This window comes from Erpetoichthys calabaricus, chromosome 16 (assembly GCF_900747795.2).
Source record: "Erpetoichthys calabaricus chromosome 16, fErpCal1.3, whole genome shotgun sequence".
NCBI classification, from domain to species: Eukaryota; Metazoa; Chordata; class Cladistia; order Polypteriformes; family Polypteridae; genus Erpetoichthys; species Erpetoichthys calabaricus.
The window spans coordinates 69,941,828-70,173,279 of record NC_041409.2 but is presented as its reverse complement, the minus strand read 5'-3'; the positions used below and the strand labels follow the sequence as shown (position 1 = coordinate 70,173,279).

The following is a 231,452-nucleotide window of genomic DNA, read 5'->3' as shown; positions in this document are numbered from 1 at the left end:
CGAAGAAGTCTCCGCAAAGTCACAGCAAGATCAAGACCATGTTAACTGTGTTTTTTGATTGGGTAGGTGTTGTCCTTCATGAGTACGTTCCTCTAGGACAAACAAACAATAAGGAGTACTACCTCAATGTTCTTCGTTGGTTGAAGGACGCAATACGACAAAAACGGCCGCAGCAATGGCCAACTGGTGATTGGCAGCTTCACCATGACGACGAGCCTACCTATGCATCATGTTTCGTGCAGTTTTTTGGCGAAACCTCAAATCACCCAGGTGACTGAGCCCCCTTCAGCCCAGATTTGGTGCCCTGCGATGTGACTTTTTGCTTTTCCCAAAACTAAAATCACCTTTGAAAGTGAAAAGATTTCAGAGTGTCAATGAGATTCATGAAAATATGATGAGGCAGCTGATGGTGATTCCAACAAAGGATTATGCAGAGTGGTTTGAACAGTGGAACAGACACTAGGAGAACTGTGTGAGGTCCCAAGGTGCCTACTTTGAAGGGGAATGAGGTGTCATTGTCCTGTGTGTGTATATACAGTATGTATACAGTATATGGGTATGTATGAATGTACGAACTTATGAATGAATGATCTGCTTCTCGCAACTGAGAGGATATGGTGGATGTTTGTTGACTGGCCAACCAAGGACAAGCATTACCTGGTAGGTAACCACCCACATAATATAATATATACATAATACATTATAATATTTATAATGTGTGTGTGCATGTTTATATAGTCGTCACACACGTTGGCAGGTGAGACAGTTTACAGGCTTGAATAAATGTGCTGCAGACAGGGGGTTGGCACTGTATTCTTGACACTTTCTCCTCTTTACCTCTGCAGACCATCAGCAGAACCCGCCTCATAAAGACATCACTTCCTCCTCCAGTTCCTCATAACCTGCCTCCCTATGACATTATTTCCACTTCCAATCCCATCTCTTTCTGCCAGTCAACTCTTTACCAGCCATCTTTTGTCATTGTACTGTAGCTCAGTTCTGTCTTGGACTTGAGTTTGTAAAGACTTCTTATTGCCTTTTTTTGCCTTTTCCTCTACCAACTACCATTGATTTAAATGTTTTGTACATTGTGCTTGTTTCTCAAAGGCCGTTTTGTAACATAGAAGCAGCTGAGACAAATCCAAAGCAATTTGGACCTGTAATGACCCATTTTTAACAAACTACTGTACAGGCCGTTGTGAGTGGCATTTGTATCCACTCTGTAGCTGCAAGTCCTCCCATCTCGAAGTAGCTGCAGTCTTGTGCATATGTCGGGCAAAAGTCATCTTCAGCTTTTAGATGGGAGCCACCACTCACCAGTTAACCTACTTTCATTTCAGTATTAAGCCCAGCCGTTGAAATATCCTTTCTTGTGATTTTGTTGTAGCAAGTTATGTCTTAAATGTCCATATTTGAAACAATCAAACTTTATGATCCCAGCAGTGCATTTTGGCTACACACCACATTGTCTCTGAAACTCAAGATATTTATTTATAATACACAGCAAGTGAAGATTTTTGCAAAGTGAAAATTAAAAAAAAAAACAACAAACTGGATGAGCTTTCACTCTGTGGTGCAAGGAAAAGGAATAAAACCTGGCTGTTCTGGTAACCCCTCTTCTCACACTGCCATCAGAACCCTCCAGAGGTCTGTTTAGCTGATTCAGGTGGGCACTGGCCTGCCTCCGGTGGACTTTCACTGTGCTCACTTGTGCCTACATCAGTACAGTTAGCACTATCTAGACTGTCACCTGTGTACACTCATAGAATATTCATTGTACGGGATTTGTAACTCCATTACAAAGGTGACTAACCTTGTGTCCAAGCCGAGTGGCTCTTAGCACACTAAGTGGTATTTAAAAATCTTTGTGACTACGCTCACTGAAATTTCCACTTAATGTGCTCCACACATTGATTATGAAAGAAGTTCTTATCTTTCGTATAATATCAGTAAAGTTAAAGAATCGGCCACATCAAAGCCAAGGATTTGCACAGAGGAAGTCTATGAAACGTCGGTGGTTCAGGCTGTGAAGGCCGTTTCAGGTTAAGACTGAGACGTTGCGCTGACTGAGAGCTGGCTTTGAACTGACAAGTGAAAGTTAAGAACAGATACAGAGATGTCTCTTAACTTGGGCACTGCAACGTTGTTTTTAGTTGCTGTTCGCAATTACAAGCAGACTTTAAAGTGTGCATGTTAGATAAAATAAAATACCAAAGCTGTCATCTTTGCAAAATTAATTAGACGTCCTTATTTAGGTGAGTAAGCAACTCCCAGTGGATATCGAATGTAGTTCATCCAATATAGGACACAATTCTTTCCATTCTGTAATAATCTCTATTCTGATGATTTCCAGTCCCCTGACAAATCATAACATAGTAAATTTCAAACACAATGCACACGTAACATTATCTGTGACTTGGCTTTTAGAGCCGCTGTCTCACAGGTTCAAAGTCCGGACCACTTGCTGCCTTTATGAAGTTTGCGTCTTCTTCCAGCTCCTCTGGGTGTTTCTCCAGGTCACTGTCTAACGCTGTGTGTGTGTGTGTTGATTTGGCCGCTCAAAGCTGCACCAGTATGACTGCACCCCATTGGCATGCCATTCAGGGTTGGTTCCTACCTTTGGCCTGATGCACTCATGGTGGGCTCCAGTATCTTCAGCATTGAACAGCATAGGTGGGTTACAGAGTGTCTGTGTGCGTGTGTGACATTTTCAGGACTCCTTAAAGACTTCTTTACTTTGCACACTAAGGTTAATCGTTTGTTAAAATGCCAAGTTTTCATATTACAGTTTAAGCTATATGAACTTGTAAAGATCAAACTGTTGCTGTTGTATCTTTGATGGCATTTTCAAGAGTGTCATTTTAAACATATTTTTCAGGTTGCCGTCTCATTTGGACCAGGATTTAGGCCACAGAGCCCTGCATGGAGTTCAGCAGATGACTCCCTGATGGTACTGCATGATGGAGAAGACTCGGCCTGTACTCCGCAGTGGCGGTTCAATCACTTTTGATCAGTCATCCTTGTAGTGTTCGTCAGCCCTTCAGTGGATGGCCTGCCTTCTGTTATCACATTTTGACTCCGTGGTCCTGTCACTTCTCTGCACCCCAGTCCTTGTGTAGGGCACTAGTTTGGCCTTATTTCCACCTCAGAGGAATGGCTTTTTGGTTCTGGGTCTTCCATGAAGATATCACTTCTGATGAGACTCCTCCGCACTGCAAATGCATTTCGGTGGTTTCTGCCCATTCTGAGCTGACTGCAACGCTGGGCATCTTTTTCAGATTTCAAAGGAAAGTAAGTTTGATGGATTTGTCATCTGCTGCGCTCAGTTTCTGTAGCTGACCAGTGCGTTTTGGGCCCACAGATTGCCCGGTTTTTTGTGCTTCTTCAGAAGAGCACATCTAGAAACCCCTATCTGCTGTGAAATGTCTGCTTGGAGAGCCCCTGTTGATGCAGAATGAGCACCTTGGGTTTCGTTGCTAAGCTCTCTCTTGCTATGGTGTATCACAACTTCACCTTTTCAGTATGGTTGTCCCTTGCCCAGTTTTATTTTCTCTTCACCACTGTTTCTGCTCCAGTTCATCCTATTAGTTCAAACTGCTCATGATGTCATTGCTCATTGGCACCTTAATCAAGCACTGGCCTCTGTGCCTACAAAGATCCCCCATATTTTTTAAATGGAGAGGGGTCCATTGCTATTTTAGGTCCTTTCTTGAAGGACACTTGAATATCTTCTTGTATTTCTTCAATTTTTTCTGTTAGTTCACTAATCCAGCAGTCCTTAAACAACCTTTGAACACAAACCATTAAGGACTGTCTCCAGTGTCAAAGACATTTACACACTACTCTACATTTTAAAACTTTAATGTTTCAGGTACTGCTAATCTTTTAGACCTGCTATTATAATATCAAGGCCTGATATGTTTATTAATGGACGTTGCACTATGAAGGTTTGGTGGTCCTTCCAGGCTTCAGCTCCCCACAATCATTCAGAAGGACGATTAGTTCATATGGAACCATATAAAAGAGTGGAATGGCCATCATAACTGGGCCACATCAAGATAGCCTTTGACCTTATAATGGAAAAGGCAGCTCCAGAAAATGAACGCCTGGACCCTTTTGTGTGCTGGATTGATTGCCCGTTCACTTTTGGGGCTTGTCTTGGACCTGTTGTTCTAGGATGATCTCCATTTTTCACTTATCTCCGTGTATGGGAATAAACAGAAGCAAAAAGTGGATGGGTGGATGGATGGGTGTTATGTTGCAGGGCTGGTGTTCATATCCAACCCTGGTAGACCTGTCCTGAAATTTGCAGACAACTCTGTCATTGTGGGTCTTGTAGAAGATCAGGAGGACAGCCATGGACCTGTTGTTAAGTTTGTACAATGGTGTGACCGCTCCTATTTATTATTGAATATTTCTAAGACAAAAGATACGGTGGTAGATTTCAGGAGCCCCCCCACCATCCACTGTCTCAACTTTAATTAAAATGGAGACAGTGAAGATGGTGGAGCAATACAAATATCTGGGGACAATTACTAATAACCAACTAAACTTTGATCTTAACGCAGAGCAAATCTGTGAAAAAGGGGCAGTCATGATTTTTCTTTCTTGGGCATCTCAGCTGTTTTAAAGTGGACAAAACCATAACGACACTTTTTTACAAGTCCTTCATTGAATCCGTTGTTACTGATGGTTTGGCCACCTCAGCAGTAAGAATATAAACTGGGGTGGTCAGCTCCGACCCTGGAGGACCGCAGTGGCTGCAGGTTTTTGTTCCAACCCATCTTTTAATTAGAAGCCAGTCCTCACTAATATCAGATCTTATTTAATTCCGTGGCTTGTTAGTGTTTTAACTCTACCATGTTAATTCATTCTTAAATTGTAGATTTTTTGTCCTTTCTAATGATACAAGTGATTTAAAGTGGATGAGTAATTTTCAGTTCTTCACTTTCTCTTCAGTTCCCTTCTGAGTACTGAATGAAACCAAATAGTGAATGATGAGTACACACGGGTGGAAATGGAGACAAGCTAGACGTAGAACGGCTGGTTCCTGTGTCATTGGCATCTTATTGCTAAAAAGGATCAGTTAAAACAATGAATACGGCTGTTTACGACTAGCATAAACAATTAAGGATTCAAAATCTTAACAAGTGAGACAACTAAAAAAGGTCACTTGAGCGATAAGCGCTTCATCAACAATGAATGATTTCTCATGAAACAAATAGGTTGGAACAAACACCTGAAGCCACTACAGCCATCCAGGATTGACGCTGCTCAGTCCTGATTCAAAGGGTATGAGCCTTAAATAGCAAATAAATTAAATGAAGTTAATTAGTAGCCAAAACTAATCACTAATTAAGAAGATGGTTAGAATGAAAACCTGTAATCACTGTGGCTCTACAGGATCGGAGTTGGGGACCTCTAAATAACCCAACAACGTTATAAAAACTAGCAGTCAAACGATTGGCTCATTGCGGACCTCCATCACTCATATTCCGCTCTGTACTTGTAATATTTCTGTTGCACTATTATATTGTATTGAGGATTACTTGTGTTTTATTTTGTTCTGTTTTGTGTATTTTGTTGTATTTACCCCTTTTTTTGACACCCACCTCACTCCCAACCTACCGGGAAAGGGGTCTCTATTTGAAGTGCCTTTCCCAAGGTTTCTTCCATTTTTTTTTTCCCTGCATGTTTTTTTTTGGGAAATTTTCCTTGTCTTCTTAGAGAGTCAAGGCTGTGTGGCTGTCAAAGCCCATTGCAGCACTTCTTGTGTGATTTTTGGGCTACTATGCACAAATAAATTGTATTATATTGCAAACACCTTAGAAAGAAGGCAAGCCCACTCAGCCATGCCAGACAGCCCCCTTCCTCTTTGCTGTGAATTCCAGCTGGTGCCTTCAGAGTGCACCTTCAGGTTTCCAAAGGTAAAGAGCCACAGCGTTAAGAAGTCTTTAATTTCCAGAGCTATAAACATTTTGAATTCTGTTACTAGTAGGGATGCTGCTAAATGTTCAATTGTGATTTATGGTTTTGTGTACTCCTGATTCTTCTTCTTTGTACTCATCTTCAGTGTGTGTTAATGCGGTAACAATGGTTGCCAACTGTTGTATCTTTTCATTTTGTACTTTCCCGCTGAAAACAAACGTTCCCTCCAGGATAATAAAGTCTACCTAACCCAACCTAACTGTCTGATGAGACTCTACTAGACCCTCCCAGGTTACGAGACTAATGGATAAAGTGAGAAACGGTCATTGGAAGTGTGACGATGACCTCGGGCGGCACAGACTCTGCTTGCATTTTGCATGTCACAGAAGTGGGATCCTGGGGGTCCAGTGCTGGAGCTTTCACAGTTCCTTGGGTGAACCAGTGGTAGGAGGCTTTTTTTTTATGTTGCTTGGGTCAAACCAGGCACCTTGTTTGCTTCTTTGTCTTCCTCTTGCGTTTTCATTGATTTGACGAGTGTTTCCATCTTAAAAGGCGGAATATAAACCAGACTGATGTTTATGAACGACTGTTGCTGTCGAGTCGGCTGCCCTGCTGCTGCAGTCTCTGCTTCAACCTTTAGTCGGGGGCGTTAGGTGTGGGTGGGGCCGCTTAAAGGCCGCTCCACTTGAACTCTGAACGCGTCTTGAAAGGAAAGTCGCACAGCGAGAAGGAGAAGCTCTGAGTGTGTCAAGCGCGCCTGCTCCTGTTGGCACAAGGTAGGCTTGCACTTTTTATGGAGACTTTTTTTGGTTGTGATTACATGTGCTGGGGGCTTCACTTCTTCTGACAAAGTGTGAGGGGGTGGGGGGGGGGGGGGGGGGTGGTTTGTTTTTGCCCCTCATTTAGGTAGGCTTTTGTTTTGATTTGTGTGTCTTTCATGGCAGCTCATCAGGATTGTCTTCAAGTGGGAATGTGCAGTGAACTTCATACCGGTGATGGGGGGCTCACCGTTCTGAATGGGTGGACAGGCTGGGATATGCACTAAAGGTGTTTGGTGGGCTGACATCGAAACCTTCAATCGGGAAAGAAAAACAGTAGAGCTTTTAAAGGAATAAACAAACTCTAATTGTTTAAAATTGTGACACAAGCTGTGAGAGAAGGGTGGTCTTAGCCCCACTGTGCTATTAAACTGTTTATTCGTATGACGTGGTCCGGCATCTTTTAGCTGCAATGGTGGGTGTACGGTAGGAGCGCACTTTAGATGGGATGCCAGCCCATGTCAGGGTCTCTTTACAAATAGTTGGGTGTTTGTAAAGAGCTTGGGACATGGCACACTCAATCCAATCGAGGGTCACGGTGGGCTATAGCCTATCCTGACAGCACTGGGTGCAAAGCAGGAACCAGGCCTGAATGCAGTGCCAGCCCAGAATGGCTAATTTACCTCAACCTACATGTTTTTGTGGGGGGGATGTGGGAGGAGAACCTAAGCAGACACGAGGAGCACATTGAAGCCTCACACAGAATCTGAAAGATAGCTGAGCTAACCACTGCACCACCAGGCTGCCTCTTGTGTTTCTGTGCAATGTTCTTCTCAGTCCACTTCTTATCACCCCGCCATCTAATTCCAGTATGCTTTTTAAAATGCTCAGACATCAGATTTACTCAGACAGCCCACCAAGCCCAAACTTTAAAAGGGGATATTTAAGAAAAGAGCACCGCACTTGTGATTTCTGTAGAATTTTTTCATTTTATGCACAAATGGCCTCTAACACAGCAGCCATGCCCAACAATGCTTCAGCTGATGGCTGCTTATGAGGGTAACGGCAGAACTGAACGAGACTTGGGCCTCTTAACAAAAATCTGCTCCCCTGCTCGAGTGGTCCGGGCCACCACACGTCTCTCACTCGTGACACCAAAGTCTGCAAGTCAGAGGGCCGTTGGCAGTCGGCTGCTTGCCATCGGCTCACGCAGTTCAAACTCTGCTTGTAAATTCTTGGGTGTAATCGGCCAGCGAAGAGCATGAAACTGAAGGAATGCTCTTTATCTGAACTCGCTGATGTCATCCCTGCCACATAGAGCTGGTCCTTAAAACACGACACACCTGGAGCCGTGCCCACCATTCAGTCCTACTAATACGCCTATGCGGTGGGCCTAACCTGCCACATTGGTGCACGCGACTCACCTTCTGTATCATCGTAGGACGAGCGGAGCGTGCCAAGTCTGTTATTGGGCTGGTCTGCTCTCACGCCCAGAACTTCACACATGTGGACTCTGTCCACACAAGCGTGGATTGTGAGTGATGCTGCCCACCCTGTGAATGACCCAGACACACATGGCCTAAACAGCACGGCAAAAACTAGAAACAAAAAAGAAAGGGGTGCTGCTCTGCTTTTATTTGCACCTGCACGTTAGAACAGGTCACCTACCTGAAGCTTGGCCAGTACTTGGATGGGAGACCATCTGGGAAAAGCTTGGGTGGCTGCTGGAAGAAGGGACACTTACCCTGTGGTCTGTGTGTGGATTCCAATGCCCCAGTGCAGCGATGGGGACACTGTGCTGTAAATATGGTGACGTCCTTCGGAAGAGACATAAAATCGAGGTCCTGACATTATGTGGTCTTTAAAGTTCCCTGGGCAGCCTTCATAAAGAGTCGGGTGTATCCTGATGCCCTGACTAAATCATCCACCACAGTTTGGTCATTCAAACCCCCTGTCCTTTATCTGTCTCATCACCACCTACCAGCTCATCTGTGGTGAGCGTTCTGGTGGATGAATGGCTGCCGTCGCATCATCCGGGTGGAGGCTGAAGTGGCTCCCCCACTCACTGTGTTAAAAAAAGCACTTTGAGTAACAAGAAAAATGTAATATAATAGTAAAGAGTTATTATTTAGCAAAACAAATTGAAAACCGTGTAAACAAAACATACTTGACAAGATTTCCTAAAATAAACTAAACAATGTTAAATAAAAATGTCTACTTAGAAGTCAATAAATCTTGCAATTGGGCACACAAGGTTGATATCAAAACTTTTCCTTTGGTAGATTTCATTGTTTACAGTGCACTTACAAATCAATTACTGTGAGGGGCAGACTGTTGGGGCGTCTCTCTCAGCCTGCTAGGCCCAGCGAGAACGACAGTGGCGATTACATCACTCTCTCTGTATCAGTCCTTCTTAAGTCTGTCTGTCTGTCTGTCTGTTAAATAGATAATAGTGCATTTCCTATCTAGTGTTAAGAGTGGTGTTCCACAGGGGTCAGTGTTAGGGCCGCTGCTATTGTTAATATATATAAACGATTTAGATAGGAATATAAGTAACAAGCTGGTTAAGTTTGCAGATGATACCAAGATAGGTGGATTAGCAGATAATTTGAAATCCGTTATATCATTACAGAAGGACTTGGATAGCATACAGGCTTGGGCAGATTTGTGGCAGATGAAATAAAATGTCAGTAAATGTAAAGTATTACACATAGGAAGTAAAAATGTTAGGTTTGAATACACAATGGGCGGTCACAAAATCGAGAGGACACCTTATGAGAAGGATTTAGGAGTCATAGTGGACTCTAAGCTATCGACTTCCCGACAGTGTTCAGAAGCCATTAAGAAGGCTAACAGAATGTCATGTTATACAGCGCCCTGATGTGTAGATCACAAGCCCAAGGAGGGCCTGCTCAGTCTTTATAACGCACTGGTGAGGCCTCATCTGGAGTACTGTGTGCAGTTTTGGTCTCCAGGCTACAAGAAGGACAAGGTCCAGAGAAGAGCGACTAGGCTGATTCCAGGGCTACAGGGAATGAATTATAAAGAAAGATTAAAAGAGCTGAGCCCCTTCAGTTGATGTAAAAGAAAATTAAGAGGAGACATGATTGAAATGTTTGAAATCATGAAGGGAATCCGTACAGTGGATCACGACTGTTATTCTAAAATGAGTTCATCAAGAACATGGGGACGCAGTTGGAAACTTGTTCAGGGTAAATTTCGCACAAACGTTAGCGAGTTTTTCTTTACACAGAGAGCCACAGACACTTGGAATAAGCGACCAAGTAGTGTGGTAGACAGTAGGACTTTAGGGATTTCAAAACTTGACTTGATATCTTTGTAGAAGAATTAAATGATTAAGACTGGTGAGCTTTGTTGGGCTGAATGGCCTGCTCTAATGTTCTAATGTACTTTATTAGATAGCTTGATAATGCTGTCTGTCTGTCTATCCTCATTGTAGTGTCCCATAATGTACAGTAAACATCATCGGACACCTACTGAGTTAATTTTTTATTCATTTTCTCTTCCTTTACTTAATGGTTTTTGAAGCTGTTTGTGTTTTTTGTCATCATGGAATCCAAATTGAATGTTAGTTTCTATTTTTCTTCTATAATTATGATTATTTAAATTTATGTGTAACATTTCAGACACCATTTTGTTTTTAACGGGCACTTCCATTTGATGGGTTTGATTCGGTTACATCCTGGCTGTCTGCCATGTGTCACATCGCTGGTGCCACCGGACTAAAGCTCTCTCCTTCCCCTGGTGTCTCCTCTCGATGTGAGAACTTTGTGTTTCGTTCATCTCAGAGTGTGTCTTTTTGACTTTGATTTGTCTTCCACGTATTGAGGTTTGCTGTTATTTTTGCTTCAATTTTTGTTTTTAGTTTTGTCTCATCTCTGGATCTTCTCCATCTCGGCTGTACGGGTGTGACTGAGATGTAGTGTACTGTGTGACACTCTATAGTGAGTAAGAGAGCTCAGCTCTGACTAATGCACAGCTTACAGGATGACAGCCATGATGTGGTGTACACAATCGCTAGCCAAGCTTTGTTGTAATGTATAGAAAGCAGCCATTGTTGTGAAATGGACACTACCAGTCAAATGTTTGGATACACCCGGACATTTCATGGTTTTGATAGAAGCTGACGCTACGATATCATTAAGTTGATTTAAAAATACAGCCAAGACTCTTCTAGTGTTGCCAAAGGCCATTACTGCTTGAAATGATTTTGACTTTAATATTCACATATGACTGCAAAGCCCCATTTTCAGCAACTATTCATTCAGTGTGCTGGTGGTCAGCTCCCTTAGCTTAGCCTTACTTTGGTTTTAAATTTTAATCGGTTATTAGAGAAACCTTTGTAATGGCATTAGCACCACTGTCACCTGTTATTCTGTCCATGTAGGTTGCATGGCACTGGCATTCCTAAAGTTCACCTTTGGGTTAAAAATGGCCAAAATAAAAAAGCTTTCTCAAGAAACACGTCAATCTATTGTTTGGTTTTGTGTTTCTTTGTTTTTTGCAGAATGAAGGCACTTCCATATGAGAAACTGCCAAGAAGTTGAAGATTTCATACAAAGGTGTCTGTTACTGTCCTGAGAGTAGAGAGTGAACTGAGCTAACCAGGACAGAAAAACCAGGGCAAGGCCCAGATGGACAGCTGCACAAGAACATCAGAGTGTGTCGTTTGTGAAATAAACACCTTACTGGGCCTCAGTTGGCTTCTTCCTTAAAAACACGGCAAAGGACGCTGGCCTTAGAGTCAGAGTTTTAGAAATAAAAGCTGTATCTGAACCTGGCAAATATAAAGAGAAGGTTAAAACAGGGAAAAGAACCCTGGCATTGGGCAGAAGACGACTGGAAAAGTGCATTATGGTCAGCATCCCAGAGTCGTCATTTCTTTGTTGCAGATGACACTGGTATTTGGTGTATCTTTATATCCAACTGAGGACCCGGAAGGCTTTTGTTTCTCAAGCTACACACTCTGATGTCTTTATCCTCTTACTAAGTTCTGATTCTCGGCCTTCCCTTTCTTTTTTTTTATCTTGGTTAGACCAGTTTGCTCTGTTCTCTTAAGAAACCTTTGTATGAAATGTTCAGTTTCTTGGTAATCTGTCACATTGAATAGCCTTCATTCTGCACACATACAACAGACTGACGTGTTTCTTGAGAAAGCTGTTTTCATTTTGGCTGAACTTTAGGAATGCCAGTACCTTAAGACTCTGGATTTCTGTCCCTGAGGCTGTGGGTTCAAATCCTGCTACTGACACTGTGTGACCCTGAGCCAGTCACTTGAGCTGCCTGTGCTCGAGCTGGAAAACCAAAAAGATGTGTAAGCGATTGTATCATAAATGTTGAAAGTCGCCTTGGAAAAAGGCGTCCGCCAAATAAGGAAATGGAAGTTTAAGATGGAAGTTTGAAATCAAGTGAACAGAATAACAAGTTTGAGAGGTGTGAATGCATTTATAAAGGTTACTCTAACAACCAATCAGCACTTAAAAATGACGAATTAAGGATAAGCTCTGGAAGTTGGCCATTAGGACACTGAAGGAATGGCACCTAAAAATGAGGCTTGGCGGTCATACGTGAATAATACATTAAAAATCAGTTATTTCAAGCAGTAATAGCCATTAGAAACAACAGTAATGTCACGGCTGAATTTTTAATTTGATTTAATCATATCTTGATAAAATCAAAAGTATCAGTTTCTATCAAAAACATGAAAGTTTCTGGGTGTGTCCAAACATTTGACTGGTAGTGCAGAACTGGAAGAGGACCGGCGTAGCTGGGCAGTGGCTGTGTGCCAACAAGGAACTTTGATCAGCTGGGATCAAATAACTGCCTGAAAGATCACGTGGGCAGAACTTTGGAAATCCGAGCCAGCGAGAGTGAAGTTTCTCATTCAGTCGGTGTATGATGTCCTTCCCAGACCCCCACTGATACCCCAGCATGCCGCCTGTGCCAGGCAAGTGGTTCTTTGGAGCACGTCTTGAGCTGCTGCCTGAAAGTCTTGGGAGAGAGGAGGTATAGGTGGTGCCATGACCATGACACCATCTGCACTGGAATTCAACAGAGCAAACACCCGCTTCCAGTAAGGCACACCACTGCCTTTGTTAAGACAGGCAAAACCCCTAAGTGGAGCTCAGGGACCCAATCAGGCTGCTGGCTGACCTAGGAAAGCAGTTGAAGTTTGGTGAGGACGACACTCATGCCGGGTTTGGTCTTAATATCTGACCAGTCTAACCGAGTGACTGTGGTGGAACTCACTGTTCCCTGGGGAGACTGAATAGAGAAGCCCCATGAGTGCGAGAAGGCAAAACACCTCGAACTGGTAGAGGAATGTGGAAAGCCTGATTAAGGTGGGCTGCAGGGGCTTTGCAGGATGGTCTCTACATCTGGCACTCAGTCTTCTTGGCATTAGGGGGTTGCAGGAAAGAAGAGCCACCAAGAACATCATCAGCGCTGCAGAAAAAGCATCAAGGTGGTTGTGAGTCAAGAGGGGTGATCCATGGTGTACTTGGACACAAGCTGGGGACCACCTGGGTGAGGGTGTCTGATGAGCTAATGCCTACAGCACCTTTATGAGCCTGAGTTCATTACTGATGATGTGTCCAAGTTGCACCACTTGGTGTATGAAGAAACTACATCATAATATCCTCGTACTAATTACTATCCACAGTTGCCTTCAAAATGAAAGTCACTTAAATATTGAATTTCATGTTGCTTTAATTTTTTTTAATTTGATATTTTATGTTTCTTCTTTTATGCCAGTATACCCAGACCCTCAATCAGACCATCATTTCCTCGGCCGGACTGTCTTGTTATGTCGGTGCTCGCCTCAGTCGCTCATGTTTTCTGTCTGTCTATCTCTCTCTCGTTGTCAGAATGGATGCAGAATATGAGAAGGGGAGAATCAAGGAGCTGCAGGAGCAGCGGATGGCCGTACAAAAGAAGACCTTCACAAACTGGATTAACAACGTCTTCTCAAAAAACAAGGTGACCACACGCAGACGAGGGGGACACTCAGAGCAACACACTGCACCTCTCTTCTCCTCTCTGCACATCTCCAGGGTTTTTCAAGCTTAGGGATATTTATTTATGATTCAGTGGAAAAATACAAAAGATGTTTGTTTCTGGAATTATATAAATGGTGTAAGGTGATGGAGACTGGATAAGGCCGTATAAGCACAATGCTGGAATGTTCTCTCACGTTGCAATAATTCATCAGGTGAAGGGTACTTGACCTCAGATATTTTCCCATCTTTGACAGTCCATAATGAACAGACCACAGCCGTTTCTTCACTTTCTTGGGCCAGTCCATATGTAATATTTAATCTTCTGAGGAGTCGGCCAACTTGCAATACTTGCTCATGCACTGCCATCCCCCCTGAAAGTCACACAATGTGATAGTCATTTCACTTGTAATACATCATCTTAGGTTTGCTTTATCATCTTGTTATGCACACCCAGAAAGGATCAACATGCTTCTAATAGTATGTTTAATGTAGTGGTCAGTCCTAATTCCATATTTCAGTTTTTGATTGCCAACATTCCTGTAATATTACATAATGGAGTGCACTTATTTAATCTTATGGAGATCAGCTCACTGTGTTTGGCCATTCAGCTAATTATATATGCTCATAAGGGGCCAATACACTTGTACTGCATGAAAGAGCAATTAATGAGTGCTCTATTAGTGTTTCATTTTGTGATGGGTCTGTAAATTTGCAATATTTTATCTTCCGACTGGTCCATCAACTTGTTATAAATGCTCATAAAGGGTCAAGACCCTCCATAACAGGGTGGTCAGTCCACTTTTAATAATTAATCTTGTGAGGAATCCAACCATTTCCATCTTCTGATTTGTCAGTTGGCTTCTTTCATGTGCTCCACTGCAGCCAGTCCACTTGGTATATTATGTAACACAGTGGTCGGACCACTTTGCATTTTTCCTCATGAGCTGGTCAGTCTTCTCATAATATTACATCACATGAGAAGAGCCCCTCTCCATCTCATTTGGACCCTAATTAATGTCTGTTTCTGCAGGTGGACATTGAGATAAAAGATGTCTACACAGAGCTAAAGACTGGTGTCTATCTTATCCGACTGCTGGAGCTCATTTCTGGGGAAAAGCTTCAGACCCCCAGCAGGAAGACCCTCCGTGTGCACTGCCTTGAAAACAACAGCATTGCTATCCAGTTCCTTAAAACAAAGGTAAGGCCCTGCAGCCATAGAAGCCGATATCTCTTGGCGAAGCACAACACCCAGTAGAGCATGTTCAGCCCTCAACTGTACACACCAGCCATTCCTACCAAAACTTTGGTATCCTCCTTTAGCCACTCTTGGCAAATATGGAGATCCAGGAGTCAAAGTGACTGCAGGTCTTAATGGTTTCATCCCCCAGCAAAAAAAAAAAGGTCCAGGATTCTTGAACCTCTGTAACTTTATTTTGCCTTTCCAGGGGGGCTCTGTGTGTGTGTGTGTGTGTTAATACAGTCATTTCACGGGCCTCTCTCCTTCATGTCATGACAATCACCTTCCTGATTACACTGCCATTGCCATTTTAACCCTCTGCAGATTAAAGTGGATTTGATTGGCCCAGAGAATATTGTTGATGAAGATCGGACCATGATTTTGGGCCTAATCTGGATCATCATCCTCCGTTTCCAAATTGCTGCCATTACTTTGGATGAGGTGAGTACCTAGTGAATTGTGGGCTATGGTCTCAGTTCTTATTGGAAGTAAGTGGTCTTGGAGGTCAGGAAGACAAGGCCTCTGGTGGTGGGAGGGTACCTACTCTATGGAGGGAAATGAAATGGGGAGTAGGGGTTTGGAGTTTCATCCCTTATATTATGAATCAGAAATCAAACAATCCCACTGTCAATTGTTACAGGATGAGTTTGTTGCCAGTGCAGCCCGTCGCTCTGCCAAAGAAGCTCTCCTGATTTGGTGCCAACGTAGAACAGCCAAGTACTCAAATGTCAATGTGCAGGACTTCTCCAGCAGCTGGCGGGATGGCTTGGCTTTCAACGCCCTCATTCATTTTCACAGGTAGGCTTGTCTTCTGCTGCTCTGAAGCTCGAGTGGGCAGCAGCTGCTCCACTGAATCTGGCTTTCTTAGGAGTAGAAGGGGGTACCTTAGGACTTAAGTCAGGGTTGGTTGGGTTTAGTAATGAGTTCCAAACCATGAAGTGTGAGGTTGGGAGCATGCGCTGATAGCTCATTGCCACACTCACCACACAATGAACCAAATCTTGACCCATTATAATATGTAAGCTCCAAATGAAGGTTTTGTTTTATTATCTAACAAGCATTTGCTTGTTTCCAAGGCCAGATCTACTTGACTATGAACGTTTAACACCAAAGCAGCCTCTGCAGAACCTCAACAACGCCTTCAACATCGCCGAAACAGAACTGGGTATCTCCCGACTGCTTGATGCTGAGGATGTAGCAGTGCCTCAGCCAGATGAGAAGTCCATCATGACCTACATCTCTCTTTACTACCATTACTTCTCCAAGATGAAGCAGGGCCAGACAGGACAGAAGCGGATAGCCAAGGTCAGTTGCAATTGCTTTGGTTTCTCATCAAAGGTTCTCGAAATCAGCATCTGTGGGTGCAGTGCTGAGAGTTTGAAAGAGCCTGTCCTGTTAATCTCACTGTTGTACTGCATTCCGTACATGTCCATGTTTCACGTCTGATCTATGGAAGGTATGTATAGTATTGTATATAATGTAAAAGCTGTAAATTAGAAGTGCAAAAGTACGAAAGTCCCAAAAGAACTTCCACTAGAGGGAGAAATCCTATCAAAACCCCCAACTAGACAGAAATGGCCTTGTAGAATCTTTTTACAATAAAAGATTTATTCTTCACAATCAAAATGAAGCTCCATGGAGGTAATTCAAAGTAAACAAGTCCCAATAGCAAGATCAAAACACAAAACAGAAAGTTGAAAAATCTAGAAATTCAACAAATCACAGAAGAACAATAAACACAAGCAGATTCACCGACCCCCTTGTGCATTCACAATGAACCGCCAGGAACTGTGGGAGACCCTCCAGATTTATAGGCTGCAGGACAGTGATTGGCAGTTGGCTCTGCTTCTTGGAGCACAAGATACGTGGAACAAAACACAGCAGATAATTAACAAAAGTAACAATAGCATAAATAAATGGCACAGCAAAGGACATTAAAGAAGACGTTGATGTGGCAGAGCATTAACAGTATGTGGTAAAACACAAATATTTTGCAGCTCTCACATATAGCATATTCAAACATCTATAGCACATTTCCCAACAGATAGCAATTAAGTGTTACGGTTTTCACATCTGGACATCGCCAAATGCCAGTAACTTCTACTAAAGTCTAAAGCTGCACAATATTGGGAATAATTGTGATGAACAATAAACTTGAAGATAATGCGATAAATTGGAGATTAAGGTTATGCACTGTGCAGTATTGCCAATTGTACAAGCTGTCAATACAGATGATAAATTGAGATTGTTAGCTGTACATGTGTTAAAACATAATCGTTACAGTCAATAATTAATACTGCAAAAAAGTAGACATGTTTCATGGAAAAAGCAATTTATGCTGGAAAATATTTACAAAAATAATTCTGTAAATTATTATGTGCCTATAACACTACATTTTAGATGACTAAACCTATCAAATCAGATTGCAGTAAAACTTGCAGTGCGCTTCAGGAAAAGGGGATAAAGGAAAAATAAATAAATAAACTCGCCTGACTGTCTGGTCAGGAATCTACTTTGTTAGCAACTCTGGTCTGTGATTGCCAGTACACTTGAAATATTTCCCTAGATGACTGCACAGCACTCACCCAACTTTGCCTAAGAGCGTCAGCCAAACGTGGTAAATATAAGTAGTGCAAGACATAACAGAACGACAAACATTTTAAACTCCACATTATTTTCTCTTACTAGCCAGTTAACAATAATTTAAATTGTTTTATTCATTGCACAAACATCCATCCATCCTCTTCCGCTTATCCGAGGTCGGGTCGCGGGGGCAGCAGCTTGAGCAGAGATGCCCAGACTTCCCTCTCCCCAGTCACTTCTTCTAGCTCTTCTGGGAGAATCCCAAGGCGTTCCCAGGCCAGCCGAGAGACATAGTCCCTCCAGTGTGTCCTGGGTCTTCCCCGGGGCCTCCTCTCGGTTGGATGTGCCTGGAACACCTCACCAGGGAGGCGTCCAAGAGGCATCCTGATCAGATGCCCGAGCCACCTCATCTGACTCCTCTCGATGCGGAGGAGCAGCGGCTCTACTCTGAGCCTCTCCTGGATGACTGAGCTTCTCATCCTATCTTTAAGGGAAAGCCCAGACACCCTGTGGAGGAAATTCATTTCAGCTGCTTGTATTCGCGATCTCATTCTTTCGGTCACTACCCATAACTCATGACCATAGGTGAGGGTAGGAGCGTAGATCAACTGGTAAATTGAGAGCTTTGCCTTACGGCTCAGCTCCTTTTTCACCACGACAGACCGATGCAGAGCCCTCATCACTGTGGACGCTGCACTGATCCGCCTGTCGATCTCACGCTCCATTCTTCCCTCACTCGTGAACAAGATCCTGAGATACTTCAACTCCTCCACTTGGGGCAGGATCTCGCTACCAACCCTGAGAGGGCACTCCACCCTTTTCCGGCTGAGGACCATGGTTTCGGATTTGGAGGTGCTGATTCCCATCCCAGCCACTTCACACTCAGCTGCGAACCGATCCAGAGAGAGCTGAAGATCACGGCCTGATGAAGCAAACAGGACAACATCATCTGCAAAAAGCAGTGACCCAATCTTGAGCCCACCATACTGGACCCCCTCAACACCCTGTCTGTGCCTAGAAATTCTGTCCATAACAGTTATGAACAGAATCGGTGACAAAGGGCAGCCTTGGCAGAGTCCAACTCTCACTGGAAACGGGTTCGACTTACTGCCGGCAATGCAGCCCAAGCTCTGACACCAGTTGTACAGGGACTGAACAGCCCTTATCAGGGGGTCCGGTACCCCCCCACAGGATTCCCCGAGGGACACGGTCGAATGCCTTTTCCAAGTCCAAAAAACACATGTAGACTGGTTGGGCAAACTCCCATGCACCCTCCAGGACCCTGCTAAGGGTGTAGAGTTGGTCCACTGTTCCACAATCAGGACGAAAACCACACTATTCCTCCTGAATCTGAGGTTCGACTATCTGATGGACCCTCCTCTCCAGGACCCCCGAATAGACTTTTCCAGGGAGGCTGAGGAGTGTGATCCCTCTGTAGTTGGAGCACACCCTCCGGTCCCCCTTCTTAAAGAGGGGGACCACCACCCCGGTCTGCCAATCCAGAGGCACTGTCCCTGATGTCCATGCGATATTGCAGAGGCGTGTCAACCAGGACAGTCCTACAACATCCAGAGCCTTGAGGAACTCCGGGCGTATCTCATCCATCCCCGGGCCCTGCTATCAAGGAGTTTTTTGACTACCTTGGTGACCTCAGTCCCAGAGATGCGAGTCTCCAGGCTCTTCTTACTCATTGGAAGGCATGTTAGTGGGATTTAGGAGGTCTTCAAAGTACTCCCCCCACCAACCCACAATGTCCCAAGTCGAGGTCAACAGTGCACCATCCCCACCATATACAGTGTTGACATTGCACTGCTTCCCCCTCCTGAGACGTCGGATGGTAGACCAGAATCTCCTTGAAGCTGTCCGAAAGTCGTTCTCCATGGCCTCCCCAAACTCCTCCCACGCCCGAGTTTTTGCCTCAGCAACCACTGAAGCCACATCCCGCTTGGCCTGCAGGTACCTATTAGCTGCCTCCAGAGTCCCACAGGACAAAAGGGTCCTGTAGGACTCCTTCTTCAGCTTGACGGCATCCCTCACCGCTGGTGTCCACCAATGGGTTCGGGGATTGCCGCCATGACAGGCACCAACCACCTTACGGCCACAGCTCCGGTCAGCCGCCTCAACAATAGAGGCACGGAACATGGCCCATTTGGACTCAATGTCCCCTACCTCCCTCGGGACGTGGTCGAAGTTCTGCCAGAGGTGGGAGTTGAAGCTACTTCTGACAGGGGGCTGTGCCAGACGTTCCCAGCAGACCCTCACAACACGTTTGGGCCTACCAGGCCTGACTGGCATCCTCCCCCACCATCGAAGCCAACTCACCACCAGGTGGTGATCAGTTGACAGCTCCACCCCTCTCTTCACCCGAGTGTCCAAGACATGTGGCCGCAAGTCCGACGACACGACCACAAAGTCGATCATCGAACTGAGGCCTAGGGTGTCCTGGTGCCAAGTGCACATATGAACACCCCTATGCTTGAACATGGTGTTCATTATGGACAATCCGTGACGAGCACAAAGTCCAAAAACAAAACACCGCTCGGGTTCAGATCGGGGGGGGGGGCATTCCTCCCAATCACGCCCTTCCAGGTCTCGCTGTTATTGCCCACGTGAGCATTGAAGTCCCCCAGCAGAACGAGGGAGTCCCCAGAAGGTATGCCCTCTAGCACCCCCTCCAGGGACTCCAAAAAGGGTGGGTACTCCAGACTGCTGTTCGGCGCATATGCACAAACAACAGTTAGGACCCGTCCCCCCACCCGAAGGCGGAGGGAGGCTACCCTCTCGTCCACCGGGGTAAACCCCAATGAACAGGCTCCAAGTCGGGGGGGCAATAAGTATTCCCACACCCGTTCGGCGCCTCTCACCGGGGGCAACTCCAGAGTGGTAGAGAGTCCAGCGCCTCTCAAGGAGATTGATTCCAGAGTCCACGCTGTGCGTCGAGGTGAGCCCGACTATATCTAGCCGGAACCTCTCAACCTCGCGCACAAGCTCAGGCTCCTTCCCCTTCAGAGAGGTGACATTCCACATCCCAAGAGCCAGCTTCTGTAGCCGAGGATCGGACCGCCAAGGTCCCCGCCTTCAGCCACCACCCAACTCACACTGCACCCAACCTCCTTGACCCCTCCCACAGGTGGTGAGCCCATGGGAAGGGGGACCCACGTTGCCTCTTCAGGCTGTGCCCGGCCGAGCCCCATGGGTGCAAGCCCAGCCACCAGGCGCTCGCCATCGAGCCCCACCTCCAGGTTGCACAAACAATTACACATAGATTACATCATCAAAATCGAATTTGTCTTGCCTTCTGCTTCGCAAACGTTTTCACCAAATCCTTCAAATCCTGTATGGAAGCTAAATCATATATATCACGTCTTCAAGTCTGGTTTACGAAATACTCAGACGTACAGTTGTTTGCATGTCAGAAAACTGCGCTTCCTCTGCCAAAAATGAAACGACTCATGGCAGACAGACGAGACATCTGCACAGTCTGTGTGTGTGGGAAAGGTAGAAGACGGAGACACAAAGCTCTTAAAATGTTTTGTGTGCATGGCATGCGTTTGCTGTGAAGTATGAAGTAATAATGTATACCTTTCTCACTCTATTTTATTTTATTTTATCATTTTGTAATTATTGGCTTATGAATAAGTGCAAATACAGACCACTTCAGAAAGCAAACAACAGTTGTCTATTGGAAAATGGCACTGTTCAGTAGGTAACCCATGCAGCTGCGTTTTCCCCCTTTTATGATCTGCCCAATCCGCCTTCGTGGTGGTGGCGGCGGCGGCCCTGTCAGCACAATGCCTTTACGCAGTTAATGAATGGCCTGCGTTAAGGTGACTAGAATTTTTTGGGACAATCTGGGGACATGGGGGGGGGGGGGGGGGGCTAGAGGAGCATAGACTACAAAACGAAAGCTTATCACGTGATTTCTCGCCAAAGTTGCAGGATGCGGTAAAGCATAACCTCCATCAAAACACCGCACATGCGCGTCAAGTTCAAATTATCATGGTGATGAGATACATTCAAAAAAGTGAACCAGCTGAAATCGGGGACGAAATCTTAAACCGGGGACAAAACGGGGACATGTTTCTGAGTGGGGACAGTTGTCCAGAAAAGGGGACTGTCCCCAGAAAACGGGGACGGATGGTCACCTTGCCTGCATTATTTCTTTTTGATATCGGGACCTGGGCTCGTATGGTGATGGAATTCAATGGCTGCTTTAGACATGGTTCAGATTTTGTCTTCAATCTGGCCATGCTGCTTGAACATCTTTGCACTCTTTGTACTGCTCTTTATGACTGTGTTTCAAACGGTGGAACTGGCTTGTTGTGTTTCCTGTGAAAGAAGCCACCTTCGCTCAACATGATTTACAAAATACCTGAGTTTGGAAATGGTCTTCCTGTTTAAAGGCATGCGACGGATTTGCCAGCTCGTTTGGGGACCAAATCTTCGGCTTTTGAGCCAGAACTTACAGTCTCGGGTATATCCAAGCATTCGCTGCCTTTGCCGATAAATGAGTTGATGGACACTGAGATCCTGTTGCTTCTCTTACTCATACAACGTAATTATCTGCAATGAGTGTGGGCAGCGTGAAAGAGTCTCTGCTCTCAGCCTTTCACCGTAGTTTGTAATTCAGTTACAGTACTTGCCTTATTTAATCGCAGCTATATATTTGATACAGCGATGTGTTTACCACAGAAACGACTTATCGGAATAATAATAAGAATGCAATTAATCGTTCAGCATTACTATGGTCCTTTAGTACTAGGGTGTTGTACCGTGTTCACCATTACGAATGTCGTGAGAAGTCACACAAAATGACACCTTTTATTGGCTAACTAAAATGATTATACATCTTGCCTGAAGAAGGGACCTGAGTTGCTTCAAGAGCTCGCATATTGTAATCTTTTTAGTTAGCCAATTAAAGGTGTAATTTTGCTTGACTTCTCACTAAGGTCCTTTAGCAACTGAGATGAGCAAAGCAAATCGCCAGTTGATAACAGAACACGGATAAAACACATAATTTCGGTCAAGGCCAGATCTCATTGACCAAGGCCACTTGTCTGGCCGGCCCTTCCACAGGAACTCTGCACTCTGTTAGCGTGAAGACCCGTGTCTAATAATGGGGACGGATCACAGGTGAAGAGACATCTCGGAGATGATCGATAGAATGGCAGCCACGTTTCAAGTGTCATGGCAAAGGGTCCGAATACTTTGATATGTTTTTTGGTATTTGGTACACTGTATTAATCCGCGAGGGGAAACTGTCTTTTCGCATGACCTTTGGAGGTCCGAGCACAGGGTCAGCCATTGTCCAGCACCCCCAGTATAAATTTCAGTTTAAAGGCATTGCTGAAGTGCCCATCAGCATAGGGCAGTAATGGGATTTGAACCGGTAGCCTCCCAGATACCAGAGCAGATTCTTCAGCTTCTCTATTTATTCAATTTGCAAAAAATTCTAAAATCCTGTTTTCACTTTGGCATTCTGGGGTATTGAGTGTTGCCTGATAAGGTGAAAAAAACAATTTAAATCATTTTAGCACAAAGCTGCTACAGAATAAAATGTGAAAAAGAAATTGAAGGAGTCCGAACAGTCTCTGGATGCATTAATCAGTTCCTGAATGACGGCCAGTTCTGCTAAGCCCTGTCTTGAGGTGTTCGGTCCAGGAGGTCTGAAACTGAAGCGTGAACATTAAGAACCCTAATGTCACCTCTGCTTAGGAACGATAAGCTAATAACCTGGGAGACCCCCTAGGCCCAGCTTTAGACACTATTTAATGGAATGGCACAGTCAACTGGGAGCAAAGTTGGCACTTAAGTGTGAAAGCATAGTGGCTGTAGAATGGCCTGTGCTGGACGCTGACAGAATTTTATCTAAAGCTTACATTATTTACTTGCAGTTCACTGAAAGGTTTCAAATAAGGAGCAGTTTGTCAGAAGATCCCCTAAGTGAAGCTGTCAGGCTCTGCTGCTTTCAGGAGGCCACGTCTCGTGTCATATTCTCTCACCCTCCTGTGCAGTTAAAGATTGATGGCCGTCAACCATTGTTTTCAATAAACTCTTTATACATGCTATTAAAATACTTTGGTGTTTAATAAGTCACCATATATGTTGGACTGCAGTTCACTTTCTTTTTCTGGTGGCTAAAGTCCAAATGCTTCAACCAGTTCAGCTTGTTCAAGAAAAGAGTGTTAACAAGTGTAGCTGTATGAAGGAGCTTTCCATGGCTGCATTCAATGAGAACTGCCACAAGTTAAGTGACTTGCTCAGGGCCAGTCGAGCAGTGAGCCACGGGGTCAGTCTGTCTCCACCAACACAGGGTGTAACTCCATTATGCTGCTTACTTCTTTCATCCTGGGCTACCAGCGTCTAATAAAGAGGGCGAGTTATTCGTTAGTCACTGGTGGGCTGCCAGCATCTGGTCACTCCATTGCCCCATTTGCTTTGCTGTGATTTTCTGTAGCTCTAGATTCATTCATTTGTTCATTCTCTGAACTAGTTTATTACACTAACACAGCATTTATGGGGGTCTGAAGCCTATCTCGACAGCTGTCAGGGTACAAAGGTAGGAGTCAACCCTGTTACACAAGAGCTGGTACGGATTAGGCTGGCAGCAAGGGCGATGAAAAAGGATCACGAAATGAACTCGCAAACCAAAAACAAAGCAGGGGTCCGAACCAGACAGACTACCAAACATGCAGCTAACTCCAATAGCTGAAGCAAGAATCAAAGTCAGGAGAACTTAACTGAAAGTCACCATTCCAAGGGTCTAACTCAAAGTAGCACTCATGAAAGGTTTTATATTACCATCCACAAACCTGGGTGATAACGATGGTGATGTGGTGTTTGTAAATACCAGCACCCCATTCATGCCATATGTCATGTGGCAGCAACGAGTGTCATTAATAACAAAATGCTACAGCAAACCCCAAACCGCAGACACAGCACAGAGAGCGTCTCTGATGCCAGTAAAGAGGTTTATTGCCACAAATACCTTAACGTTCTCCACAGCTTCGGCAATATGACTCTCTACTTCTCCAGTCCACCCAGATAAGCTTTGTCTGACTGCTCTCCTGACTCTGACTCGCCGACTGAAGCGGAGCAGCTTCCTTTATATCGGGCCCCATGCCATCACAGTGCATTCTGGGTCAGGCAGAAACCCATTTGATAGGAGAGACTGCCTCCAGCAGCTCCTCCAGGTGGCACCTGAGGACCCCAACATGGCCTTCCACCAAAACTCCAACTGCCATGCAACTCTGCGGCTGTCCAAATAGGATGCTCGCCAGAGGGATGTCACCAGCGAGTGTACCAGGGAAGTACATGGCCCTGGCAAGCAGTCTCCTTGTGTCCATACATTATAACGGCCCCCCGACCAGGTAAGACACCACTAACCGACATGGTTGGGATGCTCGTCCACCCACGTCCTTCTATTAAAAAGGCTTTTTCTGGGCAGGTAAGTAAACATCCATCTTGGCCGGGATGCCAGACAACTCCTGTTGCCTATTTAAAGGCAGCACCCATTATTAAAATAAGAGAAAGAAAAATAAAAAAGTAATCAAAAATAAAACCAAAATAATAACAGAATCCTGTTCATCATATTCCAACACCATACAGTTTGTCTTGAGGCACACTAAGGCTCTCCTCTCAGGCTGACCTACCAATCTGACATGCACAGTTTAAGAATGTGGGGGAATACTGAGTGCACTAGAGAGGCCATGCAGCCCTGATGGGAGTCTAGAGACCCAACACGCCGTGCTTAAGCCACGATTTGAGCCACGTCTGTGGCCAACAGAGTTATGTTGATTTACATTTTGGTGTGCGTAAACAAAACAAACTGTACACTTCATCTGCCTAATTGTAACACTTGGAGTCAGTCGTAGCCCCCTTGGCTTCCCGTGTGTAGTCTGACATACCCAGCGACTCAGTCCCACCCTTCTACAACTTGCCCCCATAATATCAAGCCGGTTTGAAATTGTCTAAAGTTGTAAGGGCAACTCTGTGTGTGAAAACCCACGACCAATGAGTGGTAGGCACCAAAGCTTTGGACTTCAGACACTGAGGTTGTGGGTTCAGATCCCACTGATTACACTCTGTGACCCTGAGCAAGTCACTTCACCTGCCTGGGCTCCAAGACATGTAACCAATTGTGTCTCAAATTGTGTAAGTCGCCTTGGGTCATCCTAATGAGTACATGTAATGTAATTGGGTTTACATCCAGCATACATACAATGCAGTGTAAGTCCTGTGCTGGACCCTCTCCTGGCTGGAACGTCATAATGGAAGATCAATATGGAAGCAGGCATAACCTGGCCCGGGATGGGACTGTTACCACATCCCATTCAAAGGGATAGATTAATGGACAGTAGGGGGAGCTGGGATATCAAGAGATGCTCCTCCCCCAGTATAATAGATGGCAGTGCTCAGCAGGCATAGACCCAGGATGCCCGCAGGGATATGTGGGAGTTGTAGTCCTGAGGGACAATCCTGTTGGGGTCCTTAGGTGATGCTGAGGGGTGCTGCAGGGAGAGGACTCCCTGTTTCAGGAGGCTTCAGTCTGAACAGAAAGTGCTTATCCCTGCAGCACCCCAAGCAGAAGGACCCTGACAGGATTGTCCCTCAGGACTATGACTCCCATATATCCCTGTAGGCGTCTTTACCTGGTCCACGCCTGCTGAGCACTGCCATCTATTATACTGACGGAAGAGCGGCTCTTGATATCCCAGCTCCCCCCCCAAACATACCCCCCACCCCTGTTAATTTATTTATTAATTTATCCCTTATTATGGGATGTTTAAACAGCCTCATCCCAGCTGAGTTTGGCCTCCTTCCATATTGTCCTTCTATTATGGTGTCCTGGCTGGGAAAGGGTCCATGATGTTTGGACCTTGAAAATGGAATAGGGACTTGCCTGTCACATGTCTCATGTTTTACATACTGTGGCATAATGAAAAAGAAGGGGGCCTGAGATTACAGCTGGACTCACCATACCTGGACCGCATTCACACAGCACCAATGAGGTTAGTCAGCACATTCTTGTTTGTCAGATAAAGTGGTGAGCTCACAACACTTTGGAAGTGTAAAACTGGGCTGGAAAGTCATCATGGAGTTGTTTCATTTCTCACACCCTGACATTTCTAGGCATGTTGCTGGATAATGTCAGATTGCAAGATCTGCAGCCCGCATCATCAAGTATGACATCCCCTCCCAGCAGAAGTTGTGTAATGGGACATCAGCTTAATTCTAGCTCTCCAATCCATTGGGCGAATTTTCAAGATGGGACAAAGCAAAAAGTCATAGTGGAGAAAATGCTGTAATCAGGAGCCTCAAATTCTGAATCAAATTTAATTCTATTATCAGAGTGAGAAAGCAGGCCTTTCCCCTCTTGTTAGGTAAAGTTCTGATGAGAGGTTATTGCACCTGTCACTCTTGAGTGACATATCTTCACAAAAATGACGCACAATAATCCTGGGAGGTGGCCACAGCAATCTGCTCGATGCCAGTCTTGAATGCTGCCTTCAAAAAGACGACGAGATTGTAAATCATAAATGCAAATACATTTTAAAAAACAGAAGGTTAAAAATATTCCAATATAAATAACCCTAACCGTAACCTTCATCTCATCTCCTGGTCCCATCTGCTTTTCCTGGTGAGGGTTGCGGTGTGTCCCAAACACTCCAAAAATAATGGCATTCATGACACTATAAAACATTATGTATCTCTGAACCATCACACCAACCACCACTGGATTTAAGACTTAAGAAGTTGGTCTTTGTTTTATACATTTTTTACAGAAAGCTCATTTACAAAAAATAACAGCAACACATAAACCAAACCAAAATGACAATCAGGACTACAACACAGTTTGTGGCACTGAGGTGTCTGCCATGCTTGATCTTCAAAGGAAAGGCAGCAGACTTTGGCATATCCGCGGTTCCATAACTGACCACTTTCTGTGTTTGGGGTGGTCTGGCTGGTCACACCACTTCATCTTACAGCCACTTCAATAGTGAAAATAATGCAAAGAAGCAACCCACGTAAATGTAAATATGCAGGCGCCAACTTAATAAACCAGTCCAGTACTAAAGCCACATCACGCACAGGCTCAACTAGGCTATAACGGCTGATTTGTCACTGTGACTTCATAGCCATTCCCATGAGCTGAGAAAACGTTAAACATCTGATAGCCTCTCAGTGACCATCTTTAGACCTCCCCCTGCTGTTCTGGAGATGACATGGCAGCCAGCACACCACTCACTAAAGCTTCTTCTCTAAAGGATTACAAGCTTATCAGCTTGAAGTGCTCACCAGCTGTCTCCCCTTATACACACACACACACACACACACGCACACACAAGCGGCCTGTGACCCTCGGGTGAGCACTGCAGAAGTGTGTGGCGCTGATGGATACCTTGGGTGTTATGTATGCATGTGGCCTCAGACTGGGAGCCAAATATAAAGGAGATGTTACAGGGAGGTCTTCAGGTGCCCACGAGCTGACAGAAAGGTTAACCAAGTGCTGATGGCTGCTGACCTGTGTGAAGAATGGACCTCTCGACAGACGTACACCAACAGATGCTGTTTCATCGAGATGTTTTAGATTGTCAGTCCAGCTTGTAGAAGCTTTGTTTATCGACACTGCAAACCTAAACTCCAGAAGAAGGGCCATGACATTTGTTGGAAACTTCAGCCACCTGTGGATCAGATGGCAACAAATGAAAGAGACCACCCTAAAACCACAATTGGGTGTCGTGTCTGCTGGCCAGGTGGGTGGCTCACTGGGGTCTCCTTGTCTTTACCTTTTATCCTATGTAGTCCTTTAGCAGATCTGTAGCTCATTATACCGCCCCCTTTAATTCCTTATTTGCAGTAGACTCCTCCTCAGTCTTTTTCATGTACTTCTTTGTGGACGACATCACTATTATTTATTTATTTAATTAATTTATTTTCTATATGTGCCCCCTTGAAGCAGATCCCATTTTCCTCCACTGCAGCACACTCTGAACATTAGTTATTTTTTTGGATTCTCTTCTCCCCAGTCTGTCCCTTTTGCCATTTCTTGTGATAAGGTCCAGTTGGATGGTCAGTCTGTTTCTGTATCCCTTGTTAGTGGTCACTCTCCACCCCACTCTTGCAGTATCTTCAAAAGCCTTTCACCAGAAACTCTTCCCGTGCTTAATAATGCCTGTAGTAACCCACATGTTGTCTTTTACTCATAGATTGTTGGCCTCTTGAAAGACATTGATGACCTCAAGCAGCAGTATGAAAAGATGATTTCAGATCTTCTCCGGTGGATTAAAACAAAAGTGGTGGAGCTCAGTGACCGCTGCTTTCCCAACTCACTGCAGGGCATGCAACGAATGATGGCGGTCTTCAAGACCTATCGTACGGTGGAAAAACCACCAAAGTACCAGGAGCGAGGAGCAATTGAAGCCCACCTATTTAACCTCAAAACCAAACTGCGTGCAAATAATCAACGGGCCTACATCCCACCAGAAGGCAAAACACTTGGGGACCTGGAAAAACATTGGGGGATTCTAGAACGGGCTGAACATGAGCGAGAACGTGCCCTCCAGATGGAGTTACTTCGACTTGAGCGGCTGGAACAACTGGCACAGAAATTTGAGCGCAAGGCGAAACTTCGGGAAGCCTACCTGAATGAGACCTGTAAGTTACTTCAGCAACAAGACTTCAAGGACTTTGACAACTTGCAGGAAGCCGAAGCGGCCTCCCGTAAACTTGAGGGCTTCATTACTGATGTCCATGCCCGAGACCAACGATTCAAAGCATTGAAGAACATGGGAGCTGTCATTGAGAAAGAAAACTACCACAGCAAGTTCAAGATCAGCCAGAGGTGAGAGCAGCGCTTGATGTTGTCTATTTGTGCAGATCGATTAGTTCATTGGGTGTGTGGAGAAACCTTTTAATACAATTTGGCCTGACATGCATGCAGCCAGTGATAGCATAATGTGAAGGTTTAAGGTGTGAGCTGGCTAATAGGCCCAATCAGACTCCACACTGTAAACAGTGCCCTTTCTGTCCGTAGCTGCTTTTGTTAGTTCTTTGGTACTGTCTATATTCGTGTATGCAGGCCACAGTACCTGTGATAGATGCGGGACATTTTTGAACTCTTGGGTTTAAAGTCCTCAGATCATGTGCCAGACCATGAAGTTCTTTATGTTTCACAACAAAGATTTTAGAATCTTCTCTCCATTCATGTCTGCCTATAGAATAGATTGTGTGCCTCGTACCGTGGTTTATACTGCCATTTTGCTAAAGCAATTCCTGAATTCTGCTTTTTTTGGTCTCAGACAGGAAGAGATTGAGTTACGCTGGAAAGAACTTTTACAGGTGCTGCAAAGGCACCGAGAGACTCTTCATAAGATTGTCAAGACCCTGGTCCTGCTGAGAGACATTGATGTTGTGAAGGCTGACCTTATTGAGCTGCAGGTAAGCAAGGAGTTAAGGTTAAAGTCGACATTCACCGCCCGCCTTTATCTCTTCTGATTTTTCTTTACATTTCCTCCAATTCTAGAACCATGCCATCTCAAATGATTATGGTAAGCAACTGGTTGACACAGTTGACTTACTGCAGAAGCAAAACCTTTTGGACTCTCAGATCTCTTCTCATGGAGAAACTCTGCAAAGCATTAGCCGAAGAGCAGCATCCACTAAAGACCATCGGGTCTTGGGGAAGGTCCGCGAGCTCAACCAACTATACGATGGCCTACTGTCCCAGAGCAAAATTCGGTGAGCCATTCTGTTATCCTGATACTTCTCTACAAATGAGCAGCCCTTGAGTTAATTCACCTTGAAAGTTTAGATGTAGATGTATAAAGATGTAATGCTATACATTAATTTTTGTTCTGTAGTAGGTCTACTAAGGGTGCAGGGTTAAAACGCACTTCAATTGGCCATTAGAGAGTGGAGTCGGGGAATGAAAGTGAATGTATTTGAAGTAAATAAGAAAATATCAGAAACTGGTGTCTCAAATAAACACTGTGTAGACCAAGGTTCTACTTAGAGCAGTGTCCATGCTCCAAACTGGTCCACTCCATTCAACTCTTAGTTGAGGCCTTCCCTGTTATTTGTAAATACATAAAAGTCAAGTCTTATGTCCACTTATTGCACAAGCATGGAGTATTTTTCGTAATCCCTCCAGATTTCTTGGTTCCTTCTCATATTTTTGTCTCATCCTTTGCTAATGTTTTGACTTAACATAGTTTTTATTGAAGACTTTGCCTGTTCCTTTAGCTTCTGTTTTTGAATTTAACACTTTGAGTAGTTTGTACACTTCAATACGTGATGTTGTCCTGTCTTAGATAACCCATACTGTAACATTACTAGCAACATTCCTTCCTGTGTGCTCGATGCAGTCCTCTCTGGTCACTTAAATACAATGGCCAGCTCAATAAGAAGGATGAGGTGTTCATGGAGGGCTGACGTTAGGACTGGCAGTTGGCTCCATCTCTGAACCCTGCAGTTTCTTACTCCTTGGTGATATTTATGACTTTTCTCTGCTCCAATAAGTAGTAGAAGTAGCATGTGACTCAGCATTGTGACTCTTTACCCCTATGAAAGCCCTCCTGTTTTCTGACAGGTTTGACATTATATTACATTTACTTATCTGGCTGATACCTTTATTTAATGTGGCTTACAACATTTTTGATACAATTAGTTACATTTCTTTTTATTTTTGCAATTGGAGCACAGACAGGTCAAGTGACTTGCTCAGGGTCACATGGTATCAGTAGTGGGATCTGAATCCACAGCCTCAGAAAATGAAGTCAAAAGCCTTAGATAGATAGATACTTTATTAATCCCAGGGGGAAATTCACCCACAAATTTAACCACTATATCACACTGCGTCTGTTTTAAATGTTTAGTTTTGCCTCTATTTTAAAAGTTTGCTTCTCTGTTTTTTAATTTTACAAAAGTATTTTATGGGTTTTGGCTTATTTTGGAGGCCATTTACTATTTAAGATGGTGGTCTACTATTAATATTGTACAGGTCTCTGGATTGAAAACAAATCTTGACCATGCATTTAGTTATTGTAATTTTTTTTGTGGTGTCAGGATCTTGTATGTCATTTTGATAAGGACCTTTGGTTAATATTTTGGATTTGGTATGTTGGTATGTTTTTGGTTTTCTGGCTTTGACCCCTGCCTATTTTGATCATAATTTTCTCTTTCATCTCTTGGTCAACCATTCTATTAATCCTGCCATTATGGTTTGACATTTTTCAGTACTGTCAGCACAAAATCTGTACTTAACAAAACCTAATGTCACACAGAATTCAAAAACCAGCAGTTCAAGAAGGCCACAGTATTTAGATGTAGCTTTTATCTGCCGTAATGGCTAAGTTACCTCACATTTGCTTTGGAATTGGTACCTTCTGTACTCAGTGGTTGAAATGGTTGTGATGACACCACTTCTGGGCTATGTGCATGCGTCTTGTGCCACTTTGAGATGGGAGCACATGATGCAACGCGTGACACCAACTTAGGGTGCCGGAATGACGTCACTGAAATGCACCCATCATAACGTGATAGATAGCTTTAGTATTCAGTAACTGAGGCAAAATATTGTTGAGATTCTATAATGGCAGAAGTCACAGGCCGACTTCTTTTCTAATCCTTTGCACACAGTACTCCAGATAAGGCCTCACCAGTGCGCTATTGTACTGACTAATGAGAGATGGTAAAATGAAAAATGACCAAGAGAATTGTAGTCAGAGAATGGGCTAGAGGTCAAAACCAGGAGATAACACATGATCGAGTGTCAAAACCAAAATGTGAACCGGAAATCAAAGTCAAAAAGCAGGAGCAGGGATTCAATAACCAAAAAGGCAAAAATAAACTCTTTAGAACAGCAAAATAGCATTTATCCATCAAACTCCGATACCTCGAAACGACTTGGGATGATCTTTAAGTCATCAATCCAAAAGCAATACCAACTAGTGGGCCCCGGAGCATTCTGGGTATTGTTTCCAGAGCAGCAGCAAATACAAGAGCTCTAAAACAGCAGCACTCTTGTGGAAGACAAAATGGTGGCACACTAAAGCATAAACAAAATCTGAACTTGAGTGTCAAAACCGCTGATTCCATGCACTCGGAGGGAACATACTGCAGATCATTTATGGAAATCAGAGATTATGACAGTTATAAAGCTGGAGCATAATCTCCTTGGACTTGGATTTGTGGATTCAAATTTAACATTTTTAATTCTTTCTTGAAATACTTTTACATGTTAAGGGTGAACGTTTTTCATCACATGGAGAACCATAGACACATGGAGTAAATCACCAAATATACCACAGGAAGTGGTGTTTTGGGTTGTTTGAATAAAGTGATGGCAACTGGTTGGAATTTTGAAGACTTTAGATGAAGGACGGTGAGCTCCACCTATTGTTCCACAAGAGCGTCAAGTATGCCGTAGACAGTAGGACATTAGGAACTTTGAAAACTTGAACCTGATGGTATTGTGGGAAAATTAGATTAATGAATTTTGCTGGGCAATAATGGGCTGTTCTCCTCAAAATATGTTCTAATGCTATCACTTGTTTGATAAACCATAGGAAGTTGACTTCTGGAAGTTTTTTTTAATAATAAAGTGGTGGCAACTGGGTGGACTTTTGAAGACTTTGGGAGCGGTGAATTCCACTTATTGCCCTACAAGAGTGCCGAACTGAACATTTAAAATGGGGTGGAGAGTGTTTGATCTTTACATGTGAATAAATGTGAATGCTTGATTGTCTTGGGTTTGATTTCCTGGAGTGGTGGAGTTCCGGGGACACTGTTGTTACACCATGTCGGACTCCTGTAAATGGATTATCAGAAGACAATCTGCTACATTGTCCCTGTCCTTCATTTCTACAGGAAGCAGGCATTGCAGGAGCAGCAGAACCTCTTTGAATTCTTTCATGACTGTGAGGAAGTCGAATCGTGGATTTATGAGAAGTGGCAGCTGGTCCGCACTGCTGATCTTGGCCGAGATCTTATCCAGATTTTTGTTACTATCAACAAGCAAAAGGTGAGTATATAATAGAATAGAATAGAATAGAAAGCCTTTATTGTCATTGTAAAATAATTTGCAACAAAATTACGAGCGCCACTCCAAATGGATACAAAAGCAAAATGACACTACTGTTGTGAAAAACAAACCAATGCTACAACACATAATATAAACAAGATAAACAAAAAAAACAGTAATGGTATTGCTCTGCGTGGGCACGATTGCACGACCGCGGGAAGTTAATGAGGTAGTTGGAGCGATCGTGCAGGTGCGATCGTTCTCAATTGCTTCATTGGCTTCCTGTGGCGTGTGGCACTGCGCCCACAGAGACGTGAGGGTATATATACAGGTCTGGACAAGGAAAGAGGGGAAGAAATGAAAGAAGGTAGAGATCAAAGATGGAAGAAATGAAAGAAAAGTAAAAGATCGAAAGAGGTTAAAAGACATGAAAGGCAGTCTTAGCAGGAGGATCTGGCCACCTGGAAGGAGGAGACAGCACGAGCTGTGGCCCCGTGAAGGAGCGTTAGCTGTGGCACTCTAGGGGCTAGTTCGCCCCTCTGAACATTCGGGTGGAGTGTGGCAAGCAAGGCAGGTGCCCTCCCTAGGCTTCCGAGGTGCGACCACGTGAGCGCGAAGGAAGAAGGGAGGAGAGCCGACCTCGGACAGTCTGGCCGTGATGCCTGGAGGCAGCCAATACAGAGGTTGGCCAAAAGGAGCTCGTGGCTGCTGAGTCTCCGCCAGCTATGCGAGCAATGGGTGAGCCGGGGAGAAAGAGAAGGAGGTGGGCTGAGATCAGAAGGAGTTAGACTGCATTTTAACCTCGGATTTTAATGGATTTACTTATTGATTATTTTTATTCCCACTTTTCATTGGATTTTTATGGATTTACAGTATATATGTACTTTTTTTTTGAACACTGCACTATTGACACTTGTTGGTTTTACTTTTGTGTTGACTGTTTTTTTTAATATTAGCCCTTGGGCACTTTTTCCACCATCCTCTGGCATCATTAGAGAATTGTCATCATTTGTCAGCTCATCTCGGTCATAACTATCGACGGTGTTGGTTCAGCAGACACCCATGTGGGAAGAAGGAGTTTTCAGGGGACCAGCATCGTCACAGTTATATGTAAAAAGTATGCTTAAACAAAAATAATATAAAATAACAATGAAACCAGTAGTAATAAAATAATTAATACCATTTCACTGGGGAGTAGCTGCACGAGAGCAGCAGCAGTATATATGAGTCTATTACCCAGCACTGACCAAAAATTATTAACCTGCCTTATTTGCTTATTTTTGTTCAATGTATTTATGGCCATTGGATAAAAAAATGGATCCTGAGTTTATCGGTCTGTACTTTCAAAGATCTATAATGCCGACCAAAGGGTAACCGTTCAAACAGGTGGTGACCAGACTGTGAAGGATCCTTAAAGATGTTTGTGGCTCTGGTGAGATAGCGGGAGCGGGCAATGCCTTCCAGGGAGGGCAGACAGTAGGCTGTCATTTGTTGTGCTGTGTTTACGACTCTCTGGGGAGCCTTCTTGTCGGTGTACCATGCTGAGATACAGCATGCCAGGATGCTTTCAATGGTTAAACAATAAAAAGCCACCAATAGTTTTTGCTCCAAGATGTTTTTCCTGAGCACTCTCAGAAAGTGCAGTCTCTGTTGCACTTTTTTGACCATTGCTGTGGTGTTCTCAGACCAGGAAATATTCTCTGAGATGTGGGTTGCCAGGAATTTGAAGGTATGCACCCTTTCTACATGGTCTCTGTTGATGTAGAGGGGAGCAGGTTCTGTGCTGTACTTTCTCAAGTCCAGAATGAGTTCCTTGGTTTTTATTTAAAGTTATTCACTGCACACCATTCTATCAGTCTCTGGACCTCGTCTCTGTAGACCAAGTCATCTCCTTCTGAAATGAGCTCCATTACACTGGTGTCGTCTGCACACTTAATGATAGCATTTGTGGGGTGCAGTCAAATGTGTAAGTTGAGGGTTCAGCACACAGGCTTGAGGAGATCATGTGCTGAGTGATTTGATAGCGCCCCCTTGGGTGAACTATACCATACTATATATTGAAAAACCAAGGACAGACTTTTAAAAATTATTTTATTAGAATATATTAACAATATTGGTGTATTGCTCAAAGTATGATTAAAAAATATATATATTATTAAAAAAAATGAATATAATATTATAAGTGAGACGGCTGAGCTTGGTGTGACGACACTAATTTTTTGATGTTTGGTGCCATTTTTGTCATCAGCAATCTTAAATCGCCACATTCCACTATTGACAATCTGTTTCTTTTCTTTTTTAATAGATTGTTGACCATGCTAAATCCTCTTTCAGCTAAATATGATTATGGGAATGCAATGAAATACTTCTTTGCTGCAGCCTATAAGGCTGGATAAAATATTGGAATTTTCCTTTGAAGCCAAAATTCTTGATATCCATTTTTTAATTTCAATTTCAACTTTTCATTTGTTGACAATTCTATCAACTCCTCCTGCAGTGATAATTCTGCTATTTGTAGGTTTGAGGAAGGTTCTAGGACCCAATCTGGAATGATCATGTTGAGTAAATCCATCCATCCATTCATTTTTCAACCCGCTGAATCCGAACACAGGGACAAAACCTATTTGTAAAATCTTCTTTAAGTGCTTCCAAATGCTGGCTACAAACCAGAATGTCGTCATCATTTGTTTCCACTGACGAAAGATTTGGAAACTGATAAAATTGTCTTCGACCCAAATTTTGTTTGTACAAGGCAAGTTTTGACATGAACGCAGAAATAGCCTTTGCTTTGATCAAATTCTAATCATCTCTTTGCAGCTGTAGATTTGTTTAATTAAATTTGTTGTTTAAATCTGTCAAATAAGCTATATCATTCATAAATTTCAATAAATTCTCTCTTATTGAATCATCTTTGTTTTAAAAAAATTACTAATTCAAAGAGTTCATAAAATCATTTTAGACAGGTACCCTTTGACAGCCAACGAACTTCTGCGTGCAATAATAAATGATTGAAGTCCTCGTCGTTTTCATCACAAAGCTTTCCAAATAATCTATCATTGAAAGCATTGTTTCTGATCTTGTTAACTGCTGTAATTACATACTGTAGCGAGCGATGAAGGCAATCACTAAGGTTTTTTGCAACCAAATGTTGTCGGTAAATTGCACAATGTACAGCGGCTACATTTGGTACCGCCTTTTTCAAATATGAAATCAACCTGCGGTAGAGAATTAAAAGATTTGTTGTTTGGTGAAAGTGAAATCCACATATGCAAATGGCAGAGACACGAAGTGGCTGGCATGTAGCACAGGCCGGGGTGGGGGGGTTGGCAAGCAAAACGAGCAGGGGGCAAAGCCCCATAATTTTTAAGAAGTAGGTCCACGTAAGTTATCCTTTGAATGTGATTTTTAGGTACTTCACTGTAATTTCAGGTTTACACTTGCTCGGAAGGACTTCTGAAACAATCTTGTATTGATAAAAAAGTTCTCACGTATTCATAGTAATGTTCAACGAACCTGTCAAAACGTGCATAGATACGGTCCTCTGCACGCGCGTTAATCTTGTAAGGACTTGCATGATCAGAGAATGCATGTAAATATAATGTACCAATACCTACTATTTAATACGGACGGGTCTTTCTTAATGGACATTTAGAATAATTGGTTGAAACATGCATTCGATGATTTTTAGTATTAATCAAACTTTTCAGTGCATTCTTGCGAGTATTGCCCAAGGGGGCGGTGGCTGGTCCTCAACACCCCCTTAATATGTCTTGGACCAGAAATGCCTCAGTGCAAGAATTCCTTGCCATCTCTTGTAGGCGAATGATTGAAAGCAAACAGGTGTGACTAGGCAAGTTCCTGACCAGCCAGGTCAAAGTGTTCCTCCTTCTCACTCTGGACTGTCTTTCAGGGCTTAGAGGCAGAGATGCACTCCTATCAAACATTCTGCAATGCGGTGGTGCAGAGAGGTCGCAATCTCTGCCGCAGAGGCCACCCCAATGAGGCGGACATCAGGAAGTGGACAGACACCCTGCAGAAACAGTGGCAGCAGTTAAGAGATGAGATGGCCAATCGTATGGCGCGACTGCAGGCAGCAAGCCTCATCAAACAGGTAAGGCAGGAACGGGAGACGGAGGCTTGGGGAATGTGACTCAGATGGTGTTCTTCTTCATTTTGGCCATTTCTATCTATCTATTTCATCTTTCTAATCCCACTATTCTTTGATTTTCTCAGCCCTCACACTCTCTTTCACCACTGTCATACCATTCTTTCTTTTTCTTGTTCAATGGTTCCCACTTTTTGCTAACCTCTCATCCTTGTCTTGGTTTGACCAGAGCTCCGTTCCTGGCTATACTTTTTTATTTTTATTTGTTTTTTTTTATAAATGGTTTTGTATTCCATCTTTTGTTCACTTTATGTTTATATAGCAATTTTCACTGAGTGCAGACTCCAAGTGTCATAACAAGTCCACAGGTAAAATGCCATTACCCACTTTACAAATTGGTAACTGCATAATGTATTCGCATGAAGAAACTGACTTTTTTAATCAGACAGGAAGACAAAGCAATTCCAAACCGATCAACATAAATGAACCTAACAATCCTGAGGGTGTTTAGGACTACGAGTACTTGGGGGTGTCTATGAACGGTAAGTTAGAGTGGTCTAAGAACTCACTGGCCAGATATAAGAAGGGTCAAAGCGTAGGAAATGCAGCCTACTGACTTACATCCTTACACTATGCTGCAGATGTTCTGAGTGTGTGTGGCTGTCAGTGCCATTTTTTTGGGGTGGTAGCAATGAGGGTAGCAGACATTAAGAGGTGTGGAAAGCCAGCCCCCGGACACAGACAGTCAGACACCAGAATGTCCAAAAACTCACTCCTTTATTTTCTTCACAGCACCACAATGCCTTATCCCAACACTCTTCTTCTTTATTTTTCTCTCTCTTTCTATCTCTCTTTATCTTTCTCTTTCTTGGACCTCCACTCCCCTCCTCACAAGCTCCATCTCCTTCCTCCCAACTCTGGCTCGTCTACTGGAGGGAGGCGGCCCTTTTTATAATGACCCAGATAAATTCCAGGTGCTCCGTCTGACGACACTTCCTGGTGTGGCAGAAGTGTCAGGAGAGCACCCAGAAGCACTCCGGGTGCCCCCTGGGATTTCTTCCGGCAGCACTTCCTGGTGTGGCGGAAGTGCTACCATCCAGGGTTCCATAACCATCCGGGCGCCCCTTTGCAGTGGCCACGTCCTCCCATAGGGATGAGCTTCCCAGCTCCGTTCCAGTGGCCCCCAAGCAGACCTGGGCGGCTGCCCTCTTGTGGCCCAGGGGAGGTATCGTCCCTCTCGTGGACCATCCAGGCGTCCCGGCTGGGTAGGGTCCCCAGCCGTCTGGCACAGAGGCTTAACAAACCGATTCAGAAGGCTGGCTCTGTGGTAGGAGAGGAACTGGACAGCTTAGAAACTGGCAGATTGGAGAACGTTGTCTGCACTTCGGCCTATTATTGAAAATGCTAATCACCCCATTCGCAGTGTTGTGGTTGGACAGCGGGACATTTTAGCAGTAGACTGACTAGCATAAAGGGCTCCATTGAACGTCACAGGAAATCCTTCCTCCCCACAGCCATCACACTGTGTAACTCCTCTTCTGGTCACTCATCCGCACAATATGCTCTTCCCTCTTTCCTTAAGGATCTCCCTGAACATTTTTTTAGCTCCTTAGATGTGCAATAACTCGTCTGTTGTTTTTCATGTGAATAACTTTGAACTTTATTTCTTCCTCAAAATGTGCAATATTATTATTTGAAATATTTCCTGCTCAGTGTGCTATTCTGTTTAGTAAACTAGGGATTTAGTAAGAGACTCAAATGTATGGTATCTATTACATTTAATTCACCGCATTCCTGTAGAGCATAGTAAATGAAGATTTATTATACTGTAGTTTAATTTGATATTTATATTCTATTTTACTTTATACACTTATTTTTTAGATTTGCTCTTCGTGTTACTCGTGCCTTTGTCTATCCGTACAGTTGTAACATAAGTAATTTCCTTTTGGTTTAATAAAATATTCAGATTCTCTTACCATCATGGCTGTGCTCTGGGCAGATGGCAATGGGGGAGAGGAAAACAAAAACTCCAGTCAGCAGCTGTATCCAGCAGGTGGTGTTTGCTTCCTTTTTGGAATGAGTTATTTTGTAATTATGGTGTGTTACATAACCTGAATCGATAGATATAATATAAAAAGGCGATACCCCTCCCTTAGTGATATGGCGGTAAGAAATCACATAGAAGAAATAACTTAGCTTTCATAAATGATGGCTTACTCAGCGTAAAAGACGAAGGAAGCCAATGGCAAGAACCCAGTTTGGGAGTGGGGGCCTGATGTGTAGAGTCTGCCATTTTCTCCATGCAGTGGAGATATTTTCAGGATCAGATGACGTTATCTTCCATTCGTCTGTCGGCTTCAAAGGTGTGCTGGGCAATGTTCCAAGGCTTTATACTCTTTCTTCATGTGCAGGCCCCCACTTAGGTGAATCATGCCATTCCAAACAAGGCAAAAGAGGATACAGTTTCCTGCTGACATCAACACACAAAAATAGTATACAATGGTCATCAGTCTGACTGCCCTTTTCACAGTTGTCCCTCACTGTCTTGTCTTCTAATGCTTACCTAGCCGTTCTTATATGGTGAACCCCTGTGCTAAATCTGACTCTGTGTCAGCTGTGCATGTGAGTAGATAAATGGCAGATTTATCAAATTTATTTGCACAGAGCAAAGTGACATATTAAACTTATACACTTATTACAGCTGCTCTGTGGGGTCCATGGTCAGTTATAACGGACAAAAGTGAAAGACAAAGTCAGACACCGTCACAGTCCTGTAGACCTCGTCCACCCTCCCAAGGGCAGTGTAGCTCTTTACTTGGCCATTAATATGACAACAGAGTCAGGTTTTGTTTTCTTTTCTTTTCTACTATACTGTATTGTAACACGTAACTTCTTGTTTAATAACTTATTTATTCATGTCTTCTAAATTTCGTTAATTATCTTCCTTGTCTTCTCATTGAGCAAAATAGGCCGATGTCAAAGCTATGGAACCACCAGTGGTTTTAGTTAATCGCGTTGACTGGATATCTGGAAAGTTGGTGGCTTGGAGCAGCGATGCTTTTCAGAATTGCTTTCCCTCTGCAGAAAAGACCACCCTTTGTTGTCTGAAAAATTAGATTATCTGGATGTGTCTAATGAACAAGAGGCTCACAGTTTGTCTTCTCTAAGGCATATGATTATGCCATTGATCTTCACCAGGGGTTCTTCTCCCTAGATGGAAAACGTATGTTTTATCACGACCAGAAGCTTGATGATTACATCAAGGAAAATTTGGAAAAGGATTTCCATTTGCCCTTCTTGTAGTCTGTTTGGCACTGGATTTTTTTTTTATTGTCAAAAAGAAAGATAAACCTGTCTGGCCATTCATTGAATATCAGAAACTTGAGAAGATTACTATAAAGAGTGATTATCTCCTGCTTATCTCTTACACTATTGAATCTGGTTGCCATCACACGACACATGACTTCATTACAGTGTGACTATTTAAGTCGGCACCAGAGTAACTTCATTTCCTAAGTATCAAGACAAAAAACTTTGCAAACACAAGATTCTTGTTATTTAGGAAAACGATTGCATCCGGCGCCGCCGTGAGTGGCAGCCTTTTCAGCAGCTCCGTGTATGACTGTATATGTATGTGTACTTTTCTACTTTTATTTTTCTATTTTTATTTATTGATCACTCCTACCACTTTATTTTATGTGGATTCCTTCCCTGGACACACTTACTTTTACAACGTGGGCATGGATTTTAACACGCCGAGACTCGCCTATTCAAGTACTCAACTTCGGGCGCTGAGAACAAATGCCAGTGCCGGTGTGGTTCCATATTTACCCGACGAGGTAAGAAGGCGGTATCGTGGCAGCAGAGCCGGCACTAAGCTAAAAAAGAAGCGGCTTGCGAGAAAGTGGCGTTTCAAGCCTTCGGTGCCTTCTGTGATTCTGGGGAATGTGAACTCAATCTCAAATAAGATCGACGAACTGGCTGCGCTGGTGAAAAATGTAAGGACCTACAGAGAATGCAGTTTGTTGTGTTTCTGCGAAACGTGGCTAAATAACACCATTCCAGATGCCAACGTGGAGCTATCCGGGTTTAGCACAGTTAGAGCGGACAGAGATGCAAGTGCCTGTGGTAAGCACAAAGGAGGAGGACTCGCTCTCTATGTTAATACAAGGTGGTGTCACTCTGGACATGTTAACGTCAAAATCTCCACTTGCTGCAGGGATATCGAACTGTTGGCCGTAAGTTTACGTCCCTACTATTTGCCCAGAGAGTTTGGACATGTCATTGTTGTCATCGTGTATATTCCTCCTCGGGCAGACGTGGAGTCAGCGAGTGACATCATCCATTCCGCTGTTGCTAAGTTACAAACGCAGCACCCTGAGGCGCTTGTGCTAATCGCTGGAGACTTTAACCATGTGACGCTGGACAAAACATTGCCTGCATTTTCCCAGTATGTGGACTGTAACACCCGGGGAAATAAGACTATTGATTTACTGTATGCAAACGTTAAAGATGCATACAGTGCCACCCCGCTGCCTGCGCTTGGGAAAGGAGATCATAACCTGGTTCAGCTTCAGCCTCACTATAAACCAAAAGTTAGAGTCCTACCTGTAACCACACGATCATTCAGGAAGTGGACCCCGGAGGCTGAGAATACTCTGAGAGAACTTTTTGGAACTACAGACTGGGATATCCTGCAGGGATCTCATAATGAGAACATTGAGGAAGTTGTTGACTGCACTACTGACTACATCAACTTCTGTATGGACATTGTAGTTCCAGTAAGAACAGTACGCTGCTATGCTAACAACAAGCCATGGATTACAAGTGACATCAAGGGCCTTTTGAATCAGAAGAAAAGGGCTTTTAAAGACGGTGATCAGCATGAGCTCAAGCGCGTGCAGAAGGAACTCCGAGTCCAACTCAGGGCGGCGAAGGAGCAGTACAGGAGAAAGCTGGAGCAGAAGTTGCAGAATAACAGCATGAAGGAAGTGTGGGATGGGATGAAGATCATCACTGGCTGCAGCTCGAAGCGGGGTACCACCATTGAGAGAGACGTGAAGAGAGCAAACCAAATGAACAACTTTTTTAACAGGTTTGACCACCCTAACCCACTCTCACTCTCACCTCGGAGTACTGCACCCTCCACACATCCTTCTGCTGATACCAGCATAGGAAAAACATCCCCACCCATAATAACAACAGCGCAAGTGAGCAGAGAGCTGAGGAGACTTCGTGCCAGCAAAGCAGCGGGTCCAGATGGAGTATCGCCACGACTGCTGAAGGTCTGTGCATCGGAGCTGGGGGGTCCTCTACAGCGCATCTTCAACCTGAGCCTGGAACAGGGGAGAGTCCCGAGGCTTTGGAAAACATCTTGTATCACCCCAGTCCCAAAGGTATCACGTCCTAGTGAGCTGAATGACTTTCGGCCTGTTGCTCTGACATCACATGTGATGAAGACCATGGAGAGGCTGCTGCTTCACCACCTGAGGCCACAGGTTCAACACGCCCTTGACCCTCTGCAGTTTGCATATCAGGAGAAGGTGGGAGCGGAAGATGCCATCATCTATATGCTACACCGATCCCTCTCCCATTTGGACAGAGGCAGTGGTGCTGTAAGAATTATGTTTCTAGACTTCTCTAGCGCCTTCAACACAATCCAACCTCTGCTCCTTAGGGACAAGCTGACAGAGATGGGATTAGATTCATACCTAGTGGCATGGATCGTGGACTATCTTAAAGACAGACCTCAGTATGTGCGTCTTGGGAACTGCACGTCTGACATTGTGGTCAGCAACACAGGAGCGCCACAAGGGACTGTACTTTCTCCGGTCCTGTTCAGCCTATATACATCGGACTTCCAATACAACTCGGAGTCCTGCCATGTGCAAAAGTTCGCTGATGACACTGCTATCGTGGGCTGTATCAGGAACGGGCTGGAGGAGGAGTATAAGGACCTAATCAATGACTTTGTTAAATGGTCCGACTCAAACCACCTACACCTGAACACCAGCAAAACCAAGGAGCTGGTGGTGGATTTTAGGAGGCCCAGACCCCTCATAGACCCAGTGATCATCAAAGGTGACTGTGTGCAGATGGTGCAGACCTATAAATATCTGGGAGTGCAGCTGGATGATAAATTAGACTGGACTGCCAATACTGATGCGCTGTGCAAGAAAGGACAGAGCCGACTATACTTCCTTAGAAGGCTGGCGTCCTTCAACATCTGCAATAAGATGCTGCAGATGTTCTATCAAACAGTTGTGGCGAGCGCCCTCTTCTACGCAGTGGTGTGCTGGGGAGGCAGCATTAAGAGGAAAGACGCCTCACGCCTGGACAAACTGGTGAGGAAGGCAGGCTCTATTGTTGGCATGGAGCTGGACAGTTTAACATCTGTGGCAGAGCGAAGGGCGCTCAGCAGGCTCCTATCAATTATGGAGAATCCACTGCATCCACTAAATAATGTCATCTCCAGACAGAAGAGCAGCTTCAGCGACAGACTGCTGTCACTGTCCTGCTCCACTGACAGACTGAGGAGATCGTTCCTCCCCCAAACTATGCGACTCTTTAATTCCACCAGGGGGGGTAAACGTTAACATTTAACATTATACAAAGTTATTGTCTGTTTTTTTTTTCACCTGTATTATTATCAATCTTTAATTTAATATTATTTATTGTATCAGTATGCTGCTGCTGAAGAATGTGAATTTCCCATTGGGATTAATAAAGTATCTATCTATCTATCTATCTATCTTTAGGTAGTTAGGGTCCTATACTTTGCTTCAGTCTCTCATAGACTTCTTGCTTTTGATTTATTTGCTTGTCTCTTGCTAAGGTTTTGTGTATTTTGTACCTCCACTTCACAGTCGCTCTCTGTTAGTTTCTTAAGATCTTAAGCACTCTGCTCATCACAGTCATATTCAGCTTTCCTCTCTTAGATTCCCTTTCAATTCTTGTTCACCGTAAGTTCTTGGTTTAGATTTTTTTTTTTTAATTCTCTGCTCTTGATTTTGGACATTGGATTTGTTCATGTCTGTGTTGCCTTAGGAAAGCGACATTTTGTATTCTCTTCTCATTTTTTATTCTCTTATTAAGATTTTTGAAACTCTTTGTATAAACTTAATTATGATTAGTAACATTATAAGGACTCTTTTAGTTAACTGGGACACAGGGTCTTTTCAAAGCTCCCCACTCCCTTTTGAGAATTTTTACACTTTGGTTTCATTTTGTGTATGTTGTAGGCCACAAAGCCTGCTTCTTGAGTTTGAAGACCATGCCAGACTTGTGGCCTAGGAGCACAGGCCTGATTTCGAGCTTTGTGAGCCCTGCATTGATGATTCCCATTCATTTACCTCTCCACTCTTTTTTTATTAATTTCTTTTCATCCTTCTTATTTTTTTTGTCTATTGTTCCCACTTTTTTCTGCCCTTCTTCACTTTTCCCATCCACCTTTCTTTTTTAATTGTTCCTCATACCTTTTCCATCCATTCACTCTTTATATTCTTCTCCTACCTGCCTTCTCTCCTTGCCTATAAGGATTCAGGATACCAAATGTTGTTTCTTGATCTGTTGTCATTTTTGTTCTTTTTAAAGTTCGTTTGGCAATGTCACAATCAGCACCCTTTTTTTTTTTTGAAGATGCTTATACATTGTGGAGCATGACGTTATGGCTTCCATCTTATTTAATCTTTAGTGAATGAAGCCCTCGCCTGAGGGCTGACTACTCTGTTCGTCCACCCTTGCATCTCTCTTTATTGATTTTCAGATCATCTCCATCCTGTTTCTCTTAGACTAAAACAAACACAGCACTGCCGGGCTCCTCTTTCCTGTTCATTCATCTTGCTTTTCACTCATCATTCACTTCTCTCCTCAATCTTCATTCCTCACTTTTGCCCATTTTCTCTTCTCTTTCATTTCTTTACTTTCTTCTCTTCCTCACTTGTCTCTGGTTCCCCTTCCTTGTTTTGTTTCAGCTGAGGTGTATTTCCTGGCTTAGGTTTATTTTCCTTTGTTGTGCCTTCTTTGTTTATTTCAAAGTATGATTTCTTATGTTTCATGTTGTGTATTGTTTGCTAATATTTTTCTGTATTTTTATTATAACCATGTGTGCTATGTTGTTCTCCGGTGTTGCTTGTACTCTGTGGGTGATACCCTAAGAGGCGCAGCCCCCGTCACATTCACCACTCTTGAGACCTTCCTCTGGCTATGCAGAGTAAGTCCTAAAGGAAGGGATCTCAGGAGTGGTGCCTTGAAGTGAGAGTACTGTTGCTCTGACGCAAAAAAGAGACTTTAAAGAGATTTTTAAATAAAGAGATTGGGAGATGAGACATAGTGCAGAATCCAAGCCGAGGTAACTGATAAGACATCGAGAGAGAGAGGAGATTGAGAGTGTGTGCTGATTACAGCGCACACCCACCACAAAACAAACCACATGGATTGGGACCCAAGTGCAGCCGTGTAGTGGGTGACACCTCAGCACTACACTGGAACAGTGGGAGAAATTTTTTATGGTGACTGGAGTGCCAGTCCTGCCACCAACCCCCAGGTTTTCCCTGCAAGTAAAGAGGACCTGCTTTGCAGGGCTGGAGGCAGACTAACATCATACTCCGTATAGAACAACATGCAGGTTAGGGGCCTTGCTGAAGGGCCCAATGGAGAGTCACCTCTGGCATTTAGGGGATTCGAACTGGCGCAGATCCCTAGTCTCAGAGCCACCACTCCACCTTCTATAAGACTATATAAGTGAAGTTCTATAAGTTAAAAAATAATTAAATCAAAGGTCATGAAACCAAAAACAAAGATGTATAACAGAAAAGAATTAGACAACAAAAGAATCACACACAAGCACTGTTAACATCCCAATCTTGGATACTAAAGGGATCTGTGTGTGTGCGCCAAGCTTTAAGCAGTCACGCCAGTAATGTCAAACATGGCGCCATCCCAATGTCTTCTGGGAATGATCATCATGGAAACCTTGAAACTACAGTATGTGCAGTGCACAACAATGGCTACGTTGGAGAACGATTAAAAACTTTATCTTTTCCTACTGTGATTGCATTCACTACACTTTTGACACGCAGACTTATTCTGTTAAATTGGAAGAATCCTAACTCTCCTCTGATAAGTCAGTGGGAAACCGATGTTTTATATTATTTGAAATTGGAAAAAATCAAATTTTCAGTTAGAGGATCTGTACAAAATTTTTTCAAAACCTGTCAGGATCTAATCAATATTATTTTAGAATAAAAGAAATAACTATTACCGCATTTAATTCCCTTCTCCATTTCTTATTTACATATATATATTTCTCCCTTTCTTTTGTTTATTATTGCCTTATTAAAAAGCCCTAAGCAATTCTCCTTTGGCTAAGCTCTCCTTCTCAGGGGTGGGGTTTGATTTGTCTTCAATTTTGTTTGGTTATAAATTGATCTATCTGTATGGAATGATTACAATAAAAATAAATTAAAAAAAAAACTTTATCTTTTCCCAGCAGACTTCTATGGACAAATTAATATCAAAAGTGAATTCACTGAGTAGAAATAAAACTAAAATGGGTGCATTAAGGTCACAAAGGACTCAACACCTTCTACAAAAACCTTTACAACTTCTTATCACTCTTTTGATCCCAGGCATTTCTGATTTTTTGGGACTTTGCAGTACTTTTTGAACTTTAATACTTAGTTTCCTGTTTTGGGGGGGTCTTCTTGGGTTGACGCCTGCAGCCAATAGAAATCCTGGCCTGCTCTGGTGGCTTATTGGAATGCTTCACTTCCATCTCACCGTGGTCCTGATTCCTGCATGCTCCCCTCACACTCTCCAACCGCCCCTAGTATTTTGCAGATGTGAATGATGCTGAGTCCTGGGTTCGAGAACGCCTGCCCTTGCTAATGAGTGATGACTGCGGGAAAGATGAATCAAGCGCAGATGCTCTGCTCCAGCGCCACCTGCGCCTTGAAAAAGAGATAGCAGCCTACTTGTCAGAGATGAAAAGACTCCGGGAACAGGCCGAGTGTGCGGCCACACAGATCCCGTTGACTGTAAGTAACTGTCACTGAGAAAGGAGACATTAGGAGGGATGGCGTGGGACATCTTTGAGTGGCCTTTACAGTGCAGGTGCACCATGGTAGAGGTGACCAATGCACACTCATTGAAGGCCAGCGCTCTGTGCAAGATATCATATCCATGTAATGCCTGCTCACTTCACTTATACTTTAATATGAATTTTCATGTTGCTCGGTCACTCTGGATATTTTAGAGAACCCGCCATTTCCATTTCAAGCTTCACATAGCGCGAGTGGCCCACAAACTGCCTACTTAAGGCACATTTTAATTGATAATGTAAGCCTGGGCCGGCGCGTGGAGTGACAATACCTGAGGCAAAGTGCATTTGCCATCCTTTAACTGCAAGCCTGCATATCCGAGATTTATCTTTACTAGGCATGGGATGTTACTCTTAATTGATCTATATTACACACACAGGCTTTAAGATACTGTACATTCTCGGAACAACACACAAAAAATACTTTTGGAAAATTTATAAAACAATGAAAAGTAAAGCTTTAAAACAATAAAATGCAAAATATGTATTTAAACAATGCAAATGTTTAATGTGAAACTCATCCCGCATGCTTGTCTTTTTTTCGTTTCAAACTCCGTCCTGCAAGCTAAAAGGCAATTTACGAGATTCTTAACAAAACAGTGGTTGTGACGTACACCTTACACAGATTCCAGAAATTAACAAAATTTTACAAAATGGTAAAATCTAAATATATGCAAAGTTATAAGCTGTGGAGACTGGCTCGGACACAGACAGGCAGACACGCTCATGTCACCCAACACACGTTTATTTACAATATGTACAAAGTTCTTCCATCCATCCATCCATTTACCAACCCGCTGAATCCGAACACAGGGTCACGGGGGTCTGCTGGAGCCAATCCCAGCCAACAAGGCAGGAAACAATCCTGGGCAGGGTGCCAACCCACCGCAGGACACACACAAACACACCCACACACCAAGCACACACTAGGGCCAATTTAGAATCGCCAATCCACCTAACCTGCATGTCTTTGGACTGTGGGAGGAAACCGGAGCGCCCGGAGGAAACCCACACAGACACGGGTACAAAGTTCTTGTGCTCACAAACCCCAAAGTCCTGGCCACACAACAATGCCTTCTTCAGGCTGCCTCCTTGCCTTCCTCCTGACTCTTGTCTCCGTCTGAAGGGAGGCGGCCCCTTTTATACACACCCGGATGTGCTCCAGGTGCTCCCCGGCAATCTTCCACCGGCACTCCCCAGTGTGGCGGAAATGCCGGCTGTGTACCCGGAAGCACTCCAGGTGTCCCCTCTTTTCTTCCCCCCCAGCACTTCCGGGTGTGGCGGAAGCGCTGGGGTCCAGGGTCCCCAAGGCATTGGGGGGCCCCCTGGCGGGGGCCCCCAAAGCAACCAGGGCGGTCGCCCCCTCGTGGTCTGGAGGAGGCACAAGCCCTCCTCCGGTCCTCCTGGGCATCCTGGCTGGGTACCACCCCCATCTGGGCACCACAACGCATGTGCACGAACTTATAGACACTGGGGGAAACAATGATAGACTACAATATGCAGATAATAATCCAGCAATAATAATCAAAATAACAATCCTTAAACTAGCATTGATTAGGAGACACAGACATGGCAAAGTTAAATTGAAGGGGACCGCAACTGTAAATGTACTGCTAAAGACAAATTTAACTCGAAGTATAAGCATCTCTGACATAGGAATGCATTAAAACTCCGTAAATTCCGTCCTCTGTTTTTTAAGCACCATGAATGACTTGATGATTGTGCTCGTTACATTCGCTCCTGCCGCACTAAAAAAGTTCTCCATAGTTAGAAAACTGACGTCATACATTCCTTGGATAATAACATTCGCGTTATTTGCATGCATTAGGAGTCATGAGTAAATGTAAGAAATAATCCTTTTGCTTTATTTCGTTGAACTTTTGATGATATTAGTAGAGTTAGTTTAGTTTAGTGGCCTAAATATATTACAGTTTATGGCTCTTAATGTAAAAAAAGGTAAAATTCTGCTTTTGTCATCATTATAAAATACCTTGCATTTTAGGAATTTAAATACTGAGCTACCCAAATAAAATATACCTGTTTGTTTTCAAATTGGCCAAATATAACTTTACTAATACCTGTAACGCAACTTTGTGCGAAATAAAAAAAAAAACAGTTACATTATGTCAAACATAGAACTTTCTAACACATTTGGCAGTGACAATTCAATTGAAAGCGTATTTGAGCACTTGCAGTTCGCAGATGCCCTGGTCTATAAAGGATTTGAAGTCAGTATGTAACTGCTATTCATGGTGATAAGGTTGCATCTGTCTGAAAATTACTTTTATTAATTTAGCAGTTTCTGGATAGATATGAGGAAAATGAACTGCTATAACACGGACTGGTAAGTCGCTTCGAAATGCACATGTGCAGTTTTCGTCAGCCGCTCGTAATGTGCCGAGCGGCTGTTCACTACATTATGTCAAACTTATGACTTTTAAAATTAAAATATTTTTCATCCTTATTAAAAAGTTTTTGAACGTGTGTGTAATTCTTAAGGTTTCTAATTAATTTTTTTGTATAGCTATTTTGTAATGTTAAACAAACAGTTCCGTGAAAGTATCGCCTCGTCATGTCACTCCATGTGTCGGCTCAGATATAACCTTTTGTATGTCTATGACTATAAGAAGAGTCTTTTCGAAGAAGCCCTCCAAATTTCAGATCCTGGCCATATTTTAATAGAAGCTGTGTGTTTGACCAGATACCTTCTCCACCTGCAGGAGGAACCTCAGGAGAACAAGAAAGCCCAGGACAGCCCGTCCTCAGAAGAGGAGTGTGACCGGGGGAGACCTGTGACGCGGAGGTCAGAAAGGGCTCATCAAACGAAGACCACTCGTCCGCTGCAGGCCAGGATGAGATTTGGCTACAGAGGTACGACATGTACTTTAGTAGCATTGAAGGTTTTTTCATTCATTGAGGTATTATTGTAGCTGGCTCAATGGATTACGAAATTAAATTGCAGGGTCACACAGAGCTTGTTGAATTCCCCGCACAGTTCTGGGTATATGCTGAGAACTAAAAGGCACACATTCACACCAGGCCAACTTAGGACAGACGGCCAAGGCCATATCACATTAGACGACTATACCAGCGATTTTCATTTGTCACCTTCATGCACATAAATGAGTCAGCAGCTTGTCGTATGAAGCCATTGACTCCAACCAGTCTGCAACTCGCTCTGACAGAATCAAACTGGTTGAAATTCCAGCTCTACTCAGAAGACGCTGTTTAACTGCCCTCCTTGTGCTACTGGTGCTTAATCAATGGCACTCGCTCCCCAGCACAGGCCTGTACCCCTGAAACTTTCTCGTAGTCATGATGGACTCACTTTTGTGGACGGAGACAAAAGTTGCAAGACTCCCAAGTTCTTTTATGTCATTTCTGAGGCCCACTCCTACTAGACCTTAGCTGACCCCCTCCTGGGGTTTCCTTGCCTGGTTTACATGGCCACGGTCACCTGATCCACTTGCTGACCGCTACACGCAGGAACAACCACCAGGCACTGTAATGTGAATATACAAAGGGAGACATTTAATTTGAGCCTCGATTTTCAATTTTTATTTTGTGCTCTTGGTGCCATGTTGCTCACTGGGGCTTACGCAATACATACTGAATTATGACAAGAAAATCTCAATAGTGCACCAACTAATCAGTGACTGTTTTTTAACACAGTATGTTAAAGCACCAACACAGGGTGAAGCTTGTCTGGACTTAGTATTTTGTAGTAATCTGTATAAAATTGAGGGTGTGGAGGTGATTGAACCACTAGGGTCAAGTGACCATAATATAATACAGTTCTCAGTGTTTTGTAAGAGTGCAGATGCAAAGACTAAAATTGTTAAGTTAAACTTTGGCAGGGCAAATTTTGAGCCAATGCAGCAATGTCTAAGGAGGATAGACTGGGATAAGCTTTGAAGTGTGGAGACAGTCGAGGAGCAGTGGGACAGGTTTAAAATTGTTTTACATGTAATGCAGGACAGGTACATACCTAAATTTGGAATTAGTGGGAAATAAACATAAAATAATCCACAGTGGATTAATAAAGATTTAAAAAAGACGATGCATCTATATATATAAAATCCCTGTGTGCGTCCAGGTGTCCGTATGTGGGTGTCTTCTGGTGAAGTGCGCATGCGCAGGCCACGGTGCGATGCACGATATTACTGTCAGAGAAAGTTAGAGGCATTTTATGGAAATACAAACCAGTATTACTGCGAGAGGAAATTAAAGGTACACAATACAGTGACACATATTACAGCCACATACAAGCCAGTATTACTGTCAGAGGAGATTAAAGGCATATTACCGACGGACACGCCTGTATTACCGCCAGAGAAAATTAAAGGTATATTACGGACGTACGGACATATATTACGGACGTACAAGCCGGTGGACGTACAAGACGGTATCCTTCAATAAGGGCGCGCACGGGCATCCTTCAATAAGGGCACGCACAAAAAGGTGAGCCTCAAAAGGGCGACCTCAATTGGGCACAGCGAATAAAGGCGCACATAAATTAAGATCTGCACCTTTGTTGCTCTTCACATATTCCAGAGCCATTTGAACTAAATTATCTACGAACGCCTTTATTCACCGCGCTCAATTGAGGTCACCATTTTGAAGTTCGCCTTTTTGTGCGCGCCCTTATTGAATAGAGCCGTACAAGACAGTATTACTGTCACAGAAAATTAAAGACACACAATACACGGCGGCAGCCCACGACGAACGGTCAGCTCAGCAAGTAAACATCAACAAAAAAAAAGGCTGAAAGAAAGAAAAATACGACCAACAAAAAGAATGAGGTCAAAGTCCCTTGCCATTTAATATAGACTGTTCCTACTAATGTTTATGCACTACTGTTCTAGCACCCGTTATTGTAATGGGCTAAATGACTAGTAGGAAAGAATTGTCTGTTAAGGCGTATAAGACTGCAAAGTGAATCATAGGGTTTATGTTGGAATTATTTATGTTGGGTTTACATGTTGGAATTCTATGAGTGAGCAACAAAAGGATACGATCAAAGTGGAGCAGATTACTTATCTTCTTTCAGAAAGCATTTGATAAGGTGCCAACTTCAAACTGAAAGAAGTGGGAGTTCATGGTGATTATTTTAGATGGGTGCAGAATTGGCTCGGACACAGGAGGCAGAGGGTGATGGTGCGAGGAATCTCTTCAGAATTGGCCGATGTTAAGAGTGGTGTTCCACAGGGGTCAGTGCTAGGGTCGCTGCTATTTTAAATATATATAAATGATTTAGATAGGAATATAAGTAACAAACTAGTTAAGTTTGCAGATGATACCAAGATAGGTGGATTAGCAGATAATTTGGAATCCGTTATATCATCACAGAAGGACTTGGACAGCATACAGCCTTGGGCAGATTTATGGCAGATGAAATTTAATGTCAGTAAATGTAAAGTATTACATATAGGAAGTAAAAATGTTAAGTTTGAATACACAATGGGCGGTCAGAAAATCAAGAGTACACCTTATGAGAAGAAGTTAGGAGTCATAGTGGACTCTATGCTATCAACTGCCAGACAGTGTTTAGAAGCCATTAAGAAGACAAACAGAATGACACGTTATATAACACGATGTGTGGAGTACAAGTCCAAGAAGGTTCTGCTCAGTCTTTATAACACACTGGTGAAGCCTCATCTTGACTACTGTGTGCAGTTTTGGTCTTCAGGCTACAAAAAGGACATGGCAGCAAGATAAAGAGGAATGTGACAGTAGGGGGTGCTGTCGCACCTCCAAACCCCCAGACAACACGTCCAAACACCAGGTAAAATTCCCAATAATGAATTTATTATAACAAAAATGTGCACAAAGCACCTCCACCTCCACATTACCCAATAAACAACAATAAATCAACAATTAACAATAATCAATCCTCCTCTCCATCCAGCAGCTCTGTCACACTCCCTCCCAACTCCGGCTCAGTCTGCTGATAGTCCTTTATATAGTCCTTGACCCGGAAGTGCTCCTGTCCTTCAGTCCACGTGATCTCATGGCACTTCCAGGTCAGATGAAAATTCTTCTTTTTCTTCAGCCCAGAAGCACTTCATTTCTTCTGTCCCCTTGACGAGGTAGTACTTCCGGGCTATAATAGAAACACTCGTGCCTCCCTGCAGCGTCCCCTGGCGGCCCCCACGGTAACCAGCAGGGCTGTGCAGCTGAACTCCATTGTCCATAATGCCCTGCGGGAATTCGGGGCACTTCCATGTTGCAGGAAGGACTCCCTCTAGCGGCCTGGGGGTGCTGGCCGGGATAAACTGCCAGCCATCCCTCACAGGAGATATGATTGAAGTGTTTAAAATTAGGTAGGGAATTATTCCAGTGGATTGAAACTGTGACTTTAAGATGAGTTCATCAAGAACATGCAGACACAGCTTGGAAACTTGCTAAGGGTAAACTTTGCACAAACATTAGGAAGTTTTTCTTTACACAAAGAACGACAGACACTTGGAATAAGCTACCAAGTAGTGTGATAGACTTTAGGGACTTTCAAAACTCGACTTGATGATTTTTTGGAAGAAATAAGTGGATATGACTGGCGAACTTTGATGGGCTGAAGGGCCAAATGGCCTGCTCTCATCTAGATAGTTCTAATGTTCTTTCATGTTGTAATATTGTGGCTTTCTGTGAGACTTGCCAAGTCCATTTCTAGGTTGGTCTATTCGTGCACATTAAGATGAACACACACACATACGTAGGGATCCTATAGGCAAAGTCTCGGGTGAAAGCATAATTGACAGTCACCCCACAACATTCTGTTTAAGACCCCCTTCTCATTCATAATTAAGAGAATGGTAATACCTGACTGCATCACTCAATATTGTATAGGAGTCTCTGCTTTCACCAGCACTGACAAACCTGCAGGTGTCATCACGACACAGTTAAGAGTTCATCTCTTTAGGTTACATGCCACTTACCAACCAAATGATACGCTCCGCTTTTACCGCAGCTGTCTTTCTTTTGAGGAGCGACCTCTAGCCTTGATAACCCTGTGAACAAGAAAAGCAGAGAACTTCTCACACAGGTGTCTTAGGTTTCAATTCATGACTTTAGTTACTCAAGGTAAAAGGTAAAGATATAGAAAATGTAAAAGCAAAATGGTATTTATTAACGTATAATAAAAATACCAAATAAAACAAGATATAAGAGAAAATAAAATTGATAGTAGCAATCTGGATATAATCATTAGAAGAAGAGAGGTTGGGAGCGCGTGCTGATTACAGCGCATTGCCGCACCCACCACACCACGAACCACATGGACTGGGACCCGAGTGCAGTGGGTGACACCTCAGCACCACACTGGAACAATGTGAGGTTTTGTATGGTGGCCATCAACCCTCAGGTTTTCACTGCAAGTTGGAGGGCATGCTTATAGGGCTGGATGCAGATTAACGTCATACCAGGATGGTGCAACGGCAGGTTAAGGGCCTTGCAAAAGGGTCCAATGGAATAGTCACTTCTGGTGTTTACAGGACTCAACCTGGCAACTTTCCGATTGCCTGATGCAGATCCCTAACCTCAGAGACATCACACCACCCTGGAGAAAAAAAAAGACATTTAAAATTGGAAAAAGCGTACAGAAAATTTCAAGGATTGGATGTTATCCTAGGCGGCTTTTGATTTAGCCATCGGTGTTATTCATAAGATACTTTCGCTGACGTTCAGATGAAACAGTCACACTTGTCTCGGTCTCTGACGTCACTTTCGCCCTCTCCTTTTTGGTCCATCAAACAAGCCATATTTATGTTAAAATTCCACATAGGGCTTCAGGATGTGTGATATTACACACATTTGATTGCCTACCTGTCTGTATGATGGATGACTTTACTCAAAGTTTTTCATCTTTTTTGGCAACTCCAATCCTAAATTATAAAATAATCAAAAGGGCCTGAGGCACCATAGTTGTTTCCTGGTCTTAAGTTAAAATTAAATTTAAAAAAAAAAAAACAACCTTCTGCTTCGTTTCCACTTCACTTATGTTGTAAACCGCTGAAACAGATGTTTTAAGGTGACAGATTGCTGGTATAAATCAGGAAGAGAAGAAGCTTTGATGTTAGTTGCCCCTATAAGTGTCCTGTAAATTCAGTTCATCTTGTTTGTCTGAGCAAAATATGATAAAAATATAAGCATCTGTTATTTAAAAAAAAAAACTGAAGACCTGGCACTCCAGGACACACAGCCACCCACTTACACGACTCGATGTAAGCGTTGTGAGCCAAACACAATGGGATCCTTTTGAGGTCTCATGGATGGTTTAATTTAATGTATAGGGTGGGCCACAGAAAAGTAGCCCACCTCCGGCGATAGTATGACAAGATGAACAAGCAAGTGGATTGTTTTTATTCACTTACCCCCAAATTGCAACAGATGCTGAAAGTGGTCCCCGTTCACATCTATGCACCTTCGGGCATATCAGAGCATGTTGGCGGATGCTGCTTGCAGCTCTTCAACAGTGATGCTGCTGCGGATGGTGTTCGTGATGTTTTCCTTGAGTTCATCCAGGGTATGTGGATTGTTGGCGTACACTTTCTGCTTTAAATTTTCCCACAGATAAAAACTGCATGTGAACAAATCGAGGGGAACTTGGTGGTCATAACCCCTCTGTAAACAGTTCACGAACCCGTGCCAGTGAGTTGCGTGAGGTGTGGCATGTTGCCCCATCTTGTTGGAAAAAGCAGTACATTTTTTGTTCTGTTGTTAGTTGGTCATAAAATTTTTCAAAGATGTCCAGGTAAAGCCGGAACACTGCACACAAGGCGACACCACGTCGCCAGACAGATGGACAGTTGGCAGACAGAGCAAGGGACTACGGCCTCCTCCAAAGAACGTGGCACCGGTATTGGAGGCGGGCTACTATTCCATGGCCCACCCTGTATTTAAACTTCTTTGTTTTCGTCTTTTGGCTGCTCCCCTCAGGGGTTGTCACAGCGGATCATCTTCTTCCATATCTTCCTGTCCTCTGCATCTTGTTCTGTTACACCCATCACCTGCATGTCCTCTTTCACCTCATCCATAAACCTTCTCTTAGGCCTTTCTCTTTTCCTCTTCCCTGGCAGCTCTATCTTTAACGTCCTTCTCCCAATATACTCAGCATCTCTTCTCTGCACATGTCCAAACCCATGCAATCTCGCCTCTCTGACTTTGTCTCCCAACCGTCCAACTTGAGCTGATCCTCTAATGTACTCGTTCCTAATCCTATCCATCCTCCTCACACTCAATGCAAATCGTAACATCTTTATCTCTGCCACCTCCAGCACTGTCTCCTGTTTTTTGGTCAGTGCCACCATCTCTAACCCATATAATATAGCTGGTCTTACTACCATCTTGTAGACCTTCCCTTATCCATTTCAGATTTGTGAATTTAATTATTTCAACACAACCCGCTTTTCAGACCCACTTAACCAGTTCACATTTGTGAGAGTCAGTGCATATCCTGGCACATTTCAAGGGGATGCCAGTCCATTGCAGAGCACACTCGTGTATACCTTTTCCCACACTCACTTCAAGTTGCTTGATGACCCAAATACATACATATACCGGGGATGAGGAAGGAAAACCAGATGAACAGGTACAAAAGCCCACACCAGGCCCCAAATTCAAGTCTTCCACTCCAGAGCCGTGAGACTGCAGCACCACGCCACCCTAACACCAGCTGTCTAAAGTAACTTGTTTTACTGTTCATGGATGCATCCTCGGGTCAGGGAACAGAAGCAATGAAACAGAAGCTCATGACATGGAACGAGTGGCGTCCAATCAGTACTTAAGTGTCGCTTACAGAAAAAAATATTTAGAAAATGCAAATTTAACTTTAAAAACTGAAATCAGCCACCGAAAGCTCAACCCTCACTCTCCTCTATAGGATAGTTTTCTTTTGCCATTTTTTGCAATTTAATCCTCTTTTGAATTCCCACTTCTTAAATCTTCATAGGTCTGTGAGTCAGGTTTTTGTGTTTCAGCTCCTATTCATCAACATGACTCTTTTATGTTTAGCCGATGATGTGGTCCTGAAGCGGGGTGACATCCTTGAAGTGGAAAGCAAAGGTAACGGTGACAAATGGCAGCTGAAGAACAGCCTGGGACAGATGGTGCTCGTGCCAGCTACTTACCTCACCGAAATGCCAACCCAGGTGAGCACTATGATGATGGAAATGGGCACATACACCAGTAAAGACTGCTTAGAGGGGCCGCAGGTGCACTTTTATGCCATGGGAAGGTAACAGAAATGAAACCTTCAGGAGGACAATACAAAAAGATGAACGCCTGCCTTTCCTCACAGCAGGGGTCCTGGCCAATCACCCAAATGAACCCCTCTTGTGTGATTTATCCTCTCCTGTCCTCTCTACAGTTACTGAGCATGTCCTGAAGTAAAAGAGACTCTGAGGTCCCATCTTTCATAAATTGTAATGTTTTCTAATTTAAAACTGTACTTTTGTTTTGCTTTTGTTGATTTTTTTTCTCATTTTAATGGCATTAGATGATGATGATGATGATGTAATTGCAACATCTTGAATTTTGGTTGCTATGGTATCAAGTTTTGCTGAGGGGTGTGGCTACTTGTCCATGTGGCAGTCACCTTACTAAAGACCAAAGCGTCTGCTCTTTCATTGCCCAAGCTTGGCTTTCAAAAGAAAGCCTGATGAAAACACCACTTCTGTCGGTTTCTTTTGGACTTGACTTTTTCCCTCATTGCATTAAGGAAGGTTCAATCTATGAAGGAATCTTAGTTCTCAACTTTCACAAAGATGGTAAAATAGAAAACCGACTGCTACATAATGAAAAAGAAAAAATGCAGAAGATGTCTTTAAATTTAAAGGGGTTTACAGCATGCCTTTCTGCCAAGATGCTCTGAAATGTAGAGGTAAAGGCTTTCAAAAGACCAAAAGTGGTTTTCGGTGAGAGGTCGCCTTCCTCCATATGCATTCCAAAGCAGCATGCCGGCCTTCAGGCTGAATTATAACCGACATGTGAGGGCGGAGTGGTGGTTCTGTGGCTAAAGGATTAGGGCTGGTAGCTTGAAGGTTGCCAGTTCAAATCCCGGCAGTGTCAGAAGGAATGCTACTCTGTTGGGCCCTTAACCTGCAATTGCTCCAAGGGCGCTGTACAAATAGCTGACCCTGCACTTTGCCCCCAAAAAACTCTCTGGAGACTAAGTTGGGTTATGCGAAAACTGAGAAATTCCTAATACAAGAAATTGTATATGGCAAATAAAGGATTAAAAATCGCTAAAAATAAGGTGTGGGATTTCTTATATCAGCTAGCTGAACATTTTGTGAATGCTGATGGCGTTCATATTCATGTTCCATTTACAAAGGCTGGACCTCCCTGTCTTGCCTATTTAAAGATGGTGTTGTTGTTTTTTGTTTCTAATGCTGAATAACAGACAACCACTGAGGCTGCAGTTGAGAATGGCGTGCAGAAGAATTCTCCAACAAAGATAAGCCGGCCTCGGCGGCGCAGGTCAATGCGACGTGGCACTGCAGAGATTCAGTTTTCCATCTCAGGGGGCCGCGACCCAGACTTTGATGCCAACACCATCCTCAATACACAGAAGGCACTGGACAGCGACTTTGACAAAATGGTGGAAGTGGCCCAGGTACGTTCTGCATATTGTGCAGTATAAAGGGAAGAAGATGATCTCTCTGGACATTGCAGGGCTTTTCACTTTTATTTCTGGGGTATTGTTCCATTTTCCACATATATTATGTGTCCATCTAATGAACATTTGATAAAGCTCAGTGTAAATTAATAGTAGGAAATAATTAAAACATGTGTATGTGAAGATATTGAGATAATGAGTGTCATCTTTATTTTATGGTTAAAAAGTAGCGCTGCTCCCCAGCCCTTCTCATGATGGGGTCCCAGGACACACTCGGATATTTGCATGCAAAGCTTGCTTGCATAAATTCCTTTCCCAGCATGCACTTTCTGCAATAACTGCAGCACTGCTCCCTTTTCTCACATAAATGATTGTTATGACCTGCCATTTTGACCAGCTTGATTGAGAATGTTTTCTTCTTTTCTGTGCTGCCCCAAAAGGAACCCTTTAAAAAATGAAATTGCAAAACCTAAAAGGTCAACAATTTGTAAGTGTATCCAGCAGGGGGCGCAAGCCCATTTGGAATGTGCTCTTTCACTCAGACAAAGCCATTGATTTGCTCTTACTACATATCCCTAAGAGACTAATTGATGCATTGTGGGTAGTCTCCATTTTTAAAATGTTTGACGTTGCTCAAATGTGCTACCACTGTGACTTTGGTCACATGTCTGCCAGTTAGACCTGACTGATGTCCAGACTAACATTTAGGCAGACTGCCGTCTCACCACCAGAAGTATCTGTATTAAAAGAAACCCTTGGCCTGATTGTTTTTCCTCTGTGTCAGAATCTCTCGAGACTCTCTTGTGCCTTCATCATCTCTCCACTACAGCATATCCAGTGTCCTTAGAAAGGCAACACTGCAAGGTTTGCAAAGTAATCATTATATTTTCATTTATAACAAAAAAAAAACAACATTTAGCATTGTCATTTAAAACATTCCATTTACTCTGGTGGCATATCTTGGCACTGCAGCATTCAGAAAAAAATCCCCAATGAGCCCCAAGACCCCACCACACCCAACCTGATCCCCCCCCACCCCCCACCACAAACACACACACTTTCAGCATGGACTCCAGTCTTTGTTTGTTGTGGGAGATCTCTGTCTAAGGTAATGACCACCCAATGTGAGTCTCGTCCAAAATGTCATTCAGGGGAGTCCCATCTGATAACCCTGACCAATGCCATCCAAACCTCTTTTTAGAACATTAGTAACATTTTGGCCATTCAGCTTGCCAATCCAATCCACTTGTTTCTTCAACATAACATCAAGTTTGTAATGGCAGACCCAGTCGTCCGGACTGGCAACTACACCACCAAGACCTGTGGCCTGCCAACCTGAGGGACCTCAGGGAACCTGTTAGACTAGACAAGCCATACTTCTTCCAAAATATTTGCCCAATCGACGATCAAAATAAGCAAAAAGGCAAACAGTATGTAAAATAATAAAGTGGATATATATTAATAAAAAGAAATGAAACAAACTCCAAATGATGTGTATATATCACACCTCAACCAGCCCCAACATAACACTCACAACCCCAAATGTGACCGGCAGAATAAAATAATAAAAGGTGCAGCAATAAATATATAATACAAATCCTCCCTTGTCCCTACTGTGAACACGAAGCAGTTACGACACACAGAGAACATGAAAGACCAAAAGAGTAAACAGAAGATGAGTAATGAACGTGAACCTTGTCCAGCTGATAAGTGTCCCCAGTAAATAACATACGGATGAAAACGTCTGTTCGTTCCTTCCCCAAATGACAAAAAACAGTCTCACCGTGCTCTCCTCGGCATGTCGGTATAAAACCTGAACCCCAGGGTTTGCAAAGTGATGGTGAAGCATTTGAATGTTTGGCAATCGAAAACAGCGAGCATGAAAAGGGTGTAAATTCCGTATCTGCGTCTTTCTTTGGTTTCCAGTACAGTGTCCGGGTTGTAACTGATCCTCCATTTCTTTTCGTCCACTTGTTTATATGTCAGTGGCCCAAATGGAATTGATGTGATTAACAGGGACAATTACCTAGAGGGGTCACGGCTCTACAGCTTTCTCCTTCCCCCTTTGTTTCCAGGGGGAAAACATTTACACAGACACACAATAGACTATATAAAGAGACAATGCTATAAAAGACATGACTCAACACAGAATATATTTAAGATGTCTCCATTCATGTAGCATCTCTATAAGTTGAGCTCTGAAGGTTCCTAAAATCCTGTTCTCTGCCACATTACTCGGTGACCTATTCCACGCATCTATGGTCCTCTGTGTAAAGAATTGGTTGTCTTCCATTTGACAGATGAGAAGAACGGCACTGGAGGAGAAGGTCCGGCTGTATCGCTTCTACAATGTCTGCCGTGACTTTGAATCTTGGCTGGAGGACAAAGAGAAGGTCCTAAATGCTTTCCTGCCCAAGTCAGAAAATGTGGAAGTGATGCAGATGAAGTATGAGGTAAGGTTAGCTCCAGCCTGAATCACCCAATACTTTATCAAACACAAAATATTCTGGACTAGCTGTGCTACCTGTCTAAGGTGGGTTGAAAACTAAGTAATCAACGTAGACCTCAGCATTAACGTTTGCAGTGCACCACTTCTCTGTTATGTGCCATTTGATTTGGGATTCGTAAAAGCAGTGTTAATGCTTGTGATGTGCCATCTGTTGGAGTGAGAAATGCAATGTATTTTATTAGTAAAAATGTTTACAATGCACCATCTTGTAGATGTGTTGCATTCTGACAAAGTTCTCTTGACTGCATTTCAGAATTTCCTGACAGAACTGGCTGGAGGGAAGAGGCGCCTACAGGAGATACGGCAAACAGCCCAAGCACTGTTGAAGAGCGATCATAGCCAGGCCCATGAGATCCAGGCGAGGCAGGCCGAAGTCCAGCAGAGGTGAGAGCCCACAACACACACACACACACTTTTTACTTATAACTTCCTGAATGGCCTTCAGGGAGAAGTTCAGATGAATTCTGACCCCTAGTAAACCTCACTGTTTTGTCTTTGAAATTTACCAAATCAAGCAGTAAAGAATAAAAAGGACAAGATAAACAAGATAAAAAGCATTTAGCTCTGAGACTACAGCAGGGACACATCTTCATAGCATGAACAGATGTGGGTCCTGCGTGAATTAAGGTGCCTAATGTTCTCTTCAATGTGTGTACCTATGTGGCGAGCAGGTGGGATCACATTCAGCGGCTGAAGGACGAGAAGGCCAAAGAGCTGCTGGGCACTGCCGATGTCAAGTCCTTCCTGCAAAGCTGCCAGGATGCACAAGCGTTGCTGGAGGACAAACTGGCACAGCTGGAGGGCACCCAACCCTTGGCACTGGAGACAGAGCTGCGCAGGCAAAACCAGAATGAGAGAGAAATCCAAGTGCTGGAGAGCAAGATTGCATACCTCAAAAACATGGCCAAAATGTGAGTGCTTCATGCTTGTCAGTTTTTTTTTAACTTAATATCATTTGTCACACCTTAAAGTTCTATTACCCAAAGAGCAGAGACTGGTTTAATGATAACAAAATGTGTCAAACCAAAGGGAGACAAAACACAGCAGTTCGAAAAAGAAAATCTGTGACTATGTGGGAATAAAAATGGAAATGAAGGCCAAAGAACAAAACTTAGTTATAAAACGGCTGGAAGAAATAAAAGTTTACAAACAGGAAAAAGTAAATAAATGGAAGAATAAAAAGGAAAGAGATGGAGGGAAAAAAGGGGTGGATAAAATATAAACAACCAGAGAAAAGCAGAGAGGACGTTGGCTGGCAGCTAGGACGTTGAAGGTTGTCTTCCGCATTAACTTTATTTTACAAAGACCAGGACTCCATTTCCCAACACCCATCATGTTGGGTTTGCCTTGATCTTCTCCTTTAAGAAAAAGGAAAGAGAGTATAATCACACTCTGGGTTACAGTATGTGACCTTTCAGTGAATAATGGTGTAAAATAAAGAAAACAAGATGGACGAAGGGTGGGGAGTCCAAGTGAGGGAGAGCCTCATTTAATGCAGGATGTGAAAAATGTAGAGAAAAATAAAAAGACACCAGCAACGCTGCTATGAACTTCTCTCCACTTGCGGTCATCAGAGAGATGGACCTTGGAGTGGCAGAGGGCAGGCAGGTGGACACAGTTGACTGGAGGTCACTGATCTTCTGGACCAGTGACTTTGAAGCTATGAACACAACTGCCCAGGTGTCTTCTGCAATCTTGTCCTTTGACTGGTCAGCCCTGCTAGGTATGTGTGAATGATCACAACTTTCCAAAGGATATCTATTAATAAAACAGCAGCCACTGCACTTACACGGTGTGATATGTAACAGAGGCGCTATATAGGCGCCTGATCCGACACAGAGGCACGTATGAAACACAAAGACTTTATTGTTTTTCACCCAAGGGCGCACGTCTTCCCCGTGACCCACAGGCAATACACAGTCCCAAAGCACTATTCCACAACACAACACAACAATCCTTTCTCCTCTCCCACCACTCCTCCTCAAGCTTAGTCCCCCTCCTCCTGACTCTGGCCCCTGAGTGGTGGCTGGCCCTTTTATAGCCCACCCAGAAGCGTTCAAGGTGCTTGACCACCTGGTCCTAATTGCACTTCCGGGTGGGGCTGAAGATTTGTTTTGCCGGGCTGGTGACTCCATGCAGCTCCCCCTAGTGGCCATCCGAGCCCCCAACCAGGCTGTGGAGGACTCCATCTCCCATGGAGCCATGCAACAGGTTGGGGAATCACCGTCCGCCAGGGAGGCTGCCATCTAGTGTCCCAGGGGGAGGTATTAAGCTGCCCATGGTTGCTCCCCTGGAACAGATGCAGCAGGGGCATCCCTGCCGGGCATGGGACCTGGCTGTCTGCCACATATAGTAAGGACTCCATTTCTTAGCACATGCCATGTCAAACATCACCTTGAATCTTCTTCTGATGACGATGAAAAGTAATAGAGAATGTGAGTGAAAGAAATTGTTTGATTTTAATCAATCAATCTACAGTATGTTCAGGTTTGACTTAAAAATTTCAATTATTAATTTAAAAAAATCTAGAAAAAAACATTTCCTTTAATTACTAGGCTGAAAAGCTAGCAGTTCAGCTGGGTCATGAGGTATTTAAACCCAGACTTCCCTGCTACAAAGATACGCTGGCATAAAGGGATTCTTAAATAAGAGAATGTCAAATCCAGGAATCTGAAAGTGCAACCCTGTCTGGGTCCGGCTTGAAAAGGAACGAAACTGAAGTGGAGGCAGAAGAAGGAAGAAATGCCCTTGTCTGGTGTGTTTTGGCTGCCATTTGTATTTGATAATGTTGGTGAAAATAAAAAAATATTTGATTTGAAAGCAGAAGTTTGTGAGGTAGCATTGTGCCTGAGGTTTGCACCCCCTTGTGGTCACAATCAGCATATGAGAAAGGACTCGAGATAGAGTCAGACTAATACATACCACAGAAGCTGTTCTGAATTAATAGGTTTTCTAGATTCTCTTAGATTTACGAACTATTTGATTTAGTTTTTCACTATTGATAATTCAGTCAGCTTGCCTTTACTTGAATGCACAGAGAGGGTTAAGCTGATATATTGTGACTCAATACTTTTGTTGTCCATTTAGTTAAAAGTAAAAAGACAAAGTTCAGCTGCTCCACTCCTGAGTAGGGCACACGGTAACCCTCAGACATGAGAAAGCAGGGCTTCAGACGGCTGTTTAGTTGCGACTTTGAGTTCAAATGTATCGTGGCACAGATAGTACCAGATCTTAAGGACAATGTCCACTGCTGTGTGGTGCTTTTTCTGCTCACTCTGGCTTCAGGTGGAGAACTTTGCTTATGGTGAGGTGTACCCTTTGTCTTTGCCTCTGTCACAAAGTGTGTTTGTTATTAATTTTTACAAATTAATGGCCATGTTCTTTTTTTCATAGAACTTTTGTTCAAATAGAGGAATTTTTTAGTGCACGAAATTGGATTTTGGCATTAGCTTTTGAATTCAGTAAGCGTTTAAAGTGTGGAAAAGTATTCTACGCCATTATTGATGCCATTTTCTTTTCTCTGGGCTGTGCCCATTTTATAAGTCCTGTTGTTAGGATGAGACTCCCTCTTGCCAGGGGTGTGGTCTTAGAGGTCATGACCTCTGACATCATTTATGTAACGGGTTACAAGGTCAGCTCTGGCATCCATTTTGTAGCTGAGCATTATGGACAGAAACTACCCTTTGGTAGTGACTCTGTTTCAAAGTTTCCCCGGTTACTAATCTTTTTGCTCTGAAGCGTTGATTGTGATTTTCATTTCATGTTTTAGTTTCTTTATTTTCATGGTCATGACTTTCTTTTGTTTTTTGACTACATTTAATCTCCTGGTCTAATGTCTTTCTAAAATTGCTAGCACTCCACCTCTAGCAGAACAGCCACAAGGCCCTTTGTGTCCATAGTGTGGTGTTGCCAGGGATGGCATGGGGCGCCCCACCAAAAATATCGGAATGGTGATAACAGCCTGAGACGGTCAATACATTAAGAGTGCCGTTTATGAAAGTTAAGGGGTACACGCTCAAGACACAAAGAGCCATGTGCCCCGTAAAGTCTCTTGCGTTTAAGACCCAATTATGTAACTGAAGAGGCGTACGCTCCAAACACTGAGGGGGTGGTCTATCAATACTCTTTACTCGCCATTTATGAAGGCTAAGGAGCACGCTCTCTAAGTTTTGCGGTATGTACACAGAAGGTCGCCATTTGTGTAACTGAAGGGGAGCATGGTATTAAAGTCTGATACTGACTACCTGCTGTGGACACCGAGGGGCCTGTCAGCAGTCCCGGCATGCTCTGCGGGAATCGGTGGTGCCACTGCCACCCAGGAGGGCTGCCCTCTAGTGTCCCAGGGGAAGGCAGTGCCTTATAGATGCTCACTCCCCCAGTCCTTCCATCCTACTGGCGTCCCAGCCAGATTCAGTGCATCCAGAAAGTATTCACAGCGCATCACTTTTTCCACATTTTGTTATGTTACAGCCTTATTCCAAAATGGATTAAATTCATTTTTTTTCCTCAGAATTCTGCACACAACACCCCATAATGACAACAAGAAAAAAGTTTACTTGCGGTTTTTGCAAATTTATTAAAAATAAAAAAACTGAGAAATCCCATGTACATAAATATTCACAGCCTTTGCTCAATACTTTGTCGATGCACCTTTGGCAGCAATTACAGCCTCAAGTCCTGTTGAATATGATGCCACAAGCTTGGCACACCTATCCTTGGCCAGTTTTGCCCATTCCTCTTTGCAGCACCTCTCAAGCTCCATCAGGTTGGATGGGAAGTGTCGGTGCACAGCCATTTTAAGATCTCTCCAGAGATGTTCAATTGGATTCAAGTCTGGGCTCTGGCTGGGCCACTCAAGGACATTCACAGAGTTGTCCTGAAGCCACTCCTTTGATATCTTGGCTATGTGCTTAGGGTCGTTGTCCTGCTGAAAGATGAACCATCGCCCCAATCTGAGGTCAAGAGCGCTCTGGAGCAGGTTTTCATCCAGGACGTCTCTGTACATTGCTGCAGTCATCTTTCCCTTTATCCTGACTAGTCTCCCAGTCACTGTTGCTGAAAAATATCCCCACAGCATGATGCTGCCACCACCATGCTTCACTGTAGGGATGGTGGCAAGTTTCCTCCAAATGTGACGCCTGGCATTCACACCAAAGAGTTCAATCTTTGTCTCATCAGACCAGAGAATTTTCTTTCTCATGGTCTGAGAGTCCTTCAGGTGCCTTTTGGCAAACTCCAGGCGGGCTGCCATGTGCCTTTTACTAAGGAGTGGCTTCCGTCTGGCCACTCTACCATACAGGCCTGATTGGTGGATTGCTGCAGAGATGGTTGTCCTTCTGGAAGGTTCTCCTCCCTCCACAGAGGACCTCTGGAGCTCTGACAGAGTGACCATCGGGTTCTTGGACACCTCCCTGACTAAGGCCCTTCTCCCCCGATCGCTCAGTTTAGATGGCCGGCCAGCTCTAGGAAGAGTCCTGGTGGTTTCGAACTTCTTCCACTTACGGATGATGGAGGCCACTGTGCTCATTGGGACCTTCAAAGCAGAATAAATTTTTCTGAAACCTTCCCCAGATATGTGCCTCGAGACAATCCTGTCTCGGAGGTCTACAGACAATTCCTTTGACTTCATGCTTGGTTTGTGCTCTGACGTGAACTGTCAACTGTGGGACCTTATATAGACAGGTGTGTGCCTTTCCAAATCATGTCCAGTCAACTGAATTTACCACAGGTGGACTCCAATGAAGCTGCAGAAACATCTCAAGGATGATTAGGGGAAACAGGATGAACCTGAGCTCAATTTCGAGCTTCACGGCAAAGGCTGTGAATACTTATGTACATGTGCTTTCTCAGTTTGTTTATTTTTAATAAATTTGCAAAAACCTCAAGTAAACTTTTTTCACGTTGTCATTATGGGGTGTTGTGTGTAGAATTCTGAGGAAAAAATGAATTTAATCCATTTTGGAATAAGGCTGAAACATAACAAAATGTGGAAAAAGTGATGCGCTTTGAATACTTTCCGGATGCACTGTAATGGCCAAGGTTGCCCGTCACACTGTGTGTCCATTTTTCTAGGCACAGGCAGTGGGCCGTCTCTTCTGTCTGTCCTCTTTGACAGGACTAGCTTCATTAAGACTATCAGCCCTTGGTTCCATGAGTAGCCATTTTGACCAATGCTATGGATGGATTAGGGTTTCTTCTTACCAGATTAGCACATTTATTGACGATCTGCTTGACCACACTACCCCCTTGAACCTTCTGTCCATTACTAAATACAGTATGGTAGCTCATTTACCTTCTTGAGCTTCTTCTGTTACACTGCTCAGATTGGCACAGGTTCTAGGAAGTCCTTGTTCTGCTTGGAGTCCCAGTTAGCAAGTCTTATTTATCTGCTGTAGTCCAATATATTTCTAAAATGTCCTATATAAGGTCAGCATGAGTGTATTCAAAGCAATCCGGCCGACAGATCACTGTGTCATACTGACTACTAGCTGTGCTTTTCTTCTCTGGCTACAGCACTGTTTTTTATCTTGGTAGAGTAATATTTTACTCTACTTTCCCCTTTTGTGTTATTAATCTGTAGCCTTTGTCAGAATGCCTCAAATCTCACAGACTTACCACTGTTTATAAGGTATTGTACCATATAACTTCTCCCTACCTTCCCTTCTAGATTTATAACCTCAGGCAATTAGGTGTAGTAAAAGACAAGCAGGAGTTAAGTTACACTTTAAATAATGTATTATTGATAATATTCATAAAAAATAACAATATGCAAAGTACAAGTGAATATTGGCAACCATACAACCTGGTAATTGGTGATGTGTAGTTTCAGGCGGCACACAGACTTGTAGTTACTTAAAATGTCTCTAGTTAAGGCATCATTTGTGGTCAGCTTTCTTCAGAACAGGCCACATGCCTGTCTCAATATGGCTGTCGAGCTGTGCTCTTCATTGTGTTGTCCTTTTCAGTTCATGATTTGTAAGATGAGAGAGAGAGAGAGAGAGAGGGGTAAAGCAAGCAAATTTATAGGTTTTCTGTCCAATCCCTAGAACCAATAGGGCGTCATGATACTTAAAGGCTTTTGATCAAGCCAATTCCAAACAGCCATACAGCTGACCAATAGGGCAGACAACACCTTCACACCTGCTCCCAAAACCGTTCATTGAACGGTTTGCCAGCTAGGCAATCTGGATTTCCTGTGGAGGTTAACTGAGAGACTCCAGCAGAGAAACATTTGCCAGACTTGTTTGAGGCACTTCTCCCAACCCTGTCGTAAAATTACAAAGGACTTGTTCTTATGAGGGGGGAAGGGGTTCTTAACCATCTAACCATTGCTGTTCTTATCAATGATAGACATTAGTGTTTGTTACAAGTTACCAATAAAGACATACAAAATATTTATCAACTTATATGCAAAATTTCACACCACACCAAGCACTATGGGTCAGTTGTCCACAGTTCTGCAGAATTTTGTGAATTAACGGGAGCCATTGCTACTCCAGAAGTACTGATTTTTATCTTTGGTTCTCTGTTTCTTCATCAGGAAGCAAGACACCAGCCCTGCCGAGAGTGCTGCCATTCTGAATGAAGTCCGCAGGCTGCAGCAATTACTTGAGCGTGTCCAGAAGGAAGCCGCTCACAAAAAGAAAACCGTGGAAGATGGTTTACACCTTCAGAAGTTTTTGCAAAACAGTAAAAATTTAAGTCTCTGGATAAAGGGCATGCAGGAGCGGTTGGCAAGGGAGGAGAGTGGGTCTGATGTGGCATCAGCAGAGACATTGCTTAAAGAGAATCGAGACCTCTGGGAGGAAATTGCAAGAAAGGGGGAGAGGTAAGCTAAAGTGCACAGATGTCTCACCAAGGGATTATCAAGGAGGGGAGGGTGGCATCAGAAAGGAGAATGTCAGGGTCAGATTTTATGTGATGGCTCCCACATGCTGTAGCAATACAGACGCTTTTCTCCAATTTCCATTCCTAGTTATGTAGATGATAAGCACAACATATGATATGAAACGGGTCAGAAGGAGAGGCATCTGCTGCTTAGTTATGGACACCCCACTGTTCATTAAGAGGGTCACACAGTATAATCCTATATTTGGAGAAGGATAAACTTCAAATCAAACATAAAACACTGAGAGGTAAAGCCGTTCTATCTGTTGAGAGTCAAGCGGTTCTCCTGATATCAACAAGGATGACTTCAACTAGGACAAGATCTTCTTATTTCACAGTGTCCTGCCATATATCCTGCTACTTTTTGACACTCCCAGTTAATATGAATACACTAAACAATTATTATTATGGTTGATGTCAACATAAAAGTTTATATTAAAATGTTCATTTGTTCTTTCATATTGTTAACACATAATATAATGTGTTAAAATGTCCAATTCCACATTAGAACATTAAAACACTCTAGACGAGAACAGGCCATTCAGTAGCCAGTGTCTTATTTTTGAAAGAGGCTGCCATGTGACCTTTAAGTCACATAACCTGCTGGTGCTCCACAAGTAGAAATTATGCCATTTATTTTCACACATTCTTTGTATCATGGTGCTGGGGAGTGCCGATGTGTGGTTTGTTGCCTGAATATGTAAGTAAAAATTTCACTATATTCTAAGTCTACTACTACTACTAAGTCTACTAAAAAAAAAAAAAAAAGAAAAAAAAAAGCTTTACGTTAAAGTGAAGCCCATTCTTCATTTTGAACATTTGATCCAACCTTATTCTTGATTTGCTACCATGCAGGATGAAGGAGCTGAAAGAAATGGGGAACTTTCTGGTGCGAGCCATCCCAAGCAAAGCCTTCGAGTTGCATCAGACCCTAACAGAGCTAGGCAGGGAATGGACGGAGTTTAATGAGCAATGGGCCAGTCGTGACAAGAAGCTACAGGGAGGGGTGGAGCTACAGAAGTTCAACCGAGAGGCAGACCGCATTGAGGCGACAGTGTCGAGCCACGAGGCAAGGCTGAAGGTCGAGGACCTTGGGGTAAGAGATGAACAACGTCCTACATGCTGTCTCTTTTACGTGTTGTAATATTTTTTTTTCCCCCTTGGAAAATTGCCAGCACTGCATAAATGAGAGAGAAAATATTCGATAAGGGATTTTTCAGGTCTGCTTATTCTTTATAAAGTGTTGCATCCACAAAGTCTACAGCATTGTGAAGGATCGCTCCCACCACTCCCTTGGTCACTCTGTCCCATTTCCATCTGGCAGAAGTTACCGTAGTATCTGAATGAAATCTGTCAGGCTCTGCAACAGCTTCTACTCCTTGGCTGTCTAGATGCTGAATTTGGTACTGCTCCCTGCCCTCAGATCTGCTCCAAGTAGCTTGTTTATATGCAGTACATTTGTCAGATTTGTTACTACTGTTTTTTCTTATTATTAGTTGTTATTATTTATTTATTTCTATCTACTTCAAATTACTAATCTCAATCTAATCTACTAATCTTCAGTTACCTATTATTTACTTATTTATCTACGGTATAGTTCTTTGCCTGTGTTCATTTTGCACTGCGGTCCTGGAGAACTTTATTTCATGCCATTGTATGCTGCAATACGGTATATGGATGGTATGACAATAAGACCACTCAACTTGGCTTGACTCAACTTGACTCTTTGGTGTCACAGGGCCAGAGGGTCTTCTAGAAACATCAGATGCAAGGCAGGAAGCTGCCCTGGGTGGGGTGTCAGTCCATTGCTGGGCAGACTCACATACACACCCACACTGAGGTGCCAGTTAGCCCAACTAGTAAATCTTTCAGATATGGAAGAAACGTAGGAGAACCCAAGTAAATATGGGGAGCACATGCATCTTCTACAAGTGTAATTTGTAGGCTAGGAATACAACCTATGACTTTGGAGGTGTGAGGGAACAGTGCTTACCATTACACCATCGTGCATCCCAGTGTTAAGACTGGAGAAAGACATTGAAGCCAATGAAGAAAATGAAGAAAATGTGGAGTGGGATGATACTGACGTTAGTGGTAATGGACCCAAGCAGCAATATGAAAAGTGTGGTTTTAAATGGCAAAATCAACAAACAGCACAATTTGAGTGTGTGAATAGCTCAACCACTGGACTTTGTTTAAATTCTCCTAGTTTCTAATTCTGAGTTGAAGTCTTCACCATATCCAGTACTGTTCTCTTTCCCCAGCATGCCCTGTATGACAACAATCCATCACCAACAATAAAAAATGATAATAAAACAAAGTGTAACACAGCAGCACCTGCTACAAGGTAGGGGCACTCAACGAATGTTTTACTGCAATTTTCTATTGAGTGAGGTGGCACAACAAACTTCTCACCAAAGCTTGTCCAGCTTTTTTAACTCTACAAATAAAGCTTTTGGCTTCTTCCATATACTTACACCTGCCCCTCTATTTTCCCTTCTCTTGTCCCCTTTATAATATGAAGGTGTTCTCTGTTGGGCGTACACCCGTGATCGACACGTCTGTTGCAGACTCAATATTACTATCAACTGTACCTAAAACTCTGTCATCTTGATGTGCCCAGGGTACAAAAGTGTCAACAGGTCACTGCATTGCAATTCCGTGGCACTTTTCCTCTAAACAAAGCCCACTGTAACTCACTTTGGAGACCTCAGCTGTGCACCATTAGATTTTTCTTTTCCCTATGAACCTGCCTATGAAGTAACATCTCATTACGGTATTCGCTTTGGTGCTCTGGATTGCTGACCAGAATGAGTGAGTTGAAAAGTTGGTCGATGGATATACTAGATTATAATATACACAGCTAGGCACTTGCAGAGCAACAATGACGCAGGGTGTATATATAGCTTCACTGTAGCAAGCTGTAATAGATAGATGAACATTGGAACAATATGTCTTATTATACTGCATGTATAATTCTCATTTCTCACAGATTGTTCAGTGTTACTATTAACTATATTTCTGCTGGAGCAAGTGAACTTTCCTTTAGGACACCAATAAATCTATCTGTTGTGACCACAAGGGGGTGCCAGTAACCCAAGACACAGCAATACACCACAGGTTATTAGATTAGAATAAAGGATTTTGAACAATCAGCCACAATAAGTACAATAAATTAAGCAATAACCAAACAATTCTTCCTCCTTATGTCCAACGCTGAGTGTTGCCCACTGCCTCCTGACTCTGAATCAAATGAAGTGAGGCAGCAGACTGCTTTTAAGTCGGACCCGGGTGTGCTTCCAGTGCTATGCTGTATCCTTGTTGAAACACTTCAGGGCCATAGAGAAATAGGGAGGTCCTCCCCCAACAGTGCCCTCTAATGAAAGCCAGGGCCCCCCATAGGGCTGTACTTCCTGACTCCAATTTCCAAGCATCCCTTTTGGTCTTTTGACTGGGTTACCATATGAGAACCACTGCTACCTATTATATGAGGGATGGAATGAGTCCTGATCCTTGGCTTTTCTCAGTCTGTCTGCTAAATGATACCAGCACAAAGTTATTTTTCATCCCACCAGCCAATCCATGTGCGTTGTTGCACTGGCCTTCTGTTTGGGTAATGAAACATCTTCCAATCTGGATGAAATGGCAATTCCCTTCTCTCTCTCTCTCTCTCTCTCTCTCTGTCTGTCTGTCTGTCAGCCAGCTGAAGAACAGATTGGCCACTGATCCCATTTGTTACTTGTGTCCCTTCATGTCTCTGGCCCATTTCTTGATGTGTTTTGAGATTGTCCTCCCAATGTTTCTTTTTGGTCTGCAGTCTCTAACTGCTCATCTTCTATTCCCTCTCTCTGTTAATAATCCTTTTTCCTTCATCTTTATCTTATTCTGGACCTCTTTACTGTTGATCTTGCCTTTCTGTAGCACCGCAACTGAACTAATCTTAGCCTCTTGCTGAGTCTCTCTCTTCAAATTTCTTGAAATCCTCTTTCTTTAATCTTATTTGAGCTTTCACCAGGTCATTTGACCCCATATATTGTAAAGTGGTAGTCTGTTGACTGGGGGTCCGGGTCATGCTCCCATCTTCATTTCTTATGTGTCTCTTCTTCTGTTTCCCCTCTGGCTTTGGGCTCACCATGTCTGTCACCCCACCTTGTTCCTTTAGGTACTTCGTTTAGAAAGCAGAAGCAAGTGGGAAGGGTGGGGACTTGATGGGCACTTGCCTTGGTTGTTCATACTTGACCCAAATTGATTTTCTTGACTCTTACTTTAATATTTGACCATCAATAAACATTTGGTCACAACAAATCACAGATTGCTGATGGTTAAAAACATCAGGAAAGCTGGTTCCATGGCAGTCACATTTAAAATTTTATAAATAAGCGTTTTTTCCACTATCAGTGCAATAGCTTACTTACTAAAACAAACCATCCATTGCTTATTAATTTTTTAGACTTGCTTACACCAGTATGAGGACAAAGAGCCTTTCATGGAACTGCTGGACTCAATGCAGATGCCAAACCTGGACAGTGCACCAGACCATCACAGTGCAGCCCAGTTTAGAGTCCCCAGTCAATCTTTGGGAGGAAACTGGGGAGAAAATCCACTCAAACACTGGCAGAGCAGGCGAACTTCACACTGCACATGAATGAGCTGGCATTAGATTGATTTGCCTTTATTTTGTGTAGTGCTGTTAATAACCTGCACCACCAACAGGCGCTGCACAGAGCACACAAGAGTACAATTCAGTCGCCAGGGACCATCAGAAAGTGCTCTTCAGAATGAAGTCTAATGTACTTTTCCCTTGTTTAGGACTCTGTGGACAGTGTGCAGAGCCTTTTGCGGAGACAAGATGAGCTGGAGGACCTGATGAAGGCACTCGACCAGAAGATTGCGGCTCTAGAAGAACGAGCAGAGAAGCTCCGGCAACAAGGTCACTATGCTGAGAAAACGTAAGTATTGTAGTCAGACTGTCACTTGGCCATCACTGGGACAGGGTGGAGAAATTTGGAAACCACTGACCTTCTCTTGATTTATTTACTAATAAATGTTAACTGCTTTTCATGTCATTTTCACACTAATCCACTTAAAGTGGATACACATAAAGGAGTAAGAACAAGTAAAATTCACTCACGAAAGCAAACATTCTGTAATTCTAACCTTAAAGGCGACTTCCAATTCACAACTTAGTCTTAAATTCCAAGATTTCCAGAAAAAGGAAAAATAACTCATGCGGTCTGGTCAGCACCTACTGCTGGGAATTTCCAACAATCCATCAAATGGCAGGGTGGCAGTAAATGCAAACATGAAGGCTGCCAGCCAGTTTGATGGAGGGCCATGCAGCTTGAACAATCAATCATAATTAATTTTCTTTATAGGAGAACATACAGTGGAACCTCGGTTTGCAAGCATAATTTGTTCCGGAAATGTGCTCGCAGTCCAAAGCACTCGTATATCAAAGTGAATTTCCCCATAAGAAATAATGGAAACTCAGATGATTCGTTCCACAACACAAAACTATTCATATAAAAATGATTAATACAAAATATAAAGTAAAAATACATAAAACAAATTAACCTGCACTTTACCTTTGAAAAGAATCATGGCTGGTGTGAGTGAGTTTCTAAACTCTTGTGGAATTCCACCCAATGGGACGACACGTGGAAGAGCGTCCCAAAGCAATCGCAGTCTCCCAGCGCTGTAGCAGTTTACCGTAAAAGCGAATCCGAAAAGATTGCGGACATGCTATAAGCGCCTGCCGTCGATGGGTGATACAAGGAACAAGGAACATTATAAATGCGCAGGGCACAGTATTACTTGGCCACGACCATGCCTGACTGCTGTGTCTGTGTATAGGAGAGCGGCAGATCCTGCTACAATAAATAACCGCGCTGTTGCTGTTCAAGCTGAATAAAGCTGGTGTTGCTAAAGTACTGAGACTCAGCTTCGTGTTTTGGGGTGCAAGACGGGAACTCAAACGTCACAGCACACACATGTGCATGCACACACACACACACACAGTCACAATGTTGTCTATATGAGTGAGGCACGCTGACTCAGACGGAGAATAGGAGACGATTGCCCACAATCCCGCAGCGAGAGAGAGAAGAACCATCAGCTCAATTGTGATCAATTGACGCTCAGCAGACAAAGCGTGTACATACTACTCGTACTGCAAGACCTCGCTCATTTATCAAGTCAAAATTTATTAAAAATTTTAGCTCGTCTTGCAAAACACTCGTAAACCAAGTTACTCGCAAACCGAGGTTCCACTGTATAAGGTTATTATCCATCCATCCATCCATCCATTGTCTCCCGCTTATCCGAGGTCGGGTCGCGGGGGCAGCAGCTTGAGCAGAGATACCCAGACTTCCCTCTCCCCGGCCACTTCTTCTAGCTCTTCCAGGAGAATCCCAAGGTGTTCCCAGGCCAGTCGAGAGACATAGTCCCTCCAACGTGTCCTGGGTCTTCCCCGGGGCCTCCTCCCGGTTAGACGTGCCCGGAACACCTCACCAGGGAGGCGTCCAGGAAGCATCCTGATCAGATGCCCGAGCCACCTCATCTGACTCCTCTCGATGCGGAGGAGCAGCGGCTCTACTCTGAGCCCCTCTCGGATGACTGAGCGTCTCACTCTATCTTTAAGGGAAAGCCCAGACACCCTGCAGAGGAAACTCATTTCAGCTGCTTGTATTCGGTTATAAGGTTATTAGATACACAATATAAAAGAATAAATGAAGGGCTATTATTTGAACCATTGTAACAGCCCCCTCAGGTCAGTGACTAAAAAAAGTATTCATCCCCTTGGACATTTTTACAAGTTCTTGTTATGCAACATTGAATCGTAGTGGACTTCATTTGGCATTTTTGACCCTGAACAACAGAAAAAGAGTCTTTAAAGTCAAAGTGAAGACAGATCTCTGCAAAGTGGTCTGAATTAATTAAAAATATAAAAGACAAAATAATCAGTCACATAGGTACTCGCCCCTTTTATTATAACATCCCTATATTATCACCTGTGGAGCCCATTGGTTTTGGAAGTCACAGAATTAGTGAAATGGAGGTCACCAGTCTGGGGTCTCTTTTGGTTAAAGTATAAATGCCCCTTATCTGAAAGGGCCAACTTGTGGTGAGCCAGTGTGATGGCCTAAACTACACACTGATGACAAAAGAACATCTCCAAGCAACTCTGTGAATAGGTGACTGAAAAGCACAACTAATTTAGACCATTTTGTAGCGACCTGTTTTAAATTTGACATTCGAGAGATTTTTTTTTTCTGCTGATCACTGTCAAAAAAAATCAAATCCACAGTGATTCAAAGTTGTGTAATAAATATGAACACTTCCAAAAAGGTGAGTACTTATTGTAGGCGCTGTATTGTACGTATAATGTGCGCCATTTCCTTCTGATCAGTTATGCAGGCCTCATAAGATGCTCCATCCATCTATCTTATGATTCTGCACATTCCACTAGAGGGGGCTGCAGGTGGTCAGAGTTTCTCCCATCAGCATCAGCTGCCAGGCAAGAATTAACCCTTGATAGGACACACACTCATTCATAGTAAACAACAAATACAGCAAATCAGCAGACATGCCTGAGGATGTTGCATGAAACTAGAGGGAAAAGGAATAACATGCAAAACCCTCACAGTTAAAGTGTGAACAGGTATGAAAATGCAACCTTTCAACAATATACTTGGGGGCAACATTTGGAATGTATCCGTACTTTTATCAAAGTGGTCCCAATGATTAAGAACTTTGCATTTGCACCATTAGAGGCACATTCACTGTGACGCCATGAAAACACAAATACATTCATATAGCATGGCAATCGGCCACAATTCCTGATTCACACACACAAGCTGCCAGCTCTCTCACTGTAACCATCCTTCAATTGAAATTTCATCATTGGGGACATGTTTATTCTTCTGTTTGGAGTGAGTATGATGCTATTAGTCTGTTAGGATAAACACATCCTAAGTGATAGCGCTTGATCGGTGCCTGTGTTGTAAATTTCACAGCTCCAGAATAAGATTTCAGTGTTCATCCAACAATGGACCACCAGAAAGATCCCCCCACAGGGCTTTCTTGCACAACACATATAACGATATTTGAACTGGACAAAAGCCATTGTGTTAAGCAAGTGGCAGGACTTGATAACCTCAGAATGTGCAATTTCAGTAGCTGCGGATTGACTAAATCGCTACCGGGTGTGCTCACTGCCTTGTAACCACACTTTCACAGGATAAAGCAGAGGGTGCAAGCTGTTCAGAAAAGGAGGATGCATTTGGGAAAAGCAAGTGAAAGGAGAAGGAAGATGCTACAGGCATCTCAGAAATTTCAGGTGAGCTGGTACCAATCCAGTTGTAGCAGTTTGTTTCTATTTTGACTAACTCGAGTTTTCGCTCATTATTTTTGGGATCTTCTTGAAGGCAAATACTGTTATTCAAAAAACTGAGGTGCACTTAAAGCTCAAGGGTTTTTCTTCAACACGACCCAACACAGCAAATGTGTATGCTGTAAAATATCTTGAGTCATCTGTCGACTTTCAATGGCAGGAATTTAACCGTGATGCTGGGGAACTTCACTTGTGGATGGAGGAAAAATTTAAAATCGCAGAAGACGAGTCCTACAGGGACCCAACCAACGTGCTGCGCAAACTGAAAAGGCACGAGGCTGCCGAGCGGGAGATGAGCGCCAATGAAGTACGTTTGGAGGAACTGAAGCAGGTGAGCAGGTCTTATCAGAGATAAATTAAATGAAATGATGGCTAAGGAATCTGGCCCTCAAGATTCTAGGTACTCCATATCTAGAGGTAGATGATGGAGAGAGGTATGAAAACTGTGAGCGACTTTGGTAGGACGAAGCACCTAGAAAATGGGTTAAGTAAATTGAGCTCTGAATGGAAGAGTTAGAAATAGGAGTGTAGATATAGAGGAGCAAAACGGCATACTGAGCTAAGTGAATGAAGTGAGGATAATTTAGGAGAATATCGCATTGGGAAAATCCGCAAGAGATAACAGTGAATGAAGTCGGTAAGCTAAAATGTCTAGGAGAGAGGGAGATACAATAAGCTGTAGCAGGTGTCATTAAAGAATGGAGGGCTTTGGTAGATGATCTCAGAAAGCAGACATTCAAAATGGAAGACACGGACATGAGGAACAGGAATGTGGAATGGCTCAGATTTGGTAGACATTTTAGGGTAAAGCACACATGAGAGGCTTAACTGGAAGAATAAACGTAATGAAAATCAAGTGAATAAATTAAGAAGAGGAAATCACTACATTTGTAAGATGGAGATGATTTAGACAAGATGACGTAACAGAGGTATCTGTGGTCGAATCTTTGAAGAACGATTTAGCCAAACCAATGGTATGGTTGGGGAATAAGATGATTCTCAATGACACCGGTGTTCTCTCAAGGACAAGCTGACAGGCTAATGTGTTTGTTATTGACTATAAGGGAAAAGTAAGACTTATAAGTCCTGGAGATAGGAGATACTAAAGAATAAACAGACTGTCAAGAGGGATAACTGACTGGGAAGAGGAGATGAGTCTGAAAAGATGCTGGAGATTTATGGAAGTTGTTTACATTCGGAGAGGAAAAGGAGAGCTGCTTTAAAGAGGCTATCCGTTAGATTAAATTAAAATCACAGAATTCAGAAAAGCTCAGTAGATAGGAGGTCTCAGAGGGAGACTTATGAATTTAAAATAAATGAAAATTGTAAAAAAAAAACATTGAATTCCTCAAGGTGACAGGAAGTAAAGAGTGGCAACTTTATGGATTGCTGGGCAAAGTCAGGAAAGCTATGCACTTTAGATGGCTGGTGTCAATAGCAGAATAAATTTTAAGGGAGCCTCAAGGTAGATGGCTAGTATGAGGATGTTTAGTGCTACAACAGCTCAGTCATTGTCTGTGTGGCCTTTAATGCTGCCCTACTCAGACTCTGGAGTTTCCATGTTCCTCCATTGTCTATGAGAGTCTTTCTGACAATCAAACGATATACGGGCCAAGTGTTTTGACAGTCCTAAAAATTGGCCCAGGATGTATATATGGATGGATGTTTGTGTGAGGCCTGCACTGAACAGGCAGGTTTAGGAAATTGCTGGATTGTGGAGGAATTAACTCTTTTAGATTGTTCCTTTTCTATCTGGCAAACTGAAAAATTGGTGGATTTGGGAGATAAATTCAGTAGGATGGCCAGACATGGTTTGTTTGAGAGTAGTTGCAGTGTTCCTGATTGCTATTGTTTCATCATACAGCTGAGATTTGGACTTGTTTGCAATCTTTATTAAAGTTTGTAGTTTTACTATAGTTCAGTATTATGAATTTGAACATTTATTCTTCATATGGTGAATTTCTATCACCATACACAAATGTAAGAATATAATATATATACAGTATGTAAGGCCGATTTCTCTATCCAATGTTTATTTGTGCTTGTTTGGATTTTCTTACAGCTGTAGCACAGGCATGTTAAGCCGTTTGCTTTGGTCACCCACTTAGTCACAGGAGAGAAGTGAACAAGCAATGATGTGTTTAATTGTTCTAATTAATTCTATAACCCTGTAATTATGTTTGTTCTAAAATTCCCATTCTGATCATAACATTCTTAGTCTAGAAATTCACCATGATGCGTTTTCTCCCTTACAGCCTAATTTCTTGTATTTTTCATGCATTGCTTCTTCCAGATAAGCGCATACATTTTTACTTTGTTGCTTTTGGTACAGGCAGTTTATAGGAAAGCACTTGTTGTCATCATTAAAATGCGTTATCCACTGTCTGACACTACTTGTGCCAATTCAAGCATCTTCCTATGTGCAATGTCAGTGAATTTCAGCCATGGCATTTTACTCCTTCACCAGAAATGTAATAACTACATGCAAGTGAATCAGAATGTCCATTTTCTCACATTTAACTATGAATTGAGGCATTTTGTTTAGGTGCAAGCTGATAGAACTGCTGATTACAATTCTACTTGTCAACATAGTTGGGCATTCATTATTAACTCCAATATCCTCATTACTTTTCATCTGACCCTCATGTATATTTATTGCCTAATTTGAAATGCATTTCAAAGTTTAACTTTAAATATATTTCATTTTATTCTGATTTATTAGAGTTTAAAAGAAGGTAGAAGCCTATTTATGAGTTGTCTGCCGGTGAGCTACTATGCATGTGTGTACAACATGAATGTGTGCCTTGGCTTTCATTTGTTCTCTTAATCATATCCATTGTAATGCCTTGGGATTTAGGCAAGTGAAAACCTGTTGGCTGATGGACATTATGCCAGTGACATCATCAAAGAGAAGACAAAGGAAGTGTGTAACAGGTGGCTGGCACTCCAGCGGAAGATGATGGACAAAGGAGACAAACTGCGGCAGGCGGGTCAACAAGAGCAACTAACTGAGCTCCTGCAGGTGAGGATTCTGATGAATTGGTGCACTTCCTGCTGAAAAAGGAAACAGACCTTAGTGTAAATTGTACACACCACACTACGCTTACTCCAGACCTACCGTACCACAAATGGTGCTCTGTAAAAAACTGGTGAACCTGGAAAACATGTGCATGCATCCATGTGCAAAGCACTATAACCAGTGATGCCATTCCTCCTTGTATTGCCGCCCAAGGTCTGTTGAGAATGCTCTGTTGGGGTTTCATTCAAATAATGTCTAAAAACTCACTCTGTACCTTCTTACTCTTTACCTTCTTGCTCTGTAATCAGTGATATCTGTAGTTGAATTTTCTGTCCCAGTCCAGGCTGATGATGATTCCATGTTTGTCATCTCATTCTGTAATTTTGCTCCCACTTCTTGTGTAGAATCTTCAAAGTTAATTAGACTGTAATTTATCACATACTGAAAGATCTTTAGTTTTATCTTATTACATTTACCCATGCTTTCGTTTTTAAAGGATAAGTTTGGTATTTTTTCACAAATGTGGTATGCATGCTTTTGCCACACAAAATTGTGTTCTAAAGTTAAGCATTTTCTACACATTTTAAAAAATACATTGCCAGTCCTACCATTTTATTATGAAACCTTACTGTGCATGAAAGACTCTGAAAACAAAATCCTAAAAACTCACTGAATACGTCCATTTTTCAAACCAAGACAGTTGTCGGGTATTGATCTGCATCTTGCGATTAAACACACTTTGTAAAATATCTTATATGTGTCACTTTTGAACATAAAAACACCAATATTATGAGATTCAACCATTTTAAAAGAAGGACAGCTCTGCATGCTAGTTCATCACTTGTCTTCTTCCACAATAATCTTCCACCCCTATGGTGTGGTTTCCTCTCAAAAGACCAAATCACAGTAAAGTTTTTGTGGTACCTGGTTGGTATCGGTTTGAGTTAGTGACGTATTTACGTGAGAACTCACACGAGTGAATAGAAAACGTATGCCTTGCAGTGAGGATTGCAGTGAAGCGGACAGGTAGACTTCTTGTAACAATGGCATAATATCTCAAAATCAATTATATCTTTGTAAAAATGTATGGAGATGAAGTATTCTAATATGTGTGAAAGCTCAGGAAAAATAGTACCAAGAATATGTGATAATATGATTATTTCCAGATCTCTTTTGTTGTCACAAACATGCATCAGAAACACGGCAGGTGTGTTTTCTTAAAGCAAAACCTTTGCCACTTCATCTGTAAGTTTTTAGGTTTTTATTTTCCAGGGGCTCCTCATGCCCCCTAAGGTTGCATTGTAAAACACAAGGACTGTGTTTTGTAAAATTTATAGAAAATACTTACAGTAACTTTAAAACACAGTTTTGTGTGGCAAATGCATTTATAGGATGTCTGTGAAGCTATAACTTTGGCTTGAAAAATGCAGAACTTACCCTTTAACCACTCTGTGAAAATTCTATAACTCAATGATTAATACTCCGTGTTTCCTCCAAGATCTTAAAGACATGTGTGATGCTGTAACTTATGACCCTAAATTGGCCTTGCATGACTGAGTGTCAGTCTGTGCCCTGCAAAGAACTTGCACCCTGCCAAGAGTTGGGCCTTGCCTTGTGTCAAACTCTGAACCCCATGACTCTCAGCTGAATTAAGCCGGTTAGGAAATGAATGGACTTACAATTCATAGACTGATCCTCAACCCCTATACTAGGAAGCAAAGGAGAACATTGAAGCTATTGAAAAGATGTTGCAAAATGCAACTGAAGGGCATGACCTTCGATCCAGCCGGCAGCTGCTGAAGGAGCACCAACAGCTCGAGAATGAGAAATGTGAACTGTCAGAAAAAATGAACACCATTGTGTCTCATGCTAAGAAGATGGCTACCAACCATTTCAACTCCAGGGAAATCCAAAAGGAGACGCACGCATATCTCCAGCGGTAAGTGTGAGGCAAAATGTGCCTCTAATGCAGCCATTGATTTAGCAAAGTAGATTTAAAGTTTAGACTTCCCACTTGCTTCAGCTCTCACTGTGCTATACCAGATTTTAAAGAGGATGTAGTTTTGTGGTCCTCTCTGAGGCGGTTTCTGTGGTTCTTTGGCTGTATTAGGCAGTGGCCACTTTAGCCCAAGATATCCCATGGAGCTCCTCTAATTGAGCACAACTGTTAGGCTTTTACCTGTCAGCTCTGACAGACTTTCATAGGATAGTTCAATATTGTTTAGACCAAACTTATTTTTCTACCTGATAGTAACCACAACCCTGTGGGTGAACGGTTGGCACGTTTGAAGAGAGGATTGCAATGAAGTGGACAGGCAGACTTCTTAACACAATGGCAGAATATCTCAAAATCAATTATATCTTTGTGAAAACAGTATGGAGATGAAGTTTTCTAATATGTGTGAAATCCCAAATCATGAATTAACACTCTGTGCTTCAAGTTTCCAGGCTTACATTTCACATGTTTTCTAGTGCCCTATTGATTACAACTGTAAGCTTTCAATTTCACTTAGGACGGGCAAATTAATATAGTCCACAATTGTGGAAAAACAACATCAACTTCAAAAGTTCCAAACTCTTCCTTTAAACATTATACCTAAACTGCTACCAAGCTGTTTTACGATGACTTGACCAAGTAATTCTGAAACAGAACAGTCACCATTTAGAATATTCTGTAGTGAATGGTTTGGTGGCCATTTTATCAAAGTGCTTCTAAGATAACATTGATGTTTCCAGACAGAAAGATTCAATGAGTGTGAAAGCAAATGGGGAGGTGGGGGGAAACAATCCCTTTAATGTCGTTGTGTTTGACAGCTTCGAGTCCCTACAACAACCCCTGGATAAGAGACGGGCACAGCTGTTGACCTCAGTTGCTTTTTATGAGTTCTGTCATGATCTGGACCTGGAGCTCAGTTGGATATCAGAGCGCCAACCTGCAGCCAGCTCATCCAACTATGGCAGATCGCTGGACTCAGCTCAGAGTCTGCTGCAGAAGCACAAGGTAAGGAGAGCGGTGCACTTAAGATGCTGTTACGCCCATTTACTGGAGAATAGGTAACAAAGGAAAAATGATAAAACGTAGAGTGGCTCTTGGGCACATTTGGTAACAGTGATTGTGAAGTGGCACCAGAAACTAGATGATCGTGTCTACGGTGGGCCATTGTTTTCTCTTTCTTTCTCTCTGCTCTTTGTCGGCCATCTAAGAATTTGTCCATTCTGTCAGGCTGAGGATAGTTTTTATTGTCAAACCACTGAGCAGAGTAGAGACAGACGTCTGGGTCTAATGGTGACTTTTTTCATTTTCAGTAGAAAACGAACTGCCATGTTAGTCTTCTGATCAAAGACTCCAAATTTGGCACATCTCTCAAAAGGGTCTCTGTAAGAGCCAATCAATGGCCAGATCTGTGATACATCTTGGTACCACCCTTGTATAATTTCAGTGGTCTCTCTCGGTTTATCTCTTCAGGAACTGCAAGCAGAGGTCAATGCTCACAAACAGCACATTATACGCATCCTGGAGCAGGGGTCTAACATGAGCCAATCACAGCAGTTTGCAGAAGCAGATATCCAACAGAGGTGTGAAGAACTGCAGAAAGCATGGGATCTGCTGGAGGAAATGTGCAAAGAAAGGGCAAGAAGGCTGAAGCAATCTGTGGCCTTGCAGCAGGTAAGGCACAAGTGTGTAGGTGTACTCACTGGGGAGCAAAACATCTGTATCCAGCAGGGGGTGCTCTTTCTCCCCTGGGATGTGTTTCTTGATGCCCAACAGACTAGAGCCAATACCATCCCTTTTGTACCCATGGCGGAAAATAATTACAAGAGAGAAATATAATACAAAAACAAGTTAGGAGACCCAGGTTCGCTTCCTGGGTCCTCCCTGCGTGGAGTTTGCATGTTCTCTCCGTGTCTGCGTGGGTTTCCTCCGAGTACTTCCACAGTCCAAAGACATGCAGGTTAGGTGCATTGGCGAGTCTAAATTGTCCCTAGTGTGTGGGTGTGCGTGCGTGCGCACTGTGGTGGGCTGGAACCCTGCCCAGGGTTTGTTTCCTACCTTGCACCCTGTGTTGGCTGGGATTGGCTCCAACAGACCACCGTGACCCTGTAGTTAGGATATAGTGGGTTGGATAATGGATGGAAGGATGGATGTATTTAACTTTCTTTAAAAGATAACATTCATTCCCAGAATGCAATGTATAATCATGTATACATACATATTCAAGCCAGAGAGAAGTCAAGGGAAAACACAGCCAAGTGGGAGAATGCTGACAATCACATGCCCCATCCAGCAAGGAATGTCGACGGAATAGTGAGATGCTTCTGACATTGTTCTGGATCCTTATTATTATAAACACTCACATAATTACATATTCATAAAATTATTGTCAGATATGGGCAACTGCTAGATGGGCTGTGTGCCAAAATAACATCTTCACCTGTTCTCATCGTTTATGACTTCTACAGTCTTGGTCTCTGTTTTGGTCTATCAGCACTATTTAAAATAACCTGCCTGTGTGTCCTTCACCTGTTTTCTACCCATCTATGGCAGTCTCTCTCTCTCTGTCTCTCTCAGCTCAATTGTAAATCTTTGAAATACATTTCACAGTTTATTTTGGCACAAAATAACCTTCTTGTTACAACATCTTAAGACACATATAAGCTAGGACTAAAGACATCAGGCTAACTGCGAGTTGTGTAGCCCTTTGATGGGTTGCTGGGAAAGGATCCCACAACCATATAGTGTGTAAATGAGGTCATAAAAGAATGAACAGATGATATCTCTGTTTTATACTGTGTTGAGTTACCAATTATTCATCACGCCTCAGTCACTACCACACTGCTCCCCACACCAAGTAGCTTGCCGTTTATCTTTAGCCTGCCTGTCAGTACCAGTTGCTTGACAATTGCAATTACAGAGCAGTCCCCAAAGGCCCTACAGCTCTTTACCTCGGTCATTGAATGGTTTTAGTTTCTTGTTTTTCTTGGTTTTGCTTAGTCATTAATGACTCGGTTTTTGGCCAGGTCTTTCCTTCACAATGCTGCTAATATTTGGTCACTTCTTAATTAAACATGATTTGCTAGTTCTTATTCTTCACCTTGTCTCCTCATGCTTGGGTTGACAGATTCACAGCTCCCTCACTCTTCATTTTGTATGACTCTTTGCTTTTCATGTTTGTCCTTGTGCTGCTTGCACAGCTCCATCTGGAAGCAGCAGAGCTGGAGTCCAGAGCCGCTGAGATCCATTCACTAGTCAGCAGTGATGACTATGGCAAAAACAGCTCGGCCACCCTTAACCTCCTGAAGCAGCAGAAGGTAAAATTTGCATCTTCACATATTGGATGTTATTGGAATAAGCAGGGTCTGAAAATGTAGCAAATGAATTTACAAGAATAATCAATGATGTGAAACATAGTGCACATAATGGTGATATAAAACCAGAAAAGAATCTATTGAAAAATCAGTGTTTTTGTAACATGTTTTAAAGTATGATGCTTAATTAATCCATAACAGATAAGAGCTTAAATGGCTTAGATGCATATAAGCAAAAATGTTTTTATTGTTAATTGTGGGTTCATTTAGTCAAGGTGTCCCAGAAGATCTTGAATAGCGGCATTGGCTATACTGTAAGAGTGCCCGGCATCCCCACCTGTTATTATGTATAGAGACATCCCACCTTAGCAGATAACATCAATTCAAGGTGACTGAATGACACAAAAACCTGTTTAGCTCAGTTGTGTGTTTCACTTGTGCATCCACAGGGTTTCAACGCTACTATAGGAGAACCTAATCTCAGTCCAAAGATGACAGATTTAACCAGAGAGTGCAACAGAAAAGTTCTTTTGTATCTGAGCTGGTTAGTTTGCTTGTGTATCTGCTCCTCTACTGGAGTGACCCACAGGTTTTCTATCTCCAATGGAAGTCAAATGAGAGTGAACCCAGTCTCAGCTGTAACTATACTATCCATGACATTTGATGTGCAGTCCTGCTAATGTACTGCTGATAGGTTTCCATACCATATTTGCTTCACGTTACAGTAAGTGAATGCTTTGTTTCGATCACAGGAAATCAACAGTGGACTTTGAAAGCTACAAATCAGTGCTAGACCATTAATAGTCTTAAAACTAAAAATACAATAAATCAATCTGAATGAAAAAAGGAAGTCGAAGGAAAGTGTCCAGAGAGCGGTATTATGTTCTTGTTTTCTTGTTCTAGTCAGCACTCCCTTGTAGTCAGTTAGGATGCTTTTAGGCTGAATTTCAGTAGTCCAGGCAGCTAAAACAAAAGAGTGTTTCAAATTCTTTCCAAACAGAAAAGCAAGTGGGTAACAGGGAACAAAAGAATGAGCCAGTTATGAAGAATCCCAATGAACTGATGGAATTCTCCTTTGGCTCAACTGGCCAAAACAAGTGCCTTTCTGGCTCTATTCAGGGACGTTTTATTATATATAGCTTTATTATAGCTTTATTGACAAGTTTGCTCTTTGGGCCTGGATAGAGGACTTAGTCCTTGTTTCATTTCATTTAAGGATCAAGTTTTCTAAAAATAAATGTTTTTATTTCTGGAAACAGGAAGGACACTTAAAAGTAGCCCACACCAGTCCTTCATACTATGAGTTCATTTTTATAACTGGTGTGTAATAAAGGATCTGCCTTGATGACAAAGGCCTTCTTTATTCCAATGTGTCACAACTGTCAACGTTAACAGGGTCACCAGCTTGTTTATGGAAATTACCTAGTCTGTCAAGTAAACGTGCTGCCCACATGTTAATGAGAAGATGTAGATAAATGGGCGCTGAGGCTGATAGTGATAAGTGAAACCACTTATGTGAAATTTAATTTGCAGTTGTAATTGAGTCCTTGTCTATGAGTCTCAGATCAGGGCAATACCGACGGGTGGAGTTTCTTAAATAACTTAACAAAAGAAATTCACAGAGTAAATGGCATTTCGTATTCATTGTTCTATTGACACAAGCAGAAAGGTTTTTATGTACTGTTAGGAAGAATTTTCATACATTAATTCCACATGTCTACCTGTCATTTAGTCTTAATTTAAAGATCTATAGTAGAAAAACAAAATCACTGGACTCGTGTCAGGTGTGTAGGCAGTTTATTGTGTGTTGTGATGGTTGTTGTAGCTTGTATTGTGATGCCCACTTTACCAATTATGACAACAGTCTTAGTGATTACAATCCTGAAGATGCATCAGAGCCTGAAATGAAACTCAAAGCTCCACTGGGAATTGGGAAATAGGAAAGAGTGGCTGCTAGGTAACAGGGTAGCTTTTGGTATTGTGAGATTTCCTGTGCAGAAAACACAGAATTGTGTACGATGGTGTGTTTTGGAGCTTCTCTGGCTGTAAAATATGCAGCATTTGACATTTTAAAAAAACTACTGCACCTCTGAGGTGATGTGATTGAGCGGCATGAATAGAATTGATTTTTGGCTGGTAGACAAGTCTTCAGGGAGCAGTATCAGTTGTTTTCTTCCCCCAAAAGCATTTAAGCCCACCCCCAAAATCCTCTTTTTAAAGAGTTTCTCATTTTACAATTGTGAAATTGCCTGTGAGACTAATGTTAGTGTCAGAGTCACAAAACTGCATAAAAAAAATCAAAATGTTCCTGTTATGCTCATCACTAGTGGTGGACAATCCAAAACCTGTTCAGATTTCACAGAAATTACAACTATTTTAGAAAATGAACTCTGGACTATGCAAACAAAGTGGCCTAAAATCAGTTTAGGGATGCAGAACAGGGATAATTTCAGAATCTCATCTGGCTACTCAATACAACATAGCTGTCCAGTAGGTCACATTACCTCTGCTATTTGTACATCAGGATGCTGGGTCAGTAGAGTAACGCACAGTATTTATGTTATCTAGAGGTGTAAAGCCCCTGGTAAAAGCTGCTAGTTCTTCATTGGAGTCATTTTGTAATGTTTGAACTACTACTCCCTAACTTGTAATCTTGCCAGTTGCGGGATATTGTAATCTTGGATGTTGAATTATATAAACCTAATAATATCAGTTAATAATTCTGCAGGTCCTGAAAAGTCAGATTGAAGCTCTCAATAACCAAGCCCTGGAGCTACAGAACGCCATGGACAAGGCTGCACATGGTGTCTTTGAACTTGGCTTTGATGAGGTGGACTGGCCACAGGATCGCATTCAGAGCCAGCTGAGCAAACTGCAGCACTTGGCTTCCTCACGGTAAGAGTCGTGGCCCAAAGAGCTTCTTGTTGCTATGGCCTTTTAAATTCATTTGTTGAAGATTGAAGAGGAAAGGGAAGATATTGTGAATTTGACGAGAATCCTCAGCATTTCTGAGTGGGACGCTGAGTTATATTCAGCCTGTATTGTTATATCTCACAGATCCAGGAGTGCATTTGAATCTTCAGCCCTGGCATGCTCTCTGAGGGTTTTGCTCATTTCCTTTAAGTCTGGATACTGCAGTCTCATTCCCCCATCCCAAGAAAGTGCAGGTTAGGGTGACTAGTAGCACTAAATAAGCCCAGGCTGTACCCTGGGCTGGACTGCCCAGACACCCCCCATGTTGGGATGGCACATTGTGTACTGCCCAGTGCTGCTGAGGTAGACTCTTGACTCTCTGGGTCCTACAATTGGATTCGGTGGTTCAGGCCGGTGGAAGGGTGGACAGATATTTGTTATTGCATCCCGCATCGAGTATTGTAATTCCCTACTGTCAGGTGCCCCTTCTAATCATATATCACAGCTCCAACTTATTCAAAACTCAGCTGCAAGAGTCCTTACTCGAACAAGCAGCAGCGAGCACATCACACCCATCCTGCTCCGTCTTCACTGGCTCCCTGTGTCTTACAGAATCGAATATAAAATCCTACTAATAACCTACAAAGCCTTAAATAACCTTGCGCCAAACTACATCAGTGACCTTCTCCATCACTATGTGCCTGCCCGCCCACTAAGGTCCTCTGATTCTGGTAATCTTGTTGTGCCCCTCACTAATCTACACTCCATGGGTGACAAGGCCTTCAGCTCTATAGCGCCCAGACTCTGGAATGACCTACCGAAATTAATTAGATCAGCTGACTCCATGAATTCTTTTAAAAAACAACTCAAAACTCATCTGTTCAGGAAGGCTTTTAGCTCTACTTGACTTTATTACCCTTCTCTCAGTTTACTTCTCTGTCAAGATGCTCATGTAACCTGTGTGTGTGTGTGTGTGTGTGTGAGACCATCAATTATGTTGTCTGTTAGGCTTTTTTTCTCTGAATTCACTGTCGTAATCTTCTTTATTTATTTATCTGGTTTGTACAATGCTATATACTGTATACCCTGCCGTTCTTTCTTATATTCTGTAAGTGCCTTGAGCATGGGAAAGGCGCTATGTAAATAAAATGTATTATTATTATTATTATCTACGCGTATCTGTCTCCATTACACTCTGTGATTCAGTGAGTATGTCTTTTCATAACAAAACAAAAGTAGTAAAGATTTGAAAACTTTCATTAAAGGGCAAAGGGAGATTCACAGATGTGAAAGCAAAACCCAAAAACCTGGAGTTTTTAAAATGTTGTACTTTTAACAAAAAGCCTTTTGTTTATTTTAATTCAAAATTCAGATAAGGGACCACTTAAATAAGATGGTGTCCAGCAAGTATTATCATGACTTCTTCATGCAGGCAGAGACCCCATAAGAAAGCGTCTGTGACAAACAGGAAGTCATAAAATATGGTAAATAAACAAAATCAAATGTTAGTTTAAAAGAACTAAACAATACACAAAACACTCCAGATGTGCTTGAGTACTGCAGACCCTGACCCTCTGAACACATCGTACTGTAATCCAGCAGCTAAGCCCTAATGTGAGTGGGACCCTCGCCCCCTTAAAGGTTAACAGATTTCCTTGCAGTCCCCAGAAGCTCATATTGTCCCTGTCGTGGTTTTCCAAACCAGTTCTCCCAATCTCCGTGCTCTTAAACACTTTGCAATAATGGCTCACTATTATCACCTGACGTTAAGACAATGTCGATGCAAAAGGCAGATGTATGTGATTTTACATTTTCCTTTTTTTAACTCTTTCATGAAAAAATTTTGCTTTGCTTGAAAAGGTTTCACTTATGCATCAGAAATCCATTTTTCCCATTGGCTGAACTGTTACATGGCTGCTAAATCACTGTAAGTATCCTTTGAGAAAGTCTGAAGTTAAACGTACCGCCAGACCAGACATACTGCTGTGTGGCAGAACATGACACTGTTGGGACTGTCAGTGATGCTTGTGGCTGCTTGAGCCGCGGTTTGGCTTCAGGGGCTGCTCTTCACACTTCTGTCCAGTTCATGCAGCCTGTCTTCTCTCTGTCTCTCTGTCTGTCTGTGGTCAGGACGCAGCAATTGGAGGAAGCTCTCCATTTCCATGAGTACACTCGAGAGTCATCGGAACTGGAAGAATGGATAGCTCAGCAGTGCCAGATAGCTGCCTCTGAGGATTATGGGAATAACTACGAACATGTTCAGGTAAGAAGTCTCTACATTTTAAGAACCCGCACTTTCACTAGAGGGCGGCACAGTGGTGCAGTGGTAGCACTGCTGCCTTGCAGTAAGGAGACCTGGGTTCACTTCCCAGGTCCTCCCTGCGTGGAGTTTGCATGTTCTCCCCGTGTCTGCGTGGGCTTCCTCCTGGTGCTCCGGTTTCCTCCCATAGTCCAAAGACATGCAGGTTAGGTGTATTGGTGATCCTATATTGTCCCAAGTTTGTACTTGGTGTGTGTGTGCTGGCGCCCTGCCCGGGGTTTGTTCCTGCCTTCCGCCCTGTGTTGGCTGGGATTGGCTCCAGCAGACCCCCGTGACCTTGTGTTAGGATATAGCAGATTGGAGAATGACTAACTGACTTTCACCAGAGTAGACTTGTGATGAGACATAGAGAAATCAGCCTTGGATGGGATGCCCTTTTAACTTAGCCTAACCCACAATTTCCCACAGGAAGCCCACATAAATAAGTGGAGAACGTGCAGTCACCACATGCAGATGGGATCATAACCTGCGTGCAGCCTGGTGAAGCAGCAGCACTGATTGCTGTATCTTTCAACCGTTTACATACTTGGGCCTTTCACTTTAATAGGAAAAAAAAGGAAAAGCACTGCTTACTGCCAGAAAGCCTTTGTTTGTTCTGCTTACATTTCTTACACACTAAATGAATACATTTTGACAAGATGTCTTTTCTTAACATTTCACAGCAACTAAGAGCAAAGTTTGAAGGGTTCCAGCGGCAGGTGGAGTTGGGAGAGGAGAGGGTCAAAGCCTGTCAAGGTCTTGCCGATTCTCTTATTGTCCACGGGCACACGCAGTCCAGGGCCATCCAGCAGACACAAGATCATCTGAGGTAAAATTAATGAAATTAATAAAAGATAAGCGGTCACTATTTGAGTGATATTATATAGTCATATGAAAAAGTTTGGGAACCCGTCTCAGCCTGCATAATAATTTACTCTACTTTCAACAAAAAAGATAACAGTGGTAGGCCTATGTCTTTCATTTCCTAGGAACATCTGAGCACTGGGGTGTTTTCCGAACAAAGATTTTTAGTGAAGCAGTATTTAGTTGTATGAAATTAAATCAAATGTGAAAAACTGGCTGTGCAAAAATTTGGGTACCCTTGTAATTTTGCTGACTTGAATACATGTAACTGCTCAATGCTGATTACTTGCAACACCAAATTGGTTGGATTAGCTCATTAAGCCTTGAACTTCATAGACAGGTGTGTCCAATCATGAGATATAAAGGTATTTAAGGTGGTCAATTGCAAGTTGTGCTTCCCTTTGACTCTCCTCTGAAGAGTGACAGCATGGGATCGTCAAAGCAACTCTCAAAAGATCTGAAAACAAAGATTGTTCAGTCTCATGGTTTAGGGGAAGGCTACAAAAAGCTATCTCAGAGGTTTAAACTGTCAATTTCAACTGTAAGGAATGTAATCAGGAAATGGAAGGCCACAGGCACAGTTACTGTTAAACCCAGCAGGTCTGTCAGGACAAGAAAAATACAGGAGCGGCATATGCTTAGGATTGTGAGAATGGTTACAGACAACCCACAGATCACCTTCAAAGACCTGCAGGAACATCTTGCTGCAGATGGTGTATCTGTACATCATTCTACAATTCAGCACAATTTGCACAAAGAACATCTATATGGCAGGGTGATGAGAAAGAAGCCCTTTCTGCACTCACACCACAAACAGAGTCGCTTGTTGTGTGCAAATGCTCATTTAGACAAGTCAGATCCATTTTGGAACAAAGTGCTTTGGACTGATGAGACAAAAATTGAGTTATTTGCTCATAACAAAAAGTGATTTGCATGGCGGAAGAAGAACGCCACATTCCAAGAAAAACACCTGCTACCTACTGTCAAATTTGGTGGAGGTTCCATCATGCTGTGGGGATGTGTGGCTAGTTCAGGGACTGGGGCCTTTGTTAAAGTCGAGGGTCGAATGAATTCAACTCAATATCAACAAATTCCTCAGGATAATGTTCAAGCATCAGTCACAAAGTTGAAGTTACACAGGAGTTGAATATTCCAACAAGACAATGACCCAAAACACAGTTCGAAATCTACAAAGGCATTCATGCAGAGGGAGAAGTACAATGTTCTGGAATGGCCGTCACAGTCCCCTGACTTGAATATCATCGAAAATCTATGGGATGATTTGAAGCAGGCTGTCCATGCTCGGCAGCCATCAAATTTAACTGAACTGGAGAGATTTTGTATGGAAGAATGGTCAAAAATACCTCCATCCAGAATCCAGACACTCATCAAAGGCTATAGGAGGCGTCCAGAGGCTGTTATATGTGCAAAAGGAGGCTCGACTAAGTATTGATGTAATATCTCTATTTATGGATCTGTCTAATTTTGTTATGATGCATATTGCATATTTTCTGTTAATCCAATAAACTTAATGTCACTGCTGAAATACTATTGTTTCCATAAGGTAGATCATATATTAAAAGGAAGTTGCTACTTTGAAAGCTCAGCCAATGATAAACAAAAATCCAAAGAATTAAGAGGGGTTCCCAAATTTTTTCATATGACTATAGGCCTTATTATCGAGCGAATACAATATAAGATGACTTGGCCCACGAACTTCAGCTGGGCAAACTATGGTGTACTCAATATGGTGCCTTTCACAGAGCACAGAATCACAATACACAAAGTAAAATGATGAAGAATTAACTCTTAAGGGGGGCTACACCTACCTAAATGACCTTAAAGCTTTACCTTAGAAGAAATGGAGACACACTTTTAAATTGGTAATAAATACAAATAAAAAAACATGGAAAGAAAATCAAACACAAATGGGCTCTGTCCTTATGTTGTTGACGTGCTATTCCAGCTTGTATCCAACAGGTGGCGCATGATCCCTGGGAATGTGTTCTTTTAGACTCGCAGCTCATACTTGAACCTGAACGTATTCTATCATGGTAACCATGGAGGAGATTTTAGGACAAGTGAAATATGAAAAGAAAGGATATGTTGTATAAACAGGGGTGGGCAACAGCAGGTTTACAGTTATCTGTATGAAAAAAAGACTTGTAGGTTATGATTATTACAATAGCTTTATTAACTCAATAGCTTTCTTAACTTTATTAACTCAAATGAATGTCATAATGGAACAGTGCACTGAGATTCAGTCTTGTAAGTACTGAAATTGCTGGCCTCACGTACTCACAAATGTAAACCTACTTTTGCCTACTGCTGTACTGTATATTTAACTAACATTACAGTTTATAATATAATATATGTATAGAGTGCATACAACTGAAGAAAAGCCTTTGAACAGCACAGTCACATTGCAGTCGTTTAGTGTGGTCTTTGATGATTTATGTTCATCTTCACAATAGTCGGATGGAGGGTGGATGCTAGACCAAAGTGTGAATGCTCCCCAGCATTGCAATAATAAAAATACAAATAACTGAAATTTAAAAGGGCTTTTTTCTTAAATTCTTCTTGGCAAACTGTGAAATGATTTCTTCTTTCTTTGAGCTGGTTCACTCTCCAAAGATAAGGCTGCTGAGAATTATAGTTTTTCTTTAATTTCTCAGATTATTCACATTAATGTCAGTTTAGAATGATAATTGGAATTATAGTAATGTAAAACAGACAGGCGGCACGCTGGCGCAGTGGCAGAGGGGGATTAAGGAAGAGAACACTGATATACCCAAAGAAAATAATAAAGAAACAAAGATGTTCAGCATAAAGAAAGCTTCTGGGAAGTGGAGTACGGGGCATGCTGGCATTTCAAAGACCACCTGTAAAGGGCTCATGTAGTTCATCAGCCATTAAGACCAAACACTGATAACATCTAAAAGTCCTATACAGTACAAGTTTAATGGGAGTTGGACAACTGAGTGTTCATAGGTCAGGGTCTGCATTCTTTCATAAGAAGTGGTGCCCTTCCAAATTCTGCTGCCCTAGTTGACTGCCAAGTTGTCTAAAGTGGTAATGTTGGCCCGGGTCAGCATCATTTCTTTTAGGCACAGGTCTGTTGGGATGTCTCTCATTAGTGCATTTCAAAAAGGCTTCTACTTTCAGCAATATCTAACAGTCCTTTTATACTTTTTACATTATTTATTTTCAAAAATAAGAACATCCATTCTTCTGTGCATGCTGTCTTTCCTGCTAATGCAGTGGAATCTCTATGAGCCATTGACCATCTGTTGACCATTAGAAACAAGGAGTGAATCAGCGCCTGTGAAGCAGAATCATTTAATGGCCTTCTTGAGCTCTTCCAATTCTTTCCGTCTTTATTCATCTTTCTGTCTCTTTCTGCCATTATACTTTCACGGCTGCTTCTAGCCCGTCTGATTATCAGCTTGAGCAGCTACATGTTTAATCTTCATCTGCCCCTTTTTACAGTCTGCATGTCATCACAACTCCTACAAAAGTCTTTGAGCCTTTAACAAGTCTGATGTATGCTTTGGAATGCCATATATTTTAGAAATGGGTGTGTGTATATACACTAAACAGAATTATATTTCTACAAACTCAGGGTGACAGGTCACAGGGTCACATTGGCCACTAGTGCACTTTCAACTCTGGAGTCCATCTCAGTGATGAGAAAGACTTACAGCAATGCTAAGACAAAGACCGAACAGGGGAAACCATCATAGTGAGGAAGTGTTGAGCCAGCAGATAAAAGATAAATTAAAATTAAAAAGTAAGCCTTCCTTAGGCTATTGAAGCGTTACACAATTTCTGAGGAAAAAAGTCCAACTAGAGCAAAATGGCACCGACCATCTCACTGACAACACGCTGAGAAAAAAAAATGAATTGAAGTGAGATGACCTCCACACTGAGGAAGTGTTACGACAACACTGAGAAAAAAGGTAAATCAAGGTCCACCATCATACTCAATAAAGAGTTCCTCAAATCCAGAGAAAAGGCTAAATTAGAACAGAGATAGACTCAACTCCCATGCTGATAGAGAATCACTTCAACATTGAGAAACAGGGAGAGATGAGAACAAAAATGGACTTTAACACCATATTGATGAAGCATTGCAACATCACAAAGAAAAATACATTGAAGCAAAAATGGTGTCCACCCCATGCTGATAAAATGATGAGATACAGTTTGGGGGCTAAAGTGGAGTAGAAAGTGGCAGACCTTCAGGCACCATGTTGGAACCAAACAAGACTCATTGACAGGTGTTTGTGGAAATAAATGTGAACCTACTGCCATCAAGAGGACCTTGAAGGATGACAATAAACTTTGTTTCTTATGTTTGAGTGGTGATTCTGCTCTGTTAGTCAGAGTCAGAGATACTGAGAGGGCTGAAGAAATGGAGTGCAATGTGATAGTGAGGGTGGCCTTTGTCGGCCTTCTGGGTTCATGTGTTGACTTCTTTGTCCTTTTACATACACATACTCTATACGCATGTATACAACACACACACACATATAACACATACAACACACACACACCCAACACATGCAAACACACCAGAGTATTTCCAGAAGAGCAGTGGAGCCAACAATGCAATCAGGCTGGCAGCATTCAACCATATTTGAGCGCTTTGAGTAGTGAGAAAAGCGCTATATAAATGCAAAGAATTATTGTTATTTATTATATTACTGAGTCTCAAGATGGCGTGTCTGACTTTGTTGTTTTCTGTTATAGATCAGCCTGGAAAGAGCTTCTGGAACTGACCCATGCCCGTGGAGAGACCCTGCAGGCTGCAGAGACGATTCACAAATGTTACAGGGACCTTACAGATGCCCTGTCTCTTATTGAGGTCAGTTAATGGAGGTTCTTTGTCAGCCTCACTCTCTTTTATGCACTTGTAGGATTGTAATTGGATGGCCACAAACCTTTAGCACATCAACGGACTCCAAATAACGGAATCTAAATCTTCTTTTACCTCTGAGACACTGACATTTGTCTTTTTGCCAAAGTAAAATTAATGTCACTTTTTACATGCAAGGGGACAACATTTTGCTAGCTGTAGGCCTCTTGACTTGTGTAGACTTTGAGAGAAAAGGCAGCCATTGTGTTTACTTGTGGACTTTACTTGGTTGTTTCTGTGTTATGATGTTAGCTGAAGGATGGATTGAGTTTCTGTCAACAGAACCCTGCAAATATTGCTGAAGATGGAAAAAGTAGTTTGCAATACAGGCTTGTAATTCACGCCTAATCTCATCTTCTGTTCCACTTAGGAGAAACATAAGAGCATTCCTGATGATATCGCCAAAGACTTGCATGGGGTACAAAAACAGCTACGCAAACATGAAGAGCTGGAGCACGAGCTGTCTGGCAATGAGCAACAGGTCAGTGCTTTTTCAAGTGAGGCCATTGAGCCATTTAAAGTCTCAACAAGGCTGAGGTTTGAAAGGCCTCTGTTGTGGTCTGGCCAGCCAAATAATGATTGTGTGCTGCTGCCATTATTATGTTGGTATTCTTGACTGCCAAGAGTTAAGTTTATTAGTTGCTAAACAAAGTCAAAAAAAATTCTTCAGGGTGTCTTTTCAGATGCTATTAATTCTTTAATTTTTCCTTTTGTTCCTCATTATTCTGTACCTCTTCCATATCCTGGGTTTGCTTTTCCCACACTAAGTTGTTTTTAGCTTTCTTCTTACTAAATCTGATTATTATGGGATTCTCTTTGATTTATAAACACAACTCTTTTTAGTGCTAAACACTGAATTTATTACACAGTCAATTTTTCCTACTGATTTCGCTACAGTTTATTTTTATTTTTAAAAAAACAGTAAATTCTTCTCTTATCATGTCAATATTGAGATGAGGAAGCTGAGATCACCAAATATTTCTATGCTGTATAAAACGACACCTCTGACATCATGGCCACATGTCTGGTACTCCTACTGGGCAACTGTGCAGCATTTGTGAATGTTACTGGCAGGCATGGTACAGCAAATTCCAAACCAATAACTATGCAAAAGACAGAAAAAATAAACTTTTGAAACAAGAAAAAACTTAGACCTGAGCGTCAGTAGGGTTTGCTCCTTAGGAACCAAGTTACCCAAACTATTCTATAACATTTCAGTAATTATTTACCACTCTGATGCTGATCTTTCAGATCATAAAATAAGTCATTACGATAACAACTGTTCACGAGTGAGGGAAGAATGGAGCGTGAGATCGACAGGCGGATCGGTGCGGCGTCCTCAGTAATGCGGGCACTGCATCGGTCTGTTGTGGTGAAAAAGGAGCTGAGCCGTAAGGCAAAGCTCTCAATTTACCGGTCGATCTATGTTCCTACCCTCACCTATGGTCATGAGCTTTGGGTAGTGACCGAAAGAACGAGATCGCGAATACAAGTGGCTGAAATGAGTTTCCTCCGCAGGGTGTCTGGGCTCTCCCTTAAAGATAGTGTGAGAAGCTCAGTCATCCGGGAGGGGCTCAGAGTAGAGCCGCTGCTCCTCCGCATCGAGAGGAGTCAGATGAGGTGGCTCGGGCATCTGATCAGGATGCCTCCTGGACGCCTCCCTGGTGAGGTGTTCTGGGCACGTCCAACCGGGAGGAGGCCCCAGGGAAGACCCAGGACACGCTGGAGGGACTATGTCTCCCGGCTGGCCTGGGAACGCCTCGGGATTCTCCCGGAAGAGCTAGAAGAAGTGGCCGGGGAGAGGGAAGTCTGGGCATCTCTGCTCAAGTTGCTGCCCCTGCGACCCGACCTCGGATAAGCGGAAGAGAATGGATGGATGGATAACAACTGATGAGACGAGTTTATAATTAATTGCAGAATTGCGGTATTTGCCATAACTCTCTAGATATTATTTAAAAATTAATTTCACAGTTCATCTAAAGTGCCTCTTTCTCTTGCATGATTTGGTTGCTATCAGGGGACCCTAAACACAGACATCCGTCAGAAACAGGAGAACAAAATTTTTGCTGAAGCTTTCGCTCCTCTCCATAGACAACAGGTTATGGTGGGGGAGGGCGCAAAGCAAAAATCAACATACAGTAAATGCAAAAACAGGCGTAAGTACCCCAAGACCCTGATAGCCCCTAACTATGGAAGCAGCATTCTCCACAGAAAACAAACTTTTATTCCAATCTGACATTTAAAAACTTTCCCTTCAACCATCAAGCTAATATCGATGCGTTGACCTTTATAGTTCTGAAGATCAGTAAAACTGTGAGGTCTACACATGATGCGTTTTCCCTTTTGGTAGAGAACCAAAACCTTACGATCAAACTAATAAGATTAACATAATTAATACAACAGTAGACTTTAAAATAAAAATAAAGCTGATATTGAGCCCCCACCCAAAAAGAAGAAAAGGCAGCCCTGTATAAAATATTGTTTATATCTCTCTATTATAAAAAAAAAATCCTCAGAAGGAGACTAGGGAGACAAGACGTGATCTTCTCGGAAGACAATTTGACGTCCCGCGAGAGACACTTTAATGTCACGCGAGGCAGGACAGTGAGACAACATTTAAAACAAGTTCACAGACATCTAACCTAGCATTTGTTTGGAATTCTTTTGGCAGACACACTTCATGTGCTCCCAGCTCTTAAAACAATGAGAAACAACAAACATAACACACAGCTTGCCAGCAGCAGCAGCAGGAAGCCAGCAGATGATGTGACTGCTTCTTCTTAGCGTGCATTCAGTCCCCCCCCCAAATCTCACAATGTGAGCAGCAGAGACACAAAGTGGCAAAAGGACAGCTGCTGTACAGGCTTTTAAATGATCGATGTTCAGCGCGACAAAAAGATCACGCAGCTCGACAACAGCAGAAAGACAACAGATGATCCGTTGGCATCTCCTTAGCATGCGTTCAGCTGCCCCCCCTTCACAACACGAGCAGCATTATATGTCCTGTGAGAAAGCTTTAACCACGCCCGGGGCCGGAAATAAAGGACAAGTATTGTTTTTACAAAAGTTATAAAGTAAAAGTGAAAATAATGCATATGTAACAATTCCCATGAAAATAACAATCTCTTTAAATTGTATATCCAGTAAACCAAACCCGAGGGTGGGCGAGCGAAGCGAGAAGGGGACAGAGCCCCCTAGTATTACAAAGTATCAAGTAGAATAAAAAAGTTTAGCATGGCCTTGGAATGCTTACTTTAGACTTATATTAATGAGTTCTTGTCACATTTTGAATACGTTATGAACAGATCATCTTAAGGAGAGTCTGATTTTTTTCCTGTTCTAGTTAATGTAGAACATCACTTTCCCACTAAATTATTATAGAAGGTGATTTGGGAGTCTTCCAGTTCACGTGCTAATAGCATGATATAGGACATTACGAGTGATATCTCGTAGCACTCACGTTAGTCCCATCTGGTAGAACACAAAATCTTGCTGTTAATGCGTTCAAAAGTTTGAATTTAGTTCAAATGTTGCCTGAAGATATCCAAACATTTTCTCCCAAAATATTTTAAGTGTATATTCCCAAAATATGTGGCCTAGTGATGCAGGGGCTTGATAACATCACACACAAGCTGGGTACATTTTAGACAATTTTTGAAACAGATATTTGTGATCGACAAAACATTTGGGAAGATATTATAAATGAAAGTTTATAAAAAAAATATTCTCTTATTTAAAAACAGCATTGTTGCTAGTGTACCATATCCATAGCCACACTTTTAATGTTTTTCTAGCTTCAAGAGCTCCTGGACTCAACAGATCCAATTATAGGCCTCTGTACCCCTGATCAGGCCACTGACCTTCAGGAAATACAGCAGAGGGTGGTGGAAACCTGGGAGGACCTGCGAGTGCAAGTAGAGAACAGACGAGAGGAATTAGAGCGGGCCAAATCGCGCTTTCGTTTCTTTAACAAGGTGAGAAAAACGCTTATGATTAATCTTTAGCTCTGATTATATAATGGAGAATACCACAGGAGAATGACATGATCACGGGGAGGTGCAGACATCTTCCAGAGACAACGACAAGTGCAAGCAGTAACTCAGTCCGAAACTGTGATCAAAAAGAGGTGGTGATTGGCAGCTAAAGAGCAGATGTGCATTAAAGGAGAATGGCCAAAGGGATGTGTGTCTCCACGTTGGAGGTGATAACCAGGAGAAGGAGAGACTCAGTAAGAAATTAGGATCACAAAAAGTTGTGATTGATTTTCAGTTGAGGTATTAATGTGGTTCAGTGCTTTTGAGGATTCAGATAATTACTTAGGGAAGGTGGCAGTATGTGTAGATGAAGATTCTTCAAGATTAGAAGAATGGCTGGAGACTAAAACTAAAAAGGGATGACTTAATGTTATATCATGGATGGATTTTGGTTTAACTCTATTCTAACTTTATTGTGTAGACCCACAGATATGCCCAGTGGCCAGCTCTTGTTCTCCTATCCGGCCTGGAAGGAGACACAGCCTGTAGCTGCAATGTACTTGCAACTGGGGCTAATAGATCTATTTTACACCCAGAACTGACTGCTACTGTGCTTCATATTCCCTATTAGGGAACATCTTCTCTTAATTTGTTTATAACACAGACAGCAGGTTAGAGCAAATATTACATGGAAGCAAGGAGAGCAGGCAATGAACTTTTATCTAGTCATTATAGTCTTTAACATTCTTAAATAGTCTTGATGTGCCAAAAAGTGAAAGCAAGTAAAAGGGTCTGTCAAATCACCAATAATCCAGCCTGGTTATTTCAGTAGCTGTCATAAACGATGCTGGCCAAGGTCTAAAAGTTACATTGCTGCATCATCTTGGTTCTTCCTTCTTCTCATTCACCTTCCTGGTTCTTCAATGTCTCTTTCTGCTTATATCTGACTTTTTAAAGCTTGTCAAGGCCAGGGTGAACACCCCCTTAGCCCCTCTATGTCCAATGTCATTTTGACAGACTACAAAGGCACATGTTCACAAGGTGTGCATGCCCAAAGATAACCAATGGTTGGAGTCCAAAAAATGACCATTTTACCATTTGAAGGTCTGACCTTTTCATCTTGCTAGATGGCCCTTTTACAGAGGCAATATCATTTTTTGCTACTTTAGTCTTATGTCTGCTGTCTCGACTACCACTTCTTCTTTCATGTGTTATGACTGGTGTATTTTATTAACTCTTTCTGCCTAATAAAGAGTGTTTTTTGACCTCTTTGAATCGAACCTGGTGTTTTTGACCTCAAGAAATTAAATTTTGGCATATATTTCTTACTGTTTTCATTCCTGAAAGACATTTTTTTTACCATCTTCTGTTATGTCACAGTGGATTATTGTGAGTGCCACCGTTAGGCAAATCTTATGTCAGCCGTTGCCTAGGGGAGTTCCCAAGATTCCCTTGGAGTGCGTGTTGTGTGACATCATCAGTGCAACCAATTAAAAGGGTCACCAAAGGCATTTCTTTCTCATCCAAGTTTGGATCAATTTAATATTTCATGGACAATTTTCTGTTTCTTTCCCTTAACACTGTTTTGCTGCAACTTTTGACTAACAACTTTTGATTTTTGTTTAGTGTTTTCTGATTTGTGTGAAAGATTTTTTTTTATTTCCCTTTCTACTATCAACCCTTGCACATATTTTTACTTTGCTTCATCTTATGACCCCTTTGATTAAAAATTTTCTCTGACTTCTACCGAGTCAGAACATCATGTGGTTGCTAAACTGTTACAGAGATCAGAAGTTCAAGTCAGTCAGTAAGTCAGTCATTATCCAACCTGCTATATCCTAATACAGGGTCATGGGGGTCTGCTGGAGCCAATCCCAGCCAACACAGGGCGCAAGGCAGGAACAAATCCCCAGGCAGGGCGCCAGCCCACCGCAGGAAGTTCAAGTGCAAAACAAAATAAAACAACTAACAGTTAAAAGGATACAATTATAATAACATAACAATTGTCCGCCTTAACATTTTAAAGCACAAGAATAGAATCACATTACTCTAGACCTCACCATGGAAGTAAGTCATTAGGTTGTAGAGAAGGCCTAAGAGGAGGAGGATTGACAAAATTGGCTAAAAGATTGAAAAATAATAAGAGGAATGTACTGAATGGTTTAAGAGCAAATCTGAGAAGAGGAGGAACTCATTATATATATAAATGAAAAGAATTATTATTATGTTTTAGAGAAAGCTGAGAGGGACTATTAAGTCTGAGCTGGGAATGAAGACTTACTGAAAGAGTTAGAGATGAGATCTAAGAAGAGGAATGAGTCATTGCATATCTCAGTGTTGGTATGATTAACAGAATGTTGTGAGACTGTTTCAAAAATGTAGAGAGGAATACGTTGTAACCACAAGGGGGCACCAGATAGCCCCAAACCACAGACGCAGAAATACAGCACATAATATGTGAATCAAATAAAGGACTTTTGTTACCTCCAAAGCACCTTTCCACAGACATCTTTCCAACCATTGGCCACAATTACAATCAAAGTAAATCACTAATTCTTCCTCCTTCTCTTCTCTGCTGAGTGTTGCCTGTTGCTTCCCGACTCTGAGTCGTCAATGAGAGGCAGACAGCTCCTTTTATCTAGCATCTGGGAGTGCTTCTGGTGACATGAAGCGGCAGTCCCAAGGTACGTTCAGATCCCACAGCTCCCCCTGGCAGCCCCCAAAGGACCCAACAGGGCTGTCCCACAATACACAACATGCCTTGTGGGCACCCATCCGAGGATCCCAGGATGGTTTTGCAGTCATCTAGTGTTCTGGGGTAGGTAGTGCCCTAAAGAAGCTGTCTCCCCCTGTCCTTCCATTGCAAGAGCATTCTGTCTGTGTAATGACGGTGGTCACCCCTCACAACATTAAACAATGTTAGTGTTGTGATATGGAATCTCTGATATGGCAAAAAGGGTGTGAGGCCTCCAAAAATGATTTACTGAGCAGAGAGGACCTTTCCCAGCCAAACCAGAATTCGAGCAAAGTCAGCCAGTCCCCAGCTACTATCAGTAGGCTTCGACCTTCACAGGCCCAAAAATGGGTATCTGGGTTTTAAAGGTTAAACTATGGCAAAATATTTCAAAATGTCTCACAAGGGAAAGCAAAACCATGAAACTCTGTCTTGTAGAGATATGCATCACAAAGAATATTTATAAATTAAGATATTTAATATAATAAAATAACAAAAGGGCAAAAATAAAGCACTAAAAAGGAAACCCAAGGTGAACTAGTCCCAATTCACATTCTGACAGCAATATCCAAAGACAGAAGCAAACTAAATCCAATAAACCAGAAAGTCAATAAAAATGATACTTACACAAAGTCATTGATCCACTGCTCAGAACCCCTCTCTTTCTGACTCAAATATGGAGGACTCAGCAGCAGTTATTTCAGAGTTGTCCTGCGTACTGATACTCCACACACATAATACAACAATAAAAACACAAAATTAACGAAATTAAATTTTTCTTGACCATAAATGCAAACAACATGGGGGTAAGTAACAGATACATTATATTTTTTGGGTGGACTATTCTTTTAATGGTATTTGCTTTCTCCTTTTCTTTAATTGATCTTTCCTAGGCCAATGACCTTACATTATGGTCGATGGAGGTACTTCATGGAATGAAAGCAGACGAATCCATCCGTGACATGTCCACTAGCAGTTTGAGACTGAAGCAACACCAGGAGCTCAAATCTGAGATGGATAGCCGTGAACTGACTTACAAGCAAATCATTGCTATTGGAGAAGAGCTTGCGCGACAGGATGTTTCTGGAGCCACAGAGGTGTGATTTGATACTAAACACTGGCGAATGTTCCGAAAGATAATTTTGTTAGTAGTTTAGTTGAGAGGGGATATTGAGGAGCAGTATAAAGTAAATGAGATAGAAAAATAAGACTAAAGTGTGTAATAAGGCAGTGCTTACAGTAGCTGATGCAATACTTTTGGACTGGCTAATGCATTGCATGGAGATCTGCTGTCCCAGCTTAATGTGGATATCTATCAGGTGACCTCAATTAGGTGCTTGATTTTGTAGCAACTTTGGATCTTTAATGGATATTAAAATATAACCGCCTAGGTAAGAGGCCTAATCTAAAATGCTTCTCAGAGGGAAGACTTCCACCAATTTAGAAAGACAAGTTTCTTTTGGACACCACTCATGGTTTATAAAGAATATCACTTACCTGTATAGTACAAAAAAGCAGCCCTCCAAAGTATGCACCCTGTAAGCTGAAACATGAAATGTTCATCACTGCCTTGGAAGACCATGCCAAGTACTAAATAGAAGAACTTTCATTTCAGATGGTTCCATTTCATGTATTCTCTGGTTTTAGGTCAGAGAGAAACTGGTAGCACTCCAGGATGTGTGGAGTAATCTTCATAAGCACTGGGAGATGAAGCAGCAGTGGCTGGAGGGAGTCTTTCTGGAGCACACCTTCTACAGAGACATTGGCAACATGGAAAAAGTGCTGAACTCACAGGAGGTAAAGTGTTCTGATTGTGCAAGGAAACTGAAAAGAATAGTTAAGGAAAGATATCTTGATATACCAGTGTTATCAAATATTTTGTTTTTCTGTCCTCCTTGCCATCTCATGATATTATTGTACTCATCTTAAGAGGCTTAAAATACAATATTACACTCCCCGGTCACTTTATTAAGTATGGGGTTGGACCCTCTTTTCCTGTAATATTTCGTGACATTGATTCGACAAGGTGCTGGAAACATTTCTCAGAGATTTTGGTCCACATTGACATGATTAGCGTCATGCAGATTTGTCAGCTGCACATCCATGGTGTGAATCTCCAGTACCACCACCTCCCAAACATCCTCTATTAGATTGAGATCTGGTGACTGTGGATGCCATTTGAGTACAGTGAACTCATTGTCATGTTCAGGAAACCAGTTGGAGTTGATTTGAGCTTTGTGATATGGCACGTTACCCTGCTGGAAGCAGCCATCAGAAGATGGGTACACTGCAGTCATAAAGGGAATGGACATGGTCAGCAACAATACTTGGGTAGGCTGTGACATTTAAACAATGCTCAATTGGCTGTAAGGGGCCCCCGAGTGTGCTAAGAAAATATCCCCCAAACCATTACACCACCAGCATCAGCCTTTACTGTTGATACAAGACAGGATGGATCCATGCTTTCATGTTGACATCAAATTCTGACCCTACCACCCAAACGTTGCAGCTGAAATCGAGACTCATTAGACCAGGCAATGTTTTTCCAATCTTGTGTTGTTCAATTTTGGTTAGCCTCTGAATTGTGAATTGTAGACTCTGTTGCCTGTTCTTAGCTGACAGGAGTGACACCCGGTGTGGTCTCCTTCTGCTGTAGGTTCAACATGTTGTGTTCAGAGATGCTCTTCTGCATATCTTGGTTGTAACAAGTGGTTATTTGAGTTACTGTTGCCTTTCTATCAACTCAATCCAGTCTGGCCATTTTACTCTGACCTCTTCCATCAACAAGGCTTTTTCACCCAGAGAATACTCACTGAATATTTTCCCTTTTTTTGACTGTTCTCTATAAACCCTGGAGATGGTTGTGCATGTAAATCTCAGTAGATCAGCAGTTTCTGAAGTACTCAGATCAGTCTATCCAGCACCAGCAACCATGCCACGTTCAAAGTCCCTTAAATCACCTTTCTTCCCCATTCTGATGCTCAGTTTGAACTTCAGCAGGTCATCTTGACAATGTCTACAGGCCTAACTTCATTGAGTTTCTACCGTGTTATTGACTGATTGGATATTTGTGTTAACAAGCAGTTGAACAGGTGTACCTAATAAAGTGGCCGGTGAGTGTATATACAAGGACTCTACTTTTCTACTAATTATTTATCTATGTTATGTAAGCTCGCATTGACTTATTTTGCATTACTTATTCAATATTATTTATTTTTGCCTTATTTAACTTGTTTGTCTTTTCTTGACATCTTGTAAAGCACTTTGAGCTTCATTCTGTGTATGAAAATGTGCTACAGAGAGAAGTGTTGTTGTTACCATGGGAGTCGTCACTACTGAATGGCAGTAGGTATTGATTGAGAAGAGTTTATTACATCAGATAGTAATGAAGTTTAAAACTGACCCTAGAGGGGAAGAAAAGCTTGAGCCCCTGTAATTGCCATGGAAAAAAATGAAGTCCAGAAGTGTCTCAGAGTAAGTTAATTGCTTAAGAATCTATTGACTTTAGGAAAAACTAAATGGCCCTCAAGACCTTGGGGAGAGTTAATGAGGTAGCAGCACAAGGCTGATTATGGATAAACCAGAAGTGCATAAAGGCAAGTGAACATGATGAACTACTGAGATTTGTCTGTAATTGGGGGTGGCCAACCGTGAACTAGGGAAGACCACTTACGTACCTCAGAATGACGAACTAACTTCAGGAGAATGATGTAGTCTGATGCTGCGTTTTATAGCCCAGATCTTCATGACACACTGCAGTCAGTTTAGTAGAATTCACCCTTTAATACATCCATCCATCCAGTTTCCAACCCGCTGAATCCGAACACAGGGTCACGGGGGTCTGCTGGAGCCAATCCCCGCCAACACAGGGCACAAGGCAGGAACCAATCCCGGGCAGGGTGCCAACCCACCGCAGGACACACACAAACACACCCACACACCAAGCACACACTAGGGACAATTTAGAATCGCCAATCCACCTAACCAGCATGTCTTTGGACTGTGGGAGGAAACCGGAGCGCCCGGAGGAAACCCACGCAGACACGGGGAGAACATGCAAACTCCACGCAGGGAGGACCCGAGAAGCGAACCCGGGTCCCCAGGTCTCCCAACTGCGAGGCAGCAGCGCTACCCACTGCGCCACCGTGCCGCTCCCCCCCTTAATACAATAATGTGGAAAATGTAAATATGAAATTATCATTGATAATATGCTAAAGTAAACTGTACCTCTTGAAATGTTCACCTGTGTGGCTGGATGTGCCCAGTAAATAATGGGATTTGTTGTACAGGAGGATAATTAATATAATAACAGTAGTAGCAAACAGGAGGAGACTATTCATAAAAAAGATAATAGAAAAACAAAGGCTGTGTAACAGTAGGGGGCGCTATTGCTCCCTTGAACCCTCAGGTACCACGCCAAACACCAGGTAAAAGTCCAAGACTTTTTATTTTTATAATAACAACATGCACAAAGCACCCTCCACTCCACACTACTCATGCAATAAATCAGTAATCAATCACCAATCCTCCTCTCCCAGACGCGTTGCCACCCTTCCACCCAGCTCAGCTCACTCGTCTGGGGTTTCCCCCAGTCCTTTATAGTCCCTGACCCGGAAGTGGTTCCAACCCTGCAGTCCATGGCTTGTTATCACTTCCGGGGCAGATTAAAAGTCCTTTTCTTCTTCCCGGAAGCACGTTGTTCCTTCTGGTCATGTGATCAGACCTACTTCCGGGTTATAGGGCACGTATAAGTCCTTGAGCCTCCCTGCAGCGTCCTCTGGTGGGCCCCACGGTGTCCAGCAGGGTTGGGAATAAAAACTCCATTGTCCATGATTCCCTGCTGGTCTTTGGGGTACTCCCATGCTACAGGGAGGTCTCCATCTAGCGGCCTGGGGGTATTGGCCGGGATGAACAGCCGGCCATCTCCCACAGCTGATAATACTGAAAACCAGTCATTAGAGGTATGGACTGTTGAAGCAGGCAGGCACGGGCACCCTCAGCCCCAAAGACGGCACTCAGAGTCTCGGGACAGGCAGCAGAATCAAGCTTTATTACGTGATGCACACATGGTCCCAATTCAAATATACTGAGCCCCGAGCATTCCATGAGCTTCAAATTTATTACAATTCTTATCACAAAATATCCCTGCTTCACACAATTTTGCATCATCTGCTTTATAGGGTTTCTAATAATAATGAACTCGCTCAGCACCTTTTCTCATAACAATTACCAGGTGTTGCAGACTTTCTCATAACAATATCCTGCCATCATAGAGTTTCTCATAACAATTTACCCTTTGCTGTCTGTTTCTTCATTAAAGTCCCTTTGGCTCAAAGGACATATTTGCCACCTAGAGGGATGAGCACCACCTAATCACTCCTCCCTAATCCTACGCTGTTAAAGATTGAGGGCCTTTGGTTAATTGGTCCTCACCACTACTATGGACTCAGTAGAACCCACCTGTGAAAACTGGACTGCTTAATTAATAATTCAATTAATGTTTACTCGCTGCACTAGCATCTCTTAAGGCTAACATAATAGACAGCTGCGCCAGTTAGGCGGCAGTGTGCAGCATCACTGATAAGGGCTAAGCTTGCAGACAGCCTGGTGTGGTGCCTCTTGACTACTTGAAATAAAGGTACAGGCCATTAACAATGAATTCTTACATAGTTCAAAATTGGTTTAATATAATCTTCTGTAATTTGATTATTATTATTATTATTATTCATAAGGAGGCACAGACATATAAACTTAAATGCTCCTTTATATCTATATGCTTGACGATGGTGTTCCAATAATTAAGCCCTAAATACTTAGAGAAACTTGTTTAATGTATATCAGGTAGAAGCCCCAGCACCTGTGTTCTCTAGCTGTTTGTTAGCGCACCTCCTTCAAAGAGCACAACGTCTTTGAGTCACAGAAACTCAAAAAACAAAATAAGTAAAAGAGCAGGCAGGCCACCCTTTTATACTAGAATCAGTTTCTTAATGAACTCCTTTATGGTCTAAGACTAACTGTAACCCTTACTAACGTGCACCAGGATATAATGACTATTTTCATATATGCTCATGATTCTCTTTGAATATATGCAAATCATCAACTTTGAGAATATACTTTTCTATAAGAGCAATGCACACTGAGGTACATATATCCTGAATCTTCGTGTCTGTTATAGCATTGCTTTTCTACTGTAAGTACCATATAAATGTTCTTCATATAAAGACCATCACAAAACATAATCACAAACAGAACTTTGCACGATACCTTGGCGAGCTCTGTAAGCCATGCTGTTTTGTTGTGTGTGGCACATTGACCGGCAGGATGACGCCCAACCTGTTGCTGCATCCATCTTTCTCCTTTATGCCTGGTGCAGCTGCGTTGTTCTTATATGTGAGTGGACCTTTCTTGCGGGGAGGGCTTCTGCTCTCTTTCTTCGATGTAGAACCCATGTCATCATCAGAGTTCACCTCTGATATAGCACATGATATAGCACATCTTTATTTGAAAATAGCTGTGTCAGATCGGGGGAGCGTGTACACGACTGAGAGAATAAAACTGAATAAAAAAAAATGCTAACCTTTACAAGTACCATACATTTACATCAGCTGTTACAGACTCAAATCAAATGTATGTTTTTATTCTATAATAGTAACAATAAAAGCAGCTCACTATTCAAAACGGTAAATGTAGTAAGGGCCCAGAATCGAACCCATGACCTCTTCATTATGAGTCAGCGGTTTTTACTGCTGCACCACGCAAGTGGTCGTGTCAGCATTGCACCCTAACCCAATTTCTTTTTCTTTGGTTATATTCTTGAATAAAAGTGCACTTGTTTTGTTATATGTGCAGCTTTCGTGAAAGTGTTTATTTGATATTTGGACTTCAGTCTTCTTATACACTTCATGTCAAAATTTTGACATTAGTACTATATAACATAAAAAAAGTTTCTGTTTTAGGTATGTGTTCAACATTTTTTGCCTCGCATTTCATGTCATCCTACATTTACCCAGATCGTTGTAGATACGGAACACACATGAAATGCATGTGTTCCAAATAACGATATAATGTATTATTTACCCTATACAACACCAGGCAGCTCACACTCAGATAAACAGACTTGAGCTGGGAGAACTTTTTGCCCGAGATAAGCTCCAGCAGTGGGGGGAGAGAGGATAGCAGGCTGCTTTTGCTGATCGACACATTTACAAAACAAAAGACGATAACAGAGAGGTGCAAAGGAATTTAAGGTGGGCTGGGATAACGCATTTTATCGTAGGATTCAGGGATTCTAGTGTTAAGGCACATGGCTTCAGCCATCCTGTAGCAATTCATGGTTATGCTTTCGTACTGAGCGTGTTTGTTATTTACATTTATTATACAATTTAAAAAATTTTTGTCAGGGTCTCTGTTTTTTGCTTTGTGCCCTCCCCCACCATAACCTATCTTCCATGGTGGAAAAGCGAAAGCTTTAGATTCGTCAAAAATTTTGATCTCCGGTTATTGACAGGTCTTGACGTTTTAGGGTTCCCTGATGCCGAAAGCATCAATATCTTGATGATCTGTGTGTGTGTGTCTGTGTCTGTCTGTCTGCTATAGTTTCTTGAGAACAGTCTAGAGCTAAAAGGACTGGATGGAAAAATACCAAATTTGAAACTTAAGCCTGTTACGAGATGACAATGTGCTGATTAGTTTTTGAGCCAAATTATGCAAGAGAAAGAGGCACCCTAGAGGATCTCTCAAATACTATACTTCTGCAATTATGAAGTCTTCTCGTCAATTGCTATCATAATTTTATGATCAGGAAAATCAGCATCTGAGTGGTGAATAATTACTTAAGTGTTATAGAATAGTTCGGGTAACTTGGTTCCTAGCGCACAAAGCCTACTGATTCTCACGTCTGAATTTTTTTTGTCTAACGTTTAAAGTTTGAAGCATTGATGTGTAATATTATATGATAATAATGTTTCTCTTCAATAGGTATGTATTTAGTTTTGAATTTTTTCCAGCAAAACCATCCTGTTTTTTTAGTGATTGCCACCATTTCAGACAGTGGTTACTCTGACACAGCAGCCTGTCCTGAAAAGGCATGGCCTCAGACACCGTGTTTGATGATGCTGTAGGTGCAACGAAATAAATGCTGGTGACGCACTTTGCACACCATCCAATATTGTTGACATTTCTTCAAAGATTTCTAGTGTGTGCTTTTAAATTTCTTTTGGTGTTTGACTTCTGGATGGGCTGTTTTTGACTTTAAGTTTGATTTCCATATTGGACTAATTTGAAAGATCACTTGCTCCCTAGTCTTGACCCTGTAATTTGTTTTGACTGCGATTCACCTTTTGGTCCTGTCTCTTGCTTACTCTCTACCCTTTTTCCATCCCAAGGCAGAACATCTCCAGTTACTCTTTACAACCTGAGGCACACTCAAGTTTTCTGTGCTGACGTGAAACCCCACCATCACATTTGGGTCTATTGTACTCTCTGTGAGCAGAGGAGATGAAGAAGGTTTTCAGCAGGAATGATTGTACTAGCAGTGCTAGCAGACTGCAGCAGCAGTCTGATTTAAGGAAGAACCGAAATATGTAATCTGAAATGATGGACAAATGTTTTTGGGTGCCGCAATCAATGTCAATGGGATGACCGTACTGCCTTCACAAATAAGAGCAACACTGTCCTCCTTGATAACAGAATATCCTCCTCATTCAGTCACTTAGATCTTTTGCATCTCTTGTGCATTGCATGACAGCCTGAGTTCAGTCCTCCATGAGGAACAACTGGCTTTATAGTAGGTATTATGAGTCAGTCTTATCTTGGCCTTGAGCCTGTGGCAGTACAATGAAAACATCCCTCCTTAGTCACCACATATCTTCTGTATACTGTCCACTCAATTACGTCACTTGTGTGGGATTAGGTGACATCACTTAATGCAGTTCCAGGTAAGAGAATTGTGGCAGCAGGTAGTGTGGTCCAGCGTGATCTCCGTATGTAGGACTGTTATCCTCACAGATGACCGTGATTCCCTCATGTATGATTATAAAAGATCTTCTATGCAAAATGTGTTAGGTCACTTGCTTGACTGGGCTGAAGCTTTGACATCCTGGGTATAATCCCTTGTGGGAGGTGGGCTTTTTACTTGTAGAAATTAGGAAATAACCTAGTAAATGTTTTCATGTCTGCTCTTTTTGATTTATGGAAGATGTTTTTTGTCTTTACATGCTGCTGCCAAACCACGAAAAGAACAGATTTTCTAGAAATGCTTATAAGAAGTACAATTTACTTTCAGATCCAGCTAAAGAGCAGTGATCTGGGGTCTTCAGTAGATGAGACTGAAAGGCTGATAAAGAGACATGAGGCTTTTGAGAAGCTGCTGAACTCTCAGGAAGAGAAGGTGGGTCAGAGTCTCCAAATCTGCTCTGGTTTTCATTGATTTCTTGTATGCACCTCACCACAGCAACACGTCACAATATTAAACATCTCAGCAATTGTTTCTAATTGTATGATTCATTTAGGTGGCTGCTTTTGAAGACCAAGCTAATCGATTGAAGAGAGAGGGTGTGAAGATAGACAGTGCTAAAACTATTCAACACAAGCTGAAGACTATTCTGGACCGCAGAAGGAGGATTGAGGAGCTGTCAGCCTGGAGAAGAGAAGAGCTCAACAAGGCCCTCCTGCTGGCCGTGTTCAATCGGGATTTGGCTGAAGTACATATACTTCCCTCAAATGGGGGGAAAATACTTGGGCAATTTACCAATTAATGTCAGCAAGTGTAGTATTTATGCAGTCTGCTAAATAATAGAAACTATCAGATCAGTAAACAACATGTAAAATTAGTTGATGAATTAGTAATGAAATAAATATGGAGTATCTGTGTTCCGGAATTTTCAGAATACTGTAAGGAATAGACAATTTGTGAGAAAAATGTGAGGTGGACTACTTCAAGGGAGATCAAGATTAAAAAATACTGTTGATCTGATTTATCAATTAAGCATAAAAAGAGCAAAATAGATGTTATAGTGTTCACAAAGTAGAACTGCTTGCCAAGAAAGTTAATACGGTCTTACATTGGCTCAATGATGTGTGTGCAGGCAGAAGACTGGATCTCTGAGAGACTGCAGAAGCTCCAGGAAGACTCAAAGAAGGATATGAATGACCTTCAGGTGAAAATGAAGCTGCTTCAGAAACACCAGGCCTTTGAGGCAGAGATTCTTGCTCACAATGAGATCATCACTGCTGTGCAGAAGGTACGTGAAGCACCTCTTCACTTCCTTTAAATTTAAAAAGAATTTTTCAAGATGAACTCCTTCTGTATTTTTGTCTTAGAGGCATGTTTTATTGTATAAAAAGTAAGAATGAAGACCATCTTCTGGTGCTTTACTTAAGGTGTTACTGGTTGGTGATTGGACCAGCAGGTACTTCAAATAACATGCCATTGCAGGGCAGGTGATGATATGTTATGGTGTGTCCAGATTCAGGAGTTGGACTCAGTTTCAGACCCTTTACATGACTTATGGTCTTGGGACTTCCTACCATCTCAGCTTTTCACTCTAGACCAGCTGTGCGCAACCTGCGGCCGTACGCCCGTGGGCAAGGACTTTGGCGGCCGTGGACGTGTATATTAAAGTGTACGTAATGGCGGCCGTGCAGGTGTAGGGTCTCTGGACTCCAGCGAGTAAGGGGTCTCAACGCCGCGGAATCTTTGTCGGCCGGGTCGGTATGGTGACGCCGAAAGCCGATTTGGACTCTGGGGTCTCTAGACTCCTGCAAGTGTAGAATCTCAAACACCACAGAACCTTCCTTAGCCGGGTCGGTATGTTGACCAAAATGTTGCCCTTTATATATTCATCGTGGAAATCAGCAGTAGAATACCCACAACTACGAGAACTGGCCAGGAACATTCTCGTTCTTTTCGGAAGCACTTATTTGTGCGAAGCAGCGTTTTCCAGAATGAAATATCTGAAAAACAAGTACCGAACCCGATTGGTAGACAGCAATCTAGAGTCTGGAATACGGCTAATGGTCTCCAGCGAGTCCCCTGACTTTGCAAGTCTGTCTGCAAACATGCAAGAGCAAGGAAGCCATTAATGGCGATGTTTTCCAAACTTCCTGAAACAATTGCTGTAAAGGTTTTTTGTCCTATATGACGTTTCGTAGACATTTTTTTACATATGTAGACCAGTAAATTGAATATTGTCAGATATATCATACTCTGTTTTAATGTGTAATCTGTAAATTTTTACATAAATCATAAAACATTATTAAGTTTACTTGGACTTACTGGCGGCCGTTATTAAAGTAAAAAGTCTGTAGTGCGGCCGTCAATAGCGGAAAGGTTGCGCATGCCTGCTCTAGACCTTAAGCTATGTCAGACTTGTTTTTGTCCTTGCATCTTTAGATTATACTGGTTCTGATCTGGTATTCTTTAAGTAGAACACACACAGGTTTTTTTCTTAACACTTTGAAGCGAGGCACAAGTTAACTCATATCTCATTTAGCCTGTCAAGGTGCGACATAAGCTATAACTCTTATTTCAGGATACAGAAACAGCCAGCATGCTGGTGATCTCTGCTGCCTACTATAGTGCTGCCATCTAGTGGATAGTTAGAGGATTTTTTTGGACTCAACAGCTTGTGGAAAATAGTGTTATAAATAGATAGTATGTAGTTATGTCGTGAAAAACCCATCAGCAGCTTTAAACCTTTACTTTTCAGACTGGTGAGAAGATAATTACTTTACGACACCCCAAGTCCTTTGAGGTTCGTCAGAATGTAAGTGCTCTTCTGGACCACTGGGGGTCCCTGAAAAGGGCTGTGGCTGAGCGAGGAAAGGTGCTAGAGGACAATCGGGACTTCCTGGAATTTCTGCAGAAGGTAGATGAAGTGGAGGCCTGGATCCGCCAGAAGGTAATGTTTACACAGTAGTTGACTCAGGCGGGGGTTCAGATAGTGCCATGATTCTTATTTAGATGTAACCTACTAGTAACATCATGCTTTGTAGCAGAGGTATCACAATGGACTATTAATGTGCTGCAGTAGTAATACTAGTCATATATGGAAGATTACTGACAAAGTTAAATGCCACCCAATGTGTTCACTACATTGGAATGCAGTGCGTATGTACTGCATGTGGTGCATTTACTTTCGGCACGGTTTTATTGTGACATTCATAAAAACACATCAGCTGGTTGATTGCTTTTTACTACAGCACACAGACTATGTGAACACAGTCATGATTGGAATGCCTCCTACCCCAACTGTTGATAGCCATTGACCCACTTTTTGATGCATGATTAACGTGTGGTCTTGAATAGAAACGCAAAGCACTCAGGGCAGCCGAGCTCAAAAAATGCTTCTAATCTCTTTATATAATACGCTACCGTGGCTGTTTGTTTGTCTGTCCAGGATTTTATATCACCTGTAGCTCGCAATCCATTTGAAAAATTGACCTGAAATTTGGAACACATATACTACATGACGACTACTATCCGCTTTCGGGGTGATGATTGACCTCCAAGGTTATTCTGCTTTTTATTTTTATTTTATTTTATTGTAGAATCAACTCTCGGTAGCAGCCAGCAGGGCGGCCGTGAGGTGCATGCGTATGGGCGACGTTCTCTTCCCTTCGCCGTCACTTCCCTACCTCTTTTTTATCTTAAATCATTCTTGAGGCAGGTTGAAGACTTAAGTGCCAGCTTAAGTGAAAAATTAAAGAAAACGTACTAATTGCAACACAAACATTGACTTAATCAGTTTTAATGCGAAGAGATGCCGACGAAATAAGAGAAGACGCGGGCCACTAGGGTGGAGAAAAGAAGAACTGCTCAGAAAGCAGCAAGCACATCAACCTCTGAGCAAACAAATGATAAACATACAGAGAAAGAGTTTGAAAACGAGGAATGCTCAAGTCAAGTGTATTCACTGCACATTATCGTGTAGTGCGCCATTACTGGTATATCATAAATGTGTTAGTGTTGGAGAGAAGGACGCTTTTCATCAATGGAATGATTTTCTATTCCAGGTTGACTCATTCAATTTAATTTGCCTCCTTGGCTTATGAACAAGCCTTGGAATAATCGGCTATCCATCTTTTCTCTGTCTTTTTGAATATCATGAGAGCGTTTGTAGAAGATACCTTAGTTTCTTGTTGCAGGCAGCAACAAGTCAAATTCATGGACTAAAACTGAAAACTCGATCCAAGGTCATAGAGCTAGAAAGGGCTTAAAAACATAATGTGTAGATAGCGCAAGAAGAGAATTCTGAGGATGCTGATGTCCGAGTATTATTGTTGTACAGTACTTAAATGAGATGTACAGTATATCTCTCATCCTCTGCAGTATAGAAATTAAAAATGGCTGGATCAGACCTAATTTTTGAGTTATCAGGTTAGTCACTACAGACTGGAAGTAGCTACTTAACAACAGTTTGCTGTGTATTTGGACTAGCTATCGGTGAGGAGCAAACATAAGGTTATGGTCTACAAACAGCTGGAGAGGGCCAGACAAGGCTGGCTTACCTTAGCTGAATCTTCAATGGGTGGGATGTTGTGCCAGCACTTCACTGTTCTCTAGATTCCTTATGGTGTGGGCCATATGCTTGCTAAAGTTACACACTGTAGCTGGCAGTGACATAAATTGTCTGAGGTTACATGATTGTACATCCACACCATTGAGGCAAACTTGAGGCAATGGTCTGTCATTCTAAATTTGTTATATACTTTGTCATGTACTTATTACCAGGAGGTGATGATTAATGTAGGAGACATTGGCACGGATTATGAGCATGGGCTTCAGCTGCTCAAAAAACTCAATGAATTCCGGAGCACTGGATCTCGGGTGAGTTCAAGCAGTAGTTTGTCTGAACAATTTGATGTAAAATTTAAGAGAAAGTGATCACTGGAGGGTACCATATTGGTTTGCAAGTCTTTATTTCAGACTTCACGTCGGTATCATACATCCAAGGGCTGGAGACAAAAGGTTTGTTCTCCAGTTTGTGAAGAAATTAGTTGTTTCATCTCAATTGTCTTTTGAATGTTTCTGGGACCATGGAATGAGTTGTGTAAGTGGTGGGTGTAAATGGCCATTAACGTGAAGTTCACCATAAGAAGTGAGTAAAAAATGGAAAGGTCATACGTATCAACTTTTCCAACAGGATACAACTGTGGATGATGCACACATCAAAGCTATCAACTCACTGGCTGCCAAGCTTGAGAAGCAGAACCGTAAGGAAGTGAGCACCGTGAGACAACGTCGACAAAGACTCAATGACAGGTGACTCTAGTACTAGCTGTTAGCCTTCTCATCACACACCTTTAAGCATTGCAGATGCATTTCTCATGCTCCTGATTTATTTCATAAAAATATAAATCAATATGTCAAGTAAGTCATCTCCTTGTTCTAACCCTCACACTTGCAGATGGAGCAACTTCCATGGTAGCCTTAACAGGTACAGAATGACACTTGAAGGAGCATTGAAGATTCATGCGCTTATCAGGGAACTGGAAGATATTCTGGAGAGGATTGGGGAGAAGGTAAGACCCACAGGTGATGACTCGACAGCTTCCTGTTTTGGTTGATACCAAACACTATCCACCCATCTGGGACGGATTTTAGTTAATCTTCCGGATGACGTTTCAGAAAGAATGTAATGCTTCTTTGTGTGTGTGGCTATGGGGTTCAAAAACGTTTTTGTTAATATCATACATTTCTGTGACACTGCAATTACTTTGTAAACACTTTACATACAAACGTAAGCGATCAGTTTATTATTGTGTCTCATCTTGAGCATGCATGTCGCCACACCGTTGGCCATAACTGTTTGTTGCCGACCATGCCTGCTTCTTTTAATTTCTCAGCTCATCAGACAGTCCTGTGACCATCAGTCAGTGCTCAGCTATTACGTTTAACCTACCAACAGCCCTAAAGATCTTTCTTTTTTTCGTTTTGTGATGTCATTGGCCTGTCATTTCATTTGTAAATATGGTTTTCCTTAGTGATCTGGCTTGCATTTGCTTGATTAGATTTTCTGTTATTTTTTTTTTTTTACCTTTCCCTTCACCTGTCTTATTTATTTTTTTACTGATATGCCACAGATCATTTTCCCTCTGGTCAGGTCTTTTCATTCTCCTGCTATTGGTTTGATCAATAGGAACCAATCTTTTATGAATGTACAAACCATTGTCCTACTGTAATTTTGAACCATAACTTAGCATTTAGCAATATGATAAATAGTGGAATTAAAATCAGATTCTTGGATGCTGCTTCTTTTTTTTTTGGAAAGAGTTCATTAATGCATGGAAAGGACTACGGGCAAGACGTTGAAAGTGTGGAAATCCTTATCCGTCAGCATGAAGAGACAGAGCGTGAAATCAAAGTGATCCAACATAAAGCAAAGGTATCTTCCAAATTCCTACTTCCAGATTTATATGTTTTCACCAAAGTGGGATTCTGCTCTCCTGTTCCTTCAAGTCACTCCTTCCATGTTCAACAGCTCATTTCAGACAGACTTGTACCACTCCTATACTGTATCAACACCTCCTACAATGTTGTATATCTTCCAGTTTTAATTACTGCACCTCTTTCTCACCTTCATCAGATTCACACAACATCCTGATCTTCATTTGTAATCTATAGCCATGACATCCCCTTCATCTTTATTTCTAATAGGCACACTCATCTCTCACTTGCTCATAACTGTTTCTGATGATCATCACCTTGGCGTCTGTTCTTAACTATTAACCTTGTCCTACTGATCGGTTTCCACGCGTATCCTCCTTGTCAAACCTGCTTCTTCATGACGGAGTGGTGACTCTCCAGCCACTGTAATAAAAACTCACACCATTCCACTCCATTTGATCTAGTGTGGTCCTGAGGTGTCACCCATTGCATGATTGAGCTTGGGCCCTAACTTGGGTTCCTGAGGTGGTTCGTCATGTGGCAATGTGCTCTATCAATGCCTCCTTCCAACCTCTCTCTCTCTCTCTCTTACCTCATACTTGTCCTCTTCCTTAACTCAGTCTTATTTCCGCCAGGTTCTCGTCTTTAACAGAGTTTCATTTGTCATTAACTGCCATCATCTAGACCATGTGGCCAATAGAGGGTGTTCCAACTGCCCCAACCTGACACAGACACACACAGAGGCACAACTTCAAAGCACGCAGGACTTTTATTTTCTTCTTTCTTTCATGGGAAACACCTTCCCCATTCCCCACAAGTAAGACACAGTCCCCAAGCACAGCACAACACACAATTCTTTTCTTCTTTTCTCTCTTTCTCTTTCTTCCTCCTCTACTCCTCCAGGCAAGCTTTGTCTCCCTCCTCCCAACTCTGGCTCCCCGAGTAGTGTCTGCTGGCTCCTTTTATAAGGCTCCTGGAAGTGCTCCGGGTACTTGTTGACCCACTTAAGGCAGCACTTCTGGGTGTGGAGGAAGAGCTGCTCTCCACCCTGCAGCACCCCTGGCGCCACCCATGGATCCCAACAGGGCTGTATCCAACTCCAACTCCCATGAAGCCCTGCGGGAGTCCGAGGCACTACTGCAATCCAGGGGGGCTTCCACCTAGTGCTCTGGGGGAGGTAATGCTCTGGATACTCTCCCTCCCCTGGTCCTTCTAGTGTGGTGGCGTCCCAGCCATCCGTCACAACCATCAAGTGCTCTTGTGTCCCTCTCTTAGTCTTTGTCCTCACTTCTGTCAGAGTCAGTCCTATGTGTCATCTTTACACAAATTAATAAATGCTCTCTTAATGTGTTGAATGGCAGGAGCTGGAGAAAGAAGCGAGAACCTTGTCAAAAAAACAAGCTGATCTGGAACAGAAACTGAGTAAAAAGCAGCAGGAAGTAAGGGATGCTCTGGCTCAGCTGGAAAAAGAGGCCAAATTTCGGTATGCATTATCTGTGGGGTCTTTACCCACTCAACAGACATGGGTGCCTGACTGGTTATACAAACCAACTGTTTATCATTATCTGCTTATCATCTTGTATCTTAGCCCTCTCGTAATGGCTGACTGTGTTGTGTGCAGGTCCTTTCTGCTCCTAATATGATCAATTCTACTATTTGTAACTAATGATGAGACGTAACAGCCACAGATTTTATTATTGGATTTTTCCTTTTGTCAGTCAGGAGAAGCTGCAGGCTTCACTTCAGCTGCAGCACTTCAAGGCTGACCAGCATGAACTTCTGGACTGGGTGTTGGCAGTCACCGCTTTAATGGCCGACAGTGTTTTGCCTAAAACCAAAAGGGAAGCCGAGGGCCTCATTACGGAGCACCAGGAGAGAAAGGTGGGAAGTGTCACTCGTTCTATCAAGACAGCTTTATGTTTTCAGATGTTAAATTTTAATTCCCAGAAAAATACAAAGCGAATTAAAATAATGCTAGCAGAGTAGAGATGTAGTTGGTTCAAAAGCAGACTAAGACCCCATCCACACTATTCTGTTTTCATTTAAAATGCATTAATTTGTCTAAATTTTTATCTTTCATCCACACTACCCCGTTCGTTGTTTTCGACCCTTGAAAATTCAGACTTTTAAAAATGCTCCCCAGAGCGGCAGTGAAAGATCAGCTATGTTATATGGACTGGAGTCGGTGGCACTGACCAAAAAACAGGAGACAGAGCTGGAGGTGGCAGAGTTAAAGATGCTAAGATTTGCATTAGGTGTGACGAGGATGGACAGGATTAGAAGTGAGGACATTAGAGGGTCAGCTCAAGTTGGACGGTTGGGAGACAAACTCAGAGAGGAGAGGTTGCGTTGGTTTGGATATGTGCAGAGGAGAGATGCTGAGTATATTGGGAGAAGGATGCTAAGGATAGAGCTGCCAGGTAAGAGGAAAAGAGGAAGGCCAAAGAGAAGGTTTATGGATGTGGTGAGAGAGGACATGCAGGTGATGGGTGTAACAGAACAAGAGGACAGGAAGATAGAAACAGATGATCTGCTGTGCAACCCCTAATGGGAGCAGCTGAAAGTAGAAGAACACAAACGCTTTCCAGAGGTGGATACTTCATAAAATAGCATCAGCACTTTGGTGTGGATGGATGCAAACAAATTTTTCAGAAAACGATACCCTAATCCTGCTCATATTGGTTCATGCTTATTTGATATTTTCTTTTGCAACCTGCCAATGTCCTGCTAAAGAGTGAATGAAGTGTATGTCAAAGGGACATCCTTACTGGGATGGAGAAGGGACCTCTTACATGGCTGGGCAGCCATAATAGACGGACAGCGTAGATGGAGATGCAGCCCGGCTGGAATGGTCCCCTTTCTTTTTCCCAGTCGAAGAGAAGAAATAATGGATAGACAGGGGGAAGCTGTTTATCAGGAATAGTTCATCCCCCAATGTGATAAGTGACAGTGCTCCTCTTGTATGGTTTCAGTTTGGGCTGCATGGGACTAGCAGTTTGGGTGGGCAACCCTGTTGGTGTCATTGGGTGCTGCCAGACGGCACTTGCCAGGAGAAGACCTCCGTTTTATGCAACTTCCACATGACCTGAAAGTGCGTCCTTGTGTGATGCTGTGGCACCAGAATTACTCCAGAGTCCAAAATTAAAGAATTTGGGGGGAGGTGGACAAGGCTTCCATAGAAGGAGTGGAAGGAGTGCAGAAGAAGAACTATATTTGTTTGTAGGAATCAAAATCACTTTCTTTTGAACCCAGGGTTGTGTTGGTACCACTGTGTCTGTGGGAGACCCCATAAATGTCAGAAAATGCAGTATGTTATTGTGAATACTTGTTGTAACAAAAATAGAGCAGAGGCAGAAAAAGGTTTGGGGATGGCCACCCTGTATACCGAAAAAATTATAGCAGAAAAATAAACACCTCTTTACAGAGAGGAGTCCACAACTGAACTGAGTAACATTGAGAATGCTGTTCTATTAATATGGAGTAGACAGGAAGAGGTGGGATTTCATGGACCGGAACTGGAAGTGAGATCATCAGGAGGAAGGTTCAATGAGGCGGAAGTAATGTCATCAGTAGCCCGGAAGTGACCTTACTGGTCAGTTCTGTGGCTGGTTTACAGAGGGAAAAAGGGAGAAAGCATTCGATGACTATAAACCATCTCCCATGCACATTTGTGTGACACTGTATATTGCCCCAGAGTGACATTTCCCTTTCTTTACATTTTTAGCTTTGGTTAAATTTCCTTAAGCAGCATATTTTGGGTTGTCATTTCAGGCAGAGATCGATGCTAGAAAGGAACGCTTTGACAAAGTGAAGAGCTCCGGTCACAGACTCATCACAAAGGGCCACTACGCTTCCTCTGAAATACGACAGGATCTAAGCCAGCTGGAGGATGTGCATATGAAACTTTACAGCAGTTGGAAAGACATGAAGAAGCGACTGGATGAAGCGCTGGAGCTCCAGGTAAATCCAGGAGCAGGGAGGTCTCCATGTATAGTCTCACCTGTGTACCTCCTCATAAAGATGACCAGATGACCCCTATCACTTGTTATCCTTCCTCTCTTACTGGCTTTAATCAACTATGGCAAAATTACTTGCAACTTGGGTGTTTACCAGTTCAAAAAAACGTTTTCAAGTAAACCTAACATAAATATCTTTTTGACAGCTTGCTCACTGTGTAAGTAACTGGCTTTATTCAGTGAACGTGCTAAAATGGACAGAGTTCTGTTTTATCCACTTTCTAACACATTTATGTGGCATGCAGGAGCTGCTCACCCCCTAAAAACGTGGATTGGTTATTCTTCAAAGAAAGAATGAGGTGCTCTTGCCAACAGCAGTGTAGTCAGAAATTTCTTGGTGGGTGGGCATATATGAAACTATGTGGGCGATTAAAATTTCTACTAACATAAATATCAAAACTGTTTTACATAAAATATATATGTATTTCAGTTTGAAAATTGAATGGGTGGGCATGGGCTTTGAGTGGGCGGGCATTTGCCCTCTCATGGCTACGCTACTGCTTGGTAAGTAAATGCTTGTTTAAAACTGCAATGCATGAATACAACACTGGATAACGAAAACTTTGCTTCCTGAACTCTTGAGTTTATCACATTTTCTGGTCTGCTAATCACAAAAATCACAGTTTTATTGCAGTCCCCTAATTTTGTGATTTCCTCTCATAGTTTAATTCACCCCCAAAATAAACTTTGCTTACTTCAGACCTGACTTTGGCCTGTCAGTGCGACTCCCAGCAATGGCGTCTTTATACTGATACGTCACTGTTCAGTCTAAAATCTGACTTGAAACATGATGGCAATGTCCACCCCTCGATACCGATTGGCTAAACAGTACAATTTAAAGAAAACTACTGTGAATGAACTTCTGGGTGGACAGGTGACCAGGTGGGATGCCAGTATAATGGATGGGCAGTGGATGACGGCTTGTCGCAGTGATATGCTCCACCAGTAGGCTGGCTGGCAGAGTTCCGCTGGTGCTGCTTGAGTCTGCATTTCCACAAGGCTGCATGGGAATTGTAGTTTGAGTGGGCAGCCCTGTTTGGGACCTCTGGGGCAGCCGGAGCAAGCTCCTGAAGGGTAGCATCCCTGCTTTATTCTGTTTGACCCATAAGGGCTTCCAAGGTATACCAGTGATGTACTGGAATTACTTCTGGGTCCCACTTTAAAAGTAGCCCATTCTTCCTCAGCCAGGTGAGTCAGAGTTAGGAGTGGAGTGAGACGAAGCTCACCTGGTGTGGAGCTGAAGTAAGAAAAGAAAAGAAAAAGGTGGTGGATGCTCTTGTATTTTGCAATACTGTAGCAAAGAAGCCCGATAGAAGAAAGGAAACAAAGAATAAGAGGCTTATTTGAACCTGGGATGGTGTACAGCGTAGTTGTGTTCTGTATGTGGTTTGGGGCTATGTGACGTCTCCTAGTGGCTACACTACGAAAACACAGAACTATTGTTAAAGCATGCACAGTTTAGCAACTACAGCTGGAACATCTGTGGTGATCTAAAGGTAGTGTCTCTGCTACTAGGAGCTCAGCAAATGGGACAGACGTACTAAAGAGTCTCGTTACATTACAAAGAACAGGCCGCTCCGTAAAGGCAGAAGAGTGTGGCACATAAAGCACTTGCCGACCCAACAAAGATCCACTTCACATAAAACAGTTGAAAAAAATTTGTAAAAATGATAAACAAGGAAGGTGAAGGAGTTTGATGTATGAGACGGATATTTCCATGAATAACTGATGTCAAGATTAAGGAAGACATTTTTTAGTCCACAAATCAGATACATTATCACTGACAAGTGGTTCAAAGATCTGCTAGTTTGGCTGGTGGAAATCACATGGAAAACATTCAATGGTGTTGAATACATCCAGCTGGCTGACAAAATGGCTATAAAGGTTCATTTTCTGCATTCACACTCGGACTTCTTCATTGCTAATCTTGGTGCATTTTGAGATGAAAATGGTGAAAGATTGGAAAACCAAGTGGAATCCAACAATACCTCCCAACTTTTCTTGGACACTGAAACGAGAAGCATCAGATGCTGAGTACTAAAGAAAATGAGCAGCAAAACATTTGAGTTCAAGGGAACTAACACAACATGTCAGCGTCATTAAGCGATTAACACTAAACTAAAAACAGTCAATCTAAAGTTATATTTGTTTACCTTGAAGCTGTCTACCATACTCACCGTTTTTCAAAAAGCAAAACTTTTCAAAAATTTGTTGTCCAGTGTTGCAAGTTCAACACTGAATGAGCCAAAGCTTTGTTTGTCAGTTGATTCAAATTGATGGTAAAAGAAAAAGCAAAAATGGGCTGATTGTTGAAAACGTTTATTTAACCTTTGATGCATTTTATTTATTGCATATATTGTACATTCCCTTTGTTTTTAACAGTTTTGTATGGATGAAATGTAAAATTCAGGAAATAAGGAGACACTTAAGGACACTCTTCTATAGTAGTGTAATACCAAAAAGTTTTTCTTAAAAATGGTGGCATTTGTTAATGGGGTACAAGCAAAAAGAAATCACAAAGTATCAGCTGAAAATACATGAGACAAAATACTGCTGTCCCTCTTGGCCTACCTTAGCAGTCTCCTGTGTTCTCCCATTTGCCCACCTCCCTACTACCTCCAAACTTCCATCCTTTACTGTTTCTCACCACCTTGTTCCAGTTCTTCCTCCAATTCCAGCCTCATGGAACCTTCTGCCAGGACCACTTCCAGTCAATTTCCAGACTTCGATCCAGCTGAAGGCCACAGTAAAAGTCCAGGTTGCAGTCTGAGGTGCACCACAGAGCTTTATGTCACCCTTAAAAGACCAGGGGCCTCATGGATCCTATAGAGAGCTTTTGTTCTTCCAAGCTGGAACTGACATGACATGAAGGAAATGGAGAATTTAGTATCAGGAGATGAAATCTTAGTCAGGAAGGGGTCAGAACTGGAAGGGTAAGAGATAGTTTGTCAAACTAAATACATATAACAAGAGAAAAAATTAGCTCAACAGTCATAAACCAGAGTCCCTAGAGAGAACATCCACAAACTCAGATAGTTGAAAGATATGTGATGGTGGTTTAGGTAATGATGCCTCATTGATGGGACCATTGGAAGGTGGAACATGGCATCTGCATCCGGTCAATCCATGAGGCGTTGTAGGTGTGCCCTCTGTACCTTTCCATTATGCCCACACTGTGGACAGCAAGGGAGCTGCACACACACCTAAATTCTTGAAGTGTAACAATAATGAAGGTGCACTATAGACTCCAACAGCGCATACTCCAGGCCCTTCTGACCAATCCACTTTGGCCACATTATGGATGCCTAGTGCACTGTTTTGGTGACAAAAGGTGCACATACTTTCCCAGCCCGCCTAGCCTGGCACTGATGGCAAAAATATGAAGTCATAAAGTAACAACAAGTGAAACCAAAAGGAAAAGTGATCAGAATGCTAGACAAGACTAAAGCAGTCTAAGAGAAAAAAACAAACTTGTGAGGCTGAGTTCAATTTATAAAAAGTCATAAGAAGTTTGTCTTTCTAAAAGAAATTGCATGTCTCCATTCCTTTTAGTTAGAGAAAATATTCTGCCACCAGATGGGTTTGTGCCCTTGTTTGTCAATGTTCCCTTTGAAAGCTAAGGGGTTATGTGCTGCCATCCTGTCACCTGGAGGTCTTCTGATCTTTTTCCAAGCCCTCCATGTCTCTCTGGTAAACTCTTACAAATGACGACATCCACGGGCTTGCTTTCTTTCTCCTGCTGTCTGTGTCACTGTGCCCTGGTGTATATGCACGCCCTTGTCCTCTCTGTCTCTGCCTTTTGCCTGTGCTGCCTTCTTCATTGATAACCCGCTGTGGACCTTCATTTATCTTTTCATAATGGAGTACATTGCCCAGTTGACTATTAGATATTAATTATTTGTAATACTCTGTTACGACTCTATCTAGTTAGCCACAGGTGTTTCTCCAGAAAGCATGTTTACAACATTCTCCATGATGAGACCATCCCAGTTCTGACCAGTCCAAGTGGGCCTCTTGCTAAACCTTCCATCTTGGGCCTCGTCTACAGATATGAACAGTCATCTGCTTTAATCTTCACCTGTTCTTGTTTGTCTTTCAGATATTTTATGGCTACCTGGAGCAGAGTGAGAGCTTGTTGGGCAGCAGTGAGGCTTTCCTTACTAATGAGGATCTCGGGGTGAGCTGCTGATTATTAATTCAGGAAGCAGTGATCTCATTTGGACAGAACCTTGAGCGTGGTAGTTTCATGTTTGATCAAGCACTTTTGTTTTACATGTAGGACTCTCTGCTAAGTGTGGAAGTTCTCCAGAAGAAGCATGCTCATTTTGAGAAGTCATTAGAGGCTCAGCTAAACAAAGTTCACCTCCTGGAGCAGTTTGCTAAGGGCCTTACAGAAAAAAAACATTTCGACTCGAACAACATCACCAGCAAGTGCCGGAGTGTCAAGCTTAGGTAATGCCAAAACTCAGAGACTCGGCTGCTTTATGAAAGTGCACAGTCCTTAGAGAATATTAGAAGTCTGCCATGCAAGACAAGACCATTTAGTCCTTCAGGCTTGTCTGGTTAAGGTCTTATTGAGTAACGCCTGCTCAAATATCTCATCCATATATTTTATAAATGTCATCGAGGTTTACACTTCAGCTGTAAGTCTCAGTAGTTTGTTCCAGATCCTCCCATGCCTTTGTGCCATCTGTACGTACTGCTTAAATTATTGACAGAACTTTAAAGAAAAATGTAAATTTTACAAATATTAACACTTTCGATATAATGTACTTGGGGAAACTTAGACATGTAACAGCCTCCGTTGGCTCAAACTGCCACAACGTCTTTGATCCCGAGACCGTCGATAAAATGGCTGGAATGAGCGGTGCAATGAGGACACCTAACAGACAAGGGTATCTACTAAAAGTGCCAGTGCTTTTATTTTACAACAAAAGTCTCACAACGTGCTAGCAGTGCAGTGCATCTTCTAGAAATAAATAAATAAATCCAATAAAACGAATGTTCTCAGGTGGAGGTTAAAACTAACAATTGAGCGATTAATAGTCCAAGAAAAATGAGGCAGACTTCAATCTTTTAAAAATCATCACAAGCCAAGGTGCTTCTTTCGTGTCTTCAGCAATAGACGCAGTCCACTGTTTAACTAGGACTCGGGTCCCCATTGCCGACCCAGTCATTCAGGGGGCACCATGCCAAGCCTTGCTCTTGTCTCCCATCATTGATCTTTGGACTTCAGCTGAGAGACACCCAGAGCGATAGTTCAGCTCCGTTCCCAGGTACACTCAGCATCAACCTCTGTCCCTAAAGTGCTGGCCAAATGCTCCTATCAGGATCGATCTCAACTGCCTGCATCCTCTCCTCATCTGCACCAGCTCCACCATGATTCTGCCAATGTTTTACTTTTGTTTTAACCTCCGTTCTTCATGCTTGGTTTCTGTTTTTCTTTATCTGTTCTGCTCAGGCTCCCTTTTTATTGCAGTCGTGTGCAGGTGCCTCCAAATTGCTGCATTGTCATTAGCTAGTGATCATTAATGAATGCCTGCATATGCACCCCACACCCCCAAGCCCGAGCGTGCCATATTTATTCATTTAAAACCGTGTATCACCACAGACTTTTAACACATCTCATTACAAGGCTCTATTAACATTGCAGTGTTGTTTTAGATGTAAAGAAATGCAATCATTTAAGGTTCATCTTGTGTGCTTCCCAGGAAAGAGAAGATTTTAGATGGCTTTAAATCACGTAAGGAAAGACTGGAAGAGTCATGGCAGTTGCAGAAATTCCTGGGCAGCAGCTATGAGGTGAGTGGTATGTGTGTGTGTGTGTGTGTGTTTGTAATTATAAGTCAGCTAAACTGTTGGATCAGAAACTTTGAAAAAAGGACAAAAAGTTAATAGAGGTGCCCAAAACCAACTTGGGGCATTAAGAAGATTCTGGGCATGTAAGGAAATGGCTAGGGGGTGTTAGAAAAATCATGGCAGGGATTGTGGGAGGGGGGGGGGGCTAGGAATATTGAAAGAGCAGAGGCTACTGGGAAGAGACTGGGAACAATGGATTACTAAGATCAAGAGTGGATGTGAAAAGAAATTGCTGGAGAAGATTAACAAAAATCAAAGAAATCCTAAATAGAAGAGTACATTTGAAAACTAAATACTAAATAAGCAAAGACAACCTAAATATCAAAGAAAAGAGCAACAGGGAAAAAATGGAAATCCATAAATTGTCAAAACCAGGTGCTCAAAGCCAAAAAAAAGCACAAATCAAACCAAAGGATTAACTGAAAATAGTCAAAAGTCCAACAGACTTTTCAAAAGCAGAAGAAAAGCACCAAAAGGAGCCAGCGAGCGCAGCTAAGCTAGCCAGCATCACATCCGGGTGTCTTAAATGGGCACTCCAGGTAACATCTGAAGACCCTCACTGAGTGGATCTGGGAAAAGAGATAAGGGCAGAATTACCAAAAATATAACAAATAAAGAGAGAGCGAGAGGAAAAACAAGGAACATTACGAAAAACAAAGACGCCATCTTAATTGAGAGCTGCCAAAGCTGCTCAACTGATGAGACCTCCAGCTTTTGGTGGGATTGGAGCCATTGTAGGAGATGATGCTTGTTTATAAAGCAAGTAATGTAACATTTCCATCTTTTTCACATAAATTGTTTCTTTTGTTTCCTTCCCTGTACTCCTTCCTTCTGTTCTTGGATTTGACACAGAGAGCGAGAGCTGATCGTGCTTTATGTTTCAGGTGTGTTGTTGGCTGAATGAGAAGAACACCACTGCTCAAGAAGAGAACTGGCGAGAGCCCAGCAATCTGCAGGCCAAACTGCAAAAGCATCAGAGTTTTGAAGCTGAACTTTCTGCCAGTCACAACCGTGTCAATGCCAGCCTGCAGGTGAATATGAACTACTGATACTATCAGGCAAATAAATGAGTTCAGCAAATGTTGTTAGGCAATATAAAACTATGACTATGTGTATTGCTAACATCTCAGTTGCATATATACAGTGCATCCGGAAAGTATTCACAGCGCATCACTTTTTCCACATTTTGTTATATTACAGCCTTATTCCAAAATGGATTAAATTCATTTTTTTCCTCAGAATTCTGCACACAACACCCCATAATGACAACGTGAAAAAAGTTTACTTGAGGTTTTTTGCAGATTTATTAAAAATAAAAAAATTGAGAAAGCACATGTACATAAGTATTCACAGCCTTTGCCGTGAAGCTCGAAATTGAGCTCCGGTGCATCCTGTTTCCCCTGATCATCCTTGAGATCCTTGCAGCTTAATTGGAGTCCACCTGTGGTAAATTCAGTTGACTGGACATGATTTGGAAAGGCACACACCTGTCTATATAAGGTCCCACAGTTGACAGTTCATGTCAGAGCACAAACCAAGTATGAAGTCAAAGGAATTGTCTGTAGACCTCCGAGACAGGATTGTCTCGAGGTACAAATCTGGGGAAGATTACAGAAAAATTTCTGCTGCTTTGAAGGTCCCAATGAGCACAGTGGGCTCCATCATCCGTAAGTGGAAGAAGTTCGAAACCACCAGGACTCTTCCTAGAGCTGGCCAGCCATCTAAACTGAGCAATCGGGGGAGAAGGGCCTTAGTCAGGGAGGTGTCCAAGAACCCGATGGTCACTCTGTCAGAGCTCCAGAGGTCCTCTGTGGAGAGAGGAGAACCTTCCAGAAGGACAACCATCTCTGCAGCAATCCACCAATCAGGCCTGTATGGTAGAGTGGCCAGACGGATGCCACTCCTTAGTAAAAGGCACATGGCAGCCCGCCTGGAGTTTGCCAAAAGGCACCTGAAGGACTCTCAGACCATGAGAAAGAAAATTCTCTGGTCTGATGAGACAAAGATTGAACTCTTTGGTATGAATGCCAGGTGTCACATTTGGGGGAAACCTGGCACCATCCCTACAATGAAGCATGGTGGTGGCAGCATCATGCTGTGGGGATGTTTTTCAGCGGCAGGAACTGGGAAACTAGTCAGGATAAAGGGAAAGATGACTGCAGCAATGAACAGAGACATCCTGGATGAAAACCTGCTCCAGAGCGCTCTTGACCTCAGACTGGGGCGACGGTTCATCTTTCAGCAGGACAACGACCCTAAGCACACAGCCAAGATATCAAAGGAGTGGCTTCAGGACAACTCTGTGAATGTCCTTGAGTGGCCCAGACTTGAATCTGATTGAACATTTCTGGAGAGATCTTAAAATGGCTGTGCACCGACGCTTCCCATCCAACCTGATGGAGCTTGAGAGGTGCTGCAAAGAGGAATGGGAGAAACTGGCCAAGGATAGGTGTGCCAAGTTTGTGGCATCATATTCAACAGGACTTGAGGCTGTAATTGCTGCCAAAGGTGCATCGACAAAGTATTGAGCAAAGGCTGTGAATACTTATGTACTTGTGATTTCTCAGTTTTTTTTATTTTTAATAAATTTGCAAAAACCTCAAGTAACCTTTTTTCACTTTGTCATTATGGGGTGTTGTGTGTAGAATTCTGAGGAAAAAAATGAATTTAATCAATTTTGGAATAAGGCTGTAACATAACAAAATGTGGAAAAAGTGATGCGCTGTGAAAACTTTCTGGATGCACTGTAAACATGTACTGTATGTTTTTCTAATCATTAATTCAGGGAGATTTTTGGTCTTTAATATATCTGCAGAACATTCACTTCTTACAGCCTTGAACAATATTCATCACCAAAATGAAATTCGAGGATACAAAACATTCAGTCCATAAACCACCTTGCTTAGCTGATATCTAAGGTTAATATCTATCTAAAATAAAAAGATAAAATCTATTCTAAATTTAAGCTACTATCTAATATTTAAAGTTTTGTTTTCAGAAACATTCCATTTCAATTGCTATACAAGTCTCAGAGGTCCTCTTTTAACCAACGCCTATTCCTTTTGACTTCAGACATTCTCAGTCTGCTTGGCGATGGATCGTTGGAGTTCATGTATTAAAACAAAAGAATATTAAGGGTTGACTGACCTTTGCTCAAAACCAGCTAAAAATATTTGACAGTGAATAGCACTCAGAAGACATATTAGTACACCAGAAGCAACACTGTGATGATCTAGCATCCCAAACTATTTGGTGTCTACCTTAGATCTGTTGCTAAAGAGTTATGCTCTGTCTGTCTGCTGCCCATGACTGGATTGAGCAGACTGGTCAAATAATATTTTGTATTTCATTACCGTTGGTTCTTGAACACCTAGATGACATAAACCCCTGTGGCAGATTCCTGTTTTATAGACTACAGCTAAGCATTTTAAACTGTTTTACCATGCTTCTAGCCCTGGGATTTACTGCCTTTACTTCCTAACTGGTAGATGCCAATACATGTGGATTGGCAGTGTCATAACCTCCATACTGATACTCAACAAAGACATCCGACAGTGTAGTGTGCTGAGCTCTGTGCTATACTCCCTGTGACTGTGTGGGCAAATACATCTCCAACTATAGAATTAAATCTACTGATGACATCTAAGGCCTGATTATCAACAATGATGAGACAGCTTACAGTGAACAGATTTTCCTTCTAATGCTTTGGTACAAGGAGTATTTAACTTTTAATGTTAGAAAAAAAGCAACTGGTCATAGATTTCCAGAGGCAGAGCACACTTTAGTCTGCCTTATAGAGTATATTATGGGGAGGATTAGTGGCTTCAAATTTCCTTAAGTTGTCATCACTGACGACTTAAAGTGGACATAGCCCATATCAACTACTGTCAAGAAGTTTCACCAATGGCCTCATTTCTTTAGCCATCTGAAGAAGCCCTGAATGTCTGTACAGTATCTGTGTTAACCGTAATTGTAGTGAAACTACAAGACATAATGTTCAAAAGAGGGGTGAGCGGGCCTCAAAATAAACAAAAACCTAACCAGGATTTCACTGGTCAGCCTCTAAAACAAGCCTAACCCTAGACAGCCTTACCCCAAATTTAAAGGCCTGCATCGACCTAAAATGCCTTACCCCAAATTTAAAGGCCTGCATCGACCTAAAATGTAGCACAAGCTTTGAACTTTTAAAATACTCAAAAATACTTTACAAGAGAGAGGAAACCATAAAACCTCTGGCTTAAATATAACTTAGGCAAATGAAGAATCTTTCTAAATAAAACAATGGAAAGGCAAAAAATAGGCAAAGGGTAATTCAATTAACAGACATAACAATCTGAAAAAAAAAATCTGCACTGTACAAATGTGAGAATGCAGGTCAGCTTCATGCTACCGGGTCCTTCTGGGAGCCTCTTGAACCCGCCACAACTGATAACATAACTGCTGGATGAGCCAGGCAAATGAGGACACACATGCATCAGCAAGCACTAGTCCTAGTAGATTCAGACACAGTTTTTGTTCACAGATTATACGATCATTCAACTGCATGATCGCTCCTTGTGTGTATGTTTATGTATTTATATGGAGTGTGCACACACCCTCATACAGTATATGATACATTTAATGTGTGAGGTAGCATTCATTATCTTTACATTTGAACTATAATGACACCAAGCACAGTTCTAACCCATGGTGATGCCACTGATTTTTGCTCATTTTTTAATTGTTTTTTATGCGATTCTAAGATGGTCATGTAAGTGTTTATTTTAATCACGGTCCACCAGTCTGCTATATTTCCCTGTCTTAGTGCTGATGCTGTTCATATTTGCTGCACCTCTTCACTGCTGCTGGAGTTGGCACCTTTAAAATACAGTACTTGTGATAATTAATTAGAATTTATTTCATTTTTATACCTTATTGTTTTTTACCTATGGACACCAAAAACATGGATACAAAATTTGTACTAAGCCTGCTTTTATGTGTTTTCCTCTCCAGGAAGGGAGAAGGCTGCTTGGCTCCATTCACTTTGCTCACGAGAAGATTCAGTCCCGACTACAGGAGCTTCAAGACCTCTGGGACCAGCTGCTCACTAACAGCCAGACAAAGCGAGTTCGGCTGCAGGAAGCCTATGAGGTAGCAGAGTCTGTAAACAAAGCGCCTCATTTACAGGGCCAATTCACACCACAACACTTCCAGCATTTAGCATTTTTCAGGAGGCTTTTAAACATTTTCCAGTATTTTTCAAGCATTTTCAAAGAGGTGTTTTTCAGAGAAAATAATGCTTGACATCATTTCCTGCCACAATTTTGCAGATTGGGAGGTGATTGTGGTGTCTCCAGAATGTCTTCTGTGACTTTAGTGCTTTTAAACCTGCTGATCACAATCCCGCAGAGGAGGTGTCATCCACATCGTGAGTGCAGATGTTGGGTTCACCCTGTTCTGTAGCAAAAGGAATCTAGAAGACTATTCTGGACTCTATGCCAAACTCTGGCAGCATCCTGAAAAACTCTGGGATTACACAGAGAGGCTGATGAGCATGGAAGTACAGGGGTCTGTGATAGTGGCTTTATGATATTGCAGTCACAGATCATCCTGAAATGAGCAGGGCTCGAAGTAGGGTTGTAGTACTTGAGTATGGGCTTGGACTTGAGACGTTTTTTCTGTTGTCTCAGACTTGGCCGTTGGTCTCATGAAATATATTTTTTAGTCTTGATCAAGTCCAGCTGCCTTCCTTTCAGTTTTTTTTTTGCCTCTGCACATGTCCCCAAGTCACGCTTGTGTCAAGTTTCCATTAGTACAGGTTTAAACTTGCTGTGCTTAATTACTTTGTGCAGTTTAACTGTGGTTAGTTTTGTTTTTGTTTTTACTGGTTAGACTCACATTTCAGAATGTAATAAATTCTTGTCATTACCTGTCACGAAAGCCATTAGCTAGAAGAACTGACCTGGTGCACACACAACATGGTGCCTGATCATTTGAAACCACAAAACGACTTGAGCTCATTCCAGACAAGGGTGTTCGTGAGATCTTTGGTAAGACTTGGCAAGTCCTGGTGACTTCCATTTTTGGCTAGCATCTTGGTCTGATTTATTAAACTGTTGGGAAGTCAACTGTACAGAGCCCTGCTAGTTAGAAGTCTTCTCTTTTGAGTTTTCCTTAAAAGCGTGCCAGCTTGATCTGTCTGTCCATCGATACAACTACTGTGGGTTTAGTTGTATCACACTGAGGCATTGCAACCATAGTTTCATTTGACAGAAAATGCCTTTTCTTCTCAGAATTTGTGTGTTAGAAGTTCTTATAAACAGACAATATTAGCTGGATTCACAAATCATTTTCGCTAACTAGATACGGTATACACTACAGTGTCCATCACTGTCCAGATTAGTTGGATTAGTCATAAACTTTATTGTGTTTTTTAATGATCTAAACTTCAATCACCAAGAAATTTAACTTCAAACAGATTTACCACAAGAGATTGTAAACTAGCAGCTGTGTGGCTTAGGAGATGTTAGGTTTTTGTTAGCTAGTAGATTTATGTATTCCTGGGTACCAAAGCATGCAGGCTTACCCATCTCCTATATTTTCCTTCTTCCATGTTGGCAAATGAATCATCAGGAGGAGATCAATCCTGCTAGACGTTTGCCAGCTTTTAAGGCGACTCTTGAGATAACCATCTCAAAAAGAATTTCATAAAAATAATGTTACAGCCAATCCCATTATTTTGTAAAACTTTTGTTGATTTTCATGGTTTCCACTGGGGTTTGTGGACATCATGGCTGGACAGGTGTGATATTCCATTAAGAGGTGTGGATATTCCATTCACTCTTTTTTAAACACTTCATTTCCTTCTGTTTTCGCTTTCATCTGTTTCTCCCCATTTCTCTCTCAGGCTCTACAGTTTCAGCGTGTGGTTGAGGACATCGATAGCTGGCTTACATTTGTGGAGTTGGCCCTTGGACTCGAAGACTTTGGGTCTGACCTGCTCTCTGTAGAACTGCTTCTCAAAGACATGCAAGAGATTGAAGAATCTGTCGATGGTCATGTTGAGAGGATCCAAGGACTGGTCAACAGTGCCACGGACTTCAGAAATAAAGGCAACTTTTTGGCCGAGGAGATCCAACAACGAGTTGGCAACATTGTGCAAAGGTTGGCGTGCATTTGGTAACATTTACAAAGTAGGCAAAACTGGAGAATTCAAGAAAGAGATGGTGGGTACACAAGTGCAACACCATTGGAGTTCTTGATCTCTTTGCTACAATTGCCAGAGGAATGTCTATTACAATGGCAGCTTGTCCTCAAACAAATTATTTCTACGTGTGATCATGGGCTTCCTCCGTCATGGTTCACTTTTAAACAGTGTTCTCAAAATGTGGGATGAGGAAATGCTTCATTTTTCTTTTCATGACCCCAAACCCAAATCTTAAAGGGTTGTTTGTCATTCATAAATTATCATTGATCATTGTTATTTCTCACCTAACTGCACAGGTTCAGAAACTTGCAGGACCCTCTTGAGACCCGCAGGCAGACGCTGGACGCAAGAAAGTTGCTTTTCCAGTGTTACCATTATGTGCAGGAAGAGATGGACTGGATTCGAGACAAACTGCCCGCTGCCTGTTCTCAAGATTTGGGACAGTCTCTGCACAGTACCCAGGCACTTGTCAAGAAGCATGAGGTGAGACAAGTCAAGAGTCCGTCATGGAAGGCTCATCTTGTTTAGACTCGAGCAGCTGGCACAAATGTCATGACCCGAAATTGCTTCAACCCCTCAAGTAAAGGGCATCAAAGAGATAAGACTTGGATTTTTCATCCTATTTCTCATCCAAAAATCTACAATTCTTGTAAAATAATTGATTAGTAAGTAGGTACTGCAGAACATGTATTGTTTATTAAGATTAGAATGAAATATTCTCTCTTTTCATAACTTCCATCTCACATATCATCAGCAAAACAGTTTTTTTCTAAACTAAAATGTGCCACAGTCCACAGGCCACAGTGCACAACGTTGGAGGACTTTTTGACCTTTCATACGCAAGGGAGGTGGCGTTACAAAAACATCGCTTCAAAAGCATGTTTGTCAGACCTACACTTAGGTAATTTCCCTGTTAGTAAGATCAAATTTACATTTATCCTCAACAATAGTCTTAAATTTAATAAGCAGACAAACTCTGTTGTAAGAAGCAGCTTTTTCCAGTTGAGAATCATTTAAAAAATCAAGCCTTTTCTTTGGTTTGCTGATTTGGAAAAAGTTGTTCATGCTCTTGTTTCGTCTCATCTTGACTATATTGTAACTCATTGTATGGTGGTGTCAGTCAAACTCTTCTCTCTCGCCTGCAGTTGGTCCAGGACTCTGAACTGGGTCACATCAGCGTGAGCACATCACTCCTCTTTTGGCTTCCCATCAGTCTTAGAATTGACTTTAAATTTTTTTTGCACATTTTTAAATGGTTAAATGGTCTGGCCCAGGCTTATCTGTCTGACCTCCTTGTCTCTTATGCCACTTCTTGACCCCTGAGATCGTCTGACCAGTGGCTACTTTGGTGGTTGTGTTTTTGCAGTGTAGCGGTCCGGTACTGCTAAGATTCACACCGTCGCAGGGAAGGTGATATATTTATTTTTTTGGTGGCGATTCCAGGGATGCACCCAGCCTTGGCCTGACCCGCACACACTCACAAGCAGAGACAAATAACATCAGGTAATAAAACAATTAAAGAATGTATTTAACACTAATAAACGAAATATAACTACACACTAAATAGTCCCTCCCCAGTCCCCTTACTGCGATGTACAATAAACACAAACAAACCACAACAATAAACACTCAAGACGGTGTCCTCATACAGTCCAATACAACAAAATCAGGTGAAATGATATGGTGTGAAGATGAGAATCCCAAGAACAGCTTCCGTAGATAATGAGTGAAACAGTCATACCGGTAGTCCTGAGCGGCGAGGGGTGAGATTTCCAGAAGCGCTTCTTTTGAAGATGCACGACAATTAATCCACCACTATAACATGACAGGCAAGCACGAGACAATCCATTCATCTAACGTGAAACGATCCAGAGCACAATTGACTTTTCAGACAACATGTTGGACAGGATACACAAAAACACTGATCTCCTTTTGCTCTGTCAAGCCTCCCTTTTAAACTTTCCCGCTGGCCTCTTTCGTCCCCAGCAGCCCCTACTTCTGTTCCCATCATCCTATGCTGGTATCCCCCTTGGGCTGCTGGGAAGTGAAGTTCTCCCCACAGTAGCTCTGCTACAGTGGTGACTGGAACTCTGCTCTGGAACAGCCTACCGCTTCAGATAAGAGCAGCTCCAACCCTGTCAATCTTAAAATCTTCACTCCCTTTAGTAGCTCATGATGTGTTTTTTGTGCTGCTAATTTTTATTTGTCAATGTTTTATTGTTTTTATTTACTTCTTTTCATTAATTTGTATCTATTGGAACCACATGGGGGCGCTAGAGAGCCCCAAGCCACAGACCCAGCAGTTCACCATACATTAACAGAATAAAATAAAGAACATTTATTCCTTAATGCACCTTCCTTGAGATTCTTCCAGCAATGTACCACAAGTATACAATAAATCAAACACAAATTACATAATTCTTCCTCATCCATGTGGGGCAACAGGCTTCCTTTTATGGTGGAATGCTTCTGGAGCCACTCCACCTCTTCTGGGAAGCACTTCCAGGCCATAATGAAAATGGGGAGGTCCTCCCCTGACAGTACCCTCTTTCGATCCATAGGGACCCCTACAGGGCTGCACTTCCAGACTCCATCTCTCTAGCACCCCTGAGGGTGTCCCGACTGGGTTCTCATACGAGGACTACTGCCACCTAGTGCATGGGTGGATGGATCGATTCCCAAGTTCCGCCTTCTGCTGGTCCATCTATTATTTTAGAGTGGCTGGGCACAGAATTATCTTTCTGCTCAGCTAGCCAATCCATCATATGCGTCACTTGCCTAAAAACCACAAAGCTTCCTAGTGATCAGACACACAAACTGGCGGCATCCATAAAATGTAAGCACACAAGGTCCCTAAAGTCCTTCTCTGCTTCACCCTACTGGTAACTTATCCCATACCTCTATGGTTCTTTGCATGAAGAAAAACTTTCTAACATTTCAGCAGAATCTGCCCATGACAAGTTTCCAACTGTGTCCCCGTGTTCTTGAACTCGTGTTAACTTTTTCAGGACGGATGTTGATTTTTGTTAAGAGGAGAGGTTGATGATGATAATGAACTATAAACAAGGATAAAACCCGCTGTTATGTTGTAGTTGGGCTCTCTTTGCTAGAAGGAAAGTTAGCTTTGTTGGTTTGACTGAGATTCCCTGCGCTCGGTGAGTGGCAAGGAGCAAACAATGACATCTGGCGAGAGATCAAAGCAGATGCATAAAGCAAAATACTCTCTCTGAATTGGACTCTGCCTTGTCAGACTCCAAGTGATCGAAAAATGAATGTGAGGTACCAGCATCAGCTGATTGTGATGCTGAATAGGTTTGTGTAGCTGACACACCTACGGCAACATTCGCATGGGAGGACCACCACTTACGATGACAAGAGGTACAAACTGTGACGTGTCCACCGCTGCATCCCCCGCCACATGAGGATAGACTGGCAGTCACAGATTTTTCATGTTGATTTCTGCATGAAACCATTGCTTTGTGTGCTTTTCAGAAAACTGTGATTTTTGGAAAGATATTCATCCCTCAAACAGTTCAAGTACCAGTCTCTATTCGCTATACTAATTCCTTTTTATAATTTTGACCACTTCAATCACGTCACCACTTAACACTGCTAGGCTCAACTCATAGCTCTTACCTCAGTCCCAGAATGAGCCCAGTTGCTCTTCTCTGGAGTTTCTCTATTGCTACTACCTCTTTTTCATTTTGAACACCTTGTATTTGTATTGCTGTATTGTTTACTGAATTGGGCCTTTTCTATTTAGGCTTTGTTGAGTGACATCGAGAGCCGAGATCCTCTCTTCCACACTGTGCTCGAGATGGGACAACGCTTGATAAAAGGCCGGCACTTTGCTTCAAAGGACATCAGTGCTAGAATGGAGGAGTTACAAGAGGCGATGGATGAGCTCAAGAAGGAAGCCGAGAGACGACAGCAGCATCTCCAGGCTGCTCTGCAAATCCAGGAATTCCTTTCAGAGGTAACCATCGCAAAGAAGCTGAGAGGCAGAAGAATTCACATTTCTGAGGCATCTGAGAAACAAGCAGCTACTTTGTGCTTTTCATACAGCACATTTTTAAGTAGATTACATAACTTTCATGGAAAAACGGTGGATTCGGAATACATAGTATGCCAGGACAAATGCAATTATCTTTCTGTATAATACACTACCTGGCTGTTCGTTTGTCTGTCCAGGATTTTTAATCACCGGTAGCTCGTAAGCCGTTTGACCTATTGACCTGAAATTTGGTATGCATATACTACACAACGTCTATTATCCACTTTCGGGGTGACGATTGACCTCCAAGGTTATTCCTTTTTTTATTTTTATTTTATTTTATTGTAGAATCAACTCTCGTCAGCAGGCAGCAGGGTGGCCGTGTGGCACATGCGTACGGGCGCCGTTCTTCTCCCTACCACCTTCGCTGTCACTTCCCCTAACTTTACATATCTTAAATCATTCTTGAGGCAGATTGAAGACTTAAGTGAAAGCTTAAGTGAATAATTAAAGAAAATGTACTAAGTAATTGCAACACAAACACAGACTTAATCAGTTTTAACGTGAAAAGATACCCAACGAAAGAAGAGAAGAAGCGGGCCGCTAGGGTGGAGAAAAGAAGAGCTGCTCAGGAGCAGCAAGCGCATCAACCTCTGAGCAAACGAATGCTAAACATACAGAGAAAATATATGAAAACTCATGTATGAAAAGTCAAGTGTATTCACTGCACGTTATCGTGCAGTGTGCCGTTACTGGTTTTTATATAACAAAAATTGTTAGTTTTGAAGTTTTACCTCTTACTGGTCAGTTTATCCAAGTGAAGAGTATTGTAGCACACAACCAAACCAAACCAACACTCAGAGCCCAATTACACTTGCATGGAGCCACCACTTAGCTTAACATGCACGTCATGGAGATGTGGGGTAAAACTGAAGTGCCCATAGCAAAAGGGGCACAGTGGGGACATGCAAACCCACATGTACGGTGACTTAGCCAGTATTCATTCTCAGGACTCTGAAGCCGTGAAGCAAGAAAAAAAATCTAACATGTTTTGTGACAATATTGCACTTACATGTTAATTTTCCTGTTTTCTTTCTCCCGTGTGATGCGATGTTGAGCATGTGAGGAAGACAAAGTTGAATTATCTTCCTTTCCATTAACCTGTGACCAGATGTTATGTTTGGAACCACTTTTTGATGATCACTTTGTCTTTCTAAAAAGCAGAGGTTGGGTCGTATATGAACTATAGAAACATGTGCTTGTTGTGATTAGCCAGAAAAAAAAAATATTTCATCTTCCTAAAGTTCACTTTCAGTCAGTCTTGGTATCTTTAAATGATGAACTGACTTCACTTCCCTTTTATCCAAATGCTTACCCTATAGCTGATGGAGCTGGAATCCTGGATAGAGGAGCAACGAGCGCACGTGGAGAGTTCAGACACTGGAAAAAATGAGGAGTCCACTCAAGCATTGCTCCGAAAGTTGGATTCCATTGAACGAGACCTGGAGGGATACGGCCATCGAGTTAAGTCACTAGAGGAGGCTGGGCACAGCCTGGAGAAATGCCAGCACCCCGACAGGTAATGTAGTGTAGCGCCAAAGTCACTAACTACCATTTTTAGTAATTTTCTAAAGATGGAATTTCATTTATCTTTCATTTTCTATAAGCACATATAATGCTTCTGAAGGGAATATCCTTTCCAGGTATGTGGGTAGAGGCATGTTTTGATTTTTGACCTTTGTTACGTGTAGTGATGAGCAAAATGATTCATGTGAAATGGAATTTGCAGGGAAATTCTGCATTGTGCTTTGTTAAAAAAAATTAGCAAAACAAAGGGCATTTCCCTTCCGGTGAAATTTGTATAAGAGAATAAAAGCCCTTAAGTTCTTGTCAGGAACCATTTAAATCCATTAATTCCACATGCATTTGCCTGCCATTTAGTATTAGGGTTAGGGTTAGAATTAGGGTTAGGTCTTTATTGAAAATAAAACAAGTTTTCTGGATTCATTTCCCGTCACGTGTTTAGCCATTAGCCGTGTGTTGTGCTCATTTTGCCGGTATGACAGCCGCATTGCAAACCCTCATCTGCAAGAATCAAGAAACAGGAAGGAGCGTTTGGTAGGTAACAATAGAGGGGAAGTAGCTTTCCATGTCCTGTGTTTTCCTGTGGAGTGACCGCTTTGATGCGTTTGATGGTGTGTGTTGGTGTTTCTTTGTCTGTAATATGCAACATGGCCCTGCGTTCCTCTGTGGAAATAAAGGCAAAATTAAACTGGTTTGACTGGATTACAGCAGAAAAGAATACAAGAGAACATGGAACCTTTAACCCCCACCTGACCCCCTATGAAAACCCTCTTCTTAGTGAGGTTCGCATTTTGTAATTATGAAAATTGCCTGCAAAATGAATTTTAGTGTCAATTTCACAAAACCTTAATGCAATTTGGAACTCCATCACCTTCATGAATCCACAAATAGTCACACTAACCACATTACTATCTCTTTGTGTTGGCCTGTGCAGTAAGCTAGACTGAATTACAAAATAAGCCAAACAGACAGTTTGTTTAGAATCACATGGGTTACAGAAGATGGATAACTGTGTATACTATTATAACAAAGTGGGTACTCTGGACAACCATCCAGACCAGACCAGGAATTTGACTATAGAACGTAAGTGATTTAAAAGGGAAAAATAAAAGGAAGGAAAAAAACACAATACAAAAGGGTTACCTGAATAATAAAAGTTGTGCCCCCCATGGCCTTCCAAAGCACATCAGTGCTAACTAATCCTCTAAAGTGACCCATCCTACCCCCTCACCAGGGGTGACTTTGTCTCTGTTCCTCTCCCGACTCCAAACTCGCCTGCTTGTGTGTACGATGGCCACAGTTTAGTTGTGAAGGTGACCAGAAAATGGAGATGAACCTCAAGGTCTGAAGTCGTGAAGTCAAGTCAAGCAACGCGACAAAGCCTAAACGTCTAACTAGAGGAGTCCATTGCAAGGAGTCTATAACCAAGATGAAAACTTCACTAAATAATTATTCATGCAGCTCTTACAGTTTGGCACTCGGAGATGGCATCAAAATGAGAAAAAGGTGCAAATCACCATGACTGCCACAAAACATTGTTGTTATTGAAATGAGAAGCAGCCCCTTCAAAATACATAAAATGGTGGCTGTATTATCGTGGAATGAGTGGAACTCACCAAGTTTGTTATTGGATTGGTCTGCTCTCGCACCCTAAACTTCATACACACAGACTTTATCCACACAAGCACTGATCATGAGTGATGCTTGGACAGCCTATCACTTCTCTGTTCTCCACAAAGGGACTTACTAACAATAACATGAACAATGCACAGGTGTTTCCAGATATAACCTGGACCTAAGGTTACCTTGGTCACTGAAAATGACCTGAACACATAACTGTCCCCAGGAATAACTTGCTGACACACCTTGTTCCCTGAGAATACCCTAGACACATATGAGTGTCCCCAGATATCACCTACTGTAGACTTAAGGCTGCCTTGGTCCCTAAGATTAACCTTGACATATAAAAGCTGTTTCTGGGTATCACCTAGACCTAAGGCTGGTGCATCTTGATCCTAGAGAATAACTTAAACGCGCTCCTGTAAATCAATTACCGTGAATTTCACTCTTCTTGGGGTGTCCCCCTCAGTCTGCAATCTCCTGTCATCAGGTGCCCTCTATTTCCTTTATTAGTTCAGTCACTCTAGATCAGGGCTTCTGAACCTGAGGTCCGTGGACCCCTAGGGGGAGTGCCAGGGGGTCTGTGAGGGTCAGATAGAAATTAGCATTTTTATTCACTATACAGCCTGGTACTGTTGATTTAGAGTAGATGTAGTAGTAATAATAGTAGAAAACGTAGTACTAATTTGCACAAGAGGATTGTATTTCATAATTATAATGAGTGGCCATTACTTTTTGCATAAAAAAGAGTGTTTTTTATATTGTTTACTTTAAGTTTTAATAATACTTTGTGTATGTCATATGTGTATGAGACAATCAAATCTCGCTAAATAAAGTACATTATATTCATTGTATGCAAATTTGTGTTTATGTGAATATTTCAGGGGAAGGGGGTCCATAAATTTCATCAGATTCTTAAAGGGGTCCATGACTCATAAAAGGTTAAGAATCACTGCTCTAGATAGAAAGACTAAATATAGACATTTAAAAAGCAAAGTAATATTTATTTAAACAGAATCTGGGTATACAGATTCTTAAAAAAAAGCTTATTGAAAATTAGCAGCAATGTCAAAAAAAAATCTGATGTCCATGGCAACTTTTACATTTAGCTGTCCATCATCTTCTGCATGATGTCTGGATGATGGAGAGGGAGACCAGCGTTATGCCAGTCCTTTGGTTTCATGTTGCACTTCATAGACCAATGGGGTGTTGTGGTGTAGGGTAGATCTCCAGATTTTAATTGGAATTTGAACCAGTAACTTTGATGCTTTGACTCTTGTTCCTTTAATCAAGTCCCACATTGGGAATGCTGGATTCCATGCTTTCATCTGAGTAGCTACTGTGAATTGAGTCATAAGTTATGTTATTGGTTTTTTTCTACCCACAAGCCCTTGTAAGTGTTATATTAGTAAAGTAAAGTAAGGAAGCTCTTGAGTTCACTCAGCCAAGGTGTTCCGAATTCTGAAGCCAAATGAAAATTGTCATTGTCAGGCTCTCGGCTATTTGGGTGAAGGGTGGTCATCATCTTACTCTTCAAGTTGTATGGCTTTCCATGAAGGTTGCACTTAGTGTATCTGACTGTATCAGGTGAAAGGACATGCCACATTGACCAGGATGCTTGTAAAGGAAGGGGAAGTGATCTGAACACAGGGACAATTCCATATTATACATATGGAGGCTCCACTGATCTCTTTAGTCCAACACCACAATATACTTTACTCTGCGGTTTAGCCTGCTCTCTCTTTCTCTTTTTTTCCCCCACAGTCCCCTGGTATCTGAGCAACTTCATTCATTTTTGGACCAATATGAGATCCTTCTCCAGCTCTTTAAGGACCGCCGGGCCTTGCTGGAGGAGCAAAAATGGATATATCAGTTTGACAGGGAAGCCCAAGAGTTCTGCAGCTGGGCTATTGCTAAAAAGAGCCTGGCAGAGTCAGAGGATTATGGCCAAGATCTGGAGGATGTGGAGGTAATAAAAATATAAAATGGAAGCAATGAGTTGGGGCAAATAAAAGCCATGTGTACTCCTGTGAGGTCCGCAGTGGGCTTGCTGAGTTTGACTTGATGCCTTTGCACTTTCACAGATTCTAAGGAAGAAGTTTGAGGATTTCAATGCTGATGTGAACATGTTGGGCCCTCTTAAGTTGGACTCCTTATTTAAGATAGGAGGGAAAGTGAAGTCTCTTGAAATCCAGGAGAGGCAGCAGAAGATGAATCAGCTGTGGGAGGACCTTCTTCAAGCCATAGAGACACGGGAGGAGGTAAGAGTTTGGGAGGCACGTCGACACAGTAGGATTTGGGCTGCATCCACATACTTTGGGAATCATGGCAAGTACATTAAGAGCTTCAAAATGGGAAATTTCACAGTTGGCAACTTCTAGTGGGACAAATGTATTACCTGAATTACCTTGACATAATGGTCATCTCTTGCCTCAATGCGTTATATAAAATTAACATAAAAACTTTGGCCCAATGTGGCATTTGGATTTAATTTTGGATGATACCGTGTACCTAATCTTTAATTTTTTTTGCATGGATTGAGCCACAAATTAGCAGTAACCTCTCAAAACTCTGACCAGAAATGCCTGAATTAAACCAAGTTGGGAGGTGCGATGTCACAAATTACATCTCCAAAAATACAGTGCATCTGGAAAGTATTCACAGCGCATCACTTTTTCCACATTTTGTTATGTTACAGCCTTATTCCAAAATGGATTAAATTCATTTTTTTCCTCAGAATTCTATACACAACACCCCATAAAGACAACGTGAAAAAGTTTACTTGAGGTTTTTGCAAATTTATTAAAAATAAAAAAATTGGGAAAGCACATGTACATAAGTATTCACAGCCTTTGCCGTGAAGCTCGAAATTGAGCTCAGGTGCATCCTGTTTCCCCTGATCATCCTTGAGATGTTTCTGCAGCTTAATTGGAGTCCACCTGTGGTAAATTCAGTTGACTGGACATGATTTGGAAAGGCACACACCTGTCTATATAAGGTCCCACAGTTGACAGTTCATGTCAGAGCACAAACCAAGCATGAAGTCAACGGAATTGTCTGTAGACCTCCGAGACAGGATTGTCTTGAGGCACAAATCTGGGGAAGGTTACAGAAAAATTTCTGCTGCTTTGAAGGTCCCAATGAGCACAGTGGCCTCCATCATCCGTAAGTGGAAGAAGTTCGAAACCACCAGGACTCTTTCTAGAGCTGGCCGGCCATCTAAACTGAGTGATCTGGGGAGAAAGGCCTTAGTCAGGGAGGTGACCAAGAACCTGATGGTCACTCTGTCAGAGCTCCAGAGGTCCTCTGTGGAGAGAGGAGAACCTTCCAGAAAGACAACCATCTCTGCAGCAATCCACCAATCAGGCCTGTATGGTAGAGTGGCCAGACGGAAGCCACTCCTTAGTAAAAGGCACATGGCAGCCCACCTGGAGTTTGCCAAAAGGCACCTGAAGGACTCTCAGACCATGAGAAAGAAAATTCTCTGGTCTGATGAGACAAAGATTGATCTCTTTGGTGTGAATGCCAGGCGTCACGTTTGGAGGAAACCTGGCACCATCCCTACAGTGAAGCATGGTGGTGGCAGCATCATGTTGTGGGGATGTTTTTCAGCGGCAGGGACTGGGAGACTAGTCAGGATAAAGGGAAAGATGACTGCAGCAATGTACAGAGACATCCTGGATGAAAACCTGCTCCAGAGCGCTCTTGACCTCAGACTGGGGTGACGGTTCATCTTTCAGCAGGACAACGACCCTAAGCACACAGCCAAGATATCAAAGGAGTGGCTTCAGGACAACTCTGTGAATGTCCTTGAGTGGCCCAGCCAGAGCCCAGACTTGAATCTGATTGAACATCTCTGGAGAGATCTTAAAATGGCTGTGCACCGACGCTTCCCATCCAACCTGATGGAGCTTGAGAGGTGCTGCAAAGAGGAATGGGTGAAACTGGCCAAGGATAGGTGTGCCAAGCTTGTGGCATCATATTCAAAAAGACTTGAGGCTGTAATTGCTGCCAAAGGTGCATCGACAAAGTATTAAGCAAAGGCTATGATTACTTATGTACATGTGATTTCTCAGTTTTTTTATTTTTGATAAATTTGCAAAAATCTCAAGTAAACTTTTTTCACGTTGTCATTATGGGCTGTTGTGTGCAGAATTCTGAGGAAAAAAATGAATTTAATTCATCTTGGAATAAGGCTGTAACATAACAAAATGTGGAAAAAGTGATGCGCTGTGAATACTTTCAAGATGCACTGTATATGTATTACGTGAATGTTATTTACATGAACTGATCTTTCAAGAGGGCAGTATGGCGGTAGAGTGTGTAGCAATGCCACTTCACAGCACTGCTTGGGACCCCTCTCAATTTTCAGATATCCCTCTTATGTGGATTTTGTATGGCTTTAACCTGGTGACCATACACATGCTTGTGTGTTGACTGGTAATTCAATGACCATAAAGTAGGTGAGTGGGTATGTTAATACCCTACCAAGGAGTGACATTCAACTTACCCAACCAAGGAGTGACATCCAGCCTACAGTTAGGTGACACTTGTTACCCATCGCTGCTGGAACAGGCTTTGGCTCCCTGCGACATGGTACTAGAACAGTGAGTTCAGAAAATAAATAATCATTCAAGAAATAACACGATCAACAAATAATAGGATCATGTAGCTATTAATTACCCAATAAATCAGACGGCTGAATGTCCTTGTTATGTCTCTATAGTGTCCATTGTTCTTATTTTAACTTTATAGCACCCTCAGGCAGCAAAATATCTTTAAAACAATTTAATAATTAAGATCATCATAAATGTGAATAGCCAGAAAGTTCAACTGCAACCTGGGAAATTGATGAACAGAATAAGGGTAACAATATGGGGATCACAAAGCATCTTTGGTGTATCCTCAGGTCACGAGGTTGTACAGTGGTTAGCACGTCTTCCTTACATATTCAAGATCTTGGGTTTGATTGCCAGCCAGTAGGTTCTTCTAAGTTCTCCATTGTCCTCACGCATACCACTTCTCAAACACTTTGTTGGTTCCTTTAGAAGGATCCTGCATGAGCGTGCAACATGAGCATTCCTTATAAAGGATGTACAAACCATCCATGTAATGGTTCCTGCTTTGAGGCCGATGCTCTCTGAATAGGCTCATAATAGAAGAAGTCTGAGCAGTAAATACGTTATTTGGCACTTTCCACATTTTCGTTTTGGACAGTGGTGCACCCCACACATACCAATGGAGAATCCAGAGGTTCAGATGTTCAGTCCTTATGTTTTACTCTGGGATGTCTTCTCATAGAACCTGAAAGCTGCCCAGGAGATGCACCAGTTTGACCATGATGTGGATGAGTTGAAGGGCTGGATGAGTGAGAAGGAGGCCAAAGTTGACTCTGAGGACTATGGCAGGGATCTGCTGAGTGTTCAGGCTCTGCTCCGCCAACACGAAGGCCTGGAGGTATGAGGTGCCAGGGGGTCAGGGTGGAAATGGACTTAATGTGTAGTGTTTGGGTGGGAGAAAGTGGTTGGTGTTGGAAATAAAATTGACTGAATAATTGCTTGTGACTTAAAATAAATGACTGGAAATGTAATATGCTGAACTATAAATTGATAATAATGGTTTTGTAGGGTGACCTAGTTGCAATTGGGGAAGAGGTTTCCCGAACAGAGGCGAAGTGTTCAGAGCTGAACATCAAGTACCCCCATGTCCGAGATAATCTAACTGAACAGATGGAAGAGATCCAGGCAAGCTGGGAGAGTCTGCAAAGGAAAGCATCAAGACGAAGGGTGAAATTGAGCCAAGCGGAGACAGCCCAGCAGTACTTCAGTGACTGGAAGGAACTGGTGTACGTCCAGGGGCCAAGGAGGGGTGGGAGATGGGAGTAGAGCCTTGAAAAGTGGAGTGACTGCTAGACAGGGAGGGACACGAAAAGGCGTTTTCAAATGAGTGAAGGAATAAGGCAGTAGGCAAAAAGGACTGTGCTAAATGTGCTCTGTCGACATTTCAGTGAGGGCTTGAAAATGAAAAATCCAATCCATTATGTACCGTATTGTACATATACTGAAACAGAGGGAGTACTTTACACTGCAAACAGCAAAGCAGTGATCCATCAAGTTATTCAAACGAAACAAGTCTAAGAACTTGACTGACAGGGAGATGTTCAGAATTAATGAACACCCTTCATGTGACCTTTCTCTCCTCGTCCTGGTCCTCATATTTGAGGTGGAGGCAATAATATGTCCACAGCCACTTGTTTATGGGTCATAGGGTCATTCTTGTCACATGTACAGTAAAATTCTTACTTGCATGTGCTAATCAACATACAATATGTCACCATTCTCCGGCACAGTGATTAGTGAATACAACAACTACACCTCAAAACTTGTCTTCCTTATTTGAAATTATTACCTTACTTCAAAGTTACACTTACTGCATATGGACCAATATCTATACTTTAATGCAAATGTTTATGGTGTAAGTCCTGGGTTCTTCAAGTCCAAGGTGGCTGCTTTCCTTAGCCCTTTGTCAAATCTGTCATTTGCACCTGAGTGTAGAAGTTGCCTTGGCCTCAGCTTCTGGCAGGAGGAATAATTAAATAAGAGGTAAAACAGTAGAAGACCCCTGTAATGACAGATTCCATTGCTTACCAAGCCCCCAGTATGTGACCACTCTTAAGAGCCATGGGACATTGCTCATCTCATGCTGTTTATAGAGCTGTGACTGAAGGGCATTTACATTAACTTTACATCCAGAGTCAAGTCTTCACAGTCACTTCTTTTGCTGTAAATAGACAAATATTTATTATTTTATCGGGAAATGTCACAGAAAATCAATTCTGCACAGCTTCGCTGACAAAGCAGTTTGGAGACCACCCTTTTGTTTTGAGGAAAAATGTTATTGAATTCCCCCAAGAACACAGGGACATAGTTGGAAACTTGTTAAGGGTAAATTTTTCACAAACATTAGGAAATTTTTCTTCACACAAAGAACCACAGACACATGGAATAAGTGACCAAGTAGTGTGGTAGACATTAGGACTTTAGGGACTTTAAACACTTGACTTATTTTTTTAATTAAGTGGACTGGACTGGCGAGCTTTGTTGGGCTGAATGACTTCTTCTTATTTAGATTGTTTGAATGTCAAAGTTTCCACTTAAACTACATCACTCGGTAGTTTGTTTCAGATTCCCACAACTCTTTGAGAACAGAAGTTCTTCCCAGCTTTTTTCTTGAAAAGTTTCCTCTTGATTTCTATTCATGCCTTTGAGTACTTGACTTATATTTAATTTAGATGCTGAATCAGCTTTATTGATGCCTTTGAGTGTTCAGCACCTTTCTTCTGCACATCTTCTAGTGCTGCTGTGCCTTTTTTGTTGAGTGTTGACCACAACTGTATGCGGCACTCCAGACACCATCTCGCTTGGTGAATTTTACAATTTGAGCATAACATCCCTTTCTTTACACTCAGACGTTCTTATATATGACCTCATATTTGACTTGATGTATCACCGTAGATTATACAGCATACATAATTTGATGTTGTACTCTGTTTAGATGTCTACTTTATTTAGGACAATTGTATCCATCAAATTATCAAATTATCTTGCCTGCTTTGTTCTCCCAGTCTTTCTAAACATGCCCTTTAAGTTAATAGCCCACTGATCTGTCTCCCTCAAGCTCCTCCACAAACCTGTTTCTCATCCAAGATCTTGTTTCTCATCCTGATGTCTCTGTTACAGAGTGTGGATGAATGAAACTCTGTCTTTGCTCCGGGGTGAGGACCATGGAGTGGATGTGGTGGATGTGGATCAGCTTCTCAAAAGGCAAGAAGAACATCGACGTGATATTGAGAGGCAGGCGGAAAAATCGCAGGCCGTGAGGAAAGAGGGTGAGCACCTACTGGAGGAAGACCATTTCATGAGCAATGAGGTATTGGACCAGTGAATAAAATGAAGAGGCCATAAGGTTTGGCTGTTCAGTGAGGGTAGGATCACCAGCCATGGCCTTCCTTCTGTATTTAGTTCTAAAGCAAACTTTTGATGCAGCTCTTTAATCCTCTAGATCAAAGAGAAACTGAATGAGCTGGAAGAGCTTGAATCCCAGCTCCGGGACTGCTGGGAGACCTGTCTGAAACAGCATGAAGAAGATTTGGAGATTCAGAGCCTACAGAGAGATCTGGAGCAAGCTGAGCGGTGGCTGAGCATTCATGAGGCAGCCTTGAAAGAAGAGGAGTATGGGGTAAGAATGAAAAGGGGTGACTCAGGGTCATGACATTGTGGTGATCCATTATGTTAAGTATACGAAAGATTCCTGCAAATGCCTCCGAATGTAGAGCCCCATTACACCCCGCCTTTAGCAACAGCAGGAAACTTGAAAATGGTGACCCATTGCTAGTGGGTGTGGCCACAGAAGCTGTGTGTGATGACATCATCAGCATGACTACATTGTGGACAACAGGTACTTCTCCACAATCATAGTATATATTATTTGCCACATAAAATTGTGTTCTAAAGCTTTTTTTTTTTTTTTTTTTTTTAATTAAAATGCCTTGCCTGGGTCAAGGGTCCAAATATAAAACCAAAAGTCGTAAAACGTATATCCACTTTGAAGCAGCAAAAGTTTCAAATTAAGAAATTGTGCCTTCTATGTTTCTGAGGGATGCTGGTGACAGCAAAAATAAACTGGTAGTAATAAATATTCTCACAGATTCTTGGTGCGAGTTACTGAGGTAAGAATAGTCTTGCTGCTCTGCTGTCTGCTCAAAAGGGAAAGGATTCTAAAATAAGACAATGGGAAAGTTAGAAACACATCAATGTGCACTGTGCAGAATTTCTTGTTTGTCATCATTGTTCAACTTTTGAATAACTTACTCCATAGGTCTGGTTTTAGGCCAGGAATGAAAAAAAAAAATTAAGTTCAACTGTCGCCTCTCAGGGTTGACTGATTGAGTTTTTCTATACAGGATTCATTGTCTGAAGTCCAAGAGCTAATGAAGAAAATGAATGATTTGGAAGCCATGATGGTTGCTCAAGAAGAACGATTTAAGCTACTGGAGGAGAAGAAGAGCAAGGTGAGGCCACAGTAGAAGCTAAGTAAGCAAAACAAAGCTATTGACAATGAAGGGGTCTGCTCCAAAAGACAAATTTAACACCAGTCGAAAACAGAATGGGAAATATACATTTATAAAAGAGGCCAATCAGTTTATAGAGAGGAAAGAGAGGAATTCACGATTTTCTAGAGCAAGTCAGATCTTAGATTCTCTTCTACTTGTAGAGAGAAAATCGACTGCAGCAGTGGCAAAGCACTGAGGACAGAACCGCCAGGTCTAACGTGAAACGAGTGCCATCCTTGCAGAGGAAGCCATCAGACCGAAATCTCCGAGCTGCAGAGAAGAGGCCACAGCAGTACAAGCCTGCGGTCTTGCCTAAGCAAGGGATTCAGACACAGGAGGGAAAGATGAACAGTGCGGACACTATCCTGTCCCCAGTAAGGCGGTCAGTGAAGTCTCCCTTAAGTCCTGAGCCCAGTCCTACCTCTCCAAAACCACTGGGTCTGCAAATGGGCAAAGCTCAAACCTCATCATCTTTTCTGAGAACAGAAGTGTCCCCAAAAAGCCCAACTAAGCCCCCTCTCTTACCCAAGCCCAAACTGACAAACCCAGAACCATCTGAATTGCCAGCTAACACCAAAACCCAGAGCCCACACCGCATCAGCCCAATGCCCAGGCAACCTAGATCCAAACTTGGAGATGCTCAACCACAAGGCACTACTCCATCTACAAATGCCAACACCAAACTCCCTCCAGTTTCCTCGGTATCTACAGTCTACAGAGATAGCCCCATCATGAACCCTGTCACCCCACAATCACCCACAACACTAAAAGAAAATCTCCAGGCCAAACCTTCTTCAGACTCTAATCCTCCATATATCCATGATCCTTCACAGCAAATAAGGATGCTAAGAGCAGCAAAGGAGCACCAGTCTACTCCTTCAGCAGGGCAAGTAGAGGTAAGTGTTCGACTGTTGGGTAACATATAGAGTGATATTGCTCCTTAGATTGCTAAAGCTACATCCAACATCTACTGGTTGAGGTCACTTTGACCTTTTTAAGTTTTGATGTTTACAGTTAAATGCTTTTGGAATGAGGAAGAACTATGGGGATAAACGTCCACCTTTTGCTTCTTTGCCAACTTTGTCTTTAGATAAATATGGATGCTAGGCAGATGGAAGGATTTCTACAAGTGGGCAGACCTGGAAAAGCTAAGGTAGGACATGTTTTACTAATTGATCCGTACCAAGGAACGGCATGATACTGATTAGATCCTGCATACTGTAACATGTAAAAAAAAGAATGATAATATTACAGTATCTGCATTCAATAACACAACAATAACCGGGGATGCAAAGGAGATCTTTCACTTTAACTGGATTTCCTCGTAATAAAGACCACCAACTTAAGTAGCACACATGCACATGTTTTTATGCAACTCATTGTCAGTCACTCCCAAAACATTTCACAGACCCCCATATAATACATTTCCACCCACCTTATTAGAAAGTTCACATATACAGTAATGTCTTTATTTACTTCATGACAACCTCAAATAGAGGTAGGGAGTCGACTGTCCCAAGTCTCAAGCCAGTTCAGGAAATTCTTCTTCCCCATAACTTACTCCATAGCTCAGGTGTAGGCCAGAAATGAAGTTCAACTGTCGTCTCTCAGGGTTGACTGATTGACTTTTTCTATATAGGACTCATGGATCCATACCAAGAAACGGCATGATATCGGTTATATCAGAGCAGGCTTGCTATTATGACTATATATACACACATGCTCTGTTCCTCCTGTTTTATTTATTTACTGTAAATATGTCTCTCTAACAATGAGGCATCATTACCTCAGGAGAATGACTAGAAGGGAGTTGTTGACCCTCCTTAGGCATGAAGGTAGCAACATCCACAGTTGCTTAAGTTGTAGGCAACACTGTGAGGATGTCTGATGACCCTCCCTTGGTTGGCTCAGTTGGCGTTTTGAGGACTTCTTTGGCTCTGCTGGGGCAAAAGTTGATCCCCATGATATCCAAATTCTAGTGTTCCCCCAACATCCACAATAATAAAGACAGGTCAACTTTGAGAAGTCACCACTCCTGATGATGCTGAGCCGCTGTGTCCCCTGTTTCCTGGGTCTGTCTGTAAAAGTGAAAATACTCTGTGATGATAAAAGATTTTGGGGGAAGCTGTGACACCCCTGTAATGTCATTAGCACTTTACTCAGCCATCTTCTCTGTCATGATTAGGCTAATCTATGCTCTTGTATCCCATTAGAGTGAACAGCACCATCACTGTCTGGACGTGTCTGATATTGTCGACTGATATAAGGTGCTTGAACCTTCCAGTGAAGTGTAGGATTTCCATTACTAAACATTTTCATTGAAATTATCAGTGGTGCTTGCCATTCCATTTTGAACAGTCCCCAAACAGTTTTTTTTCTAGCTCAGTAGTCACTCTGATAAGTTCATTATGAGTTCAGGTATATCTTTAGCAGTTAAGGTCAGAGTACCATAACGTTTAAAAAGGAAACAATACTTTACTGTCTGTAAGTTCGATGATACAAAGGAGGTCCCTCTTCTTTACCGGATTACCTCACAGTGCAGACCAGTAAAGTATCCAACACACACACACACATCTTTATACAACAGCCTAATAGAACACATTGTATCACACACACAGCATTTCAAAATAATATATTGCAATAGTCACCTAACTTCCAACCCAGACAATGTACCATTATATAGCTCCTGCTCATCAGGAAAGCATTGAACTATCCGAGCTGATCTAATGCACATTGTTCCTCTCTGATCTTCATGAAAACCTGCTGTATGGGAGAGTTATCTTGTAATGCCATGAGCATCATCGCCCCACAGCAATATGACTTTCTCCATTCTTCAGGCTTCTTTTTCTTATTACTTGGTAGGGATCATCTGACTCTTGGAACCTGAACTTTGTTGTCTTGGAGAAGCAGAGTCTCCTCTTGTGCCAGGATCGTCAAGAAGCAGTGAGAGTAAGTAACCCCAGCGACTCTGACAGAGATTGAGTTTAAATGGATATCACACCACTTAGGTGGTAGTTGGAGGCTGGGAGACTCAGATGTCTCTTGGGCTGTTGTATTGTAAACAGACTGTGGGGACATCCTGGGACACAGCATGTTCACATCCTCATTTCTTCATTGCCTTCTTTGGCATCCTTGGTTGTTCAAGGATCTTGTCTGTGGGCACAGAATTGTGCTCTGATAGCCTGGGTGTCTTTTACTGCCCCTAAAACAACATCAACTCTTGTTAGGCTTTACCCTTTGTTGTGTGCCATCCCAGTACCATCTTTGAGTCGGCAGCCTTGGAGCAAGCCAGAAAACCTTCTACTGTATATTCAGTGTCCTTGTATACAGTTGTGGACCAAGTCACAAGACCTTTCTAGATCATTTGAATTGCTAAATTCTTTCATTATTGCAGTTTGTTTGCTCATCAAAGTAAGTCCTATTCTCTCCACTTACAAGAAAAGCATCTTAAAATAAAACACTGATGGGTTCTCTTGGACTTGTAACTTTTTTCTATGATCTGCCTCGAAAGTGGAGTTCTAACCCTTTCTTTGGACATAACCACATCGTCGTCCTTCTCATGCTCCTCTTTATACTCTTTGGAGGGCGCATGACCAGAGGGGGTGGTCCTGTCACCTCTGTTTCGACCCTTTTTGGCCGGTTCCCCAGAATATCCAGTTATCCTCCTCTGTCTGTCCTTTGTGACACATTTCTGGACCCTCCTTCCAAAGGTTATAAAACAAGCTAAGACTTCTGAAATGCTCAGTGCTCTTTTAGTGGCTTTCCTGTGTTCCCAACATGATTTGAACACACAAATTACTGTATATCCCATCTAAGGTTATAACTAACATATATTCTTAGACTAGCAAAATACCCGCGCTTCACAGCGGAGAAGTAGAGTGTTAAAGAGGTTATGATAAAGAAAAGGAAACATTTTAAAAATAACATAACATGATAGTCAATGTAATTGTGTTGTCATTGTTATGAGTTTTGCTGTCATATATATATATATATATATATATATATATATATATACATACACAGACACACAAACATATATATACATATATATATATACATATATATACATATCTACATATACACATATCTATATATATATATATATATATATATATATATATATATATATATATATGTATATATACTGTATATACAGATACACATACATATACACACATACACACACATACATACATACATACACACATATATACACACACACATATATATATATACTAGCAAAATACCCACGCTTCGCAGCGGAGAAGTAGTGTGTTAAAGAGGTTATGAAAAAAAAAGCAAACATTTTAAAAATAACGTAACGTGATTGTCAATGTAATTGTGTTGTCATTGTTATGAGTGTTGCTGTGTTTTATATATATAAAATATACACACACACATATAAACATATATATACATATACACATATATATATACATATCTACATATATATATATATATATATACATATACACATCGACATATCAACATATATATATACACATATATACACACACACACGCTTTATGGGTGATGATTGTTTTACTGTTTTTATCTTTATTTTATTTTATTGTAGAATCAACTCCTATCTGCGCACAGCAGGGCAGCCTTGGGCGGATGGGTATGGTGTATTCACTCCATGTTATCGTGCATTGCGCTGTCAGTGGTATTTTGATAAAAGAATTTGAACAACATATAAGAAGCATATAAATTATTAAACAGTAAAACATTAACATTTAAGAAGTAAAGTTACATTGAGTACTACTGCAGTGCCTTCGGGTATACCTCATTTTTTGTTTGCCCATTACATGCTTAAATGTATACATTTTTTGGTGCACCTACCCGAGAACACGCGACACATAACCGAGCGTGGGAGAAGCATGGATTTTAAACACGTGTTGAGTTCATCTGCTGGTCTCCCTCGTGGAATAACTGGTAATGTTTGACTAAAATCTACAGCGAGTAAAACGACATTACCTCCTATTTTTTTTTTTACGATCTCTGAGATCTTGCTTTTTTCGGTTCAAGGCTTCATAAGCTCTTTTATGTTGTATGGTGTACTTATCCCAAACCATCATCTTTGAATGTTGCAAGACTTTCGCCTTGTATGTAGATCGGGGTAATTACATTCATTGCATTCCTAGTCTGAATCACAATCTGATTGTATGGGTGGTTACCTGGCACTGTAGGGTTGCCACCCGTCCTTTAAAATACGGAATCGTGCCACGTTTGAGAATGAAATTGCGCGTCCCGTTTTGAATCAATACTGGACGGGATTTATCCCGTATTTTTTTTATCATTTTTTTTTTAAAGCAGCGTCTCATGCAAATCATCCCACACGCATTTTATGAAGATGCCTCCTTTCCTACTTTTGATTGGGTAATACTTGATGTCATCGTTAGTTTGATTGGTGTTTTTAACTGTCCAGTGAGGAGGGCGTGTGTTTTAAGTAGAGTCTGCAAAGTGTTGGCACTGAGATGTGGCGTCAGCGCCATAGTTGAAGCCCCTAACGTTGCGGTCAGCAAGTCGGCTAACATCCGCCATGTGCCGTCTTTCAGTTGCGAGAAGCAGATCATAGAATGGTTGAAACTGTTGCGCCACGGCGTGTGGTTCGTTTATACCTCGTGTCTTCTCATTAAACTTTTATGTCGCGAATATGTTATTGCAATCCGCAGCGGGAGCGTTTCTATAAACTTAATTTAAACTTACGTTTTACACCGTGCTTTGTTTCCCTTATGAACATGCTAGTATGCTTAACTCGCTCCGTTCTCAATTGTTTAATTAATTTTTTGCTCTTCGCTGTTTGCGGCTGTTCCTCCATTTCCCCCTACTTCGTTGTTTTATCTCGCGAATATGTTATTGCAATCCTTAACGGGAGCGTTTCAATAAACTGATTGAAAATAGTTTTGCATTTACCTTTTTAGTAAAAGGTGAGCTTTTAAGCCTGAGAAATCACCACGTAAATGCACACGTTTAATTGGACATGTTTTAATATGTATGGTTACACAGTATTAAAAGACAGTGAACAACGTCAGTTACCTTTGTTCCCGCGTTTGATAAAAGGTGAGCTTTTAAGCCTGAGAAATCACCCCGTAAATGCACACGTTTAATTGCACACATGTGTTAATATGTATGCTTACACAGTATTAAAAGACAGTCAAAAATTAACGTCATTTACCTTCGTTCCCGCGTGTGACTCGTGCTGTAAATGTCTTCCTTGTTTTTACTTCACGTGATTACGTAGGAGGCGTGATGACGCGATACGTGACTCCGCCTCCTCCATTACAGTGTATGGACAAAAAATATGTTCCAGTTATGACCATTACGCTTTGAATTTCGAAATGAAACCTGCCTAACTTTTGTAAGTAAGCTGTAAGGAATGAGCCTGCCAAATTTCAGCCTTCCACCTACACGGGAAGTTGGAGAATTAGTGATGAGTGAGTCAGTCAGTCAGTCAGTCAGTCAGTGAGGGCTTTGCCTTTTATTATTATAGATTTCAAAATCCCCGCGCTTTGCAGAGGCGAAGTACTGCTTTTAAATTTTTATTAAGAAGAAAAGAAAACCTTTTTAAACTGAGGGAAAATATACCAATAACAATTTGTTAAGGATCTGTTTTTTTGTGAAGCTGTCTTTACACAGCTTCTCCGCTGTTTTATAAACGAATGCCATATAAGTCCGTCCTTTCTGCTTGCTTCGCAGTTCTGTAGTGGTTTATTGTTCGTCTATTACGATTGTTTTTATAAACGAACGCCATATAAGGCCATCCTTTTTTCTTGCTTTGCCAAGGAAGCAGCCTTTTTATTTAATGCACGGGTTCTCCGTTGTTTCATTGTTCATTTATTACGATTGTTATAGTTGTCTTTGTATACCACGTTGTCAGTTGAGCACTCCGGTTGGAATATGACCAAGCCATGGAAGCTTACTGTTGAGAATGCAACGTATAGTGTACAGGAGAAAAATGGCAATCTTTTGTAGGTCTATGAACTTAATTTATGCCTGTATGCGTCAGTCGCTTCATATTCTTTTCGTACCTTATCAATTGTGTAATGTGTTTTTTGAACAGGTTTGATTCATCGAAGTGATCACTCCTGCTGTGTTCAGTCACTTCACGTGAGCCGCTCTCTTGTGTGATGTTGCGATGTCCACGGCTTTATTTAATGTTAGCTAAGACCCGGCACTTAAAAGTTTCTCGCTACAGCAATTTTAACTCTGTTTCAAAGTGATTCAAAGTCTCTTTTATACCTCGTGTCTTCTCATTAAACTTGTATCTCGCGAATATGGTATTGCAAACGGCAGGGGGAGCGTTTCTATAAACTTAATTTAAACTTACGGTTTACATATGCATCACTCGCTCGCTTCTTATTGTTTCGCTGCCTTCTCAATTGTGTAATGAATGTTTTCTTCAGCGCTCTTTGTGGCTGTTCCTTGTTTTCAGTTCACGTGATTACGTAGGAGGCGTGATGGCGCGATATGCGACTCCGCCTCCCATGGCCATCGAGCTGCACTCCATTACAGTATATGAACAAAAAAGAGGTTCCAGTTATGACCATTACGTGTACAATTTCGAAATGAAACCTGCCTAACATTTGTAAGTAAGCTGTAAGGAATGAGCCTGCCAAATTTCCGCCTTCCACCTACACGGGAAGTTGGAGAATTAGTGATGAGTGAGTGAGTCAGTGAGGGCTTTGCCTTTTATTAGTATAGATATACCTGAGATGTATCTAAGATGGGTTGAAATCTAAATAATCAACGGAGATCTCCATGTTAACATTTACAGTGCACCATGCAGTCCATGCTATTTGGTGTGAGATGTATAAAAGCAGTGTTAATGTTTGAGATGTGCCATTTGTTGGAATGACAAATGCAATTCATTTTATTACTAAAAGACAAAGATAGATCAACCAGATGGACACACATATAGACACTCAGGCACTTAAGGTTGTCAATCCTGTTTAAGCAGTTATGGTTAGGTTGGTGTTGCTAAGTCTCTACTCATATTTACTTTGTGATTAATCTAGAAGCTCTTTTCTGATCTTTCTCTAACTCTCTTTAATCATTGTAAAAGTTACATTGCATTTAATATTGCAGATGTAACCTCAAGAGTGTGTTCAAAGAGTGTACTGGAATATTGTGATAGCCCTGTTAAACCTGTAGTCTAATGTTTTCATGGAGAATGAAAATAAGAAAATTCTTGGTACAATGGACTTCTGTATAAACAATATCAAAGTGTCCAATGAAAAAAAAAAAAAAAAAAAGTCACTTAACTCGCGTCGTATAATCCAAGTTTCAGGTAGCCAGTCCTATGCTCCCATTGCCCCAAACGCATGTATTATGACTAAAATATTAAGTAAACCATTTCCCAAAAATGCTCTAATGCAAGAAAGTTCAAACGGAAGACACGCCTCCCCGTCATTCATTGGTCAGCCCAGCCCAGTAATAGCTCATTCATTGGCTATCTTTGTGTGTCATATCAACATTGCAGAATATGAGAGTGGAAAACAATTAACGATTAAAATTTAAAGAAAAGCGAGTGAGAAGTGTTTCGTATTTGTGTTTATGCAAGGTTTCAATAAGCAGATGGTATTTCACCAGTGCAGTTACACAAACTGCCATTGATTAACCCCAAAGTGCTGTGGCTGTGGCTTACCGCTATGAACATAAATGGAGCAAATAGCAACAGCTTGTTCTCATTTGAATGCTCTTCACTGTTGTGCATGAGAGTATTTTCCAGAAATAGTTTATTTAACAATACATTAGCCGAAAGTCATTGCATTCCGTTTGAGAAAACTAGTTTTTATGGCCAGATTTTCTGAGTTTTGTTTTTGACTCTTATGTGTTTTGACTGTGGGCACATCTTTTTCCAATGATTTGACAACTGATTTCTAAGATGTCGGCCTATAAACCGCAGCTCTGTCCTGACGTTTCTTCCTGTTATACCTTTTTGATCCATTCAGGTTGTAAATATTACCATTTGATCTACTCTACATGTTATTAAAGGATCGTAGCAATCACAACAATATCTGTTTTGACTTTGGTGTTAATGTCCCACACTAAAGGACACTTCACATCACCCAAGTCATTACATTAAGTCCCACATTCTTTTCTTTCCAGGGTTTGTCCACATGTCGGAGGATTGACATTGACGGTGCCAGGTGTGAGATTGTACAAGACCAGGAGGACAAGGAAAACACCTTCAGACTCCGGTGAGTGGCGCTCCCTGCGTTAGGCCCGCTGCCCTGCCTTGTAGTACTTGGTCCTGGAAAGTCTCTGTGGTTCAGGTTTTATAATCCACTTGACATTGCTTCATTTTAAAGATTTGCAGCCATACAGCCTTTGAGCTACCTGACTTGAGTTAATGACCTGAATTTTGAAATAGAATGGAAATGTAATATTTTCAAATCTATTTATTCAGTGACACAGGGTGCCAAAGAGAGTACCTTAGAGAAAATATACTCTCTCTCTCACACACACACACATGCACACAAACACACACACACACCCAAATGGAAAAACAACAACCCACAGACAACAGAAGAATGTGCAGGTTCATACAGACAGCACCCAGGCACAGGACTCGACCCCAGAACATTGGATCTGTGGGGCTGCAGAATGGACATTTAATACTCAAGAGTAGAAATGGATTTCTTTAGGAAGATGGAGTCTTCAAAACCAGTTTATGTGATTTAATTAATGTATCGTAATGGAGCTCCAAGGTGCTAACTCACTGGAGCCCCACAGCTAACCCCACCATTGGCTTCATTGGTTTCTATGCAATGATTCTGAAGCTCATTCTGCTGTGTCAAGTTCATATTTTAAATAGGATTCATCTGCCTTGTCTGTGTATTTATGCTTTGCAGAGTAGAGTGTAGCCTTTCTTCTAGAGAAGAATTGGAAGAATCCACTCTTCACATCATCCCTCAGACTGTAGCTAGTGGTGGTCTTATACCCTTTCTAGAGCACTCTGGGACTCCATGAGACTTCAGTTGTCATGAAGTACATCCTCCACTAACAGTTTGTCTCTTCTGCCATCACCACTGTCTCCTTGTGTGACCCTAAATGAGTTATTAAACTTCAAAGGCTCAAAAAAGTAGAAAATAGAAATTATTATTTTTAAATTGTACTTGTAAAACTCTGTGGACTGGTGTTTGCTATATTAGGGTTACGAATTTATTATATCCCGTATCTTTGTAGGATGATTGATATTCTTCTGTCATGTTAGGATTTTGCATACTAATATGTGATACTCAATTGTGCACTACGTCCTTCAAGTTATTCCATATCCCTGTTTACTTGTTTGTTGCCTGCTGTTCATCCCCAGATTAAGAAATGGCGATCAGTATCTGTTTGCTGCACCTAGCAAAGAGCTCCTAAATGACTGGATGTTGAAACTTCAAAGGATCTTGGAGTCTGCAGTGACACTTACTTCTGGTGACAGTTCCCAAAGTGGCCAAGGAGAGTTTCCTCCCAAAGTCCCCAAGAGACTAACTGTCAGACGGTAAGGCTAACACATCGAGGGGACGTATGAGACAGGTGGACCTGCACCTTTAGGAGTTAATCAAGCATTTGGCCAATAATGTTGTGTAGCACCCTTAGCAGTAGGCATCATCCTAAAAGGCCTTCCTAGGCATACGAGATTACAGAATTGTTACAAATATCCAAACTGAACAGTCCAATCAAAATCGATGCAACTAGTACAAAGCACTGACACATACCCAGGAGAACTTGTGCCTATAGGTGAGTTTATGTCTATATAAATAATTTAATTTAAGAAATATAAATCCATGTTCAAGAAAGAACAGTCCATGATTGACTTACAAAAGTGCACACTCAAAAATAAACTGGAAGTACAAAATGTGTCTCTGAGTGGTCCTTTGGTTTTGTAGTGGCAGGAAGTTAAAGTAAGTTACAGCATCTGGAATTATAATCTCAAACTGCAAAACAGCGAACCTCTTGTAAAACCAGTAAATACTTGCTTGGCTCAAGTGACTGTCTGTGGTCAGATGTGAGTGTCTGTCTACACAAGTAGCTCCTGCTGAGCACAGTCAAAAAACACTTGAGTTGGGTAAAGGGACACAATGGGCACAAAGGACTGGGCTCAGTGGTAGCGCTGCTGCCTTGCAGTTAGGAGATCCGGGAGTGCTTCCTGGGTCCTCCCTGCGTGGAGTTTGCATGTTCTCCCCGTGTCTGTGTGGGTTTCCTCCGGGTGCTCCGGTTTCCTCCCACAGTCCAAAGACATGCAGGTTAGGTGCATTTAGCGATTCTAAATTGTCCTGTGTGTGTGCGCGCTCTGTGGTTGGTTGGTGTTTGTTTCCTGCCTTGCACCCTGTATTGGCTGGGATTGGCTCCAGCAGACCCCTGTGACCCTGTAGTTAGGATATAGCGGGTTGGAAAATGGATGGAAGAAGAATCAATTCAGCGGTCAGGGTCTCAAGAAGAAAAGTAAAACAAACAATTTGTTTAAAATTAATTTTACAGGAAATTTCAGATTTCAAAATGCAAAACTCATTCAATTTTTTTTTTTGTAGTTTGTTACACATGGATTTCAGAGGATCACCTTCTGGGCTCAACTAAGATTTGCAATACCACTCCATCATGAGAGGGGGCGCTGTTACTAATATCATTTCTTCCTTCTGCAGCTCCGAGTAGACAGTAACTGTTAGGGCAACTGACTCCGCCCATTGTACCTTGAAAAGGCCCACCCCTTCCTGTCAAAGGTCTATAAAACCCAGACCTTCCTGGAAGGAGGCTTCTTAATTTGAACGGACTCAAACAGAGGATGGAGCTCCCAACAGGACCTGCTCTTCATAGTCGATTCATTCGAAATACAAAGCTTGGCTTATTACGGCCATAGAGTACCTGTTTTTCTTTTGTGCTTTTAAGCACTTGTTTATTTTTTATTGTTTTTTTTTCTGCTTTGCATTAAATGGGTTGGCTTAGTTGGCACCCCAACTATACTTCTCAAGTCACTCACCATTTGCACATTTTAAACAATAATTAACGCTCCATAAGTGCCATTCACACTTTTGGGCTTACCGATGTTGTTTTCTGCAGCTATGTAAAGCGTGTGTTCCGTACCTCATCAGTAAAATCAGTTTGATTTATGCATCTCATTTACCTCACTGAGGGGGAGTGCAGTGCGACTTGAAAAAATCTGCTATTAACGCACATCGTGCTCATTACTCCAATCTCTCCACAGGAACGTCACCGCTGCCAGCCCCTCGCCATTATCTAGCCACGTCTTCTCCTAATTGAAGATCTGCGCCCTTGTGGTGATTTTATTTATTCCCACTAGAGATCTGTATTTAAACTCTAAATGAGAGGCGGACACATGCAGACTTAATGCATGTAAACACTTCCAGACGGGAGCTTCACGTCTTTCTGCTACTGTGAATAGCATGAGTTTCACTGGAAGCTAAACACAATTTCATTAATTTTTGTGAAGTGAAACAATGAGTTTCACTGCAAATTCAATTTTGTGAGACTTCGTTTGCTTGTCACTAGTGACGGCTGATGAATTCTGGAATGTTTTGATGGTTTTGAAGTTGTGAAGTGACCCACTGCTTGGTGTAGATCTGCAATCATACAAAAGCACAATGTGAATGTCGTCTTACAGCTACAGATGCTCTTTCGGTTCTCCTAGTCAGAGGTGTGTAAAGGTTCCTGTTGGGTAAACCAGTCTACGATTGCAAGTCATTTATTAGAAAGGTGACTGAAGAAAGTGTGGATGTGGTACTTTGCATGCCAAGTCTTTCTCTCTGCAAACACGTTTTTCCATTTTCTTCTCCTCCTTCTGTATTTGCAGGTCTGTCTCAGAGCAAAACCCTTCAAATGATGTGACCCCCACTCTTCATTCCTCCCAATCAGAAGGTCCCCCTGAGAGGCAGAGTGGCACAAAGGACATCCTTCCAAGGTAGGTCATCCTTCCAAGCTCTCACAGATATGTAAATAAGGCAACAGGGAATCTCGTAGCCCAATGCAGAATTCATCCTCTTAGCAGAGCATTAATGGTTTTCAGATTCAGCCAGTTCCCAGTCTTGGTCACTTCCACTTTGATTTTTTTTTAATTATTTATTTGGCTCAACTCAGATTCCCATAGTTAACTCACTTCTCTCCCAGATGTGAAAGGCTTGGTTTAATTTCCATCCCTGTCTTTCCAGTGAGTAAAGTTGAGATGTTCTCACTGTGTTCACATGGATTTCTCTGGGTAATTCATCCCAAAGACTTGCAGACTGTACCTGAATATGGCAGCCTGTCCAGGATTGGTTCCTGCCTGGTGTCTGATGCTGCTGAGCTCATGTCCAGTCACCCCAGCCAAACCCCCCCGTCCCTTCTATTGGATTTAGCAGATTCACAAAATGAATTTCTAGCATGAACCTTCATTCCATAAAGCCACCATCATTACAAATCTAATTACATTCCAGTGGACTACAATTAATCAATTTACTAAAATTGCTTATCCAAATTTATAAGAAGAATGCACATTTAAGCTACCTAATGTTTAATAGTTTAACTCAAAAAAAGAAAATGTAGTTCCCAGAGTATCATTACATTTGTCTTTTCAGCATTGCACCAGATCACACACTGAAGCAAATCCAGAAAGATTCAGAAGAGATTGGAGCAAATGATGAAGACTCCGGTCTTGGCCCCCAAGTATCTCCCATTCTGAGACACCCCAACTCCACCGTCTTTCGAGAGCCCACCATTGCAGGTAACTCCTTGTTTTTATGCTATTGTTTTTCAGAGAGACAGTAAGCATTTCATCTAGAGGTGTCCCTCAATGTTCCATACATGATTCATCCCTTCCATGTCAGCTCCTTCTGAGCTAAGACTCCATTTCTACTTGTGTCTTTTGTGTGTGCAGCTCCACAGGATGTCTCATCTACCATGGCACGTAAAGTTCCCAATAAAAGGAAAGCCCCTGAGCGACCGCTGCCAGTGCCTGGTGAGACTTTGCCTTCTCACATTTCCATCATACATGCCACTTTGATTTAAGTGGTGTGTCGGTTCACACAAATGGTGCTTTGTCACGAGTTCCTCTGGCTGTGACTTTTTCTTTTTTAAAAACAGAGCAGAATATTGTGAATGACAGCACAGGGACAGCAGTGACAAAGGAGCCTCCTACCAAACCTCCACACACATACTATAACATCCATCAGTACCCGGCTGGAGGAGAAGTGCATGCTTTTGGTACAAGCGACACGGCAACACATGGCGCTACAGGTACCAGATGTTACCAACTTCTACGTGTTACCGTCTCGTTGAGAGAGTGGGAATTCTTGGCACTGTTCTTTAGTTCACCCATCGATCAAAGATGTCCTCAGGCTGTACAAACTGGCATCAGAAAGAGGCAGAAAAGGCTGAGCTGTGATGTTGAATTGTCTCCAAATCTTAAATAACCCATTTAGAGCCGTATCATAACTTGAATTGATCAATGCCAAGCTAGACTTTGGCTTCTGTATAACCCAGAATGACAGACGACCAATCAGAAGTGAAGAGATAACTGCTGCTAATCAACATGGCTGGGCCAAGTCTTTATGTCCAACCAATGGGAGGAGTGTAACACAATGCAGCACACGTGCTAAGGCTTAGTCACCCAGTAAAATTTTATAAGACTGGTTGCACATAGCAGCTTATTCACTTTGGGCAATACGCTCAGCACTAATTGCACATTACTGGTCAGTTGCTTAACTCTTTCCTGTTTAGTGAGCCCAATGCAAATCAGCAGTAAGATATGAACCTATAGAAAGACATGATCGTCGCTCCCATATGCACTGAGGTGCCTGGTGAGTGTGACACAGCACTCTTGGGTGCCCATCACAATCAGTGATATCCGTTTAGTGCCATCATGTGCAAACGTACAGAAATATTACAGATGTTGGCTCAGTCACTGCAACTGGTACTAATGTGATTTGAGTGCATTCAAAATAGCAAAGGGATGAGAAACCTTTGAAAGATCCATAGGCCAGGCCAGAATCATCACTGGCCTGCCTGGAGATAGGTCCCACCCTAGCAGCATCCCCCCAGATTCTACAAGCAGGTTTCTTACCTACACAGGCCCTAAAATGGATTTGGCTTCAAAAATTACAAATTCTTCTTCAAATGTTCTAGATATAACAAAAATATACATCAATGCCCCACAGGGAAGGGGAAATGTAAAAACCTCAGGCCTGAGAGACAAGTCCAAATACCAGTCTTTATAAACCAGAAATGTTGATATAACTAACAAAAGAAAAAGAACAAAAAAAAGGGTTTGCTTGAAAAGACAAATCAGCCTGGAGCTAGCAACTCATAAACATAATCAAAAAATTGAAGAGACAAAAATAAAAGAAATAAATCAGAAACCAGGAAAACAATACTCCAGTACTAGTAGCTGTTGTCTTTGAAGCAGCAAGGAGCTACTGAAGGCTCCACCCCTCAGCTCCACTCTATATAGGCTGGGGGCGGTCCTTCGTCTATGATGTCAGACTGGCCCTGCCTCTTGAGGTTTGACACAGAAGAACACATTATACAGAGCTAGTAATTAATAAATAAGAAGAATAATGATAACAAAAACATGTAACTAAATATAGTAAATACCTGAAAAATAATACTTTAAAGTACACAGAGCGGCTATAGAAAATGAAAACACACACGAATCAGGGAACACACAGCTAAAACACAGCACTACCTATCTGCTTACACATTCTCCGCCGATGGGCCCAGTTCAGACTCTGCACTCTCTCATAGAGACTTTGAAGTGAAGAATTCTACGTGACAGCTGTGGCTTAAGCGACATTTTCAGAGTGATGGGCTAGTACTGACCCAGTAGGACATTTTTCACTTCTGATGGCTACAAAATCCATTGGAATGTTTTTCAGATATTTTAAATATTGTTAGAGACGTAAGCCGCTAAAGCCGCTAGCTGATTTTATTACTGCAGCTTAGCTTAAATGTCAATCAGTCAGTCATTGTCTAACCTGCCTAGTCCTGAACAGGGTCACAGGGGTGTTGGAGCCCTTCCCAGCTAGCCCAGGGCGCCAGTCCATTGCAGGCTTAGCTTAAATGGTTGTGCATTAATAAATTGGTGACTTTGGCTATTAACTTTATTAAGTACAAGGAGCCAATCAGACTTTTCAGACAACACATTATAAAGAGAATGTTAGCCGTACCACTAGATTTATGGATGGTTTTTATTGACAAATCTCAAGGCTACTCAAGTGCGGCTCACATAGACCACTGAATGTTTCATGTATGTATCCCCCAACATTGTCGTCACGGTCTGTTGTCAGTATTGAACTATTGTCACTGGTGTGTGGGGGGCATGTAGATAAGAATTTCATTGTGGCCTGTAGACTTGACAAACCTGAACATGAACTAATGTCAAGACCCTAATCATAATGTGATGCTCTTTGCTAAAAACGGGACAGGAATAGGAACAGTTTAGAGACCACCATTGGGGTAGAGAGCAATGGCCATTGTTGCGACCTGGCATTTTATTATTACTAGAAAAGCACTAGTTATTGCTTTTATGAGAAGAATTCTGATTAACTTTCATCTTACTAATTCATAGAAATTACAATTTATTAAATGGAGAGTGTGGACGCTAGAGGCGCTGTTGCCCCATGAAACTCACCAAACAGATGTCCAAGACACACTTGTAAAAAGCACCAAGAAGAATCTTTAATAATTTCTTCAATAAGTGCACAAAACACCACACACTCCACAATTCTCCAATAATCAATACAATAGATCAATAACAATAATAATCCTCCACTCCCAGCAGCTTAGTCACCCAACCTCCCAACTCCAGCTCCCTTGCTGGGTTTCCCAAAGTCCTTTAAATAGTCCATGACCCAGAAGTGTTTCTTCTCCGGGTCAACTGCCACATCCTTGTTCCTCAAATAGCCCAGAAGTACTGCGGGCTTCCATCCTGGTGCCTCCAAAGTACTTCTGGGTCTTAATAACAGTAGGAGTCCCCAGGTTCCTTGTGAGCTCCCCCTGGCGGCACCCAACAGGGCTGAGGAAATGGACTCCATGTCCCATGATGCCCTGAGGGAATCCGGGGAACCATTTCCATCCAGGGGAGCTGCCATCTAGTGTCCCGGGGGAGGCAGTGTCCTAAAAAGCCTGCTCTTCCTCCTTCTTTCTGTTCAGGGATGTCCCGGCCAGACTGAAACGCTGGCCGTCCATCACAAGAGTCATACTGTATCAACATGGCAGTATAAACATTTAAATGCAATCGTGTAGAGCAATGTTTGCATGCATTATCTGATGGCACAGCCTGATATTTGTACGTAGGATGTTCATGTAGTCAGTCAAGTGCAGTCGGACAGGAGTGGCGCCCCTGACTGCACCGCATTCTCTAATCGCACAGAGTTGCTAGCTGTGTTTCCCAGCAGTGCCGAGGTATTATTTCAAAATGTCACCATTACATTTACCTTTCACTCATCTGAGGTGCCCAGTTTACCTGGAGATGAGCAGCTGTGTAACACCGACTCGCAGGGAAGTGCGCCTGTTCCAAATGGAATTGGTAATTTGACGGGATGAGAGGAATCGGCAGATTCTTCTTTATCATATAGGGCTAAAATGGCAGCCACACAGTCAGGCTGCCTTTCAGCTTCCGCCAATCAGCTTTGAATTTAGCTTCTGGTATCATGAAGGAGTAGACATAATGCTGGACAACAAACAGAAACCCAACAATGAGCTGCACCTGCCACTGCATTGAGCTGCCATTAACGTTCTAATCGAAGTTGGATTGTCACTGCTTTTCTGTTTTTGAATGATGCAGGAACAAACATACAAGGAGCCATCCCATTAGCTTTATTTATTTATTCAGATATAGTTGTGTTTCCCAGCTTTGCCTGGCTCTTATTTCAAAAGTCCACGACTTGTGGCCCATCACGGAAACACTTCATGTTTAGTATAATGGGCCGGCGTTAAACCCCAACTCCTTCCTTGAAATTCAAGTATGCTAACTGTTACACTACCATCACCACCTTTCATCTTACTTGTAGGATTTCATTCCAGTTGTGTCAGCCTCCAGCTGCCTCTATCAGGGCCAGGCCAGAATTGCATCTCAGATACCTGAATTATGGGAACATAGAGCTGTGCAGAAGAACACATAAACATAAATTGTGTTTAATACTGTCCCATTCTCGAAGTTCGCCTAATATTGTTCAGGGTCACAAGGTGGAATCTAATGGAGTCCCAACCAGCAAGCATGGGACGCAAGGCAGGCAGGAATCACTTGGAGAGGGCGCCAGTCCATCGCAGGGTGAAATTGTGCTTTATAGATATGGAGGTCATACTTACTGTTCATGTAAATGACATCCACCTCTCCTGTTGTGTCATTTAAATGGCGTTCCTCAGTTACAGCAGCTAGTGTCATTATCCTGCAGTGACATCGTCCAGATGTGTCCCGGGAATGGGCATGTGATTGATGTTCTCCCATCACTTCTGCACCTCAGCAGCATCCTCTAGCCAAACGGTGCAAAGTTCTAGCCCCCCATTCACCTAGAGTAAGATTTTCATTTAAATCCTTTAAAATACTAACCTGCTGATTACCATCCTCTACCCCTGAATTTCGACAAAAGTCAACATCAGCCCTGAAAAAGTTAACTGCAAGACATTTTTATTTCTTTTTCCTTACCAGAAATCCGATCCCTCACATTTCCTTGTGCTGTGAGCGACTGGTTGTTATGCTTTGGCTTTACTTTCCCAGATCCCCAGGGATTTGTCCACAACAAGTGACGCTCCTCTTCTTTGGTTGCTTCTCCAGGAGACCAGAAGACCGAACCAATGCTCCAGCCCAGCCTTTCCAACTGGCGTCAAGCGGAGAGCAATCCAAAAGATAAGAGCAAGAAGGACAAAGGCGTTTTCAAGAAGCTGTTTAAGAAGTGAGGAGTGCCTGGCCTGTGGTGAGCACGAACTCGGGGCTGCCACCTGCAGGTGACAAGCTTGAAGTGTCCAGGACACTGTCTGAGGTGACACGCATCTCCATTTCCCACTCCCTCTGAGTAACAGCCGAAAGGCTCTCTACTGTGAGCAAGGTGCTGGATTTGAATTCCTTATGTCTTTAACCTTTTTAACTGCCCTTCTCATTTTTAATTAAGAATATATTTTTTCAAAATTATATAAAAAAAAAAAAACTGGAAAAACAAAAATTTTAAAAATTATCAAAGAGATAATCAAGAGGTGACCTGGCTGGTTTATACCTCCTGGACTGTAATCATTTAAATAGTACAACAGGTGCTGCAATTTAATGTAAAAAGTGTCAATCAAATAAAATGTTATTTTAAAAGGGTAAAAGTTTATTCCAAAATAAGTGATTTGAGGAGTAGGCCACACCTCCTATTTGTCTGTGAGCAGAGACTTGCAATGGATGCCCAATGAGACTGTTATAAAGAATGTGCCAGGCTGACTCCATTTTCATGACCCTCTGGACTTGGCAGACTCCACTCATTTGGGCTGCTGGGACAGAGAGGGGCCGCCAAAAAGAAAAACCTTGGGAGGGTGGGACGGCAAACAAATAAAAAAATAAAGAGAAAATTGAAAGTAGACATGACATGAAGGTTGTGCAGATGTTCAACGTGTGCATAAGAGGAAATGAGGGGACTCGTCTCTCTATTATAAAAAGAAATCCTGTCCCCTATCCTGATAGTCTACGATATGCGATCTTCTCGAAAGATAATTTAAAGACCCGTGAGACGAACATAGAACGAGAGTCTGGCAAGAAACACTCTACTTACAAGCAATATCAAAAAAAACAAATCAGTAGTGTAAAGGCAGTCATGCAGCACACACAGCTCCAGGTCTCAGTGCATATAAAGTGTATACGGTCAATACAGTAGAAATGAAACGTCGATGATTAAACGAAGAAGAAAGAAAAGCACGGAGAAAAGAGACCCAAAAGCGATGGAGAGAAAAAAATGCTAAAAAGAAAAACAATAATCTAGGTGCAAATTTAGAAAGTAAGGAACGTGATGATCAGCCCGGAACAAGTGAGAAAAGAGAGAAAGAAAAGAGACTCAAATGCGTTGGACAGAAAAAAGAGCAAAAAAGAATAATCGAGGTGCAAATTCAGAAAATAAGGAAAGTAATTATCAGCCCGGAACAAGTGGAATTGAAAAAAAAAGCACGTCCAATCCGGCTCAGAATTAAAAGACAATGAGTAAAAGACAAAGTAGAACTTCATAAAGACGTTTACAAACGTTGATGCTAAACACATGCAGAGCAGGTTTGAGACTACGAAACCAGGGAAATTAAAAAGGCTAAAAAAAAAAACCCGGCGCTATACACATGTAGAGAAAGCTGTGACAGCAGCTACCCCAACCGAACGCGAGCAGCGTTATACATCCTGCAAGAAAGAATTCAACCACGCCCGGGGCCAGTAATAAAAGACAGGTATTGCTTTTACAACGTCACGCAAGACCAGGCAGTGAGCCATCATTTAAAACAAGTCAACAGACCTCTAAGCTAGCAGTTGTTGGATTGCTTTTGGCAGGCAAGCATAATATGTTCCCAGCTCTTAAAACAACGACATGCAACAGGCAGAAGAAGCAGCTAGCAAGCAGCAAAAAGACAGCAAATGATCCAAAGGCATATCCTTAGACGTCTGTAATAAATAAAAAAATAAAAAGAAAATTGAAAGCAGACGTGACATGAAGGTTGTGCAGATGTTCAAGGTGTGCATAAGAGGAAATGAGGGGACTCGTATTCCTAAAAGTTAGAGAAATGATGCATCTATTTGTTACTACTTATCCTATATTAAAAAAAGAAAAGCATTTAGGGTAAAATATGAGGATAAATAAAAAAAAGAAAATTATGCCGGTACTGCAACAGATAGTAGCTGACACAATACAACATGTTTACGATGACTTATGGGTAATGAGCACACACAGCACAGCGCTCCGCCATTAGTCCCGTTGAAGCCAAGGTCAAATGAACATGGAGGCTCCGCTGTGTGATTGTTGAACAACACACATAGTGGGATTTCTTTGAGCAAAGGGAGTGAAACCTGCTGAAATTCACTGAAGGATGTTGGCTTGTGATCAGTAACCTGTCTGGGTACTGATCCTGCACAAACTTCACGGTACCCCAAGTCACCGTGCACCACGCCACGTGCAGACCCCATAGCCGATATCCAAACATGCAACAACAGCCAATTAAGAGACGCATCGGTGTTGTCTGATGAAGACATTTGTGTGCATGATGCTGTCGGCCAACCAGATCGAGCTTTGCCAGTTACACTTGTTCTTTCTCGTTTAAACGTTTCTGCCCATTCATAAACTTTTCATTGAGTCAGGCTGTTTTCATTTCTGCACTGTGAGCCAACATCGTTTGGTGGAATTCAGCAGGTTTCATTCTGTCTGTCTAAAGAAATCTCACTACGGCGTGTTGTTCAACAATGGTGCAATCCCGCAGTGCAGTGACCTTGGCTTCATCTAGACCAATGGCAGAGCGCTGTGCTACCCATAAGCCATCATGAACGTGTTGTATTGTATCATCTTTGGTCCGTTTTTAAATTGCCTTTATTTTTAGATTGGGTGTGGTGGCAGGGGATTCTGAGATTTTCGAGGTTTAGCAATACACGTCCCTGGATGGAAGGTCCAATTGCTTTTGGGGTATTCTCCACCTTGTCAGGTGCCACTACCAGTATAAACATGGACTCTCTTTGACTTACTCTCGATTTGAACAGGACTTCTTAACTGCACCATGCAGGGACCAATTCTCTATGTTAAGTCCGACTTCTTGTTTTGCTGTGTTTGCACTCAATCAGTTACAACCTGTCCCGCTCATCAGTGGTCTGCCATGTTGCTCCATGTGGGTGTATTGCCTTTCTGGGGTTTTCGTTAGGTTTATGTTGTTATTCGTTTTCACAACCTCTGGGCAATTTGCACTGCAAAGACTACTGACAATGGCTGGGGTTTCTGCCACTTTCATTTCTTGGACTGAACTCTCCACTTTTAATTGTTTAGACTGAAGACATATTAGGCATGTCAAAGAAGAAGGACAATGTTCTGTGCATTAAAAGGACCGTGCCATCTGCAACAGTGAAAAAACAACTCGGAGGGGATGGCAAGGCCAACTTAACAGCATCATAGGCCCCCGGGCAAAGTAGTGTGCTGGCACCGCAGTTCTGATAGCAAATCAGAAACATACATAGGCATCAGAAACATCGTGGGCCCCTGTACTCCTGGGGCCAGTGCCTGTTGTATCCACGTGTTAAGACGGCCCTGGGTGATGGCCAGAGTTTTGAAAGTGATGTATAAAAAGTAAAAGTGAAAATGGGCAGAAGCTTGAAATCACCCAGAACGCCACCCTTCAGTGTTTGTATTCTTTTGCTTATGTTAACCTTTTCTTTTCAGTGTTGCACATGACACTGGTATTTGGTGTGTGCCATTGAAGGAAGCAGCCAGCGGAGGACTGGTAAGACCACAGACTCAAACGGCAGACTCAGACCTCCTTATCCACTTTAAACAGTTGTGAATGTGAGCCTTGTGCCTCTTTTTCTATCCTATTTAGATGCCATTTGGCCTCATCTCTAAAGACAGTAGTGGACATTTTGTATGAAATCTTTAATTTTGGGGGAAAACAAACCAAAAAACCACCACCACCAACAACAGGCCAACGTGTTTGTTGAGAAAGGCGTTACTTTTTGTCCACTTTTAAACCCAGAACTAAACTTTAGGAATGTCAGGACCTTTCAACTTAAGGAAACCTGAATGTGCCTGCTTTAGTAAAGAGAATAACAGATTTCAGCTGCGCTCACACAATTACAAAGATTTGTCTAATAACCAATCAGCATTTAAACAGCAATAATTAAAGATACGCTAAGGGAGTTGACCATTAGGCCACATTTGACTGCAAATTTTAAATGATAAAGCAGTAATGGCCGTTTGCAACCTTACTAAAGTCTTGCCTATATATATTTTTTTTAATTTAATGGTACCTTGATTTAAAATAAGTACTGATTTCTATTAATAACATGACCATTTCTGAGCAATTTCAAACTTTTGAATGCTGGTATGTGTGGCATTTCAGTAAAGTGGCCCACCCAAGCATGCTGCCTGCCATCGTAAGAACAGATTTATTATTTACAGTATCATTGGAATACAGCAGTACTAAATGGGCAAAAAAATCACAGCTGCACGCAAGACCCACAGGTCCAATTTAAGAGCTAAACTTTCTTCGTTCCTAGGGGCTCCACTCACTGCCCCTGCACAAGTCCAATGGAAGGTTAGCCAAATTGCCTCAATATCTCATCCAAAGTCGCCTTAAAATTTGTCAAAGCAGCACAAAGTGGTTAAATTGAGAAGTGCAGGATCATGGGGCTATCTTGCAATACCTCTCTCTATATAAAACAATAAGATGTCTATCTGTCCGGCTGGCATCTGTGCCCTTACCCGGGCATAATGTCGATTGGCATTTACAAGAGGTTGGGAATGTCGGATGAACAAAGGCAAGTGGCTGGCATCAGATAATAAACCATATTATCTGATAAAAGGCATATGTGGTGAACAACGTTCGTGAATGCATGACGCGATCGAAACAGACGAGCGTACTACTGAGCTTGTTTTAATAAATGAGCGTTTTACTATGCTAATGAAGAAAATAAATTGCATTTTGCAATAAACATTTTCTAAAATGTCAACTTTGCTGGTTATAACATTAATTCAAATTGTGGCTTTAACAAATACAAATTTAAAACCTGCCATTCTTACACACATACACATGATTTGTGTCTGTTTTGATAGACTAGGCATTTACATTCTCCTGTTTATTTAGAAAGGACATTCGAGTGTGCGTTCAGTTTTAGAAGGACATACGGTAGAAGTGTGCGTTCAGTTCTAGTAACACTCTATTCTTGGCTTCACATTGTCGAGGATTCACAGCATCGATGCGCAGACTCCATCCATTTTCTTACCCACTTTACCATTTCTGGATCCTGGCGAGCCTTAGAGTAGCCTGGCATTAGTCAGTCCAGACCAAGAACCAGCCCTGCATTGAACAACAGTCCATCACCAGTGTCTATCTTTGGACTGTACAAGACCACCGATTCATGAAGAGGTCCTGTTTTATGAGGGTATCTGACCAGTAGACATATTCACCTGGAAAGTATTTAAAAGTCTTTCCATTTCCGTTCTTGTGTTGATGCCAAGCGTAACCTAAGAAGGGCTCACTCCATTTCATCCAAATACGGAGGCTGGATGGGTGTGGGCTCTGGAAGATCAAGGACTAAACTACTAAGGCTTTGGCGACTGCCCCCTTGCTCTTCTTTTTCTCTCCAAGGCTTGCTGTAGGGCCTTGAGGAGTGCCTCCTCATTATTGAGGACATTATAGCAGCTCAGGGTCACCAGCTGTGTGAATTCTTCAGGGGTGTAACTCACGTCAAATGTCCTGTAGGCAGACTGTTTACTGTGGACATCTACCTGGCCATCTGTCACCTCTTGTTCAGTAAGACGCGCAACACCTGTGGAGTCCATGACAAAAACAAAGAAAGAGGACACCATGAGCCAAGACAAGGAGATCCCGCTGCACTGCCCAACATCCTCTGAACTCCTCTTGGGTTTCAAATAGGAAAACTCCTAATAGTTAGAGAGCAGTCCCATTATGGGATATTAGGAACACCTCCAGTCATGCGGGGAGGTGTGTGCCAGGCAGAGGCCTGATCAAAAAGACACAATGGGCGAAGGTTCAGTGCCACAGGAAACTAGGTGGGCATGTGTCTGAATAACATCCAACATGGTGCAGGAATAATTTTCTAGTTACTGAAGCATCTCTTTCATTTATTTTATGTGTGAAAACTTAATTTTTCATTTTTGTTTCAAGCTGTGACCCCAAGCTTATTGCTGCAGTCTCACGTTTCTGGTGTCATGGTTTCAAATCCCATACCCAGTCATTACTTCTGTGGCTTTTGTATGTTCTCCCCACAGTTACATGGATTTTCTTCCTGGTATTCCTCTTTTTATCCCTAATGACACAAGTGTTAGGTTAAGTGGCAACTCTGAACTGGACAAAAGAAACTCTGCAAAAGAATCCCAACTGTTTTTATATATTAAAACCAAACTAAGTGCCATTATGAACAATGCTGCACATCCTCTCTCGGACACACTGAGGACTTCCAGCCAATGAATTATTCAGCAGAAGTGTGTCAAGAAACACTACTGGGGCTCCTTCATACCAACAGCAATATGTCTGCATAATGTCTCACTGGGACGTCTCCCTTATCTTTAGTCACATCATGTCAAGGTTCGGAATTCTTGTCTGTGTTTGCGGGAGGTGGTTGTTGTTTGTTGTCATATTACTTAAGCTTCTGTAAAATCTATATTATTCTTTAGTACAAATAAAGTGCCATCTATGTGTCACTAGCAAATCAGGTAAGCTAAAATTTGTATAGTTTTTACAAAACTGAGACTAAAGTCTCTTTCACGGGCAATTTCATAATTGCTAAATTCACTAAAGGGGTTGTGGGGGATTTTAAAAGGAGTTTTTGGGGTGGAAAAGAAGGAATTGCTTTTTGCTCAATAAAGCCTTGTTCACAAGTCCATGTTTATTTATCTGTGTCATTTGCTGCAACTGCATGAAGCATGTACTCTGTACACCTTCGGTAAAATGAATTCTGTTTATTCCTGAGCTTGGCAAGGGGATTTGAAAGCAGGCCTCTGGCGCTGTGAAGCAACTGTGCTAACTATGCCAAAATGAACATTTGGTGGCTTGAATCTCCTCGCTGTTGTTGTTTTCGCTTAAACCTGAAAGGTAAAACACAGCACCACCTATCATATAAATCAGAACAAGGGCCTTCTCAGAAACAATGATTCAAGACTGAGAAATATCAGCCAGCCCCAGAACTCGGCCCTGTAACTACTGATACAGTACAGGCCTTGGGGTCCCCTGTGCCAACAGATCTTCATGCCAATAGATTCACAATTGGCACCTCGTTCTTAATTTTAAACTGATCTGATTGTTTAGTTGACTGTCTTTTTTTATTCTTATGGTGATAAATTTGGAAATATTAGTATGTTTGACAAAATCCAAAATCTTTAAGTTTCATTTGGCCATTTCTGTGGAGTCTGCTCTCTGAACGGTTTCCAAATAGTGGCAGCGCTGGAAGAGTTCTGTTCTCTTCTCTAAAAGGACACTTCAGTGCCATGTTCATGTGGGTGAGGAGTGTACCATTTACCTTAACTATGTAGGACTTTGTATTATTTTTGTATTACTTTAGCCAACACTACAGCAAAAGAACAGATGGGTGGTCTGTCTCGTTAGCCAGTCAGTAGGCACAAAAGAATGAATTATTGGGACATTCAGCTCTAACACTTGCCTGGATGCCCCATAAGGCCTGCTGCTAGATGTGATGGTCAGGCTATATCCGATCCACATGTACAGTAAGCCTTTTCTGAAAAGTTGTTTGCAACTTACCGGGGGCTTTGAATTTCTGGAATGTAGCGTTAACCATAGGGAAATGAAGAACGATGGGTGCATGTGGATTACTCTCATCACTGAAGACGTAACACTCCTTCAGAGGCTGCTGCTCGACTTCAGCAAGGTTCACCCGAGGAAAAGGCAAGTGGTGATCTGAACAGTACTGCTCAGTGAGCTTGAGCCCCTGTGGAAAGAGACAGGAAGACGTTACCAAAAACGGAGTACCCTCAGAAAGACAGCATGTCATCAAGTGCTACCAGGGAAGCCCAGTGAACACATTACCAATTAAGCACATTTTCACTGGTTTTCTATACTGGCCTTTATGTTCAGTAAGACCGCTGCAGATGCTATGAAATAAAATGGTCTCTGTCTTGGTTGCATAGCTAGGGATTCCCAGAAGAATCTTCATCCTTATGGTGCTCACCACCCTCCGAAGCCTTCAGGCTCCCCACGCGGACAACATCCCACCCTCTCCCAATGACATGCACCCTTTTGTTTTTCTTGTTTTCAGTCTGCGTTACCTTAAATTGGTCTCCCCAGGAAAAGTTGAAGGAGAGAATGACGTCTACGTTCCTCTCTGGCCTCAGCAGTGGTGGGAAGCCGGTGTTAATAGAGAATCCTGAATCAACAAGGTGTAGCTTTGGGTCGGTGGGGGTTAGCTGGTTGGGGAACGCATCCAAGTGTTTTTCTAATGCAAGCAGAAGAATTCATGTCATGATTTGTGAATATATTGACAAATAACCACTTCTGTTGATTCCATTAGCATCACCATGAAGGTTTTCTACATTATTGAAACTTAATATTGTCTGTATCTTTAGCCTTTGACTTTGGTCAGTAGATTTGGAGTCATCCACCCCTCCTAAAATGCTTACATCTCAAAAGGAGTGGGCACCTGGTAGAAAATTTCCCAGAGTGACTCGTGTGGCCCACATTGGGCATCAGGGGTAGAAATCCTTAGAGTGAACCCTCAGTTTACCCCACAGTATAAAGAAAGCCTTAGGTTGAAGATGCTGCTCCCCAGAAGCTATGAATATCCCTCAGCAGACTCCAATGAGAGTGTCTCATACGAAGTGTATGCCCCTCAGCTTGTTAAAGCGATGGCTACTTTAGACGTTCTAGTATGCACAGAGCTTGTGTCTGATGTGGTCACCTTTCCAAGCAGTGAATTGGCTGCTCCGACTGTAGTCCCGGTGCAGAGTGAAGCCCCGTAGGAAGTTGTAGCTGTGGCTGATGACAGGCCGGTCAGTCAAGACCTCCTCAAGAAAATGAGTGATGATGCTGGTGGGAGTGATGAAGAATGTGTCTAAAACTGTGGGCACCTTCGTCTGCGCTGGAGCATTCTCTAAGTTTAGGGATAAAATTAGAATTAAAGCACTGAAAAGGAAAACTCTCAGCATTTTATTATATTGAATTATAACAATTATAAGATTTACTCAGTCAAAATACAAAGGAACAAGAAAGGGGCAATAGGGACAATAAATATCACCTCAACAAGAAATGCATATCATAAAAGAGGAGAGGAGACAATATTTATTCCAAGAAATTAATTAGTCGATGGAGAATCAAATAATATTGAAATTCTTTTTATATGTTGTAGTCAAACTTCTCTGCCATTTCAAGTAAATAAAATATCCTAATGTTCGTTAGATGAAGAGCTGTCTGTTCAATAACTCATTCACAGATTTTCCAGGCCAGCTTATATCAATACAGAGTCCTGGGTTTCCAGAGCTCATCCTGGCAGCATCAGACAAAAGCGCATAGTCACTCACTCGTACTGGGCCGAGTGTACGAGTCACTCATCAACCTAATCCACAGATCTGTTATATGTGAGGAAAGAAATCGGAGTATGCAGGAAAAATCCGTGCAGAAATGGAGAGAACATGTCAACTCCAGAGAGATGGTGACCGGGGTGGGCTTTGAACCTGAGCCTGGAGCAATGGGGCAGCAGAACTAACCACTGCCTTTTAATATATAGATACATTCACATTGCTACTTTCACATATATTTCTCTTTATTAGAATTCATGCCTTATGGAGCAGAGAGTTAGATCTGTTCTACTCCACATCAAGTTTCCTGAATTTGACTCCCAACTAAGTAAAAGCTTGTTTGGAGGTGACATGTTCTCTACATGTCTGAATTTTTTTTTTCCTCCTTGCGGTACTCTCATTTCCACCCACATCTAAGACATGCAGGCAAAAGAGATCGGCGACCGAGATCAACTAACATCCTGTCCAGGATCAGCTCCTACCTCAGTATCTAACACTGTTGGTGGGTTCAGGATTGGCATTTAATGGTTTGCATTTACCAACCTGGTAAGTTTCAGTGTTTTATTTTACTTTTCTTTTCAGATATTTTGTCAGAAGAGTGCAAACATGTATGTCAGTCACACATTCTCTACATTACAAAAATGGTGTCTTTTATGTATTAGACATACAGTGATCCCTCGCTATATCGTGCTTCGGCTTTCGCGGCTTCACTCCATCGCGGATTTTAAATGTAAGCATATGTGAATATATATCGCGGATTTTTCACTGCTTCGCGGATGTCTGCGGTCTACAGTACGTGTGCTTCCTCAGTTGATTTGCCCATTTGAATTCAAACAAAGGGACGCATTTGAATTGAAACAAGGGACGCTATTGGCGGATGGCTGAGAAGCTACCCAATCAGAGCACGCGGTTAAGTTCCTGTGTGCTGCTGATTGGCTCAGCGACGGAGTGCTGCATTAACCAGGAAGTCTAATCTCACTCATTCAGCATTAACGTGCACAAGCGCCAACAGAAGATGCAAATGATTGCAGAAAAGGTAAAAGTTTTGGATATGTTGAAGGAAGGAAACAGCTACACCGCTGCAGGACACCATTACAGCATAAATGAGTCCACGATTCTTTTTATTTAAAAAGGAGGAAAAGCATACAAGATCTACGGTCGCAGTGTCTTTTAACCAGGGCGCAAAATGAGTTGCAAGTAGACGTGATAAGGCAGTAGTCTGGATGGAATCTGCTTTAGGGATTTGGATTGAAGACTGCCAGAAGAAGAACAACGGCGGTGCTAAACAGTCGCCTGAAGAGGCTCCTTTAGAAGAGCTGTAACGCTATCCTTTGTTGTGCAGTAAAATTAAACTCATCGTTAACGGACAAGTCGTCGTGTCATTGTTAGTGAGTAACCATAATTAATTATTTACGTACAGTACTTATTACATGTACATAGTTTAGTGTCACTGTACACACATTTTACTGTATACAATTTTTCTTGCATTGTACGTATTTATTGATGGTGGCCTGTCTGTCGTAATGGCTGTAACATATGTGATATCGGAGACGCTCGATATCTTTAAAATAATATTTAGGTTTTACTGTATGTACATACATAATTTCAACGAATCTTACCTAATATCTAAGAGAATACAAAGGGTTTATGCTGTATAGTTGTGCGTGAAATGTTTATAATAGTGTGGGAGAGTTTATAAGGGCTTAAAATATATAAAAATAACCATATAAACATATGGTTTCTACTTCGCGGATTTTCTTATTTCGCGGGTGGCTCTGGAACGCAACCCCCGCGATGGAGGAGGGATTACTGTATATCAACGAAAGACCTCTGTGTATGTGTATGGAGCAGTCCCCTCTGCTCACGCTCAACTACAGCCACTAGATGGCACATGCATGCACTTTTACATTTTTTTGGCGCTTGCTACTAAAGACCTGTGTGCAGCAAACACCACCGTGTAACAACAACGTTGTATTAATGACACAGATGAGGAGACACAACGTCGAAACAAAATGATCACTGCAGCTCAACAGCGTGCAAGGGAAACACCTCAGCAAATGGAGGACAAGGCTTGAAGTTTTCACTATAAAAACCATTGTCTATCTGGAGGTACAGTACTGTGCAAAAGTTTTAGGCAGGTGTGAAAAAATGCTGTAAACAAAGAATGCTTTTAAAAATGGAAGTGTTCATCATTTATTTTCATCAATCAACAAAATGCAGTGAATGAACAAAAGAGAAATCTAAAATCAATATTTGGTGTGACCACCCTTTGCCTTCAAAACAGCATCAATTCTTCTAGGTACACTTGCACACAGTTTTTGAAGGAACTCGGCTGGTAGGTTGTTCCAAACATCTTGGAGAACTAACCACAGATCTTCTGTGAATGTAGGCTTCCTCACATCCTTCTGTCTCTTCATGTAATCCCAGACACACTCGATGATGTTGAGATCAGGGCTCTGTGGGGGCCATACCATCACTTCCAGGACTTCTTGTTCTTCTTTACACTGAAGATAGTTCTTAATGACTTTGGCTGTATGTTTGGGGTCGTTGTCCTGCTGCAGAATAAATTTGGGGACAATCATACACCTCCCTGATGGTACTGCATGATGGATAAGTATCTGCCTGTATTTCTCAGCATTGAGAACACCATTAATCCTGACCAAATCTCCAACTCCATTTGCAGAAATGCAGCCCCAAACGTTCAAGGAACCTCCACCATGCTTCACTGTTGCATGCAGACACTCATTATTGTATCGCTCTCCAGACCTTCGATGAACAAACTGCCTTCTGCTACAGCCAAATATTTCAAATTTTGACTCATCAGGCCATTTTTCTGCATCCCAGTTCCTATGTTTTCGTGCATACTTGAGTCGCTTGGCCTCGTTTCCACATCGGAGGTATGGCTTTTTGGCTGCAACTCTTCCATGAAGACCACTTCTGGCCAGACTTCTCTGGACAGTAGATGGGTGTACCTGGGTCCCACTGGTTTCTGCCAGTTCTGAGCTGATGGCACTGCTGGACATCTTCCAATTTCGAAGGGTAATAAGGTTGATGCGTCTTTCATCTGCTGCACTAAGTTTCCTTAACCGACCACTGCGTCTACGATCCTCAATGTTGCCCGTTTCTTTGTGCTTCTTCAAAAGAGCTTGAACAGCACATCTTGAAACCCCAGTCTACTTTGAAATCTTTGTCTGGGAGAGACGTTGCTGATGCAGTAGAACTACCTTGTGTCTTGTTGCTGTGCTCAATCTTGCCATGACATGAGACTGTCTTCCACAACCTCACCTTGGTGGCAGAGTTTGGCTGTTCCTCACCCAGTTTTAAGCCTCCAACACAGCTGTTTCTGTTTCAGTTAATGACTGTGTTTCAACCTACGTGTGACATTGATGATCATTAGCACCTGTTTGGTATAATTGGTTGATCATACACCTGACTAGAATCCTACAAAATCCCTGACTTTGTGCAAGTGCACCTATAAGAATTGATGCTGGTTTGAAGGCAAAAGGTAGTAACACCAAATATTGATTTGATTTAGATTTTTCTTTTTTTTTTGCTCACTTTGCATTTTGTAAATTGATAACAATAAACAATCATTATTTATATTTCTGAAAGCATTCTTTGTTTACAGCATTTTTTCACACCTGCCTAAAACTTTTGCACAGTACTGTACTTTCTCGAGACAAAGATTAATAAAACTCATCTGCCAGCGATACGGCTAAGGAGTCTTCTTACAAAAACCAATGGGCCAGCAAGCACAGGAGGGTCCACGTGCTCAGCCCTGGGTAATTCTTAAAAGTTAGCCGACGCTTCTCCAAGTTCACAAATATAGTAAAACTGCTATGGAGTCTTTGGGTTGGCTTTTTCTGTCCTGAAGACCACATGCAGCTAGTGTATATATTATTTATATCAATAAATTAAAAAATGTGTGTATACAGTATACACACATATATAAAAAATTCTGCCAGTCACCATGTTTTTTCTTATTTTTTCCTTTTTTTGTCTTATCATGCAGGCAGTGTGCTACCCTCATTTTCAACAATGAATTTCATGCTAATCTTGCTGCCATGAGACTAGTTAACAAAGGCGGATTGTTAAAAATATTCTAAATTGAATGAAGATAAGCTAACTGCTAGGTAAAGCACCTCTTCAAAGAGGCAGCCACAATGACCCAATTGTTTGCTCTTGGCATGGAAATCTCTGTACACACCCAGTACGAATGATTACTTTTAGAAAGTGCATATCTTGAAATACGGGAGATCAGAAAATTCAGATGGCGTACTCTGCAGCCAGGCCCAGAGGAGTATTCACATACCTCGGTTGAGCACTGTGTCTGTCAGCCACTGAAGCCAGTCAGGAACAGAGCCAGTCAAGGAGCTCCACACCTGAGCCAAGTTAGTTGAGAAGATGCTGCTCCATAAACCTGTGGAAAATAAGGTAGGACAATGAATCACACCTCGGAGCTCCACAAGGTCAGTCCTCGTCTCAGTCCATGGCACGGAGGCCAGCAGTCTTCTCAATACGAGGTTTTGTGTGAGTGTGTTCATTTTATGCTTGCAATGAATACAAACCATTTTGTCTGTGCTTCTCTTAAAATCTACTAAAGCTCAGTATTCACGGTCTCTTTGCCCAAATGCTCGTAAAGTGGTTTGCTTATCATAAATTCAGAAAATGGACTGGGATAAATTGCATCTCTCTGTCATTATAAGTGGTCTGACCACATGCCCTTCAGCACTTCCCATTCCATTCTGAATTGTATCCAAAGAGAATCACCTCGTCCTCTTTAAAAGTTATGAATTCAACAAATTAAAGGGTCGCAGAGGTTTTATTTATTCATTTTTAATCCTACTTGCATTCTCTTTTTGCACAAAACCAACTCTAGTGCATTCCAGGGCACAAAATGTAAATCCTACATTATGAAATATTGAGTCTTGAACATTCAGGCTTCAAAGTGTCAACCAAGTGCAACATAAATTCATTAAATCCTTTGACAGACAAAGTGTGACGTGGTTGAACATCCTGACAAAAATCAATATTTTATTTGGTCATTCAGTTGGTAGGTCACCTTTGTGTTTGTTATTAATGTCAGCTTAGCTTGAGTAAGGACATGGAGGTGCCTACCTCAATTGCTTTTTTTTTTGCTAAATCCATCCGGCAGCAAGGAAATGTCAATTTCCACCCTCAGTAGGTACACTGCAAACCACTGCCACATATCTAATTCTTTTTTCCCCCACTTTAATCAGCTTTAAAACTAAATTTTTTTAAACACCATCCACCAACATGCAATTTCGCACTAATATGCAGTAGATACATTTTTTGATGTGACATGACTGTGTCTCACTGTCTGCATCCTCACTGGCTCCTCTGTAGTTTAAAATCAAATTAATTAAACGCATTCAAATTTATGCAGCAACCGAAAGAACATACACTTAAAATCCTAAAATTGAAAACCTTTATTCCCCAAATGCTTATTCCAATATTCAATACAAAAATGGCATCCCTTATGGCATTGTCATGCGAGTCCCTGTCTTGCCCCCCAAAACACGAGGCCGAGTCTCAGTACTTTAGCAAAACCAGCTTTATTCAACTTGAAACAGGAACAGCACGGTTATTTATTGTAGCGGGACCTACCACTCTCTTATACACAGACACAGCAATCAGGCAGGGTCGTGGTCATGTTAGTGGCCAAGTAATACGGTTCCCTGCATTTATAATGTTCCTTGGATCACCCATTGGCAACAGGCGCTGACGTGACTGCGATTGGCTCGGATTTGCTTTCATGGCGAGCCACTGCAGCGCCGGGGGGTCTGCAGTTGCCCCAACAATGAATAAGCTGTCTTCCACAGACATGGCAATCGTGCTTCAGGATGCTCTTTACCGTGTTTCGGAGTCCCAAAAGAGTTTCGAAACCTCACAGCATAGATTTAAGAGGAGTCCTGTGGGAATGATACAGCGATACAGGTCTCTACAATTAAAATTTAACACTGGAGGGTTCATTTAAAAATGTCCTTTAGGGGCTTTTAGTACAGTATAAGTGCCCTGAAAATGTTAACAAGTTGTACCTTGCAAGGTAGTTACCTGTCTTTAACTAGTTTGTTAATCTACTAACCAAGAACTGGCAAGAACCACCAAATCAGGACCCTCCTTCGCAGTAATGTACAAATCTCTGTATAGGTGAAATCTTAACCACGACCTGTCCATAAAACTAAATTTCAAGAATTAGGAGCAAATCTGTCTTCCCAACATGTGTTTGTCACACCTTGTAACAAATAAATTTTAAAATGGAGAACCTGTCTATACTCCACGCACCTTCTACTGACTCTTCAAAACATCAACATGCAGTCTTGTTGCTGGTTCAATTTCTTCAAAATTTGCGAGTTGTAATTTCTAAAAACATCAAACAGTTAACATTCCAGCCACTCCTTGATACCAGACAGAGCCGCTCCAAGTGAGGTTACTAACACAGTTATCAGAATGGGGCTTTAATTATTCACTGAGCGCTAATCTAGTTTACACTCAACAACATTCAACATGGCTCCCCCTCAAACTCTTACCCAGCAGGAACGGAATCCGACTCTCGGCATGCTTCTTAATCAGGTGCCCCATGTAGAACTCGCCCCCAAAATCTTCAGAATGGATGAAGGCGCCATACTTGGGGAAGCCAACTTCATGGGGGGTGAACTCGCACCATTCTGTAGGGGGAAAAAGAGTAGTGAAGAGAAAATGGCAGTGCTGTGTCACATGTCTGTAGAGCAGGACTTCAACACCGATGGAAGGAAAGAAAGAAAGAAAATGGCCGGAGTCCAGCAGTTCACAGTGTGTAGTGCTCGGCCTAAAGCACTCGTCTGGTGCAGTTTGCTGGCTTATTCTGATTGCACACCTTAGTCTCTGTGTCACTTCTTATCAGATAAGGCCCGAACTCTAAAGGCCGATGAATAGACGAAAAGATCAAACACACCGAATCTGGAGATCAACAAAAACTGGAACCCAAAAGTCAAAGTCTACCCGAAAAATAAAGAGCATTACAGGACTTCAACATTTAAGTTGTGATAGGAATCCAAAAAGGCCTCCTGAACAGCCCAAGAAATTGCCATATAAACAGTGACATTCTCACTTTGCTAGAAAGAAGAGATTTCCTTGTAACCTTTAGTTTACGGTGATGTCAAGGGGATCAGCAATACAGAGAGTTTTGCTATAAAACGTTTTACCAAATCTAAATGGGATCTAAAGCTGAATCCTGCAGAAAGCTATAAATTACACACAAGCTCCACAGAAGCAAGTTTCATTTAAGGCTGCTTATCTTCTGCAGAAGGACAAATTCTGCCACCTTAGAAAATCAGTCAACCATCACTTAAAACAATAGTGTACTCCTAAAGCGAAATACGTGATCCAATCCTCAGACAAATGTGCATTGGCTGCTGCAGACAAGCCAAAGGAAGAAAAATAAGAAAGGAAATGTTAGTAACACTTTAGTTTAGGCATGGCAAAAATGCATCTAATACTCATTGACTTTTATATAATAACACCTTAATAAAGGCTTCATTTGGTTTTAATTATGCCTATAAAGCATGCGGAAATCGGTTATTCATCTCTGTGCAGTGTGGAGTATTAGGAACTTTTCATACTCTGGAAAAACTAACTTATGAATATGAAACATTCACAGATCTCATACTGAGATGTACAATATCAAGAAAAACAGGTCTCAGTTAAGCCACTTCTGACCGTTTCAAAGTGAAGTTCTTTAACTAGTCCACAGTGCACAGATGAATAAACACGTTACTGATGCTTTGTGAGAGTCATGAACACCAAAGGAAGCCTTTGTTAAGGTCTCGCTGCAGAAGAGTAAATGAGTAACGCGACGCCCAGGGCATGTACGGCCGCCCTATCCCCGATACAGACAGGCAGGACACGACTTTGCTGCACAGCACACGGTTTGTTTATTTAAGCACAGTCCAGCACAAGCCCAGGCCCACTCCTCCTGAAGAGCGTCATCTTCCTCCTCCTCCCGACTCAGGCCCTTGAGTGGTGGTGACTGGCTACTTTTATAAAAGGCACCCAGAAGGACTTCAGGTGCCCAACTAGCTTATGGGATTGGTGGAAGTGCTGCCAAATAGGGCCCTGTAAAAGTCCATGCGCCCCCTGGTGGTGGCCACGGGCCTCAGCAGGGTTGAGCTTCCTCTTGGTCTGGGGGTGTAGGGGGGAGAAACGGTCTTGCAAATACTCTCTTCTGGTCCTTCCATACTCAGGGCGTCCGCCACAGTAAGAGATGCTCCATTTGTCCTTCATAAAATGTTTTGGCAACACTTTAGTTTAGGCAAGTGTGTTATCGTTTGTTTACCCCTTTACACTTGTCAAGTTCGTTACCGGGTTGGTCTACTGTTGCACTTTAAGATTAACACACACATACATAGCTATACGCACACACACAGAACCTAATCACAACAGTGCCCCATAGCTGGGTAACCTCTGGCACTTTAAAACAACACAAATGCTTTAGGAATAACACAGCCGGTCACGCTCTCAGCACTTCAAGAGACTTACTTATTATTGGCAACATGTTTTAACGATATCTCAGACCTAAATATTACTTTTGGTCTACAAGAATACATTTAAACACTCTTGACTATAGGCCATTTATCAGCCAAGAATACCTTACTTTACGTACTGTTCCCTACTATTGAGTGGAGCTCTCACTCTCAGCCTTAATAAACCTCACAGCACAGAGATAATGGCAAATCTCCGACTGCACCAGGTGCTCAAAGAAATCTAACTTATTACTTCAGTCACTCTAGACATTAAGACAAAGCATAGAAAGTTAAAAGCAGCATGGTATTTATTGCAGGAATAATACCACTGGAACAAAGAATAATAGAATATAGGACTGATAGTAAAGTCTGGAGATATATAGCCTTTAGAAAAAACTTACGAATAATTATTATATTATATATATTGTGGCACCCGGATGGGGCTCATCTCTAGCTGGGACGCCCAGGACGACAGGAGGAGGGCTCTTTCCTCCTCCAGACCGTGAGGGGGCATCCGCCCTGGTTATGTTAGGGACCACGGGTACAGAGCTTGGAAGCCCAACCCTGTAGGGGCCTGTGGCCACCGCCAGGGGGTGCCCCGATGCCTTGGGGACCCTGGACCCCAGCGCTGGGGGGGAAAAAAAGAGGGAACACCCAGAGTGCTTCCGGGTACGCAGCCGGCACTTTAGCCACACTGGAGAGTGCCGGTGGAAGATTGCCGGGGAGCACCTGGAGCACATCTGGGTGTGTATAAAAGGGGCCGCCTCCCTCCAGTTATGGACAAGAGTCTGGAGGAAGTGCGATGATGTCGGGAGGAAAGCAAGGAGGCGGCCTGAAGAAGGCATTGTTGTATGGCCAGGTCTTTGGGGTTGGTGAGCACAATAAGAATCATGTACATATTGTAAATAAACATGTGTTGGGTGACATGAGCGTGTCTGCCTGCCTGTGTCCGAGCCAGTCGCCACAATATTATATATAAATTATATATAAAAATACTTTAAAAAAAAACATGCTTATATTCAGTTAAAAAGTGTACTAAAAAGTAAAAAATAAGTCTCTCATGCATCACTCGCAAAATAAAATCGTGGGTGCTTTTGATAAGATTTTATTAATTGATGATGGGAACCATTTGTTATTGATGTCATGGAAGTGAGATTGAGAGCATAGCCACACTGTAAAAAATAACAAAAAACATCACTGACAAAGCTAAAACTACAAAAAATATCAAGACGAGATGGAGAAATGTCTGTCAACTGTTACTTCTCAAATACCTGGAGATAAAGGAAAAAGACGACAAGCAAAATTGTGAATTCTTTAATAGCGGCTAGGCCAGATGTCCCATACTTTTAATGAAAAGATGAATGACTTCATGACAATGATGAGAATGTGAAATTAAAAAGACTGGGAAATGTTACCCTTAACTTTTACAAAGGGAATACAATCCTACGGGTTGGATGAACCAACATAAAGTAGAAAGTAAAGAATGTGGACTTCATTTAAGACTACCAGGAAAGGAAAACTCTGGGGGAAAAGGTCACGCTCAAATCATGTTCTAATGGGGGTATTTATAGCAGCAGTTACCTCTGGACTAATGGCACCCATAGCTCACAATGTACCGTCACTGACAAAGGGGTCAGATGAAATGTGCGATTATTGACAAGAATCTGACAGGCTTCACAAGAGAGACAAAGAATGCATTTGCAGTTATATTTCAGAGTGAAGACAGAAGTGAAGGCCACAGATCAGCTTAAACTGGAAACAGCAAGAATTCTGGTTATTCTAGCATTGCACAAAATGCTTTTGTCATTTTGTAAGAAACCTGAAAGACTGGAAATAAGTGAAGAGGTGACAGTGGTAAAAACAAATGGCATGCTGCCAGAATTGTGCAGGAATCCTAGAGATCTGAATTAACACAAACTAGAATGAAATACACGTCTATTATACAGCAAAGGTTCATGGATAAGGTTAGTGAACATTCATCGAAATATAGGTAAGAGGTAAAAAAAAACAACACAGACACTGATCCCATTACAAGATCTCCGAAAAGGGCAGTGACAAGTAAACAGTGAAGTGCTCTTGACACCATTAGGACCAGAATAACATTTACACTACTGCATAGTGGCACTTAACTCTACGCACCAGTGTCATACAACATGACCGCTCTGGAGATGCTGATGACAGAAACGGAAAATGCCACTGTTGCTATGCTGGTGTAATAAACTGTGACACTCCTGCTTCTTAAGAAGAAAGGCAGAAATGACGGAGGACAGCAATGATAACATCAGAGAGTCTTGTAATGAAAAAATGTGGAGTGATGAGGTGAAAGTATGAAGAAGTGTGGCAAACTGGTTATATGAAGTGTAAGATGGACCAGCAAATCGCAGGTCTACAGCTTGAATGAGAACCTCGAGAACTGAAGCCTTCTGCAGGTGAGAGGAAGTCGTCTTCAGTTCGATTGGGTTGGAGTTTTTTTGTACAGCACACTTCATGGAGTGCAGACACAGAGCACTGTGGAGTTCTCAGGAACAACAAAGACTGCATACGTAATGAATGCGCGTAAAGAAGCAGATTTGTTTGCACAGACAGGAAATTGAATAGTCTGAAAGTGTTGCAGGTAATAAAGGCTTGGGAAGTGGATTCAAAGGATACAGTTTCTTATGTCAATACATACACGATGACTAAATGTACATTTGAAAATGCACAGGATTGCCTACAGAATATCAGAACGGTGGTTTCTATGCCTTTCTTAATGCGATCTCCTTTCGGCACGACACCCATCAGCAGCATATGTAGTTTTTCTGCTATTTTATTAGCCAGCCCACCACTACTACACATCAACCCAATGTAGAAGGGAATATAACGGGGATTTGCTTCAGTTCTCTCTTACAGATACACACAACAAAGTTAAGACCTTGACTGGACAATGGCCGCATTTAAAATCATTATTGATAAAGAGGATCCAGAATCAGCACAGCCGGACAATGAAGGCAGAACTTTGAAAAACTGTGCAGCTCCTCAGAGGATCACAGGTACAGATGATCAGAGACTTGGAGGAGTGCAGTCATTTTATACAACATCTTGGACACTCACCAGGCAATTTGGTCAACTGATGGTTTGCATGCCACGCTGATCAATGTCTGTCTGTCTACAGAACGAGATTCCTCTTCACCACAGCCACGGAGTTCTTACCGTTTGTTGTATAATGTTAACGTTTATGCTTGTCGTAATAGTTTTGTACATTAGTGAGATAGCTTTTGTTTAATGGAGTAAGAGCTTTGTAAAATTGATGTTGCTGTTTTTACCTTTCTAACAGTTTTAAACATCACAGTATCAAAGCAGCAGAACTTGAAGAAATACAGTAATCCCTCGCTATATCACGCTTCGCCTTTCGCGGCTTCACTCCATCGCGGATTTTATATGCAAGCATATTTAAATATATATCGCGGATTTTTCGCTGCTTCGCGGGTTTCTGCGGACAATGGGTCTTTTAATTTCTGGTACATGCTTCCTCAGTTGGTTTGCCCAGTTGATTTCATACAAGGGACGCTATTGGCAGATGGCTGAGAAGCTACCCGGCTTACTTTTCTCTTTCTCTTGCGCTGACTTTCTCTGATCCTGACGTAGGGGGATTGAGCAGGGGGGCTGTTCGCACACCTAGACGATACGGACGCTCGTCTAAAAATGCTGAAAGATTATCTTCACGTGGCTATCTTTTGTGCAGCTGCATGTCAGCTCGAAGGGCACGTATTGATTTTTGCTTGAAAAACAAACTCTCTCTCTGTCTCTCTCTCTCTCTCTCTCTCTCTCTCTGCTCCTGACGGAGGGGGTGTGAGCTGCCGCCTTCAACAGCTTTGTGCCGCGGTGCTTCGCATACTTAAAAGCAAAACAGCACCATTGATTTGTTTGCTTTTGTCTCTCTCTATCTCTGTGACATGATCTGCTCCTGACACGCACTCCTTTGAAGGGGAAGATATGTTTACATTCTTTTAATTGTGAGACAGAACTGTCATCTCTGTCTTGTCATGGAGCACAGTTTAAACTTTTGAAAAAGAGACAAATGTTTGTTTGCAGTGTTTGAATAACGTTCCTGTCTCTCTACAACCTCCTGTGTTTCTGCGCAAATCTGTGACCCAAGCAGGACAATATAAAAATAACCATATAAACATATGGTTTCTACTTCGCGGATTTTCTTATTTCGCGGGTGGCTCTGGAACGCAACCCCCGTGAAGGAGGAGGGATTACTGTAAATCTAATATTCCATTTCTGGAACAGTTAACATTTAGAGGTCAAAAGGTCTAAAGCACTAAATGGTAATAATCTCACATAGTGCAGTGAGCTGGGTGCACTGGTCATTTCATTAGAGGGGCCTTGCTGCAGAACAGTAACAATGGAGCCATTGTAATCTCTTAGTGTCCATAAGATGCAGCAGGAGAACCGTACGGATAAAAATACCAGAAATGGCAATTGATGTGCGTGAAATGAAATGCCTTTGTCATTACACATGGTTCTGTAACCTTTTCAGAAGTAAAATTATTTCTTAGCATTTCCCTTTGCCTACAGCAGAGATATTGGTGTAAAATTTTACCATCAGTGGCATCTCCATTATAATGCACCATTACATAATGTGAGAATAGGATCTATAAATCACATTTTCAGAAAACGAAGGCGAATCGGCTTAGCCGGAACAATCTCCTCCTTGGCCAGACATAAGCAAACTGAATTCAATCCAACCACTGAGCACATCCAGATTGCTAAAAAAAAAAATCTGCCCAGAATCACATGGTCTTCAAGGAACTAAAGAGCGGACATTCTTTATTATAAATGTAAAAATTCCTTGCGTTACATTTCATCTTTAGAGCCTGCTGCCAAATTAACTTAGCACCCCAACAATCTTAATATAAAAAGCGCAAGGAGGTTTAACTTGAACTAATAAATGTCTGCCTTGTCCGCATATGTCAATGGATGCTGCCCCCCGTCCCCCTGCAAACCGCTTTACTTGAAGCACTTCTGTCACTTTTCTCTCTTAGGGTCTCTCATACTGTATATCCAACATGGCTTTCATGAGTCATTCATAAATAATAATCCATTCTGGACTTCGCTGGTCACAATGATTTGATATTTAAATGTAACATGGGAGTCACCTAAAGATTTTTCAACACAACCCTAAGACGAGGACCCCCTGATCAAGATCCTGAGCTGCTTATATCACTGCACTGTTTGACAGCAAAAGAAATCTGAAACCACAGGTGAAACAACAACAACATACAAACCTTACCAGCAACACTTTGGTTTTTCAAGAATCCTTCCTTCATGTTGACGGCTGTGTAGATAGGATAAGGGTTCTGCCCTTTGGCGATTGCCTCCTGTTGGCCTGACAGCGTGGCTTCATTTTCCTGGAGATAAAAGACAAAACAGGGAGGTACATAAAAATAACTGTTTTGGATCAAATAGGGAGTAGCTCCTGGTAAATAAATGGCAGAAGATTTGTTATCTTGAAGTTGGCCAGCGTTGGCTTCAGATTTAAACTTCTTGTCAGATGGAGTCTGTGGGGGATTGCCTTATAGACTTTATGGCTAGCCATTTTAATACCCCTGCAGGATCAGAAATGAGGACATTAGAGGGTCAGCTCAGGTTGTACGGTTGGGAGACAAAGTCAGAGAGGCGAGATTGCGTTGGTTTGGACACGTGCAGAGGAGAGATGCGGAGTATATTGGGAGAAGGATGCTAAGGATAGAGCTGCCAGGGAAGAGGAGAAGAGGAAGGCCTAAGAGAAGGTTTATGGATGTGGTGAGAGGACATGCAGATGATGGGTGTAACAGAACAAGATACAGAGGACCGAAAGATATGGAAGAAGATGATCTGCGGGTGGCAAACCCTAACGGGAGCAGCCAAAAGAAGAAGTAGTAATAAACAGTTAAGTCTGAAATGATCCAAACAAAGTAACACAGACACCACTCGGAGCAAATCTCGAGAGTATGAAATTTTACAAGAACCCCGGTGTGCTGACTGTTGGTGTCCAGGGTCCCGGCTTTTTCTCCCTTCTCTACCCCAGTAAATTGAATTTTATTAGCTATCTTTAATTATCATTTCTCCTAAAATTTACTGCTAAGATTAGTAAAAGACGGTGACATGAAATCGGTCTACATGTAGTCTAGCACAGAACAGGCAGCGTGGGTAATGACAATAAATTAGTGGAGGCCACACATGCTGGGTGGCAACAATGTGCCCCAGAGGTGATTAGTTCCAAAATGATTCAGACCTGATCATGACTTGTTCATGATTGGTCTTGGATGTTTAGTGTGTTAATTAAAGAGAAGTATCTTTAAGGATGTTTACATTTATCCAAGGTGACTCACAAGATCAGGATACGTTTGTAAAATTTGCACATCACCTGCCTTTGCTCCAGCCATACAGGATAAGTGACATGCTCACCCAGCTAGTCATGGCTAGGATTTGAACTTGAAAACTTGTGGTTGACAACATACCTGCCAGTGCTTTGGCACACACTACCTGCTGTAAAAATGTCTGACAAATCTTAAAGGTGTTTTGCTCTTTTGAGATTTCATTCAAGCTAAAAAAAAAAAAAAAAAAAGTTCCATACAGTGCGGAGTCTGCTTTGTGGTGGTTAGCCCTGTTCAAAGTTGCACACATTCCATCAGATGACCGTCACAGAGACATGCATGCATTTGTGATTTGTGTAGGGGCGATTTGTCAGGACCGTCTGATTTTAACAGAAATGAGATGGCCTGGGCTAATTTTATAAGCGAGATGAGTAAAGGATGCAGAGATGTTGTAAAGCAAGCAAAGTGTGGTAGATAATTTCATCACGGTGTAGACATGGTGAAGTGTGGGGGAACAAATTAAAAGCCCAATTAAAGAAAAAAGGGTTTGGCAAAAATCCTACCCAAACAGTCTTAGGCAAAGATTTAAAGCCCATGTAGGGGAAAATAATGTTTGGGAACAAAAGACTGGAGACAACACCTTAATCGAGCAACCTATTGTCACTGTGACTATTATTATTAAAGATATGCAACTATAATGCATATGCAAAAAATAGACTGGCAGGATTTTCAAAGACTTTCCATTGATGGCTGCCAGGCACCACATGGACAAAGCAGAAGGACTAACACTTACCCGAAGAGTTCTGTGATCAATAACCAGAAGGTGATCTCAGTCTGCATTGTTCTTGTTGGAGGTGAAATCTGTAATTATATTTTGCTCTCTGCACCCAAATCAAGCTCTTCTATTGAGTATTCCTTATTTTTCAAAATTCAACCCCAGAGCAGTACCCCGTATGGGCCAGGGGCCTCATGTATAACGACGTGCGTAGAACTCACACTATAACATGGCGTAAGCACAAAAGCGGGAATGTGCGTACGTACAGAAAAATTCAGATGCAGGAATCTGTACGCATGCAAACTTTCACGTTCTTCCACTACATAAATCCCGATCAGTGTGAAAAGTAACGAACGTGCACGCGCCTTCTGTCCCGCCCCAACTCCTCCCAGAATTACACCGCTTTGAATATGCAAATCAATATAAATAGCCTTCTGTAAAAAGACAATGAGAAAAGCACAGGGGAAAATAAGAATATCAGCGAATACCAAGTGGAGGCAAAGGAAAAACGTACTATTTGTTGGTTTAAACAGTGGTATAATCAACAAAAGAAAGTTGATCGAGTGACAGAGTGTCAGAGAAACTCGAAAGCTCAAGTTCACAAAGTCGCACAGTGCCCGAAATAAAAAAGAAATCACATATCAAAGTCGCCGTGAAAAGGCAAGTTGTAGCCCACCGTCTGAGTGTCATATGAAAGCTTATTAGGGTACAGAGAAAAAAAATAGGCACCCAGTGGGGAAAAAAGCACGAAATGTCAACTTTAATCTCGAAATTTCCACTTTAATCACGTAGTTTATTTTGTCATTAAAGTAGAACATCATAAACTTCATCTTAAAATCGTTTATTTTACTAGTTTCTCAAGTAGCACGTTAAATGCTTTGTTCTGTGTTTGATCTTCTATGTGCTCTGTGTGTGTGAATCACTACGTGCTTCCCTTCTCTCTCTTTCTCCGACAGGACACAGAATCCATTACATTCGTGATATTACAGCTCTCTGAATAATTAAAATACTGAGATGTATACGTGATATCTTTTTCATGATGATAGGAATGAAAGCATGTTATTAAACATGGGAACACGGTGGCGCAGTGATTGTTCATATCTCACGCAAGAGGCTTGCTGCGCTATGTGCGACCTTCGATGAAATAATTTATTACAGAAGTACTGTCTCTTTTAAATGTACTAACCTCCAATTCCTGTCCTTACTTTTCTTTCTCCAAATACCCAATCGCCACACAATCAGCTCTGTAATAGACGTTAAGCCATCTGTAAGCTTAGAACGCCAATTCTTCAAAACTTTTAAGAAACATTGAAATATCTTCGTAGTACATGTTTAATTATTCTATTCGTCTATCCTTCCAGTGTCACGTCAGCACCAGCAATAATACAGCGCAAGGCAGGAGCTATCCGTGAACTAGCTAGCGCTGCGGCACCGTGTCCTCACATGTTTAATTATTAACAATATAGATTATTTAAATGAAGTTAAAGTTTTATCTGTATCCTATAAGCAACATATTTTGCTGCATTTCATCTTAATTATATCGTCATCATACGCGCTTTATAAAGTGGCGCAGGTTGTGCAATATTATAACTGTAGTGCAAGTTTACAGTGGGGTAATTGTACTTATAAGTACAAACAGTTCTACAAGGAGCACTTGATTGAGTGCGTTTATAGTTCTTGGGATGACACCGTTTCTGAAACGCAAGGTCCGTACAGGAAAGACTTTGACGCGTTTTGTCGTGGCTGAGGTAGTGTGTGCTTGAAACTGTATACCGATAATTCTCTTTCCGATCAGCTGCTGCTGTGATTCCCCACTCGGATACAGTGATATAAATACTCCAAGTGGTGCAATGAGAGTAATATGGAAAAAGATGATCCGCTGTGGCAACCCTTAACGGGAGCAGCAAAAAGAAGAACAAGATGCAGTGAGAGTAACAACGCTAAAGCAGTTATGGTATTTGGAATACTATGGCTATTCCCTGGACCATTATATTGCTACAGGTTAATTACAATCAGATGCATTACACTAATAAACAATATGCAGTTAGTTTCAGTGTATTTATAAAGCCGCATCAGGAATATGGGTCTAAGAAAGAAAGGGTGACCACACAGGAACAGTAGCACTGCTTTGACGCTGGGTGCCGCCAGTCTGCAAAACTGAGCGGAGAAATTGCGTACGCCAGGGTATGAGGTACCGTGGAAATGTGCGCGGCTTTACGTCAAGTTTAGGTTTTATACATCGCGATTTGAGCGTGGAAACGTTTGTAAGCAACATTAATGTGCATACGCACCGTTTATACATGAGGCCCCAGGTCCCCATTAGGTCAAGCAGGTTGTAATAAACCAAGGCTGGACCTTTCTATCCTGAAGATAGTTGTCTGAAAACAGTTGTCCATTCATTTGGAAATGGCCAGTAGGTGCAGCACTAAAGTGAGTATAATCCAAATGTATACACACTGAGCTGACTTTGCAGCTGTAATGGATCTCTGGAGGCACAACTCAGGTAAGGTTGGCCATATCATTTTAAATTTAACCCAAAATAGGTAATGGTATGAGGCACTGATCATTGCACGTACTTCTTTTTAGCAATCCTGAAGCATGAAAGGCTGCGTACAGATCTGTCTTTACAAATCTAGGAGAGGAGGTATGTGTGCAACAAACATACCAGACCCTGCAACTCACTGCGGGTCGACATATTCACTTGTGTTCAGACCACCATTTCTTTATGATCACAACTGCCATTTATCATTGGCATCTGACCTGATGTTACCTGACCCGAGGATAAGCACCTTTCCATGGATGATATACTCAATGACAAGACCCCACAGGTCAATCAAAGAAATGGCCTGTCCTTCCTTTGACCTCTTCTTCAGCTCATGGCAGTAATACAGCAGCTGAGGCACAGAGAACATGTGCGCCTGAGACTTGGTGATCTGTGCTTGGGTGCGGTCGATCAGAGGCTGAAGATTTTGATGGGACCAGTCTGGTTCTGCGTAAAGGCTGGACATACACCTGAGTAGAAGGAGAGGAGGGAAGAGTCAACAACATACAAGAAGTGCTAACCTTACATGTCATAAACAGCTTCATAGTCCATTTGTTAGGTTATTAGTTCGCTATCCCAATGGAGAATATGGAGGGCACCCTAAACTTTGTGAGAGTCATTCATAAAATAATAAGAATCGTTTGGCACCAAGGCTCAGCACAAATGCTTTGCTATAGTCCAGTGACTAGGTGAAAAATTGATCTCTTGGGGAAAATAAAGTGGGACTGCGACTAGACGTTAACCATATAGAAGGTACTCGATACCAGCTGTCTCCTACCACTGCTTCTGTTTTATATTTGACCGACACCTTTAAGCAATCTGCCTTACAAGCCCAGTATTCATTACCATTGTTTACATATAATTGGATCACAGCCAATGCGGCATTGGGTTTAAAGTTCAAAGCCTTAGCCAGTACAGCGCACAGCCTGCCAATTGTACTCTTAAAATAATAGGACTATGGCCAAGGTTAGAAAATTATCAAGCTCTGTCAAGTCAGCCCAACATTTATGAATAGTGTTAAAAAAATAATTAAAAAAAAAAACTACTGTGGGCTTGAAAATAAGACCTGCAGAAATCATGAAACGATAAGAGGTGACAGACAACTGGTGTGCACCGTCTCCTTTAAAATGGTCACAGTACCTTGAAACAAGCCACCCACCAGGTAGAACCGGAGACGCCAGCAATGTAAGTAACTGTATCAATCAAATTCAGCATCTGCAGTCCCAATAAAGATCCATACAAGCAAGTCATAGCTCTAACGCCACCGCCCGACCCCACTACTGCTACAACCGGAACCTAGAAGAAGAAAAAGAAAAAAAATAAAATAAAAAATCACTATGCACAATTCTTGTCAACTTGACTACTTAATCACTACGTCCCATGAAGTGTCATAATTATTTTTTATGATGTTAAATCCAAAGTTTAAAGTAGTGCTATAGACTTGTGAAATAGCTAGAATCTTGCCATCTTATTCTCCATCCATACACAGGGTAGAATTGCTAAGCTATCAAAGGAATAGGCTCTTGGAGAGTTTTAGAAGAGAGGCGCGTGTGAATCAGGCAACACAGAACTACCAATACACCACAGGTGGAGTCTGTTCAGCCTAACACTGTAGTACATTATCAGGGGGTATCATTTGAAATATTTTTCAACTAAAAACAGCACACATTTGCAGTGTGAGCAACCTTGTTTGAGTACCATGCAAAATCTGAAGCTTTGTTACCTCATCAGACTTGAGAGAGGAGTCCAAGTGCAGAGCTTTCTGAAATGCCTCAGACACCAACTTCTGACGTTGCAGCAGAAATTCCTTCTCCTGCCTTGAGAGATCAAAACTCAGCCGAACATCAAGGTCCTCTGAGCTGCAGATGGAGAGCAGGATAAGTTGAATCCTGACCACAGTGCACCGATAGCAAATTTAGCAGTTTTTTTTTTCTTGGGTTTTATTTGAACTTTTCCTACAAACTTCATATTAGACTTTTATTGTCCTCGCCACCACTCGTGCACCCGAGTTATTGTCGAACACTAAATGCCGAGTGTTACTACAGTCACTAGTGCAAGTTACTGTGACTTGCTGGAGACAAATGTGAACCCTGCTATTCAATCCAAGCGGCGGGGACTGATGTCTCAAGGAGTCCTATTGCTGCAATGACACACTGCTAAGAACACCAAGGCTTGTTTAGAGAAACTAAACTTTGAGGTATTGCCACATCCTTCTTATTCGCCAGATTTGGCGATTTCCACCTTTTTGGGTGATTCAAGACAGAGGGCGACGTGAAGAAAGCGGTGCACGAGTGGTTGGGAGGACAAGACAAAACCTTTTATTCTGCTGGAATCCAGGCATTTCCAGACAGGTGGCACAAGTGCATCGAGAAGGAAGGAGACTACATTGAGAAATGACATTATCAGTCTTGTTAAGGGTCATTCCATTTAATGATAAATCCCATTTTCTAACTTTAGCTTGACTCGCCCTTGTACTACAGCTTGGAGTGTACTGTATACCCCCATATAGCAAAGAACCTAAGGTTTAGGCTCAGTGTGTAAAGGAAAGCATTTTCCATGAAACTACAAAGAGTGAAGAACTACAAACTATTTCTGAATTTCTTACAAATGTAAAACTTATACTACTAGTTCTTTCTAAAGGCAGAAAAAATGTTCTGTCAATTAAACAATGAGGTCAATTTGTGGTAAAACTACTTGTTGAATGTTAAACTTCTGGAACAAAAATCTGCAGCCACAGGAGTTGCAGAGGACTGGACTTGGAAACCACCATTCTAGTACTTTACAGCAATCAGTTCAATTTATTCTTATAATGTACACTTTCCCTTATGAACTCCGCACACAATACACATATTACAAATACAATGTATGAGGGTCATTTAAAAACTAAAGGCAATTTGGAAATTACATGGTAACCTACTCCTTTGGGCCTTTGAGCAAGGCCCTTAACATGAAAATTGCTCCAGGGCCCTGTGCTCGGACCTCCAAAAGATCACATGAAAAGACAGTTTCCCTTCGGGGATTAATAAAGTGTATCAATAAAAAATAACCACAATGGATAGAAGCTGTCACAATTCAACACATTCATGATGGCCTATGGGTAGTCGGAACATGCACATCGCAGTGCACTGCCGTTAGTTTAGTTGAAGTCAACGTTAAATGACCATGGATGCTCTGCTGTGGGATTGCACCATCATTAAACAATGTGCCTTAGTGAGATTTCCTTGGGTAGAGAAAGTGAAACCTGCTGAAATTCACAGAAGGATGTTGGCTTGTGCAGATCAGTAAGCTGTTTGGGTGCCCATCTTGTGCCAACATCACGCACTATGGCATGTACTGATCTGTAGCTGAAACTTAAATGGGCAGCAATAGTGGATGATATAATCTGTCTCTCTTCTCTGATGAAGGCATTCACCATGTCAATGTCGGCTTGTGTCCATGACGTTGATGGTCAACCAGATTGACCTTTGTTGGTTACACCATTTCTTCCCGTTTTATATCTTTCTACCGATTCATAAATATTTCATTGAGTTCTGCAGTTTTCACTTCTGTACTAAGCCAACATTTGTTGGCGAAATTCAGCAAGTTTCACTCCCTCTGCCCAAAGAAATCTCACTGAGGTGTTTTGTTCAGCAATGGTGCAATCCTGCAGTGGAGCACCCATGTTCATTTGCCCTTGGCTTCAATGAGACTAACAGCAGAGTGCTGTGCTGTTCATGCTCAGACTACCCACAAGCCACCAGAAATGTGTTGTATTGCTTCAAATTCTATATGTTGCAGTTACCGCATAATTTTCAAACTGCCTTTACCTTTTGATGTGCCCTCTCATAGTTAACAGTTAAAAACACAAACATACAATACGATACAATTTATTTTTGTATAGCCCAAAAATCACACAAGAAGTGCCACAATGGGCTTTAACAGGTCCTGCCTTTTGACAGCCCCCCCAGCCTTGACTCTCTAAGAAGACAAGGAAAAACTCCCAAAAAAACCCTTCTAGGGAAAAAATGGAAGAAACCTTGGGAAAGGCAGTTCAAAAAGAGACCCCTTTTCAGGCAGGTTGGGCGTGCAAAATAAGTCAAAACACATACAGGATGTAGGCAGGTAAATACACATACTGTACACGTCCACAGTTGTACAACTTATCACCAGTTCTACTGCATGTATAAAACCATTCAAATTAAATCACTTCACTTCAATCTAGTTGCTGTTAACACCTCACAAAGTATTCTGGGGTGTATCACTCCTGCAGTTGTATGACTAAGAGTAGGCAGCGGCCTAGAAGGTGTTACTACGGTGGGAGATACCGATTCAATCTATCAAATGACTCTTATGCCGAGAGAGGCCCACTACACACCCTTAACCGATCCCCTTGCACTGCAAAGCCCTTAAACCTAAAGTCCTGAGGTGCCTGCTGGTCTGGGAGTAGATGTGGTGATGTTGTACTGTCCTAAGCCAGGACCCTTTTCCCACCGACTTGTGGCATTTCTTCAGCGTTCGCTCCCATCACCTCATTTCCATCAGCTGACTGTTTAAACAGGTCTCTGGGGATTACCAACATTCTGCTTCTCAAGGGTACTCGGGTCCCACACTGTGACATTTTCTTGCGGCTGTCTACAGAGGCATCTTTTCCTTCCCCTTCTACTTGTTGTTTTGCCTCCTTGAGACTTTGCCTAACAGTTTTACACTTGGGTTTGTTGACCTCATTACTGTTCCTTCCAACTTCCACCATGCCCTTGTTTATTTTGCAAGAATGACCTTCTTCTCAACTAGCCAGTAACATTGAAGACTATGCCACTAGCAGCCTTTACCACCGTTCATCTTTTCTGTCCACATACTACAAGACCCTCAAATTAAATTGAGGTGGATGAAAAGGTAAATATTTCGAAAAATGAGGTGCACTAACATGGGTAGAGATATTTATTATTATGCATTTGTTATCATTATTATTATTGAGCAGGTATGTAGTGCATCATACGCAAACAAACACAAGCAAAATGATTACCTGTCTCTTGCCTTCAGCTTCAAGTCTACATCTTTATCCTGCAAAAAAAATGAAACATTCCTCAGACAAGACACAACAATATATAGCAGCAGGTATAAATGCAAGTGATATATGTGATGCTCAGAAAAAAAATAAATAATGTAATTCCATTCACGTCAGTGCCAGGCTGGGAAGATGTGCATCTCAGCAAGCTTTCAAAAATAATTGGCAATTACTCAAAATGGAACGTATGGAGAAAGAACGGAAAAATCCAGAATGAGCTAAAACGGATACAGAGACACACATTTAATGTCACCAGGCCTCATTAAGGCAGGACCAACCTCCATGTCTCTTGACTAGTGATGCGCTTTAGCAAGTATGAGCAAAATACATCCATCAACAGAATTCAATGGCAACCTGCACTTCCAAAAACCAGGAGGGGTTATTAAAAAAATAAATAAATAAATAATCAAACCCACATTTGCTGTTGCTAGATCCCAAATAACAGAAATTGGTGGGGTCAAATAAAGACAATCACTGTTTATGTTGTATATGTAATATAGGTTAATTAGCCTCCCTAACCCTATCCCTAATTTATGGACATCCAGGAGATATAATTTTTCCTTATTTTTATTAGATTGCAAGGGTTAATAAAAGCCCAGGGATATTTTGTTTAAGTATCATCTCTATTTTATTTTAGTGGGAAACAGTACCATTGCAGAACTGAGAGGTAATCAACACCAACACCCTTGCCATGTAAATGGAATTTTCCAAAAGAAAGGAAAAGCAGGTGAGATTGGGCACACTCTCATTTCTGTGATAGCCGCTGTGAGGTGAGGGTTTTCTTTTCTTCAACTTTATTTTTTCCATATAGTGAAACATCTCCTTATCTCCCTTATTATATAAAAAAAATCCTTCGATGCGACAAGACTTTTTGGAGATGAATCTTTGCAAGTCCAACAAGACAAAATTTTTGCTTTGAGATTTTTTAAAGTCACGCCATCCTCTCAAACATTTTCAAACAAGACCACGGCCCTCTAGCACCAAAAAATGAGGGAGTCAAATGAATTAACGCTAAAAATGACGATCGATAATATGGCAAATTGGTTAAATGCGTACAAAAATGTTGATCGGTTACACTGCAAATTGATTAAATGTGTATCAATAGACTATGCTGAAACAGTTGGTGGTGATCGTGCAGAAGGTGAAAACAACAACTTACAATATCCCGAAGAATATCTACAACCGTTAACAACGTCCGGTCTTACAATACACAAATTACTGGAGAAAGAAGGATGTATCCAAGAAAAGTAATGTAGTACATCTGCTACGGATAACATTAGACAACAAAGGAGATCTTGATATGCCATTCGTATTAAAACGTTAACAGTTTCCAGTTAGAATAGCTTTTGCAAAGACAATTAACAAATCTCAGAACCAAACATTCGAAAAAGTCGTTTTATTTAAAAGAGAGAAAGAAACGAAATTCAATCACGGGCAGTTATACGTAGTGTTGATGCCTATGTAACAATTCCCATGAAAATAAAAAATCTGCTTAAATTGTACATCTGCATCCCCATACGCGAGTGGCAGAACTGCAAAGAGGCTAGTGCGTAGCGCAGACTGGGGGGTTGGCAAGCGAAGCGAGCAGGGGGAAAAGCCCACTACTATTTTAATATTTATATGTAAATAAATTTTGCATTACAGGACATGCAGTTGATGAGACCCCATACATGTTTTGTATTGCAGCAACAGAAAAACTAATAGGAGAGAAACACCAGTGATTGTGTAGCCTTATATCTAAAAACACATAAATGAATTGTAACGCAGAGAGGTGCCTGAGACAGAGGTAACACATAGCATCATCGAAGATAAATAATGTCCCAAAATGGACACTCAAGTACTCAGGGCCTCACAGTTGGCCAACAGCAAGGTTAAAACATGTAACATTGGCCTGTCAAGCCAAAACATTAAGGTGATGGCAACCATTACAAGGAAAAGGAGCTACATGGTTGAAATTAGTACAGACTGAACTTCACTTGCATTTTTTATAAAGACAGTTAAGATTACCTTGGAAATATGGACAGACATAGTGAATTCTTCTCCAGATGAATGCAGAGCCAAGGGGACCGACGCAATATCGACAATGCTTTTTATATCGGCAGGGCCTTTCTTTCGACTTTCACAGTCCTGAAAGAAGATAATTTACACAATTAAATTTGCTGCTGTAATCCTCTTCACTATGCAGGTAACCTTCTACGTGATACAGCAAGAAAAAGGCAGCTGGTAGTCACCGTGTCTTTGGTGAGCTTGATCTTCAGTTCTGTCTCCAGGTCTCGGTTCAGGTGAAAGGTTACTGGGGATTTTGATGTGGACTCTTTTAATGGATGAAAGACTGATTGTTCCTCCTCATAAGCCCCTGATACTTGCAGAGTGAGGTTCTCTTTACCTGTGAAGAAGCAAAATAAAAATATGAGGTGAGGAGGATAGGAGTGGACTCAATGCAATTCACTAGCATACTAAGAGAAGACAGTGACGATGAAATGTAAGATTTGGACTGAGTGTAAGATTTTCAGTCACTCGGAATCTATAACTTCACTATAACTAGTGTGAAGGTGGCATTGAACACGTGCCTAAAATGCAGTCAGCCAGTTACTTGCAGAGTGTTTGCAATATGAATTTTGGGCTAAGAGGCACCAAAACCATAAAGTCCACTTCTTGATTCCCTTTAGTACTTGTTATTACAAGCCTGATTTTACATTGTGGTGGATGGTAGTGCCATCCAGATTTGGGACCTGCCTTGCACACAGTGTTGCTGGGATAGACCTTAGTGGACAACAACCCAAACTTAAGAAAATGCTTGAATGGATATGGCTTGTCTTGGTTCTTCTGTTCTCCAACCTCCGAGACAATGGCCATTTGTTTCTTACTAGATCTCTGGGTGCAGACTCTTACAAACTTTGTCTCTTCCTAACTGACCTTCAGGGATCGTCTGACGTTTCGTCTTCTCTACATCCACCTCCACCTCTAGATGCGAGAAAGGACAGGCCTGAAAGACAGAAAGGGATCAGTTTAAGTAAATCCTTGAGAATTAAAACAGTTCACAGAGCACTGTCAGTTATTGAGAGTCTGCACACTCAAGCGCTGTCCATTTTTTGTTTGTTGTACTGGTTAAAGTCTTCACTGCCATTGCAGGGCAACCACTCTGTTTACACCTTCAACAGGACATGAACCTAAGACGGCATTTCACCGTTTTTTCTTTCTGAACGTACAAATTAATGATTTTGTTATCGAGAGGTGTCAGATTCAGCTTCTGCAGGAGAGTGATGGCTGCACAGTTTCTCTCCAGGCCACTTTTTTAGGTAGGAATCTGTTTGTGGATCACATTATTTAACTATATGACCAGTTAGTATTTTTACTCTGCCATACAAGACCTTGATGTCAATGATGTCAGTCACGATATGTGAAGGACATCAACAAAGCATTTTATAGACCACAACAACCACTTCTAGATGGTATAACTTTTTTTCTAAATATTTACTTCAAACATAATACTACACGATGAATGCACACAAACAGCTTTGTTTGTGCCTTACTGGAACCTGCAGCCCTGAACTGGGATAAAAGGGTTTAACAATGGATGGATCTTAAATAGCAAATGGCAAAGAAAAGAAAATGCAATAATTGTCTGATATTTGGGAACTTAGCAGAAACAAACCAATCAACTCACACAACCCTCTAGAAAATGGGTTTGAAATCACCGATACGGGAAATAAAATGGCAAAATAAAGGTCACCAGCTTCTGGGATTACATAACCAGGCTCTTCTCATTAGTAGAAATGGCGACAGAGGGTTGATAATATATTGAGATTCGGAGAAACAATGCCAACATGAAGTATTAGTCCCTTTATTAATTTCAGTAAAAGCACTGGTTGTTATAAATACCATACAACATATTTGGAAATCAGCATTTTACAACCCAAAGCACTTACGTCTGCATGAATCTTCTTCAGACTTCCTAACAGTTCATTTTCCGCTTTCAATGAGCTCTGTCCAACTGTTAAAGTTAAAGTTGTGCTGCTTTGTGACGACAAAGTCCGGAAGAGAAGACCATATGGGTCTGACAGACATAATTTAATGAATCTGAATAGAACTGAAGAGTTATGGACTGCTTCAGAGAAATGGCTAGCAAAACAATTACTAGCTAAAAGACAGATAAAAATGCCAATCAACAGCAAGTAGTTTCCAGATTACAACAACATTACTAGCAATAATCCTGCAAATGATTATGAAAAGAAGCCAAGGTAGAACTACCATTTGTGACCAATAGAGGGAGCTAAAGTCAGCATAGTTAGTTATACAGGGTCCCCAGGTTCAAATATAGGAACACCTAATAATTCATATGAAGTTTAACAAGCCCCTCAAGGGTATTACATAACTCAAACTCAATATGTAGTATCTCTACAGGCATTCTCAGAAAGTCAGGTTATGTGGCCTTCCACAGGAGGTGACTGTTGTGACACAAACATGCAGTGCTTTACTACGGGTGACCCAGAAGAAATGCTAGATCAGGGCTTAAAAGCACCTTCCAGACACTGGGCTGATGAGCTTAGAGTTAAGTTGGGGCGTGTTGGGCAAGGGTTCAACTGTCCCATCACTAAATAAAGGTCCAGTATAGCCCCTTTCTCTGTAGGCAGCACCATGTGTTGATCAAAAATGGAATATTATTGTATATGTGAAGCTATGTGGCCTTGGTTAACTGGAAAGAAATGCATGGTTATTTGCAGAAAATAATATATATTACTGTATATATATATTATATATATAAGACCCACTGGCACCTCAGTTGCGGCCAGAATATTAGTAAAATCTGTAAATGTACAAAAGAAAAATAATTATTTATTGGAGTCAAAAATCTTGAAATTCTATAAATATGTAAAAGAAAAATTAATTATTATTTAGTGGAGTAACAATCATGAAATGAGAATAAAATTTTTACTCTCTTACGGATTGGAGCATTTCTGTTAAACTGAGGTCCACTATGCTTGTTGCAAGACTTTCTTGATATTTTAGTTTATAATTTAAAAAAAAGAATAGCAATCTGAAAATCTAACAGCATCACATTTAAGTTTCATAAATTCTGAAAAGAATCCCCGTGTCTGTGTGGGTTTCCTCCCACAGTCCAAAGACATGCAGGTTAGGTGCATTGGTGATCCTAAATTGTCCCTAGTGTGTGCTTTGTGTGTGCTTTGTGTGTGTGTGTGCGCCCTGCGGTGGTCTGGCGCCCTGCCCAGGGTTTGTTCCTGCCTTGCGCCCTGTGTTGGCTGGGATTGGCTCCAGCAGACCCCCGTGACCCTGCAGTTAGGATATAGTGGGTTGGATAATGGATGGATGTAAAATAATCATGAAATAAATTTGCTTATTTGCACAACATGCCTGATGTCAGCGCATGTCAACATCCATTAGAAATTGGTTCTGACTTGTATTTGTTTAATTTCTGCGTGAAGACCTGTATTTACAGAGTGAAGGACGCTGGCCAAATGAGGGTCTGTGCAAGTCCTTGATCTTTGGGCAAGCAGGAGACCAGCAGCTGCCCTTTAATTGGTTGATTTCAGATTTTTCAGGAACACAGCTGTGTGCCCCGGACACTCCCACATTTATTGGCAGCGAATTGCTGTTGTTTTAGGGTTTGTAATCTAATGTGATTGGACAATCGTCAATGCACTATTTCATGTTCACAGTTCACACCCGCCATTAACTACAGACAAGTGAGCACGAATTTACAGTGATGTCAACTTCAAGTGGAACTTCAGAAATCAACGAAAAAATCGGTTAATCTTTAATGTAACATCCCTTCAAAAACTGAGAGGACGGCCTTACACACAGACCTTTTCCTGCTCTTGTTATGACAAACAGGGCTTTGGTGTAAGAAATGCCTTTTTTTTTTTGCTTTCCCTATTTGCTGTTTCAGAGTGTTACACTTGTCTGTGTTACTGTAAAGCGTTGTGGACAACGATGTTTTAGGTCTCATACTCCCATCTTTCTAAAAAAAAGAAAGCAGCATGAAAGTAGCCAGAGTCATCTAGACTAAACTTAGACTAAATTTATTGGTAGGCTTATTATTACTGAACAGCTGGATGAAGGCTACAGGATTGGCATTGGAATGCACAATGAAGAGGTGACCAAAAATTGACACATCCTGTCCAGAATAACAGACTGTGCGAAATTTTGGAGGGCATTTGAATTGGCTTTGCGTGGCCATAATAGATAGATAGATAGATAGATAGATAGATAGATAGATAGATAGATAGATACTATCTATCTATCTATCTATCTAAGAGCGAGAGCTTCGATAAGCCCGGGATTTTCTGGGAGTTGGTGGATTTTGTTGCCTGCCTCAATGGAGTGCGGAAAGAGCACTTTGAGAAAGCCTGCCACTGTGCAGAATGAGCTTTCGGACTCCCCAGAACACTTTGCGCCATGCATACATTTTTTTTTCCTCAATTTAAAAAAAAAAAAATGCATCTGTTCAGACTGGCATTTCGGTGGCACTGTCATCTGTGGGTGTTTTTTTTTTTTTTTTATATATTGTTATTGCTCTTTATTTTTCTTTAATATTTGATTTTACTCCATGTTTGATTGTTCAACGCTTTATGACTTTTGGCTGTGACAGGCACTTTATAATTACATTTTTTTTACTTATTTAAAAACAAGGAGATATTGATTTTGCCACAAGTACAATAAGTAAACCAAGAAAGCGTCATTTCAATATTGCTAATGGAACCTGTGTAAATTTCAAAGTTTTCAATGTGTTGTTTTAACTGCTATTTAGGTTATATTTAACTTAATATTACAAACAATTTATGACATGTGACATGAACCAAATATGTTCAAGTTCTGTTGCGACTCTGAAAATACGGAATTTTTATTTTTAAATGGTTCGTCTGCCACCCATTAAGAAGGCTAAATGTCAAACTCTTAATCTGTTGGTGTCCTGCAGCCTAACAAACATTAAAGATTTGTGTTTTTCTACATATTAGGAAGTTACTCAAAGTACATAAACCCAACTCAGAAGCACCATGACTCAGGAGAGGCTGAATGCATTCGTCATGCTGTCAATGAAAGAGAGACCAGTGACTGAAAGGACTCCAATTGATCAGAAAGTAACTGAGAAAGACAAGAACAACGACACTGATGTTCAAGTAGCGCTGCTGGTCAGTGTGTAGCCAACATTACAGTTTGTGCGCATGTCTTTTCGTTTTCTTTTCTCCTGAGCTATGAAGTGCTGCTTCAGTTTAATGCCCCCCAAATAACTGTGCCCCCACCCAAATGTTTTGCACCAGCCGCCACTGCTCTGGAGTTGGGCTTTGCTTACCTCGAGAATGCAGTACTTCACACTGGACAGACTGGAATTTGGATGGGTGCGGCCTTTTATGAGCATTGTAAAAGTTATAGTGGTAGTCTATTTATGTGCCTTTATGGCTCAAAGTTCTGTTGGATTCTCTAATATTCTTGTATTAATGTTCCTTGACTTTACATCAGAAAAAATAATGAGTTCATTGTTACAAAAAGAGCTAACAGAATGGGGTTCCATCAGCCCAGTTTTAAAACCTCCACAGGTTACATGATGACATTACAGGAGATGCACCTCCGCTGATTATTTCTTTCACATTCCTTAGCGCTTGTGCCCAGTAGTGAATGGAAAAACGCTCTTTCAAACAGCTTTAAAATACAAAACAAACAAATTCTCTGTTTGCTTACAGGCTTGCTCTATGGGATCAGTTTGCCGGCTGTCGGCCATGTACTATGTAAGGCGCTTATCCCACTTTGCTTTTCGCCTTTAATGCTAGCTTACTCACCTGCTCTCCTGGACATTCTAAGCTCTGTGCAGCCCACGTCCAGCTCCGTCCAAACCAGTGCACCCATTTCTCTACAGTTCAATCTCACTGAGGAAGACAGCTTTGAGGTTTTTAAATCTCGGGAATAAAGCTGGAGCAAGACAGACATCTAGAAAGTGGTCCCATTTGCTGGGTTCAAATAAAATCTCCTGTACAGAATAAAACCTGAATACGATTCCTCCAAGTGCCAAAATAAAGTCTTCCTGCTCAGTCCTCTCCTGCTTTTTCTTTTGTGCAACTCAGAAGCCCAAAGGTGACGAGCTTAACACTTACCACAAGAACTCCATTGGTCACGATTTCTACTGGAGGATCTTTGCTGCAAAACACACACACAAAAAAAAAAACACTCACTAATGATAAAGAAGCCCTAAACCACTATTTTGATAATAAATTCAAATTTTCGTTGAAGTCCAGATATTAACTGAATTACAAGAGGTTGTGCCCAATCCTTACTATGAATCCATAACAGACAAACTGACAATGCTAAAAGTTTTGCTGGTCCCCTGGACATTTGTCTATGTGACTTTTGTTTAAAATAACAATAGTAAAAAAACATTTAAAATAAGTTATGGAAGATGACATCTGCTAGTCTCTGTCTCTCAGTACTCAACTCCTCTCTGCACCAAAACAAAGAATAGCATAGCATAAGTAACAAACGTCAGAGTTGTATGTGTGCCACTCCTTTAAAATCCAAATGTGAAATGTGAAAAAATGTATTGTATTCTGGAGGCCTTCCATTAGATTTTGTCTACAGGTATACGCCACACTGTAACCGCTTATTGGACTTAAAGAAAGTGCTATAGTAGCAAGTTATTTATTAGTCTCTATTATATAAAAAAAATCCTGGGACGAGACATAACTTTTTAGTCTGGGACAAGACGTTACTTTCAAGTCCCGTGTGACGAGACTTTGTGCCAAGAGATTTAACTACGCCTGGGGCTGGAAATAAAAGACAAAGAGTAGATGACAAAGTAGAACGTCGTAAAGAGGTTCAAAAATGTTGGTGTGATACACATGCAGTGCAGGGTAGAGATAATGAAAGTACGAAAATTCAAAAGTCTCAAAAAAAATTATAGTAAAGATCACATTAGCACAAACAAACGGAAATTATTACTCAGTGAAATAATGGAACAGCGAAAAGAGATCGAATATATTGTTCGGATTTAAACTTTAAGTTGGAGACTTGTAGATCGTCTAATTCGTGTTGCCATCAGGGAAAAATTGTGTTTCTTCCCAATGAAGAGGCGTATCCGCAAGAATTAAAAGATGCGAGTTCTTGATATTTTTTTAGTTTATCATTTAAAAACGGAATAAAAATCTGAAAATCTAACAACATCACATTAAAGTTCGAGAAATTCTGAAAAGGATGATACCAAACATATATATGTATGTTTTAAACTAAGCCTGATTTAAAGCATAACAAAAAACATGACATGAAAATGTCACATAAAATCGTTGCACTTTTAGGCTTAGGATTTTATATATATCTATCTATCTATCTTATATATATATATATATATATATATATACACACACACACTAGGGGGGCAAGCAGAGACGCGAAGTGGCTGGCGCGCAGCGCATGCCAGGGGGTTGGCGAGTGAAGCGAGCAGGGGGCAAAGTCCCCTAGTCTTATTAATAAGTAACAAGTGTAACCACCAAATTGCTTGCTCACAGCTCCATTCCAGTACAGATCTTACACATTGTCTTCCCTCAGCCCATAAGAAGTGAACCTTAAGTTAAATGGCCAACCTAAACCACACTGGCACCCTGTCTAATCTTGGGTAGGCTCCAGCACCTGCTCCCCAGATTGTACATATGGTCAGTAGGATGGTTGGATTGACAAAGTTACTGAATTAACAAAATTAACTTACCTTTCCTCGATGGAAAATTCTACCAGGAGTTCTTCTTTACTCTAAAATTAGAAAACCAGAGTAAACAGATTTATGTCAAACATAGTTTTTAAGAACATTTGAACAACCTAGACAAGAACGGGCCATTCAGCCCAACAAAGCTTGCCAGTCCTATCCACTTACTTTTTCTAAAATAACATCAAGTCAAGTTTTGAAAGTCTCTAAAGTCCAACTGTCTATCACACCACTTGGTAGCTTATTCCAAGTGTCTATGGTTCTCTGTGTAAAGAAAAACTTACTAATGTTTGTGCGAAATTTACCCTTAACAAGTTTCCATCTGGGGTGGCATGGTGGCGCAGTGGTAGCGCTGCTGCCTCGCAGTTAGAAGACCCGGGTTCACTTCCCGGGTCCTCCTTGCGTGGAGTTTGCATGTTCTCCCTGTGTCTGCGTGGGTTTCCTCTGGGCTCTCCGGTTTCCTCCCACAGTCCAAAGACATGCAGGTTAGGTGGACTGGCGATTCTAAATTGTCCCTAGTGTGTGTGTCCTGCGGTGGGTTGGCACCCTGCCCGGGATTGGTTCCTGCATTGTGCCTTCTGTTGGCTGGGATTGGCTCCAGCAGACCCCCGTGACCCTGTGTTCGGATTCAGTGGGTTGGAAAATGGATGGATGGAAGTTTCCACCTGCGTTCTTGCTCAACTTATTTTAAAATAACAGTCTTGATCCACTGTACTAATTCTGTTCATAATTTGAAACACTTCAATCATGTCACCTATTAATCTTCTTTTGCTTAAACTGAAAAGGCTCCACTCTTTTAATCTTTCTCCATAATTCATCCCCTGCATTTCCTTGGAATCAGTATATTAATTCTTCTATGTCCTTTTTGTAGCCTGGACACCAAAATTGTACACAGTACTCCGGGCGAGGTCTCACCAGTGCATTATATGTAGTTCTGCCGACTATGGCAAAATAATGGAGAAGCCACAGTCACACAGATAAAAAATTAACACTAATAACATCCATGTTTACAAACTGATTGCAACAAGAGAGTCCATTAAAAGGGGAAGGAAAGCAAATTACCCAAAAAAAATAAATAAATAAATGTCATGTTGTCTTAGAGACATGAACATAATCTGTACAAAGACAAGCACCACTCCACCATCAAACATCACTGCCACAATCTACAGAAAAGAAAGACCCACAAAAGGCCTGCTCTTCATCAGCTCTGCTGCTAAAACACTACAGGATTGTGTCCAATGCTAGTTTATAAAAATGGAATTGTTGACACTGTCCACAGACCGAAAATCTATCAATTGCCTATGAAGTCTGTGCACATAACCAACACACTAACTGCCTGGTGGTAACAGGAAGGGCAGCTCATTTCAAATGGAGAACCTTGTAGGCAGTTCTTGGTTTGATAGATCAGTGTAGGCATGGAGGACCATTTTGTTTGATGAAAACTGACCCGGAGAAGGTTAAAAGGTAAGACGTTGCAAAATGTGCAATATTTGGACTTTATGTTACTAACATTCTAAAGCTAAGGTACCCCTAATGACACACAAACTCTAAAGAAAGTTTACTGATTTATAAAGTAGACATGAACTGGATCGTCTATTAACTGATGAAAGCTCATGTCAGTGTAATAGTACAAAGATTGAGTGAAAAACTTTGTCCTGTTAAATCTGACCAAAATATAGAAAACACTGCAATGTCTGCATCCTTTTTGTGCTTCATCTCAAATGGCCCATTTGCTACTGCAGCAGCTCAGGCCAATCTGTCTCCTGGCATATTTGCAACTGGTGCTCAAAATGGCACGTGGTGATAAGCATTTGAGCAACAGATCTTTTTTGAACTTCTTACAGCAGAAAATGAATCTTTAACAACTAGGAAAAAATAAAAAAGCAAACAGAGACAATACCATCGATTAACACACACATAATCTTTGGGTGTCGAAATTTGGGAGTTCGGAGAAATGCCAGGCTTCCAGGGAAATGATGACAAAGTTACGGAAGAAGTGTGAGCACAAGATTAAGAATGGCACAACATGGGGCACGTGTTCTTGTTTCTCTGTCATATGAGGCAGTAAGGAGATCATGGATTCACGTCCCGAGTCCTCCCTGTGTGCAGCGCAAAACACTTTGAGTAGTGAGAAAAGCGCTATATAAATGTAAAAACGTATTATTAAGGCTGTTGAAATGGATGGAGATCAAGCAGAAAAATGAGGAGTGTGGGAAATACATTGTGTTATTCCAAATGTAGGTTTTAACAACTTTCATATTCTATGGGAAAAATGGCACAAACTGTGACCCACACCTTGCCAAGAACACTGCAGTTGGTTCAAGGTAACCAAGAGAAGATACTCAACGACGGTCCCAAAATGAGGGTCTGAAGTATATAGAGATACTGGTGGGGATGCCTGGCTGTCGCTCAGGTTGGAAAAAAGTGAAACAGTTTCCATTTATTATTTAGCAATTAATGTATTATTTGAACATTGTTTAGAAGTCAAACTGCTGTTATTAACAAATAAATTACAGCTGCTATGAATCATTTAGAGTGTCTTATGACACTCTTGCGTTTTTTGTTTCGCCATTAGGAGCCAGAACATGTAAATTCTTTCCTGATGCTACTCTGGAATAGGCGGCGTACAGCTGGCTGTGTGAACTGCATGGTTCTTTGAGGCAAACTCCAGTAACTTTAAGTGATTTTCCTGGCGCTTTATTTATTCAAACAGGGCCATCTTAACATCATTATAGGCCACCGGGCAAAGCAGTGCACTGCAGCCCCTACCTACACAACCACTCACAGGAATAAAAAAGTAAATGATTGATAAAATTAAATATATATTTATTATATTGGTACTTTCAACAAAATCAGTGTTTAAACATTAAAAATCAACACAAATGTTTGAAAAATATAGCATGAGCCTTGAAAAACACAAACATTTCAACATATAAATGATACTCAATTGGTAAACCATACAGGCGGAGATGGCACAGTATGAAATTACTATGGATTATTTATTAATAATCAAGCATTCAACAGAAACATTTGCGAAATTTCTTTGCAGAGAATTGAAGTGACGTTAACATATACACTTTTACGTTATGTAGTGCGTGAGATCCGTACACAAACGTGCACTTGAAGTTGCAGAGGTGACCGTAATACTAAATCAAATGTACACTTGTAACACAATAACAAATATTTATTGCTTAGTATTTATTTATTGACAGCAAGTCACAACATACATACATTAGCATGGGGCCCCCGGGCAACTGCCCAGCGTTCCCATGCATTAAGCCAGCCCTGATCGCAACTGCAAGACGTACTGGAAATCGAAATTGTTTGAATTCGAAAGGGAGTTCATTGGAAATCATAAGTATATATGTGGAATGAAAACGTCTTCTCCCTTTCCGATTCCGATTAGAATAGTAGCCTCGATTACGTGTGGATGATGTGACAGTGTTACCATATTTCTCACAACCTAATTTAATTAGAATTTACTGTTTTAGGGTTTTCCCTAATGTTTCATATCATGTTCACCAAAACTATAGCTTTTGGATATTTGCTTTTCCTTTCACTTGGCGATTGTGTTGTGATGAACATTGGAACAAACAAACTTTCTTGCTTATTTATAGGTTGAGCAACTTGAAAACATTATCAGTATAAAACTAGTTTGGAAATCATAATAAAGGCAATGAAATACACATTTTAAATGTATGCTTATGGAAGACCCCAAATACGGGAGTAGCAACTGACATAGAAACTTTGGCTGATCCAGGACACTTGAACTTCAAGCCATCATGAGTTTGTTTAAACTTTTTTTAAGTTTCAGCATTAGGTTTTGTGTTTCCATTGCATTTCATTACCCATACTGCATTTAGGACTGGAATGAAATGTCACCTTGTCCAGTGCTGTCTTAGACAGGCTCCATCTCTACCAGGGCCCTGCACTGGATTTCAAGGGCTTAAGAAGCTACCGTATGTTATTTGTTCTTGTATAAGCACACTGGGTTCAAGAAGTGCCCTTAAGAATAAATTGAAAGTGAAAAACGGAAACACGTCGTCTTCCATCCCAGGTTCTCTCCAGTGTTTGCCACAGGATTTGCTAAGTATTTGACTCCTGTAAACTAAAACCATTCTCAGCATCCTAGCGTCTTTGTCTGATGCCCCCTTCCCTTCAGCCACCTCACCTCAGGGTTGAGCTTGAAGACGTGGCGCATAGTGCTGTCCCCAGGGGAAAGGTTATTGAGGTCATAGAATACAGTGGAGCACAAGTCATCTCGGGAAAGAGAATCCTCGTCAAAAAGGCTCAGCTCTAGAACATTCTGGAAGACAGATGGTACAAGAAGAACAACAATGCATTCTTAATGTTGCCTTTCAAAAACAAAATTCTTTTTAATGGGTGACAAGGATATCTGAACATCAAAAAAAAAAACGCACACAAAGAAAAGACAAGACTGGAGAAGATTTTGTGATTGACTTTGATGAATCAGTCCCATCTTTATCTCTGTTTCCAGCTTGCATGTGAAGCTCCTGGATTAGGCATCAGCTTCCCTTGACCCTGAACTGATTGTGGGTCAGAAGATGAATGGGTAGATTTGACTATTCATTCTTTGGTGACTTGATCATATTTAGATCATTATACCTTGTCAGTAGATCTAGTAGTGGCCAAAAGAATGAAATCACGGGTACAACCAGCTGAAATGAGGTTCCTACGCAAGGTTGTTGTGCTCACACTAAGTGAGGGACACAGCAATATGGGAGGACCTCAGAGTTGAATATCACACCATATAAGCCATCTGAGGAGGTTTGGGTAGGTCACTGGGATGGTAGCTGGGTGCCTCTTCTGAAGGTGAACAAAGTGTAGCCTACTGGTAGGAGACCCAAGACATGCTGAAGGGATTACCTGGGAAGGTCCAGTCAGCCTAGCTCAGTGTTTGGTTATTATGACCCCTTGAAAGAATAAGTGGAAAGAAAATGATGATCACGTAAACATGATGTTACAAACAGCAGCATCCCAACCTGTTTTATATCTCACCAAAGAGTATTACAGTATCGACTGTTAATACCCTGATCAGTAATACCCAACCATCCATTTCATTAACCCATCATATGGTCATGGCACGCCACTGCAATAAACACAAGGCAGGAGTCTGTCTGGAATAAAATGCCAGCCTAATCTCAGCAATTACTTAGAATAGGCAGCCTTTCTTAGGGCCTTTAGACTGTAGGAAGAAAACTGGGATCTTGGAATGAAGCCCACTTGGACAAAAAAATAAAAACCCAACTGCACAGAGAAAGCATTCCAGCTGGAGTGCTACATGGTACAGGTTCAAACATCTCATTAAACATAAATCACTAACAGGAACAGCATATGGAACTGTCTCTGTAAAATTTCAAGGATGATAATAAATATCTGAGTAAAGGGTTCATTAAATACTCCTACGAGAACTTGCTTACAGAAGGATTAGGGTGTTCTGCCATTTGCTACCAAGGAGGGTCCACTGGCAGAATCCTTGATGGGACCTACAGTACCTTCACATGGCTGTTTATTTTGTAGTGGAAGGTCTCGTTCCACACTGGGTTGCTCGAGTTGAACACAGTTGTAGTCCGGTGGTTTTTTGCAGAAGCAGTAGGCAGACGGACGGCGACATAGCAATCAGACTCAGAGACTAAAGGAAAACAAAAATGAGAAAGGGAAACTGAGGACATTCAGCAACAATGGTTATAAAAAATAAAATTAGTTTGCAATATTGAACTTAAGTCTTCTTATACCAGGGGTCGCTTCTGCAGGGTCACAGCTGATTTCAATTATAGAACCCCTTATTGATCAACTTCTTCCTTTTCTGGAAGTATAAAAGTTCTCCTTTTGTTTTGGATCTGCAGTCCTGCATTCATTGTAGCATTACATAAAGATGGAACCTACACCTGAAGCACTTGGTGCGTGAAAGGGACATCGGCCCATCCAAGGGTGTGCCCAAACACAAACCCACCTTGAGACAATTTAGAAGCACCAATAAAGCCAAGCTGCACATCTTTGGAATGTGAGAGGATGCCAGAGACCTGATCTAAAAAGCGGCAGGGAGGTCATGCATACTCCAGAAACGGTGACTGGAGGGAGAATTGAGCTGGCCAACCACAGTGCTGCCAGATTTGTGAACTGAAATTCTAGGAAACATGCAAATGTACAAATTGTCAACAATTTGGAGTACAAACACAGTAAAGCAGGAAACACAATAAAGCCAGGGGATAAAAAAAGACACACAAGTTAAATGTCTCTCTGGCCGCTGAGAACAATTTAACAGCTCTAGTCTGGCTCCCTCCTCAGTTGTCAGGGAATTCTTTTGTGCCCCATGTCCTTTGTACTCTCTGCTCCCTAGCAGGCTGACTACACTTAGGCTGTCATTATCACCATCCAGTGTCGCCAACACAGCCTCTCCATTATAAGCATTATAAATGGTACAACTAGATACCAAAAGGAGTTTGCATGTTTCTCCCACAAAACATGTTAGGTTGATTATTAATGCTAAGTTGGCCCTCTGTATGAATGGGCCGATTTCTGTTGCAGCCTGCGGCAATGAAATAGATGAAACAAATTTAAGAATGCTAGACGATATCAAAAAGAAAACAAGTGGAAAAGGAGGAAGGGAGGCTACACATTACATTCATGTTGCTTTTGTAATTGTTGGTGTGGTGCCACGAGTGTACAGTGATCCCTCGCTATATCGCACTTCGCCTTTCGCGGCTTCACTCCATCGCGGATTTTATATGTAAGCATATTTAAATATATATCGCGGATTTTTTGCTGGTTCGCGGATTTCTGCGGACAATGGGTCTTTTAATTTCTGGTACATGCTTCCTCAGTTGGTTTGCCCAGTTGATTTCATACAAGGGACGCTATTGGCAGATGGCTGAGAAGCTACCCAACTTACTTTTCTTTCTCTCTCTTGCGCTGACTTTCTCTGATCCAGACGTAGGGGGTGTGAGCAGGGGGGCTGTTCGCACACCTAGACGATACGGACGCTCGTCTAAAAATGCTGAAAGATTATCTTCACGTTGCTATCTTTTGTGCAGCTGCTTCCTGAAACGACATGCTGCACGGTGCTTCGCATACTTAAAAGCACGAAGGGCACATATTGATTTTTGACTGAAAAACAAACTCTGTCTCTCTCTCTCTCTCTCCCTCTCTCCCTGCTCCTGACGGAGGGGGTGTGAGCTGCCGCCTTCAACAGCTTTGTGCCGCGGTGCTTCGCATACTTAAAAGTCAAACAGCCCTATTGACTTGTTTGCTAGAGATTGTTTTCTCTATCTATGTGACATTCTGTGCTCCTGACACTCACTCCTTTGAAGAGGAAGATATGTTTGCATTCTTTTAATTGTGAGACGGAACTGTCATCTCTGTCTTGTCATGGAGCACAGTTTAAACTTTTGAAAAAGAGACAAATGTTTGTTTGCAGTGTTTGAATAACGTTCCTGTCTCTCTACAACCTCCTGTGTTTCTGCGCAAATCTGTGACCCAAGCATGACAATATAAAAATAACCATATAAACATATGGTTTCTACTTCGCAGATTTTCTTATTTCGCGGGTGGCTCTGGAACGCAACCCCTGCGATGGAGGAGGGATTACTGTACCTTCCTTCTTGAGTTATTTGGAACCAGTGAATACCACTCACCTAAATCCCTTTTAGCAATATTTCTCGCTTCTATTATTTTGACAGACAAATTCCAATAAGGTGCAATCGTTCTCTGAAAAACAAAGAAGAGGGACATTTTTCTCAGCTCACTTATTTCAGTAAAGTGCAAAAGACAGAAAACAGACACAATGCAGGGTAGATGCAAAAAGCATATACACACACACACACACATATACTGTATATATTTTACATTCTTAGTTTGGAATCACAACTTGATTATTAGGTGGTTACCTACCTGGTAACGCTTGTGGTTGGTCAGCCAGTCATCAAACATCCACCACGTCCTCTCAATTGAAGGAAGCAGCTCATAGATATGTGATACATTATCTCAGGTACTGACATCCGAGGTTCGATCCTCGTAAGGGGATGCAAATGTGCATACACCAGACAAGCCCCAATAAGGGTGAAACACATGTCGTGCACACTGTTTTGTTTGGCAGGTACTGTATCATATATACATATAAAATGCTAAGGATTGTGTCCGTCACACAAACCACTAGGGCTAGAACCTTGATCTTGGTCTCAGTCTAACGCTTATGATGTGATATACACTAATGGAGCAAAAACATTTGGGTAGCCACAACCTGCTTGAAGTTATTGGGGTAGGCATCTTTCTTACGGATAACTGTTCGAGAGGAAACGTGGAACGCATTGCTGGGGTCACTCATACAAAGAACTTCAGTGCCATCTGCGCCATCCCTCAAACATAATTAAAGCGGACAGCGCATTCACTTACCCAGGCGGCAGGTCGAGCATCAAGTACAGGAAACAGAATGAATGTGCAACAAAGACAGACAAATGCCTGCGCAAACTGACCTGTGCTTCTGTCCATGCTACACACCGTGATGGCCCAAAAAAAGTCATCACTGGAGTTCATTTTCTGAGCGTCCATCCAAACACAGGAAGTGCTTCAGTGATGAAGAATGATGACTGGTAAGCCTGAATATGGAGCCATTTTGCAGCTAGCTAATACTACAGCTCATCAGCATTTCACACACCCTCCATGATACAGAAGGCAAGAACAATGACACCAGAGCTCTGTATGCCAACAAATGAGACTGTTAAATGTAACTTCCACCCATATACAAACATCGCTTTTACATCCTTAAATCAATGTTTGGTTGAAGAGTACTAAATTCCAAAGTTAGATCAACAATGTGCACAGTATAGGGTGGGCTTTTTCTACTGAAAACAAAAGAATGCGTGGCCAAAACGGAAATGTTCAGCTTGTCAGGAGTCCCTAATGCGGTCCTGGAGGGCTGCAGGTTTCATTCTAATCCTTTCCTTAATTAGCTACCTGTTTTTGCTGCCAATTAACTTCTTTTGAATTAATTTTAATTGACTTGCTCTTGAAGACTCAGACCCCTTAATTGTTTCTTCTCCCTTAAATTAGCAGCCAAACAATAATTAGATACAAATCAAGTCAACACACGACCAGCAAACTGTGTCCATCATACAAGATCTGGAAATGGAGAAAGGTGAAGGTCTCAGGAATGCTGGTCTGCTCAGGTCCTCAAAACATTTTAACAATGTGCTCTTAGAAAAGAGAAAATCAACAATTTTGGAAATATATGCTATTGCACAATAAGAGCAGGAACAAGTCATGGAATTAAAGAACGAGTTTAATTAACAACACAAATCATTAAACAACTGGTTGGAGTACAATTGGTTGGAGTTTGAGGCCCTGACTTAGTTGGTCTTCTGTTGGCTCACTCACTTCACATTTTATTTCTGTTTGAGTGCCATTTAAAGAAAGAAATTAAGAAATTCAGGGGAACGCATCTTAAAAAAACAAGTTGTTTAAAATGAAAGGAAAGGAGTTAATTAGCAGCAAAAACTTGTCACCAATTAAGAAAAAGGTTAGAATGAACACCTGCAGCCACTGCAGCCCTCCAGGATTGGAGTTGGGGACCCCCCCGAGTTACATGCTGCATACCAAAAGATCACCCAAAGCCTCGTCTACCCACAGTGCAGGGTTTCTGGTGACTGTTCTAGTAGCATAACCTGGTCAAACCCACTTAGAGAGTCGTGGGAGTTCAGAGCTTACCCAGGCAACACTGAACAAATGGCAGGTGTGGGCCCTGGACAGGGTGCCAGCCCATCTTATGTCCCATTCACCAACTAGCCTAACCACCAGGCCTCTGAGGGATGTGGCTCATACAAACACTTTAGTGGTAGCTCCATTTTGCTGGCATTAAGTGGTTATCTTAAAGAGTAAGGTAAATGCCAATTGAAGCAATGCCAATCTGCCTGATCACAAAAAAATGCAGTCTTCCATATCGCAGTGGAACTTGCAAAGGGGTCAGTAACAGTCTGAACACCAAGATAATGGTGGACATCAAACACCAGGACTATCCCAGTCAACACATCTTAACCCAACTGAGCACTTATGGGGAAATATTTACCACTACCATCATCAAAACAACTCTCAAGTGCTATTTTTAAGTCCAGGTTGTCAGATTTTCATTTCACATCCCAAAGATGGGCAAGCATTGGGGACTCCAAATTGGCCCGTTATGATGGAGCAGGGGTGTAAGTGATGAGTAGAATGCTTTGGCCTGCCATCCTATCCCGAGCTTGTCCTTGTCACGTGCCCAGTGTTACTAGGTTAGACCCACACAAGTCTGTGAACAGCAGTTAGAAACCCAAGTGGCAGTAGTGGATCTACCATGAAATTAAGGAAGCTTAACCTTCAGGGTCCCTAATCCTGGAGGGGCTGTAGTCCACATTCCTTAAACATTTTGGGTGTCTTACTGCATTGTAATCCATCCATCCATTATCCAACCTACTATATCCTAACTGGATTGGCTGGAGCCAATCCCAGACAACACAGGGCACAAGGCAGGAAACAAACTCCAGGCAGGGCGCCAGCACAAACACCAAGCACACACTAGGGACAATTTAGAATCACCCATGAACCTAACCTGCATGTCTTTGGACACGAAGATACAGGGAGAACATACAAACTCCACGCAGGGAGGACCCAGAAAGTGAACCTGGGTCTCCTAACTAAGAGGCAGCAATGCTACCACGGTGCCACCGTGCCACCCGCATTGTAATTCAACTCAAAATTAAAGTTAGATTATAAACTAAAAGGTAATAGAAATATAAAAAAAATGCATGGTGATCTGCCATGGAGCAGCCCCAATGAAGAAGATAATGGTGGTGACCCAATCCTCATTGCTGGCTGCAAAGTGGCCCCCATAACAATTCAAGGTTTTGGACTGCAAAAACATAGGCCCACCACTGTCAAAGGGTTTAATGTCTAATGGAGGAATACAGCAACACCAGTAGAGGTCTGGACTCCAGCAGAACCAATGCCAAGGTGCACCGAAGCTGCTCTGGCAGCTTGTGGTCCAACATCTTATTTAGGACTATTTACAGAGGGGTTTTACTTTATCGTGTCAGTTACCTGCATGTGTAAGGACAAAGACAGCATGTGTGTCTCCGCTTCAAGGAAAGGGCTAATACAATAGATGCTGCAAGTGGAACAAAGCTTTTCCTTTGCAAATTCTGCATGTTATTAGTGTCAATGTTAAAGCCTTAAGAAACATTTTTAATTAATTATATTTAGCTACTCAAAGCAATTTACATAGACAGTGAGGAAACATTTCATCCACCACCAATGTGCTTGATGGTGTGATGGCCACAGGGCCATCTTAACAGCATTACAGGCCCCCGGGGCAAAGCAGTGCAGTGAGGCCCCTACCTACACAATCACTCAGTAAGTCACAACATACATAGGTTAGCATGGGACCCCAACTGCCCAGCATGCCCATGCATTAAGACAGCCCTGGATGGCAGCCATTTATGCACCAATACGCTCACCACACATTGGCTATTAGGTGGTGAAGGGATGACAGTGATAGCCAATAAGGGACAAGGTGTGATTAGGGGGTAAGAATGACCAGGCCAAGGTGGGCAATTTAGCCAGGTACAACCTACTCTTTTTCCAAACATGCCCAGGGTTATTTAATGAATAGAGTGAGTCTGGACCTCTGTTTACATATCACACACGTCCCTTTACAAAACACACTGGAGCTTTGGGATCCACACACAGACCACAGGGTGAGCTCCTCCTAATGGCCTCACCAACACCTCCGCCAGCAGCAGCCCAAGCCTTCCTGGGCCTCCCATTCAAATGCAGTACTGCCCAGGCCCAAACATGCTTCGCTTCATGTGGATTACCTACTCTGAAGGGCAACGATTTGACAGCTGTTGGCAAAGTTAATCAAACTGACAAGAATTTTAGGAAAATTATACCTTTTATTGGATAACTAGAAAGATTACAATATGCAAGCTTTCCAGGCAATTCAGGCCCCTTCTTCAGGCAAGATGTAATCAACAGGAAAATGATATTAATGCATTTTTAAATGTCATGTTTTTTATGTTTAAATGTTTGTCTTCTATCTGACTCATTCATTGTCCAGCTGCTTAAACTATTTCAAGGATCGGTGAGTGGGATATAAAAAAATATACAACAGTCAAAGTTTTAGATAAAAATTATTATTATTATATTAAAGATGAAAACGTTGTTGAACGAAATTAAACGCGTGAACTCCCGCACTGTGTATTTAAAGGGGGGGGGGGGGGGGGGGGGGTAGAAACCATCCCAGCGAATCAGCTGGCGTGCAGATTCAGACGGGGTACCCGCGCAGCGACATCCTCCAATGCGGGAGAGGCACATGCGGACCGCCGGTCAGCCAGCACCGGGCATAGACCCCAACCCCCCAACCACAACTAAAGCAGACAGGGCGGTCACTTACCCAGGCGGCGGGTTCAGCAGGACAGTCGGGGATTTGCTCATCTTTCTTGGGAATGACAGCTGCTAAAGCTGGGAGGACGCGTACAGAGAAGCGACGCAATATAGAAAAGTTTGCCATACTTCTCCTCTTCACAGTCCAGTTTCACTGTAAGACTTTCATTTTCCCAGAGGAGAGTTTTAGCTTGAGATTGTGGGTGGGGAGTCACTAGTAACCTGTCTGATCTTGCACACGCCCCACCTCATTGAGAAGGTAAATCTGGAATTGCACCGCCCAGAACTGTCAGGCAGGTGATACCACGTTAGTCTCAGCCTTGTCATTTATGCCCAGCGGTGCGTTTCATTAATTCATTAGGGCGATGTGAGCTGACGAGGAAATAAAGCCGATGGGGACTACAGCTCACCGTGGGAAGGATTACTGAGTCAGGACAAGCTGCATGAATTCAAAATTATATTATTCATCTCAGTGCCTCTGATTTTAGACAAAAGCTGTCATGCCGTTTCGGTACATCTACATAACGAGATTGGCTACTTTTCTTTCTTGTCTTTTTGAAATTCTGTCCTGCGCTGCCTAGCAAATAAAAAACACCCGCAACGAGGCGGCGCTCCGAGTGGTATATTAAAACAGGTGACGTCTGAAAGCTAACAAAGGAGAACGGGAAAGGGTGAAAGCGCGGTCGAAGTAAGTTAAAGTTTAACCACCATTGTCTCCATCGCCAACAAAAACGAGGGATGAATAAACCCGATTATTAATTCAATTTCGAACACGTTAATTACACCAATGACGTGACGCGAGCATAACACGTGAGCATCAGGATTATAGGCGGAGCCACCCGAGAACAAGGTGCCAGTCTATCTGCGGGTGTCTCCTCCCACCGGGTAAGCTGCTGGTGCAAAGCGGCCACACGTGGATGATTTTAACCTTGAAAGGAAAAACCCCCCAAGCACAATGGACCAAGGGCGCGCTTCATCTACACTGCTTAAGATACTGGCTCTGGAAAAGCTCTTTACTGGGTTGACTGGCCCCTTGTAGAGCCATTGCTTGACAAAGAACAATTTCATTCTGGGAAGGTTTTTTTTTTTTTTTTTTTTTTGCACCATGAAAATGGTTGTTTCGCCTTAAAAAGGTTCATAATATGTAAAACAGAAATCTGTAGCGTCCTTAGCATTTTGAACCTGACATGTTGGGGTCGCTACAATAATAATGAGTAATAATAAATGCTAATACCGTTTATACTATCAAAATGTGTTGCTTGTGTGGTATATCTTGAAGCACGGTGACATAGACAAGCCAGCCTCACCGTCAAGACAATAGTGGCGTGAATCCTTAGCCGATTTTCTTTCCAGACTGACCAGCTTTTGAACAGCATACTGCACATGTACAATTGACAGTCACTTTCGGATTCATTAGAATCCCTTCGATTTCACTGTCCGTTTCAATTTCACTGCCTGAAGACAGATTCACTTCATCATCACTGCTGGTATCACTGTCAAGAGTGTGCAATACCAGGGCTGCTGGAAAACGTTTCTTACAAGACGCCATGAGACTAGGAGAAGATGTGTCTTCACCATTGACTGGGTAACACTCAGGCCTAACGCTTGCACAAGACACGCCTACATTGTTTCCTGAGCAACGCTCGGCACTAACGCTGTTGGCACTTTTACAGGCCGAGTGATCCTCGGGTCTAACGCTTATGCGAGACACGTCTATACAGTTACGTGCAAGACGCTCAGGACTAACGTTTTGAGGCACTGTTTTCACAGCCCGAGTGGCTCTCGGGTTTAACACTAAGGAGGTTTTAATGTGTAGAAAGTTACCTAACCGGGTACAACAGATCAAGAGAATCTGAACTTATCCACTGTTATTGTGTGCTACAAGAGTCCCTTTAAAATCAGGAACCAGTTGGTATTTCACAAATCTGTTATCTGTTAGTGGTTATTTATGGAGCCTGCTACAGATGTAAATAAATAAAGGATCTTTCTGGAACCTTCATATGGATGGTTCTTTTGCAAGCCAAAAATGGTTCCCTTATGTCATCACTTTGAAACCCTTATTTTCAAGAAAATAGTGGCCACCTTGCAGTAAAAAAACAAAAGCTTTGAAAAATAAAAAATAGTGGCTGCATTGAACAAGGCAGTTGTGAGACCATCTATGTTATATGGGTTGGAGACAGAGCTGGAGGTGGCAGAGTTAAAGATGTTAAGATTTGCATTGGGTGTGACGAGGATGGATAGTATTGGGAACGAGTACATTAGAGCGTCAGCTCAGGTTGGACGGTTGGGAGACAAAGTCAGAGAGGCAAGATTGCGTTGGTTTGGAAATGTGCAGAGGAGAGATGCTGGGTATATTGGGAGAAGGATGTTAAGGATGGAGCTGTCAGGCAAGAGGAAAAGAGGAAGGCCTAAGAAGAAGCTTATGGATGTGGTGAGAGAAGAAATGCAGGTGGGGCAGAGCAAGAGGACAGGAAGATGGAAACAGATGATCGGCTGTGGTGACCCCTAACGGAAGCAGCTGAACACACAAAGATTTTTTACTCAGCTAAGTTAGTTGGCAACTGTAAATTGGCCTGTCGTCTTGCTCTATGATGGACTACTGCAAGAGTCACCAACCCTTTCTAGGATAAGAAGATGGTTAAGAAAAAAGCAAAAATCTTCAGAGTTCCCCTATTTATTGTGACGACATTAAACATTGAAGAATACACTGGACATACTTCTTTACATTCTGAATAACATGAGGGTTTTGTCACTGCATATCACCCAGCAGGGCTTTGTAATTCAGTGTGAGGTTGAACCTGATTGAGTCATCTAGTTGCTCATCACCGAAAAGCAGTTTGGAACTTCAAATTCCCATCAAAAAAGGCAAACTCTCAGAGATACAGTATTTCAAGCTAAATAATAGATGCTGCCATGCTGATGTTGACAGCCATGAATGTTGCCAAGGCAGCAGGCTGATGTGATTGTAACTAGATGTCATTTTTCAGGCTAGTAACGTCTATCTTCAAGGCATCAGCACTGAAATTAAACATTTCAATCATCTGCTCAGAGATGTCCACTTCCAGAAAGAAGTCTGAAATAAATGTGGCATTGGGCGCCAGTTGCACAAAGTCTGCAAATCTCCAACCAAACTCCATGCCAAGCATAGTAAGGAGCTCACATTTCCTAGATCAAGCTTCATTTTTCTCAACCATTTCCTCTAAAAGGAAAATGCTGTATTTTCCTTTTTTGCACTTCTTGAAGATGAAGGCGACGTTTTGCCTTCAAGGCTTTCACACATCATATCAGTGATCGTCTTTACTATCCATCCATCCATCCATTTTCCAACCCGCTGAATCCGAACACAGGGTCGCAGGGGTCTGCTGGAGCCAATCCCAGCCAACACAGGGCACAAGGCAGGAACCAGTCCCGGGCAGGGTGCCAACCCACCGCAGGACACACACAAACACACACCAAGCACACACTAGGGCCAATTTAGAATCACCAATCCACCTAACCTGCATGTCTTTGGACTGTGGGAGGAAACCGGAGCGCCCGGAGGAAACCCACGCAGACACGGGGAGAACATGCAAACTCCACACAGGGGGGACCCGGGAAGTGAACCCAGGTCCCCAGGTCTCCCAACTGCGAGGCAGCAGCGCTACCCACTGCGCCACCGTGTCTTTACTAAGTTTTGCAAATTGCAAATTCAGGCTAATTTCTCTGTCATGTCTGTTAAGACAGGCCAGGCCTAGTAGTTATTCAGTGTCAGAGAGCAGTGTGGTATCCTTATATGTTGCTTTCATCAAATCCTTGATCTCCAAGAAAAATGCTGCTCACCACATTCTGGTAACATTTCTTTGCAAAAAACAATTTGAAAATCTGATGCTGTTCAGACTTTGCCAAAATGATATTTATGACCTTAATGACAGGTCTGACACCATCAGATGCCAAGACTTTGGTGCAGATAGCCTCCTGATGAATGGTAGTTCATGGAGCAAGGACACTCGGGGTCTGCCCTGCAGTATCCAGCCTGTGATAGCCGGACAGGCATCTGTTGATACAGACAACAATTTTTCTAGTGGTGCATTCTTTCTCATGGTAGCAATGCCAGAAGTTCCTTTTTCACAGAGAAATTGTCAAAAAACATTGTTAGGACAAGAGCCATCTTGGTGTTGCCTAGGACGGTCTTACCAGCATCATAGACTCCCAGGAAAAGTAGTGCACTGGGGCCCCTATTTAGATAGGAAAACAGAAACATACATAGGCATCAGAAACATTGTGGGCCCCCTGTCAGTGCCCATTGTGCCAGCACGTTAAGAGAGCCCTGCAACTGCCCCCATCTTCCTCCAGCAGATGCACTTCTCGCCATGTTATTTGAGCCTAACTGCACCTCTAATAAAGTGGACATTATTTCAGGCCAGTTGTCCTGTTCACTGAATAAAGACTTGTTCCCAAGAATCACCACACCCTTAATAAATCCACCATTTGTTAATATTTTTTTTATTCTTTGCTAAATGATAAGCCACATCGCATGACACTTTGGTTGCTGTTTGTGATTTCTTCACTGGTTTTGAAATCTTGACTTTCAGAAAGCATTTAATAAGGTGCCACACGAGAGGTTGGGCATCAAACTAAAAGAAGTTGGAGTTCAGGGTGATGTTTTTAGATGGGTGCAGAATTGGCTCAGACACAAGAAGCAGAGGGCGATGGTGTGAGGAACCTCATCAGAATTGACTGATGTTAAGAGTGGTGTTCCACAGGGGTTCAGTGCCAGGTCCGCTGCTATTTTTAATATATTTAAATGATTTAGATAGGAATATAAGTAACAAACTGTTTAAGTTTGCAAATGATACCAAGATAGATGGATTGGCAGATAATCTGGAATCTGTTGAATCATTGCAGAGGGACTTAGACAGCATACAGGCTTGGGCAGATTTGTGGCAGATGAAATTTAATGTCTGTAAATGTAAAGTATTACATATAGGAAGTAAAAATGTTAG

At 42.1% G+C, this 231,452-nt stretch overlaps 2 protein-coding genes across 2 annotated transcripts; one reads left to right on the top strand and one right to left on the bottom strand.

Annotated features, from left to right (window-relative positions):
• Positions 1–13,503: 13,503 nt before the first annotated feature.
• sptbn5 (spectrin, beta, non-erythrocytic 5) lies at positions 13,504–167,338 on the top strand. Its single transcript, XM_051919747.1, has 71 exons — positions 13,504–13,685; positions 14,736–14,903; positions 15,267–15,383; positions 15,583–15,740; positions 16,019–16,247; positions 28,736–29,370; positions 29,828–29,966; positions 30,052–30,266; positions 33,396–33,549; positions 37,460–37,660; positions 47,485–47,691; positions 50,474–50,624; positions 57,762–57,898; positions 59,152–59,364; positions 61,668–61,820; positions 62,130–62,260; positions 62,548–62,787; positions 69,417–69,704; positions 70,619–70,859; positions 74,573–74,712; positions 78,002–78,101; positions 78,316–78,486; positions 81,013–81,177; positions 82,887–83,113; positions 83,989–84,175; positions 84,641–84,841; positions 86,368–86,484; positions 89,210–89,376; positions 91,525–91,657; positions 92,377–92,522; positions 97,310–97,424; positions 97,846–97,956; positions 101,270–101,449; positions 105,077–105,280; positions 105,831–105,980; positions 113,467–113,571; positions 113,693–113,884; positions 114,269–114,424; positions 115,892–116,083; positions 117,916–118,011; positions 118,328–118,446; positions 118,592–118,706; positions 119,456–119,569; positions 120,933–121,054; positions 121,290–121,452; positions 123,343–123,531; positions 127,687–127,764; positions 127,867–128,039; positions 129,299–129,389; positions 130,331–130,477; positions 134,439–134,576; positions 136,333–136,589; positions 136,929–137,115; positions 140,396–140,608; positions 142,009–142,205; positions 145,595–145,799; positions 145,915–146,091; positions 149,132–149,287; positions 149,458–149,675; positions 151,570–151,759; positions 151,892–152,068; positions 152,793–152,900; positions 153,104–153,838; positions 154,033–154,095; positions 155,805–155,891; positions 162,054–162,145; positions 163,261–163,437; positions 165,745–165,852; positions 166,505–166,650; positions 166,804–166,884; positions 167,010–167,338. The coding sequence occupies exons 1-71, from the start codon at positions 13,575–13,577 to the stop codon at positions 167,336–167,338; spliced, it is 12,495 nt and encodes a 4,164-aa protein (XP_051775707.1). The 5' UTR covers positions 13,504–13,574.
• Positions 167,339–176,493: 9,155 nt separating this feature from the next.
• Positions 176,494–227,152, bottom strand: LOC114666618 (cytosolic phospholipase A2 zeta-like). Its single transcript, XM_028821540.2, has 20 exons — positions 226,481–227,152; positions 221,694–221,766; positions 219,555–219,691; positions 218,210–218,344; positions 214,045–214,085; positions 212,444–212,486; positions 207,252–207,321; positions 206,567–206,721; positions 206,343–206,462; positions 204,294–204,331; positions 201,015–201,150; positions 200,451–200,587; positions 199,539–199,761; positions 194,909–195,026; positions 187,663–187,800; positions 185,424–185,531; positions 180,496–180,687; positions 179,867–180,033; positions 179,343–179,529; positions 176,494–177,393 (listed from the first exon to the last, which is right to left on the bottom strand). The coding sequence occupies exons 1-20, from the start codon at positions 226,595–226,597 to the stop codon at positions 177,167–177,169; spliced, it is 2,562 nt and encodes an 853-aa protein (XP_028677373.1). The 5' UTR covers positions 226,598–227,152; the 3' UTR covers positions 176,494–177,166.
• Between the last annotated feature and the right edge of the window lie 4,300 nt (positions 227,153–231,452).

Bases quoted from the DNA above. Each gene is read 5' to 3' on its own strand.
- sptbn5 (XM_051919747.1), top strand. From the start codon at position 13,575: ATGGATGCAGAATATGAGAAGGGGAGAATCAAGGAGCTGCAGGAGCAG. The intron at 37,661-47,484 runs GTAAGGCAGGAA...AACCGCCCCTAG, and splicing joins CAGCAAGCCTCATCAAACAG to TATTTTGCAGATGTGAATGA. The intron at 152,069-152,792 runs GTAAGAATGAAA...TTTTCTATACAG, and splicing joins TGAAAGAAGAGGAGTATGGG to GATTCATTGTCTGAAGTCCA.
- LOC114666618 (XM_028821540.2), bottom strand. From the start codon at position 226,597: ATGGCAAACTTTTCTATATTGCGTCGCTTCTCTGTACGCGTCCTCCCA. The intron at 221,767-226,480 runs GTAAGTGACCGC...TTTGTTTTTCAG, and splicing joins CTGCTGAACCCGCCGCCTGG to AGAACGATTGCACCTTATTG. The intron at 207,322-212,443 runs GTAAGTGTTAAG...TCTGTCTTTCAG, and splicing joins TGACCAATGGAGTTCTTGTG to GCCTGTCCTTTCTCGCATCT.